Source organism: Hyperolius riggenbachi, chromosome 10 (genome assembly GCF_040937935.1).
Source record: "Hyperolius riggenbachi isolate aHypRig1 chromosome 10, aHypRig1.pri, whole genome shotgun sequence".
NCBI classification, from domain to species: Eukaryota; Metazoa; Chordata; class Amphibia; order Anura; family Hyperoliidae; genus Hyperolius; species Hyperolius riggenbachi.
This window is the reverse complement of record NC_090655.1, coordinates 212,865,796-213,122,113: the sequence shown is the minus strand read 5'-3', so window position 1 is coordinate 213,122,113 and position 256,318 is coordinate 212,865,796. Positions and strand designations below refer to the sequence as shown.

Genomic DNA, 256,318 nt, shown 5'->3' with positions numbered 1-256,318 from the left:
ATTTCCTGTAAGCATACATAGTACGCTTTCACGACTCATTTAAAAAAAATGACTGAGGTCATCTTGTGGCCAAATAGTAAAACTACATCTAAAAACATTTTTTTTTAAAGAGACTCTGTAACAAATTTTTCAGCCTTAGTTCTTCTATCCTATAAGTTCCTTTGCCTGTTCTAATGTGCTCTGGCTTACTGCAGCCTTTCCTAATTGCACTGTCTCTGTAATAAATCTTATCTCCTTTCCTCTGTCGTGTGTGTCGGGCTAAGGTTTGAATGTGTGGAATGTGCAGGGCTGCTTGTGATTGGATAGAAGCGATACACACCCTCTGCAGGCCCCCTACACACTCTGTATGACTCACACACTCTGTTTATGTGAGCCTATCACAAGCTGGTTAGTTTGTTTGTAAACAAGTTCAAAAAATGACTGGGTCTCCACCTGGATAAATGCAGTATCGCTGAACTTTCTTTATTGCACCATAGTAATAAAAAACACGACGTTTCGGCACACAGGCCTTTATCAAGTGTTACAAAATCAAATGGATACTCACAGTTATATATTGCACTACATCATTAAAAATTCACGCCCCTCAAGAGGGCGGGCACAAACTTAAAGAACGAGTGGCCAAAAATATTTAAAGAGACAGCATGGTAAACAAACTCTCTATAAAAAGCATCTTAAATTAAACTCATCATTCAGTCCATTAGGTGTCAAGGTACTCAACCTATTGATCCACCTATGTTCACATCTAAGCAAAGATGTCTGTCCGTCCATTCCTTCTATAACCGCGACTTTTTCAAGAACGCACCATCGCAATTCCCCCACCATATGATCACAGTCATAGAAATGTTTCCCTATAGGGGAATCAAATTTTTTATTAGGATCATCATGGTACTTTCTATATAAACGAATATTACTGCGGTGTTCATTAATTCTTACTCTGACCTCACGGGAGGTTTGACCAACATAACCCATCCCACAAGGGCATTTTAAAAAATAAATTACACTTGATGTAACACATGAAAAATTACCTCTAATATTAATCTTATAGCCCTTTGTGGGATGCCTAATGTGGTCCCCCCTTATAATACTGGAACAGTTTTGGCAATTCAAGCATGCAAAAGTTCCCCTCTTTTGTGGTAGGAAAGTGCTTTGTTGCACCGTACGTTTCTTAATATCTGCCCTTACCAATTTATCACGCAGACTTTTACCCTTCCGGTAAACAAAAGAAGGGGGAGAGGAAAACACCTTGGACAGTAAAGGGTCTGCATCAATAAGTGACCAATTCTCCAAAATGGTTTTTTTTACCAGATTCGCATGACTGTCATATGTGGAAATGAACTGTACTTTCTTAAAATCTTGCCCCTTGGTGCTTTTCTTTCTCAAAACTTTCCTATCCATCTGTGCCACAGTTTGTGCGACACCTACAACTTCTTTCGTATCATAACCACGTTCAGTAAAATCTTTAACTAATTTCTTAGCTTGATTATCATAAGCCCTGTCGTCCGATGTAATCCGCCTTGCACGAATGAATTGACTCTTAGGGAGACCCCGTATCAAGGAACGTGGATGACAGCTTGTTGCCAATAAGGCATTATTACGATCGGTACTTTTTCTAAATAAATCAGTGTGAAATATAAAAACATCAAACTGTACATCCACGTCCAAGAAATGTAAATTGGTGGGGTGAAACTCCAGAGTGAATTTAATCGAGTCATGATAACCATTTAACTCTGCCACAAATGTTCTTAAACTCTCCTCATTCCCTTTCCAACAAAAGAACAAATCGTCAATATAACGACAGTAGCCGATTCCATGTGCGCAAAAAAGTTCATTGGCAAAAATATATTTCAATTCGAAATCTGCCATAAAAATATTTGCTAGGGTAGGTGCATAAGGGGCCCCCATTGGTACCCCTTTAACCTGTAGAAAGAAGTCATTCCGAACTCTAAAATAGTTTGACTGTAGACATAATGATAAAAGTTGTTTTACAAATGTCGTATTTACTGCAGGATCATTATATTGCACTAATGCCCCTGAAATAGCCTCTAAGGCCTCAATATGAGGTATGTTCGTATAAAGACTGACAATGTCTAAACTGACCAAGTATGTAATTCCATTGGTTTCTATTTCCTCCAAACCTTTCAAAAAAGCAGTAGTATCCTGTAAACAATAAAGGTTATTTTTCACGATAGGCTGTAAAACACTGTCAACATAAATTCCCAGTGGTTCCAATAATGAACCTGATGCAGAAACTATAGGACGTCCAGGGGGGTGAATGGGGTCCTTATGAATTTTGGGTAAAGTGTACATTATCGGCACTCTAAAATGTTCTTTGGTCAACACCCCCTTAAGTGTATGTGAAATTAACCCATTTTCAACAGCCTCTGCCAAAAAAGTGTCTATATGATCTTTAATCCTCCGTGATGGATCTCCTGGGAGGGGCCTATAAGTGTCAGTATCATTAACTTGTTTCAATAATTCATACAGGTATGCATCCTTTTCTTGTACCACCAAGGAACCCCCTTTATCTGCTTTTTTAAAAACGACATTCTCCTCTTGCTGTAATCTCTTTAAAGCCTCTCTCTCCTTGTATGTCATATTATTTTTTCTCTTAAGACTATTGTGGCTCCAATTGGTCTCCAAAGTGTGCATAACTGTATTCTCAAAAACATCAAGAGTAGCATTCTGAATTGGGGCATCAGATTTATTCTTCCCCCTTAATTTTAAGGGCAAAACCTCCGTATCAGCTGTAACATTTCTATTCAGACTGTTCACAGGTTCCCTTAAATGATGCCATATTTTCCACTTAAGTTTTCATATGAATTTGTACATATCTACTTTGATGTCAAAAATATCTTGATTAAAGGCAGGAACAAAACTCAGCCCTTTGTTTAGTACTGACAACTCTTTACAATCAAATTCCCTGGATGAAATATTAAACACCAGCCCAGTCTCAGTCACGGGTTTAAACATGGTCGTTTGCAAACTATCTGTTGCATTAGCGATGGTATAGATATATTCTGGCCTAATGTCAGTGAGGAAATCCCCATATGAAACAGAAGAACCTGTGGTACTCACGTAGTCCTGGTATGCTGTTAGCGGTGATATTTGCGGCTCCTGGTGACCCGATAAGGCTGCGGGGAGGAAGAGGGTGGAGGCCGCGCTTGAACAGCTCTCTGCCGCTCTCTTACTTGCGGCTGACTCTTCCGTGTCATGGAACGCTGTCCTGCGGTCTGTGCGTCCCCTACGTCTCCGCCTCCTGCGTCTACGGTGGCTCCCTGGGGAAAAAAACGGCGGTCAGCGCCCACTGGTGGTTCCTGTTCGGATTCCGAATCAGCGGTTTCCTGGCGTCTTCTGTTCCAGTAAGAGCCCTGCCTGACTCTCTGTTGTGTTTTGCGTATCATGCTCCAGGTGTAAACCTGATTGTTGGCGTAATCCTGCGCATCTCTCTGGAACTTTTGGACCTTCACCTTTAATGTGAGTTCCTTTGTATCTTTGATCAAATCATCAAGCTTGACTTTAAACTGTGCATATTCCGCAATGGTATCTTTAGCCAGCAATTCATTTTTAAGGCGATCTATTTCAGACTTAATGCTGTCAATCTTAGGATGTAAATGTTGTATAGTCAAATACATTAAATCCATTGAGCACTTATTAAGAATACCATTCCATTTCTTTATGAACTCGGGATCATCCTTACAAAAAATAGGCGTTAGTGTTACCCGGAGGCCCCTTGGAATTCGCTCCACACGTAAATATTCCGTTAGGGTGGACACATGCAATGACAGATTGACTTCTTTGAGTGCTAGATTTTCAATCTGTTTCTTTAAACTCTCAATGGGGTCAGATTCTCCTGAGGTGAATGTATAACGGACTGATCCTCCTAATGCTAAAATGGCCAAACGTTCATCATCAGAAAAACTATGGTACTCAATATGAGAATTAACTTCAGATGCCACATCATCCTGCGACATGTCTTTGACAAATATTCAAACCAGGAGCTCCAAACGACCTGGGATCCAATCGCAATCCAATAGTAGTAGCAAACGGTCTCCAGAGCTCGACTGGACAATATGAAGGGGACCAGGGAGTCAACCAGTCCACACCCGGATCCTTAAGGGTGTAACGATCAGCAGCAACAAGTTCAAAAAATGACTGGGTCTCCACCTGGATAAATGCAGTATCGCTGAACTTTCTTTATTGCACCATAGTAATAAAAAACACGACGTTTCGGCACACAGGCCTTTATCAAGTGTTACAAAATCAAATGGATACTCACAGTTATATATTGCACTACATCATTAAAAATTCACGCCCCTCAAGAGGGCGGGCACAAACTTAAAGAACGAGTGGCCAAAAATATTTAAAGAGACAGCATGGTAAACAAACTCTCTATAAAAAGCATCTTAAATTAAACTCATCATTCAGTCCATTAGGTGTCAAGGTACTCAACCTATTGATCCACCTATGTTCACATCTAAGCAAAGATGTCTGTCCGTCCATTCCTTCTATAACCGCGACTTTTTCAAGAACGCACCATCGCAATTCCCCCACCATATGATCACAGTCATAGAAATGTTTCCCTATAGGGGAATCAAATTTTTTATTAGGATCATCATGGTACTTTCTATATAAACGAATATTACTGCGGTGTTCATTAATTCTTACTCTGACCTCACGGGAGGTTTGACCAACATAACCCATCCCACAAGGGCATTTTAAAAAATAAATTACACTTGATGTAACACATGAAAAATTACCTCTAATATTAATCTTATAGCCCTTTGTGGGATGCCTAATGTGGTCCCCCCTTATAATACTGGAACAGTTTTGGCAATTCAAGCATGCAAAAGTTCCCCTCTTTTGTGGTAGGAAAGTGCTTTGTTGCACCGTACGTTTCTTAATATCTGCCCTTACCAATTTATCACGCAGACTTTTACCCTTCCGGTAAACAAAAGAAGGGGGAGAGGAAAACACCTTGGACAGTAAAGGGTCTGCATCAATAAGTGACCAATTCTCCAAAAGGAGAATATATCTATACCATCGCTAATGCAACAGATAGTTTGCAAACGACCATGTTTAAACCCGTGACTGAGACTGGGCTGGTGTTTAATATTTCATCCAGGGAATTTGATTGTAAAGAGTTGTCAGTACTAAACAAAGGGCTGAGTTTTGTTCCTGCCTTTAATCAAGATATTTTTGACATCAAAGTAGATATGTACAAATTCATATGAAAACTTAAGTGGAAAATATGGCATCATTTAAGGGAACCTGTGAACAGTCTGAATAGAAATGTTACAGCTGATACGGAGGTTTTGCCCTTAAAATTAAGGGGGAAGAATAAATCTGATGCCCCAATTCAGAATGCTACTCTTGATGTTTTTGAGAATACAGTTATGCACACTTTGGAGACCAATTGGAGCCACAATAGTCTTAAAGAGGAGCTGTTAGGTATAGGGTCTCAGAGAAAATAAACACATATATCAGTAGCTAAAGATTGGCTGTACTTACATTACATATGCATTTCACTGTCCACGTTTGGATTTCACAGAATATTTATATAGTATATGCAGAGAATGATGCTCCTGACAGCTCATGGCAGGTTCCATGTTTGTGAAGCCAAATGTGTCGTCATGTCCTGCCTGCTTCTGATCACAGATACACTCGTTCTTGAACAACACGGTGTGCAGTGAATATTAATGAGCCATGTGGCTAGGAACAATAGCTGACTCCTGCAGTGTAGTCTGCCCGAGATTTATCAGTGCTTCGCGCGCTGGACTGATTAGAAGCTCCTGTACCGTCTCATTAGCAGCCGAGGGGAGGGCCCCAGAATGCTTTGCAGTTTAGCTGCGGCTTGCGGCTTTATGGGTCTATAACAGAGGTTAAGATAAGCACACATCAAAGGTAACTGAAATGTTTATCTTCACTAATGGCTTTTGAGCTTCCTTCTAAACTGTTTAACACAGGAGAATAGAGGTTTAAATTAGCTTCTGCAGCCTGACAGTTACTCTTTAAGAGAAAAAATAATATGACATACAAGGAGAGAGAGGCTTTAAAGAGATTACAGCAAGAGGAGAATGTCGTTTTTAAAAAAGCAGATAAAGGGGGTTCCTTGGTGGTACAAGAAAAGGATGCATACCTGTATGAATTATTGAAACAAGTTAATGATACTGACACTTATAGGCCCCTCCCAGGAGATCCATCACGGAGGATTAAAGATCATATAGACACTTTTTTGGCAGAGGCTGTTGAAAATGGGTTAATTTCACATACACTTAAGGGGGTGTTGACCAAAGAACATTTTAGAGTGCCGATAATGTACACTTTACCCAAAATTCATAAGGACCCCATTCACCCCCCTGGACGTCCTATAGTTTCTGCATCAGGTTCATTATTGGAACCACTGGGAATTTATGTTGACAGTGTTTTACAGCCTATCGTGAAAAATAACCTTTATTGTTTACAGGATACTACTGCTTTTTTGAAAGGTTTGGAGGAAATAGAAACCAATGGAATTACATACTTGGTCAGTTTAGACATTGTCAGTCTTTATACGAACATACCTCATATTGAGGCCTTAGAGGCTATTTCAGGGGCATTAGTGCAATATAATGATCCTGCAGTAAATACGACATTTGTAAAACAACTTTTATCATTATGTCTACAGTCAAACTATTTTAGAGTTCGGAATGACTTCTTTCTACAGGTTAAAGGGGTACCAATGGGGGCCCCTTATGCACCTACCCTAGCAAATATTTTTATGGCAGATTTCGAATTGAAATATATTTTTGCCAATGAACTTTTTTGCGCACATGGAATCGGCTACTGTCGTTATATTGACGATTTGTTCTTTTGTTGGAAAGGGAATGAGGAGAGTTTAAGAACATTTGTGGCAGAGTTAAATGGTTATCATGACTCGATTAAATTCACTCTGGAGTTTCACCCCACCAATTTACATTTCTTGGACGTGGATGTACAGTTTGATGGTTTTATATTTCACACTGATTTATTTAGAAAAAGTACCGATCGTAATAATGCCTTATTGGCAACAAGCTGTCATCCACGTTCCTTGATACGGGGTCTCCCTAAGAGTCAATTCATTCGTGCAAGGCGGATTACATCGGACGACAGGGCTTATGATAATCAAGCTAAGAAATTAGTTAAAGATTTTACTGAACGTGGTTATGATACGAAAGAAGTTGTAGGTGTCGCACAAACTGTGGCACAGATGGATAGGAAAGTTTTGAGAAAGAAAAGCACCAAGGGGCAAGATTTTAAGAAAGTACAGTTCATTTCCACATATGACAGTCATGCGAATCTGGTAAAAAAAACCATTTTGGAGAATTGGTCACTTATTGATGCAGACCCTTTACTGTCCAAGGTGTTTTCCTCTCCCCCTTCTTTTGTTTACCGGAAGGGTAAAAGTCTGCGTGATAAATTGGTAAGGGCAGATATTAAGAAACGTACGGTGCAACAAAGCACTTTCCTACCACAAAAGAGGGGAACTTTTGCATGCTTGAATTGCCAAAACTGTTCCAGTATTATAAGGGGGGACCACATTAGGCATCCCACAAAGGGCTATAAGATTAATATTAGAGGTAATTTTTCATGTGTTACATCAAGTGTAATTTATTTTTTAAAATGCCCTTGTGGGATGGGTTATGTTGGTCAAACCTCCCGTGAGGTCAGAGTAAGAATTAATGAACACCGCAGTAATATTCGTTTATATAGAAAGTACCATGATGATCCTAATAAAAAATTTGATTCCCCTATAGGGAAACATTTCTATGACTGTGATCATATGGTGGGGGAATTGCGATGGTGCGTTCTTGAAAAAGTCGCGGTTATAGAAGGAATGGACGGACAGACATCTTTGCTTAGATGTGAACATAGGTGGATCAATAGGTTGAGTACCTTGACACCTAATGGACTGAATGATGAGTTTAATTTAAGATGCTTTTTATAGAGAGTTTGTTTACCATGCTGTCTCTTTAAATATTTTTGGCCACTCGTTCTTTAAGTTTGTGCCCGCCCTCTTGAGGGGCATGAATTTTTAATGATGTAGTGCAATATATAACTGTGAGTATCCATTTGATTTTGTAACACTTGATAAAGGCCTGTGTGCCGAAACGTCGTGTTTTTTATTACTATGGTGCAATAAAGAAAGTTCAGCGATACTGCATTTATCCAGGTGGAGACCCAGTCATTTTTTGAACTTGTTGCTGCTGATCGTTACACCCTTAAGGATCCGGGTGTGGACTGGTTGACTCCCTGGTCCCCTTCATATTGTCCAGTCGAGCTCTGGAGACCGTTTGCTACTACTATTAGTTTGTTTGTAAACACTGCCTAAAACAATAAAAAGTACAATAAAAAAAAATTACATAAATAGTTACCTTAGGGACTGAACTCTTTTAATTTGTATGTCAAGAGTGTATATTACTGTTACTTTATAAATTATGAGCTTGTAATTAGGGATGGACACAAAACTGAAAAAATACAACTTTATTTCCAAATAAAATATTGGTGCCAGACATTGTGATAGGGACATAATTTACGGGTGTAATGACCAGTACAAATGGGCAAATAAATTACGTAGATTTTAATTGTAGTAGCATGCATTATTTAAAAACTATATTGGCCAAGTACAGATCCTGAATCCCCAGAACCACCCCCAAATCAGTGATGTCACAGTGACATCATTAGCGTCACCTCAGATATCTTCTCCTGAGCCTATAAGGCTCACTCGAACGTGCGCGGTGCGACCTTCGGGTCGCGCGCCAGCCGGAAGACACCGCTGGAGGGATGCCGTCAGAGGATTCCAGCTCGTCAGTCCCGCCACTCGCCCGGACCTCGCCGGAGACGCCATGGGACCTGCCGCTGGAAGGAAAGATTGTTACAGGTTTAACCAACTACTCCATTAACCACTTGCCGACCGCCTACTGCAGATTGGTGGCAGCCCCAGGACCACGTAACGCAGAATGGCATCGGTTCCTGGGGCACTGTTTTGCCGGGGATCGTGCGCTGGGATGTGCGCACATCCGCCGGCAATAGGCTCCGCCCACGAGCGACGTCAACCCGCCGGCCAATCGGAAGCGCCGGCGGGTTGTTAACCCGATGATCGCCGCATCAGAAGCGTATATTACGCTTTGTAATGTTTACAAAGTGTATTATACAGGCTGCCTCCTGCCCTGGTGGTCCCAGTGTCCGAGGGACCACTAGGGCAGGCTGCAGCCACCCTAGTCTGCACCCAAACACACTGATCTGCCCCCTGATCGCCCACAGCACCCCTCAGACCCCCCCCCCTGCCCACCCCCCAGACCACTGTTTGCACCCAATCACCCCCCTAATCACCCATCAATCACTCCCTGTCACTATCTGTCAACGCTATTTTTTTCAGTCCCTAAACTGCCCCCTGGGGACTCTTGCTCACCCCCCCACCCCTCAGATTCTCCCCAGACCCCCCTCCCCCTGTGTACTGTATGCATCTATCCCCCCTGATCACCTGTCACTGCCACCCATCAATCAGCCCCTAACCTGCCCCTTGCAGGGAATCATCACCCACCCACACCATTAGATCGCCTGCAGACCCGACGTCAGATCACCTCCCAAGTGCACTGTTTACCTCTGTTCTCTCTAAACACCCACTAATTACCCATCAATCACCCCCTATCACCACCTGTCACTGGTACCCATCAGATTAGACCCTAATCTGCCCCTTGCGGGCACCCAATCACCCGCCCACACGCTCAGATTTCCCTCAGACCCCCCCTTATCAATTCGCCAGTGCATTATTTACATCTGTTCTTCCCTGTATTAACCCACTGATCACCTGTCGATCACCTATCAATCACCCCCTGTCACTGCCACCCATCAATCTGCCCCTTGCGGGCAATCTGATCACCCACCCACACCATTAGATCGCCTGCAGACCCGACTTCAGATCACCTCCCAAGTGCACTGTTTACATCTGTTCTCTCCTCTAAACACCCACTAATTACCCATCAATCACCCCCTGTCACCACCTGTCACTGCTACCAATCAGATTAGACCCCTATCTGCCCCTAGGGCACCCAATCACCCGCCCACACCCTCAGAACGCCCTCAGACCCTAGCCCTGATCACCTCGCCAGTGCATTGCTTGCATCTATTCCCCCCACTAATCACACCTTGAGACACCCATCAATCACCTCCTGTCTCCACCTGTCACCCTCTAGCACACCTACCAATCAAATCAGGCCCTAATTTGCCCCGTGTGGGCTCCTGATCACTCGGCCAAACCCTCAGATCCCCCTCAGACCCCTTCCGATCACCTCCCCAGTGCATTGATTGCATCTATTTTCCCCTCTAACCACCCCCTGAGACACCCATCAATCACCTCCTGTCACCCCCCTAGCACTCCTATCCATCAGATCAGGCCCAATACAACCTGTCATGTAAGAGGCCACCCTGCTTATGACCGGTTCCACAAAATTTGCCCCCTCATAGACCACCTGCCATCAAAATTTGCAGATGCTTATACCCCTGAACAGTCATTTTGAGACATTTGGTTTCCAGACTACTCAGGGTTTTGGGCCCGTAAAATGCCAGGGCAGTATAGGAACTCCACAAGTGACCCCTTTTTAGAAAAAAGACACCCCAAGGTATTCTGTTAGGTGTATGAAGCATTCATAGAAGATTTTATTTTTTGTCAAAAGTTAGCGGAAATTGCTTTTTTATTGTTTTTTCACAAAGTTTCATTTTTCACTAACTTGTGACAAAAAATAAGATCTTCTATGAACTCACCATACACCTAACGGAATACCTTGGGGTGTCTTCTTTCTAAAATGGGGTCACTTGTGGGGTTCCTATACTGCCCTGGCATTTTAGGGGCCCTAAACCGTGAGGAGTAGTCTAGAATCCAAATGCCTCAAAATGACCTGTGAATAGGACGTTAGGCCCCTTAGCGCACCTAGGTTGCAAAAAAGTGTCACATGTGGTATTGCCGTACTCAGAAGAAGTAGTATAATGTGTTTTGGGGTGTATTTTTACATGTACGCATGCGCGATGGCCATGAGCGGCAGATACGCGTGCGCGGTAGCCATAAACGGCATGACGTTTCCGGCGCACCGGCCCCGTCCTCGTAAGTTGACACATCCCACTCCACTATGGTCGGCCACCTCTGCCTCCCAGTCCCCACCTCTTCGACATTACTATTGGCCGGGCGGCCAGGAAAGCCACCACGCCCACTCCTCAATCTCGGCTCCACACATCAATTAACTTCCGGCTACTTAATAGGTCCTGAGCGGGCAAAAAACCACAGAGGTGCCAAACTGGATCGGGACCTAGAGCTGGTAAGTGATCTCAAACCACCCTTCCCCATACATATCTCTGGCGGCTCTCTCTTCATCTCACCCTCCGTTATGATAATAATTTGTGATATACTATTCTCTTAGGATCTTCCTGCATCTCTCGCTCTCCATTCAACCTCCCCACCTGCTATAACACTGTTTCTTGGACACCATCTATCCCCCCCCTCCTTATTTTTCCCCACAGTTATGTTATTCTAAATATGTTTCAGTTTTTTTCCCTCCTCCTTCCACCTCCTTAGCCCACCCTAGCCTTGGTACAGCAAGCTTATACACACTCTTGCTAGTTAATAACAAAATATAGTTCACTACCATTGAATTGCCAACCACACCTAGCAATATAGCATATATCAATATCATTAATGTCCCATATACATGTGTATATATACAGCTCCCTGATTTGGTCATATCTCTGTCATTTGTATTGTAGTGTGATACTCCTGTTGTTTAATGCCTAAAGAAGCGGGATCTTGCCCGTGAAACGCGTCGCAGTTGTTCTTGGAGTATGTGAATAAATTGCGTTTGATTTAAGCGACAGCATCGAGTCTGTTTTGGGTTGGTCGTTCCACCACTACCACCTGAATATTTTAAACCTTTTATTGGCGCCTCTGTACATCGCTATATCAAGTTTTCCACCCTTGGTGGAAGGGTGTTGCACCCTTTTCTTCCTTCCCAGAGAGCGACATCTGTATCCTGAGTGGGGACAGGTCTAATCTCCCCACCTGCTTATATAGTGGTTGCCTGGACGGCAACCCATGTTTGTGAGTATAATACTTACTTGTCAATATTCTCCACCTAATCCAATACATACTACACTATACCGGGCTCTCGGTTTTTCCGTTTTATCTCTCTGTAAATGGACAATTGTGTGTAAAAAAAAATCAAAAAATTGTCATTTACAGAGATATTTCTCCCACCCAGCATGGGTATGTGTAAAAATACACCACAAAACACATTATACTGCTTCTCCTGAGTACAGCGGTACCACATGTGTGGCACTTTTTTGCACCCTAACTGCGCTAAGGGGCCCAAAGTCCAATGAGTACCTTTAGGATTTCACAGGTCATTTTGCGACATTTGGTTTCAAGACTACTCCTCAGGGTTTAGGGCCCCTAAAATGCCAGGGCAGTATAGGAACCCCACAAATGACCCCATTCTAGAAAGAAGACACCCCAAGGTATTCCGTTAGGAGTATGGCGAGTTCATAGAAGATTTTATTTTTTGTCACAAGTTAGCGGAAAATGACACTTTGTGAAAAAAAAAACAATTAAAATCAATTTCCGCTTACTTGTGACAATAAAATCTTCTATGAACTCACCATACTCCTGACGGAATACCCGTTCATAGAAGATTTTATTTTTTTGTCACAAGTTAGCGGAAAATGACACTTTGTGAAAAAAAACAATTAAAATCAATTTCCGGTTACTTGTGACAATAAAATCTTCTATGAACTCACCATACTCCTGACGGAATACCCGTTCATAGAAGATTTTATTTTTTGTCACAAGTTAGCGGAAAATGACACTTTGTGAAAAAAAACAATTAAAATCAATTTCCGCTTACTTGTGACAATAAAATCTTCTATGAACTCACCATACTCCTAACGGAATACCTTGGGGTGTCTTCTTTCTAAAATGGGGTCATTTGTGGGGTTCCTATACTGCCCTGGCATTTTAGGGGCCCTAAACCATGAGGAGTAGTCTTGAAACCAAATGTCGCAAAATGACCTGTGAAATCCTAAAGGTACTCATTGGACTTTGGACCCCTTAGCGCAGTTAGGGTGCAAAAAAGTGCCACACGTGGTATCGCCGTACTCAGGAGAAGTAGTATAATGTGTTTTGGGGTGTATTTTTACACATACCCATGCTGAGTGGGAGAAAGATCTCTGTAAATGGACAATTGTGTGTAAAAAAAAAAATCAAAAAAATGTCATTTACAGAGATATTTCTCCCACCCAGCATGGGTATGTGTAAAAATACACCCCAAAACACATTATACTACTTCTCCTGAGTACGGCATTACCACATGTGTGGCACTTTTTTGCAGCCTAACTGCGCTAAGCGGCCCATAGTCCAATGAGCACCTTTAGGCTTTACAGGGGTGCTTACAATTTAGCACCCCCCAAAATGCCAGGACAGTAAACACACCCCACAAATTACCCCATTTTGGAAAGTAGACACTTCAAGGTATTCAGAGAGGAGCATAGTGATTCCGTGGCAGATTTCATTTTTTTTTACGCAAGTTAGAAGAAATGGAAACTTTTTTTTTTCCTTTTTTTTTGTCACAAAGTGTCATTTTCCGCTAACTTGTGACAAAAAAATAAAATCTTCTATGAACTCACCATGCCTCTCAGTGAATACTTTGGGATGTCTTCTTTCCAAAATGGGGTCATTTGGGGGGTATTTATACTATCCTGGAATTTTAGCACCTCATGAAACATGACAGGGGGTCAGAAAAGTCGGAGATGCTTCAAAATGGGAAAATTCACTGTTTGCACCATAGTTTGTAAACGCTATAACTTTTACCCAAACCAATAAATATACACTGAATGTTTTTTTTTTTTTAATCAAAGACATGTAGCAGAATAACTTTCGCGCTCAAATGTATAGGAAATTTTACTTTATTTGATAAATGTCAGCACAGAAAGTAAAAAAAGTCATTTTTTTGACAAAATTCATGTCTTTTTTGATGAATATAATAAAAAGTAAAAATCGCAGCAGCAATCAGATAGCACCAAAAGAAAGCTGTATTAGTGACAAGAAAAGGAGGTAAAATTCATTTAGATGGTAGGTTGTATGCCCGAGCAATAAACCGTTAAAGCTGCAGTGGTCTGAATGGGAAAAAAGGCTCTGGTCCTTAAGGGGTTTTATGACTGCAGTCCTTAAGTGGTTAAAGTCGTATTTGTATAGAACTCAATGTTCGCCAACCAGTCTCTAGCATGACGAAGTATAGACACCAGTTTATAAGCTCGCACATTAGGAAAACTGGCCTCAATGTTCTCCTTAGAATTCTTCAAGAGTCTGAAAGGTATTCTAGCCTGCTTTCCCTTCCATAAGAATGAAATGAAAGCTCTTTGCAACAGCTGGCAGTCTCTGCATCTCAACAAAAGTGGTAAGGTCTGTAGAGGGTATAGGAGCCTAAAAAAGTATCTTTATCAAATGACATCTATCCAAAAGCATAATAAGGGAGTTCTTTCCAATTAGACAACTCTATCATTATTTTGTTAAAGCGGAATGAAACCCAGCATTTCTACTTTTAATAGATTATTTATAGCATATTATATACAACCAGCTTTTTTTTTTTTTTTTTTTGCTAGAACTTAATTAGAAGGGTTAACACAGGCTTTAGAGGCTTCTGTACCTGCAGAGCTGGCCACTTCCGAACTTTACATAATGTTATCTTGTGTTTAATTGTATCAAGTGAGAAATGTAAACAAAGCCTTCTCTCACACTGCTGGCTCTGCTGAACAAAGTCAGACAAGCATAAATGCTTTCTGATTAAGTTAGAGGATGAATAAAGCAGTTATAAATAAAATGCAAAGTCATCTCTCAGAGTAAAATAAGTGTACTTTAGGAACGTATAATTTCTAAATGAATAATAATACTTATGCACAAAAGCAAATTTGCTAACCGTAAGGCATATAAAAAGTAGGAAAACATGTTTTTATTGAATATTATGTTGGGTTTTTATACCACTTTAAGTATAGGGGTGATATTTAAATGATAAAGCTAAGATGTATCCCTCATGATCTTAATGCCAAGATTTTTTATAAATTGGTGAGAAACTTGTAGGCCAAACTGATCTATCAATACAATATTTTTTTACCACATGAGATAATTTATCTCCTATGGACTTTTTACTGAACAGGTTTTGGTGAATTAAGGCCAATTTCATATCTTTTTCCGAACGTAACCAACCACTTAAGGACCAGGGGTGGTTTGCCTGATCTGTGCTGCGTGGACTCTCCAGCCCGCAGCACAGATCAGGATAGAGCCAGGGCGATCAGACTTACCCCCTTTTTTCCCCACTAGGGGGATGTCCTACTAGGGGGGGGGGGGGTTGATCGCCGCCGGCTTGCTGCGCTTTGCAGGGGGGGCTCTTCAAAGCCCCCCTCCGCAGCGTTTTCGGCGATTCGTCCCTCTCCCCCCCCCTGTGAGCGGCGCAGGACGGATATCCGTCCTGCGCATTGTAGGATAGGCTTCAGCCTATCATTTGCCGGCGATCCCCGGCCAATCAGAGGCCGGGGATCGCCGATCTGCCTTACGGCGCTGCTGCGCAGCAGCGCCGTATGATGTAAACAGCGGGGATTTCTTCCCCGCGTGTTTACATTTTGCCGGCGAGCCGCGATCGGTGGCTCTCCGGTAGTGTTGGGCGAACAGTGTTCGCCACTGTTCGGGTTCTGCAGAACATCACCCTGTTCGGGTGATGTTCGGGTTCGGCCGAACACCTGATGGTGTTCGGCCAAACTGTTCGGCCATATGGCCGAACTAAGAGTGCATGGCCGAACGTTACCCGAACGTTCGGCTAGCGCTGTGATTGGCCGAACGGGTCACGTGTAGTGTTGGGCGAACATCTAGATGTTCGGGTTCGGGCCGAACATGGCCGAACTCCGAACATAATGGAAGTCAATGGGGACCCGAACTTTCGTGCTTTGTAAAGCCTCCTTATATGCTACATACCCCAAATTTACAGGGTATGTGCACCTTGGGAGTGGGTACAAGAGGTAAAAATTTTTTAGCAAAAAGAGCTTATAGTTTTTGAGAAAATTGATTTTAAAGTTTCAAAGGGAAAACTGTCTTTTAAATGCGGGAAATGTCTGTTTTCTTTGCACAGGTAACATGCTTTTTGTCAGCATGCAGTCATAAATGTAATACATATAAGAGGTTCCAGGAAAAGGGACCGGTAACGCTAACCCAGCAGCAGCACACGTGATGGAACAGGAGGAGGGTGGCGCAGGAGGAGAAGGCCACGCTTTGAGACACAACAACCCAGGCCTTGCATGAGGACAAGAAGCGTGCGGATAGCAATTTGCATTTTGTCGCCATGCAGTCATAATTGTAATACAGATGAGAGGTTCAATAAACAGGGACCGGAAACGCTAACCCATCACAGATGTTCATTGTTCATGTTACTTGGTTAGGGTCCGGGAGTGTTGCGTAGTCGTTTCCAATCCAGGATTGATTCATTTTAATTTGAGTCAGATGGTCTGCATTTTCTGTGGAGAGGCGGATACGCCGCCGATCTGTGACGATGCCTCCGGCAGCACTGAAACAGCGTTCCGACATAACGCTGGCTGCCGGGCAAGCCAGCACCTCTATTGCGTACATTGCCAGTTTGTGCCAGGTGTCTAGCTTCGATAGCCAATAGTTGAAGGGTGCAGATGGATTGTTCAACACAGCTACGCCATCTGACATGTAGTCCTTGACCATCTTCTAGAGGCGATCGGTGTTGGAGGTGGATCTGCACGCTTGCTGTTCTGTGTGCTGCTGCATGGGTGTCAGAAAATTTTCCCACTCCAAGGACACTGCCGATACCATTCCATTTTGGGCACTAGCTGCGGCTTGTGTTGTTTGCTGCCCTCCTGGTCGTCCTGGGTTTGCGGAAGTCAGTCTGTCGGCGTACAACTGGCTAGAGGAGGGGGAGGATGTCAATCTCCTCTCTAAAGTCTCCACAAGGGCCTGCTGGTATTCTTCCATTTTGACCTGTCTGGCTCTTTCTTCAAGCAGTTTTGGAACATTGTGTTTGTACCGTGGATCCAGAAGGGTATAAACCCAGTAATTGGTGTTGTCCAGAATGCGCACAATGCGTGGGTCGCGTTCAATGCAGTCCTAGGCCGAAGAGGTCATAGCCTAGGGTCACAAAACCTGTTTATTTGGGCAATTTCAATGGTGGCGAGTCTGACGTACATAAATCGCAGCAATGGCCGTTAGCAACGTCTGAATCTCACGAAATGTCTCATGCAGGTAGAAGACATATTGTTAGACTTGGGCTCCAAAGATGGGTTCCCTACATCTCTGCAAACCAGAGTTACAGGGCTCCAAATTTGGTAAAATCCCCCATAGGCTTTCATTGGGCCTCCTATTTACAGTTCCAAAATCTCACATCTTTTCAAAGGGCAATTACTCAGCAGTGGCAAATTTTCTAGCATTGTAGGGACCCTTAGGGGGAACATGACTGGTGAGTTTCGGGCCCCTAGGCCAAAGAGGTCATAGCCTAGGGTCACAAAAACCTGTTTATTTGGGCTATTTCAATGGTAGTGATGGTGACGTACATAAATCGCAGCAATGGCCGTTAGCAAAGTCTGAATCTCACGAAATGTCTCATGCAGGTAGAAGACATATTGTTAGACTTGGATTCCAAAGATGGGGTCCCTACATCTCTGCAAACCAGAGTTACAGGGGTCCAAAATTGGTAAAATCCCCCATAGGATTTCATTGCCTCCCTATTTCACTTTCCAAAATTTCACATCTTTTCAAAGGGCAATGGCTCAGCAGTACCAAATTTTCTAGCATTGTAGGGACCCTTAGGGGGAACATGACTGGTGAGTTTCGGGCCCCTAGGCCGAAGAGGTCATAGCCTAGGGTCACAAAAACCTGTTTATTTGGGCTATTTCAATGGTAGTGATGGTGGCGTACATAAATCGCAGCAATGGCCGTTAGCAACGTCTGAATCTCACGAAATGTCTCATGCAGGTAGAAGACATATTGTTAGACTTGGATTCCAAAGATGGGGTCCCTACATCTCTGCAAACCAGAGTTACAGGGGTCCAAAATTGGTAAAATCCCCCATAGGATTTCATTGCCTCCCTATTTCACTTTCCAAAATCTCACATCTTTTCAAAGGGCAATGGCTCAGTAGTACCAAATTTTCTAGCATTGTAGGGACCCTTAGGGGGAACATGACTGGTGAGTTTCGGGCCCCTAGGCCGAAGAGGTCATAGCCTAGGGTCACAAAAACCTGTTTATTTGGGCTATTTCAATGGTAGTGATGGTGACGTACATAAATCGCAGCAATGGCCGTTAGCAACGTCTGAATCTCACGAAATGTCTCATGCAGGTAGAAGACATATTGTTAGACTTGGATTCCAAAGATGGGGTCCCTACATCTCTGCAAACCAGAGTTACAGGGGTCCAAAATTGGTAAAATCCCGCATAGGATTTCATTGCCTCCCTATTTCACTTTCCAAAATCTCACATCTTTTCAAAGGGCAATGGCTCAGCAGTACCAAATTTTCTAGCATTGTAGGGACCCTTAGGGGGAACATGACTGGTGAGTTTCGGGCCCCTAGGCCGAAGAGGTCATAGCCTAGGGTCACAAAAACCTGTTTATTTGGGCTATTTCAATGGTAGTGATGGTGACGTACATAAATCGCAGCAATGGCCGTTAGCAACGTCTGAATCTCACGAAATGTCCCATGCAGGTAGAAGACATATTGTTAGACTTGGATTCCAAAGATGGGGTCCCTACATCTCTGCAAACCAGAGTTACAGGGGTCCAAAATTGGTAAAATCCCGCATAGGATTTCATTGCCTCCCTATTTCACTTTCCAAAATCTCACATCTTTTCAAAGGGCAATGGCTCAGCAGTACCAAATTTTCTAGCATTGTAGGGACCCTTAGGGGGAACATGACTGGTGAGTTTCAGGCCCCTAGGCCGAAGAGGTCATAGCCTAGGGTCACAAAAACCTGTTTATTTGGGCTATTTCAATGGTAGTGATGGTGACGTACATAAATCGCAGCAATGGCCGTTAGCAACGTCTGAATCTCACGAAATGTCTCATGCAGGTAGAAGACATATTGTTAGACTTGGATTCCAAAGATGGGGTCCCTACATCTCTGCAAACCAGAGTTACAGAGGTCCAAAATTGGTAAAATCCCCCATAGGATTTAATTGCCTCCCTATTTCACTTTCCAAAATCTCACATCTTTTCAAAGGGCAATGGCTCAGCAGTACCAAATTTTCTAGCATTGTAGGGACCCTTAGGGGGATCATGACTGGTGAGTTTTGCCACTGCTGAGCCATTGCCCTTTGAAATGGTGTGAGATTTTGGAACTGTAAATAGTAGGCCCAATGAAAGCCTATGGGGGATTTTACCAATTTTGGACCCCTGTAACACTGGTTTGCAGAGATGTAGGGACCCCATCTTTGGAATCCAAGTCTAACAATATGTCTTCTACCTGCATGAGACATTTTGTGAGATTCAGACGTTGCTAACGGCCATGGCTGAGATTTATGTACGCCACCATCACTACCATTGAAATAGCCAAAATAAACAGGTTTTTGTGACCCTAGGCTATGACCTCTTCGGCCTAGGGGCCCGAAACTCACCAGTCATGTTCCCCCTAAGGGTCCCTACAATGCTAGAAAATTTGGTACTGCTGAGCCATTGCCCTTTGAAAAGATGTGAGATTTTGGAAAGTGAAATAGGGAGGCAATGAAATCCTATGGGGGATTTTACCAATTTTGGACCCCTGTAACTCTGGTTTGCAGAGATGTAGGGACCCCATCTTTGGAATCCAAGTCTAACAATATGTCTTCTACCTGCATGAGACATTTCGTGAGATTCAGACTTTGCTAACGGCCATTGCTGTGATTTATGTACGTCACCATCACTACCATTGAAATAGCCCAAATAAACAGGTTTTTGTGACCCTAGGCTATGACCTCTTTGGCCTAGGGGCCCGAAACTCACCAGTCATGTTCCCCCTAAGGGTCCCTACAATGCTAGAAAATTTGCCACTGCTGAGTAATTGCCCTTTGAAAAGATGTGAGATTTTGGAACTGTAAATAGGAGGCCCAATGAAAGCCTATGGGGGATTTTAGCAAATTTGGAGCCCTGTAACTCTGGTTTGCAGAGATGTAGGGACCCCATCTTTGGAATCCAAGTCTAACAATATGTCTTCTACCTGCATGAGACATTTCGTGAGATTCAGACGTTGCTAACGGCCATGGCTGAGATTTATGTACGCCACCATCACTACCATTGAAATAGCCCAAATAAACAGGTTTTTGTGACCCTAGGCTATGACCTCTTCGGCCTAGGGGCCCGAAACTCACCAGTCATGTTCCCCCTAAGGGTCCCTACAATGCTAGAAAATTTGGTACTGCTGAGCCATTGCCCTTTGAAAAGATGTGAGATTTTGGAAAGTGAAATAGGGAGGCAATGAAATCCTATGGGGGATTTTACCAATTTTGGACCCCTGTAACTCTGGTTTGCAGAGATGTAGGGACCCCATCTTTGGAATCCAAGTCTAACAATATGTCTTCTACCTGCATGAGACATTTCGTGAGATTCAGATGTTGCTAACGGCCATGGCTGAGATTTATGTACTCCACCATCACTACCATTGAAATAGCCCAAATAAACAGGTTTTTGTGACCCTAGGCTATGACCTCTTCGGCCTAGGGGCCCGAAACTCACCAGTCATGTTCCCCCTAAGGGTCCCTACAATGCTAGAAAATTTGGTACTGCTGAGCCATTGCCCTTTGAAAAGATGTGAGATTTTGGAAAGTGAAATAGGGAGGCAATGAAATCCTATGGGGGATTTTACCAATTTTGGACCCCTGTAACTCTGGTTTGCAGAGATGTAGGGACCCCATCTTTGGAATCCAAGTCTAACAATATGTCTTCTACCTGCATGAGACATTTCGTGAGATTCAGACTTTGCTAACGGCCATTGCTGTGATTTATGTACGTCACCATCACTACCATTGAAATAGCCCAAATAAACAGGTTTTTGTGACCCTAGGCTATGACCTCTTTGGCCTAGGGGCCCGAAACTCACCAGTCATGTTCCCCCTAAGGGTCCCTACAATGCTAGAAAATTTGCCACTGCTGAGTAATTGCCCTTTGAAAAGATGTGAGATTTTGGAACTGTAAATAGGAGGCCCAATGAAAGCCTATGGGGGATTTTAGCAAATTTGGAGCCCTGTAACTCTGGTTTGCAGAGATGTAGGGAACCCATCTTTGGAGCCCAAGTCTAACAATATGTCTTCTACCTGCATGAGACATTTCGTGAGATTCAGACGTTGCTAACGGCCATTGCTGCGATTTATGTACGTCAGACTCGCCACCATTGAAATTGCCCAAATAAACAGGTTTTGTGACCCTAGGCTATGACCTCTTCGGCCTAGGACTGCATTGAACGCGACCCACGCATTGTGCGCATTCTGGACAACACCAATTACTGGGTTTATACCCTTCTGGATCCACGGTACAAACACAATGTTCCAAAACTGCTTGAAGAAAGAGCCAGACAGGTCAAAATGGAAGAATACCAGCAAGCCCTTGTGGAGACTTTAGAGAGGAGATTGACATCCTCCCCCTCCTCTAGCCAGTTGTACGCCGACAGACTGACTTCCACAAACCCAGGACGACCAGGAGGGCAGCAAACAACACAAGCCGCAGCTAGTGCCCAAAAGGGAATGGTATCGGCAGTGTCCTTGGAGTGGGAAAATTTTCTGACACCCATGCAGCAGCACACAGAACAGCAAGCGTGCAGATCCACCTCCAACACCGATCGCCTGGAGAAGATGGTCAAGGACTACATGTCAGATGGCGTAGCTGTGTTGAACAATCCATCTGCACCCTTCAACTATTGGGTATCGAAGCTAGACACCTGGCACAAACTGGCAATGTACGCAATAGAGGTGCTGGCTTGCCCGGCAGCCAGCGTTATGGCGGAACGCTGTTTCAGTGCTGCCGGAGGCATCGTCACAGATCGGCGGCGTATCCGCCTCTCCACAGAAAATGCAGACCGTCTGACTCAAATTAAAATGAATCAATCCTGGATTGGAAACGACTACGCAACACTCCCGGACCCCAACCAAGTAACATGAACAATAAACATCTGTGATGGGTTAGCGTTTCCGGTCCCTGTTTATTGAACCTCTCATCTGTATTACATTTATGACTGCATGGCGACAAAATGCAAATTGCTATCCGCACGCTTCTTGTCCTCATGCAAGGCCTGGGTTGTTGTGTCTCAAAGCGTGGCCTTCTCCTCCTGCGCCACCCTCCTCCTGTTCCATCATGTGTGCTGCTGCTGGGTTAGCGTTACCGGTCCCTTTTCCTGGAACCTCTTATATGTATTACATTTATGACTGCATGCCGACAAAAAGCCATGTTACCTGTGCAAAGAAAACAGACATTTCCCGCATTTAAAAGACAGTTTTCCCTTTGAAACTTTAAAATCGATTTTCTCAAAAACTATAAGCTCTTTTTGCTAAATTTTTTTCCCTCTTGTACCCACTCCCAAGGTGCACATACCCTGTAAATTTGGGGTATGTAGCATGTAAGGAGGCTTTACAAAGCACAAAAGTTCGGGTCCCTATTGACTTCCATTATGTTCGGAGTTCGGGTTGAACACCCGAACATCGCGGCCATGTTCGGCCTGTTCGGCCCGAACCCGAACATCTAGATGTCCGCCCAACACTACTCTCCGGCTGTTCACGGAGACACCCTCCGTGAACTAACATGGAAAGGCCGCTCGATCGAGCGGCCGTTTCCATGGTAACCCACTTAAGACCTGCTGACGCCTATGGGCGTTAGCTGGTCGTTAACTTTACAACGTTAGTGAATATTAATAATGGAAGAAAGGATAACCAAGCTCTCTAGATACTGTGTATTACTATTCTATAGTGACTATCCACTTCCCAGCAACCAAAGGACAGTAGTAAATGTAAATGCCAGAGATAAGGGAAGCAGACAGTTCCATACTACTGTATCACCAATACTCACCGGAGAGCTTAGAAGAAGACTGTCCTCATCTCCCATCAATACTCTCTATAACCATAAGCTTTACTCCCTTTGAAAGCAGAGACCATGTCCATTTTCTCATTGGTGTTCATTAACAACTGATAAACTATAATGCTGGGGAGCTGAGAAACATTATCCATTTTTTTACATTACTTATTATAAAATTAGGCTAGATTCTGATGGCAAGAGGGTCAATGAGATGATTATTTTATAAATCTGCCAGGGGTGTAACTATAAATCACTGGGCCCCCCTGCAAAACTTTGGATGGGGTCCAATCACTACATGACACCGCCCTTGGGGAGGGGTAGAACAGCGCTCTACACTAGACCCTGCTGAACTCTGACTAGGGAATGTCTACAAATCTTTGCATGATTTCTTATCAGTGGCTGAGCAGATGCAGTCATTTTTTCTGTCCTTGCCCTTAGTTGTCAGTCTCTCAGGATGGGACCCCTGTGGCTTCTGGGCCCTCCTGCAGCTGCATCCCTTGCAGGGTCTATTGTTACACCCCTGGCATCTGCTACATTTGATGATGATGAGGTTGTATTTGTTTTCATCTCAACTATTACCTATTATCAGAGAGCTGAGAAGCAGACCACGCCATATTTGTTTAGTATACCTTAGTGATAGTTGCTATGTGGAAGTGGGAAGAAAGACCAAAGCTCATTTGTTGTCTCTGCACTGTCCTCTCCTTAAAGCGGTATCGTCACCATAAAAATCAAATTTCAACAACCACTGGTCTGAGTGTATTAAGTGATAAAGATGCTAATCCTGCATTCAAAACTTTCAAAACTTTTTCTGCTGTTATGATTTAGAATTATCTCATACTTAAGGAGCACTGGCTCTTTAGTAGTCGGTGCCAAAGAATTGCATGCTGGGTTTTTTTTTTTATCTATACTATATTCCTCCTCTTCCCTTTATTTCCCTGCCTGCTGCTTATCTGGAACCTAATCCCCTACTCACTTGTGTTTACAAGCAAGGCTGAGGCGACTCAGCGATTGGAGGAGACAAGAAAAAAAGTAAAGGGCAGAAATGACATCACGAGTTAGCCTTAACTGTGGGCAAAAGACATGGCCCCCACCACTAACAGAATTCTCGTCATTTACTATATAACATTCACTGAAATCAAAACGTGGACAGTATAATACATGTGTTATGTAAGTAGATCAAGTATTTATCTACTTATATATGTGGGTTTTTTTCCTGGCATAGTATGGCTGATCCTACTGCTTTAAGCTAATGACTACTAATTTGCAGAAGATGGTATAATCCACTATACTAGGGCTCACCAAAAGTGAAAAAATTACATTGGAACAATCCGTGATTCTGGGCAGTCTGCCAAAATAATATAGAGCTGTTGTGTTTTCCCATAAAACTTGTGTCTGTTAATATGATTGGAAATCTCACTGGCCAGTTACAAATCTTATGCTAGGTACACACCATGCAATTTTCTGTCAAATCGACTATTTTCAACATTTCCGATCGATTTAGCAATCAATTTTCCATTCACTTCTATAGAAAATTGATTGCAAAATCAATCGGAAATCAGATCGGACATGTTGAAAATAGTCGAACTGACAGAAAATCTGTCAGAAAATTGCATTGTGTGTACCTAGCATTAGGATCTTAAAGTACTGTACATGCATAAATGATTTTATATATGACATGTTAGGCTTCACTTGTAAAATGGAAGGTTTCTTGTGGTTTTTTTTCTTAAAATAAAATGTGTGGTGGGGGACTTATTTTCAATAAATACACATTTTGTGATGTAATATGATCTAGTATCTATCTGTATCTGTATAGTATCTGAATATGACTAGGTTCATTATGCATGCGTGGTGTGGCATTGCCATCCAATTCCTATTTTCTTTGTCACAGCTTGCCATTCTGCCCTCAGTCACTAGGGCTCTTCTGAAGGCATTCAGCACAGTAGACAATGTAACCTTTTGGATTGATTGGTGGTCCACACACAATACAATTTAGATTGTACATACACTCAATACAGTCTGCAATCTCGTTCAGAGATGGGGTATGCTGCCACCACTTAACAAGAGCGTAAGAAGACGTGATTCTAAATGTAACTGTTCTGTAGGAAAAAAGCTTATTTCAACAACCTAACTAGACATGCCATAATAATAAAACAATTATATTAGCGTTCCCTCTGAAAGGCAGGATTCTTTGCAGAGGATATTCAGCACTGGACTGAAAATATTTTTAATCATTTATTTTATAACAAAATCATACATAGGAGATTATAGAAAAAAATTAAAAACTTATCTAACAGATGAAGGAGATTTGTATAGTAAAATATCGGTAAATAAAATAGAAAAACTGAACAAAGTCTGAACAGTCTATGGATTTACCTTGCCCATTGGAATTGCAAGTTCAAGAAGTTGGAAGAAAGTTTTTTAAGATTCCAAATACTGGGAGCTGGGCTCATGGTCCATTCAGGCCAGCAGATAGATTACTGATTGATGGATCAAGGGTTGAGCAAACATACAAGGACCCTGCGGATCTACAGCACAGAGTTTTCAACATCTTTCTGTTGCGGAGAAGTTAGAAGGAGAGAAGTTGGAAGGAGGGAGGGGTGGACTCTACAGACTTTTAAACCAGATCCACCCCCTCTCTTTAGGGAAGAAAGAGATATGAAATATCTGGAAATGTCATATCACTGTGGCAATTCATCAGATAGTGCGTATGATAACTGTTCTCTGGTGATCATACATATCAAGGATTGGTGGTGTATCATCTTTTATATCAGAGAAATTCTTATCTCAGTTTCAGAATAGGCCACAATGAGGATTAATGTTCTGACACATTTATATTTTGCCCGGTGACAATTCCACTTAAACTGCGTACACACACGTGTGATTATAGTCACAGATAATCCGGCCTGTGTACAGTAGCCCTCAACTGCTGCCCCACAAGCGATACACCAGGGTGATAAACTTGAACGAGCGATGGGCAATTTTTTGCTCTCACCGCCCCCTCGCCATGTGAAGTCACGCAGGCACCTCTCCATCAACAGTTGACTTTGCATTTGTTGAGCGTGACCAACCGATGTCGCCCGAGGAATCAGGTCCCAATCCCCAACGGGCAACATTCATCATAGGGTGTGTATGCACCTTTAGTTCCATAAGCCTGGCATTAACTGAAACATGGAATTATAAACTTATATGAAGTATGACTGAGGTGACTTTAGGTGCAGTTCCCCTCTGCACTCACTTCTGGTATTCTGTAGATGCAGCCAGAGAGAGAGATTTACAGCCCGTTCTGCAACCTCTTATCAGATTCTTTTAGGGAGAGCCAGGCCTGCCAGGAAGAGGTGAGGAGTTAATTGGTCCTCCAGGATTAAAGTAAACCTGAGATGGCAAAGAGAGAAAAAAATTAAACATACCTGGGGCTTCTTCCAGGGTGATAGTTCCCTCGTTGTTCTCCTCCGGCACCTGGATCGTCTGAAATCTGTCCTCAAAAGTCCTCCGTTCCAGGGCATTCTGCGCAAGCAGATTCCCCCACATGCTCCCGTCGGCGGGAGAATTCTGTGCCTGTGCAGTACTACTGCAAAGACACAGAGCGCTCCCTATAGCGGGAGCACGCACGGTCAGAATGCACCTGCACTGATTGGTCCTGACTGGACGACTTTTGGGGCAAGATTCCTGATGATCCAGTCGGCGGAGGATGGTGAGGGCGTGATCAGCCTAGAGGAATCTCCAGTTATGTATAATTTTTAATTCCCTACATGTCTCAAGTAAACTTTAAGCTGTGCCATTAAGGCTTCTACCCCCACTTCCTGTGGAAGGCTTAGCATCTCCCAATAAAAAAAAAAAAAAATCTGGGTTTTCCAAATCAATGTTAAAGAGAAACTCTGGCTCTCTCTCCAGCCCAGGATCGGTGCTGACTGTGGGCGAATGACTTTTGGGCGAATGCCGATTATTCTTCACACATGGTGCATAGTTAACAACATACCGTATTTTTCGCCGTATAAGACGCACTTTTTCTCCCCCAAAAATAGGGAGAAAAAGTCCCTGCGTCTTATACGGCAAAGGCAGGGAATCCCCGACTTACGAACGCCCGCCGATACAGAACCGCTGACCCGCCGCCACGTCGGGGATTCCCTGCCTTTCAGTGCCTGCCTTCCTCCCTCCCTCCCGCTCGAGTTTCCTGATCCCCCCGTCCCCGAGTGTCAATAGCGGCAACTTACCTTTAACATGCTCCCGCGCCGATCCCGGATAATTGCGCTGCCCCCCGTTAGCATGCGCTCCCTCCCCCTTGCGGATCTGGCCCCCCCGGGTGTGTGAATCAGCAGCGGCAGCTTACCTCCACAATGCGCCCGCGATGAATGGAGACATCCCTCTCCCCGGCACTTCGCGCTCCAGTGACTGGCTTGAACTGTGCATCATCACAGCTGCCGCTGCTGATTCACACACCCGGGGGGGCCAGATTCGCAAGGGGGAGAGAGCGCATGCTATCGGGGGGCAGCGCAATTATCCGGGATCGGCGCGGGAGCATGTTAAAGGTAAGTTGCCGCTATTGACACTCGGGGACGGGGGGATCAGGAAACTCGAGCGGGCACAGGAGGACACATGGGGGGCCACAGGAGGACACATGGGGGGCCACAGGAGGACATATGGGGGCACAGAGGCAACATGAGGGGCAAATGAGGACACATTGGGGGCCACAGGAGGACATATGGAGGGCACAGAAGCACACATGAGGGGGCACAGAAGGACACACAGGACACATGGGGGGCACAGGAGGACACATGGGGGGCACAGGAGGACACACAGAAGGACACATGGGGATATGGAAAGCACAGGAGCACACATGAGGACACACAGAAGGACATGTACAAGACGCTCCTGGAATATGGACGCACCAGGTTTAGTATTTTTTTTTCCCCTGGTTTTTGCCCTCCAAACTTGGGTGCGTCTTATATTCCGGAGCGTCTTATACGGCGGAAGTAGTTAACAGTGGTTACATAGTGGACCAACAACCTAAAAAGACACTACACAAAATTGCACAATAAAGAAGACGACCAAATGGCATTTTATTATACTATCTTAAAAATGGCCTATAATGTCTTCTAAAACACACACATAGAAAGTACAAGACCTCCATTGTGTGCACAGAAGGTGAATTACAGAGTCCAGCATGCAGGCAAAAAACTGCAAAAATATGTCCTTTGTCCTTTGGGGTAAGCTAAAAATTATAGAGAATATGGCTTCAATTCATCAAAGGGTGTTCGATAACAAAACCCCAGTCCTTAAAATACCGCATTCGGTATTTTACACTTCACTGTGCTAATTCATCAATATTTTCCCATGTGTGGTAGAGGTTCGTTAAGTTACCGAACTACTAGGCTTCAATTCATCAAAGGCTGTTCGATAACAGCAGAGTGGTGCAGAGCAGCTTGGAATGTCTCTGTGTTGTTACAAGCTGATAACAATAGAAGGCATCCAGACATCCCTTTAGATGTAAAGGTGTTATAGTTACTGTTATTTATACTGCCTCTGCTGCTCTGAATCTGTCGATCAGTCTTTCTTAACATTTTATTTATTTGCCACAACGTAGATGAACTTCCTGGAGACATTACAAATGCCATGCTTGGTGATTTCACCACCAGCATCTTTGCATTATCAAACAGGGCCTGAAAGGGTTACACCACCGAAGGGAATCTGGGGATATATTTTGACCCGTTCTCTCTGCTCACTGCCTGGGGGGTCTGAAAGCTTGTGTGGAGAAGCCTGTGTGACCTATCAGCGGCACTTGCAGGAGAACAGGGGCTGTTTCTATTGGCTGCCTGCTCCTGCTAATCATGAAAACATTCACACAGAAGGCTTTCGAAGCCTGTAAGGACAGGGGAGAGCTTGAGATAAACACCGAATGTGTTAGCGAATGTGGGAACCTTGATGAATTAACATTTGTTGAGCACATGTCGGTAATTTATCTCATTGCTGTGTCATTTCAGCTTCTCATTCGGTAACAGCTTTGATGAATTAACATTTTCTAAAGTGCTTCGTTAAGTCAGCTGTTTTCAGCATTACCGAATGCGGTAATGCTTGATGAATTGAAGCCTATGTCCAGGAATCATGTTGCTGTATTGTAATCCAAAAGATCGTTGATACACTGAACTAACATCTCGCGCCTCAGTTTACAGTATATGGCTACAATGCTTTCATGATTAATTAACAATAAATGTGCACAGCACAATTCCATAATAAGGAGGAGAACCACTGGCTATCCTTGCTGTTATTTGTAATTGCGTAGCTCTAACATGTATAAGGAACACTTCCATGAACCAGTTCTTAGAACCAAGTACTCACATCAGTCATGTATAAGTCTCCACTGCACACATATAAATTGGGGCAATGTCACCCAATGTGTAGAAGAACTGACCAATCGCATCAGTCCAGTTACTTTGTAATATGGTGAGTTGTACTGTTTTTAGCATCACCGGTTGTAGATTTTAGCTTGGAAGACAAGAGAAGACACAGTCACAAACTATAAGAAAAAGTATCCATAGCACCAAATAATAATCCAAACAATATACTTATTGTCCAAACAAATCACAGTTTTATTAGGGATTTATCTGAAAGACAATTAAATACAATTAAAAAGCAAGCGTTAGCCAACAGGACCCTAAAATCAATAATATGCTATGTTATCTCAGTGGTACACTGTATAAGCGCTTAGTGTCAAATACATTCAGAAGTTAATCAATGACTTCATAGCAAGCCCCGAGTATACAAAGTATAGTAATGAGGAGCGACAGGTAATGGAGGCAAGTGCCGTGCTGGAGAGCAGTAAATGATAAAATAAACAGGTCTAGCATTGATGCTATGGACTGGCCCATCCGTTCCCCAGACCTGTATACAATTGAGCAATTCTGGGACATCATGTCTCGCTCCATCCACCACAGACTGTCCAGGAGTTGGTGGATCCAGGTCTGGGAGGAGATCCCTCAGGAGACCATCTGCCACCTCATCAGTGCATGCCCAGGTGTTGTAAGGAGGTCATACAGGTACGTGGAGGCCACACACTCTACTCAGCTTCATTTCTCTTCTTTTAAGGACATTACATCAAAGTTGGATCAGCCTGTAATGTTTTTTTCCACTTTAATTTTAAGTGCAACTCCAAATCCATACCTCCACTCGGATATCTGGGTGTCCGGATCAATTCAGATTTTGAAAAGTGGTATCCGAGCACCCCTGGTTACCACTAAGGAGGCTGAATGAATTATTGGCTGATAAAGTGCTAAATAATAGTTTCATCAAGGCTTAGCCGATGTGTCATCTGTTACCTGGTCGAAACCTCCAAAATTCCAACACAGGTAATTCAACGGATAAGCGGGGAGAATCATTCAGAAACCCCATCCCCCACTCGACCTTCTCTACTACTCCAAAAAGGTGCTCCAAAGTGTGGAAGATCGCCACCGACCCATCACATCCAGGCCTCTACCTCTTCAGTCGGTTTCCATCAAACATTGGACAAACAGTTCAGGCAATCTCCACCGGGACCGCTAGGCATAGGAACTCTTTCTTCCCCTCTGCTTTCAACCTATTGAACTGTAGGTTCGCAGCCATGGGTAGATGCTTCAGATAAACGGAGTATTTTATGACTATATCCTGTCATGGAATTTCATGTTAAAGGGAGTCTGAAATGAAAATAAAATAAAAATCCTATAGAGCCTTCTCCTTCTCCTCCTGGTCTCCACACTCCCCCGCAGGCTCCACCGTTAGCAGTCCATGACTGTTCTGTTGTGGACTGTTCTCTTCTGCGTTGGTTGGGCTTCGGCAGTTTTCGGAAGCACTCAGACTTCCAAAGACAAGCCACTCCATACTGCGCATGCCAAGCGCCCTCTCTTGTGCACTTGCGCGTGCACAGTACAGAGCTGCTGGTCTTCAGAAACCCGAGTGCTTCCAAAGACTTCCAAAGTCTCTTGCAGCAGGAGATTTGGACGGAGGAGCCTGCATGGGGAATGAGGGGACTGTGAGGAGAACGGGAAGGCTCTATAGGACCCAGAGAATTTCCTCTACTTAGGTGAGTATTTGTTTTTTATTTTAATTTTTACTTCAGACTTGCTTTAAAGCTGCTGCTACCATGTTTCTGTGTTTTATTTCTTGTTAAAGCTGAAAGTTTTCAATCGGATGATACCATTTATTGGCTAACTTAAAGAAGAACTGTCTCAAAAATCTTAAAATTTAAAACACATACAAATAAATAATAACACATAAGTAAGTGTGTTTCTTCCTGAGTAAAATGAGCCATAAATTACTTCTCTCCTATGTTGCTGTCATTTACAGTAAGTAGTAGAAATCTGACATTACCGACAGGTTTTGGGCTAGTTCATCTCTTCATGGGGGATTTTCAGCAAGGCATTTAATCTTTATAAAGACACTCCCTGAAAAAGATTTACCGTATACAAAGATGCTGACCAGCCTCCCTGCTCACCGTACACTTTTTTGGCAGTTGGATGGAGCAACTGCCATTCACTAAGTGCATTTTGAAAATAAAAAAAAAATCCCTGTGAACCCCCCATGAGGAGATGGGCTAGTCCAAAACCTGTTGGTTCTGTCAGATTTCTACTAGCTACTGTAAGTGACAGCAACATGGGAGAAAAGTAATTTATGGCTTATTTTACTCTGGAAAAAACATACTTCCTAATTGTATATGTTTACATATATTATAAATGTTAATATTTTCGAGGCAGAGGTCCTTTAAAAGAATAAGAGCAAGTTTTTGGCTGTGCAGCCTTTGTCAGACTCAATCCTTTTTGCTTACAAGTTGTCCGGCAGAAACAGCCGAGCCCGATTGGATCCGCATTACTGCATAGACGCATCACACCTGTGCAGAAGAGTGTACCTGATCAGGCTTGGTTATTTCTTGCAGAGCCTGAAGGGAAAGCCACTACTGTGTCTGTGCAGGAGCGCCAACTACTTTGTTGTTACCAGTGCTGGATCGGGCTTTTTTCATTTATGAGACTTACAGGTGCCCTTTAAGAGCAAGGAAACTGATCATGTGACCAAATCAATAATAAACCAATAAAGGCATATGGCTGCTTTATTAAAACTGAAATCTCTTGCAATAGATTGCGAACCCATTAAGATGCATATACAATAAATGTTCTTGTTATTTGTACGGAGTCAGAGTTGGGGCCCATTAGAGCGCTTACAGCAGTGATTTGCAATTTCTAGGAATAACTGTAGATTACAAAAGCACTTCACTAACATAACTCAATGACCGTGATTCCACTGGAGCAATTTAAGCAATTTCATTCAGGGATTGCAGGTTATAAAAAATGCTCCGGAAAACGCTCCGGAAAGAGGTTGATGTGTAGTGGCAATATTTTTTTTAAAAACTCTAGCGCTATTAAAAGGGAATTGCGATCTCTAGTGACAGGGCTGGGCACCACAATGTCTTTCTCTTTTAAGGGGATCTGAGAAAAGGTCCCCTAGGGCAGAGGTTCCCAACCTATGTACCGTGACACATTCATATGTCGCAGCAACCGCCGGTATGTATCGCTGTGTTCCCTTTGTCCCCGCTCTGGCTCCCTCTTAGCTGTTCAGCTAACTCTGTGGGCTGGTGCACACCAGAGCGGTTCTGAAGCGTTTTTTTTAAAACACTTGCAGGGGGAAAACCGCTTTGCTGATGAAAGTGAATGGGATGGTGCACACCAGAGCGGGTCGTTTTTTTCCATAAACGCAAACTCGAGGGCTGCAGCATTTTTTAGATTCCTGAGGTTTTTCTGCCTCAATGTAAAGTATAGGAAAAGCTCAAACCGCTCTGAAAAACGCTAGATCAGAGCGGTTTTCCAGGCGTTTTTGTTACAGTAGCTGCTCAGTAACAGCTTTACTGTAACAACATATGAAATCTGCTACACCAAAACGCTCCCAAAAACACTAGGCATGTTTAGAAAACCTCTCTAAACATGCCTAGAATGGCTCTGAAAATCTGCTTCAAAAACCTCTAGTGTTTTGCAGATCTGCGAGGGGTTTTTGGTGTGCACTTGGCCTGTAACTCCTCCTCTGCTCCATTTGTAATTAGAGCAGGGCTACAAGGAAACGGCCACCGGTGTCCGCATTCGTGGACATTGGCGGCCATTTTTTGTAGCCCTGCTCTAACTCTAATCAAAGCAGAGGCAAAGTGGCAGGCAGAGCATCAAATGAGCAGCTGTGTGGAAGCCAGAGCGGGTACACGGCTCTAACCAAGCTGCACCAATGGAGGAGGAGCAGAGGGAGAGACACACAAAGGCCAATGGGGATGGAAGAAAGTTAATGCCAGAAGCAGCATAACGGTAGCTATCACTGACAAGCAGCAGCCACCGATTTGCACCCATCACTATGCCAGCAGCAACAGGAGGCACCATTGTGCTAGCTGCTAGCAATGATTGTCGATCTCCACTGTACCAGCAGAAATGGCAACCATTGATTAGCAGCCACTACTAGGCCAGCAGCAGTAATGGCCAGTCACTAACAGCTGCCACTATGCCAGCAGTAGTAGCAGACATGATTAGCAGCTGCCACAATGCCTGCAGCAGTATCAGCCACTTATTATCAGCCGCCACTATGCCAGAAGTAGTAGCAGACACTGATTAGCATCCACCAATATGCCAGCAACAGTAACAGCTGCTTAATAACAGCTGCCACTATGCCAACAAGAGCAGAGACGTGAACGTTAGGATTACTTTGGACAAGCCATTATGTGTCACGGCTTGGAAAAGGTTGAGAACCACCGCTGGCACTTCCCTCGGAAGGCTTCCCTTGTTCTCTTCCGCATGGCCTTTTCCAGCACTGGGACCCCCAAAAAAGAGCTTGTTGACAACTCGCGCAGGCGCACTAGCATTGTCCGCTTGCCTTTCTATGGAAATAGTTGGGCCGGATCGAGTCCGTACCTCTGCGCAGGCACAGAGTCCTCAGGAGCCAGAGTGGGTAATTGCTAGTGTGCATGCGCAGGGAAGCTACTTTTCGGAGATCCCACTGCTGGAATGGGCTAAGGTACAAGAACAGGGGAAGCCTTTTTAGGATCCAGAAGCTTCACCCTCAAAGTAAATATCTAAAATTGTGCCATGCAAACCTCACAGGTTTGCCTTAAAATCTCTCTACATGCATGTAGTTGTAACAAGTTAGTGAACCTTGACGTCTTAAGCTGATAATTTTGGCCAAATGCTGTCTGGCACTTCTGTTCTCCCTCCTTACAATACAATACAATAACAATACAATAACATTTATAAAGCGCTTTTCTCCCATAGGACTCAAAGCGCATAGCTGTGTCTCAGATTAATACAATCTGTCCTTTACTGCTGTTGTGCAGTGCTCGTCATCACTCCATAGTAACAGAACACAGCGCTAACCTACAGGATAGTAACATGTCTGTAAAGCATCAGTCTCCAAAATGTTGCCCAAGAGGTCTATTCCAAATCTTATCAGGGACAGTGATTGCATGCATGTGTGTAGCTAGCTTTAGACCAGTATAAGTGATTGCCCCAATTCAAGGAATTTGTACAAAGATAAAATCAAGCTCTGCCCCAGAGCTTGCTTCTATCTGTGCTCAAATTCCGTGATTAGCTAATAAATAACTAGCAGGTTAGGTGATTCATTTCCATAACTTGCAAAGATTAGCGGTTGGGGAAGGTAGCTCACAGAGACTAATACAACTTGCCTGGAAAGGTACTTCAAACAGAACTGAGACGTCTAGCATAGCTCCCAACTGTGCCTTTTTCGGAGGGACAGTCCCTTTTTCGGAGCCCTGTCCCTCTTTCACCCTCATTTGTCCCTCTTTCAGGACCTTGTCCCTCTTGCTATGTAAATATATATATTTCTATACCAAAAATGTTTTTGATTGACTCTAAACTTTATTCCCAACCTTTAAATTGATATATTACTAATTTTAAAATGTTAATATGAAGGAATATGAACCAGGATAGAAAGGACCAGTGTGGTTTGAATTATAAAACAACATATGTTTCTTATGAAATCTTTATGGTATGTGTGACTAGAGGCGTCGTAAGGGTGTGACCAGGGGTGCGGTAGGGGTGTGGCTTAAGTGTCCCTTTTTCTCATCTCAAAAAGTTGGGAGGTATGGTCTAGACAGGTTATATATAGTCCATAATTGTATTATTTTGATTGATAATAAAGCTATTCCGTGACACTGTACAAAGTAAGAAACAAACATGGGGTACATAATAATACAGACAATGGAATATATCAAATATGAACACTGGTACAAAATACATTTGTCATTGTAATTATTAATTCTGTAACATGATGAATAAAATGTGTAAGAGAGTGGAAGCTACAAATGAATAACAAATTCCAAGACACAAAAGGGTGAGACAGCTCTGCCCCTGCAAGCTTACAATCTAAAGATGATAATCATAATGATGTTTCCTCATATGACCATTATAGGAATAGATTATGAGTGGGGAAATGTAGATCTGATTATGTAGAAAGCGGTAGCCCTGGAAAGATTAGATGCATTTAGTTCTGTAAGATAGTATACTGTAAGCGGCTATAGGTACCGAGGTGCCACAGCTGCAGCTCCACATTTGTCTACCACAAAATGGTCGCAACAATGAGGACATTAATATACTCGAACATGTTTCTACCTAGTGTCTGTCTACTCTCGCGCAGACTCTTGTTACCGGAAATGTAAAAGGAGGAGGAATAATGTCCTCGGTACCGCAGCGCGGCAGCCATACCCTTGTGGTTTATTAACTTCAGGGATAAATGAAATAGAAATGCACTTTTTTCGTTCAGAATTATTTACGTTTGAGGAACAGCAGCCGTCAGAAAACGGGAAATCTATCTAAAATACACTATAAGGTGCCCGGTGTAAGGACAGACTGGTGACAAGCCGAAGCCATATTACTGTAGCAACCAGGAAGCCATCAAGCAAGGAAGTCGTGAAGGCAACTTAGTGCAGGGAGTGTGCAGTCTGGTGAGTGTCGGAGCTCATTCATTAACTTATTACATATCCATTATAATCATATTAATTACAGGTTTACACTAATAATTGTATTATTGAAAGGGTGCAGCATTTCCTGTGGACTGGATGAGGGATCCCCAACATATCAGATCATCATTATCTCTCCTTTGTTACATGGTGATAGTTTTGTTAGAGCGACAGTGTTTGGTTACATTACTTCTGCGTCTATATTCTGGTGCATATACGGCTGGAGGAACGCAGGACGGAGCTATATTGGGGGGGAACCAACCATAGAGAAGTAATAGGTTTGAATGTATGCTGCTTCATCCTGGGATCATGTGACAGTTTACTTTCTGGGCTGCCTGGGATGTCAGTTTACTTTCAGAGCACACAGGGATGTCAGTTACCTGTCAGAGAACCCTGGGATGTTCGTTCATTTTCAGAGCAACTTGTGATGTCAGTTTATATTGTTAGAGCATCCTGGGATGTCAGTTTACTGTCAGTACCCTGGGATGTTGGCTTACTTTCTAGGCTCCAGTTGTTGTGGGGAATAGAAGAAATGGTGACAAGCTTCATGCTGGCCTCCGTTGCTACGGAGCAGCTGTTCAGTGGAGGGGTTGAGTTGGCCACACTTATGATCGCTGCATATAAGTGCACACAGCTGTTTCCAGCGTTTTTTCATCAGCACATTGTCTGGACTCCTATAAATTCATATATATTTGAAGGAATGATTTGCATCTTTGCGTACTGTCCTGAAGTAATTCATTGTCTGGGTAATTTATCGATCATCTGGAGATGGATACCTGCAAATACCTTCTGATTCAGGAAGACCAAATTAGACCTGCTTAAAGAGACTCTGATGCATTTTTTTTCTCTTTTTACACTGCAGTCCCCTTCAGCAATACCCTGCTAAGTGTTTCTCCTCATCCCAGTGGAAAAACAAGAAATCCTGTCCACAGAAATGTTCAATTTACTTTCCATGGCCCATTAGGTTGCAGAATATGCTACCAGGAAGAGGCATAGCTCTGCCTCTTCATTAGTCAATTGCTGCCTATTCCCACCCCTCTCTGCCCCTTTTTTAATTATTATGCCGCCCCTCGTGCGCGCTCCCTAGGTTGTTAGACTCGCAGCATAGATACTCAGACCCATCCCTAGCTCCATGCACATATCGGCATAGGAGCAGGGTGGCACGCTATGCCATGTGCACAAGAGCGGGGCCGCATAGGACGCACAGAAGGAATGGCCGTGACCTGGATGTTATTCAGGGGTCGTGGGCATCTTTATACAGGAAATACCGTTCAAGTACCATGAAAACGTTATAGCGGGCATCGGTAAGTGGCACATTTAGACTACCATCATTAGCAGTTTTGAGAAAAATCTGAAATTTCTTCAGATTCTCTTCAACATTACAATAGTTATTGGCATCCTAAAACACATAGGTTTTTATATCACTGAAAATGATGTGGGTTCTGCTATACATCATAGACAGAAATTTTTTTTTCTTATTTTCTTTCTTTAGGACAGCAGAGCGTTACTAACTCACCTGAATTCCAATCTGATACCTGTATTGGCATGACTAAACGGACAGAAAGATCACTGGAAGAATGTCAAGATGGAGAGCCAGATGCCCCTCACAACACTCGGTAAGAGCATACTTCCATTTCCTTTTAAGGAGAAAGCAGTATTCGGGATTCTTGGATTTTAGAGCAGCTTTGCCCAGAGTGGAATTACAGTCTGGGATAACATTCAATAACCCCCTCGTACACACACTCTTTTTTTACCCCTATGGTTAGCCTACTTTCTTGGGTGCATATTATATCAGCGCCGCTCAGTTCGGCACGTTGAGAGCCGAATGACGGCTCTCACCGCTGCCGCTAAACTCCGAGGCAGCGTTAAATTCTATTCCCCCTCCGAGATGTCGCAACTCGGAGGGAGATGTAATTTGGGGTCTGGCAGCCGCAAGAGCCCCAAATTACCGCTACGCGCCCCGTGCAGCATAGCATGTGTAAAAATTCCCTTCTCCCAGTATAGATTACAGCAGGGCTGGGGACTGCGGTGGAAATAGAAAACTCTTAGAGCTGGTTCGCACTTGCTTTAAAGGGAACCAGAGACGCCGGACATCGAAAAAGAAAAAAAGATTTCATACATACCTGGGGCTTCTTCCAGCCCCATAAGCCTGGATCGCTCCCACGCGGCCATCCTCCGCTTCCTGGATCTGCCGGTACCGGGTCCCGTCACTTCCCGCGGATGCGGCCAATTGTCCACATCACAGGGGCTCCCAGCATACCCTTACGCGTGCGGCTGCGCAGTATTTGTGCAGTATGCAGCCGCACGCGTAATGGTATGCTGGGAGCCCCTGTGCTGCGGACAATTGGCCGCGTGCTGACGCCGACTGGCCGAAACTACGGGACCCGGAACTGGCTGATACAGAAAGCGAAGGACGGCGGCGTGGGAGCGATCCGTGCGTATGGGGCTGGAGGAAGCCCCAGGTATGTATAAAATCTTTTTCCTGGCATCTCTGGTTCCCTTTAAAAACGTATCAGTGTGATAACTTTTTAAAGCTTTGCTTAAGGGAACACTATCAAACCAAGTGTTCTAAAATGAATGTCTCATTTGCAAAGGTATAAATCTCTGCAGTCTGACATGCTAATAACAGTGTAATATGAAAATCCTGTCAGGTGTCACATAAGATACATTTCCTCTGCTCTCTGCAGAGAGCTCAGTCAGAGCTTTCTCTCACACACACAGGATTAACAGATGAAGTGTGAGGTAATTCCCCCTCCTCTTATGGTTCACTCTGCCATCAGATTTGCTGTTAGAAAGTGTGAAAGGAATTAGATAACAGTAAACAAAGAGATAAAAATTCAAATGTAAACACCAGTAATTAGCAGCACTTCCCAAACATGTCCTATCACAATTGAAAAAAACATGTTAATCGATAATGTTCCTTTAAACGCAGGAAGTGAGCCCTATGTTAAAAATAGAATCTGCTTCCACTTGTACAAAACACGGATCGTACACGGATCCGTGGGCCGCAGAACGCAGAGTCCCAACTTGGCACATTTGACCGGACGGGAAAATGTGACCAATTAAAGCCTATGAGAATGGACACTGTTTGTTCTCACAAGGCTATTGTCTGCATTGCATCACCACCGTGACATCATAGTTGTGTGTCCCATAGCCTCCGCTCGATCCCTTCAAAACAGCTCGGTGGCCCCGGGATCTCCATTGGGATGCAAAAGACCAATGGGAATCCTCAGCAATTGAGAATTCTCATTGGTTCATGTTGGACAAATGAAAATTCTCCTTGTTGGCCTGCTGCAGCCTATGGAGAGCCGCATGCTTCTGCTGGCCTTCGGGCTGTTGAAGGGACGAGCGGTGGTGGCAGGACAGATGAGCGGCAATGTATACGGTCGGATGTGATAGCCGCATGCGGATACGTTGAACAGTCAATTGTATTTGTTGCATGCGGATGCAGAATGGACAAAACGATACACCTCTGCCTCACAGATGCACTTAACGTTTCCTTTCTACATCCGTTTAAGTGTGAACTGGCCCTTACACAGAGATCACACTTGAATCTGCGGAAAACAGCCGCGGTTTTCTGCTAACAGTTCTTTGCTGTTTCGGCACACTTGACCGAAAGCAACTGACTGTTGGCAATAGGAATTGCCTGCGGTATGTGAAAAAAGCAACCGTACTGGTATTTTATCCTCCCACAGCAGAATAACGTGCATTGCGAATCTCCATAGGGAAGCACTGCATGCATTTTCGTTTGCATTTTCAAGTGTGATCTCTGCCTTACAGTGTCTCTTCTCTGCATTTCTATAATGTTTGCTCAACCTCATCAGCTTCAGTTAGTGATCAACAGACAACCCTAGAAGCTGTGCGACAGACTGCACGTAAAAGTAGCTATACATCTAGCAATTTTGCTTCAATCGACAAAGTGATTTTATTGGGTGATTGACTTTGGTGTGGTTGATTGAAAGTCAAACGACCAGTAGCCCACACACTACAAGCGAGATCCTATACGATTCTCCTTCACATGCAGTCTGATTAATGTCGCGCCTCTGTGCCCTGAAACCAAAAGTAGTTTCTTTGTCGATCAAAATCATGTGACTACTAGCCGATTCCTGTAGATCAACCACTATCTTCCATCCTGCTCAATCGACAAAGTTGGTCCATTCGTTTGGGCAGTTTTTTGTGGGCAGTTTTTATCAACTGAGCACACTAGGACACCTTAAGGGGGGGGGGCTGTATTGGGGGTAGGGGGGTACTAGCTCACCCTTGTCGCCGCCTATAGCAGCTGTGCTCCAGGTCATGCTCCACATCACACCCGTACTTCCTCCTTCTGGGTTTGAAAGAGGAAGTATTCGAGTGACAGAACGTGTCATGAGGTGCTGTGGCTATAAGCAGTGACAAGGGTGAATTAACCACCCCTGCCCTAGCCCACAAGTTTAAAGGCTTCCTTTCATTTGGAATTCAGAATCTGAAAGGCCTCCGCTCTTGCATAGTTGCCCCAAAGCAGGGGGCTGGTTTGGCAAGATTTTAGGCAAAACGCCCATAATGGTTGGAATGGAAAATACTTCCCGTTTATGCCTGAGCACGCTTCAGGTCTTCTTTAAAGTGCAGTGAGCAGCATGTTTTTACTTTAAAAAAAAACGAACCTCCGCACACGTCACAATGCACGCCGAAAGATAGTTAGCACTGTACTTGCATCTCCTAAGCTACATATCCCAGCATGCATCACCGTGTACACGCACGACCCCTGCCGGGAATGACAAATGCTGGCAAAAGATAGGGTGAGCTTAAGGGCCCGTTTCCACTATCGCGAATCCGCATGCGTTGCCCGCATGTGGATTCGCACAGCTAGTACAAGTGGATGGGACTGTTTCCACTTGTGCGTTTTCCTGCACGTTTTTCTGTGCAGAAAAAATCTGCAGGGTAGGGCCCTCAGAATTCGCCTGCGTGTGGAATGCAGGCGAATCGCACACAATGTATTTAATAGGGAAATCGCATGCGTTTTCCCCATGCGTTTTTTGCCGCGATTTCGCATGCGATTTCGCATAGGTACCCATGTTAATTCACACAGGCAGTGACATGGTTAAAATCGCATTACCCTAACCTATGCGAAATCGCATGCGAAATCGCGGCAAAAAACGCATGCGGAATCGCACCCGCATGCGATTTCGCCTGCGGTGATTCGCCGGCGATTCCGCAACGCAATAGTGGAAACGGCCCTGAGAAAAGAACGGGCCAGAGGAGCAGCACCCCATAGGAAAGTAATGGTGCTCCCTCCGACCCCCAGTGGCACACACTATTACAAACCTCCCTTATGGGGAGTTTTTTTTATGTTTTTAAATAAAGAATCCTTGCTTAATGCACTTTGAAGTGTACCTGAACTGAAAAACCCCCCAAAATAACTAGATATTTCATTAGAGGGATAGTCCCCTCTGTTTTGGCACTAGGACCCTTTGAAAATATCCAACAACAATGTGCAAGTGCTCCAGCTACTGTCCAGGCTCAGGCAATCATTGTGCCTGCACTCATATACAGAAAGGACTGCAGCTGTGAAGAAGGGGTACACGGCGAGCAATGGTTGGGGTGGGGGAAGATCAGAGAAGCCTGTGAAATATCCAGAGGCTTCCCTCTATAATCACAGGTTTGCTTTCAGAAGGTAATGCTGGGAGAGGAAAGAATTTACAGTGGGCAAACATTCACTAAATAATATCTAAATAAGTACTGTAAGATATAAGCAGTTTTAACCATTAAGTTACATTCAGTAAAGTTCCTCTTTAACTTTCTATGTTTATTACAGATGGACCCAACAGCAGAGATGTACAGGACCTCTTTATTCCTGGGATTCCACGCAGGAAGAGCAAACCATTCCTCACCATTATGACGTTGATCGAACCAGCAACAGTAACTCACTAGAGTGGTGTACAGGTCCTCTATATTCCCAGGATTGTAAACAGGAAGATCACACTATCTTACAGAATTGTATACAGGAAGATCACACCATCTTACAGAATTGTACACAGGAAGATCACACCGTCTCCCAGGATTGTACACAGGAAGATCACACCGTCTCACAGGATTGTACACAGGAAGATCACACCGTTTCACAGGATTGTACACAGGAAGCTCACACCGTCTCCCAGGATTGTATACAGGAAGCTCACACCGTCTCACAGGATTGTATACAGGAAGCTCACACCGTCTCCCAGGATTGTACACACGAAGATCACACCGTCTCCCAGGATTGTACACAGGAAGATCACATCGTCTCACAGGATTGTACACAGAAAGATCACACCGTCTCACAGGATTATACACAGGAAGATCACACCGTCTCACAGGATTGTACACAGGAAGATCACATCGTCTCACAGGATTGTACACAGGAAGATCACATCGTCTCACAGGATTGTACACAGAAAGATCACACCGTCTCACAGGATTATACACAGGAAGATCACACCATCTTCCAGGATTGTCAGGTAGGCAAAAGCAATGTTCACAGATACTATGTAACCTGCCACATAGTGGGCATATTAACCACTTGCCGACCGCACGCTTATACCGTGCGTCGGCAAAGTGGCAGCTGCAGGACCAGCGACGCAGTTCTGCGTCGTCGGCTGCAGGCTAATTAATCAGGAAGCAGCCGCTCGCGCGAGCGGCTGCTTCCTGTCAATTCACGGCGGGGGGCTCCGTGAATAGCCTGCGGGCCGCCGATCGCGGCTCGCAGGCTAAATGTAAACACAAGCGGAAATAATCCGCTTTGTTTACATTGTACGGCGCTGCTGCGCAGCAGCGCCGTAAGGCAGATCGGCGATCCCCGGCCAATCAGCAGCCGGGGATCGCTGCCATGTGACAGGGGACAGCCTGTCACTGGCTGCACAGGACGGATAGCGCCCTGTGCAGCGCGGATCACCGGGGGTGGACAGGTAGGAGAGGGAGGGGAGGAATTTCGCCGCGGAGGGGGGCTTTGAGGTGCCCCCCCCCCGCAACACCCAGCAGGCAGGAGCGATCAGACCCCCCCAGCACATCATCCCCCTAATGGGGAAAAAAGGGGGGCGATCTGGTCGCTCTGCCTGCACCCTGATCTGTGCTGGGGGCTGCACAGCCCACCCAGCACAGATCAGCTAAAACAGTGCTGGTCCTTAAGGGGGGGTAAAGGGTGGGTCCTCAAGTAGTTAAGAAAAAATTCCACTTTTGCTATGAAACTGCAATGATTACAAATTTACAGTGATTCTTGAAAGTGAACCCTTTAAAGTTTTTGGTCATTTTATATTGTCCACAACCTTTATAGATGGTCTTGAAACCTTTTTCAAGATTTTATTCAACTTTTTTGTGATGTTCTGAGACAACTCCTTTGTTTGAGCCATGATACACATCCACAAAAGTGTTCTATGTGTGCTCAGACTTTGCTGGTTCCCCGATCTTTAAAGTAAACCTAAAAGAGAAAAAAAGGACCCTAATTTGGGTACTTACCTTGGGAGAAGGAAGCCCCTTCCCCCATCACCCTCCATCTCGACGTTCCAGTGCTGAGAACCCCACTAGCCTGTCAACAAGAGCTTATCGACGAAGCTCACCTGCACTGGCACCGGTAGCTCACACCTACGGACTAGCACAGAACCGCTGCTTGGACTTGGCAGATAGAGCCAAGCCTGAGTGTCAATGAGCTGTCTACAATTTTGCAGTGCAAGCGAGCTCTATGGAATTTCAAGGTTCCCAGAGCTGAAACTGAGGAATGGGGAAAGCCTCTGGAGGGTTCAAAGGATTCCTTATTTCTTGGTAAGTCAGTGGTGTGGGCTGAGGGGGATAACTGGTGCCCAGAATCCCCCTCAGTGAGAAGGCTCCAAATTCAGCTCTGTGCGCCCTTGCCAGGGATCGGGTCAGAATCAGCCCACACACGCATTCGGCAACACTAAAGCTCACAGTAGCATCAGAAGTACAGCTCCCCAAATGTTTTGCAGCAGGAAGTTCTGCCCTCTTTCACTACCCCCCCTCCTCCTCCTCCTCGTGTGTCAAGATAGCAGCAGATGCATTGGCAGTCTCTTTAGCTGAGTTGCCCCAGCTGCTGACGCAGTGAGTTTGCTCTGCTGTGGAATTTGTATGTGTAGGAGTGGGCTGAGGGTTCAGAGTCTTTGTCATGCTCAGAGAAGGAACAGTCTGAGTGTAGGCAGATGGGCAGGGGGAATAGAAAGGAATAGTTCGCGTCATCAGCAGAAGCCATCACTAGCGGGAGCCATGCAGGAGAAGAGAGGTGTCCCTCGCTAGAATTGTGGATTAGGTGAGCCGCGCTGCTGCTAATTGTATTTACACACGGGGTGCGGAGGAGACATGAGGGGGTTGTGCAATGCATGGGGACAAAGGAGGACTCATGGGGGGCAGAGGAAGGCAAAAAGAGGACAAAGGGAGACAGGGGTGCCAAGGAGGACAGAAGGGGACAAAGGAGGACATACAGGGAGACCAAGAAGGAGCCCGATATTCTAATAGAGGTGCTTTTAGTCCAGTGTGTTTCTCAGAAAAGAAACTGTTATACTGTTCTGAAGAAGCAGGTAAGGCCTGTGAAATTTTGTACAGCAGGAGACATTGGCAGCGCTTCCAAACAGAGGCTGCACCCGAATTGACTACCTGCAATAGATGTGCAGAGCTCCACAATTGTGGACTACAATACACAACATGCATTCAAAACAGGTACAGCAACGGAGGACGTTAGCTTCAGGATAATTAATATGTGCACAAATTATTCCCTACTCGACTTCCCCACGGCGGTGACGGGTCCTCTCGGGGAAGACCTACCACTAGTCTAACGATAAAAACACGATTTTTTCCTAGTGCTGCTAGTCATAAAATGGTATACACATTTCTCAAACAGACATCAAACAAATGACAGCGCTCATAGGCTGCAACTGAATTGTAGACCAATAGAGGCATGCAGAGCTCCACAGGGCTAAATACATGATTTGCATCTGATTTGCATTCAAGGCATGTATTTAGCCCTATGGGGCTCTGCATGCCTCTGTTGGTCTACAATTCAGTTGCAGCCTATGAGCGCTGTCATTTGTTTAATGTCTGTTTAAAGGAATACTATCGATACCCAAGTGTTCTAAAATGACAGTGTGCAAATAATATCTAAGTAGCTGTGTAAACATTTTCCTACTTTTCATGTTAAATATCAGAGGCAAAAACTGTAATTTATTGAGGGTAGGATTTAGCTATATTGGGACAAATCAATTGCAGAAGGGGTGTCTGCTTAAATGCACAGCCAGAGTTGCATTTCAGACTACAGAAAGCAAATATCAAACATATCAAACTCTGAAAGCAAAAACAGTATGAAAAGCTGTGACAATTAGTTACATATCCTCTGCTCTCTTCAGACATGTCAGTCAGAAACACAGGACACAGGAGCTGCAGCTGTTGAGAGCTCTCTTCTCTGTCACACACAGAGCTACACATAGAGTTAACTGATCAAGTGTGAGGGGAATTTCCCCTCTCCTCATGGCTCAGTCAGCCGTCAGTTTTGGCATCAGTAAAGTTTGAAAGTATTTTAATAACAGTAAACAAAGAAGTTGCTACTAAAATGTATACACCAGTACTTAGCAGCACTTCCCAAACAATTCCTGTGTCAATTGAAAAAAATATGTGAATCGATAGTATTCCTTTAAAGAGACACTGAAGCGAGACTAAATCTCGCTTCAGCTCTCGTATATAGCAGGGGCATGTGTGCCCCTGCTAAAACGCCGCTATCCCGCGGCTTAACGGGGGTCCCTTCACCCCCAACCCACCCCCCGCAAAAGTTGGTCGCAGACTTGGTCGCTACATTTCTCTTCCTGGAGGCAGGGCTAACGGCGTATCGCCGCCTCTCCCCCGCCCCTCTCAGTGAAGGAAGACTGAGAGGGGCGGGGAAGAGGCGGAGATACGCGTCTGACAGACGCACGTGGGGCAGGGCTGCGGCGGTTAGCCCTGCCCCAATGCGGAAACGCTCCCCCGCATTACGGAGGGGATTTGGGGGGACAGGGACCCCCGTTAAGCCGCGGGATAGCGGCGTTTTAGCAGGGGCACACATGCCCCTGCTATATATGAGGTCTGAAGCAAGATCTATTCTCGCTTCAGACTCTCTTTAAGGCCTGTGAAATGCATCATCATTTGAGTCAAATAAATCTTTAAAATTCTATTCCTCAAGTGAGTTGAGACCACTTATTGTTTCATACAGCTTACCCCCTGGGGCACCACCTCCAACCTATTAAAGCCTTGAATAATTCTGTTTCTTTCTTTCTCTGATACTGTCACAAATCGTTCCAAACGGTTAATTTATAAACTGGTCGTTGTGATCAGATAGGGATAACTGAGGAGAATTGAGGATACTCCACCCTTAGTTTTAGCTGAGTTTTGGTGAGATGATGATATGGCTATTGTGAGCAACAAAAACAGTATTTTGATCTGCATTTTGTTGTTGCTGGCACTACAATATATTCACATCCGATCTGCTACCTGCTTTGGCAGAAAAGCTAGCGTCACCCATGGCAACATTACAGGGAATCTTTAGTGAAGTACTCAGTTCATATTTCATGCATACCTATGTAGAGGGAAAGCTCTGGATACCATAGAGCCTCTGCATCATTCCTCAGCCGGCCCCGGTTAAAACCATTCAATCTGCTAGGTCAAATAGCTCTTCAGCATTCCTCAGGCAGCCCTGGAGAATGACTTGGAGGAGGCAAGTGGTTCTGGAAACTGCCCAAGGAGAACCAAAGACCTAGAAGATCGAGATGGCGCATGACAAGACGGACCGGGAAGGCTCCATGATATAGTGCCTTACCTCTACATGGATATGTATGAAACCTGAAGTGAATTTTAAGGGCACTGACCAGAGTGTTTAATCCACCCTCCCCTCCCCCAGAGATCAGCAGTAGCTTTAAAGAGAATCTGTACTCTAATATTCTTACACTAAAAAGCATACCATTCTATTCCTTATTTTCTCCTGTGCCCCTCTGTGCTGTTTCTGCCACTCCCTGCTGCAATCCTGGCTTGTAATTAACAGTTTTAGGCAGTGTTTACACACAAACTAACCAGCTTGTAATAGGCTCACATAAACAGAGTGTGTGAGTCATACAGAGTGTGCAGGGGGCCTGCAGAGGGTGTGTATCGCTTCTAACCAATCACAAGCAGCCCTGCACATTCCACACACTCAAGCTTTAGCCCGACAGACACGACAGAGGAAAGTAGATAAGATTTAGTACAGAGACAGTGCAATCAGGAAAAGCTGCAGTAAGCCAGAGCACATTAGAACAGGCATAGGAACTTATAGGATAGAAGAAATAAGACTGAAAAATGTGTTACAGAGTCTCTTTAAAGAGTAACTGTCAGGCTGCAGAAGCTAATTTAAACCTATATTCTCCTGTGTTAAACAGTTTAGAAGAAAGCCCAAAAGCCATTAGTGAAGATAAAAATCTCAGTTACCTTTGATGTGTGCTTATCTTAAAGGCTGTTATAGACCCATAAGGACGCAAGCCGCATACTAAACTGCAAAGCATTCTGGGGCCCTCCCCTCGGCTGCTAATGAGACGTTACAGGAGCTTCTAATCAGTCCAGCGCGTAGCACTGATAAATCTCCGCGGCAGAGTACACTGCAGGAGTCAGCTATTGTTCCTAGCCACATGGCTCATTAATATTCACTGCACACTGTGTTGTTCAAGTAGGAGCTTATCTGTGATCAGGAAGCAGGCAGGACATGACGACACATTTGACAGAAAAACATGGAGCCTGCCATGAGCTGTCAGGAGCATCAATCTCTGCATATACTATATAAAAATTCTGTGAAATCCAAACGCGGACAGTGAAATGCATATGTAATGTAAGTACAGCCAATCTTTAGCTACTGATATATGTGTTTATTTTCTCTGAGACCTTATACCTAACAGCTCCTCTTTAAGCAATGCTCTTATGTATCACACCTCTCCTGCAGCGATCGTCTCCCCTCGCATTGTAGCCAGCCTCCTGTACTTTCATATACCTGGTTCCACCTTGAAGTCATCAAGCAGGGACACAGTACACATGATACAAGAGGCCGTCTTCAGTATAACCGAGGAGAGCGTTACAACCACCATGGGAACCGAGGAAGAAACATACTTACCCAACAATGCTTCCTGCTGCCAATCTCAGCAAGGGAGGGGGTTGAGGACACCACTTTACTACCAGGGAATGCCTTGGGGGGGGGGGGGGGTTAGGGCTAGACCACCTGGGACCACTATAAGTGGGGAGGGGTGACCACTAGACTGCCAGGGATCACTATGGGGAACCATTAGACAACCAGAGACCACTATAAGCAGGGAGGAGGACTCTAGACCCTAGGTTCTCAACACATAGTACACCTAAAGGTAATTGGGTTAGATTCAAGAGGTAGTTGAACTTGTTATAGTCTATCTACTACAGTAAGTTTAAGGACTAGAAATAATGATTAATCACATATAAATAGACCTGAATAAGTATTTCTGATCAATTATAACAATAGGGACTGTTTGAAAAATGTTTATTTATGGAGCACTCTTAAATACATATACAGCAAGTGGTATCTGATATGACATCATTCACAATAGGGAATACTAGGCAAACACCAGCCCTGATAATGGGGTACATGCTGTAATAATGTCGGGAAACGCCACTCTAGACTACACTTTTTGCTCAAATGCAAATAAAAGCTGAGAAATGTTTTTTTTTACACAATAATAATTCTTGTGCATCGTCTTATTAGCTTTTGGGAGACTCCTATGTCATTTCCCGTCAAAAAAATACTTGCTGCTTGAATAAAAGTAACTTTGCCAGGGGTATGAATAATTATGGACAGCACAGTATATGAAGGGGAGGGTGGGTGAGGTCTAGCTATAAGGGGGAAGAGGGGGCCACTAGATTACCAGGTTAAGCTGTGATGGAAGGGGGGACCACTAAGCCACCACGTAAAGCTATAAAGGGGAGGTGGATCATTATAATACCTGAAAGAATTATATGAAGGGGTGGGGGCCCGTTAGGTCCCAGGATAAACTACACTGGACCCCAGGGAAAGTGATAAAAAAAAGGGGGGATATTATTATCAAAATAATAATGTTTACATCACTAATGTGTATTATAGTGATAACGTTATTGCTGATTAAATAGGGACATAGCTAAAGCCCCATATGTAAGGGGATCTTTGGGAGATCAATGGACGATCCCCTTGACAACAGAGTAGAGTCAACGCTGCACAGCCTAGTCATCAGACTCCAGTCCAGCAACGGCGGGGGGTATGGGGGGTTGTGTGCAATGGGGCATATTACCATGGCCGGAAAAACAGGGAGAACACAGCCAACTTCAAGACCAGCATGTGTACGTAGCTTAAAACATCACAACTGCAAAAGGGAATCACCGGTGTAGGTGCGAAGTGGTTAAAAACACAGTACGAATCACTTGTTTTGAGATGGATCAGTGTTTACTTCTGACACTTAAATATTTCATAAATCTTCTCTGTTACCCTATAGGAGAACAATCTGATTGAAGTTAAAGTCGAGGATGAGGAAGAGATGTACAACAAGGCACCTGTAGCAGAGAAGATTCTGCCAGAGATCAGCATAGGTAAGGACACATTCTCCCAATTACTGCAGCAACAACCTCCCTCATTTTGGCTATAAGGGGATGTGAGGATGGTGCATACCCAGCAGGGAGAGCCATGAGATATCATTCCCTATTAAAAGTAATAGGAGGCAATTGTGTTTTTCATGGAGGAGTTAGGATCTTTTAGAACCTTTTAGAAAATAATGGGGAATCAGGTTATGCCCAGTAGGAGAGTCTGGAGTGATCAGTCCCTATTAGAAGCAATAGGGAGACAGTATTTGCCCAGTGGGGGTTTCAGGAGACATCAGCCCCTATTAGAAGTAATGGGGAGACAGTATATGCCCAGTGAGGGAGACAGGAGACATCAGCCTCTATTAGAAGTAATGGAGAGACAGTATGTGGCCAGTGGGAGAGTCTGGAGCGATCAGTCCCTATTAGAAGTAATGGGGAGACAGTACGTGCTCAGTGGGGGTTTCAGGAGACATCAGCCTCTATTAGAAGTAATGTGGAGACAGTATGTGACCAGCGGAGGAGTCAGGAGATATCAGCCGCTATTAGAAGTAATGGAGAGACAGTATGTGCCCAGTGGGGGAGTCAGGAGACATCAGCCCCTATTAGAAGTAATGGGGAGACAGTATATGCCCAGTGAGGGAGTCAGCAGACATCAGCCCCTATTAGAAGTAATGGGGAGACAGTATGTGGCCAGTCTGGGAGTCAGGAGATATCAGTCCCTATTAGAAGTAATTGGAAGACAGTATGTGCCCAGTGGGGTAGTCAGGAGACATCAGCCCCTATTAGAAGTAATGGAGAGACAGTATGTGCCCAGTGGGGGAGTCAGGAGGCGGTGGCATCTGCTTCTACATCAGCTCCTCATGGTGCCCCACCTCGACGATACTCGACAGGAAGTGTTCTCCGGACCTGGAACTACTACTAATTAACTGCAGACCGCCTTACTCACCACGGGGGTTTTCCTCTTATGTCTTTGCTGGAGTGTACATCCCCCCCGATGCCGACGTCAAATCAGCCCTACTGACCCTAAGCGAGACCATCTCGCAGTGGGAGACGTCCCTGCCGGACTCCCTGTTCATCGTGGTGGGTGATTTCAACAGAGCCAACCTGCGCCAGGAGATGCCACGCTATCACCAGCATGGAGCTTGCCCCACCAGGGGCCAGAACATCCTAGACCATTGCTACACGGCACTGAAGGATGGATACAAGGCGGCTCCATGGGCAGCCCTGGGTTCCTCTGATCACTGCCTCATCCACCTTATCCCTACCTACAGGAGGCGCCTAGAATCAGCCAAACCGATCATTAAGTCTACTAAGGTGTGGTCAAATGAGGCCAAACTGAAACTTCAGGCCTGCTTCGAATGCACCGACTGGAAGTCCCTGGAAGCGGCAGACCTGGATGAATGGGCAGATAACGTTGCCTCATACATCAGTTTCTGCGAGGACTCGTGTGTACCAACGAAATCCTTCAAGGTGTACCCGAATAACAAGCCGTGGTTCACCAACAAGCTACGGCAACTGCGGAGGCAGAAGGAGGCTGCACACAAGTCCGGCAACCAGGAGGACTATAGGAAGGCAAGAAACGACCTTAAGCGGGAGCTCGGAGCAGCCAAGAAGGAGTATGCCGAGAAAATCAAACTCAACCTGCGCTCAAACGACTCTCGCGCGGTATGGAAGGGGCTGAAGGTCGCCACAAACTACAAGCCCCAAACCTAGCATGCAACACCCAGCCCGATACTAGCAGAAGAACTCAGCAGATTCTACTGCAGGTTTGAGAAACAGGAAGAACCGGAGGAGAACCAGGTACCAGCTATCCCACCTCCATGCCCTGCCAACACCGCCCTGAGACTGCCCTCTCCCACGGTGATGAGCGAAGCCGATGTCCTGCGCCTCCTATCAACCTTAAATGCCAGGAAAGCCCCCGGCCCCGATGGAGTATCTCCAGCTTGCCTGAAAACCTGCTGTAGGCAGCTTGCTCCTATCCTCTTTGCTATCTTCACCAAGTCCTTAGGGGAAGGCAAGGTCCCGGCGTGCTTCAAGAAGTCCACCATCATACCTGTGCCTAAGAAACAGGGGGTCACCGAACTGAACAACTTTAGGCCCGTGGCCCTGACATCCGTCGTCATGAAAACCATGGAGCGCGCAGTCCTGGCCCACCTCAAGCTCTCCACGTCGCCACTCCTAGACCCATTTCAGTTTTGCATACAGAGCAAACAGGTCCACTGATGACGCGATCAATATCTGCCTAGAGCTCATCAACGACCACCTTGATAATCCAGACACTTATGCTAGAATACTACTTCTGGACTTCAGCTCGGCCTTTAACACCATCTGTCCACGTATTCTCCAACGGGTCCTAGCTGCACTTGGAGTCCATCCGAATCTACGACTCTGGATCACGGACTTTCTTACCAACAGGTCCCAAGTCGTCAGACTGGGCGATATCCACTCTCAAGCTGCGACCACGAACACAGGAGCTCCTCAAGGCTGCGTACTGTCACCACTGCTGTTCTCCCTCTACACGAACAACTGCAGGTCCGAGGCAGACTCTGTCAAGGTTATCAAGTTTGCTGATGATACCACCATCATTGGCCTTGTCACCAAGGATGATGTCCAGGAGTACCGTCAGCAGGTGGAGAGAATCTGCAATTGGAGCAAGGAGAACAGGCTCGTGCTTAACACCGCAAAGACCGTGGAGTTAATAATCGACTTCAGGAAGGCTGCTCCCACCCCACCCCCAATTTACATTGACGGCGAGGAGGTAACCAGAGTGCCCTGCGCCCGGCTTCTAGGCACTATCATCTCCAGTGGCCTCAGCTGGAAGCCCAACATCACTGCCACCCAACGTAAAGCTTAGCAGAGACTCTTCTTCCTCCGCCAGCTGAGAAAGTTCGGTATGACTCAAGAAATTCAAACCAACTTTTACTCCGCCACCATTGAGTCGATCCTCTGCTCTTCCATCTTGGTGTGGTATGCGGGCGCCACTGTCAATGATAGGGACAAACTACAGAGGGTCATCAGGTCAGCAGAGAGGATCATTGGGTGCCCCCTCCCCTCACTTGCCCTACTACACAGCAAAAGACTAAAAACCAGGGCACTGAAGATTGCAAATGACTCCTCACACCCTGGCCACCGCTACTTCAGCATTCTGCCCTTGGGACGGAGACTACGAGCCATCTCCACTAAAACCACGAGACATAGGAACTCGTTCTTCCCCTCGGCAGTCAATCTCCTAAACTCTCTTCACGTCCTACCATCAAAGCGAGCGTCAACGAGCGGCGAGGCCGGCAGCGCTACGGCTGCACAGCCAACCAGCCCACAAGACTAACTGACTATTAACATTGTAGGGACACGCTGGGACTGATGTCTTTTTACAATGTTGTGTTAATCTGATTTTGCCTTCTATGCACTCTCTTTCCTTCCTTCTCTTTCTATGCACTCTTCCGGAGCCACTGTACTGTACTGTATTGTATTGTGCCAAAAACAATTCCGGGCATGTCCCCTCCTGCTTGGCGAAATAAATAGATTCTGATTCTGAGGAGACATCAGCCCCTATTAGAAGTAATGGGGAGACAGTATGTGGCCAGTGGGGGAGTCAGGAGACATCATTCCCTATTAGAAGTAATGGAGAGACAGTATGTGCCCAGTGGGGGAGTCAGGAGACATCAGCCCCTATTAAAAGTAATGGGGAGACAGTATGTGGCCAGTGAGGGAGACAGGAGACATCAGCCTCTATTAGAAGTAATGGGGAGACAGTGTGTGACCAGTGGGAGAGTCAGGAGACATCAGCCTCTATTAGAAGTAATGTGGAGACAATATGTGCCCAGTGGGGGAGTCAGACATCAACCCCTATTAGAGGTCATGGGGAGACAGTATGTGGCCAGTGAGGGAGACAGGAGACATCAGCACCTATTAGAAGTGATGGGGAGAGTATGTTCCCCATGGAGGAGTCGGGAGACATCAGCCCCTATTAGAAGTAATGGGGAGACAGTGTGTGGCCAGTGAGGGAGTCAGGAGACAGTAAAACATTCAACCTACTTTGTAAATGTTTAAATATTAAAAAAAAACAAAACCCTGGGGCACTTTAAAAAGTCATTTTTAGGAGTAGGAGGATAAATATAATTGTTTATCTTATCAGTTTATTTTCACCTCGAGTTCACTTTAATAATCACTCCATCTTCGCTACTTCATCTGTTGTCTTTCCATCTCAAGGGGGCATGAGGTACAAAGGGGGCATAATCCACAAGATGCCCCTTCAGCATGGATGCACCAGGTTTCGTATATATATATCTTTTCCCCTGGTTTTTGTCCTCTAAACCTTGGTGCGTCTTATAGTCAGGAGTGTCTTATAGTCCGAGAAATACGGTAAATATAATATGCACTCCCTGAGCTTTTACTCTGCACAAGGTATGGCTGGTGGGAGGTCTGGCTATGGGGGGGAAGGTTTGTAACTGGTCATGACGCGGGGTGAGCCCACCACAATACTTCTAGGGTGCCTGGGCCACTGAAGTTACACCCATGAATGAGGAGCAGCCCCCATAGGTAAGTAATTCCTAACACCCCACCCTCACTCCCAATGGCACACTCTATTATGGACTTCCCATAAGGGAAGGTTCACTTTGTATATTTTCAAATTAAGGTGTACGGGTCCTTTTATCAGTGATATAGTGATCATGAATAATGCCACCTGAAACAATCACAGAACATAGTTTTGTGTATCCATGATCCATAACGTGTACATACTGTAGGTCTCCCTGATACACACATTGGTGTGTCTCATATGTCTCAGCACAGGGGGTGACACCATTATCTTTATTCACAGCCTCCAGGGACACCACCCTGGCTCAGATGTCAAATGTCAAAGCTGAGGAAGAGACAGTTATGAAGATTAAGGAAGAAGAAATCCCTATGGAGATCAGCATGTGTGAGTAGCCCTGTAGTATGTAATTAAAAAAAAAAACCTTCTGGAGAGTTGGTTTACTTACAGCAGAGTCTTCTTTCATAGTTGAGCAGACATAAGTACCACAAGACAACCTCCAACTCTCACCTACAAATGTAAAATGTCATATTATTTATTATTATTCTGATTATTCTTTATTTATAAAGCGCCAACATATTCCATTTACCCCATTCTTAAACCACTTCAGGACCATAGGCTTACAGCCCCCTAGTGACCAGGCTATTTGTTACAAATTAGTGCTCTGCAGCTTTAAAAGCTTTAAAGAACAAGCGACATCCATGCTAACCTAGAAATAAAAAACACATATATAAGTAGATAAATACTACTTCTACTTACATACCAGATGTATTGCGCTATCCACATAATGATTCCTGTGAATTTTATAAAGGAAAAGTAGAAAATCCTATTCTAGGCAGTGGCCATCTTGCCAAGCTAATGATGACATCATATCCTCCCTGACTCTTGTTCCCCCTCCCCCCTCTCCCTTCTTTTGCTCATTGTGTATTAATTAGCTGCCCTCCTCCCAGAGTCTTCAGACACTCCCACTGAGGTGTATACCAACAACTGCACTGCCTTTTTTTTATTTACACATCCAATCACTGAGTCACCTCAGCCTTGCTTGTAAAAAACAAGTAATCGGAAGGTGTTTCTGAGGCAGGGAAATAAATGGAAGAGGAGGAATATATTATGGATAAAAAGAACTCCCAGCATTCAACTCTTTGGCACTAGGGCCAGTGCTCCTAAAGTATGTGATAATTACAAACCATAACAGCAGAAAAAGTTTTGCAAGTTTTGAATGCAGGATTAGCATCTTTATCACTTAATACACTCAGACCAGTTGCTTTTGAAATTTGATTTTTATGGTGACCATACCGCTTTAAAAGCTGGCTGCAGAGCCATACTACTGAGCACACAAATTAATATCCCCCCTCCCTTTTCTGCCCAACTACAGAGCTTTCTGTAGGTGGGCTCTGATTGCTGCTGGTATGTTTGTTTTTTTTTTTTTTATTTATTTGTATTTTTTTTTTATTTTTTTTTTATAAATGTTAGTGTTTTTTTTTTATTTATTTTTACTATGCTCCTCCCTCCCCCCGCCAGCCAATCAGAGCTATCCTCTCTCATACGCATCAGCCATTTTAAGGAGTAGGAGGATAAATATAATTGCTTATCTCATCAGTTTATTTTCACCTAGGGTTCACTTTAAAGAGCAGCTGTTAGGTATAAGGTCTCAGAGAAAATAAACACATATATCAGTAGCTAAAGATTGGCTGTACTTACATTACATATGCATTTCACTGTCCACGTTTGGATTTCACAGAATTTGTATATAGTATATGCAGAGATAGATGCTCCTGACAGCTCATGGCAGGCTCCATGTTTTTCCGTCAAATGTGTCGTCATGTCCTGCCTGCTTCCTGATCACAGAAAAGCTGGTACTGAATAACACAGTGTGCAGTGAATATTAATGAGCCATGTGGCTAGGAACAATAGCTGACTCCTGCAGTGTACTCTGCCCGGAGATTTATCAGTGCTACGCACTGGACTGATTACAAGCTGCTGTAACGTCTCATTAGCAGCCGAGGGGAGGGCCCCAGAATGCTTTGCAGTATAGTATGCGGCTTGCGTCCTCTTGGGTCTAACAGCTTTTCTGATAAGCACACATCAAAGGTAAGAGTGATTTTTATCTTCACTAATGCCTTTTTGGCTTCCTTCTAAACTGTTTAACACAGGAGAATAGAGGTTTAAATTAGTTTCTGCAGCCTGACAGTTACTCTTTAATCACGTCCTTGTCCGCTGCGGCTCCAGCCGCAGGGATGCGAGATTCACACCCATGCAGTCTGCAAGGCTGTGGGAGGAAGCCCACGATCGCGATGGTCCCGGAAACGGGGGAGATTGGTAGTAGGGGACAAAAGTCCCCTGAGCCAATCTGTGCTTGTCTGCCGAGAATGATCAGTGATCGTTCTGAAATGCTGTCGTGGCTCTGCCTCCCACTCGCTTGTTTCCGCCGCTCCCGCCGCCGATCATGAGATGAAAGAATGGGAACAAACCTAGCCCATGCTGCATCAGATGTCCTCCCCCTCTGGGCAGCAGCATGTTGTATGCTCAGATCCGTTGGCTTCTGTTTAATGTCCTCTGGAACCTTAGGGGGGCCAGTATAATGAAAGCAGCTTTTACTCTGCACAAGGTGTGGCAGTGGAGGGGTCCGGCTATGGGGGTAAGCGTTGTGACTGGTCATGAAGCGGTGTGGGCCCGCCACAGTACTTCTGCTGGGGGGCCCGGGCTACCGAAGTTAAACCCATGAATGAGGAGCATTCCCCATAGGTAACTAATGCCAGTTGCCCTGCCCTCACTCCCAATGGCACACTCTAGTACGAACCTCCCATAAAGGGACGTTCACTTTATATATTTCCATATTTAGGTGTACAGGTCCCCTTATTAATGATATAGTGATCATGAATAATGCCACCTGAAACTATTACAGAACATGGTTTTGTGTATCCATGATCTATAACTTGTACATACTGTAGGTCTCCCCCGATACACACATTGGTGTTGCTCATACTTCTCAACACAGGGGGTGACACCATTATCTTTATTCACAGCCTCCAGGGACACCACCCTGGCTCAGATTGATGTCAAAGTTGAGGAAGTGACAGTTATGAAGATTAAAGAAGAAGAAGTTCCTATGGAGATCAGCATGTGTGAGTAGCCCTGAGCTATGTAATAAAAAAAAAAAACATTCTGGAGAGTTGGTTTACTTACAGCAGAGTCTTCTTTCATAGTTGAGCAGACATAAGTACCACAATGCAATGCAACCTCCAACTCTCAGATACAGATGTAAAATGTCATATTAACCCATTTTTTAATAATAACTCCATCTTCATTACTTCATCTGTTGTTCTTTCCATCTCTTAAAGGGAACCTTAACTGAATGGGGGTGAAGAGTTTCACTTACCTGGGGCTATTACCAGCGCCCTGCAGCAGTCCTGTGCCCTCAGAGCCGCTCTGGAATCCTCCGGTCCTGAGCTGTCACTTAGTTTCGTTTTTGACGACTCACCAGTCGGCCGGCCGCCATGCGTATTAGTGGATGCATTCCCTACTGCAATTAGCGCTGTTGCGGACCGCAGCGCGTACAAAAATACACGTTGCCGCATTCCGCACGTGTAGATATGCGTATTTTTGTACGCGTTGCGGTCCGGGGTTGCGGGACCGGAGGATTCCAGAGCAGCTCCGAGGGCACAGGACTGCTGCAGGGGGCTGGTAATAGCCCCAGGTAATTGAAACTTTTTAAACTCCGTTCAGTTAAAGAGACTCTGTAACATTAAAAAGATCCCCTGGGGGGTACTCACCTTGGGTGGGGGAAGCCTCCGGATCCTAATGAGGCTTCCCACGCCGTCCTCTGTCCCACGGGGGTCTCGCCGCAGCCCTCCGAACAGCTGGCGACTGTGCCGACTGTCAGTTCAATATTTACCTTTGCAGGCTCCAGCGGGGGCGCTGTGGCGGCTTTCCGTTCCGAACTACACGGAAATACCCGATCTCATTCGGGTCCGCTCTACTGCGCAGGCGCAGGAAACTTGCGCCTGCGCAGTAGAGCAGATCCGACGGCGATCGGGTATTTCCGTGTAGTTCGGAGCCGACAGCCGTCAGAGCGCCTGCGCAGGAGCCAGGAAGGTAAATATTGACGTCACCGCTGCACGGACTCCACGGAGGGCTGCAGCGAGACCCCTGACGGATGGAGGACGGCGTGGGAAGCCTCATTAGGATCCGGAGGCTTCCCCCACCCGAGGTGAGTACCTCCCAGGGGATCTTTTCATGTTACAGATCCTCTTTAAGGTTCCCTTTAAAGTCTGCTTAGTCTCTATTGCATCTAATTTCCTCCTTCAGTGGAAATTTGTACTGAAACAACATTTGCCTAGTCCGGAAAACTGGAGACATTGGACCCTAATAGAAGTAATGTGGAGACAGTATGTGGCCAGTGGGGGAGTCAGGAGCCATCAGCCTCAATTAGAAGTAATGGGGAGGCAGTATGTGCCCTGTGGGGGAGTCAGGAGACATCAGCCCCTATTAGATGTAATGGGGAGACAGTATGTGGCCATTGGGGGAGTCAGGAGACATCAGTCCCTATTAGAAGTAATGGGGAGACAGCATGTGCCTAGTTGGGAGACATCAGCCACTATTATGATCAATGGAGAGACAGTATGTGCCTGGTGGGGGAGTCAGGATCCCTCAATGCTCAGACCGTATGTGCTTACTGAGAATAAATAGCCAGTCAGCCTCTGTTAGAAGGTACTGGAAGATTGTATGGAGAGGTTTTATCAAAATAGGTGCAAAAAAAACCAAAACTGGAGCACAAGTGGAGCAGTTGCCTACAGCAGCCACTGTGATTGGTTGCTCAGGCCAAGGGCTACTGCTGGAGAAGCAGTATGTGACTAGTAGGAGAGTTGGAAATCATCAGACTTCATTGGAATTAGTATGAGCCCAGTGGGGAAGTTAGAACTTGGAAGCTCCTTGCATGCTGGGTACACACGATGCGTTTCTGCCACTAAATTCTCCACTCAATCGTTTTTGCCGCTTGATTCCTCGCTCGCTGGTTTGTCTCATCTTCCGCTCATTTTTCTTATCTTTTTCCATTCACTTCTGAGAGAAATCGAGCGGCAAAACGATCGAATGTGAGATCGGACATTTCGGAAATTATCTATTGAACCATCTCTCTACTGCAGAAACGCATTGTGTATTCCCAGCAATAGATTCTAAAGGTTTTCCTGAAATCAAGTCATTGTGTCTTGTCACATGGGCAGATCTGCTTGCTTGATGTTTCTTATACGTCTCAGCACAGGTGCCATAACTCTTCTCTGTATTCACAGACATGGGATACACCAAAGAGACTCAGAGAGATGTCAAAGTTGAGGAGGAAGGAGGGCCTGACGGGGTTAAGGAAGAGGAAATCCCTTCAGAGATTGCCACAGGTGAGGAATAAACACTAAATCCAGTTGGAATTTCTCCTTGTTCAGTCATGAGAAGAAATCAAGAGCCATTATCCCCAATTAGAAATACAGTAAAATCCCTCTATAGTAAACTCCAAGGGACCAGGCAAAGTACTTTACTATATCAGAAATTATCATACTAATACACAGCAAACATATAGTACTATATCTTAATTCAGTAAGGTTAGTATATTCAGAATTGGCGCTGGTGGGTGTGTTCTAAAAGCTGCGTGTCAGACAGGGATCCCTTTAACCTTGCAAATTGAATGTAAACATAAAAAAGACTGTTCCAGGTGCTAACTCAATAGTTAAAAAGAAACTACTTTATTTTGCACACTTGTCAATAATCATCAGATACATATAGGACTGAATAAAATCACTCTCATCTCACACATCCATTCACTGCCTAATAAAAGGGCCCTTCTATCTAATCAGTCCCAAAAAATCCAAAAAAGCGTAATTTATACTGGTATCCGGGTTTAATTATATAGGCTCTTAAAATCACAAAGGATTTTTATTGGTAATAGTCCCAAAAAAGGAATAGACTGGGTTCAGATACAATAATATGCCGCTTTCGCCATTATAAAAAAATCCTGTAAATCTAATAAAACTTCAAAACAGTGCCTTCTATAAGCTAGAGTGTCTCTCTCCTCTTTGCGTACAAGGCACTGTGGTGTATACGCCACAGGTTTCGGATCTTTATAACTTACAGTTCGACGTTATTCAGTCTCACCGCTCCTTTGATGATCCTGCAATTCCCCGCCTGTTATATATTGGCTTCACAGCCAGATCTTTGTAATCCTACGCGGTCCGTCCGCCGCCTCCCAGCTCTCGCAGAGGCTGTCAGTTCCAGAGTATAGTTCTCCGTACTTCCGCTTTGCTGGTTCCGGTCAGCTTCTTTTATTTGGGTGACGTCACCACTGGGGTTTGGAACTGTCTCACAAACGGCTGCTGCGCTCTGCAGCCAATTGATTCCAAAAACCCTACACTCCTTTACCGATCGTATAAATCAATCGCGTAGTAGCCCCATATATCAACCTCGACATGTTTCAACCAATTAAACGTTGGTCTTCCTCAGGAGGTTATAAAAGGGAACTATACTCTGGAACTAACAGTCTCTGCGAGAGTTGGGAGGGCCGTGCAGGATCACAAAGATCCGGCTGTGAAGCCAATGTATGACAAACATGCGGGGAATTGGAGGATCATCAAAGGAACGGTGATACTGAATAACGGCGAACTGTAAGTTTTATTTTTTATAATCCACGCAGGTCAAGAGTAGTGTGCAGATAGCTAGCAGGCTACAAGTGGCTGCAAGCCTGCCCACTGACCACGGCTCCTGGGTCTCCGACGAATGTATGATGCATGTTCCTGTCCACTTTCCACTATAGCTGGATACAGAATACCGCAGGGGTCAGAAAACAGGTTTACTATAACAGAAGTTCTATTATATCTGTGTTTACTATACCAGACATTACTTCCATATACTTATAATGGTGCTGGGCCAGGACCTGGACATTTAGTTTGCTATACCCAAAGTTTTACTATATCACAGTATACTATAACGAGATGTACTGTAATAGGCAAACCTATGTGCTCAATTGATGAATGGCTGCAAAAAGATAGGAAGGATGCACTCCTTGTGTTCAAAACTATAAAATAGATCCTTGCCTTTCAATGCAGAAAGCAGCTCACTTTGTTATATGCTTCCAAGGCTACTGTGTGGCCACGCTGCAGGAAGAGGAGCTGCGTGGCCCCGATTTGATTAGCAACAATGCCTTCGTCATTAATCTTCCCAGGGGGGGGGGGGGGAGGGGGCGTGCTCAGTGACAGGGACATCAGAGCACCGAGGAAAGCCTCAATAAGATCCTGAGGCTTCCCTCTCTTTAGGTAAGTATCTCATTTTAAACCAGAGTTTCGGCTTGGGTACACTTTAAAGAGACACTGAGGCGAAAAAAAATATATGATATAATGAATTGGTTGTGTACTATGAATAATTACTAGAAGATTAGCAGCAAAGAAAATATTCTCATATTTTTATTTTCAGGTATATAGTGTTTTTTCTAACATTGCATTATTCTATAATATGTGCAGATTACACAACACTCAGCATTCAAAATGAGTCTTTCAGAGCAGTCTGTGAAGTAATGAACTCTCCTCTAGCAGAGAAAAAGTAAACAGTTCAATTACAGTTGAGATAATAAAAGTCAGATAACAGCCCTCTCCACGACTACGTTAGTCGGAGAGCTTAATAGCTTTTTGCATAGAGATAATAACTGGAGTTTCTCAACTCTTCCTGTACTGGAAACAATTAGACTGATGTATCTGATCTTAATGTTTTTTTTCTTAGCTGTACTACACATACAAATCATAATATCATCATTTTTTTTCGCTTCAGTGTCTCTTTAAAGAAAACCTGGAACGAGAAAAACCTCCCCTGGGGGGTACTCACTTCGGGTGGGGGAAGCCTTCGGATCCTATTGAGGCTTCCCCTGTCCTCCTCGGTCTCACGGCGGCAGAGATAAAGCTCCCCAAACAGCGGGGATGTAAATATTTCCCTTCCCGGCTCCAGCGCAGGCGCAGTATCGGCTCTCTGCCTCTGAGACAGGCGGAAATAGCTGGTCGCTGTTGGGCCACTCTACTACGCAGGCGCAAGTCGCCTGCGCAGTAGAGCGGACCCAACGGAGATTGGCTGTTTTCGCCTATCTCCGTGCAGAGAGCCACAACCGCTGGAGCCAGGAAAGGTAAATAAATCAGCGCTAATCAGCGCTTGTTAGGCTTGTCGGGGGAGGATTCCGGTACACTTCGGGGGAGCCAGTGCTGGACTGCCTGCAGCTACTTCGGAGTGGGAAGCCTCATTGGGACCCTGAGGCTTCCCCCTCCCGAGGTGAGTACCCCCCAGGGGGAACTTTTTTGTTGTTACAGATTCTCTTTAAGGCAGAGATGGTGCACGGCAGCACGGTGGCGTAGTGATTAGCTCTCTCGCCTTGCAGCGCTGGGTCCCTGGTTCGAATCCCAGCCAGGGCACTATCTGCAAAGAGTTTGTATGTTCTCTCCGTGTCTGCGTGGGTTTCCTCCGGGCACTCCGGTTTCCTCCCACATGCCAAAAACATACAGATAAGTTAATTGGCTCCCTCTAAAAATTGGCCCTAGACTTTAGTACTTACACTACATAATATAGACATATGGCAATGGTAGGGATTAGATTGTGAACTCCTTTGAGGGACAGTTAGTGACAAGATATATATATATATATATATATATATATATATATACACTGTACAGCGCTGCGTAATATGTCGGCGCTATATAAATACTAAATAATAATAATAAATACTGGGATTCTTAGTAATGGGAAGCTTAGAAAAGTAGTAGCAGCAGGGTAGCTCAACCTGTTGGAGCGTCACCCAGAGTTTCACGTCAGGACTAGTTTTTGAGTTCAAGTCACAGGGTTTCCATAAATAAAGTAAATTATTATAAAATACAATTAATTAGCCATAAAAGTGGAGTTCTTAACCAGTTAAGCCTATATATCCGTCCAGCCAGAGCCGCTTAGCGGTGTTGCCGCGGGTGTGCGCTCGTTCCCGGTGGCTGTTACAGGTGATCGATTGGTGAAGGGGAACGAGTATTCCCCCGAGCCAAGCCCCTGTGAATGAATCAACATGCCTCGAATCACAAGGCAAATTGATTCATAAAAGTGTAGTAAAACATACGGGTAAATAAATAAATCATACACTTCCTGGTAACTTCCAGGAGAGTGTACAAGGCCAAAATAATTGCATTTAATAATTATAAAAGTGACAATGAAGTGAAAAAAAAAAAACTTTTGATGTAATGATTTGTATGTGTAGTACTGATAATTAATAGAACATTAGTAGCAAAGAAAATAGTCCCATATATTAATTTTTAGATATATACCCTTTTTTGTAACCTTGCATAATTCTCTAATATTTGCAATTATAAGCCACACTCTGTATTTTAAACTACACGGGTTGGAAAAATGATGGAAACACCTTGAAAATCAACAAAATATATTTTAATATGGTGTAGGTCCACCTTTTGCGGCAATTACAGCCTCAATCCTCCGACGTATTGATTCATACAAATTGGGAATTGTTTCCCAATTGTTAGCCCATTCTTCAGTCAAAACACCCTCCAGTTCTTTTAGAGATGATGGCGGCGGAAATCGACTTCTTACTTGAATCTCTAATATCGACCATAAATGCTCAATAATGTTGAGGTCTGGGGATTGTGGTGGCCAGATGAGATGCTCAACTTCATTAGAATGTTCCTTGTGCCATTCTTTAACTATTCTAGCTGTAAGGATTGAGGCATTATCATCTTGAAAGATGACATTCCTCTCCGGAAACAGTTCTTGAACCATAGGATGAACTTGGTCGCCCAAAATTCCTAAGTCTCGGCTGTTAATTCTTCCATGAAGGGAAATCATTGGCCCGGCGGATTTCCCAAAAAATAGCACCCCAGATCGTCACAGAACCCCTCCCATATTTTACGGTTGGGAGAAGGCAGTCTGGATGAAATGGTTCTTTCAGCTGTCTCCAAACATACACTTGGCCGGAGGTTGGAAATAAGGTAAACGGTGATTCGTCAGAGAAAATCAAATTTTTCCACTGCTCAAGGGAACAATTCTGGGTGTTTCTACACCACTCTAAACGCTTTGAAACATTTGTCTTTGAGAACAGAGGTTTTCTAATTGCAGTTATTCCATGAAATCCAGATTTGTGCATCTCCCGACGAACATTTTTTGTGGAAACTGGGTTCTGTAGGTCTTCATTCAGCACTGCAGTAATTTTAGGAGCCGTGGTCTTGCGAGCTTTTCTAACAATTCGATTTAGAGTCAGTCGGTCTCTCTCAGACAAACTTTGACTTTCGGCTACAACTGTGCCTTGCTGAGGACGTTTTTCCTTCTCTTTCAAAGGCAGTCATTACTTTTGAGACACTACCTCTTGAAATGCAGAGAATTCGGGCAGTTACTGTTACAGTATCGCCTGCCATACGAGCACCAACAATTTGGCCTCTTTGAAAGTCTGAGAGATCTGCCATTTTTATAAATTATAACCAACTTTGGTTTAAATATCTGTAAAAACACAATTGTTATATCAAATAACAAAAATAATAAACAAAAAAAAATGAACATGTCAAGTTTTGATTGCTTAAAACATGTTCAATGATTATGATGCAAAAATATTAGGTGTTTCCACTATTTTGCCCAACCCCTGTATAACACAAGCACAGCTAATGACCCTTTCAACTTCCCAGGAGTAAAAATGTTATCTAAATCCGTCTTTGACTGTTTCTTTGATGTGTTAGTGCTCCAGAAAGCATCCACCAAATTGGTCTTGGAGCTCAGATAAGCTCTTTTGCATAGATAACTGAAGTTTAACTCTTCCTGTACTGGAAACAATATAAGACTCTGTGCTACTAATGTTCTATTCCTTAGCTGTACTACACAAACAAATCATTATATCATAAGTGTATATTCACTTCAGATTCCCTTTAAAACCCTGTTGAACCCCTCACATCCCCCATAGCTGCAAAACATAAACACATGAAAAAAATGTCTGATTGGCTGTTTATGGCTCCACCCCTTTAGTGAATTTGGACCCCAGACTGTTTTAGGTTTGAGGCCTCTGCCATTAACCATGTAAGAATGCTAGCAATGTAAATATTCCCCTTGAAAATCAATAGATGAATTATGATTGGCTGTTGTAGGCTCCACCCACATTTCTGAATATGAATCCCAGTGACCAATTGAGTCAAGTTTGAGAACCCTGCCATTTACAGTGTAAGAATAGCTGCAGTATATATTTTCCCATGTAAAAAGTTAGTTGTTTTTGGCTCCACCCACTATTTCTAACCTTGACATACAGTCACTCAATGACCACGTTTATGAGCTTTGGGGCCATTGGCATCAATAAGTTGCAATTTCCCACTGAAATTAAACAAATCTGATTGGCCGTTTGTGGCCCGCTGCCTTTTCAGAATTTAAACCCCAGTCTCCCAGTGACTGACTGTACCAGATTTGAGGCCTCTGCCATTAAGAGTGTACTAAGGGCAGCAATGTAAATAATCCCCTTGAAAATCAATCAATCCCAGTCACCCAGGGACCAACTGTGCCAAGTTTGAGAACACTGCCATTAAAGTGAACCTCCAGACTAAAAATCGACTCAGCAGCACTGAAAAGGCCTGGTGTTTCTTTACAGTTTTGCAGCATCAGAACTTTTTCTCTTATACAAGCCTCATATTTAGCTGCACAGAAGAAAACTGCCCGGGCATTTTTCCCCTGATGCTGTGCAAAGCATGATGGGTTTTCTGATGTTGTTCTCGTTCTGCTGTTTTGGTGCAATTTTTTTTAATTTTTTTTCTTTGACATTTTGAATTTGACATTTGAAGCCTTGCGCGTGCAGCTGGTAGGGGTTATCAGGACACAGGACAGTTGGAACTGTGTCTCATGCTCCCTGTCACCTCCTTTCAACCAAAAAGATGGCAGCCCCCATGAATCACAAACATTTGCCTGTTCTTTTAAAACAGGGTGGGTAAAAGATTATATTACCTATCTATTCTAATTAACATAACTAATGTAACTTAATGACAGTATGTTTGTTTATGCTGAAGTTCCCCTTTAACAGTGTAAGAATGGTTGCAGTTTATATTTTCCCATGTAAAAAATGTAGTTGTTGGCACTGCCCGCTTTTTGTAACCTTGACATACAATCACTGCATTACCAAATTTATGAGCTTTGGGGTCCTTGGCATCAATAATTTGTATATTCCAATTACAATTAAACAAATCTGATTGGCTGTGGCTCCGCCCCATTTTTGAATTTGAGCTCCAGTTACCCAGTGACCAACTGTACTAGGTTTGAGACACTCACTATTAACAGTGTAAGAATGGCAGCAATTTAAATATTCCCCTTGAAAATCAACAGGTGAATTTTGATTGGCTGTTGTTGGCTCCACCCATTTTCCTTAATATTCATTCCAGTCACCCAGTGACCAACTGTGCAGAGTTTGACAACCCTGCCATTAACAGTGTAAGAATGGCTGCAGTTTATATTTTCCTAGTGAAATTTGTTTTTGGCTCCGCCCACTTTTTGTAACCTTGACGCACATTCACTCAATGACCAAGTTTATGAGCTTTCAGGTTCCTGGCATCAAAAATGTGTGATTAGAAGCAGTTTATCCAGCAAGGAAATCTGATTGGCTTTTTGTGGCCCCGCTCCTTTAGTGAATTTGGACCCCAGTCACCCAATGACCGTCTGTAGCAAGTTTGAAGCCTCTGCCATTAACAGTGTATGAATAGCAGCAGTTTCAATATTCCCCTTCAAAATCAATAGGTGAATTTTAATTGGCTGTTGTAGGCCCCACCCACTTTCCTGAATCCTAATCTCATTCAACCAGTGACCAAGTGTGCCAAGTTTGAGAACCCTGTGATTAACAGTGTAAAAATGGCTAAAGTTTACATTTTCCCATTAAAAATGAATGGCTGAAATTTGATTGGCTGTTTTATGCTCCGCCCACTTTTCCTGGATTTGTAACCTTGGTCACCAAGTGACCAACTGTGCCATGTGTGGGGACTCTGTCTTGATTACTGTGAGAATGGCAGCCTTTTCCATTTTTTCCATTGACAGGAATTAGTGAAATCTGATTTGCTGCTTGTAGCTCCGCCCAGGTGTGCAGGGGGGACATGAGACCCCCAGAACATATCATCCCAGGTAGTAAGGGATCTGTATACCAAGTTTCGTAGAAATCGGTGGAGTCGTTTTCGAGTGACACACTCACACTCACTCACACACACTCTTGTGGATTATGCCCCCTTGTACTTCTTGTGTCCTCGTGTGTCTGCCGCTGTCCTCTGTGCCCCTTTGTGTCCTCCGTTTGTCCCCGTGTCGCCTCTGCATGGGCACAGTACAGGGAGTCCCCGACATTGCGGCAGGTTGGAGCTTCGTATTGGAAGGCATTCACAAGTCAGGAACTCCCTGCCTTTGGACTATCAGACGCAGTGACTTTTTTTTCCTCACTTTTGGGGGAGAAAAAGTGAGATTTATAGTCCACAAAATACAGTATATGGCTTGATTTTGATTAATAATTAGTATTTTTTTTTTCTTTACAATACATGTCAAATTAAACATTGATGCAAGCTAGATAACGTGAAGAGCGAGCTGGTGAAGCTTTGCCCATTTGAGGCAACAATCTGTAAGCTGATTTAAAAAAAATAGCTCTTTATAAATTCATCTCACGGATTAGCTCTGCTTATAATTGAGATGAAAAATAAGTAAGGTGAGAAATTCAAGAGGAAAGCTGTGTCAATCAATCTCTCTCTATGCTTGTGACAGGCTATGCAGAAGAATTGATTGAATTGCAATGTTTTCTTTTTGAAACTGCATGGAGATGCAAGGATCACTCTCTATCGGAGACATTTCACTCTGAACACTAATAGTACAACAGAAACATTGTTCATGAAGCAACAGTGCTTCTAGCATGAAATAAAAATAATACTAGAATGTTCTGGTGTGTACAGTGCAGACAGTCATACCATTTAAAACAACTTTGTTATTACTTTTTAAACAATTAAAATTCATCCCTACTAGGGAATCTAAAATAAATGTCAGATTATAAACATATTCAGTATTGAGCATGGAATCCACATACAAGTAAGGCAAGTCATGATGGCCAAACTCTTCAGTTGTAAAGCATGCAGTTCAACAGAATGTGTTCTAAAGCATTTCGTGGTCAATGGCTTACTTCCTCAGAGGACACTGGAAACCTACAAGTCTGCCCACCCAGGAAAGTAGACCTATAAAATTATAGAGTGACTGGCTGTATATTGTACTCCCAGCTAGTCACCATGCTGTGGTGTTCAACCTTAAAGCACACCTGACCCAAGACAAAGCTACCTACCTAAGGTAAGAACAGCACTATGACCATACTGGAGTCGCATAACTCTGTTGTCCTCATCTTTACCTCCTTTTACACACACACCACACTTATAACCCCCTCTGCCCCCAGCCTTTGTAATCACTTCTTGAAAATGTTGACTTTCACCTAAAGGCAGGAAGGGACAAGTTTAGAGGCAATGGGCTCAATTCTGGTAGCGTTTAGTAAATAATTACCGTATATACTCGCAAGCAAGCCGAATTTTTGACCCCCCAAAAGTGGGCCAAAAGTTGGGGGGTCGGCTTGCTTGCGAGACATGTGGTCCCCCCCCCGCTGCTATTAGCTTACCCGGCGGCTTCCTCTATTCCCCTCTCCATCTTCTGCTCGCCCGTGTAAATAATTCACAGCAGCTCGCCCCACGGCGGCTGCTGTGTGATGAGGGAGGAAGCTGTAGGGAGAGCGGTTCCCAAAGTAACGGCGATACACATCGCCATTCGCCGCTAAAGGAAGCCGCTCTCCTGCTTCCTCCCTCATCACACAGCAGCCACCGTGGGGCGAGCTGCTGTGAATTATTTACACGGGGCGAGCAGGAGACTGAGGGGGGAATAGAGGAAGCCGCCCGGTAAGCTAATAGCAGCAGCAGCAGTGGGGGGGGGGGGGGGGGGGGCGATCCACCTACACATACTGGGCACTATACTAGCTATAATGGGGCACTATACTAGCTATACTGGGCACGATACTAGCTATACTGGGCACGATACTAGCTATACTGGGCACGATACTAGCTATACTGAGCACTGTACTAGCTATAATGGGGCGTTATACTAGCTATACTGGGCACTATACTAGCTATACTGAGCACTATACTAGCTATGCTGTGCACTATACTAGCTATACTGGGGCACTTTACTAGCTATACTGGGCAACGATATTAGCTATACTGAGCACTATACTAGCTATACTGGGCACTTTACTAGCTATACTGAGCACTACCTATCTATACTGGGGCACTATACTAGCTATACTGGGGCACTATACTAGCTATACTGGGGCACTATACTGGGCACTTTACTAGCTATACTGGGCACTTTACTAGCTATACTGGGCACTATACTAGCTATACTGGGCACTTTACTAGTGATACTGAGGCACTACCTACCCATACTGGGCACTATACTAGCTATACTAGGACACTGGGGGATCACGCGGCCAGTATTTCCTACCCCAGGCTTATATGAGGGTCAATCATTTTTCCTGTTTTGTCAGGCAAAAGTTGGGGGGGTCGGCTTATATGCGGGTCGGCTTGCTTGCGAGTATATACAGTACCTCATGGAATTGGGTTTACCTCATGAGGGAAATCAACTTTTGAATTCTGGTAGTTTAAGTAAAGTTTTACCTCATGTAATTTCATGAGGTAATTCATGTGGTAATTTTCTACTATAAATGTGTGGTATTTAGTAGTGAAATACCTCATACTTGAATTCTGAAGTGAAATAAGGTGCGTGTTTGCATGTCTTTTACCTCACATAATTAGACCTACCTCTACCACATGATAAATGCAGTGTTGTGACAGAATTGTGATAACTGTCACATAAAATGGAGCCTTTTCAGCTTGTTTTTTGTTCCAACAACCCCCCCCCCCCCCCCCCCGACCCCATCCTCTAAAACAGTGCTGTCCAACGGCTCGGAGGGCCGTTTTTTTTTCCAGACCACATGGTGGAGGGCCGGCCGCCCCCCACCCCCACAAAAATTTTTTTTGCAGCAGTTTCACCACAAAATGCAATTATAGTGATAGCAGATTCTCCAAAAAATGCAATCAGATTGGCAGCAGATATCCCCACAAATGCAATCTTATTGGCAGCAGATTTCCCCACAAATGCAACAAGATTGGCAGCAGATTTCCCCACAAATGTAATGAGATTGGCAGATTTCCCCACAAATGCAACGAGATTGGCAGATTTCCCCACAAATGCGACGAGATTGGCAGCAGATTTCCCCGCAAATGCAACGAGATTGGCAGCAGATTTCCCCACGAATGCAATCTTATTGGTAGCAGATTTCCCCACAAATGCAACGAGATTGGCAGCAGATTTCCCCACAAATGCAATCTTATGATTTCCCCACAAATGCGACAAGATTGGCAGCATATTTCCCCACAAATGCAACGAGATTGGCAGCAGATATCCCCACAAATGCAATCTTATTGGCAGCAGATTTCCCCACAAATGCAACGAGATTGGCAGCAGATTTCCCCACAAATGCAATCTTATTGGCAGCAGATTTCCCCACAAATGCAACGAGATTGGCAGCAGATTTCCCCACAAATGCAATTTTATGTTTTCCCCACAAATGCGACAAGATTGGCAGCAGATTTCCCCACAAATGCAAAGAGATTAGCAGCAGATTTCCCCGCAAATGTAACGAGATTGGCAGATTTCCCCACAAATGCAACGAGATTGGCAGATTTCCCCACAAATGCAATCTTATGATTTCCCCACAAATTCGACAAGATTGGCAGCAGATTTCCCCACAAATGTAACAAGATTGGCAGATTTCCCCACAAATGTAACAAGATTGGCAGATTTCCCCACAAATGCAACGAGATTGGCAGATTTCCCCACAAATGCAACGAGATTGGCAGATTTCCCCACAAATGCGACAAGATTGGCAGCAGATTTCCCCACAAATGCAACGAGATTGGTAGCAGATATCCCCACAAATGCAACGAGATTGGCAACAGATATCCCCACAAATGCAACGAGATTGGCAGCAGATATCCCCACAAATGCAACGAGATTGGCAGCAGATATCGCCACAAATGCAACGAGATTGGCAGCAGATATACCCACAAATACGAGATTGGCAGCAGATATCACCACAAATACGAGATTGGCAGCAGATTTCCCCACATATGCAACGAGATTGGCAGCAGATATCCCCACAAATATGAGATTGGCAGCAGATTTCCCCACAAATGTAACGAGATTGGCAGCAGATATCCCCACATATGCAACGAGATTGGCAGCAGATATCCCCACAAACACGAGATTGGCAGCAGATATCCCCACAAATGTGATGAGATTGGCAGCAGATATCCCCACAAATACGAGATTGGCAGCAGATTTCCCTACAAATGCAGCCCCTAAGTTAGTGCGGGTCCCAGAGCTGAGGAGGGGGGCACAGCGCAGGAAGGGGGGAAATTGTGCACAGAGCAGCGGGGAGGGGGGAAGCCTCCCCCCCTCCCGCACCTAGGGGCCCCCCCTTCCACGCTTCCCCCTCCCTCCAAAAGTGCAGCCAGCGGCAGCACCGAGAAATCACTTACCGGCATGATCAGAGCAATAGCGCTGCGTGCCGCTCGGCTGGGCTTGTCTCCGTCTCCTTCACTGACCTATCACGCTCTCGCAGTACTTCCTGCGAGAACGTGATTGGTCAGTGGAGGAGACGGAGACCAGCCCAGCGGCACGCAGCACTATTGCTCTGATCATGCCGGTAAGTGATTTCTCGCTGCTGCCGCTGGCTGGCTGCACTTTTGAAGGGAGGGGGGAGCGCGGAAGGGGGGGCCCCTAGGTGCGGGAGGGGGGGAGGCTTCCCCCCTCCCCGCTGCTCTGTGCACAACTTCCCACCTTCCTGCGCTGTGCCCCCCTCCTCAGCTCTGGGACCCTCAGGAGGCGGGCTGGCCGGGGCTTCCAGCAGTCGGGAAAATACCTTACTGTTTTCCCCCTGCATATCGCTAATTTAGCGACCATAAGCAGCAGGTGGGAAAATGTACCAGAATTGGGCAAGGCAAAAAAAAATAACGTGTGAGGTATTTTCCCGACTGCTGATTACTTCGCCTCGCACAGCTACCAGAATTGAGCCCAATGTCCCCTCCTATCACTCTGAAGCATAGCAGCAGACTCACCTCTTCCTGTCTGGAGATTTGACTAGATTTGACGAGGCGTGCTTACATAGTCTGAGGGTAACTTTGAGAGGAACAGACAACACACATAGATAAGTGGATCCAGCTTGAATATACCTCTGTGCTTACCTCAAGTAGCTTTGCTTCATGTCAGGTATACTTTAATGCTGAATGTGTTTATAGTCTGACATCTAGAAGGCTGCTTATCCTATTATTGTGATTCAATGTTACAGAGAGTGATCTCATTGAAATACTGTATTTTTTTGAGTGGTAGCTCACTCGTATTTTTTGAGTGTTCCTTTAAATGGCTGTCATCAGAACTTTTTCCATTAATATTATCTTTTCCCCTTTATTTCTTACTCTCCCCAGGTGGACAGTACTGCAGGTTTGACACTGAGAATCATCCCTTTAGCTTTGTAAATACTGAAAGAGATGATGATGATAACACGTCAGATTCTGCAGATGAAAAACCTTGTACTGCCAATCTTCATCCAGCACATCTCTATGGAGATGTATCATCTGTCCCATCTACCCTTGGAGAGACTGGTTCTGAGCAGTCCGCTTTTGTCCTTAACCTTACAGCTTACAGAGGGGTTGAAATGTTTCCATGTTCGGAGTGTGGTAAATGTTTTACTAAGCGGGAAAAACTACTCTTACACCAAAAATTTCACATGGTGGAGTGTCCTTTGTGTGGCAAAGGTTTTGACAACCACCTTGACCTTTTTGAGCATCAGTATTTTCACCCGAGCAAGGGCCATTATTCATGTTCAGAATGTGGAAGACAATTTTCACTCAGATCAAGTTTTTTTAAACACCTTGCAAACCCAAGTAGTGAAATCATCTATTCCTGTCCATTATGTGCAAAATCTTTTTCTCGAAACTCATGCCTTTTGTATCATAAATCAGAACACCGCAACACAACAGCACCGGCTACAGTAAGTGAACTGTTCCTGTGTTCTGAGTGTGAAGAAAAGTTTACTACATTGGAAGAACTTGTCATACATGAGAAAAATCACCATACAGCTTACAGAGGGGATGAAACCTTTTCATGTTCGGAGTGTAGTAAATGTTTTACTAAGAAGGCAGAACTCCTCTTACACCAAAAAAGTCACATGGTGGCGTCTTTTTTGTGTCTTGAGTGTGGCAAAGGTTTTGACAACAAACGTTACTTTATGAAACATCAAAATTTTCACCTGCGCAAGGACCATTATTCATGTTCAGAATGTGGAAGACCACTTTCAAGCAAATCAAGTTTTTTAAACCACCTTGCAAAACCAAGTAGTGAAATGATCTATTCCTGTCCAGAATGTGGAAAATCTTTTTCTCGAAACTCATGCCTTTTGTATCATAAATCAGAACACAGCAACTCAACAGCACCGGCTACAGTAAGTGAACTGTTCCTGTGTTCTGAGTGTGAAGAAAAGTTTACTACATTGGAAGAACTTGTCATACATCGGAAAGGTCACTTTATGGAGAAGACCTATTTATGCCCACAGTGTGGGCAGAGTTTTAACGAGAGGGCCAGATTGATGGCTCACGAAGTATGTCACAAAGTGGAGAAAGATAGGTCTTGCTCTGAATTTGGGAGACGTTTCCCTGTCAAAAATGCTCTCATTAATCATAAAAATATTCATGAAAAAAATAGTTATGTGTGTCAGGACTGTGGTTTCACATTTCTAGAGGAATCTTCTCTTATCAACCACCGGAGGAGGGTCCACACACATAAGCATGTTTCTAAAGATAAACACTTTTCATGTTTAAGCTGTACAAAACACTTTACATCTAAAGCTGGTCTTCTTAGACATAAGAAGATTCACAGGAGGCAGATGTGTCCTGCATGTGGCAAAAGTTTTACTCGCAAACCTGACCTTGTTAGGCATCAAAGAATTCACACTAAGGAGGATCGTCATTGTTGTATGGATTGTGGAAGACAGTTTTCATACAAATGTAATCTTCTTAAACACCTTACTAACTCAAGTAGAGAAATTAATTATTCCTGTCCATGTGGAAAATCTTTTCCTCGAAAATCGTGCCTTTTGCATCATAAGTCAAAACACACAAAAGAGACACCTCAGGCTAGAGAGGGTGAAATGTCCCCATGCTCTGAGCGTGGGATTGGTTTTACCAAGGGTAAAGAACTTCTCAATAGTCATTCATGTATGGATTGTGGAAGACAGTTTACAAAAAAATATAGTCTTCTTAATCACCTTTCTAACCCAAGTAGTGAAATGAATTATTCTTGTCCAGAATGTGGAAAATCTTTTTCTCGAAGCACATGCATTGTGTATCATAAGTCACAACACAATGAGTGCACACCTCCGCTTAGTGTGGGTGAACTGTTCTCATGCTCTGAGTGTGGGGTTGGTTTTACCGAGAGTAAAGAACTTTTTATACACCGTAGAAGTCATTTTATGGATAAGATTTATGTATGTCCTCAGTGCGGACAGAGTTTTAACGAGAAGGCTAAGCTGATGGCTCATGAAGTACGTCATAGACTGGAGAAAGACAGGTCATGCTCTGAATGTGGAAAGTGTTTCCGTGACCAAAAGGCTCTCTTAATTCATAAAGCATTTCATGAAAAACAAACTTTTGAGTGTCAGGACTGTGGTTTGAAATTTATAAAGCAATCTTTGCTTTTCACCCACCAGAGGGTCCACACAAGTAAACAGCATTTTTCATGCTGTAAGTGTGGAGAAAAATTTAAGAATGAGTTTTATTTTTTGATACACCAAGAAGTCCATTCTGGAGAGTGACCCTTGTTGAGTGCAAACACATTACCATGGTATCTGGTCTTTCTCCCCATCAAAATGTTATACAAATAAATCACTCCTTAAAGAGAATCTGAACTCTAAAATTCTTACAATAAAAAGCATACCATTCTATTCATTATGTTCTCCTGGGCCCTTCTGTGCTGTTTCTGCCTCTCCCTGCTGCAATCCTGGCTTGTAATTGCCATTTTTATCCAGTGTTTACAAACAAAAGACATAGCAAGTGATACGCTGAGAGGAGCTCAGTGTGTGAGTCATACAGAGTGTGCAGGGGGGCTGGAGATGGTGTGTATAGCTTCTAGCCAATCACAAGCAGCACAGCACATTCCAGCCTGACTGCCTCAGCCCGACAGAGCCGACAGAGGAGAGAAGATTAGATCATATAACAGAGATAATACAGCCACTGTGCAAATAGGAAAGGCGGCAGTTAGACAAAGCACATTAGAACAGGTATAGGAACTTATAGGACAGAAGAAATAAGGATGAACATTTTGTTACAGAGTCTCTTTAAAGCACAGTGGAGAAAATACCCCAGAGGCAACTCTAAGGCTGTATTCACAGTGGGATGATTTAATGCAACATTAAAGTTGCAACGTGTCTGCGTTAAGAGATAACGCACTGTAAGCAGTGAGTTACCACAACTCAACATTTTTTTTAATACGACTTTAACGTCGCACTCTGAATGGCCAAAAAGTTTGGATGTGGCCAAAATTTTGCTTGCAAGCCCAACCTTGCTGACCCTCGAACAGCTCACCTGGCCAAGGGCCATTATTAGTCTACAGAATGCATACGATGATTTTCAAGACACCTAAAAATCAGTACCGTTAGAGTCTTTTCCAGGGCTGTGGAGTCGGAGTCATGGAGTCGGAGCAATTTTGGGTGCCTGGAGTCGGAGTCGGGAAAAAATGCACCGACTCTGACTCCTAATGAATTTGTAACTGTAATTAAAATAGAAAATATGATAAAATGTTCTATTTCTCAGATAATAGTCATTAAAAATAATGTATATATACAGTATATATATATATATATATATATATATATATATATATATATATATATATATATATATATATATATATAGTAATAGCTGTGCTCAGTCCACAAAAATGAAATAAACCAATCAAAATTAGTTACTTGTGCTGCTTCAATAAAGCAGTCCCCGTATTTTTAAAGTCAGATATACACATCTGATTGTGACTGTATATATGATGTGTACACAGGAATCTCTTATATATACTAAATAACATCTATGCTGTAAGTATAAACCCTGATGTGTAGCCGTAGAGATGGTCAATGAGATGGAAATAATTCTGCATTGATGCTGATTTATGCAAATGTATGCACTCCCTTTGCTCATGAAATCAAATAATTTGATATGTTGTTAAAATTTGGTTTGGTGACTACAAATTAAAGGGTACCTGAGACAGATGAAAAGTAACGTTTTTTTATACATACCTGGGGCTTCCTCCAGCCCCCTTCAGGCCAATCAGTCCCTCGCTGTTTTCCTCCACCACCAGGATCTTCTGCTATGAGTCCTGGTAATTCAGCCAGTCAGCGCAGTCCAGCCACGTGCCGCTCCCACAGCCAGGAACATTCTGCACCTGCGCAATAGTGCTGCGCAGGTGTAGTACGCTTTCGGCGGCGGAGTGTGTGCATGCGCACTATGCCAGACTGGCTCAGGTACCTGGACTCATAGCAGAAGATGTAGGTGGTGGAGGAGGACAACGAGGGACTGGACTGATTAGCCTGAAGGGGGCTGGAGGAAGCCCCAAGTATGTATAAAACTTTAATTTCATCTGTCTCAGGTTTACTTTGTTACACAGTAGTACTATACTCTACATATGCACTCCCCACAGAGCTGAAGGGAATCCACTGAGAATGTTGTGCTCATTGAACAGAGAGGTGTTGTCTGTCACCTATAAACCTGGTTCAGATTGTGCATGAAGAATGTGGCAGTTAAGAGACGAATTTCACATTACATACTTTTAATTAACAAAATTGTAATATGCAAATTAGAGGAGTCGGTCGGTGGAATCCTAAACTGAGGAGTCAGTCGGTGGATTTTTGGACCGACTCCACAGCCCTGCTTTTCCTCCCCAAAAGGTGAAGAAAATGTTTTTCCTACAGCTCTTACCTCTTTCATCATAAAATGCAACACACTCATCTTTGGTGGCATGGGAAAGGTGCCATCAGGAAATCTCCTTTTGGCCATGTCTCTGTAAGAGGGAAAGACAGAGTTTGATGTTTTAACCACTTCAGCCGCAGGTATTTTCACCTTCAGGATGAAAGCAATTTTCCCCTGTCAGCGCTCCTCCCATTTATTCGCCAATAACTTTATCACTACTCATCACACGTAAATAATCTAAATCTGTTTTTTTTTTTCACCCCAAATTAAGCTTTTTTTTGTGAGTGATACTTGTTTTCAGTAATTACTTTATTTTATGGGCAAATACACCCACAAAAAAAGAAAAAATAATACCTTATTTCTCCAATTCCATCCCCTATAGTTTTAAAATAAGCAATGCTACTATAAATAAAACCCACCCATTTTATTTGCCCATTAGCCCCAGCTATCACAGCATTTAAATTATGTTCCGAGTACAATGTATTGCATCATTATATTATGTGGAAATAAAGGTGTATTTTTTATTTTTTTTTGGTGTGCGTGTCCCATCAATTGTAAGCCCTTATGTACTAAAATAACAATAATATACCCTTATGACATACATATAAAAAAAAAAAAAAAAAAAGAAAAGCTACGTCCCTAAGGCAACTATTTATGGATTTCTTTTTTTTACTGGGATTTTTTTGTTTGTTTGCTTAGTAACTGAGGTTGGAGAGGGGGTTTGGAAGTGATTTCATGAATTAATTTTATTAATAAAATATAAAAACTCTTTTTTTAAAAAAAAAACTTTGATTCACGTTCATTCTTATGAATGGACATGGTCCACGATCGGGGTCATGTCCATTCATTACAGGCACTGCAATTGGTTCCGAGGAGCCTTGCTTTCCTTCCCCATTTACCGAAACGGAAAACTGCCAGGGTTTCACAGGGTCGCAAGCCCACGCCTGCGCGCGCACGGCCGCTTAAACACTGCACAAGAGTACGCGTCCAGTTTGACTTTAGCGGTGCCTATCTAGACGAAAATACTCGTCCAGATAGGCTTAAGTGGTTAATTACTTGTCTGCTCTTGTAGGTCAGTAACAACTTCATATAGCTCAAATGATGTCCTAGATGGGTAAAAGTTTCAGTTATGTCTTATTACAGAATTACAAGTACACCTTCAACTACCTAGAAAATAAGCAAGGCAGTTTACAAAGGATCGCCACATGCGGTAAAGGAGAAAACAACTGATTTTACTGAACATTATGTCAATTCACTAACATGGAAAACTACAATTACAGACTTGTAAGGTAAATTACTGATTTGTGAAGAAAATACCTCACAAACTGTCAAAGGATAAGGCATGTGGTAAAACAAGTGGCATGTTTCATATTTTATCTCCAGCCTGGAGCTCATGGTAAGATGACAAAGAGCCACTTATGAGGCTACAGAAGGGAGTTAAAGAGAAACCGTGACCAAGAATTGAACTTCATTCCAATCAGTAGCTGATACCCCTTTTACATGATAAATCTATTCCTTTTCACAAGCGGATCATCAGGGGGCTCTGTATGGCTGATATTGTGGTAAACCCCCCCCCCCCCCAGGAAATTTTGAGGACCATGGTCCTGGCAGTTTCCTGTCTGTGAACCTCGTTGCATTGTGGGAAATAGCTGTTTACAGCTGTTTCCAAGTGCCAAAAAAGCAAACCGCAGACAATCCAGTGACATCACCTGCCAGCAGTAAAAATGTCACTGTGTGATAAATGTCAGAATGTAAATCAGGGAGAGGAAAGCTTTTACAATGGACAAACACTGACTAAATAATTTATACATAATTGTAAAAATTAATCATTTTTTTTTATTACATTATTTTCACTGGAGTTCCTCTAAGTAGGAGATAGAAGGGGAAACAGAGTGTAGAGAAAATAGTAAACTAATTAGAAATGAGAAAAACATTTTTTTTTTATTTCACATTAATTGAAAAACACAAAACCACAATATTATTGTGTAGTAATTAAGATATTAAAGCAAGTCTGGAGTAGAAATTAAAATACTAAAAATGATACTCGCCTAAGGAGAGAAGAGGCTCTGGGTCCTATAGAGCCTTCCCATTCTCCTCACGGTGTCCTCATTTCCCTGAAGGCTTCTCAGTTCAAATCCCCCACTGCAGGAGACTTTGAAAGCACTCGGGCTCCTGAAGGCCGGCGGCACGTACTGCACGGGAGAGAGGGCGAGTGCTTCCGAAGACTGCTGAAGCCCAACCAATGCGGGAGAGAACAGTCCATGACAGCTAATGGGGGAGCCTGCGGGGGAACGTGGAGAACTGGAGTCTCTATAGGACCCAGAGCTTTCCCTCTCCTTAGGTAAGTATCTTTTTTTTTTTTTTTTTTTTTTTTTTTGCTTCGGACTCCATTTGTTATTAAGATATTATTTTGAACTGATACTGATTATATGTTGATTTTAGTTTGGACTAGCTTTTTACTTGTCAGTATACAGTATTAATAAGTGCTATCTACAGTGCTGCCCATAGTTATTCATACCCCTGGCAAATTTTGACTTAGTTACTTTTATTCAACGAGCAAGTAATTTTTTGATGGGAAATTGACATAAATGTCTCCCAAAAGATAATAAGATGATGAACAAGAGGCATTATTGTGGAAAAAAACATTTCTCAACTTTTCTTTACATTTGAAAAAAAAAGTGTCCTGTCTAAAATTATTCATACCGTTCTCAATAATCAATAGAAAAGCCTTTGTTGGCTATTACTGCAATCAAACGCCTCCTATAATTGCAGACCAGCTTTTTGCAGGTCTCCACATGTATTTTTGGCCATTCATCTTTAGCAATGAGCCCTAAATCTTTCAGGTTAGAGGGTCTTCTTGCCATCTCCTTGATCTTTAGCTCCCTCTTCAGATTCTCAACTGGATTCAAGTCAGGACTCTGGCTGGGCCACTCCAAAACGTTAATGTTGTTATCGGCTAACCATTTTTTCACCACTTTTGCTGTGTGTTTTGGGTCATTGTGATGCCGAAATGTCCACTGGTGCCCAAGGCCAGGTTTCTCTGCAGACTACCTGATATTGTCGTTGAGAATTCTCCTGTATTAATCTTTTTTCATGGTGCCATTTACTGTGATTAGGTTCCCTGGTTTATTGGCTGAAAAACTCCCCGCAAAGCATTAGGTTCCCACCACCATGTTTGAAAGGGGGATGGTGTTCTTTGGGTTGAAGGCTTCTCCTTTTTACACCAAACAAAGGAAACATCATTGTGGCCAAACAATTCAATTTGTGCTAGAGAGGAATGGAGGCAAGGCTGGCACAGTGTTTCAGGATTTATTGGTATCAAAAAGTAATGAACACTCACAGTCAGTAGGATCAGGCGATGCTAGTTGCGGCTAAGTAGGCACCAGGTCTAAGACCCTCCACAGACCGTATCGCAGTGAACAAGCACCAGCGACGCAAACCAGTCGTCAGCGGAGGGTCTCAGACCTGGCGCCCACTTAGCCGCAACTGGCATCACCTGATCCTACTGACTGAGTGTTCATTACTTTTCGGTACCAATAAATCCTGAAACACAGTGCCAGCTTTTCCTCCTCTCTAACATACTGTATATTCCTGCGTATAAGACTACTTTTTAACCCTTGAAAATCTTTCGAAAAGTTGGGGGTCGTCTTATACGCCGGGTGTCATTGATGCCAGGTGATACGCCCTATCCTGTTACCGTCTCTCAGATCTCCCTGCTGAGGGAGCGCAATCTATTCTTCCATACTGCTCTGAACAGGTAGACAAGGAGAGCAGACCAGTCTAGTTAAGGAGAGTTGACCAATGCAACAAGTCAATTGACTATATACTGGGTACCACATACAGTACAGCACCACTATATGTTCATACATAGCACTAGTATATGATTTTTTTTTATTTTAATTTGGTGTGCGTTGGAAGAGGGGTAGTCTTAAACGGCGAGTATATCCCAAACTCTATATTTTAACTGGAAAAGTTGGGGGGTCGTCTTATACGCGCAGTCGTCTTATACAACGGAATATACGGTATATACATATCTGGCTGGCTTGAGCACGCCGTTGAAAGAAACCTGTATCCTCACAGTCTATGCTTTTAATACAGACCTGTCCAGTTCCTTGCCGCAGTATTCCTTGAGTGCTGGCATTCTTTTTCTTCTACTCACCAATTCAATTTTTGTTTCATCTGACCATAACACAGAAGACCAGAAGTCTTCTTCTTTGTCCAGATGAGCATTTGCAAAGGCCAAGCAAGCTTTTTTGTGCCTTATCTGGAGAAGTGGCGTCCTTGATCTGCATCCGTGGAACCCAGCAGTGTGCAGAGTCCATTGGATTGTCTGCCTTGAGACATTCAAAATGAATAGCAGCGCCAGTCAGTCCAACTCCTCTTGATGCATATGCACCTTAAAAACAAAGCATAGTGGAGAGGGGGATCCTCATAGCGAGTATTGCCTCTTCAGATCACCCATGTGCATAACCACTCTGACGTGAGGAAAAAGACTATCACTAGAGGACAGGGAGACATTACCGCCTTTTTGCCCCGCTCTTCAGATAAATGCGTATATATAATCCTTAATCCAGCGTCTAAAAAGACAATACCAACTTGACATAGCGTAAAACCATTTAATAAGAAGCCCAATGGCCCCAAGTTAAAAATCTGCGTACATAAAAACAACTTGTATCATAGCGTATCATGAGAGCAATCAGCTTATGGCTCCGGTAAGCTCCGATCACCTCATACGTATCCCTGGCCAGTATCCTCGTTGTAGTGTGCGTCTCCCCAAGCTCCATCCTACGCGTTTTGTCACACCATGTGACTAATCAGGGGCTGAGCTACGCACGCTTCCCATGTGTGCAAGGCCCGCCAGGGTGAAAGCTGTTATCCTAGATGACGTAAGAGGTTCTTGGCTCGCGCACAATTAATTCAGCACACATCAGTCTATCGCATGCATAGTAATGCATGCATGCTGGCAAAAAGTAAACATTGCGCTTGCACATTCCCCCCCAATTCTTCCTCATATGTCATACATATTACTTCTATTGACCCTGATGCCGCAGATAAAACACCCCCCACTGTTTCTCATTGACACCCTTCTAATCCCACATAAAACACATACATTATTTAATAACGAGAGATTACGGGACAGGTGCCTGCTGAGACTATATCATAGCATCTACTCGCAAACTGACTTCCCCCCCATAGCCATACCATACCTCAATCTTAGCACAAACAGTTCAAACCCTAACCAATCACTATACATTTAATCATTAGATATAAAACAATGTCAAGATCAATATTTAGACCCTCCGGGGTCATACTATGTAAGTGATATATCCATTTATTTTCCATTTTTGATAAATCGCGCAACCTATTACACCCCCTCCAATGCGGTTGCAATTTATCGATCGCACAAAATTGCATGTATGTGGGGTCGCATCCATGATATTTATTAAAATTAGCTGGCATGCTGTGATTTTTGTGCCCCTCCTTCATTTTATATACATGCTCCCCCACACGTTCTTTAAGTTCTCGTGTGGTACGCCCCACATATTGGTACCCACAATTACACCATATCAAATATATCACATATTTCGTGGCACATGTTATAAGTGATTTTATCTTAAAGTTCTGTTTAGTTATATATGGTTCAAACTGATTTTTTACTTGCCTATTATTCTGATTAAGCCTACATTCCTGACACTTGCCACATGGGAAGAACCCCGGTTTTTGCCACGTTATCATGTTGTACCTTAGTGGGCTCCACACAACTTGGGACCAGCCTGTCCCTCAAGTTAGGGGCCTTCCTGTAAATGAATGATGGTTTACTTGGTAATGCCCTAGATAACATTTGGTTACACATTAGCACCTGTCTTTTTTTTTTTTTAAGATATTCTCAACCTGCTTAAACTGTTGACTAAAATTACTAATACAGTAAATGCAGTTTCGGGGCTTTTGGTTTCCCTTCTAGTAACATTATTTATTAGCTCCTCCCTCCTCATATCACTGACTTCATTGTTTTACTCAATGTCCCCTCATCATATCCCTTCTGGAGCAATCGGTTCTTCAAAATCGGTGCTTGAACATCATAATCATCCAAATTCGTACAATTTCTCCGTACCCTGATCATCTGCCCCTTGGGGATTGCACGAATCCACTGTGGATGGTGGCAACTATCCGTTGGTATAAAACCATTGCTGTCCGTTTGTTTGTTAGTCTAAGTTGTGACAGTGCTCCTCTTAGTGTGATCTGTAAATTCAAAAGAAAAAGCTCCACATAGTGCATTACTGTTATTACTATATTGCAGTAGCATGCAACCACCCTCGCGTGCACTGTGATCCACTGTGCTCCACTCCGTGTCGTAAATTCACACAACACCCCTTCAATATAGCAGCTCACCAGATTGACACCACCTCAAAATCCAGGTGGGTCTAGCATACAAACTCCACAGCAACAGATTGCACTGCTCCAGTTTTCCAAACGTATAAATCCAGTATCCAGGTCCGTTTGTTTGAAAAAACATTTAGTTTTTAACTCTTTTCCATCCACATATATATCTAAATCCAAGAAGTGTATTTGGGAGGTTCTAAATTCCAGAGTCAACTGTATATTTGGTTTCAAACCATTGATCTCACATATATACTCCCTAAATGAGGCCTCTTGACTCCTCCAAACAATAAAGAGGTCATCTATAAACCTCCACCATGCAATGACATAGGGGACGCCATTCGCAATGGCTCTCTCCTCCTATAAGGCCATATAAAGATTTGCCAGGGAGGGTGCGAACGACACCCCCATCGCACAACCGAACCTCTGTGCAAAGAAATCACCCTTATACCAAAAATAGTTGTTCTCCAGGGCATATTTCAGAAGCTTCATCAAGAACTCAATCTGCACATTAAGTAATTCACTGGCTTCTTGAAGGTAAAATCTAGCAGCTTCTGTCCCTCCTAGATGGGTTATATTATATACAGCGAACTTACGTCCACTGTCCCCAATATCATATTCTCATCTACATTGATGTTTTGCAACACCTGCTAGGTATGCTTATAGTCCTTTAAGACGTGGTAACTTGCCCACCAAGGGCTGAAGAAATGTATCCAAATAGATACCTATTCGATGTGTAATTGATCCAATCCCGTTTATGATTGGTCGCCCAGGTGGTTGCACTGGGTCCTTGTGGATTTTTGGAGTTTGATATAGAATGGGTACCCGAGGTGCAGATGGTATAAGGTATCTAAACTCTGAATCGGACACTAACCCTGCATCTAGACCTTTTTACAATGAAACCAGTTCTTTCTTAAATTTAAGAGTAGGATTACCAGGAAGTCGAACGTATGAATAGTGGCTAGATAGTGTAATGGTTAAGGGCTCTGCCTCTGACACGGAAGACCAGGGTTTGAATCTCGGCTCTGCCTGTTCAGTTAACCAGCACCTATTCAGCAGAAGACCTTAGGCAAGTCTCCCTAACACTGCTACTGCCTATAGAGCACGTCTGTAACGATTGGTGTCAGCAAGTAACAGCATTCTTATTACTAGGTGATCTACAGTATCACCTATAATGCAGATATATACCTGATTATATGGTGATCTGCAGAATCACCTATAATACCGGTATATCAGAAGCTGATGTGGCAACAATAGCAATATGTGATAGCAAGGTTAAGAGCTTGGTGCAACAGTAGTACTGATAGATTAGCTATGCCATACCAGTGGAGCTGGTGGGCACTAACAGTACAAACCCCTCACCAGAGACTAGGGCCCTCTGGTGAGAGTAGAGTGGTCAGACATAAACGGGTTGGCAACAGACTGGCAGATACGGTACAAAGTCAGAAGACAAAGGCAAGAAGGTTTTAACAGGCAGAGTCAGCAACAAGATCAGATGGGCAGAAGTACATAATCACTGAGAGTAAGAATAGTCAGAACGAGCAAGAGTCATACACAGATAATACAATATTCAATTATGATTATTGCTATCAAACAATCCTATCACTGTGTAAAATCCCCAGTTTCCTCCCGGATCAAAGCACACCGGATCTATCTAAGGCCTGAGCGCTAACACGAAGTATTCGCAACAGCAGACAAGTTGCGAGTGATTCAGGGAAGCTTAAGAAGCAGAGGAGACCCCTCCGGCACGCCCCCTCTCGTCAACCAAGGAGGAGCAGCGAGCATCTCTTCTGACGTCAGCCGGTCAGCTGACGCGCCTCCTCCCTGCATAAAAGTCTCGTCTATGCCCGCGTGACATTGCAACCCTAAGTGCTGCTGACAAATCCGTCCTCGGCGTGCTAGACGCCCGAGGACCGGACAGATCGCTAGGCAGAGAGATGGAGGCAGCTGCGGTGGTATCGCTGTTCACCGCAGCTGTCTCTTCGGTGATTGTTACAGTACCCCCCCCCCCCCCCCCCACCTAGATGTTCGGGTTCGCGAACGTTCGCCGAACATCGCCGCGATGTTCGGGTGTTCGCGCCGAACTCCGAACATAATGGAAGTCAATGGGGACCCGAACTTTCGTGCTTTGTAAAGCTTCCTTACATGCTACATTGCCCAAATTAGCAGGGTATGTGCACCTTGGGAGTGGGTACTAGAGGAAAAAAAATATTTGAAAAAGAGCTTATAGTTTTTGAGAAAATTGATTGTAAAGTTTCAAAGGAAAAACTGTCTTTTAAATGTGGAAAATGTCATGTTTCTTTGCACAGGTAACATACTTTTTGTCGCCATGCAGTCATAAATGTAATACAGAGAAGAGGTTCCAGGAAAAGGGACCGGTAACGCTAACCCAGCACCAGCAGCAGCACACGTGATGGAACAGGAGGAGGCGCAGGAGGAGAAGGCCACGCTTTGAGACACAACAACCCAGGCCTTGCATGAGGACAAGAAGCGTGCGGATAGCATGCTTTGTACCGCCATGCAGTCATAAATGTAATAAAGATAGGTGGTTCAATAAACAGGGACCACGCGGCAACGCTAACCCAGCAGCAGCAGACGTGATTAACAGGAGGAGGCGCAGGAGGAGAAGGCAACGCTTTGTGAGACACAACAACCCAGGCCTTGCATGAGGACAAGAAGCGTGCGGATAGCATGCTTTGTACCGCCATGCAGTCATAAATGTAATAAAGATAAGAGGTTCCATAAACAGGGACCGGCAACGCTAACCCAGCAGCAGCAGCAGCACACGTGATGGAACAGGAGGAGAAGGCCACGCTTTGAGACACAACAACCCAGGCCTTGCATGAGGACAAGAAGCGTGCGAATAGCATGCTTTGTACCGCCATGCAGTCATAAATGTAATAAAGATAAGTGGTTCAATAAACAGGGACCACGCGGCAACGCTAACCCAGCAGCAGCAGACGTGATGGAACAGGAGGAGGCGCAGGAGGAGAAGGCCACGCTTTGTGAGACACAACAACCCAGGCCTTGCATGAGGACAAAAAGCGTGCGGATAGCATGCTTTGTACCACCATGCAGTCATAAATGTAATAAAGATAAGTGGTTCAATAAACAGGGACAACGCGGCAACGCTAACCCAGCAGCAGCAGACGTGATGGAACAGGAGCAGGCGCAGGAGGAGAAGGCCATGCTTTTTGAGACACAACAACCCAGGCCTTGCATGAGGACAAAAAGCGTGCGGATATAGCAGCAATGCTTTTTGCCGCCATGCAGTCATAAATGTAATACAGATGAGAGGTTCAATAAACAGGGACCGGAAACGCTAAACCATCCCAGATGTTCATCGGTCATGTTACTTGGTTGGGGTCCTGGAGTGTTGCGTAGTCGTTTCCAATCCAGGATTGATTCATTTTAATTTGAGTCAGACGGTCTGCATTTTCTGTGGAGAGGCGGATACGCCGATCTGTGACGATGCCTCCGGCAGCACTGAAACAGCGTTCCGACATAACGCTGGCTGCCAGGCAAGCCAGCACCTCTATTGCGTACATTGCCAGTTCGTGCCAGGTGTCTAGCTTCGATACCCAATAGTTGAAGGGTGCAGATGGATTGTTCGACACAGCTACGTCATCTGACATGTAGTCCTTTACCATCTTCTCCAGGCGATCGGTGTTGGAAGTGGATCTGCACGCTTGCTGTTCAGTGGGCTGCTGCTGCATGGGTGTCAGAAAATTTTCCCACTCCAAGGACACTGCCGATACCATTCCCTTTTGGGCACTAGCTGCGGCTTGCGTTGTTTGCTGCCCTCCTGGTCCTCCTGGGTTTGCGGAAGTCAGTCTGTCGGCGTACAACTGGCTAGAGGAGGGGGAGGATGTCAATCTCCTCTCTAAAGTCTCCACAAGGGCCTGCTGGTATTCTTCCATTTTGACCTGTCTGACTCTTTCTTCAAGCAGTTTTGGAACATTGTGTTTGTACCGTGGATCCAGAAGGGTATAAACCCAGTAATTGGTGTTGTCCAGAATGCGCACAATGCGTGGGTCGCGTTCAATGCAGTCTAGCATGAATTGAGCCATGTGTGCCAGAGTCCTACCAGAATCCTCATCATCCTCTTGTGAGCGTTGTGATAGTTGTTGTGATGCATCATAGTTGTCACCTTCCTCCTGGTCTGCTTCTGCTGACTATTCGCGCTGAATTGTGGAAATCCAGTGGTGGCATGAAATTCCTGCTCCAACTCCAGCTGTTCCTCCTCCTCTTCTTCGTCATAGCTGCTGGGGCCAGCGTTCCCTGAGGCGGATGGCCTGATGTTGGTACCATCACGCTGATCGTTTTCTCCTTCAGATTCCCCCAGTTGCATCATGACAGCTGTTTCCTTGATTTTCAACATCGACCTCTTCAGTAAACACAGCAGTGGTATGGTAATGCTGACTGAAGAGTTGTCACTGCTCACAAGCAACGTGGATTGCTCAAAATTTTGGAGGACTTGGCAGAGGTCCAACATGTTGGCCCAATCGGATCCACAGAAGCTTGGCAGCTGTCCGGATGCGCCTCGGTACTGCGCCGTCATGTACTGGACCACTGCACTCTTCTGCTCACAAAAGCGGGCTAGCATGTGCAGCGTAGAATTCCAGCGCGTAGGGACATCACACAGCAAGCGATGGTGGGGGAGATTGAAGCGCTCTTGCATCTTGGCGAGTGCCCCCGAAGCAGTACTGGAATTTCTACAATGTTTGGCCACTCGACGCACCTTCAACAGAAGATCGGCCACGCCTGGGTATGTCCTCAGGAACCGCTAAACTACTAGGTTCATCACGTGCGCCAGGCAAGGGATGTGTGTCAGCTTATAAAACATATGGATAGCAGTCCTCAAAGCAATGGATCTAAGTTGAAATGTGTTATAATGAGGGCCAGGCTATATAGTAACCTCAAGCTCCTCAACCAAACCAACTCATGTGGGCCCAAAAAAACCAAAAAGTAAATTTAAGGAAAAACAAAGAGCAATAGGTTAAGAAAGGGGGCCTCACAGGGATCCAAGAATACAAAAATCTTTATTGAAGACAGAATCTCAATTTTCAACACACAGATAAAATCAATTAAAAATAAGGGCCCCAGGGGCTCCTCATCCACTCCTCACACACCATACCGCATCACACATACAACCCAACTAATGTTACTGGTAATGGATGCTGCAGCAGCTATAGCAAAGCAGGTAAATATCAATGATTAAATCATGTGGCTGGCCCTTTAAGAGCTAGTGCACTGCTCGTATATGTAATCTTTTGCGGAGTCCTCTTTTTTCAGGAGGGGTAGGTAGATCGTAAATCCACAATGGTGCTAAATTGCACTCAAAAGGCAGAAGAGTCACTGAGTTCTCCTATGCAACTCGACCTGTCACTGGGTCGCAGTTAGTGGATATCTCTCCAATCCTTCAGTACAAGAGTGTCAGATCACATGAAAAACAAGGATAAAGTTCCCGCAGCTTACTTGTGTACCATGGAGCGTCCACAGACTCTGGACAACTTACGACCGACTGGGCTTGCAGGTCCCCGACACGCTGCAGTCCGCGGTTAGTGAGCGTTGTCTGTATAGAAGTCTCTGCTCCTCCAAGTCGCACTGCTATCCCTCCAGCATATAGTAAGGTCTTGGTGGCAGCGGTGAGCGCGATCGACCCGCCTGTTGCTCCAATGCATCAGCGTCCCGGCGGGGATCGAGCGTCAGCTTAGCCAACCTTAAAGCGCGAATAAGGTTACTCCCATTATCACACACAACCATGCCCGGTTTCAGGTCCAGCGGTGCCAGCCACAAATCCGTCTGTTCCTTTATTCCCTTCCAAATTTCCTCCCCTGTGTGCTGCTTATCCCCAAGGCAGATCAGCTTCAGCAACGCTTGCTGACGCATGCCAACAGCTGTGCTGCACTGCTTCCACGATCCTACTGCTGCTGGTGCTGGGTTAGTGTTTCCGGATGAGGTACAGCTTTGAGATGCATTGGAGGAGAAGGAGTCAGAGAGGTAGGTGCTGCTGTTGTTATCCAGTGGGAGGGACGGCGGTGCAGCTGTTTGCGGCGTGGGCAACACCCGCGCCGTAGCAGGTGAGGAATCGCTGCCAGGCTCCACAAGGTTCACCCAGTGCGCGGTAAGGGAGATGTATCGACCCTGGCCGAACGCACTCGTCCAGGTGTCAGTGGTGAGGTGAACCTTGCAGGCAACGGCATTCTTTAAGCTTCGGGTTATTTTGCTGACCACGTGCTCATGCAACTCAGGCACTGCAGAGCGCGCAAAGTGGTAGCGGCTGGGAACCACGTAACGTGGGATGGCCACTGACATCATGCCCTTGAAGCTGTTTGTCTCCACCACTCGATATGGCAGCATTTCGCAGGCCAGAAGCTTGGCTATGCTGGCTGTTACTGCCACGGCCCGGGGGTCATTTGCTGGCAATTTCCTCTTGCGCTCAAACATCTCCGACACAGACAACTGAACCGTAGCGCTGCACACGGAAGGGCTGTTGGTTGTTGTGTTTGATGAACACTGCGAAACCTCAAGAGCACTACTCCGGAAAGTGACAGTGTCAGCGTCGTCTGATGTTTGTGAATGTTGTGAACCACGCAATGGCTGGGCTACTGCTGCTGCTGAGGCGGGTCTGGTGGTGAGTCTGGTGAACCCAAGGGAGGCAGTGTTGCTGGTACCCTGTCCTGACGCGTTTGCCCACAGAGTGGGATGTTTGGATAGCATGTGGCGGCTCATGCTGGTGGTGGAGAGGTTGTTAATACTTTTCCCCCTGCTCAGGCGGGTCTTGCACACCTTGCAAATCGCCATGGTAACATCCTCAGTGCAGTCTTCAAAGAAAGCCCAGACTTTGGAGCACCTGCCTTGCTGGCGATTTCTGTTTGCTCCTCTTTTGCCTCTCACTTGAACTTCCACGCTTGTGGTGCCTGAAATTGCGCGCCGCCTACCTTGTGGCACAAGGCGAACTCGTGCAGCAGTGGGTTCTTCAACAGACTCATCTGTGCTGCTGCTACGACGGCGATGTTCTCGTTCACAAACAAAATCTGGGTCTATGTCCACATTGTCCATACCCTCCTCTTCAATCTCCTGAAACTCGTCATATGTCATTGTGGGGGGCCGCCGCCGTGGAGTAGAGCTCCCCAGAACAACCTCTGCGCAGCTCACTCCAACGTCGTCTTCCAGATCTTGTCGGCCGACCTCCTGCAATTGCAACCCCTCCTGCCCAACTTGCTCTGGGATTTGGGTTTCCGAGTCCTCCTCGGACTCGCCTTGTATTTCAGTGCGCGGTGCATTTCCCACAGTTAATGGTTGTGAATCCGGGCACAACATTTCTGGCTGTTCCTCCATTGACCTTTGAAAGGTGGAAGTTTGTTGGGCTGGGAATAGCTCCTGCGAATATCCCATTGTGTCCTGAGGTAATTCATCGGACTGGTTATCTGGCAGTTGTGTGCGTGGTGTCGCTGCCGGTTGTGTCAGCTTTGTGCCCACTGGCTCCTTGTAACTGGCTGAGGACTCGGACCTCGTGCGTGATGTGCTGGTGCTGCTTAACCCACTGCTGGACGCTTGAGAGGTCATCCAAGTAATTATCTGGTCCTGTTCTTTTGGATCTGTGAGGGTTGTTGTCCTGGACAACATGGGCGGTATTGAGTGGGTTTTCTTGGGTGCTCCCCTGTGGCCTGTACGTGAACCGTCAGGGGAAACACCTCTTCCCGTGCCCCTCCCTCTTTCACCGGATTTCTTCCTCATTTCACTTATCCTTACAGTACACGCTGACTGGCAGCAGTACAGTGGCAGTACAGAAATGCTATACAGTGGTGGGTGAGCGGTGTACCACTATTGCCAGCAGCGACACAGAGCACAATGATATACAGTGGCGGGTGAGCGGTGTACTACTGTTCCCAGCAGACACAGAGTGGCAGTACACACAATGCTATATAGTCTGGCTGAGCGGTGTACACAGAGTGGCAGTAAACAATGCTATACAGTGTGGCTGAGCCGTGTACACAGAGTGGCAGTAAACAATGCTATATAGTCTGGCTGAGCGGTGTACACAGAGTGGCAGTACACACAATGCTATATAGTGTGGCTGAGCGGTGTACACAGAGTGGCAGTACACACAATGCTATATAGTCTGGCTGAGCCGTGTACACAGAGTGGCAGTAAACAATGCTATATAGTCTGGCTGAGCGAGGTACACAGTGGCAGTACACACAATGCTATATAGTCTGGCTGAGCCGTGTACACAGAGTGGCAGTAAACAATGCTATATAGTCTGGCTGAGCGGTGTACACAGAGTGGCAGTACACACAATGCTATATAGTCTGGCTGAGCGGTGTACACAGAGTGGCAGTAAACAATGGTATATAGTCTGGCTGAGCGAGGTACTCAGTGGCAGTACACACAATGCTATATAGTCTGGCTGAGCGGTGTACACAGAGTGGCAGTAAACAATGCTATATAGTGTGGCTGAGCCGTGTACACAGAGTGGCAGTAAACAATGCTATATAGTCTGGCTGAGCGGTGTACACAGAGTGGCAGTACACACAATGCTATATAGTCTGGCTGAGCCGTGTACACAGAGTGGCAGTACACACAATGCTATATAGTCTGGCTGAGCCGTGTACACAGAGTGGCAGTAAACAATGCTATATAGTCTGGCTGAGCGGTGTACACAGAGTGTCAGTACACACAATGCTATATAGTCTGGCTGAGCGGTGTACACAGAGTGGCAGTAAACAATGGTATATAGTCTGGCTGAGCGGTGTACACAGAGTGGCAGTAAACAATGCTATACAGTGTGGCTGAGCCGTGTACACAGAGTGGCAGTAAACAATGCTATATAGTCTGGCTGAGCGGTGTACACAGAGTGGCAGTACACACAATGCTATATAGTCTGGCTGAGCCGTGTACACAGAGTGGCAGTAAACAATGCTATATAGTCTGGCTGAGCGAGGTACACAGTGGCAGTACAAACAATGCTATATAGTCTGGCTGAGCCGTGTACACAGAGTGGCAGTAAACAATGCTATATAGTCTGGCTGAGCGGTGTACACAGAGTGGCAGTACACACAATGCTATATAGTCTGGCTGAGCGGTGTACACAGAGTGGCAGTAAACAATGGTATATAGTCTGGCTGAGCGAGGTACTCAGTGGCAGTACACACAATGCTATATAGTCTGGCTGAGCGGTGTACACAGAGTGGCAGTAAACAATGCTATATAGTGTGGCTGAGCCGTGTACACAGAGTGGCAGTAAACAATGCTATATAGTCTGGCTGAGCGGTGTACACAGAGTGGCAGTACACACAATGCTATATAGTCTGGCTGAGCTGTGTACACAGAGTGGCAGTACACACAATGCTATATAGTCTGGCTGAGCCGTGTACACAGAGTGGCAGTAAACAATGCTATATAGTCTGGCTGAGCGGTGTACACAGAGTGTCAGTACACACAATGCTATATAGTCTGGCTGAGCGGTGTACACAGAGTGGCAGTAAACAATGGTATATAGTCTGGCTGAGCGGTGTACACAGAGTGGCAGTACACACAATGCTATATAGTCTGGCTGAGCGGTGTACACAGAGTGGCAGTACACACAATGGTATATAGTGTGGCTGAGCCGTGTACACAGAGTGGCAGTAAACAATGCTATATAGTCTGGCTGAGCGGTGTACACAGAGTGGCAGTACACACAATGCAATATAGTCTGGCTGAGCGGTGTACACAGAGTGGCAGTAAACAATGGTATATAGTCTGGCTGAGCGAGGTACACAGTGGCAGTACACACAATGCTATATAGTCTGGCTGAGCGGTGTACACAGAGTGGCAGTAAACAATGCTATATAGTGTGGCTGAGCGAGGTACACAGTGGCAGTAAACAATGCTATATATAGTGTGGCTGAGCGAGCGGTGTACTACTGTTCCCAGCAGCGACACACAATGACTGGGGGGGACCCTGGCTAGCGTGGCTGGAGAGCGAACTACCCTGCCTGCCTACCCAAAGCTAAACCCACAGAGAAATGGCGGAGATATGACGTGGTTCGGGTATTTATTTACCCGAACCACGTGACCGGCCAATCAGAGCGCGTTCGGGTCCGAACCACGTGACCCATTCGGCCAATCACAGCGCTAGCCGAACGTTCGGGGAACGTTCGGCCATGCGCTCTTAGTTCGGCCATGCGGCCGAACGGTTTGGCCTAGCACCATCAGGTGTTCGGCCGAACTCGAACATCACCCGAACAGGGTGATGTTCTGCAGAACCCGAACAGTGGCGAACACTGTTCGCCCAACACTACACGCTGACTGGCAGCAGTTAAGTGGCAGTACAGAAATGCTATACAGTGGTGGGTGAGCGGTGTACCACTATTGCCAGCAGCGACACAGAGCACAATGATATACAGTGGCGGGTGAGCGGTGTACTACTGTTCCCAGCAGACACAGAGTGGCAGTACACACAATGCTATATAGTCTGGCTGAGCGGTGTACACAGAGTGGCAGTAAACAATGCTATATAGTGTGGCTGAGCCATGTACACAGAGTGGCAGTAAACAATGCTATATAGTCTGGCTGAGCGGTGTACACAGAGTGGCAGTACACACAATGCTATATAATCTGGCTGAGCGGTATACACAGAGTGGCAGTACACACAATGCTATATAGTCTGGCTGAGCGGTGTACACAGAGTGGCAGTAAACAATGCTATATATAGTGTGGCTGAGCGAGCGGTGTACTACTGTTCCCAGCAGCGACACACAATGACTGGGGGGGACCCTGGCTAGCGTGGCTGGAGAGCGAACTACCCTGCCTGCCTACCCAAAGCTAAACCCACAGAGAAATGGCAGAGATATGACGTGGTTCGGGTATTTATTAGCCCGAACCACGTGACCGTTCGGCCAATCAGAGCGCGTTCGGGTCCGAACCGCGTGACCCGTTCGGCCAATCACAGCGCTAGCCGAACGTTCGGGGAACGTTCGGCCATGCGCTCTTAGTTCGGCCATGCGGCCGAACGGTTTGGTCGAGCACCATCAGGTGTTCGGCCGAACTCGAACATCACCCGAACAGGGTGATGTTCTGCAGAACCCGAACAGTGGCGAACACTGTTCGCCCAACACTACACGCTGACTGGCAGCAGTTAAGTGGCAGTACAGAAATGCTATACAGTGGTGGGTGAGCGGTGTACCACTATTGCCAGCAGCGACACAGAGCACAATGATATACAGTGGCGGGTGAGCGGTGTACTACTGTTCCCAGCAGACACAGAGTGGCAGTACACACAATGCTATATAGTCTGGCTGAGCGGTGTACACAGAGTGGCAGTAAACAATGCTATATAGTGTGGCTGAGCCATGTACACAGAGTGGCAGTAAACAATGCTATATAGTCTGGCTGAGCCGTGTACACAGAGTGGCAGTACACACAATGCTATATAGTCTGGCTGAGCGGTATACACAGAGTGGCAGTACACACAATGCTATATAGTCTGGCTGAGCGGTGTACACAGAGTGGCAGTACACACAATGCTATATAGTCTGGCTGAGCCGTGTACACAGAGTGGCAGTAAACAATGCTATATAGTCTGGCTGAGCGGTGTACACAGAGTGACAGTACACACAATGCTATATAGTCTGGCTGAGCGGTGTACACAGAGTGGCAGTAAACAATGGTATATAGTCTGGCTGAGCGAGGTACACAGTGGCAGTACACACAATGCTATATAGTCTGGCTGAGCGGTGTACACAGAGTGGCAGTAAACAATGCTATATAGTGTGGCTGAGCGAGGTACACAGTGGCAGTAAACAATGCTATATATAGTGTGGCTGAGCGAGCGGTGTACTACTGTTCCCAGCAGCGACACACAATGACTGGGGGGGACCCTGGCTAGCGTGGCTGGAGAGCGAACTACCCTGCCTGCCTACCCAAAGCTAAACCCACAGAGAAATGGCGGAGATATGACGTGGTTCGGGTATTTATTTACCCGAACCACGTGACCGTTCGGCCAATCAGAGCGCGTTCGGGTCCGAACCACGTGACCCATTCGGCCAATCACAGCGCTAGCCGAACGTTCGGGGAACGTTCGGCCATGCCCTCTTAGTTCGGCCATGCGGCCGAACGGTTTGGCCGAGCACCATCAGGTGTTCGGCCAAACTCGAACATCACCCGAACAGGGTGATGTTCTGCAGAACCCGAACAGTGGCGAACACTGTTCGCCCAACACTACACGCTGACTGGCAGCAGTTAAGTGGCAGTACAGAAATGCTATACAGTGGTGGGTGAGCGGTGTACCACTATTGCCAGCAGCGACACAGAGCACAATGATATACAGTGGCGGGTGAGCGGTGTACTACTGTTCCCAGCAGACACAGAGTGGCAGTACACACAATGCTATATAGTCTGGCTGAGCGGTGTACACAGAGTGGCAGTAAACAATGCTATATAGTGTGGCTGAGCCATGTACACAGAGTGGCAGTAAACAATGCTATATAGTCTGGCTGAGCGGTGTACACAGAGTGGCAGTACACACAATGCTATATAATCTGGCTGAGCGGTATACACAGAGTGGCAGTACACACAATGCTATATAGTCTGGCTGAGCGGTGTACACAGAGTGGCAGTAAACAATGCTATATATAGTGTGGCTGAGCGAGCGGTGTACTACTGTTCCCAGCAGCGACACACAATGACTGGGGGGGACCCTGGCTAGCGTGGCTGGAGAGCGAACTACCCTGCCTGCCTACCCAAAGCTAAACCCACAGAGAAATGGCAGAGATATGACGTGGTTCGGGTATTTATTAGCCCGAACCACGTGACCGTTCGGCCAATCAGAGCGCGTTCGGGTCCGAACCGCGTGACCCGTTCGGCCAATCACAGCGCTAGCCGAACGTTCGGGGAACGTTCGGCCATGCGCTCTTAGTTCGGCCATGCGGCCGAACGGTTTGGTCGAGCACCATCAGGTGTTCGGCCGAACTCGAACATCACCCGAACAGGGTGATGTTCTGCAGAACCCGAACAGTGGCGAACACTGTTCGCCCAACACTACACGCTGACTGGCAGCAGTTAAGTGGCAGTACAGAAATGCTATACAGTGGTGGGTGAGCGGTGTACCACTATTGCCAGCAGCGACACAGAGCACAATGATATACAGTGGCGGGTGAGCGGTGTACTACTGTTCCCAGCAGACACAGAGTGGCAGTACACACAATGCTATATAGTCTGGCTGAGCGGTGTACACAGAGTGGCAGTAAACAATGCTATATAGTGTGGCTGAGCCATGTACACAGAGTGGCAGTAAACAATGCTATATAGTCTGGCTGAGCCGTGTACACAGAGTGGCAGTACACACAATGCTATATAGTCTGGCTGAGCGGTATACACAGAGTGGCAGTACACACAATGCTATATAGTCTGGCTGAGCGGTGTACACAGAGTGGCAGTACACACAATGCTATATAGTCTGGCTGAGCCGTGTACACAGAGTGGCAGTAAACAATGCTATATAGTCTGGCTGAGCGGTGTACACAGAGTGACAGTACACACAATGCTATATAGTCTGGCTGAGCGGTGTACACAGAGTGGCAGTAAACAATGGTATATAGTCTGGCTGAGCGAGGTACACAGTGGCAGTACACACAATGCTATATAGTCTGGCTGAGCGGTGTACACAGAGTGGCAGTAAACAATGCTATATAGTGTGGCTGAGCGAGGTACACAGTGGCAGTAAACAATGCTATATATAGTGTGGCTGAGCGAGCGGTGTACTACTGTTCCCAGCAGCGACACACAATGACTGGGGGGGACCCTGGCTAGCGTGGCTGGAGAGCGAACTACCCTGCCTGCCTACCCAAAGCTAAACCCACAGAGAAATGGCGGAGATATGACGTGGTTCGGGTATTTATTTACCCGAACCACGTGACCGTTCGGCCAATCAGAGCGCGTTCGGGTCCGAACCACGTGACCCATTCGGCCAATCACAGCGCTAGCCGAACGTTCGGGGAACGTTCGGCCATGCCCTCTTAGTTCGGCCATGCGGCCGAACGGTTTGGCCGAGCACCATCAGGTGTTCGGCCAAACTCGAACATCACCCGAACAGGGTGATGTTCTGCAGAACCCGAACAGTGGCGAACACTGTTCGCCCAACACTACACGCTGACTGGCAGCAGTTAAGTGGCAGTACAGAAATGCTATACAGTGGTGGGTGAGCGGTGTACCACTATTGCCAGCAGCGACACAGAGCACAATGATATACAGTGGCGGGTGAGCGGTGTACTACTGTTCCCAGCAGACACAGAGTGGCAGTACACACAATGCTATATAGTCTGGCTGAGCGGTGTACACAGAGTGGCAGTAAACAATGCTATACAGTGTGGCTGAGCCGTGTACACAGAGTGGCAGTAAACAATGCTATATAGTCTGGCTGAACGGTGTACACAGAGTGGCAGTACACACAATGCTATATAGTCTGGCTGAGCCGTGTACACAGAGTGGCAGTACACACAATGCTATATAGTCTGGCTGAGCGGTGTACACAGAGTGGCAGTACACACAATGCTATATAGTCTGGCTGAGCGGTGTACACAGAGTGGCAGTAAACAATGGTATATAGTCTGGCTGAGCGAGGTACTCAGTGGCAGTACACACAATGCTATATAGTCTGGCTGAGTGGTGTACACAGAGTGGCAGTAAACAATGCTATATAGTGTGGCTGAGCCGTGTACACAGAGTGGCAGTAAACAATGCTATATAGTCTGGCTGAGCGGTGTACACAGAGTGGCAGTACACACAATGCTATATAGTCTGGCTGAGCGGTATACACAGAGTGGCAGTACACACAATGCTATATAGTCTGGCTGAGCGGTGTACACAGAGTGGCAGTACACACAATGCTATATAGTCTGGCTGAGCCGTGTACACAGAGTGGCAGTAAACAATGCTATATAGTCTGGCTGAGCGGTGTACACAGAGTGACAGTACACACAATGCTATATAGTCTGGCTGAGCGGTGTACACAGAGTGGCAGTAAACAATGGTATATAGTCTGGCTGAGCGAGGTACACAGTGGCAGTACACACAATGCTATATAGTCTGGCTGAGCGGTGTACACAGAGTGGCAGTAAACAATGCTATATAGTGTGGCTGAGCGAGGTACACAGTGGCAGTAAACAATGCTATATATAGTGTGGCTGAGCGAGCGGTGTACTACTGTTCCCAGCAGCGACACACAATGACTGGGGGGGACCCTGGCTAGCGTGGCTGGAGAGCGAACTACCCTGCCTGCCTACCCAAAGCTAAACCCACAGAGAAATGGCGGAGATATGACGTGGTTCGGGTATTTATTTACCCGAACCACGTGACCGTTCGGCCAATCAGAGCGCGTTCGGGTCCGAACCACGTGACCCATTCGGCCAATCACAGCGCTAGCCGAACGTTCGGGGAACGTTCGGCCATGCCCTCTTAGTTCGGCCATGCGGCCGAACGGTTTGGCCGAGCACCATCAGGTGTTCGGCCAAACTCGAACATCACCCGAACAGGGTGATGTTCTGCAGAACCCGAACAGTGGCGAACACTGTTCGCCCAACACTACACGCTGACTGGCAGCAGTTAAGTGGCAGTACAGAAATGCTATACAGTGGTGGGTGAGCGGTGTACCACTATTGCCAGCAGCGACACAGAGCACAATGATATACAGTGGCGGGTGAGCGGTGTACTACTGTTCCCAGCAGACACAGAGTGGCAGTACACACAATGCTATATAGTCTGGCTGAGCGGTGTACACAGAGTGGCAGTAAACAATGCTATACAGTGTGGCTGAGCCGTGTACACAGAGTGGCAGTAAACAATGCTATATAGTCTGGCTGAACGGTGTACACAGAGTGGCAGTACACACAATGCTATATAGTCTGGCTGAGCCGTGTACACAGAGTGGCAGTACACACAATGCTATATAGTCTGGCTGAGCGGTGTACACAGAGTGGCAGTACACACAATGCTATATAGTCTGGCTGAGCGGTGTACACAGAGTGGCAGTAAACAATGGTATATAGTCTGGCTGAGCGAGGTACTCAGTGGCAGTACACACAATGCTATATAGTCTGGCTGAGTGGTGTACACAGAGTGGCAGTAAACAATGCTATATAGTGTGGCTGAGCCGTGTACACAGAGTGGCAGTAAACAATGCTATATAGTCTGGCTGAGCCGTGTACACAGAGTGGCAGTACACACAATGCTATATAGTCTGGCTGAGCGGTGTACACAGAATGGCAGTACACACAATGCTATATAGTCTGGCTGAGCTGTGTACACAGAGTGGCAGTACACACAATGCTATATAGTCTGGCTGAGCCGTGTACACAGAGTGGCAGTAAACAATGCTATATAGTCTGGCTGAGCGGTGTGCACAGAGTGGCAGTACACACAATGCTATATAGTCTGGCTGAGCGGTGTACACAGAGTGGCAGTAAACAATGGTATATAGTCTGGCTGAGCGAGGTACTCAGTGGCAGTACACACAATGCTATATAGTCTGGCTGAGCGGTGTACACAGAGTGGCAGTAAACAATGCTATATAGTGTGGCTGAGCCGTGTACACAGAGTGGCAGTAAACAATGCTATATAGTCTGGCTGAGTGGTGTACACAGAGTGGCAGTACACACATGGCTATATAGTCTGGCTGAGCGGTGTACACAGAGTGGCAGTACACACAATGCTATATAGTCTTGCTGAGCGGTGTACACAGAGTGGCAGTACACACAATGCTATATAGTCTGGCTGAGCCGTGTACACAGAGTGGCAGTAAACAATGCTATATAGTCTGGCTGAGCGGTGTACACAGAGTGGCAGTACACACAATGCTATATAGTCTGGCTGAGCGGTGTACACAGAGTGGCAGTAAACAATGCTATATAGTCTGGCTGAGCGAGGTACACAGAGTGGCAGTACACACAATGCTATATAGTCTGGCTGAGCGGTGTACACAGAGTGGCAGTAAACAATGCTATATAGTGTGGCTGAGCGAGGTACACAGTGGCAGTAAACAATGCTATATATAGTGTGGCTGAGCGAGCGGTGTACTACTGTTCCCAGCAGCGACACACAATGACTGGGGGGGACCCTGGCTAGCGTGGCTGGAGAGCGAACTACCCTGCCTGCCTACCCAAAGCTAAACCCACAGAGAAATGGCGGAGATATGACGTGGTTCGGGTATTTATTAGCCCGAACCACGTGACCGTTCGGCCAATCAGAGCGCGTTCGGGTCCGAACCGCGTGACCCGTTCGGCCAATCACAGCGCTAGCCGAACGTTCGGGGAACGTTCGGCCATGCGCTCTTAGTTCGGCCATGCGGCCGAACGGTTTGGCCGAGCACCATCAGGTGTTCGGCCGAACTCGAACATCACCCGAACAGGGTGATGTTCTGCAGAACCCGAACAGTGGCGAACACTGTTCGCCCAACACTACCCTCGAGGCGTGGACTCCGGACACGTCCTGCATGGCTTCTCAGGATGCAACTCATGAAACTTTTTCCTAAATTCCTCAGCATGCATGCGACAATTTGGCACCCAAGACCTCTCCTCAGGCCCATACACCTTCCAATGAACAAGGTACTGTATCAAGTTACGCACCCGACGAGAATCCAAAATCTGTTCAATCTCATACTCAGGTTTACCATCAATCACCACAAGGGGGGGGGGGGGGGAGGAATCCACATGCACAGCCGGCTTCAACAGAGATACATGGAGTGTTTTTACACCTCTTATACTGGGTGGCAGAGAAATAACATTAGAGACATTATTAATCTTTTTAGAAACAGGGTATGGGCCTATAAACCTGGGGCCCAGCTTTGCTGAAGGCTGTTTCAGGGCCAGATGTCGGGTTGAAACCCACACCATGTCTCCTGGCACAAATTCCCATTCCACTGACCGCTTTTTATCTGCCTGCTTTTTCTGGGTCTGAAAGGCCTTTGCCAAATTCCTTTTAACCATACTCTAAATCTCCTGTAATGCTCCCTGCCAATCTTCCAGAGCAGGAAAAGGAGAAGAAACCACTGACAACGGGGAAAACTTTGGGGATCTCCCCCTTACCACCTGAAAGGGAGAAAAGCCAGAAGAAGAACTTTTCAAGTTGTTATGCGCAAATTCTGCGAATGGTAAGAATTTCGCCCATTCCAATTGCGCATCAGCCACATAGCAGCTAAGTAACTGTTCTAAGGACTGGTTAACCCTTTCAGTTTGTCCATTGGTCTGTGGGTGGTAGCCGGAAGAAAATGACAGGTCCATCCCCAGATAATGACAAAAGGCTCTCCAGAATCTGGACACGAACTGAATTCCCCTATCTGACACCACATTCTCCGGGATGCCATGCAACCGGAAAATGTTCTGAATGAAGAGATCCACCAATTCTTGGGCAGAGGGGAACCCGTCCAGAGGAATGAAATGAGCCATCTTGCTGAACCTGTCGACTACCACCCAGATGACCGTTTTTCCCTCGGACCTGGGGAGTTTCCCCACAAAGTCCATGGACAAATGGGTCCATGGCTCCTTAGGCACCGGCAACGATTGCAGAGTGCCCACAGGAGCCTGATGGGACGGCTTGTTCCTGGCACAAGTGGAACAATCCTTCACAAACTCTTTACAATCAAGAGCTGGCCACCAGACACATCTGGAAAGCAAATCCTGTGGCCGAGCAGCCCCAGGGTTCCCTGCATTCTTATGTATATGAAACAACTGCAAGATCTGCAGGCGAAAGGGAAGAGTGATACCCACATGCCGCAAGATAGGAGCAGAACAAAACAGCTGCTTTAATGATGAAAAAGCAGAGTGTGCTTCTGCTGACCAGTTATAAGTATCCGCCCCTTTCTTGGTGAGAGGTGCCACTACAGAGGAGAATCCTTTAATACATCTTCTATAATAGTTAGCAAAGCCTATGATTCTCTGGAGTGCTTTCAACGCCACGGGTTGTGGCCACTCCAGAACAGCAGAGACCTTTCCTGGATCCATGGAAAGACCAGAGGTAGAAATGATATACCCCAAAAACGGAACTTCAGACACCTCAAAAAGACATTTTTCTAACTTAGCATACAGGGAATGCTGCCTAAGTTTTCTCAAAACAAACTTTACATGTTCCCTATGTTTTGTCAGGTTAGGTGAGAAGATCAGTATATCATCCAAATATACCAGAACGAACTTCCCCAGTACTTCTCTGAACTCCTCATTAATCAACTCCTGGAAAACGGCAGGAGCGTTACACAACCCGAAGGGCATGACAAGGTACTCGTAGTGCCCGTCGGGCGTGTTAAACTCCATCTTCCATTTGTCACCCTCCCTTATGCGTACCAGGTTGTATGCCCCTCTCAGATCGAGTTTAGAGAAGATACTAGCATTAGTCTCCTGGGAGAATAAATCATCAATCAGAGGGAGGGGGTAATGATTTTTTACGGTAATCTTGTTCAATCCCCGATAATTAATACACGGCCGAAGGCCACCATCCTTTTAGCTTAACAAAAAAGAACCCTCCTCCAGCCGGAGACCTAGAAGGACAGATAAACCCTTTGGCCAGGTTTTCCTTAATGTAATCCTGCATAGCAAGTTTTTCAGGACCAGAAAGGTTATACAAGTGACCTCTAGGGGGCATACAACCTGACCGTAGCTCAATGGGACAGTCAACATTTCGGTGTGGGGAAAGTTTGTCTGCAGACTTGGGGCAGAACACATCTGCAAATTCTGCATATTTCCTAGGCACCCCCTCCACCTGAACTGTGGTGGCGCAAACAGCAACTTTCTCCATACAATGATGATGACAAAAGGAGGACCAGCTTAACAACTGGCCGGAACTCCAGTCAATCTGAGGAGAATGCTTTTGCAACCACGGCATCCCAAGGATCACAGTGGAGGTTGCCATTTGAAGCACAAAAAACTGTCATTTTTCTTTATGTAATACCCCTACACGACACAGCAGTACAGGGGTCTGAGAAAGAAGCTGTTTACACTGCAGAGGAGAATCAACCACAGCTGTCACCAAGATCTGCCTGTCTAATGGAATTAGGGGAATTCCCAGTTTCTTAACGAAGTCATAGTCTATAAAATTGTCTGCAGAGCCCAAATCCACGAATGCCTGAGTGGACCGAACTTGACCCTCCCAAGTGATAGCACAGGGGAGGAGTAAGCGGTTATCTGTTAGAGGTAATGCTGGCTCGCCTAGAGTAGTACCTCTAACTACACCTAGGTGGCAGCGTTTCCCGACTTCTTAGGGCAATTCTGTACTACATGACCCCTTTCTGCACAGTATAAACAGAGTCTCTCTGACCGTCTGCGGTTTTTCTCTACCTCTGACAATTTGGAAAGTCCGATTTGCATCGGTTCCTCCGGAGGAGGAGAAAGTGACGGATAGGGCCTGATTCACAAAGCGGTGCAAACTTTTTTGCTGACTTTTTCGCGCGCAAAGTGCCGCGATTCGCGCGATCGCGGACTTTTGCGCGCGCAATTTGTCGCGAATCGCGGCACTTTGCGCACGCAAAAGTCCGCGAAAAAGTTTGCACCGCTTTGTGAATCAGGCCCATAGACTTTAGCACTAGATCTCACTGGGTATCTCCCATGAGTCTGCCTCTGATAACGATTGTGGCGATCAATCTTTACCGCCAATGCAATCGCTTCATCAACAGTTTTAGGCTCAGGATGAGCTAACATCACATTAGAGACCAGGTCAGACAATCCCGTTAAAAAACAATCTAATAAAGCGAACTGTCCCCATCTAGCTGACACAGCCCACCTTCTAAATTCTGCGGCATAAGTTTCCACCGTATTACGTCCCTGTCTGAGGGATTTTAGCTTCCTTTCAGCAGTAACTGCAATATCTGGATCATCTTATATTATAGCCATAGTCTTAAAAAACTCCTGGCCTGAAGATAGCGCCTCATGATCACTGGGAAGACTGTATGCCCATGTCTGTGAATCCCCTGATAATAAGGTTTTAATGAGGGTCACCCTCTGGCTTTCTGTTCCTGATGAAGTAGGTCTCATCTCAAAGTAAGAGAGACAACGATTTCTAAAATTCTGAAAGTCAGATTTGTGCCCTAAAAACTTTACAGGGAGAGGCATCTTTAGATCAACAACAGGAGGGGACTGCACTGGTGCGGTTTCTGGCTGGAGAGTTTGCACTGCTCCAGACAGCTGGGTGATCTGTGTCTGTTGGGTATTGACCAGCATGGTTAAATTGTTCACCGCTGTGGTCAAGGCCCCAACTTGGCTGCACAGTGCGTCCAGTGACATTTTGGTTTGCTGTTCTGTAACGATTGGTGTCAGCAAGTAACATAATTCTGATTATTAGGTGATCTGTAGTATCACCTATAAGGCAGATATATACCTGATTATATGGTGATCGGCAGAATCACCTATAATAACGGTATATCAGAAGCTGATGTGACAACAATACCAATATGTGATAGCAAGGTTAAGTGCTTGGTGCAACAGTAGTACTGATAGATTAGCTATGCCACACCAGTGGAGCTGGTGGGCACTAACAGTACAAACCCCTCACCAGAGACTAGGGCCCTTTGGTGAGAGTAGAGTGGTCAGACTTAAACGGGTTGGCAACAGACTGGCAGTTACGGTACAAAGTCAGACGACAAAGGCAAGAAGGTTTTAACAGGCAGAGTCAGCAACAAGATCAGATGTGCAGAAGTACAGAATCACTGAGAGTAAGAATAGTCAGAACGCGCAAGAGTCATACACAGATAATACAATATTCAATTATGATTATGGCTATCAAACAATCCTATCACTGTGTGAAATCCCCGGTTTCCTCCCGCATCAAAGCACACCGGATCTATCTAAGGTCTGAGCGCTAACACGAAGTATTTGCAACAGCAGACAAGTTGCGAGTGATTCAGGGAAGCTTAAGAAGCAGAGGAGACCCCTCAGGCACGCCCCCTCTCGTCAACCAATGAGGAGCGGCGAGCGTCTCCTCTGACGTCAGCCGACCAGCCGGTCAGCTGACGCGCCTCCTTCCCGCATAAAGGTCTCGTCTATGCGCGCGCGCACGCGACATTACAACCCTATGTGCTGCTGACAAATCCGTCCTCGGCGTGCTAGACGCCCGAGGACCGGACAGATCGCTAGGCAGAGAGATGGAGGCAGCTGCGGTGGTATCGCTGTTCACCGCAGCTGTCTCTTCCGTGATTGTTACGTCCTAGTGGCTGCAGCTCTGGCGCTCTGAGTCTGCCAGGAGAAAAGCTTCTTGAAGGTAAAGCTTCTTGAAGGTAAGTGTTTTCTTTTGTATGTGTTGGAATCATACACAATTTTATCTAACTCACTAAAATACTGATCCTTGCTCAACACTGCTGAGCAAAGATCTGCTGGCCGGATAACCAGATTTTTTCCTTGCAGCAGATCTGTTGCTTGTTGTTGATATCCGGGTACCCTTTTGTGGGGTATTGACTCAATCAGAGGCGGACTTTGGGGTTGGCAAATGAGGCCCCGCACATGAAGAGGGCCCTGCATGTCATGCCCGCCATACCATGCTCATTTTGGTGGTGGTGAAGGAAAGGTCTACAGAAGCCTAGCTGTTTGTGTTCTAAGCACTGTGTCATTTACAAATACTCAGATTTTCCTATTTTGTTTTACACACCTTATATTTTGCAGCGCCCCCTCCCTTTTATAGCTTAGGTTTTCGTCTTCAGCATGCTTTACTGTACTATGCCGCTTGCATTTTTGTAATGAATTTCTGCACTGACATGAAGCTTTCCAAATGTCAGATTACGGTAATGTGCAAGAGCCTCAGCCTGAGGGCCCCAGGGGCATTTAGGTCAGTCAAGCATGGACTGGAGCTAGAGGGGGCTCAGCCTGGCTGGGGATTGGTGCTAGGCTTTATGGGGAGCTAGGGATAGGTAGAGGCTGGCTGGGGAGCTAGGTATAGGTACAGTTTGATTACATTACGTATTGTAATTGTTCCTGTATTGGTTGGCTTAGGGGCCTTTAACAAGTTTTTAAACAATAATAAGGCATACTGCTTTAGAGGTGGACAAGCCTGTGACTGTGGTGGTACGGTACAAGGCCTTCACTTATGCCTCTAGGCCCCACATATGACACTCGCCCCTGGCCCTGCGTACTCTAAGGCCGGCTCTGGACTCAATGTCTTTGAGAACCAATTTTTAAAAAAAACTTCTATGGCATTCTGACTCCCATTTAAGTGGGGATTAAATGTGGATTGGTTCTTTTAATTGGTGAATTTATACTGTGGACAACTAACTGCTCTTTGACTTGGACCTTCTTTATTCAAAAAATATTTGGCGTAGATTTACTTTCCTCACAAATTTATGGACATCTATATCATAGGCAAACGCAGGGGGGTATTACAGCTGCCCAGAATCCCCCCTCAGACCAGGGCTGGTGCAGTGTCTGGGGACAGGCACAAGTTAAGACACCAGAATATCTGCAGGTATCCTGCAGCTCACAGCACTGCCCCCTTTCTTTCCCTGCTACAGTTCCCTGCAGCAGTGTGTGTACAGAGCATGGAGCAGCAGTGTGTGTACAGAGCATGGAGCAGCAGCGTGTGTACAGAGCATGGAGCAGCTCTGGGAAATTTAAAGTCAGGTATGAGCACAGCCCTATGCCCTGCTGTGTGAATGATTCACTTTCCCCGTCATTACCAATGTTGGCTGTCCTCATTATTATCTGTATCCAAACTGCTCCTGATCGATCCCGTTGCCAATTGGGAGCAGATCGGACATTTAGGAAATAATTGTCAGATCCTATGAGTTTGATGGGAAATTGCATTATGTGTACCCAAGATGATGTCCTAGCATATTATTATACTGTATTGTGCGGGTTGAGGGAGACCTTTCAGGAATCCCCGCGTTGAAAATCCTGGGTTTGCCCCTGCATATAGGTGCTGAATCTATTGATGTTTTTGGGTGGGGCATATTTTAATCCCTTATCAAGAGTTCCCCTTGTAAATTCAGCCCCACTGAGATTAAAGATCCCTTCTCCTACTATCTCCTTCCTCTTTTGTTTTCAGTGTCCTCTCCTAAATCCCATTCTGCCCTTCTTTTTCTTGCCATGCCTGGTGTGTATGGCTGTTAGTCGATGTCCTGTCCCCCCTCCCCAAAAATGGGTACGTTCCTTGGAGTAGTTTTCATGTTCTAATCCATGATATCGATTGTAAATGGGCACCCTATATTCTGTTCCACGTTGGTTCTGAAAAGGGGTACCACGTTGATTCTGAAAAGGGGTTCTGGGGCATCTTACCCCACCCGTGCCCCCCCCCCCCCCCCCCGGTGGCGTATAACCCCCATATGCACCCTGATAATCTGGTTCAATACGTCTGGGCCCCCTAGGTTGGTAAGGGGGATTAGGGTTCCAGGGCTGCTGTCCATAGTGACCTCCCCTTGGAGGGCCGTATTGTCCTCGATTAGGGGGATGTGCCTGTGGCTGCGGGGCTGGTTGTGATGATGGTGCCATCAACTGGCGCCCCCCCATGCTCCCCCTTCTGTATTTTCCTGTCCATTACTAGGCTCAAGTTTATTTTTTATTTGCCATTTATATATTTATATGCACTATGATTTATGTAAGGCTCTAGGTCTCGAGTGTACTGTTTGTGCTTATCTGCAACAATTTCCCTCTCTGTCTTAGAGTGAATCTTGGATCTGTTTAGACCTTTAATTGCACTCTTCAGACTCTTTATAAGGTTCTAATCTGACCCTTATTTCCTCCACCTCCCTTGCTAAACGCTGCAACCTATTATTTTTCCTCTTAATTAACAGCTTTATAAGCCCCTGGTCACATTTTTGCACGTACTCATACAGATCCTTATCATTCAGAGCTCCCTCTTCCCCATCATTGGGGGTCACCTCCCACCTATATCTATGCAGAATTATCCCCTTTCTACTATATTATTCTAAAGTGGCCTTATCCCACCAGGTTTGCAGTTCCTTATATGATTTTGGATGATTATGATGTTCAAGCATCATTTTTGAAGAACCGATTCCTCCAGAAGGGATATGATGAGGGGAAATCAATGAATCAAGTCCATGATATGAGGAGAAAGGAGCTAATAAATAATGTTACTAGAAGGGAAACCAAAAACCTTGAAACTGCATTTATTAGTAATTTTAGTCTACAGTTTAAGCAGGTTGAGAATATCTTTAAAAAACACTGGCAGGTGCTAATGTGTAACCAAATGTTATCTAGGGCATTACCAAGTAAACCATCATTCATTTACAGGAGGGCCCCTAACCTGAGGGACAGGCTGGTTCCAAGTTGTGTGGAGCCCCCTAAGGTACAGCGTGATAACAAGGCAAAAAGCTGAGCTCAGGCTATGCCGCACAGGAGGATTTCTCAGGCCCTGCTGGGCCGATTTGCATAATTTTTTTGGGCTGCGTGTACTGCCCGATCGCTGCCGCTCCACGCCGATCTGCCGCTACCCGCCGCGGCACCCCGCCCCCCCCCCCCCCCAGACCCCAATCAGTGCCAGGCAGCGCTGAGAAGTGGATCGGGACTCCCTTTGAGGTCACAACGGTGACGTCATCCCGCCCGTCGCCATGGCGACGGGGGTAGCCCTAATGGAAATCCCGTTCAGAATGGCATTTCCGGACGGGCTTGATCGCCGGAGGCGATCGAAGAGGGTGGGGGGATGCCGCTGCACAGCGGCTGTCATGTAGCCAGCGCTAGGCTAGCTACATGATTTAAAAAAAAAAAAAATTTTAAATAGTTCTGCGCTGCCCCCTGGCGGTTTTAATTGACCAGGAGGATTAAGATAAAATAGTTTATAACGTGCCACAAAATATGTGATATATTTGATATGGTGTAATTGTGGGTACCAATATGTGGGGCGTATCACACGAGAACTTAAAGAACGTGTGGGGGAGCATGTATATAGGATTAAGAAGGGGCACAAAAATCGTAGCATGCCAGCTCACTTTAAAAAATATAATGGGTGCGACCCCACATACATGCAAATTTGTGCGATCGATAAATTGCAACCGCATTGGAGGGGGTGTAATGGGTTGCGTGATTTATCAAAAATGGAAACTAAATGGATATGCAGTATAACTTACATAGTATGACCCCGGAGGGTCTAAATATTGATCTTGACATTAATTGTTTTATATCTTATGATTAAATGTATAGTGATTGGTTAGAGTTTGAACTGCTTGTGCTAAGATTGAGGTATGGTAGGGCTATGGGGGGGAAGTCAGTTTGCGAGTAGATGCTATGATATAGTCCCAGCAGGCGCCTGTCCCGTAATCTCTCTTGTTATTAAATAATGTATGTGTTTTATGCGGGATTAGAAGGGTGTCAATAAGAAGCAGTGGGGGGTGTTTTATCTGTGGCATCAGGGTCAGTAGAAGTAATATGTATGACATATGAGGAAGAATTGGGGGGATGTGCGAGCGCAATGTTTACTTTTTGCCAGTATGCATGCATTACTATGTGCGATGGGAAGCGTGCGTAGCCCAGCCCCTGATGGGTCACATGGAGCGCCGAAACGCTAGGGCAGAGCTTGGGGAGGTGCAAACTACACGCTGCAATGAGGATACTGGCCGGGGATACGTAGGAGGTGATCTGAGCTGACCGGAGTTGTAAACTGATTGCTCTCATGATACGCTATGATACAAGTTGTTTTTATGTACGCAGATTTTTAACTTGAGGCCATTGGGCTTCTTATTAAATGGTTTTATGCTATGCCAAGTTGGTATTGTCTTTATAGATGCTGGATTAAGGATTATTGAAATGCATTGAATCAAGCATTTATCTGGTGAGCGGGGCAAAAAGGGGGGAATGTCTCCCTGTCCTCTGGTGATGGTCTTTTTCCACACATCAGAGTGGTTATGCACAAGGGCGATCTGTAGAGGCAATACTCGCTATGAGGATCCCCCTCTCCACTATGCTTTGTTTTTAAGGTGCATATGGATCAAGAGGAGTTGGACTGACTGGCGCTGCTATTCATTTTGGTTTTCTTGTTGGAGTCTCCTCTCAGCCTATAGTCTGCAGCCTATAGCCAACTTAGGATACAGAGACACTGAGCGCAGTATCATGGAACAGTGCCTTGAGACATTGCCACCAGCAGAGCCCAGATTCACCAGGATGGCCTTGCTGGTGATCCTTGGATTCTTTTTCACCTCTCTCACTATCCTCCTGGCCAGCACACCTGGCCAGCCACCTCTGTGAGAGGTGCTAAATTCACTGCACATTGATTGCTGTGTTTGTTGTCCCCGTTTTATTGCCTGAAGAAGTGGGTCTGTTCCCACGAAACGTGTTGCAGATTTTGGGGTACTATTGAATAAATGTATTTGTTTGATTTGATGACAGACCTTGGTGTCTAATTATTGAGGGGAAGTCCACCACTTTCCCTCTCGGCAATTTTTAACAATTTTATATTAATTTTATTCTGCTGGCGCCTCTGATCACCTACCAGTATACTTGAGTCCACCCCAGGTGGAGGGGTGATCCTACCCCATTTCTGATCTACAGAGAGCGACTTCTTAATCCTGAGTGAGGACAGGTCTAATCTCCTCACCTGCCTATACAGTGGTTGCCTGAGCGGTAACCCATGTTTGTGAGTATAACCATCTCACTTAATCATTTCCCTTCGTATCTACATACTACACCATATTGGGCTCTCGATTTCTCTCTTTTCTACAGTACATGCACTCAGATGTGAACTCTCTCATAAGGAATCATTGCACAAGCATTTTTAGGGCGATTTTGAAAATCGCTTGCGCTTGAAAAAGCTTACACACCAGAAACAAGCATGCAGCTAATCTTGTCAGATCTGACAATAATGTCCGAAATGCCTGATCTGCTGCATGCTTGTTCAGGGTCTAGGACTAAGTATTAAAGGCAAAGGATCAGCAGGATAGCCAGGTAACTAGTATTGCATAAAAATAAATGAATATGGCAGCCTCCACATACCTCTTGCTACAGTTATCCTTTAACGCATCTCAAACAGTACTTCTGAGGGCTACTTCATCCTTCTGCTGTTTTTTGCTTTGTTTTGTGTGTGTGTGTGTGTGTGTGTGTCTGTGCGACGCTCCACAGTCCACAGGCACCCACCATTGTGCCCAGTGCCCACTACTATAAGTGTCGACTGTGACATTAGACACAAGCAGAATAGTACTCCAGGGCGTCTGTTATTATTGTTGTATTGTGCTTGAACTGTTGCATATCTCAGTGTCTGTTTGATACTCCACAAACAGAGCCCACTGACACTGACCCACGCCTGTGCCTACTTCTAGCCTATCAGTTTGTTTTCATCATATAGCTCCATTATTAACTTCCCATCCTGGCCGCTGCTATACGCCACGCTGGTCTGTTCAGTTAAGCGCACATGCAGCACCACACACACCTAAGGGCTTTACAGACCTGTTAGCGCTCAATCTCGGTAAACGCGGTGTTTGGTCTGTCAGTGTCAAGCTGGCATAACCCTTACATTACCACTCTGGACATTTAAAAACAGCCCAATGTAGGAATGTACTGTGATTCTTGCCCTTTAGGGATTAAAACCCCACTCTGCGTCAACTCCTTAATTTTTGGTGGGACGTTTGGCATGGATTCCCCTCCGGCATGCCCCTGTCCAGGTGTTAGACCCTTTTAAAGAAGTTTTCCATCACCTTTGTTGCCAGAAACTTTCTTTGTAGTTTTTAAAATTTGCCTGCCCATTGAAGTCTATGGCGTTTCACCCGGTTCATATGAACTCAAACTTTCCCGGAAGTTTGACGTTCGCAGACGGAAAATGTAATGTTCGCGACATCTCTATTACTGAACAGGTCTTGGTGCATTGAGCGCAATGTCATATACTTTTCCGAACTTACCATTACAACGTTGGTGAATATTTATAATGGAAGAAAATTTAAAAGGTTAAAGTGGACCCAAATTAAAAACACAAGATTTCAGAAATAAAATCTATTTTCTAAATTATAATAATAAATAGCAGCCTTCTTTCAGCTGCATGATGACAAATATAAAATATTTTACATTTATTGGAGGAACCCCTCCCTTACTTTCAAATTGCCGGGACAAAATCCGGCAAACTGATGGAGTAAGTGGTCTCTGTCAATGGAGGAATTGCTAATGGGTGCCCCCAGTAAAACCCTAGTTATGAAAAGAGAAGGGTGAAAAGCATGCACTGAAATGCTCATAGGTTTGAAAAGTGGCGTCGAAAAGTGGGGAGGACTGAGGAGCGCGCATCAACGAAGACTGGGGTGGGGGGACCGTGGCGAACAATGGGCGTGGCCACGGCATTGTATGGGCGGAGCTAACGTAATGATGTAACAGCGAGGCATAAGACAAACGAGACTTTGCATCATGGGTGTGCAGAAACTGTGTGATGCTAATAGTACACCGTAACCACAAAGCAGCAAACATAGCCATCTATGACCATTAAATAATAAATGCACCATTAAATAATAAATGCAGTTACCCCGGACACCAGAAAATAAACGCAATGGGCAACATGTCAGCACAAAATGCAATGCGGGCAACATGTCAGTATAAAATAAATGCAATGCGGGCAACATGTCAGTACAAAATAAACGCAATGCGGGCAAACATGTCAGTACAAAATAAACGCAATGCGGGCAAACATGTCAGTACAAAATAAACGCAATGTGGGCAACATGTCAGTACAAAATAAACGCAATGCGGGCAAACATTTCACCAGAAAATTAACGCAATGCGGGCAAACATTTCACCAGAAAATTAACGTAATGCGGGCAAACATTTCACCAGAAAATAAACGCAATGTGGGCAAACATTTCACCAGAAAAGAAACGCAATGCGGGCAAACATGTCAGTACAAAATAAACGCAATGCGGGCAAACATGTCAGTACAAAATAAACGCAATGCGGGCAAACATGTCAGTACAAGATAAATGCAATGCGGCCAACATGTCAGTACAAAATAAACCCAATGCGGGCAAACATTTCACCAGAAAATTAACGCAATGCGGGCAAACATTTCCCCAGAAAAGAAACGCAATGCGGGCAAACATGTCAGTACAAAATAAATGCAATGCGGGCAAACATGTCAGTACAAAATAAACGCAATGCGGGCAAACATGTCAGTACAAGATAAACGCAATGCAGCCAACATGTCAGTACAAAATAAACCCAATGCGGGCAAACATTTCACCAGAAAATTAACGCAATGCGGGCAAACATTTCCCCAGAAAAGAAACGCAATGCGGGCAAACATTTCCCCAGAAAATTAACGCAATGCACGCAAGCATTTCACCAGAAAAGAAACGCAATGCGGGCAAACATTTCACTAGAAAAGAAACGCAATGCGGGCAAACATTTCACCAGAAAAGAAACGCAATGCGGGCAAACATTTCACCAGAAAAGAAACGCAATGCGGGCAAACATTTCACCAGAAAAGAAACGCAATGCGGGCAAACATTTCACCTGGAAAAAAAAACTCAATGCGGGCAAACATTTCACCTGGAAAAAAAAACGCAATGCGAGCAAACATTTCACCTGGGAAAAAAGACGCAATGCGGGCAAACATTTCACCTGGAAAAGAAAACATTTACTCACCTGGCAGAAGTCTCCGGCCTCTGGCGCGCTGCTCCCGGGACCATCTTGCTGCTGATCATTTCTCCCGCGCTGACAGGGCTACAGCAAGATGTCGCCCGAAGCCCTGTACTGGAGACACAAAGTCTCCAGTACAGGGCTTCGGCAGCCATCTTGCCGTAGCCCTGCTCGCCTGCCGTTGTCGGAACAGACACCGGAAGAAGGAGGCTGGAGCGGGGCTGCGGGCAATGAACTGGCACAGCATCTATAGACGCCGCTGCCAGTTCATGAGTATAGAGTGGCCAGAGTCCCGAGGCCGGGATGTCCCGCTGCTGAAAGCGGGACGTTTCCCGGGACCTCATGCTGCCTGGGACAGCGGACCACGAATCCGGGATGCGTCCCGGGCAATCCGGGACGTCTGGTCACTCTATAATAGACAAGATGAACAGTTCAGAGGGGAGTCAGAGAGGAGTAGGAGGAGACGATTTGCTGAAAGAAGCAGGGGGAGCTCGTCATCATCAGAAACAGCTGGTGGCAGTGTCCGGCGGCATGTATCGCCACCTATGGACAGCTAGCCAACATGCTCTTCAAGGTCAGCTCTTGACGCCACCACCAAAGTGCTATCATTCCAGGGCTCAGCGGTGTGGAGTTTTTTTTTGTGTGTCTGCCTCAGATGAGAGCAATGCCTTTTGTACTATCTGCGATCAAAGATTGAGTCGTGGAAAGACCAAGCACCGCGTAGGGACAACTGCCTTACGAAGGCACATGGTGAAAAAGCACAAACGGCAATAGGAAGACCACCTGAGGAAAAGCAGCAAACAAAAGGAAAACCACCCTCCACCTCCTCTTCCTCCTTCAGGTGCAGCATCTTCTTCAGCCGCTTTATCCCTTGCACCTTCTCAGCCACCCTCCTCCACTCCGCCTCTCACCTTGAGCGCTTCCTGCTCCTCTGCCCACAGCAGTAGCCAGGTGTCTGTGAAGGAAATCTTTGAGCGGAAGAAGCCAATGTCTGCCAGTCACCCCCTTGCCCGGTGTCTGACAGCTGGCTTGGCAGAACTGTTATCTCGCCAGCTGTTACCATACCGCCTGGTGGACACTGAGGCCTTCTGAAAATTAGTGGCGATTGGGACACCGCAGTGGAAGATAGTAGGCCGCAATTACTTTTTTCAAAAGGAGATACCTAAACTGTACCGTGATGTAGAAAGGTAAGTGGTGTCATCTCTGGCACACAGCGTTGGTCAAGGGTCCATCTGACCACGGATGCCTGGTCTGCAAGCACGGTCAGGGCAGGTACATTACTTATACGGCAAATTAGGTCAACCTGGTGACCAATGGCAAGCAGGGAGTACGTGGCTGTGTAGCGAACCTAGTTGTGATACCTCCATGGCTTACAGGCAGGCCTGCTGCCACCTCCTCTCCTTCTCCTCCTCCTGCTACATCCTCTCCAACTACACATCCCCAGCTCCCCAGGGCCTATGCTGCATGCCAGGTACGACGGTGTCACGCCATCTTGGAAATGTCTTGCCTCAAAAGCCCAGAGTCACAATGGAGCATCTCTCCTGGCTGCTCTTAACAAACAGGTAGAGCAATGGCTGACCCCGCACCAACTGGAGATCAGCAAAGCGGTGTGTGACAACAGGAGCAATATCATTTCGGCTTTGAGTTTGGGAAAGTTGACACATGTACCCTGCATAGCACATGTGCTCAATCTTATAATACAAAGATTTGTGTCTAAGTACCTAGGCTTACAGGAGGCCCTGAAGCAGTCCAGGAAGGTGTGTGGGCATTTCAGGGGGTCCTACATGGCCATGGCGCGCTTGGCCGATATTTATCAGAGAAACAACTTGCCGATGAGGCGCTTGATTTGTGATAGCCCGACTTGCTGGAATTCAACGCTCTTGATGTTTGACCGCCTGCTACAACAGGAGAAAGCCATCAAACAGTATCTGTACAACTACAGTGAAAGGACATGCTCTGGGGAGCAGGGAAAGTTATGGCCGAAGTACTGGACACTCATGCGTAATGCCTGCAGGCTCATGTGTCCATTTGAGGAGGTGACAAACCTGGTGAGTCGCAGTGAAGGCACCATCAGCGACTTGATCCCATATGCTTTCTTTCTGGAGCGTGCCGTGCGTAGAGTGGTGGATCAAGCTGTAGAGGAGCGTGACCAGGAACAGGAGGAGGAGGAAGAGTTTTTGGAAACATCACCTACGGCGGCATCAACACCTGCGGCATCACAGAGGAGGAGGAGGAGGAGTCATCCGGGGAAGAGGAGTCAGATGAGGAAGGTGTTTTTTTTTTTTTTGAGGAGGCGGAAGAACAACCGCAGCAGGCATCGCAGGGGGCTTGTGCTACTCACCTTTCCCGTGGTATTGTTCGTGGAATGGGCGGAGGAAGATACCTTACCTGACATCACTTAGGAAGAGCAAGAGGAGATGGCTAGTACAGCGGCATCTGACTTTGTGCAGATGACGTCTTTCATGCTGTCCAACCTGTTGAGGGACCCCCGTATAAAAAAACTTATGGGGAATGACCATTACTGGGTGGCAACACTACTAGACCCTCGGTATAAGCACAAAGTAGCAGAGATGTTTCCAAATCACCAGAAGGCAGAAAGGATGCAGCACTTGCAGAACAAGCTGGCAACTATGCTTTACAGTGTGTTTAAGGGTGATGTCACAGCACAACAGAATAAAGGTGCCACTGCCAATAATCCTCCTCCTCCCATGTCCACACAGGCAAGGACAGGACGCTCCAGCGATCTCATGGTGATGTCGGACATGCGGACATTCTTTACTCCAACGCCTCGCCTTAGCCATTCCGGATCCACCCTCCACCAACGCCTTGACCGGCAGGTAGCCGACTACTTGGCCTTAAGTGTGGATGTAGACACTCTGAGCAGCGATGAACCCCTGGACTACTGGGTACGCAGGCTTGACCTGTGGCAAGAGCTTTCATAATTTGCCATACAACTTCTGTCTTGCCCTGCCTCAAGCTTCATGTCAGAAAGGACCTTAAGCGCTGCGCTGGAGGCATTGTCAGTGAGAAGAGAAGTCGCCTAGGTCACAAAAGTGTTCAGTACCTCACCTTTATCAAAATGAATGTGGTATGGATCCTGGAGGGCTACTGCCTGCTCGAAGACTAAGTCAGTCCCCACACACAGCATCTCTGCCTGCACGCCGTGTGACTGCTTTCTCCGCCACCACCAACAGGGTCCAGGACTCCAGGTGGATTTCTGAATTTCTAAGACTGCTGCTAGCAGAGGCCGCTATAATAATTTTTCTGGTTCGTGTACATGCCTGCCTAATATTTCTGGCTGCACTGCCGCTGCAACAATAAACAAAAGGCATGTGCATGTGTCAATTCCCCTTTGTGATCGTTACCTTGCCGCGGTGAAGGGGCTTGCGTATCACAATGAAGCAATAACCGGCTAAATGAGTGTGTTGGGGTTGGGGGGCACACCTGACTCAAGAAGATAATAAGGTCATTGCTTCATTGTGGACAGACCAAATTCGTTCAGCTGGACACTCAGTCACTGATGTTCTGTCATTCAGCTACCTCAGCCTGACCATATGAGCTTGAAAATAGAGATGGCCCGAACGCTTCGCACGCGAACATATTTGCGCAATCTTCGTTGGTTCGCGTTCGTGGTGAACTGCGAACTATATGCGAGTTCGACCCGCCCCCTATACTACATCATTAGGGTCAACTTTGACCCTCTACATCACAGTCAGCAGACACAGGGTAGCCAATCAGGCTACACTCCCTCCTTGAGCCCCCCCCCCCTTATAAAACGCAGGCAGCGTCAGTCATTTCACTCACTCGTGTGGCTGCAGTAATTAGAGAAGGGAGAGAACCTGCTGACATAGGGAAAACTTAGTTAGGCTCTTTTGTTAGGCTTGTTAGGATTCTCCTTCTTGCTGATATTTATTGCTAAAAAGCACCCTTTATCCTCAACAGCTCTTTTGAGAGCTAATGTTGTTCTTGTGATCTATTTTTTTTGTGTGTGTCCCACAGACACTTGTGTTACATATACAGCCCTGTCAGGCAGTCGCAGCTGCTGGACGTTGGCCCCTTGGTAATTCCTACTGTACCACTGCCAGGCCCAGCACATTCAGTGACTACCTGTGTGTGTGACAGCTGTACATTTGTAATACCAATCACTGCATACCTACCTGTGTGCAGTGCACCTACCTACATGAGTGCACGCAGTATTATTATATACCACCAGTCACTGCACCTGTTCACGCTACCTGTGTGTGTGTGACAGCTGCACATTTGTAATACCAATCACTGCATACCCACCTGTTCAGTGCACCTACCTACCTACGTGAGCGCACGCAGTTTTATATACCACCAGTCGCTGCACCTGTTCGCGGTACCTGTGTGTGTGACAGCTGCACATTTGTAATACAAATCACTGCATACCCACCCGTTCAGTGCACCTACTTACCTACGTAACCGCATGCAGTGTTATATTCCACCAGTCGCTGCACCTGTTGACGGTACCTGTGTGTGTGACAGCAGCACATTTGTACGACCAATCACTGCATACCCACCTGTTCCGTGCACCTACCTACCTACGTGAGTGCACGCAGTGTTATATACCACCAGTCGCTGCACCTGTTTACGGTACCTGTGTGTGTGACAGCTGTACATTTGTAATACCAATCACTGCATACCCACCTATTCAATGCGCCTACCTACCTATGTGAGGGCAGTTTTATATACCACCAGTCGCTGCACCTGTTCACGGTGTCATGAATGATACAGAAGTTGAGATGTTTAGCGATTCTGTATCGTTCCACAAAGCAGAGCAAAATGACATTTATTCTTTTCAGGAAGTATGTTTTTTTTTACCAGTGAAGGCAGGGTTGTTTTAATTAACTGTTCAAAGAGAATTCCTTGCTGGCCAGTGACTTGTTAATTAGCCGAAGGGTTTGTGAAACCCTAGCCTGGTGTAATATGTCAAAGGTTGTTCTAGCTGGTCACACTCAGCTGCTAATTGAGCACCAAAAGGTTCTTTCATCCAGGGGAAGCCGAAGGAAGCTAGCTCCACAGGGGTCCACTGCCAACCTCAGACACATTGGCACCGCTGGGGAACAGATTTAAATGCATATTTATGATTTCGGTCTGTTAAATGAAAACCGTGTATAGCACAGCTATGAAATTAATATAGTCTTACTCGTTAAAATCTGCCCAATGTGCTGATATAAAATTCATAACCATAACCCGTCCGGTTATTTGTGTACGACCCTTCTCGGGGACAGGACAGCCTAACGCACTCATGCAAGATGTCATATTAATCGGTATTTTCTGACAAGTATGAATCTGCTATCCACCTACATATGACATGTATAGTTTATGAGTTACAGTGTTTTACAATTTAAGCTCAAAATCCTCCTAGGAGGAGGTGGACTGTCATTGGTGGGTAATTCAGAGGGGGCAGGCGTTGCCACACCCCCAAACCAGCTTAATCAAAAGCACATTGCCAGCAGGCGGACTTCAGTCCTCCAAATCCCATCTTCATGAGAGCCTGCTGCTGCTAACCAGAGTACCATGTGGTTAGCAGCCATCTTGGAAGTGTACCATCTGCTTGGATTACAAAATATATTTAACGGCCTACGATTCTGAAACCAAGGACTTTGCATTTTTTTCCCCAGGAGGAAATATCCCCACACAGACTGCATTTTGGGTAAGTAAACCTTTCACAATTATTCCCTTTTATTTTAGCTTTGTGTGTATATGTTAATTAGTGTATGTAAATGTGCGTAATGCATTTTTGTTATTAAAATGTTTAAAAACGGTTTTACGTTTATGACCTGTTCCTGAACATACACACTCGCACTTACTCCTCCGAAAATGTTACCTTGTGTTCTAGAGTATCTTGTACAGGGCCTTCTCAAAAAATTTGCATATTGTGATAAAGTTCATTATTTTCTGTAATGTACTGATAAACATTAGACTTTCATATATTTTAGATTCATTACACACAACTGAAGTAGTTCAAGCCTTTTATTGTTTTAATATTGATGATTTTGGCATACAGCTCATGAAAACCCAAAATTCCTATCTCAAAAAATTAGCATATCATGAAAAGGTTCTGTAAACAAGCTATTAACCTAATCATCTGAATCAACTAATTAACTCTAAACACCTGCAAAAGATTCCTGAGGCTTTTAAAAACTCCCAGCCTGGTTCATTACTCAAAACCGCAATCATGGGTAAGACTGCCGACCTGACTGCTGTCCAGAAGGCCATTATTGACACCCTCAAGCAAGAGGGTAAGATGCAGAAAGAAACTTCTGAATGAATAGGCTGTTCCCAGAGTGCTGTATCAAGGTACCTCAGTGGGAAGTCTGTGGGAAGGAAAAAGTGTGGCAGTAAACGCTGCACAACGAGAAGAGGTGACCGGACCCTGAGGAAGATTGTGGAGAAGGACCGATTCCAGACCTTGGGGGACCTGCGGAAGCAGTGGACTGAGTCTGGAGTAGAAACATCCAGAGCCACCATGTACAGGTGTGTGCAGGAAATGGGCTACAGGTGCCGCATTCCCCAGGTCAAGCCACTTTTGAACCAGAAACAGCGGCAGAACGCCTGACCTGGGCTACAGAGAAGCAGCACTGGACTGTTGCTCAGTGGTCCAAAGTACTTTTTTCGGATGAAAGCAACTTTTGCATGTCACTCGGAAATCAAGGTACCAGATTCTGGAGGAAGACTGGGGAGAGGGAAATGCCAAAATGCCTTAAGTCCAGTGTTAAGTACCCACAGTCAGTGATGGTCTGGGGTGCCATGTCAGCTGCTGGTGTCGGTCCACTGTGTTTTATCGAGGGCAGGGTCAATGCAGCTAGCTATCTGGAGATTTTGGAGCACTTCATGCTTCCATCTGCTGAAAAGCTTTATGGAGATGAAGATTTCATTTTTCAGCACGACCTGGCACCTGCTCACAGTGCCAAAACCACTGGTAAATGGTTTACTGACCGTGGTATTACTGTGCTCAATTGGCCTGCCAACTCTCCTGACCTGAACCCCATATAGAATCTGTGGGATATTGTGAAGAGAAAGTTGAGAGACGCAAGACCCAACACTCTGGATGAGCTTAAAGAAAACCTGAACTGAACATTAAAAGTCAAAATAAACATACACAAGTCATACTTACCTCCTGTGTAGTCTACGCCTCAATCTATTTTTCCTCTCCTGCATCCTGTTTGTCCACTGTGATCAATGGAATTCTCCGTCCTCCATTTTGAAAATGGCTATTACCCCATAACAGCTTTCTGGTCAGCACACTGTTTAACTGTAACATCGCCCACTTGAGCCATAGGGAAACATGGACACATCAGTTCTCCTCTCAGCTGTAACTGACAGCTGCTGATATATAACTGACAGCAACTGATATATTTCAGTTCTGACAAAATGTTGTCAGAACTGGAAGGCATCATTATAAGAAGAAAATGGCGAGCTTCTGAGAGGAACTGATGGTAAGGTAACTATGTAATGTTCATTTGAAGTTACCTCATGTGTTTATTTTAAATAATTTTACTCAGTACAGGTTCTCTTTAAGGCCGCTATCGAAGCATCCTGGGCCTCCATAACACCTGAGCAGTGCCACAGGCTGATTGCCTCCATGCCACGCCGCATTGAAGCAGTCATTTCTGCAAAAGCATTCCCGACCAAGTATTGAGTGCATAACTGAACATAATTATTTGAAGGTTGACTTTTTTTGTTTTAAAAACACTTTTCTTTTATTGGTCGGATGAAATATGCTAATTTTTTGAGATAGGAATTTTGAGTTTTCATGAGCTGTATGCCAAAATCATCAATATTAAAACAATAAAAGGCTTGAACTACTTCAGCTGTAGTGTAATGAATCTAAAATATATGAAAGTCTAATGTTTATCAGTACATTACAGAAAATAATGAACTTTATCACAATATGCTAATTTTTTGAGAAGATCCTGTATTTATAACCCGTATGCTTGAATCGGGCACAGATAGACAGATCTGGCACCAATCCCTGCATACAGCTAAGGGTTAACTTACAGAGTTCGCAGTGTGCTAATATATTTACAGTCATGTGCTGACTCACATGTGGTAGCAAGCTTTTGAATTGTATGTGTGTGATGAATCCTTTGGACAGCAAAACTCTGGACAGTGACACCGAGTTTCTGACTCTGAGCGATTGACCCGATCAAGGACCGGCCTGTGCGGTCTATGACACACGGTACCTGTGTGTCTAACAGCTGCACATTTGTAATTCCAATCACTGCATACCCACCTGTTTAGTGCACCTACCTACCTACTTGAGCGCATGCAGTGTTATATACTACCAGTCACTGCACCTGTTCACGGTACCTGTGTTTGTGACAGCTGCAAATTTGTAATACTAGTCATTGCATAATTGTTCACAGTACCTGTGTGACCACATGCTGTTTAATATACCAGTCCGTGCATACCTGTTAACTGCACGTGTGTGACAGCTGCACATTGTATTGTAATACCAGGCACTGCATACCTTTCGCTGCACTTGTGTGACTGCAAATTGTATTAGTCAAGTCAGTGCATACCTTTCACTTCACATGTTACATCCATAGTGTCGCCTAACTCAGACATATGAGTTGGTGTAACTTGCTTAGTGCCTTCATCTTGTTGTAACAATAATGTCAGTGAATCAGTTAATTCCCCACCAATAACTCCTGCGAACTGTCAAATGCAGCGGATGTGGTGCTTGTAGTACCTCTGGTCAGTGCTGCTCATCCGGATTCCGGATATCCGGGTAACCCGGATATCCAAACTATTTTCAGCTATCCAACCGGATTCGGATTCCGGATACCTGGGCCCAAATCTGGATAGCTATCTGTGGATAGTTGGCTGGAAATTCGCGGATATCAGCAGGAAAACGACTATTGAGATACTGTAACTAAGGAGATTACATCATTGAGCCAATCAGAGGGCTCCCAGCAGAAGCCCTAGCAACCAATCACAGAAGGGAACACTGGCCAGCCCCACCTGACCTCATTGAGCCAATCAGAGGGCTCCCAGCCTAAGCCCTGGCACCCAATCACAGAAAGGAACCCTGGCCAGCCCCCCTGTATAATAAGGAGGGCTGCCATGATGAGAAATATCGTCCTTGCTTGAGAATGCTCACTGAGAGAAATGCTCCAGTGCTGCTGGCCTAGCAAGTGCTGTATACAGTGATAAACCTAAAGCTGTTCAGTGATTAACCCCCTCACTATCACTACATTATTGTTATATTGTTAATTAGACTAGCAAGCTTGATTTCATTCAGTGAGTGACAGTCAGAGTGTGTGCTCCAGTGCTGCTGGCCTAGCAAGTGCTGTACACAGTGATAAACCTAAAGCTGTTCAGTGATTAACCCTTCACTATCACTACACTAATGTTGTATTGTTAATTAGCTTGATTTCATTGTGTGACAGTCAGAGTTGTGCTGCAGGACTGCTGCAGCTGCTATGTGTCTGTGTGTGTGCTGTGCGCAGACCAGGCCAGATGCTGCCTGCTGGCCAGCTATAGCCTTAGCTAGCTACAGTATAGGTTAGGGATTAGGGAATAGGATTACTGTGTTATTGTGTAGTTAGTACTGTAGAACTGCAGTCAGTGCTAGTAGTTGTTAGAGTAGTAGAACTACTGTGTTAGCTTACTACTGAACTGCTGTGCTGCTGAGCAGTGCCAGTGTGACAGTTAGTGTCTTCTCCTCTGCTGTCTGACTGTCACTCAGCACTTGGCCTTTGGCATGTGGCACGTGGCACTTGGCACTTTTCACGTGGCACTTGGCACGTTGCCCTTGGCACGTGGCACTTTGCACATGGCACTTTGCACGTGGCACTTTGCAGGTGGCACGTGTAACGTGCAAAGTGCCACGTGCAAAGTGCCACGTGCAAAGTGCCATGTGGCACATGCCAAGTGCCACGTGGTACGTGCAAAGTGCCATGTGCCACATGCCAAGTGCAAAGTGCCGCGTGCCACTACCACGTGCCATGTCCGGCATGCTCCTGGCAGACGTTACACCTGCTGCTGCTGCATTGCCCTGCTCCTGCTGCCTTTGCTGCTCCTGCCACCGCCAGGGTGCCACAGGCCACTGCTGCTGTGCTGATACCACCTATATTTAACCCAAAACACAATTGCTGCGTAATTTTTTGGAGATGTCTGGGCTGAAAACTGCCATGTCCCAGTTGTGCGGTTGGACTTTGGACACAATGGGCTCGATTCACAAAGCGATGATAACTCAGTTATCACGCCTAAAAGACTTTAGGCGTGATAACCTTTGCACCAGCAAAGTTATCACCGCTTTGTGCTCTAACTCGCGCGAAGTTTCCGCGCGTACGCGCGCAAAGTCCCATAGAGCTTAATGGGAGCTTCGCGCGAAGCGGGGGCCGCTGCAAAAACTTTGCGCGCGGAAAATTCGCGCGAGTTTCTTCTTATCATGCCTAAACTGAGTTTAGGCGTGATAAAGGGGTTTTCACAGGCGTGCAAAGTGTTTGCACCGCTTTGTGAATCAAGCCCAATGTGTGCTGCACGACCGCTGTCTGGAACCTAGTCCTGATGTTAATTGACAGCCATTTTTTGGGGGGAGGAGGGGGGGTGTTTAAGTCCCCACATCATCAATTAGTGTTTCCCTTTAAAAAATAATGATGCTACATGCCTCATTTTCCCTAAAAAAAACATTTTTAATGCAATTTAAAGGCCACTTCCGGTTTTTCTTTCCAGATATCTGAATCCGCCCGGACACTGAGGTCGAATATCTGATTTGGATTAGGATTGGAAAATTTTGAACTCTGATATCCGACCCGGATCGGATATCTGGGTATCCGGATCCAATCCAGATTTTGAAAAGCGGTATCCGAGCAGCACTAGCGCTGGTGACTGCGGAAGATGAAGTGTTCTGTATTAAATAGTCAACCACGTCCTGACAATCTTGGGAGTTGATGGGACGTGCCTTCTTCTGACCACTGTACTTTGGTCCAGGGCCGAACGAAATCACGTCAGCGCTATCTCGAACAGACCTTCCGGGTGGCCTGCCTCTGGGTCTGCCCCTGGCTCTGCCTCTGCCTGTTGTTTTGTCCATATCGGGGGGATGAAGTGAAAGGTATGCACTGACTTGACTAATACAATGTGCAGTCACACAGGTGCATTGAAAGGTATGCAGTGACTGGTATTACAATACAATGTGCAGCTGTCACACAGGTGCAGTTAACAGGTATGCACGGACTGGTATATTACACAGCGTGCAGTCACACAGGTACTGTGAACAATTATGCAATGACTGGTATTACAAATGTGCAGCTGTCACACACACAGGTTCCGTGAACAGGTACAGTGACTGGTGGTATATAACACTGCGTGCGGTCACGTAGGTAGGTAGGTGCACTGAACAGGTGGGTATGCAGTGATTGGTATTACAGCTGTCACACACACAAGTACCGTGAACAGGTGCAGTGACTGGTGGTATTAACAATGCGTGCGCTCACGTAGGTAGGTAGGTAGGTAGGTGCATTGAACAACAGGTGGGTATGCAGTGATTGGTATTACAAATGTGCAGCTGCCTGTCACACACACAGGTAGTCAAAGAATGTGCTGGACCTGGCAGTGGCACAGTAGGAATTACCAAGGCTGTATATGCAACACAAGTGTCTGTGAGACACACACACACACACAAAATATTACAAGAACAACATTCGCTCTCAAAAGAGCTGTTGAGGATGAGGAGAAGAAGAAGGAGCAACCTAACAAGCTTTCCCTATGTCAGCGCAGGTTCTCTCCCTTCACTTATTACTGCAGCCACACGAGTGAGTGAAATGGCTGATGCTGCCTGCATATTATAAGGGGAGGGCTCCAGGAGGGAGTGTAGCCTGATTGGCTACCCTGTGCCTGCTGACTGTGATGTAGAGGGTCAAAATTGACCCTAATGATGTAGTATAGGAGGCGGGTCAAACTCGCATAAAGTTGGCGGTTCACCGCGAACGCGAACCACCGAAGTTTGTGCGAATAAGTTTGTGGGCAAACCGTTCGGGCCATCTCTATACTTTACCTGTCTGTGTCCACCGCTGGCTCTGAACTCTGCCGCAATCCGCATACATGCTCCCCACGTGCTTGTCGGTGTAAAGGTGGCATGCGTGTATGCAGATTGCAGCGGAGCCTGGAGCCAGCAGCGGACACGGACAGGTAAAGTATAGTGCACCGGGCACATCTGACATTAGGGTTCTCTGACAGGTTTCATAAATCGCAGCTGCCGCATCGCACCCGTCGACCATGATGGCCATGATGGCCCGACGTCTTGCAGCATGTCTGATCAACATGCTCAGCCCGAAATCAGTTGCATTGTTGATCAGGCATGCGCTTGGTGGGCACTGATTTTCATCCAATTAGATAATAATTATTAAATCGGATGGTCAATTGGCCGCCTTTAGTCATTAACCACCCTGGCGTTCTATTAAGATCGCCAGGGCAGCTGCATGAGGGTTTTTTTTAGATAAAAAAAAAAATATTTCATGCAGCCAACTGAAAGTTGGCTGCATGAAAGCCCACTAGATGGCGCTCCGGAGGCGTTCTTCTGATCGCCTCCGGCGCCCAGAATAAACAAGGAAGGCCGCAATGAGCGGCCTTCCTTGTTTTGCTTAGATCGTCGCCATAGCGACGAGCGGAGTGACGTCATGGACGTCAGCCGACGTCCTGACGTCTGCCGCCTCCGATCCAGCCCTTAGCGCTGGCCGGAACTATTTGTTCCGGCTGCGCAGGGCTCAGGCGGCTGGGGGGACCCTCTTTCGCCGCTGCTCGCGGCGGATCGCCGCAGAGCGGCGGCGATCGGGCAGCACACGCGGCTGGCAAAGTGCCGGCTGCGTGTGCTGCTCTTTATTTCATGTAAATCGGCCCAGCAGGGCCTGAGCGGCACCCTCTGGCGGTAATGGACGAGCTGAGCTCGTCCATACCGCTAAGGTGGTTAAACACCAGGGATTCAGGGAAAACCTGTACTGACACCAGATTTTGCTTGACATGATCACACATCTTTTCAAGAGCGTTTTAGGGGGCTATGCATGAAACTGATACTGCTGAGACCTTTACAGTACACATAAAAGATTGCAGCCTATAAGGGCCAGATTGGTGAATGTATATGATCCTCATTTGGTCACACATCCTCAAAGAGAGACTTAAAGAGGAACTGCAGTGAAAATAACATAATTAATAAAATTGCTTATTGTTTACAATATTCATGTACAGATTATTTGTGTTAATCAGTGTTTTCCAATTGTAAAATGATTTCTCTCCCTGATTTACATTCTGAAATGTATCACTAGTGGTCACATATACTGGTAGTTTTGCCAGGTGATCTGTATGGAATGTTCACTACTGAGAGTTCTATGCACCCAGGGAGATTCTGCTTGCTTGGCATTTGGAAAGAGCCATTATTTTCCACAATGCAACAAGGTTTACAGACAACAAACTGTCAGGACCATGGTCATGACATCACACTGTGGGAGGAGTTTCACTACAATATCAGCCCCCTGTTGATTTATTGATCAAAAGGAAAAGATTTCTCATAGAAAAGGGGTATTGGCTACTGATTGGGATGAAGTTCAATCCTTGGTTATAGTTCTTCCTTAAATACCCCTGACCTTGCTTTAAAATAATGTACTTTTAATGTTATTTTATTTGCTGCGCTGTGACAGAAATCACAGCAACTTCCTCTCCCTTTAGCGCCCTCCATTCTGCTCAGTTGAAATATTCGGCTTGAGCAGGATGTCGATGGTGGCCGGGGAGAAAGTGTCAGTACTTCCTCCTCTCTGGCCATTTTTAGGAACGCCCAGCAAACTCACCGCTAATAATAGTGTACTAATACAGCTATAAGTACACTATCGTTCTGAGCTAAATTACCTCAAGGCCGCACATGTCGCAGCTCCCCAATGCACTGCAAAGATAGGAACTAATAGCGGCGAGTGGGGTGGGCGTTCCTGAAGATGGGCATAGAGGAGGAAGTACTGACACTTCTTCCCCACCCATCAACAAGCTCTGCATTATGGCTGAGCAGAGCGGGGGACAGAGGGGATGCTAAAGGGAGAGGATGGTGCTGCGACTCATATGTCACAGCACAGCAAATTAAAAAAAAAGCATTAAAAACATTTTATTTTAAAACGAGGTCAGGGGTACTGTAAGTCTACAAATAATGAGTTGAACTTAGCTGTAGCTTCTAGCAGACCCCTGGAGTCCTCCTGTGCCCACGACACATCGGTACAAGTCCCTCTGGCCAGCAGCGGCTACCATCACAAAGCTGGCTGGCTGCCGCCAGTCTGCAGTTACTGCGGTAGAGATGGCCCGAATGGTTCGCCGGCGAACGGATTTGTGCGAACTTCGCTGGTTCGCGTTCATGGTGAACCGCAAATTATATGCAAGTTCGACCCGACCCCTATACTACATCATTAGGGTAAACTTTGACCCTCTACATCACAGTCATTGGGCACAGAGTTGCCGATGAGGCTACACTCCCTCCTGGAGCCCCCCCTTATAAAACACAGGCAGCATCAGCCAATTCACTCACTTGTGTGGCTGCAGACTGCATTAATTAGAGAAGGGAGAGAACCTTGCTGTTGACATAGGGAAAGCTTAGTTACGCTCTTGTGTTAGGCTTGCTAGGTTGCTCCTTCTTGCTGATCTTATTGCTAAAGCACTTCTCATCCTCAACAGCTCTTTTGAGAGCTAATGTTGTTCTTGTGATCTTTTTTTTTTTCCCACTGTGCAACTGCCAGGCCCAGCACATTCAGTGACTACCTGTGTGTGTGACAGCTGCACATTTGTAATACCAATCACTGCATATACCCACCTGTTGTTCAGTGCATCTACCTACCTACCTATGTGAGTACACGCATTGTTAATACCACCAGTCACTACACCTGTGTGTGTGACAGTTGTAATACCAATTACTGCATACCCACCTGTTGTTCAGTGTACCTACCTACCTAAGTGAGTGCACGCATTGTTAATACCACCAGTCACTGCACCTGTTCACGGTACCTGTGTGTGTGACAGCTGTAATCCCAATCACTGCATACTCACCTGTTGATCAGTGCACCTACCTATTTACGTGAGCGCACGCATTGTTAATACCACCAGTCACTGCACCTATTCACGGTACCTATGTGTGTGACAGCTGTAATCCCAATTACAGCATACCCACCTGTTTTTCAGTGCACCTACTTACCTACATGAGCGCACGCATTGTTAATACCACCAGTCACTGCACTTGTTCACGGTACCTGTGTGTGTGACAGCTGTAATACCAATCACTGCATACCCACCTGTTGTTCAGTGCACCTACCTACCTACCTAAGTGAGTGCACACATTGTTAATACCACCAGTCACTGCACCTGTTCACGGTACCTGTGTGTGTGACAGCTGCAAATTTGTAACACCAGTCATTGCATATTTGTTCACAGTACTTGTGTGACCGCACGCTGTGTAATATACCAGTCTGTGCATACCTGTTAACTGCACCTGTGTGGCAGCTGCACATTGTATTGTAATACCAGTCACTGCATACCTTTCACTGCACCTGTGTGACTGTACATTGTATTAGTCAAGTCAGTGCATACCCTTCACTTCATCCCCCCGATAAGTACAAAACAGGCAGAGGCAGAGGCATAGGTAGACCCAGAGGCAGGCCACCCGGCAGGTCTGTTCGAGGTCGTGCTGACGTGATTTCGTGTGGCCCTGGACCCAAGTACAGTGCTCAGAAGAAGGCACATCCCATTAACTCCCAAAATTGTCAGGACGTGGTTGACTATTTAACACAGAACACCTCATCTTCTGCAGCCACCAGCGCTACTACAAGCACCACATTCGCTGCATTTGACACTTCGCAGGAGTTATTTGGTGGGGAATTAACCGATTCACAGCCATTATTGTTACAACAAGATGAAGGCGCTAAGCAAGTTACACCACCTCATATGTCTGAGTTAGGCGACACTATGGACGTAGCTTGTGAAGGAGGATGATGAAGTACCTGCTGTTGGTGCAGTTTATCAGGTGTCTGAGGCAAGCGAAGCTGGGGAGGATGATTATGATGATTATGATAATACGGATGCCCCGTGGGATCCTAAGAGACAAGATGACCAAGGCAAGGAGACAGTTCAGAGGGGGGCCAGAGAGGAGTAGGAGGAGACGAGTTGCTAAAAGAAGCAGGGGGAGCTCGTCTTCAGAAACAGCTGGTGGCAGTGTCCGGCACCATGTATCACCACCTATGGACATCCAGCCAACATGCCCTTCAACGTCAGCTGCTGATGCCACCATAGTGCCATCACCCCAGGGGGGCTCAGCGGTTTGGAAATTTTTTAGTGTGTATGCCTCAGATCAGAGCAATGCCATCTGTTCTCTCTGCCGCCAAAAATTAAGCCGTGGAAAGGCCAACAGCCGTATAGGGACAACTGCCTTACGAAAGCACATGGAGAAAAGGCACAAACTGCAATGGCAAGACCACCTGAGGAAAAGCAGCACACAAAAGCAAAGCCACCCTCCTTCTCCTCTTCCTTTTTTCAGGAGCATCATCTTCAGCCGCTTTCTCCCTTGCACCTTCAGAATCACAGCCAACCTCTTCCACTCCTCCTCTCACCTTGAGCGGTTCCGGCACCTCTGCCCACAGCAGCAGCCAGGTGTCCGTGAGGGCAATCTTTGAGCGAAAGAAGCCAATGTCTGCCAGTCACCCCCTTGCCCGGCGTCTGACAGCTGGCTTGGCGGAACTGTTATCTCACCAGCTGTTACCATACCAGCTGGTGGACTCTGAGGCCTTCCAAAAATTTGTGGTCATTGGGAGACCGAAGTGGAAGATACCAGGCCACAATTATTTCTCCAAAAAGGCAATACCCAAACTGTACCTTGAAGTTGAAAGGCAAGTGGTGTCATCTCTGGCACACAGCGTTGGGTCAAGGGTCCATCTGACCACAAATGCCTGGTCTGCCAAGCAAGGTCAGGGCAGGTACATTACTTACACAGCCCATTGGGTCAACCTGGTGACCGCTGGCAAGCGGAACTTGTGACACCTCCGCGGCTTACAGATAGGCCTCCCGCCACCTCCGCTCCTTCTCCTCCTACTCCTCCTGCTACATCCTCTTCGCTGTCGTCCTCCTCCCCCTTGGCTGAGTGGCAGTTCAACTCTACTGGTGCTGCAATCTCCTCTCCAGCTACACAGCCCCAGCTCCCCAGGGCCTATACTGCATGCCAGGTATGACGGTGTCACGCCATCTTAGACATGTCTTGCCTCAAAGCCGAGAGTCACACTGGGACAGCTCTCCTGGCTGCTCTTAACAAACAGGTGGATCAGTGGCTGACCCCGCACCAACTGGAGATCGGCAACGTGGTGTGTGACAACGGCAGCAATCTCATTTCGGCTTTGAATTTGGGAAAGTTGACACATGTACCCTGCATGGCACATGTGCTGAATCTCATAATTCAGATATTTGTGTCTAAGTACCCAGGCTTACAGGACGTCCTAAAGCAGTCCAGGAAGGTGTGTGGGCATTTCAGGCGGTCTTACACGGCCATGGCATGCTTTGCCGATATTCAGCAGAGAAACAACTTGCTGGTGAGACGCTTGATTTGCGATAGCCCGACTCACTGGAATTCGACCCTCCTGATGTTCGACCGCCTGCTACAACAGGAGAAAGCCGTCAAACAGTATCTCTACAACTACAGTCAAAGGACACACTCTGGGGAGATGGGGATGTTCTGACCGAAGTACTGGACACTAATGCAAAATGCCTGCAGGCTCATGCTGCCGTTTGAGGAGGCGACAAACCTGGGGAGTCGCAGTGAAGGCGCCATTACCGACTTGATGCCATATGCTTTCTTCCTGGAGCGTGCCGTGCATAGAGTGGTGGATCAAGCTGTGGAGGAGCGTGAACAGGAACAGGAGGAAGAGTAGTGGGATCAATTCTCATCAGAACCAGATATTTCCTCAACACCTGCGGCAGCACAGAGGGGGGAGGAGGAGGAAGAGTCGTGTGGGGAGGAGTCAGATAATGAGGTAGGTGTAGTTTTGGAGGAGGAGGAGGCGAAAGAACTACTGCAGCAGGCGTCGCAGGGGGCTTGTGCTGCTCAACTTTCCCGTGGTTTTGTTTGTGGCTGGGGGAGGAGGCGAACTTAGCTGACATCACTGAGGAAGAGCAAGAGGTGATGGATAGTACGTCTGCATCCAACTTTGTGCAGATGGCATCTTTCATGCTGTCCAGCCTGTTGAGGGACCCCTGTATAAAAAAACTCAAGGGGAATGAGCTGTACTGGGTGGCCACGCTATTAGACCCTCGGTATAAGCACAAAGTGGCGGAGATGTTTCCAAATCACCAGAAGGCAGAAAGGATGCAGCACTTGCAGAAGAAGCTGGCAACTATGCTTTACAGTTTGTTTAAGGGTGATGTCACAGCACAACGGAATAAAGGTACCACTTCCAGTAATCCTTCTCCCATGTCCAAACAGACAAGTACAGGACGCTCTAGTGATCTCATGGTGATGTTGGACATGCGGACATTCTTTAGTCCAATGCCTCACCTTAGCCCTTCGGGATCCACCCTCCACCAACGCCTCGACCGGCAGGTAGCCTACTACCTGGCCTTAAGTGTGGATGTAGACACTGAGCAGCGATGAACCCTTGGACTACTGGGTGCGTAGGCTTGACCTGTGGCCAGAGCTGTCCCACTTTGCCATCCAACTTCTTTCTTGCCCTGCCTCAAGCGTCCTGTCAGAAAGGACCTTCAGCGCAGCTGGAAGCATTGTCACTGAGAAGAGAAGTTGCCTAAGTCAAAAAAGTGTTCAATACCTCATCTTTATCAAAATTAATGAGGCATGGATCCCGGAGGGCTACTGCCCGCCTGAAGACTATGTCAGTCCCCACACACAGCATCTCTGCCTGCACGCCGTGTGACTGGCTGCCTGCCCCAAGACTAAGTCGCTCCCCATACAGCATCTCTGCCTGCAGGCCGCTTGACTGCTTTCTCTGCCACCACCAGGGTCCAGGACTCCAGGCGGATTCCTGAATTTTTTAGGCCGCTGCTAGCAGCAGCTGCTATAATAATTTTTCTGGTGCGTGTACATGCCTGCCTAATTTTTCTGGCTGCACTGCAGCTGCAACAACAAAACAAAAAGCATGTACATGTGTCAATTGCCCTTCGTGATCATTACCTTGCCACGGTGAAGGGGCTTGCGTATCACAATGAAGCAATGACCGCTGGCTATATAAGTGTCTCGGGGTGGGGGGGGGGGGGCACACCCAAGATAATAAGGTTGTTGCTCCCTTGTGGACAGACCAAATTTGATCAGCTGGACAGTCACTGTTGTTCTGTCATTGAGCTACCTCAGCCCGGTGACAATATGGGCTTGAAAACCACCATGGCCTGCACTCTCACCATGGTGTGCACTAGTCCAGCACGGCCATCACTACACAAACAGCTGTTTGCAGTGCGTTACACAGTGAGTCTGGTCTTTCAGTGTGAAGCAGTACTCTAATTACACTCCCTGATTGATGTATACACATGCAAGATGTTTTTTAAGCACTTTAGGCCTCCAATTTAGCATGCAATGTGATTTCTGCCCTTCTCAAATTTCCTTTAAGGCAGGCAGCATAATTCTGGCCAAATGTGTTAATAGGTGTAGAATGAATGATATACTATATCCACAAACCCATTCTGCACCTATATACACAGGAGACAGACACTATGCTGCTTGCAGACATAGAGGTGCCAAAGTATATCCAAATATACAGTAGTTTCAACTCATAGACTCAACATTTAGCCCTGAGCAAGAAATTGGCAAGAGATCTGACCCAGATAAGGCTAGCAGACAGGAGGAATCTCCACTACAGTATTTGATATAGTAAAGATTCTATACATATTCCAGTGCTTAGATGCCCACATGTAGCACCAAACAAGATGTAAATGAGGGAAAGAAGATGAGTTTGAAATCTGGTTTTTATGAAGCAGATAAAACATCAGAAGAGATGTACAGAGGGCTGTACACATGGCCCTTTCACATGGACATCCTATGCTTTTTCAAGGTTTGTAGGGCAAGAAGTGTTGGATGTGACATCTGTGGGAAACAGCCATTGTTTGTGCCTTCTGCATATCTGTGTGATGTTTGATTCGCTCAGATCTTAACAACCAACCGACCAACCAGGCAGACATTCAGTTACTACTACTGACTGACTACTACTCACTCACTGACTGACTACTACTCACTCACTGACTGACTGTAAGGGCCTGATTCACTTTTTGGTGCTAACCCAGTTAGCACGCCCAAAGGATTTGGGCGTGCTAACTAGGGTGCTAAGTAGTTAGCACCAAGAAAAGTGAATCAGCTGGCGCGCAAAGTCCCGCGCACGAAACTTTGCGCGTGCACAGATGCGGTGCACATGAAACGTTGCATCGTGGTGCGATGAAAACGGCGCACCTGATGTGACTATAAGGGCGCATTGGGTGCGACCTTAACATCGCATAGTGCGACAATAAGGTCGCACTCCATGCACTCAATGCGCGGTACGTTAGCGCGCACAAAGTCACTTTAGGCATGAAGAGGGGCTTTTCACAAGCGTGCTAACAGTTAGCAACGCTTTGTGAATCAAGCTCTAAATGTGACATTGACGCGCTGACTGACTGTTACACTAACTTACTTGATTACTTATGGCCGCAGGTGCCAGGCAGACAGACCATTCCCAATCCCAATGATGCAGCCAGCCCAGCCAGACGCCTGTGAGGGACATTATTGACGTGATGAAGAAGGAGGGCGGGCTCAGCAAGCAGATATCAGCCACAGCATCAAGAGAAGGGGCACGCCGTGGGTGGGACTCACGCGAGAGCCATGAACCGTCAGCCACGTGAGCAGCACGATTGATGCATAATATAACAACATGCCCGGTGGCGGCTTGAGAGAGCGGGGGATGGTGCCGTGCCGGCGTTGTCGTAACCATGGCAACTGTACACCTCAGAGAGAGAGTGTACAGTACATGGAGACAAATTCCTCGTTGCCGCTTAAATGAATTAGTAGCGTTGCGGCTGGTAAATTGCAGGGCGGGCGCTCGCGGGCAGACACAGTGAAGCAAGGATCGGACTCTGCCTGCGCCCATGATTTACTATAGTGACAGGCGCCCAGAGGCCGTAGCCTCGTGAGCCTATGTGTCGGCCTGGCTCTGTAATCGGGCAACTCTGAACCTCTTACCAGCAGGTTTAGACTAGTCTATTCCCTCATGGTGGATTCTCAAGATTTCTTTTATTTTAAAAGGCACTCCTTGAATGTGTTAAGGTCCAGCTGCTAGAATAGTAGCACATAAGTAAGCAGGCTGACCAGCACCTTTGGATAGGTCCATTCTGGTAACTGCTTTTTATTAAAGACTGCCACAAACATTATTTTCCTTATTTCAATGTTTTAAATTGTTATTACTATTACTATGTGCTTTATGGTATTAAATTACATTTTTATGTTATGTATAATATTGTGTTTATGTCTGATTATACTGTGTGAATGTTCCCATGGCAGTGATAATTAGCACTCTCTGTACCCAGTGCACTTGGTGGAGGAGATGTTGCACAAGCTTTCTGGAATACAAGCACAGGAAGAGTGACAGAAGCAGAAGATTTGGGCACCCACGGTGAATGAACAATTTGGGCGCTGCCATTCACTTTAATTTTAAATATCACTTAATATCTGCCAAAGCAGAAATTTGGGTGCCCACAAAAAATGAATGAGAAAGACCTAATGCTAGGACTGATCAGTGGCAAAAGGCGACAAGGCCGCCAGAGAACGCGTTGGCTTGATACCATCAAAGCTGACCCAGGATTGAACTGGCAGAATGGCACAAGATCAGACAGCATGGAGAGAGCTAACCCATAGAATGGCCAAGAGTCAGATACGACTGAACATCATCAAAAAATGAATGCGCCCATTTACATTTATTGTTTTTAAAACACTTTAAAATACTAGCATTAAATGTATCCTTTTCAACCAATGTATTATTATATTATCAAGAAGGCCCGGTTCACATTAGCGGCTGCTATCCGGAATCGCCGTGCCGGAGCCGTGCCGGAGCCGGACCGCATGCGGACCGGACGAAACGGACGCACGGCATAGCAATGAAAGTCTATGCGACCGTTCACATGCGTCCGTTTCGTCCGGACCGGAGCCGGACCGGATCCGGACTCCGGCGTCCGTTCCAACATGCGCTATTTTTTGGTCCGGCTGGTCCGGCTGACGTATCCGGACCGGAGCCGGAATGTTGCATCCGGCCAATGGAAACCAATGAGAACCGGAGAGCGCACAACACACTGGCTATAAAAACCGGATGTTGTACCACACTTCCTATGCTGACTCTATGGTATGGTGGCCATTTTGGATGGGGACCACATGGCACCAGCGTTCACAGAGTGGAGCAGCAGTGACTTCATGCTGGAGCTCTTTGGCAGCAATATGGAGCAGGATCTGTCTGATAGTGAGGGGGTGAGGCCCTACACATCAGAAGACCTCATCCTACAGGTGCAGCAGGTACCAGCCCTGTGGGACAAGGGGGATGCGGACCACAGCAACATCAAAAAATGCAGAGGCCTGTGGAAAAAAATTGCCAAGCTGTATGTGGAGGACTTCGAGCACTTGAGCAAGAGACAGCAAGGCACAGAGGGTATGTTGACTAGAAGTTTTTGGGGGGGGCTTGTGGTTTAAGCTTGTGATGTATTCCACTTTTGCTATGGATTTGTGTCACCCACGTGTTGCCCACCCACCCGTGGCCCACCCACCTGTTCCCCACCCACCTGTACCCCACCTGTGATGTACCCCACCTGTGCTGTATCCCACCCACCTGTGATGTATCCCACCCACCTGTACCCCACCTGTGATGTATCCCACCCACCTGTACCCCACCTGTGATGTACCCCACCTGTGCTGTATCCCACCCACCTGTGATGTATCCCACCCACCTGTACCCCACCTGTGATGTATCCCACCCACCTGTACCCCACCTGTGATGTATCCCACCTGTGATGTATCCCACCCACCTGTACCCCACCTGTGATGTATCCCACCCACCTGTACCCCACCTGTGATGTATCCCACCCACCTGTACCCCACCTGTGATGTATCCCACCCACCTGTACCCCACCTGTGATGTATCCCACCCACCTGTACCCCACCTGTGATGTATCCCACCTGTGATGTATCCCACCCACCTGTACCCCACCTGTGATGTATCCCACCCACCTGTACCCCACCTGTGATGTATCCCACCCACCTGTACCCCACCTGTGATGTATCCCACCCACCTGTACCCCACCTGTGATGTATCCCACCCACCTGTACCCCACCTGTGATGTATCCCACCCACCTGTACCCCACCTGTGATGTATCCCACCCACCTGTACCCCACCTGTCATGTATCCCACCCACCTGTACCCCACCTGTGATGTACCCCACCTGTGCTGTATCCCACCCACCTGTGATGTATCCCACCCACCTGCGATGTACCCCACCTGTGCACATAAAACATACACAATGACCAATTATTAAACATCAATTTATTGTAAAAAATTAAGACATTTAAAATCACTTAAAAACTTGAAACTCCAAAATAAACACATTTCAACAAAACATATTAAAAACCAAACATTCACCCTCGTCCTGGTGGTGTGGTAAAATAAAGTCTCAGTTGGTCCCTGTTCCGCAGTGACACTACCCTTGGCCTGGTTGCATACCTCCGCAGGGGCATTAGTGGAAGCACATTCGGGGGTTCCGGAGTCTCTCTTTCCTCCTGCCGCACAAAGTTGTGGAGGATGCATGCTGCCTTCACCACGACAACTGCGTTGCCCGGTTTCAGCAGCATGGGCGTGTGGAACACCCTCCACTTTGACACCAGGATCCCAAATGTGCACTCCACCATTCTCCTTGCACGGCTCAACCGAGCATTGAAGTGTAGCTGGCTGGCATCAAGTCCCCTGTCTGGGTACGGACGCATTACATGGTCGGACAGGGCGAAGGCCTCGTCCCCCACAAACACATAGGGGTAGGCCGGTGCCCTTGTCCCAGGCCAGGGTCTGTCACGGGGGAGACGCAGTCTGCCTTCCTCCATCAGCCGGCAAAGGATCGTACGCTGGAAAATTCCAGAGTCATTGGAACTACCGTACGACCCCACATCCACGTACACAAACTTGTAGTCCGCATCTGCCACTGCCATTAGAACAATGCTGAAGTATTTTTTATAGTTGAAATAATGGCTGCCACTCCCCACGGGTTTCTGAATCCGGATGTGTTTCCCATCCAGTGCGCCAACACAATTAGGAAACTTGCACTCGGTCCAGAAGCCCTGGGCGATCTCCTCCCATTTCGTGGTGTCCGGCACAGGCATGTATCTGGCCCTCAGTCGCGTCCAAAGGATCCTCGAAGTCCTCACGACGATGCCTGCCACCGTGCTCTTCCCAATACGAAATGTGACATGTAGCGATGTATATGTTTGTCCAGTTGCGATGTACCTACAAGAGAAATAATCGAAATCAATTTTTCATGTCGTTACAGGAGAAAGGTTCAAGACAAGGTGGCGCAATATACGGGATGCATACGTGAAATGGCTACGGAAGAAAAAACTTGCCGAACGAAGTGGCAGTGGCGGGGGAAGGCGACAAAAAGACTACCAATTTGCCAAGCAATTGTCTTTCATCAATGCAAGCCTGGAACCTAGACTGTAAGTACCACTACTGTGGGCAGGAACTGAGAGCTCATTTACCATGACTTCGGCCATGTATTGCTATGGCCTCAATTCCCATGGCTAGCGAACTTTTCTCACAAGCTTTATCAAATGTTGGGTAGAAACGGTTGATAAAGTGTTTGCTAGTGTTTGCTAGCTCTGTGAATTGACGCCACATGCTGTTTGGCAAACCAATAAATATTGTTTTTATCTACAGGACTGAAGACAATTTGGAGCAAGAGGAACCGACCCAGGAGGCACGGTTCAGCAGTGAGGAGAGCTTGGTGGATGATGACGTCGCCGATGTAACCTATTGCCCCGAGGAGAGGAGTAGGAGGAGGGAGTCCTTAATCCCAACTCTCTCCTTTGATGATGACTTGGCAGAAGAGAGCTTGGATGTTGAGGTTGCAGGACCGAGTGTGGAAGAAGCTGCACCTCCACAATCGACCGCTATGGAAGCTCCAGGGGAACAAGAACAAAGTGAGGAGCACCGAGAGACTGCAGCACAACCAGCGCGCAGGGCAACCCCGACACAGGCCAGAGGACGGGAAGATGCTGCCACACCACCAGTGAGGACCACCACACCAGTGAGGCGTCGAGGTACCCTCCCCCCAACAAGGAGAGAGACAGAGTCCGAGATGTCCGGGGCTGTCTCCGGACTTCTCGGGATTCTTCAGAGCCACCAAACTCTCATAACCCGGCAGTTGCAAGATGAGGACAGGGGCCATATCATGGAGCAGTACAAGTCCCACATCACTTCACTGCAATGTGAGCTCGACGCTGTACATGGGCACTACAGGGACGAGCTTAAAATGATTCATGTGCACAGAGGAGAAATCGACCAACTGCGTGCGCAGCATCATCAGTCGGTGGGCCAGCTGCAGAACATGATGCAGCAAATGCATCAACAAAGCAAGGAACTACTGAAATTGCAGGCACACCCGTGTTTTCACACTGTGATGTCTCTAATACCATATTTGGAAAAGGTGCCTTCCCAAAACCTGATGGCGTGCCATTCCAATTTGCTGGAGGTGATTAAACAGCACATGGACACGCCATTATTGCAACCACCAATTTTTAGACCCCCACAACCAACAGCGGTGCCCACCTGGCAATCATCACAGATGTACACCGGCTACAGAGGCAGTCAATATGGGCCACCGCTGTCAGGGTCCAGCTCATCCACGACCAGCACCCAAGAGAGTCCAGATTTCCAGGCAGCAACTCCCACCTTTTCTAGTAGTGGTGCCGATACAATTTGAAAAAAAAAGTCAAATTGTTCCTGGACATGCTCCTCTGAATACCTCCGATCCTCGGAGGAAGGATACCATCACAGGGCTTTTTAGCCCAACCTTTTCCCTGCCCCATCTCCTTCAACCAAGGTTCAGAGGTGTTCAGATGACCATGTCAGGGAACTTTTGGTTTTGCTGGACTTGAACTTTAGGGCCTGGTGTCCCCGAAAGACACTACCTGGGTCACAACCTTGTGCCTGTTGCACTGCACCTGTAGTCCTGCACCTGTGCCTTTGATTCCTCTTGTTCCTTACTTTGTTGTTCCTAATCACTTGCACAAGACCCTTGGAGCCATGGGTGAAGGACACCTTCACTGGTCGGTGAGAGGCCTAGCCTTTTCACTGACCTGTGTCCTTCATCCATGGCTCAGAGGGTCCTGTGCCAGTGGTTAGGTTTTTGAAGCACTAATAATTTAGGGCCTTTTGTCCCCAAAAGACACTACCTGGGTCACAACCTTGTGCCTGTTGCACTGCACCTGTAGTCCTGCACCTGTGCCTTTGATTCCTCTTGTTCCTTACTTTGTTGTTCCTAACCACTTGCACAAGACCCTTTGAACCATGGATGAAGGACACCTTGACTGGTCGGTGAGAGGCCTAGCCTTTTCACTGACCTGTGTCCTTCATCCATGGCTCAGAGGGTCCTGTGCCAGTGGTTAGGTTTTAGAAGCACTAATAATTTAGGGCCTGGTGTCCCCGAAAGACACTACCTGGGTCACAACCTTGTGCCTGTTGCACTGCACCTGTAGTCCTGCACCTGTGCCTTTGATTCCTCTTGTTCCTTACTTTGTTGTTCCTAACCACTTGCACAAGACCCTTTGAACCATGGATGAAGGACACCTTGACTGGTCGGTGAGAGGCCTAGCCTTTTCACTGACCTGTGTCCTTCACCCATGGCTCAGAGGGTCCTGTGCCAGTGGTTAGGTTTTTGAAGCACTTCAATTTATTAGGGCCTGGTGTCCCCGAAAGACACTACCTGGGTCACAACCTTGTGCCTGTTGCACTGCACCTGTAGTCATGCACCTCTGCCATCGGTTCCTCTTGCTCCTCACTTTGTTCTTGTTCCTAACCACTTGCACAAGACCCTTTGAACCATGGATGAAGGACACCTTGACTGGTCGGTGAGAGGCCTAGCCTTTTCACTGACCTGTGTCCTTCACCCATGGCTCAGAGGGTCCTGTGCCAGTGGTTAGGTTTTTGAAGCACTTCAATTTATTAGGGCCTGGTGTCCCCGAAAGACACTACCTGGGTCACAACCTTGTGCCTGTTGCACTGCACCTGTAGTCCTGCACCTGTGCCTTTGATTCCTCTTGTTCCTTACTTTGTTGTTCCTAACCACTTGCACAAGACCCTTTGAACCATGGATGAAGGACACCTTGACTGGTCGGTGAGAGGCCTAGCCTTTTCACTGACCTGTGTCCTTCACCCATGGCTCAGAGGGTCCTGTGCCAGTGGTTAGGTTTTTAAAGCACTTCAATTTTAGGGCCTGGTGTCCCCGAAAGACACTACCTGGGTCACAACCTTGTGCCTGTTGCACTGCACCTGTAGTCCTGCTCCTCTGCCATCGGTTCCTCTTGCTCCTCACTTTGTTCTTGTTCCTAATCACTTGCACAAGACCCTTGAAACCATGGATGAAGGACACCTACACTGGTCGGTGAGAGGCCTAGCCTTTTCACTGACCTGTGTCCTTCACCCATGGCTCAGAGGGTCCTGTGCCAGTGGTTAGGTTTTTGAAGCACTTCAATTTATTAGGGCCTGGTGTCCCCGAAAGACACTACCTGGGTCACAACCTTGTGCCTGTTGCACTGCACCTGTAGTCATGCACCTCTGCCATCGGTTCCTCTTGCTCCTCACTTTGTTCTTGTTCCTAACCACTTGCACAAGACCCTTTGAACCATGGATGAAGGACACCTTGACTGGTCGGTGAGAGGCCTAGCCTTTTCACTGACCTGTGTCCTTCACCCATGGCTCAGAGGGTCCTGTGCCAGTGGTTAGGTTTTTGAAGCACTTCAATTTATTAGGGCCTGGTGTCCCCGAAAGACACTACCTGGGTCACAACCTTGTGCCTGTTGCACTGTACCTGTAGTCATGCACCTCTGCCATCGGTTCCTCTTGCTCCTCACTTTGTTCTTGTTCCTAACCACTTGCACAAGACCCTTTGAACCATGGATGAAGGACACCTTGACTGGTCGGTGAGAGGCCTAGCCTTTTCACTGACCTGTGTCCTTCACCCATGGCTCAGAGGGTCCTGTGCCAGTGGTTAGGTTTTTAAAGCACTTCAATTTTAGGGCCTGGTGTCCCCGAAAGACACTACCTGGGTCACAACCTTGTGCCTGTTGCACTGCACCTGTAGTCCTGCTCCTCTGCCCTCGGTTCCTCTTGCTCCTCACTTTGTTCTTGTTCCTAATCACTTGCACAAGACCCTTGAAACCATGGATGAAGGACACCTACACTGGTCGGTGAGAGGCCTAGCCTTTTCACTGACCTGTGTCCTTCATCCATGGCTCAGAGGGTCCTGTGCCAGTGGTTAGGTTTTTGAAGCACTAATAATTTAGGGCCTGGTGTCCCCGAAAGACACTACCTGTAGTCCTGCTCCTCTGCCATCGGTTCCTCTTGCTCCTCACTTTGTTCTTGTTCCTAATCACTTGCACAAGACCCTTGAAACTATGGATGAAGGACACCTACACTGGTCGGTGAGAGGCCTAGCCTTTTCACTGACCTGTGTCCTTCATCCATGGCTCAGAGGGTCCTGTGCCAGTGGTTAGGTTTTTGAAGCACTAATAATTTAGGGCCTTTTGTCCCCAAAAGACACTACCTGTAGTCATGCACCTCTGCCATCGGTTCCTCTTGCTCCTCACTTTGTTCTTGTTCCTAATCACTTGCACAAGACCCTTGGAGCCATGGATGAAGGACACCTTGACTGGTCGGTGAGAGGCCTAGCCTTTTCACTGACCTGTGTCCTTCATCCATGGCTCAGAGGGTCCTGTGCCAGTGGTTAGGTTTTTGAAGCACTTCAATTTATTAGGGCCTGGTGTCCCCGAAAGACACTTGGGCAGCCTGCAACTCTTCCAGCACAAAGTTGGTGGTTGGTGTTCCTTAAAACTGAGCGGGCTATACCATAGATATGTTATTTTTTTGTCTTCCATGTTGGAAGAATGTTTCCATGTTGGAAAGTGGTTGTTTTTGCAATAAAAAAAATTTGTTTTTACATACCTCAGTGTGATGAGTAGTTGTTCTTGTGGTGTGACTGCTCTCCTGAACGTGGTATCCTTCTTCCTAAGGTCATCCTTCACCATCTCCAAAAGGGTATCAAACCTGTCAGGAGATGTAAAGGAAGAAGCTGTAAAGTATGTTGTGGGACAAGGTGTTGGGTGGAGGATGGGGGAGGTGTGTTTACAGAGGTTTGGGAGTGTTGTGGAGGGTGGGGGTGTAGTGTATAGCTAGGTATACAGGGGTGTGGGGGTCAGGGTGGTGTGTTTAGCTAGGTATACAGGGATGAGGTGTTGTGGGGGTGAGGGTGGGGTGTTTAGGAATGGTGGGGGTTGGTGTATTTAGGCCTATATACTTACAGGGGAATAGACATCCGAGTGTAGCTGTAGAACTTCTGTGGGCGTCGTCTGAGGTCCCGGTAGAGGGCCTGGAACTCTCCCTTCCTCTGCCTCCTGGCTAGTAGAGGGTGCACCCACCATCCCCTGCGAGGAGCACGCCTTCTCCCCACATAGTAGTAGGTAAACAACAGGAAGGAGAGAATTCCCAGGTAATAAGCGTAAAAAATGACTGGATCCATGGTCCCAACTGCTGTCTCTGTATCCAAGGATGGTCTCCACACGTCCAGCTGTCTCCAACAATGACCCCAGAGCTTCTGCTGACCTCCCAGAACCCCAGGTATTTATACAGGTTGTTATCTCTTTAAGAATCCGGATCCGGACCGCAACCGTGTTCATACCGCACGGAAACCGTATGCAACCGGACCGGATCCGGACCGGATCCGGACAGGAACCGTACGGTTCAGGTCCGATCCGGCTCCGGTGCGGTCCGGACATCCGGTGCGGTTTTTGCAAAACCGCAAGTGTGAACGGGGCCTATATTTACATATCAGCTTTACCTATAAAGCCAATAGCATCTATTATTTTAAAACTCTGCTTCCTATAAAGCAGATAATACCTTATTTTTCAGACTATAAGACGTTCCAGACCATTTCACTGCACCTCTATTTCACGCACACTTCCCTTGGCCTGCTGCAATAAACTATCAGGAAACAACATGAGGGACTATTTATGAGTCCCTATTTCCATTACATAAAATGTCACCATAGTTCTTCCTAGTAAACTGCTTATAAACATCCTCATTGGTGGAGATAATATTTCTGCAGAATCAGAATAAGAGACATACAAGGAAAGTCAAACACCTGTTTTCCTCATTTTAACAAAACAAAACCTTTACTGGAAAAACACACATAGTCACCATCCATTGCATATTTCCTCCATTCCAATATTATCAAGATCATTGGCAGTTTTATTGCAGGATCAGCAGAGACGTACAGCTGGGAAATAAGTATTTAACGTATCTAAGGGTCATTATGGTGATTAACTGTCACATTTATATGCATATATAAGATGTACATTTGTCCCTGAGTTAATGAAGTATAATTTTTTTACTTATTATTTAGCTTCCACTTACAGTAGGTATTACAGTAAAACCTTGGATTGTAAGTAACTTGGTTTAAGAACGCTTTGCAATACAAACAATAATTTTTGCGAAATTCTGACTTGATATACAAGCAAAAGAAAAGTATACATGCGTCACGTCATCACAACTGAGCCAATAGTTCTTCTCCCTTTGGCGCTGCAGGATTGTACTTAAAGGGACACTTAAGTCAAACAAAAAAAATGAGTTTTACTCACCTAGGGCTTCCAATAGCCCACTGCAGCTGTCCGGTGCCCTTGCCACCTCCCTCCGATCCTCCTGGCCCCGCCGGCAGCCACTTCCTGTTTCGGTGACAGGAGCTGACAGGCTGGGGACGCAAGTGATTCTTCGCGTTCCCAGACACATTAGCACCCTCTATGCTGCTATATGGTATATGATATATGCTATAGCAGCATAGATAGCGCTATTGTGGCCAGGAACGCGAAGAATCACTCGTGTCCCCAGCCTGTCAGCTCCTGTCACCAAAACAGGAAGTGGCTGCCGGCGGGGCCAGGAGGATCGGAGGGAGACGGCGAGGGCACCGGACAGCTGCAGGGGGCTATTGGAAGCCCCAGGTGAGTAAAACTCATTTTTTTTGTTTGACTTAAGTGTCCCTTTAATTGTACTTAAAGGGGCACTATTGCTAATTTCATCTATTTTCATCCCCTTAACATACATATGCCTTATTGGATTTATGCTATTGATCAGTATATAGTCCTATCAAAATGTAATTTTACACTAGTAATAAACATTTACAGCCAGGCAGTCACGTCAATAGTAAAACCTTTCAGACGCCAGTTCAGCATAAACCGTACAGGTACATCCTGCGCTGTATGGAGAAGGCTGCGTGCTGCACTTTACGGCGGCTGCTGTGGGCACAATAACTGCACATTAGTGCAGTTACAACATGGTAAAGAATAAATGAGCTGGCCAGAGGGGTTGAAAATAACGGCAGCTCAAGGATCAGTCGCAGATGCCTCCCTCCTACAGAATGGTTTATGCTGAACTGACGTCGGAAAGGTTTTACTACTGACGTGACTGCCTGGCTGTAAATGTTTATTACAAGTGTAAAATTACATTTTGATAGGACTATATACTGATCAATAGCATAACTCCAATAAGGCATATGTATGTTAAGGGGATGAAAATAGATGAAATTAGCAATGGTGCCCCTTTAATCTGAGTAGAGACTGTGCAAAGTCACATTTCTATGAAATCCCCAAAAGTAACTGTCATTGGATACGTTCCTTGTTAAAGTCACACACATAAAATGGTTGGGGTGGGGCAACAAACAGCATTTTTCTTTTATACTATTTTACTATTTTGGGATTGTGGAATGAATCACCAGAGTTTCCATTAATTCTTATGGGGAAATTCACTTTGATATAAGAGTGCTTTGGATTACAAGCATATTTCCGGGACAAATTGTGTTCTCAAATCAAGGTCCCACTGTATAATCTATTAACGCTGATACTCTTACCATCAGGTTTGGACTAGTCCATCTCCTCATGGTGGATTCTCAGGAATTCATTTATTTTTAAAGGCACTTCTTGAATGCATGTGGTAAAGTCGAGCCGTTATAATAGTGGCACACAAGTAAGCAAGCTGACCAGCACCTTTGGATAAGCCCTTTCCGTCAACTGCTTTTTATTAAAGACATTTTAAGAATCCTTCATGAGGAGATGGACTAATCCAAAACCTGTTGGTCAAAGGTTTGGAGCCATTAGATAAGAGTACCAACTATAAGTGACAGCTACACAGGATATAGAAAAATTATGGTGCCTGTATGTCCTCAAGGGTATTTAAATATTAGTTTTTTGACATAATACCATTTAATTGCTTGTCTCAGTAAGTGTATTTCTAATAGGGATCCTGGGATGATATTTATACTAGATCCTGGTAACAACTCAAGTAATCCACACATACGGAGAAATCAAAACTAAGGATTGGTGATGAGCACAGATTTTGCATAATCATAATTTCCCATTGTCATTTGCAATTACGATGTAAAATAGTAATACAAAATATCGGGAAAAACGATACTGTTTGTAACAGTAATTTGTAACCGTTATTTCGCAATTCTGCATAATTTTCATATAAGCTTGTGCCAATGTTAGCAAAGGCCCCATGCATGCTATCATCACAAAAATTGCTACGTATGTAAAAAGTTTTCAAAAAGTCCTTGTAGTTTTTGAGAAAATTGCAATGGAAAAAGGTTTTTTAAACTCTGAAAAATTACAGTTTAAAATCCATTTTTCTTTTGCATTTTTAAAATCAATTTTCTCAAAAACTACAAGGTCTTTTTGAAAAATGATTTTTGACTTGTTCTCACTATTCCCCTTAACATTCATAGTGATACTGGTGAATGATGATAGCATATATGGTAGCTTTGCTATTAACCACTAAATTCGGCACAAAATTATGGAAAAAGTAAGTAAAATTACACAAATTTACTACACAAAATCAACTGATATTTTGAATCGTAATTATGAATGGCCATAGTTTATGTGAATTTTCACATAATCATGATTAGTTGAGTATGACCAATAACTATTAGGGATGATAAGGATAAAATTTCAAGTTCGGTCTCATAGCAAATCAACACTTTCGCTTAGCAAATTTTTTTACAGAATTGAAGGATTGTTTTCACTTAAAATTTCCATCTCACATTTCTGCAAAGTTTCTGACCAGTTTCAAATGAATTTTTGAGAATTGCATTAATGTCAATAGAGGCTAATAGAAAATCCCCCATACGTGCTGTAATCACCAAATTGTTAGGAGTGTTAGGGAGAATAGTGAGAACAAGTACGTTTTTTATGTAAAATAAGTTTTTATGAAAACTTTTCAAAAAGTACAATGTACATTAAGTACAAAAGAACAACAATCAAGAAAAGTATACAGGAGGTACATGAAGCTCTCATAACTCACATGTACAATTGGTTGGGTGGGTAGTACTTGCAGTGGAAGATATGAAGTAACGCCAGAGGACAAGTTTAAATACATTCATGTATGAGCTATATTCTGTTGTGTCATGGGTGGTATGTTAACCACTTAATGCACACTGGATGTATATATTTGTCCAGTGTAGTTGTGGAGAGTGCACCCCCAGTTTGTGACTAAATGAGGCACATGTGGTATCATTTTAACCGTGACAAGTTGTAAAATACAATGTTGGTGTGTTTTAAAGCGTAGAACCACGTCACATAAAACATAGGTAGGGACAAACTCAATCCAATTTTTTAAAACCATGATCAAACTTGGGAAAGTTTTAGCAAAACAACAAGAGACTAGAGATGGCCGAACGGTTCGCATGCAAACTTATTTGCGCGAACATCGGGGGTTTGCGTTCGAAGCAAACCGCAAACTTTATGTCAGTTCAACCTGCCCCTTATACTACATCATTGGGCTAAACTTTGATCCTCTACATCACAGTCAGCAGACACATGGCAGCCAATCAGGCTGCACTCCCTCCTGGAGCCCCCCCCCCCCTATATAAGGCGGCAGCTTCGGTCATGTTCTCACTCTGTGTGCTGCGGTATTAGTGAGAGAAGGGAGAGAGGTTGCTGCAGACATAGGGAAAGCTTAGTTAGGCTCTTGTTAGCTTGCTCCTTGCTGATATTTGTTGCTGAAAAGCACCACCAAAACAGCTTTTTTAAGAGCTAATGTTCTTGTGATGTGCTTTTTTTTTGTGTGGCCCACTGACACTGCATATAATACAATAATACAATACAATACAATACAATACAATAACATTTCTATAGCGCTTTTCTCCCATAGGACTCAAAGCGCATATACAGCCCTGTCTGTCGCAGCTGGCCCTTGCTAATTGCTATACTTTGCCAGGCCCAGCACATTCAGTGCCTACTGTGACTGCTGCAAATTGTATTATAATACCAGTCACTGCATACATTTCACTGCATCTGTGTGACCGCGTGCTGTTTTATATTACAGTCACTGCATACATTTCGCTGCATCTGTGTGACCGCACGCTGTTTTATATACCAGCAGTCAGTGCGTCCATTTTCACTGCACCTGTGTGACCGCACGCTGTTATACCAGCAGTCACTGCAACCTTTTCACTGCACCTGTGTGACTGCACATTGTTATACCAGCAGTCACTGCAACCTTTTCACTGCACCTGACTGCACATTGTTATACCAGCAGTCACTGCAACCTTTTCACTGCACCTGTGTGACCGCACATTGTTATACCAGCAGTCACTGCAACCTTTTCACTGCACCTGTGTGACCGCACATTGTTATACCAGCAGTCACTGCAACCTTTTCACTGCACCTGTCTGACCGTACATTATGACTCCAGCAGTCACTGCAACCTTTTCACTGCACCTGTGTGACCGCACATTGTTATACCACCAGTCACTGCAACCTTTTCACTGCACCTGTGTGACCTCACATTGTTATACCAGCAGTCACTGCAACCTTTTCACTGCACCTGTGTGATTGCACATTGTTATACCAGCAGTCACTGCAACCTTTTCACTGCACCTGTGTGACCGCACATTGTTATACCAGCAGTAGAGATAGCCCAAACGGTTAGCCGGCGATTGGGAACCAGCAAACTTCCGAGGTTTGTGATCTCAGAGAACCGCAAACTTTTCCAGAAGTTCGATTCGCCCCCATAGTACATCATTAGGGTCAACTTTGACCCTCTACATCACAGTCAGCAGGCACATTGTAGCCAATAAGGCTACACTCCCTCCTGGAGCCCCATCCCCTTATAAAAGGCAGGCTGCATCAGGCTTTTCACTCACTCGTGTGCCTGCAGTAATTAGAAAAGTGAGAGCTGCTGCAGAAAGAGATATAGGGAAAGCTTAGTTTTGTTTTTGTAGGCTTATTAGCTTGCTCCTTGCTGATTCTTATTGCTAAAAAAGCACCCCTCAACAGCTCTTTTGAGAGCTAATCTTGTTCTTGTGATCTATTTTTTTTTGTTTTGTGTGGCCCACTTGCATTATATACAGCCCTGTCAGTCAGTCGCAGCTGGCCTTTGGCCCCTTGGTGGTAATTCCTACTGTGCCACTGCCAGGCCCAGCACATTGAGTGACTACCTGTGTGTGTGACAGGCAGCTTCACATTTGTAATCCCAATCACTGCACCTGTTCACTGTTCAGTGCACCTACCTACCTATCTACGTGAGTGCACGCATTGTTAATACCACCAGTCATTGCACCTGTTAATGGTACCTGTGTGTGTGTGACAGCTGCACATTTGTAATTCCAATCACAGCAGTGCATATCTGTAACCTGTTTAGTACACCTACGTGAGCACAAGCAGTGTAATATACCACCAGTTATTGCACCTGTTCATGGTACCTGTGTGTGACAGCTGCACATTTGTAATACCAATCACTGCATACCTGTTCACTGCACCTGTGTGACAGCACGCTGTTTAGTATACCAGTCCGTGCATACCTGTTAACTGCACCTGTGTGACAGCTGCCCATTGTATTGTAATACCAGTCACTGCTACCTTTCACTGCACCTGTGTGACCGCATGCTGTTTAGTGTACCAGTCCGTGCATACCTGTTAACTGCACCTGTGTGACAGCTGCCCATTGTATTGTAATACCAGTCACTGCTACCTTTCACTGCACCTGTGTGACTGCACATTGTATTAGTCAAGTCAGTGCATACCTTTCACATCATCTCCCCGATATGGACAAAACAATAGGCAGAGGCAGACCCAGAGGCAGGCCACCTGGCAGGTCTGTTCGAGGTCGCGCTGTCTTGACTTCGTGTGGCCCTCGACCAAAGTACAGTGTTCAGAAGAAGGCACGTGCCATCAACCCCCAATATTGTCAGGACATAGTTGATTATTTAACACAGAAAACCTCATCTTTCTCAGCTTCCGCATGGAAGCGTGAAATATCTTCCTCCTTCTGCTCTGATTCTGGCACCCCTCTTAACACTCCGTCGGCAGCCATCACCAAAGTGCCATCATCACAGGGCTCAGTGGTGTGGACATTTTTTTGTGTGTCTGCCTCAGATGAGAGCAATGCCATCTGTACTCTCTGCCACCAAAAATTGAGCTGTGGAAAAACCAAGACACGGTTTGGGACAACTACCTTACAAAGGCACATAATTACAAAGCACAAACTGCAATGGGATGACCACCTGAGGTAAAGCAGCACACAAAAGCAAAGCCACACACCGCAGTGGAAGATACCAGGCCACAACTATTTCTCAACAAAGGGGATACCTAAACTGTACCTTGATGTTGAAATCAAATGGTGACATCTCTGGCACACAGCGTTGGGTCAAGGGTCCATCTGACCACAGATGCCTGGTCTGCAAAGCACAGTCAGGCCTGCCCGAAGACTAAGTCAGTCCCCACACACAGCATCCCTGCCTGCACGCCGTGTGACTGCCTGTCCAAGACTAAGTCGCTCCCCACACAGTATCTCTGCCTGCAGGTCGCTTGAATGCCTTCTCCGCCACCACCAACAGGGTCCAGGACTCCAGGTGGATTCCTGAATTGTTAAGGCCGCTGCTAGCAGCAGCCGCTATAATGTTTTTTCTGGTGCGTGTACATGCCTGCCTAATTTTTCTGGCTGCACTGCAGCTGCAACAACAAAACAAAAGGCATGTACATGTCTCAATTCCCCTTCGTGATCATTACCTTGCCGCGGTGAAGGGGCTTGCGTATCACAAGGAAGCAATGACCGCCGGCTATATGAGTGTGTTGGGGCTGGGGGGCACACCTGACCCAAGAAGATAGATAATAAGGTTGTTGCTTCATTGTGGACAGACCAAATTCGATCAGTTGGACACTCAGTCACTGTTGTTCTGTCATTCAGCTACCTCAGCCTGACCATGTGGGCTTGAAAACCTCCATCGCCTGCACTCTGGCCATGGTGCGCACCAGTCCAGCATGGCCGTCACAGCACAAACAGCTATTTGCGGTGCGTTACACGGTGAGTTTGGTGTGTCAGTGTGAAGCAGTACTCTACTTACACTCTCTGATTGATGTATACACATGCAAGATGTTTAAAGCACTTTAGGCCTCCAATTTAGCATGCTATGTGATTGCTGCCCTTAAAACGCTGCTTTGCGACAAATCCAGATTTTTTCCCCGGGACTTTTGGCGTGTATCCCACTCATCCATGCAAAAACTCAGATATTAGACCCCTTGAAACATATTTTCCATCACTTTTGTGGCCAGCATAAATGTTTCTAGTTTTCAAAGTTTGCCTCCCCATTGAAGTCTATTGCGGTTTGCGGAAGTTCACATGTTCGCAAACGTTTGCGGAGGTTCACAAACGCGGTTCACGAACTGAAAATTAGAGGTTCAGGCCATCTCTACGCAGCAGTCACTGCAACCTTTTTACTGCACCTGACTACACATTAAATTTGCATGCCATTAGGGTATATTACTATTATTTTTGAAAATAAGTTGTTGTAATCATGGATAGAGTCCCATGAGGGGGGAAAAAAAACAGAAAAAGGTTCCTGTATTTCCAAATACAATATTTTCACCATACCTTGTACTAGGAACATAATCTAAATGTTGTAATAATCAGGATGGATAAGTAGATAAAATGTGTGGGTTTGACTTATAGTTAGCACTGTCTATTGTAACACTACAATGGATGTAAATGAAAAAATAGTGGAGTTTTATTTGCTATTGGGTCTCGTAATTCCTCCTCTGTTTGGACCAATGGGAGTTCCCCCTGAGGGGGAAAAAAAACAAATTCAAAAATCAAAACTCGGAACTGCTCTGCAATCTCATCCATAGTGTAACGAATGGGGAATTATTTCCGTGGTCAGGGCACAAGATGTGCGCTGACACTGCGGAAATCCTCCACAAGTGTTTAAAATAACAGGACCCAGCTTTGGTGCAATGCACCTGTAGAGAGAAATTACCAAAAGCAGATGGAGCTGTGGAGTGCAGAGGAATAAACCCTCTGCACTGCCACAGATACCAGATGGGAATTGTACGAGGTGAAGCAATACAGGGCAAGATAGCCCTGAGAGAGAGAGAGTGAGCACAGAGACAGAGTGTATGTGTGTCCACCAATCTAGTCGCAACCCGGCAACGGTGAAGACACAACAGCGAAGACCAAGTGGGAACGCAATCGCAAGAATGGCGATTGCTGATAGCGACACAAGACCGAGTAAGACAGAGCAAAGCAGAACAAAGACAGAACCGATAACAAACTGCAAAGCAACACAAAGTAGCAGACAGGACTAACTACACGTGGTCACCACACGATAAGCGCAATAGCGACAAAGCGCGTGCACAGCACGGTTGCCACAGGATAAGCGCAATAGCGACAAAGCGTACCAACCCTGACTAACTAAAGAAACACGAAAACAAATAGAAAACACGAACGCTTGCTAAATGGTTACCTCACTGAAACGACAGCAAGCGTTCGTTCCAGACAGGACAGACAGGAGGAGTAACCAGTAGCAACCGCAGCTTTGGCTACACTCCTAGACAAAATACAGAGAGATCCACTGCCTCTACCGCTAGGGTGAATGCGATCTAAACAGACAGAGCGATTTTCTGTCGGCCGCCGCTGGCGACAGAACAATCACAACAGATAGACAGAACAGGCAATACAGATAATATTAGCAACAATACGCAGAGGGCTGAGACTCAAGGTAAGTCTAGCAGGATCAAACCTTTATGACCAGCAGGGAATTCTGGGAGGAAATGGTATTTATACTGCAAGCCATCAAAGGAAGCAGCTAAGCAATTTGCATGACAAGTGGATGCAAATTCCTCACCAGAACAGCAACTCTGCAAGTTGCAGAGTGAAGACAGGTCTCTTTTCCAGGGACCTGCAGCACTCAGACCTAAAACATGGTCAAAAAGCTGTCTGCCTGTGCAGACAGCAGAGCAGACCATTACAGTACCCCCCCCCCCCCCCCCCAGGGATGGCTTCCAGACGTTCCTCAAAACTGATATTTTCAACAAAACAGTCTGACTGAACACTCATTAAGGTCGGGTCAGCCCGACAAGGCCCAATTCCAGTGTCAATCCTCCCGAAACTGAACTCATTGGAAGCAGAAGCCACCGAAACATGCCCATCAGTACTACAAGCCTCAGCGTAACTCCCATCAGAACTGTGAGTGCCAGAGAAGAACCCATCAAAACTCTCCAAGCAATACCCACCAACTTCCAGGGACCGTCCAAAAATACTAAACCTCCCACAATACCTATTTGAGGTGTCCCTATCAACACAAAAGCCACTGTTGATCCCATCCAGGGTACCAAGACAGATTCATCCCAGAATCTCCCAGAACATTTTGAAGTTCCGCAGAGATTCCAAGAGGCCAGAATGATCATTAGGCTCACATGGAGAACTATCAAGAACCCCTATGGAACCCATGAAAATTCAGGATTACCAGGACAACCATCAAGATCAGGGCTTTCAGGGACCACTTCTTCTGGGCAGGCAGGCAGGCAATATCAGAACATGTCTCCACCGAGCAAGCATCTGAGCATGCTGGTAACCGAGACACACTTGGGCATTCTGGCTCACAGAGCGCATCGGGGTACACTAGTACAAGAGAAACCTCAGGATATGCCGAGGAACTGCAAACCTCAGAGTCCGTCACAACAAGACCAAAACCAGGACCGGGTAGAAAATCATCACGAGTAGTGGTCACACGTACTGGGCTTTCAAAAGAAGACTTGGACTCAGACTTAGAAGTCTCTGTGACTGTAATTGCATCTAACAGAAACTCATCATTGACTACGCATGACTGAAGCTCCACAAGAGCTGCAAAGGTAGTCAGCATAACAGCAATGCCTACTGAAGTGGGCAATACCTCAGAAGGACCTGGGGGGCAGGAGGCATCTCCTAAAAGTTCTGCACCCTTTGGGAGGAACTTGGAGACCTCCAGAACATCAAACAAAACCTCAGGAGTATCGTTTCCCAAGTTTTCTGACAAAGTCATCGAGGATTCTGAACTATCCATGTTACAGGGCAAAACATCGAATACATCTTCAAGAACAGGATGCACAGGAATATCTACTGGAACAAACACTGACTCCCTGACTCTAATCTCACTGCATGCAGAATCCTGCATAGCAGTCAAACTAGACTGTAATTCCAAACTGGCAGAAAGACAGGTAAGAGTAGTTGCAATACCTAAATGAGCCTCTAGGTTTACTGCAGGAGATTTTATGCAAGGCAACATTGACTCATCCAGAGTACAGGGTGGAGAGTCAGCACTTTCTTCAGAGCAAGAACGGGACTCACAAATGTCAGTGCGAGTAGACATCATTGTTTCATTCATGATACAGGGTGGACTCACAGAAATATTAGAACAATTTTCATCTGACAACGTGCTTCCACAGGTGTGAACAGAGTGAGACATAGATTTATTTGCAGACGAATTTGCGACAACAACATGAGGAACTTTATTGGTCATGTTAACATTACTCTTGAGGTTGCATAGTTTAGGAATTTTCCCCATAGCAGGATCATAGATGGAAGATCTTAAAGAATTACTGGGAGAAAAAAATCTGTTTTTAAATGACAAGGGATCCCACAGATCTTTGACAAAACTGACAATCATCTTATAACGGTGTCTCTTTATTGGAGTCAATTGGTTGGTTGGTCCAGGGACCTGCAGCACTCAGACCTAAAAAAAAAAGCTGTCTGCCTGAAAACTGTTCTAATCACCTTTTTCCGGCACCAGCAACTTCTCATAGTTGCGTCTCACGGACTGTGAGATAACTTGACTCTCAACACAGCAAGCAGGAGATAGACTTTCTCAGGCTTCTTCAATATTCACGTTATTTATTCAGGAAACAGAAATACAGATAGATACAGTTCATCATATCCTAGCCACGCCAATCTTCATGTTGCGTTACAAGCTTCTTGATTAAACTTCCTGCTGAAGTCAATCAGGTACCTTCTTTCTAACCTACGTTACACTAGACTACCTATGTACAGCATACATTATATCAGATTACATATAGAATGAAAAATACTTAGAGGTTCCAGTCAGCATTGAGAGCTAGTGTAAAAGTAAGAAGCAGAGTGAGCTCCCATCTCTCACTCGGGGTTTAATACCGACTAGGAAAGAGTTAAATATGACATCATCTTAGCCATCCCCTAGATCAGACTATTGGTGGACCCCCTCGTGGTGTCATCATACACACCTACTCGATTAATATTCAATGAGGCCTTTGACATACATACAAGAATTTGGTGTTTAGTAAATATGGCTGATGTTTATTGTTCTAGTGGTGTACATGCACAGGTCAGGGAGACCTGTGTCCTTGTCCATAGAACAGCTTCTTGGTATGTTCTAGTTCTAAGTGATAAGGGCAGGTCTGCTCCCCAAGCCTTTTTGACTAACTCAGTCCAAATAACTGAGGCCTACTTAAATTATAACAATCCCCCCTAAAAAGGCTTGACCCGCAGATCCCAGCTTCTGAACCCACCAGTACCTGGTTTTTTTTCTTTATGTTTCACATTTCGATGTTCGTGCTCACACAACTTCTCTGCTCTAGGCGGTTATCCCTGGAAGAGAGAGAGCAAGACCTCTTGGTCTTCCTGTAACCAGGCTCTCTGGGGAGGCCCTACTTCTAAGTCCCTCTATACCACATGCTCAGCATTTGCGTCACTTGCGTATCACTCACAAACTTGCATGACCACAGAAAAGTGAAACTCGTTTGGTTGTTACAAAACGGAGCAGTGCTAGGTGCCTTCTAAAAGCGCGCCTTTATACAATCAGCTCCATCACCGGTACTACTAAACCTATACCCGTAACCCTGTATATCCCTTAATTTGAAAATATTGGTTCATGAGATTGTTTATGAGGCACCAATCTCTTGACTAGTGTTGGGCGAACAGTGTTCGCCACTGTTCGGGTTCTGCAGAACATCACCCTGTTCGGGTGATGTTCGCGTTCGGCCGAACACCTGGTGGTGTTCGGCCAAACTGTTCGGGTTCGCCCGAACGGCTCATTGCCTGGCCGAACAGGGCCCCTGTTCGGCACGAACAGGGCCCTGTTCGCCCGAATACTGGCCCCCTATGGGGTCGCAGGCATAAGGGGGGAGCATGCCCCGATCGCGGGGGGGGTCGGAAATTCCCCCCACCCCCTCCGCTAGCGCTCCCCCCTCTGCCCGCTTCCCCATTCAAAAGTTAGGAAGTGAAACTGTACCTGTGCGGCCGGTAGTGGGTGACTGGCAGTGGGCGGCACTATGGAGAGACTGAGGAGGAGGAGGAGTCCGGAGAGTGACGCGTTGAGGGAGGCCGGGCAGTGGGCGGATCAGCAGTAGTACGGTACTACTGCTGATCCGCCCACTGCCCGGCCTCCCTCAATGCGTCACTCTCCGGACTCCTCCTCCTCCTCAGTCTCTCCATAGTGCCGCCCACTGCCAGTCACCCACTACCGGCCGCACAGGTACAGTTTCACTTCCTAACTTTTGAATGGGGAAGCGGGCAGAGGGGGGAGCGCTAGCGGAGGGGGTGGGGGGAATTTCCGACCCCCCCCGCGATCGGGGCATGCTCCCCCCTTATGCCTGCGACCCCATAGGGCCCCCAAAAGCGGGATGTTCGGGGAGTTCGGGGTTCGGCCCGAACATGCCGAACATTGCGGCCATGTTCGGCGAACTTTCCCGAACCCGAACATCCAGGTGTTCGCCCAACACTACTCTTGACCAGGTTAATTTGTTTTACGTAATTTTAACACGCAACCTCACCTGGATAATGATGCCTAAAGTTGTCATCCCCATCCAGACGACCAGTGAGTGTTGGAAGAACTTTTGAACTGCAGAGGCCCAGTCCGAGTGTCCCTGGAACATTACCGGAAATCTTTTCCACCAGGTCAGACTGGAACTCACCTGCTTATTTTTGTATTCTACCTTGTTAAGATCACCTGGATCATGGTGAAATCTTACCTCTAACTTAGTGTACTGTTTGTTTAACCGTTGTAACAAAGTGTGGTCGTCTTGGATCAAACCCTGTTCCCCTTTGTCCCATGTCGTGTTCTCTTTCAGGAGGGGAACTTCCCGTGAAACTTTGAACTTTAGAGTTCTCTTAACAATTGGAGAAATAACGTCATCAAACCTGGATGACTGGATCCATATGGGATCTCCGCTTACCCAATATGTTCCCCTTGACCGATCCCCCTTATCGGAACAATTATGAAAATGTACCTTGAATGTGTCCTTAGACATGATGCTAAAAAAATAAACCTTTACTTCAGCCACTGAAACTATCGGTTTGGCTTCAGGGTGGATCTTTTGAATGGTAGCCTCGCATTCTGTGTTATTGAGCCCGCAGGCTTCTTCACTAAATTTGACTTGCCCCGGCAAACACAGGTACCTCTGGGAGAATTGCCCGCATGAGGACAACTCTACTTGTTTCACCTCCCCGTCTAGCACCAAAAAAGGTTGACCTCTCAGGTCATGGTGTAAGACATGTGTTGAGGTGGGAACTAAGGAAGTGGCGGTGCGGTGCCTAAAGGAATGTTGCACCGTTTCCATTTGTTCACCCAAACATCTCGAAGCTTCCATGCAAAAGATCCTTCTCCAGAAAAATTACTATACCTCCCCTTGTCCAATCTCAGTTGGACAGGATCTTTAAGCATCTCCCTGACAAAATATGTCCCCAACTGTCCTGATTGGACCTCTTCCCCCCTTATGTCCTGAGGCACAATATGTACCAGAGGTTGGGAAGACTGTACTCTCTGCAATCTTTCAATTAAGAGTACCTCTTCACTTACCCAACTAGCATGAGGATAAGCAGCTGCATATGGACTGTGTAATATCGTCCCCTGTTGTGACCCATGTAGTGTGAATGGGGTTCCCTGTGTTGGCTTTCCCTCCCCCGGGACCGCTCTCCCCACCCTCTTTGTCACCTGGAAATGTGGCTTGATCTCGATTTTTACTTCTATTTTCGAGAACCACCAACCCTCAGCTTTCCAGCCTTTACGTGTGTATAGTTGTTTCAGAGACACTCTCTGTTGGTAGTTCCAGAGTGTGATGTTGTCCCCTGTGTCTCTCTGGTAGGAGAATTGACGCCTCCTGCTCATTCCTCTCCAATCTGGAACCATCTCACTCTGCATAACCAAGACAAGGTACCCCTGAATCACACACTCCACCTTCTGCATGTACCCATTGTACTGCAATGTACCTTTTAACAAAACTTTGGATCGGTGCATCGATTCTGGGAGTGTGGCATTCAATAGCAGATTTACACTGCCATTCAATTCCCACTGCCCGCACACCTGACCCTTCAGACCTTTCACCCACATTGTGCCATGAAATTTGTTTTCTTCTGGCACAAGTGCTCTTTCCCTCCATCCCTGCTTGGTCCATCTGTGCCAAGCGGAGGGAGGTGTGAAAGGATCAGTACCTTTGTCACCCAACATCAACACGTTTGGGCCTTGTATTCTTATTAACCCCTTATTATTCATGAGAATGTCCTCTCTTCGTTCTCCTAGGACGAAATGGCAACCTAGGATCACCATCAGCACGGTACTCTTCATTAGGAAAGCACCTCCTTGGGAAAGAAAAACATTAGCACTTTGCATTATGCTTTGCTCAGACAGTTTTGTTAGTCCCTTTCCGATCTCCGAAATCTCATTTTTTAGTCTCTTTCCAATTTCAGGAATCTCGCTTTTTAGTCTCTTTCCCATCTCAGGAATCTCGCTGTTCTCCAAACTCAGATTGGCATCTGGAACCTTTCGCTTATCCGACCGACATCTCCATCTTTGCTGCCAGCACTGCAGCTGTCTCGATTCCATATTGCCAAACTCCTGAAATCGAAATAAAAACAAATCAATTCTTATTAATGATTTGGGATTCGCCCTGCAGCTTGTACTCTGTACACTTTAAATTGATCAATATATACCGTAATTGATCTTTTTGCTTTATGGTTCTCATCTCATGAACTCTGTTTACTCTTTTTGGTAGATTGGAGTTAAACCTTTCTCCCCTACCTAAGTACTATCCGAAGTACTTACCTGTGTAAAATATGCTCCCGCGGACTTCATCTTTGGAAGCTCTCACCTCATTGCAAGCTCCCTCCACATCCCCCCCCATCTGTCCATGTGCGGCCGTTGCATGCACAGATTACGGATGCCACACCTGTTGTTGCTTTGCAGGTGAGCCTGCAATGCTCTTACTCATGATCGCATTTACTTACCTAGAACTTCATCGCGATACCAGCTCTGCTAGAAGTTCTGTGTGTTGTACCCTCTGACCAATGTTTGCCGTGCTACTACCCCCATACTACAAAAAAAAACGGCTGCCTCCCTGTAGAAAGGAGCACTTTGCACTTAAACTACACAGGGAGCAGGGCTAAGCATACCAGCGTCACATGCCTGTATGCAGATCCCTGAATGCCCACGTGGTAGGTAGTCGTATGGCAAACACCGTACTGATACACTGTCACTCTGTAAATGGCAATTCTATCATCTGTATAATTGCCCCATGAACTGCGGTCAGTTCTTGTTCTTTGTGCTACAATTGATAGGAGCTGGAAAAAAACATATTTGACCAATCAGTGGATGGAAAAAACGCACAAAAAACAGCCCCAGCCCAGCATAGACCTCTTAGTCAAACTCTGGACCTGTCCACGACAAAAACCGGAAAAAAAACGTTACCACTCTGCAGCAGCGGCGACGGATACCTGGATTGGTCAACTCCCTTTTTTTTCCCAACTCCGGCACCCCCCTGATGCACTGTCCCCCCTTTTCTCTATTGGGAACTCATGCTGCACCACCCGGTAAGGTGCCTCACTTAAAGGAATAATCCCATAAGCAACTCAGTACAGACCCTTTCCTGATCTGCGCTGCTCCGTGTCTCCCTGCACCTAGCTGGGAAACAATTCCTATCCGTGACCATGCTAGTCTTACAGTAATAGCTTGGTGCACGTATTCTGGCATTCCTATCCCTGGACCCAGGCTATGGGGAAATACTTCGGGATCCGAGATACTCAGTAGAATGTCTCTGTATTTCTACCCCCTTCCTTTCAGCTGCTCTGCCCGGAGCCGCGAGCACAGCCTGACGTGACGTGGATCCCCCCCAGCCCCTCCTCCCCCCCTGCCATGACGTGTGGGTGCCATGACTCTTGGGGGCGGGCCCTCTCCACTGCCGCCATTTTGAGTCCTGGACTGCCAGCTAAGATGGCTGCTCCCATAGCAACCTCTCAATCCTATAAACATTAGGAGAAAAAACAAACTCAAACAGAACAAACATTTTATGCATAGTTACACACAGCATCGATACATATTGCAGAGAGTCAGCATTCCGCTACCTACACTCTCTGAGATGCCCGCCAAAACTTGAGACAAACCCTGTCACAGCTGTAATTCTAAATGCTATATACCTTAGTATCACCCAGTGACGTGGAATCTCTCTCTCTACACAAACATCTGCTTATCACAGACATAGCTCAGAATTACTAGAGCGTGAAACTATTAAACTTAAGCAGACATTACACCATTTTAGCAGCACTGACTGGAATGAGAGAAACTTGCTTTTCTTTCTACGCCTTCCGCTACGGACAGAGAAAAAAACCACACTGATCGGAAAAAAAACGCCAGAGTCCAGTGGCACCTCACCCATTATCTCAGCTGTAGCTACAAACTTACTTTCACAGCGACCCAGAGACATGGGCTGTGCCTCCCTGTCTCCCCAGCTCCCCGAAAAAAAGAGAAAAAAAAAAAAACAGCTTACCACTGTCTCTCACTCGCTTTCCTCTCTTCTCACCCTTCCCTCTCCCCCTCATCCTCTACTAACAGACTGAAACACTGCTGGCTTCACTCTGCCGCGGGGGACCCCCCCCCCCCCCCCCCCCCCCATATCTGGCATCCTTCCCAGTCTCTGGACAGGGAGAGAGAAAAACTAAAAAAAAGAACAGAGGAGGAGGGGAGAAAGAAAGAAAAAAAAATGAAGCACGCAGCCTCCAAGCTGCAATTAACACAGAATGTACACATTAACAACTCCTTGCACAACACCAAATACAACACAGACAAGATGAGCGTAATGACGTAATTACGATTTCGCGAAATTTCGCGTAATTAGTGTAATTACGATTATGGCCGTAAGTACATAATCGTAATGAAGAAGGATTTTGCGAAATTTCGCGTAAGCGTAATTTCCGCGTAATTTTCGCATTACAGTGTGTATTACGAAATTAATGCGTATGGCCATGTTCCCAAGCGGAAAAGTTGACGCATGGATCAATGTTAGGTAGCTGCCGACTTTAAGGGTTAATAGCAAAGCCCCCTTAAATGCTAAGAGCCTCAAATTTGGAGAATATATTAAGGAGATCAGGAGGAATAAGAGGAAAACATTTTTTTTCAAAAAGACCTTATAGTTTTTGAGAAAATTGATGTTAAAGTTTCAAAGTAAAAATGTATACATTTAAAAACCCGCCGACTTTAACGGTTAATAGCAAAGCCTGCTTAAAGTTTAGGAACACCAAATTCCTAGGGTATATTAAGGGGATCAGTGGGAAGAGGAAAAAAACATTTTTCAAAAAGACCTTATAGTTTTTGAGAAAATCGATTTTTAAGTTTCAAGGGCAAAAATGTCTTTTAAATGCGGAAATGTCAGTTTTTTTTGCACAGGTAACAATAGTGTATTATTTTCAAAGATTCCCCCAAGTGGGAAGAGTTTTACTTACTTCGTTCTGAGTGTGGGAAATATAAAAAAAAAACGACGTGGGGTCCCCCCTCCCAGACCTCTTTAACCCCTTGTCCCCCATGCAGGCTGGGATAGCCAGAATGCGGAGCACCGGCCGCGTGGGGCTCCGGTCCGCACCCTGACTATACCAGCCCGCATGGTCCATGGATTGGGGGTCTCGGAAGGGGAGGGGCAGCCAAGCTTTCCCCTCCCCCTCCGAGCCCTTGTCCAATCCAAGGACAAGGGGCTCTTCTCCACCTCCGATGGGCGGTGGAGGTGGAGGCCGCGATTTCCTGGGGGGGGGTTCATGGTGGAATCTGGGAGTCCCCTTTAAAAAGGGGTCCCCCAGATGCCCACCCCCCCTCCCAGGAGAAATGAGTATAGAGGTACTTGTACCCCTTACCCATTTCCTTTAAGAGTTAAAAGTAAATAAACACACAAACACTTAGAAAAAGTATTTTAATTGAACAAAAAACATAACCACGAAAAAAGTCCTTTAATATTCTTAATTAACCATTAATACTTACCTGTCCCTTTAAATAAATGATCCCTCGCAATAGCCTCGGAAATGTTCTATCAGTTACAATGTAACAAAGTTATTACAATGTAACAACTTTGTTACATTGTAACTACGCCGCACCCGACGTAGTTAAGGGGGGAGGGGAAAGCTTGGCTGCCCCTCCCCTTCCGAGACCCCCAAATCCATGGACCATGTGGGCTGGTATAGTCAGGGTGCGGAGCCCCACGCGGCCGGTGCTCCGCATTCTGGCTATCCCAGCCTGCATGGGGGACAAGGGGTTAAAGAGGTCTGGGAGGGGGGACCCCACGTCGTTTTTTTTTTATATTTCCCACACTCAGAACGAAGTAAGTAAAACTCTTCCCACTTGGGGGAATCTATGAAAATAATACACTATTGTTACCTGTGCAAAAAAATCTGACATTTTCCGCATTTAAAAGACATTTTTGCCCTTGAAACTCAAAAATCGATTTTCTCAAAAACTATAAGGTCTTTTTGAAAAAAAAATTTCCTCTTATTCCCACTGATCCCCTTAATATACCCTAGGAATTTGGTGTTCCTAAACTTTAAGCAGGCTTTGCTATTAACCGTTAAAGTCGGCGGGTTTTTAAATGTATACATTTTTACTTTGAAACTTTAACATCGATTTTCTCAAAAACTATAAGGTCTTTTTGAAAAAAAAAAAATTCCTCTTATTTCTCCTGATCTCCTTAATATATTCTCCAAATTTGAGGCTCTTAGCATTTAAGGGGGCTTTGCTATTAACCCTTAAAGTCGGCGGCTTTTTTAAATTATACGGAGCGTTACGGTTTAACGCGAAATTACGGTAGCGTTTAATGTGAAATTACGGCATGAACGAAACGCGAAATTACGCATTGAAAATTACGCTTACGGTATTTTCAAGTACGATTTTAATGGCAATTACGCTACCGTAATTTCGCATCGTAATCGCAAATTTCGCATGCGTAATTATAGTAATGCGAAATTACGAAAATTTCGGCTCAACTCTACAGACAATGCAATACAACAACGTAAATCATACATGCCTGATTAGCGGACTCGTGGCAATTCATCAGCTTTCCGCAACTTCTCCTCCGCGAAACTCAGATTGGACTCCGGAACTTCTGGGGGGGGGGAGGCTCCCACCTTCCCCCACAGCAGATCGATCTCCAGCAGCAGTTGCGAGCAGCCGTAGCCTCGGAGGGTTCCTTCCAACCCAGGTTTAGGCTTGTAACTGTTGTGCACATGCAGTTACAGTGTAACGTCCAAGAGTTTCGCCGCTGATATCCTCGAATTGCAGCCCGTGTGCTTGGCTCACGCACACTCCCCACACCAGCTTATCAGCTTGATAAGCTTTACAGTCCGCGTCTATTCTGCTTGTTTTGCTGTGGAATATCTTGAAAACTACTTGAAAACTTCTTCGGCCCCCGGCCCCCTGTCTGCTTGTATCGCTAGGCAGCGAAGGGTTTAATCGGCACCATTGTTATAAACTGTTCTAAAATATAGAGAAACCGAGAGCCCAATATAGTGTAGTATGTTAAAACATAAACGAAGTAAGGCAAATCAGTGAGAAGAATATACTCGCAAACGTGGGTTACCACACAGGCAACCACTGTATAAGCAGGTGAGGAGATTAGACCTGTCCTCACTCAGGATTAATAAGTCGCTCTCTGTAGATGAGAAAAAGGGGTAGATCACCCCTCCACCAGGGGTGGACATGATTTTGCAGTAGGAGAACAGAGGCGCCAGCAGAATAAAAGTGGATAAAACCTTTAAAATTTGCTTGGAGGAAGTGGTGGACTTACCTCCATAAAGCAGACACGAAAGACTGTCTGAAAAGTAGCAATCACATTTATTATATGGTACCCCAAAAGTGCAATGCGTTTCGCAGGCCGAGCCCGCTTCATCAGGCAATAAAGTGGGGACAAAACAGAATTCCAGCAGTAGCAGGTGTAGCGCCTCAGTACTGTACTCAGTACTCAGTACTTTATTGCCTGATGAAGCGGGCTCGGCCTGCGAAACGCGTTGCACTTTTGGGGTACCATATAATAAATGTGATTGCTACTTTTCAGACAGTCTTTCGTGTCTGCTTTATGGAGGTAAGTCCACCACTTCCTCCAAGCAAATTTTAAAGGTTTTATCCACTTTTATTCTGCTGGCGCCTCTGTTCTCCTATTATAAACTGTTCTAATCACCTTTTTCCGGCACCAGCAACTTCTTATAGTTGCGTCTCACGGACTGTGAGATAACTTGACTCTCAACACAGCAAGCAGGAGATAGACTTTCTCAGGCTTCTTCAATATTCACATTATTTATTCAGGAAACAGAAATACAGATAGATACAGTTCATCATATCCTAGCCACGCCAATCTTCATGTTGCGTTACAAGCTTCTTGATTAAACTTCCTGCTGAAGTCAATCAGGTACCTTCTTTCTAACCTACGTTACACTAGACTACCTATGTACAGCATACATTATATCAAATTACATATAGAATGAAAAATACTTAGAGGTTCCAGTCAGCATTGAGAGCTAGTGTGAAAGTAAGAAGCAGAGGGAGCTCCCATCGCTCACTCGGGGTTTAATACCGACTAGGAAAGAGTTAAATATGACATCATCTTCGCCATCCCCTAGATCAGACTATTGGTGGACCCCCTTGTGGTGTCATCATACACACCTACTCGATTAATATTCAATGAGGCCTTTGACATACATACAAGAATTTGGTGTTTAGTAAATATGGCTGATGTTTATTGTTCTAGTGGTGTACATGCACAGGTCAGGGAGACCTGTGTCCTTGTCCATAGAACAGCTTCTTGGTATGTTCTAGTTCTGACAGAACTGAAGATTTTCTCTCTAAGAGAAAATCCCCTTAAAGGGCAGGTCTGCTCCCCAAGCCTTTTTCACTAACTCAGTCCAAATAACTGAGGCCTACTTAAATTATAACAAGGAATGCCATGAAAAATGAAGGCAGTTCTAAAGGCAAAAAAAGTTCTTACTCAGTATTAGCAAGATGTACTTAATAAAGTGGCCAGCAAACTGTATGGCCTCCCTCACAGATCCCACCCACCTAGTATAGATGCTGCATGGCCCACCTTCTGCAAAGTTCTCATTAGCATGAACTCATATGTCCATGATACAGCGCTGAGTCTCATTGCTCTCCTCTGCCACCTCTGTCACCCCATGGCTCCAGCCCAGCACCTCTCATGATGACATCATCATGAGAGGCGCCGACCAGGACCATGATGACTGGACACTAAGGGCTTGATTCACAAAGCGGTGCTAACCTACTTAGCACGTCTAAAGTCTTTAGACGTGCTACCCAGGGTGCTAAGTAGGTTAGCACCGAATTATCTGATTCAGAAATTCGGTGCTAAACTACTTAGCACCCTGGTTAGCAAGTGGCAGAGGAGAACAGTGAGATTTGGCGCTGGATCATAGACATGTCAATCCACACTACTCACAACACTGCATGCAGAGCAGAAGGGGGGCCGTGCAGCATCCCTGCAGGCACAGCACAGGGCAGCCAGACATGGGAGGCCCCTGCAGAGGGTGAGGCCCAAAGCCGCCATGTGGGTCGATTGTACCTAGTGGGAGCCCTGTTGTACTGGATCATGGATCATATAATGTTCTGTGGAGACTCTAGAAGCAGATTTTTTTAAAGGCCACAGAGATCCAGGCCTTGGACAGGTGCCCTCCTAGGGGTCGTCTGAATATGGAAGAGGGGGTACTGCATATGAAAGAGGAAGCTGCAAATAAAGAGCAACACATGAAAAGGGGGAAGGGGGGCTACTGCCCAAAAGAGCTGTCCATGAAAGAAAAAAGGGGGCCACAAGAAAGGTGGGCCTTGACCATGTGGAGGAGTTTGCTCTGGGGTGAGATTAGATTTTATCACTGGACACTCTGAAGACAAACTTCAAGCAGCACCTAGTCCCTTTACTTCAGTTAGCAAGGACCCTGGATGTCTCTTTTCTTTTTCTGATAAAAGACATGTTCTCAATTGAAGCAGGATTAACTGTGCACCTCTACTTTGTCTCTTTAAAGTTCCATTCCTCAGATATTTCCCGTAGATCACAAAATCATGTACATTGTGTGCATAATCCTAATACTGAGAGAGAGACAGCACTATATTTATGTCATAGTCAGAGCTTACCTATATGGTTGCACATTGCATTCTATGGGTGCTGCAGTGCCATGAGCGCCATGCCTGCCCCTTCCTCCCTCCTCTCCCTTGCCTGCCTGCCTGCCACTGCCTTGCCATCACTCAGACCTCAAATTGGCGGGGACCCAAAGAGAGCAGAGGGAGCACAGTAACCATGAAGAACTTCAGATACAGAAGTGACGTCATTGGTCGCTTCCTGCATTTGAAGTGTGCCGCCCAGTTACTGTTTGTCCTCTACTCTTTTTGGGTCACCACTGATCTGAGGTCTGTAAGTGACAGTGAGGTGGCAGCAGAATATATCCCCACTGGCACCAATGGCTTATACGGGGAATGGGGGCAACTTTGGCTACTTATAGTGGGGGAAGCTAACTACACAGGAGGGGCAGACCTGTGAGGGTAAGAAAAGATGCTTTTATGCTGATGGGGAAAGGGAATTTTACCCCGTATCAGTTGAAAAGGACACCAGAGCTGTCTGTGTAAAAAGGGTGCTGCCATAGACTTCAATGTGATTTGTCGTGATTTGCAGCTATAAGCAGTAGAATAGCGTGCCTATAATTTTTTACAGCTATAGAAATGAGGCTACAACGAGGACGTCTAAAGATCAACTATATCAGCAGGTCACAAATTTGGTTATCTTTTCAGAATAACATATGTTTGACTTGAAATGTGGCTATAACAGATTTGGTTATATCTGTTCAAAATAACGTATATATGTTTGACTTGAAACGCGGCTAAGGTTAGGCACCAACATGGGGGGTTAAGTTTAGGCACCACTGGGGGTTAAGTTTAGGCACCACCAGGGGATTAAGGTTAGCCACCACCATAGGGGGTTAAAGGGAACCAGAGAGGAATGGTTTGTTAAAATAGAAAAAGGCTTTTATACATACCTGGGGCTTCTTCCAGCCCCATAAGCCTGGATTGCTCCCACGCCGCCATCCTCCGCTTCCTGGAACCGCCGGTACCGGGCCTGTCACTTCCGGCGGATGCGGCCAATTGTCCGCATCACAGGGGCTCCCTCCATACCCGTACGCATGCGGCTGCGCAGTAGGCAGCCTCATGCGTACGTTCATGGAGGGAGCTCCGTGTGATGCGCAGAATCGTCCGCTGGCTGACTGGCCGACTCTCGGCAATGACGGGACCCGGTACCGGCGGATCCAGGCAGCAGAGGACGGCGGCGTGGGAGCGATCCGTGCGTATAGGGCTGATGGAAGCCCTAGGTATGTATAAAACCTTTTCTTGATCCTCTCTGGTTCCCTTTAAGGTTAGGCATCACTAGGGACCTTATGATTAGACATCATCACCAGGGAGGGGGTTAAAGATAAGCGCCACAAGGGGGCATTTAAGGTTAGGCAACATCATGATGGGCTTAAGGTTAGGCACCACCGGGGGGGGGGGGTAAAGGTTAGGAACTATAAGGAGGGTTTAAAGTTAGGATTAGAGTTATATTCTAAAAGCAGCTACATTTGTAAATGGAATCACACTCATTGGCTACAAATGGGCACCCTTTTATAAATGAAATCATGTTTATCAGCTATATCTGGCTCCCTTTCATAACCAAAATCACTTTTCTCAGGCTATATCCGGCACCCTTTTATAACAAAAATCTTTTTTTTTTCAGCTATATCCGGCACCTTTCAGTTTTCTCAGCTATATCCAGCACCCTTTTATAACTGAAATAATTTCTCAGCTATATCCGGCTGTCTTTTTCCCTATAAAATGAATGCATCTTACCCAAATACACCACTGATCATAGTTTCAGTAGATTTTCATTTCAATCCAATGTGTATGTCGAATCTAATGTCTAAGTTATTGAAAAAACATCTAATACTGTATGGCCACCTTAGCTGTGATAGTAATGGCCTCAGTAGATGTACCATGCGTGACTCCAATGTCTAACAGGCACAAACATATATCTCCAAATCAGTACAGACTGGAAAGTTCAATCCTTTTAACACTGATATAATCTATTGAAATTCAGGAAATGTTCACATGCTATTTATAAGGAAATAGATGGCGATTGAATTCCTATCTTTTATCTGCTTCCACATGAAATGTCACTTAGAATTCCCATATAGCCATGGCATGTACCTACCACTATATATAGCTGCACACTGCAGACAGAGTTACATTGAGGTTCTGTACATTGTAGCTGAGCTGGTAAGTAGACTCAGGTTTTTGAAAATGATTTTAATGAGAGCATTAATGTATTTCTCAATGAGTCTTTATCTATACAGCTGTTATGCAGATTAGGATTTACCAGCGCATTTTGGAAGGTTATAACCATTTAAATAATATTTTTAAAGTAACACTAAACTGAAAAAAAACGTATAATGAATTGTATGTGTAGTACAGATAAGTAATAGAACAATAGTAGCAAAGAAAAGAGTCTCCTATTTTTTTGAATAGCATTACATCATTCTCTAATATGTGCAGTTTACAAATTACACTCTGTATTGTAAGCTATGAAACAAAGCAGAGCTAATGGCCCTTTGACCTTCCCTGCAGTAAAACCTTATCTGAAGTTGTCTTTCTCTGTTTCTCTCCAGTATAAGTGCTTCAGAAAACAGCTCTTTTGCATAGATAACAACTGAAGTCTCTTAACTCTTGCTGAACTGGAAACAGTATGAGACTCATCTTTGCTACTAATGTTCTATTTTATTAGTTGTACTAAACATACAATTCATTATTTATTTCCACTTTAGATCCCCTTTAAAAGATAATTGTTAAAGGGAATCTAGAGTGAAAATAAACTTATGAGAAAATAAATTGTATGTGTAGTGCAGCAAAGAAATAGAACATTCGTAGAAAAATATGAGTCTCACATTGTTTCCAGCACAGAAAGAGTTAAGAAACTTCAGTTGTTATCTATGCAAAAGAGCTTCTCTGAGCTCTCCAACCTGCTTTATTTTCTGAAGCACTTATATAGCAAAGACACAGTGAAAGACAACTCCAGGTAAGGTTTTACTGCAGGGAAGTTCAAAGGCTCATTAACTAAGCTCTATTTTATAGTTTAAAATACAGAGTGTAGTTTGTAAACTGTGAATGTAAGAGGCAATGTTAAAAAAGCTATAGAACTGAAAAAATGACACTCCTTTTTTTGTCTATTAATGCTCTGTTAATTATCCATACTTCACATACAATTTATTTACGTTTTTTTTTCCGCTTCAGTGTCACTTTAAGCATTTATATTGGTGACGACCTGACTGTCCACTTTCAGATTGATGTAATGGGATCGTTTTGCAGTCTGGGGTGGTGTTTAAAGAGACACTGAAGCGAAAAAAAAATATGATATAGTGAATTGGTTGTGTTCTATGAATAATTACTAGAAGATTAGCAGCAAAGAAAATATTCTCATACTTTTATTTTCAGGTATATAGTGTTTTTTCTAACATTGCATCACTCTATAATATGTGCAGATTACACTACACTCAGCATTCAAAATGAGTCTTTCAGAGCAGTCTGTGAAGTAATGACCTCTCCTCTAGCAGAGGAAAAGTAAATAGTCCAGGAACAGTTGAGATAATAAAAGTCAGATAACAGCCCTCTCCACGAAGTCGGAGAGCTTAATGGCTTGTTTGCATAGAGATAACAACTGGAGTTTCTCAACTCTTCCTGTACTGGAAACAATTACACTGATGTATTTGATCTTAATGTTTTATTTCTTAGCTGTGCTACACATACAAATCATAATATCATCATTTTTTTCGCTTCAGTGTCTCTATAAGCACACAATTGCTTTGGTGCTGAGCTAAATACAAGAAAAAACACTTTGCTGCTGGACTGCCTGGCACCAGATCATGTGAACATTGGGTACACTTCTGACAATTCACTATAACAATACCTGTTTTGGGGAGTTCTCTGACAACCTGAACTCTCCCAAACTCCAAACAAAAGTAATGTGTGTAATTGACTTTTGTAGAATGTACATATCTTTCAGAATACAAAATCTAGACACAATAAAGGCCAGTATGAATAATTGATACTGTTTTGGACATGATTAAAGGATAACTGTAGCGAGAGGGATTTGGAGGCTGCTATATATATTTCCTTTTAAGCAATACCAATTGGTCTAGCTGTCCTGCTGATCCTCTGCCTCTAATACATTTAGCCATAGATGCTGAACAGGCATACAGCAGATCAAGTGTTTCTGACATTAATTTTAGATCTGACAAGATTAGCTGCATGCTTGTTTCTGGTGTTATTCAGACACTACTGCAGCCAAATAGATCAGCAGGGCTGCCAGACAACGGGTATGGCTTAAAGGGAAATAAATATGGCAGCCTCCATAGTCCTCTTGCTACAGTTGTCCTTTAACCCTCCTGGCGGTTTGCAAAAAAATCGCCAGGGGGCAGCAAATCTTTTTTTTTAAATTTTTTTTTTTTTTTTCATGTAGCGAGACAAAGTCTCGCTACATGATAGCCGCTGCTCAGCGGCATCCCCCCAGCCCCTCCGATCGCCGCCGGCGATCGGAGATCCGGAGATCCCGTTCAAAGAACGGGATCTCCTGGAGGGCTTCCCCCGTCGCCATGGCGACGGGCGGGATGACGTCACCGACGTCATCGACGTCGTGACGTCAGAGGGGACTCCGATCTGCCCCATAGCGCTGCCTGGCACTGATTGGCCAGGCAGCGCACGGGGTCTGGGGGGGGGGGCAGCCGCGGCGAGAGGAATTGCGGCGGATCGGCGGGTAGCGGCGGCGATCGGGCACTGCACGCAGCTAGCAAAGTGCTAGCTGCGTGCAGCAAAAAAAAAATTATGCAAATCGGCCCAGCGGGGCCTGAGCGGTGCCTTCCGGCGGCATAGCCCGAACTCAGTTCGGGCTTACCGCCAGGAAGGTTAAGTGTAAAAGGTATACCTATAGACCATAAAGCAACTGCATATGCATAAAGGATATCTGTAACCAACCCCCGGGAAAAAAGTTGGAAGAAGTAAGAACTCTTAGAGCTTCTCCAGTTGTCTCTGCAGCCCTCGTTCCACCGTCTGGCCCCCCATCGTAGTGTTTTGTTTTACTGTTTAGTCTCCTCAGAAAGCTACAGAAGTACTCCGACCTCTAAGTTCTTCCAAAGACAAGTGGCCCTGTACTGCACACATAAGAGTGTAGACTCACACATGGTGCAGAGCTGTTCATCTTCAAAAGTACTTGGAGACTTGAAGATGCAGGCATGGGGAATATGAATGGGGCCTGGCGGTGGAATGATGGGTGCAGAGAGGACCAGGGAGGCTCTAAGGGATCCAGAGCCCTCCCTCCTCTCAGGAGAGTATCCATCTTTATTTCCCTGGAGGGGGGGGGGGGTTACAGTTGTCCTTTAACTGTAAAAAGGCTATCAGACCTGCAAAACTGTAAGCTAGTAAACATATTGCTTGTGATATAAAGTCATGTCCAAAAAAGTGTTGCAAATATGTAAATTTAAAAAGAATGAAGGCTGAGATTAAAGGACAGCTAAAAGATCAGGTGGAGGAGGGGACACAGTTTTGGATAATAGACCCAGAGTTGAGATTTTAAATGCATGCTTTGCTTCTGCCTCTACTGAGGTGATTCATTTGTCACTTATTCCTCTACACAGAAAACTGCACAATCAGCTTACCTGTAACAGTGATGGTATTTAGTGGTCATTACAGATAATATTATTATTTTCTCTGCAGGTTGGCTTTATTGGCAATATGCAGCTTGTGCTGGTTTTCGCTGTACTTTTGATGGACGTGGCTTTGGCGTCACCTGCTGCTTATGGGTGCCAGGAAAAGGATGTCTCTAATGGTATGAAGGGCTCCTGGGAGGGATGGTCTACTAGGCATATGTGAAACACATGTAGCCCATTTAGAAAGAGAAAATATTTAATAAAAAAAAACTTGAATGAATAATAATTATGCTGACAGGATCCTTAAAAATAGATACAAAATGTAGATCACATGATCCTTGGCTAATGTTGATTAGAATGAGTCAGCACTGTGGTTGGGAACTCTCATGCAGTAGAGCTAATTCAGTCCATTGATTGGGCAGAGTAGAAACCCAGCTAAGCTTATGAAAGAAGAGTAAGTAGCCACTCGCGTTCTGTATTGAATCACATAAGCAAAAATGACTTAACTCAGCTCTAGAAAAACGATTTATGAGGGATTAAAATCTAATTTACTGAATGAAGTATATACTTCAAGGAGTACTGTAAGGGATTAAAAAAAAATAAACTTACCTGGGGCTTCTACCAGCCTCGTCCGGCCCCCCTTCCCCCGACAGATGTCCTGTGCCCACAGTGGGACAAAATGATCCCCCAGTCCCCCACTGTGGCATGCTTCTGGTATTTATAACTTCTTTGCTCCCACTGACGTCACCAGGAGCTTTCTGCACAGGCTTAGTGGCTTGCAACATTATAGTTGCAAATACCGAAAGCGAGCTGCAGCAGGAGACCAGAGGGGTTCATTTTGTCCCGGGGCGGGCACAGAACGTCTGCGGAGCGGCGGGGGGGGGGGGGGGGGGAGAGAGTAGAAGCCCCAGGTAAGTTTGACTCTTCTATTTAACCCTTACAGTACTCCTTTAATCCCAGGCCATAAGACGAAGGGCTGGTGCACACCAAAACCCGCTAGCAGATCCGCAAAACGCTAGCAGATTTTTAAACGCTTTTTTTTATTTTTATGAGGCGTTTTGCTAGCGTTTTGCTGATTGCTGCTGCGGTTTTCAGTATAGTAGATTTCATATATTGTTACAGTAAAGCTGTTACTGAACAGCTTCTGTAACAAAAACGCCTGCAAAACCGCTCTGAAGTGCCGTTTTTCAGAGCGGTTTGCGTTTTTCCTATACTTAACATTGAGGCAGAAACGCATCCGAAATCCAAAAAATGCCTCACCCAGGCATTTTTCGTTTCCGCAAAACGCCTCCCGCTCTGGTGTGCACCACCCCATTGAGATACATTGACCAAGCAGATCCGCAGCCGCAAGCGGATCTGAAAACGCCCAAAAAGCCGCTCGGTGTGCACCAGCCCTTAATCAGTATTTTTGTTTGTTAAAAGCATAAGTGAATGTTTGTAAAGCAGGGGAGGCATGATGAAGGGGAACACAATAGGGGGATAGGTAAGAGCACAATAGGCTTGCAGAGCACTGTGCGCCGGTCAGGAGACGCTTTCATTGGCTCCTGACCCTGTCTCTCAATGTAAGCCAATGGGATTGGCTTACAGTAATGACAGGCAGGAGCCAATAAAAACGGCTCCTGCCCGGCTCACAGTGCTCTGCCGTCATAGAGGCGGCAGGGCAGCACATTGTGGCGGGGACAGAGCGTCGGGAACGGGCGGGGATGCGCAGTGAATGGGACATAGAGCTTAAGTCCGGTCAGAACCGCAGCGCCACCCGCCCGCCGTAGATTTAAACTGCGTCGGTCCGCAATAGGTTAAACAAATGTCTACTCCTCATGTTTTCTCCTTGATTATTTACTGTACCACAATACTCTTCTACTCTTCTTTAAATGGGTGAAAAGCTCCACCTCCAAACCCCCTGCAAAGTACTGCCCACCACATGCACATTCCTGTGTTTGACACTGAGAGTGGGAGGAATAGTAGGCTGTGGCAGTGGGGAGGGAGAATAAACTTTGAGCTGAAAGAAAAGGGCAAACGTTTTGGCATCACAGAGAAACAACAAAGATGGAAAATACCAGAAATATTTTTTTTTTCATATCTTATTTCTCTTAAATCTGACAGTGAACACTAAAACAGGATAGGTAAGCTTATAGGACAACTGAAGTGACAGGGATATGGAAGCTGCCATAGTTATTTCCTTTTAAGCAATACCAGTTGCCTGGCTATCCTGCTGATCCGCTGCCTCTAATACTTTTAGCCATAGCCCCTAAACAAGCAAATGCAGATTAATTCTGACATTATTGTCAGACCTAACAAGATCAGCTGCATGCTTGTTTATGCAAATAGATCAACATAGCTGCCAGACAACTGGTATTCTCGCTTTAGTTGCCCTTTAACAACTAATTTATTATTGAATTTTTTTTGGGTTAATCAAGTTTCCCATTTGTTTATACTGCAACCAATAGAATCTTTCAAGGCGGCGGGGGTAAATCTATGCCTCTCAGAGCCGGAGCCCACTGACGCAGTTATGTCCGCTTCTGCCCATGTTTCAGCATCTGTAAGATTGATGTGTAACTGAAAAGCAGACACAGCTGCGTCAGTGGGCTCAGGCCCTCAGTGGGGGAAGAGCAGGGAGTGCAGTGGGAAGGGTGAGGGCTTGCTATACTTAAGTATAGCAAGCCTCAGCAATGCATCTTTAAAAATACCGCTGGGGCTTCCCATTGGTCCCTTGACAGACCAATGGGAATAGGATGCAGGAACTTTGGGCGCTGGCTGCTAGTGAACAATTTGCACGCCACATAAGAGTAGGTGTGAGAGTAGGGTTAGGTTAAGCTGGCGTGCATGAAAAAAGGTGTGAGGATAAAAAGGACGCAGCTAGATAACAAATTGGCGTGGCTTGATAACAGAATCTTATTAATTAAAAAGTTTGTTTGCAAGTGGGCTCGTAGTGAAACCAAAAAATTGTTAACGAAAAGTACCATTTTAAAACAGATGGGAAGTCAAAATGAAAAGATATTTACTTTAGTTAGTTACTATAGTTACTAAATTCAAGAATACAGCTTAATCTAACCCTACTCTCACACAGAACCCTCCCCTAGTGGTGCCTAACCCTAACCACCACCCCTGGTAGTGCCTAACCCTAACCACTCCCCTTGGTCATCCTTAAACTTAACACCCCCCCCCCCCGGTAGCGCCTAACGCTAACTACCTCCCCTGGTGGTGCCTAACCACCCCCCTGGTGGTGCCTAACCCTAACCACCGCCCCTGGTGGTGCCTAACCCTAACCACTCCCCCTGGTCATCCTTAAACTTAACAACCCCCCCCCCCCGGTAGAGCCTAACCCTAACCACCTCCCCTGGTGGTGCCTAACCCTAACCACCCCCCTGGTGGTGCCTAACCCTGGTGGTGCCTAATCCTAACCACCCCTCCCCCTGCACAAACAACCTCACGCACATAGAAATGATAACATACAATATTCGTAACATAAAATCTGTACAAAAAGTATAACATTGCAAGTTTCTAAAACAATAACATATTTCAAAAACTTTAATGTTCTAAAAAAAATAATATTGTAATGTTCTACTGAAAAATGATATTTATCCTGCATCCTATTCTCTGCTTTTGGCGCTGTATCAGAGATAAATGCATTAGAGTCTATGGCGGTGCCCAAATTGCCCATTAGCCACAGGCGTTCTTTTTTCCTGCTACCGATTAGCGGTTAAGCTGTGTTTTTGAATTGAAATGACATGGTTTTTAAAGTAAATATCTTTTTGTTTTCATTTCCCGGCTGTTTTTAAACTGTACTTAACATTTACATGTTTTCGGTTTCAACCTGCACCCAGTTAGTCATGATATTTATTGTATATTATGATTTCTGACCCACGCCCATTTTTCCTTGCCTGCTGGGAATCCTCCTCAGGGAAGATTATGTAGTGTCTGTTTTTTGTTTGTTTTCTTACTGGTTAAACTTGATGGCTAAATGCCTTTTTTCAATCAATCTATGCAACTATGATGTCAAAGCGATTGACACTGATGTCATTATCCCCAGCCCCTACTAAATTGATCTAGAGTCATTTAAAAGTAGCCAAAATGGCGTCCAATTTCTTTGCAATCGACTGGACATTTTTGCTGCTGAATCAATAGAGGTTTGATTTTTAGACAGACACTGATCAAACATTCAATTCTGTATTTAATTCACCCTCAATTCAACTCCAGAATCTAATTGAAAGGCTGATCAAACACAAAAACTGATTAGTATATAGCTTGCTTTAAGGTGCCCATACATTACTTGATTTTCCATTGAGCTATCAGCAACAGTGCGGACGATTGAAAGTCGATCAACTAGTGGTCGACAAACTGTAAGCAAGATCCTATGTGATTTTCCCTCACTAATCCATCTGAACGATGTTGTGCCTTCATGCTCTGAAGCCAAAAATCAATTGTTTGTTTGTTAAGTTAGCCAATAAATGGTATAATCATGACTTAAAACTTCCTGATTAAAATTACATGAACACTAGCCAATTTGTTTACAATCAACCAATATTTTCCATTCTGCCTAATTGAGTAAATTGGTCATCTCCATTGATCAAGCAGAATGGAACATAATCGATTCTCCCCCGATTCAATCAATTGACTAAATCAAATGGTTAACGAACAGAAAAATCAAATAATGTACGGACACCTTTTACTCCTTTACCCTCCCTGGCGTTCAATTTCCCCAGGATTTCTGTACAAAAAGTGATAAAATGTATTTTTAAAACTTTTTTTTCCCTGTAACTTGCCAAAATATGTCAAGCAAGGGTCTAGTATACAGTGCAGGAGAGTATTGATGTGTATGCATGCACTTTTATACTGTGCACAGCATGTGTTTATGGACGGATATATCTGTCCATACCGCTAGGGAGGTCTCATCTTAACACACAACTACTCCCCATAGTCTGGATAATCACTATAGACAAAACATTTGCTTTAAAGGGAGCTGAGCACCTCTTATGTCATTGACAGCAGGAAGATGGATGCCCTCATATAGACAGGGGCTGCTCCCCACAAAGCACACATCATTACGAACCTCCCTTAGGTGAGGATCGTTTTAAATTATTTGACATAAAAAGGTTCTCAGTTCCCTTTAAAATGGACCTGAACTCTTGCACAGGACAGAAGGAAAACATAGAGAATGTACCCTGTATGTATTTAGAGAGTTTAGCCTTTCTAATTCACCCTCATATGTGTCTAATCGCAAGTTGTGATTTGATCTCTCCCCTGTGTCACCTGACTGCTATGGCAGATAAGCTCATTTGAAAGCACATAATTTTAACAATATGTCTGCTTCCATGAGAGCAGTAAGTAGAAACAATGCAGATTTATTGCAGTATTTGTATCAGCTGTAACAAAGAAATGGTTTTATTTAAAGATTATTATGCTGTCGCTTATCTTTTAGAGCAGAGAGGACATTCTGAGTTCAGGTCCGCTTCAAGGCTAACCTGTAGTGAAAGTCATTCTTATTTAAAGAGAACCTTAACTGACGTTAAAAGCAAGATTTTCACTTACCTGGGGGTCCGAGCAGTCCCCAAAGGATGTTATAGTGAACGGGAATGCGAGCGAAGCTACGCATGGCGAGGGCCGCACAGGTGCAGTTGGTGTAAAACGAAACTTAGCCACGGCAGGAGAACATAGGATTGTAGAGAACCGGCGTGGGCACATGAAGGCTGCGGGGGGCTGGTCGATGCCCCATATAAGTGAAACTCTTGCTTTTAACTTCAGTTAAGATTCTCTTTAACACAGATGAAAGCAGTGGATCTACGGACATGTTTCCAGATCTTATGTTAAAGGGACTCCAAGCACCTCTCATGGGCATGCCTTTAAGACAGACGACTTCCAACAAAGTCATGCTTTGACCCCTCTGGAGGTGCCTCTTGCAATGGCCATGCGTGTCACTTCCTCTTCCTGTTTCATTCAGTGATGCACTTCTCAAACAGAGAAGACAGAGGTGACCCGGAAGTTATAACATAGCCAAGATGGCAGCCACAATTTTTAAATTGAAATTAATCAAATGAAAGAGGAGAGCACAAGCTACAGAAAGGTATCCATCTTTAAGTACTTTGAAGTACTGGTCGGAGTCTTAAAGGGAACCTAAACTGAGAGAGATATGGATGTTTCCTTTTAAACAATACCAGTTGCCTGGCAGTCCTGCTGATCTCTTTGGCTGCAGTAGTGGCTGAATCACACACCTGAAACAAGCATGCTGCTAATCCAGTCTGACTTCAGTCAGAGCACCTGATCTGCATGCTTGTTGAGGGGCTGTGGCTAATAGTAATAGAGACACAGGATCAGCAGGAGAGTCAGACAACCAGTATTTTTTTTAAAGGAAAAATCCATATCCTTCTCAGTTTAGGTTCCCTTTAAAGGCATGCCCATGAGAGGTGCTCTGAGTCCCTTTAAAGGACTTCTGAGGTGACAAACATAATGTATTTTTACTCACCAGGGGCTTCCTCCAGCCCCCGCTGGCTGCCCGTAATGATCACTGAGATGGCTGCTGGGGGCTGTAAGAAGCCCCTGTCGAGTAAACAGATTTTCATCCTCCCTCACATTGGAAGTCCTTTAAGTATTCAGTTGTACATGCTCTTCATGAACTGATTTGCTGTCTCTGATGCAGTAAGCAGAACACTTCATTGTGTGGTACACAATAATTCTGGGCACTGGACACACCATGCATAACACGCTATGTGTGACATATTCAATGCAACAGACACAACGGAAACTTTGAGAACAAATGTTCCATGCTGTGGGCGGTGATTCAGATTCTGCAGAATTGAAATTTCAGAATTTTGGATGGGAAATAGTCTTACCACATCTGAAATGGGATTGTGGTGAAAATGCCGCATTACCACAACTCGGTAATTTAAGCCCAATTACAGAACTCTGAAGCATTGGACCAATCAGTGTACCAATGAATACAGAATTTTTTAGCAAAAATCGGATTGCTACAGTAATTATAGACCAATGGCAAGACTCAGCTACTACTGAGTATTTTTGAGTCTCCTGATTAACCTAAAATTTCTGTGATTTTCTTGGTAAATCACCACATTCTCAGATTAGTCCAATACTACCGAGTATTAACAAATTCCGAGCCTTGTGATTGTGAGTTTGTAAGTTTTAGGCCAATCACAAGTTAATCATAATTAGGAAAATGGAATTCGGATTACCATTGCGGTGTCAGTAATCAGCATTTACGTAAATCAGATTTTTGACCATCCCTAACAGTGACAGCGCTTCTGCTATCACTATGCGCAGCAGGAATCACATGCTATGCAAACCAAGCCTACAGGAGGAGACAAGTATTTCTTTATAAACACCTATTCCAGCCCTGTTTTATATAATAGCAAAGGACAGTTAGCCCTTTGCACACTCACATGCAAATCTTCAAACAAATGCATTCACAGTAATCAATCATCCAGGCACCACTGCTATCCCTACAGCTAAGATGAAAGCCGGGGTCCTAGTTACAAAATAATTAATTCCCTTGCTTAGTCACCTACACTGCATAGAAGTACCCAGGTATTCGTAGGTGTCATAATTCTGGCCCTGTAACATGCATATCACAGACATACAGACATTCATTGCATCACACCTATCTAAAAGATCAGGAGCACATATCCTGACATCCAATCCTAGGGCAGATAGTGCATCAGACTAAACTCAAAAGGGAGCTAATGAAATATATTCATGTCCACCATGCACACACCAACATAAGCTGTGTGTCCCGATAATGGTCACACACAGGGGAAGGAGGGAGTGCACTGGATTTAACCTTGGCCTAAAGGGTCAGTGACAAGAAAAAAAACAACACATATCCAGAAAATTAACCTCAAGTTAGGACATGTAAATTAGATATTAGGGAGGTGCTAAAGGGGGTGTAGCCAGAAAAAGTAGCAAAAGACGGTTAATCCTTTGCACACTCACATGAAAATGCTCAAACAAATGCATTCACAGAAATCAATCATCCAGGCACCACTGGTATCCCTACAGCTAAGTTAACAGCCAGAGTTTTAGTTGCAAAACAATGAATTCCCTTGCGTAGTCACCTACACTGCACAGAAGTACCCAGGTATTTGTAGGTGTCCTAGCTCTGGCCCTGTAACATTAAAAGTGCAGACATGCAAACATTCAGTTTTATATCATTTCTAAATATGCACTCAACTTACAAATTGTTTTCTTTACTTTTTTTTTTATACTTTTCACATATATTACTCATAGTGTCCATAATAATCTCTACATATTTTTTTACTCTAGACTAACTCAACACTTATCCCTAATGCTTTCTTTTCTATCACCACCTCTACTTCCATATATACAGTACAATTATTGCCATATTTTTTGGACCATAAGATGCTCCTGACCATAAGACACACCTAGGTTTAGAGGACAAAAACAAGGGAAAAATATTATATAATAAACCTGGTGAAACCATGGTACAGGTGTGTCTTGTAGATCTTCTCCCCTCAAACCCCCCAATTATTTTGTCCCCCTCTGTACCGCTTGCATCCTCCCTGTACCTCTTGTGTTCTCCTTGTTCCTCTTGTGTCCTCCTTGTACCTCTTGTGTCCCCGTTGTACCTCTTGTGTCCCCCTTGTACCTCTTGTGTCCCCCTTGTACCTCTTGTGTCCTCCTAGTTCCTCTTGTGTCCCCATTGTACCTCTTGTGTCCCCATTGTATGTCTTGTGCCCTCCTTGTACCTCTTGTGTTCCCCTTGTACCTCTTGTGCCCCCTTGTATCTCTTGCATCCCCCTTGTGCCTTATGTCCCTGTTGAGTCCCCCTTGTACCTCCCGTGTCCCCCTTTTTTCCTCTTGTGTCTTACTTTTATCTCTTGCATCCCCCATGTGCGTTATGTCCCTTTTGAGTCCCCCTTGTATCTCTAGTGCCCCCTTTGTCCCCTTATAACTATTGTGTCCCCCTTGTCCTGCTGCCTGCTTGTGTCCCCCTTCCTTGTACCTTTTTTGTCCCCTCCCCTACTGTGCTCCCCCAGCCCCAGGCACAGTGCAGAGTACAATGCACAGGGAAGCAGCATGTGTCTCACCTGCTCTGGCGCCTCCATGTAATGAGCAACATCTTCTCTCCCTCTCGGCTTCCACTAGTGTCTGCTTCTCCTGATTGTGCCAGTACATGCAACAGACAGTAGGGGAGGAACTCAAAGTAGCTAAGCAGTGCTGGCACCACAATGATCAGCAAACCGCTGCGCCTAAATCGGCTACCTCGCTAGGGAAAGCTGTGAGGGAGAAAATACTTTGTACATTGCTGGGAGCCGGAGGTGCTCCGAGTAGTTGAGATATGCTCCACTGCTTCCCTGCGCATTACTCTGCACTCTACACGCAGAGAGTCCCTGCCAAGTAATAGCGCCAGGTCAGTGGCTGTTCATGTTGCCAGGCGTTCATAAGTCGGGGACTCTCTGTATTTGGTTCATAAGGCGCACTAACTTTTTCTCCACCGTTTTGCAGAAGAAAAAAATACATCTTATGGTCTGAAAAATATGGTAATATTTACTTAAATCACATTTGTACAAAAAACAATGAGAACTCCAATAAGTTTTGGTTCACCGTGAGCTTGCTGGTTAGTCTGTACCTCTGGGTGTTTCAAGTCCTACTCCATAGAGCCAAATTAATCAATGCCATGCACCGATGAGAATCAATTAGTCCGAAACAGTCTGTATGCATGTTGGATTATTTTGGTTGTGTACAATTAACAAGCTGAGACATCTTTGCATTCCAGCGGATCTGGAGGTGTGTTTAGCTTCGAAGGGCAACAATGGTTGATTTGCGTATTTCAGCGGTGATGCTCTGGGAGACATCTCGACCTCACTCCAACCTGAATTATCGCAAATACTTTCTGTTTTAGGAAAGCAAACTGTTATTTTCTATAGCATTTTAGTAAGGGGGCTTTTTGGACCATTGTAGCCCCTTACACACTCCAGTGAGTTCTGGTTCACCATGAGCTTGCTGGTTAGTTTTTACAAAAATGCACTGTATTTTCACATAATGATTAGTTTCCTTCAAAAGAGACACTTTCATTAAAAGATGCTTTCTTGTGTGCTATTGAAAAAAAAAAGTATTTTTTTTTTTTTGCAGAAATGCACTGTGTTTTGTGGAAATTATCATTTTTGCAAATGAAAAGAATTTAGGGAGATTTTAGTGACGCTAATATGGTTATATTTGCATATTACTGTAAAGTAATCTAACACACAGCTACTACTTAAAGAAGCAGTATGAATTAGGGTTGCAATTTTGTGACTTTATAGATACTCTATCAATTAATGTATTCCAGGGCCACCAGGACCACCAGGGATGACTGGACTTCCTGGGCCAAAAGGAGAACAAGGACCACCAGGACCACCAGGACCAAAAGGAGACAATGGATCTTTAGGTAAAAAAAAGAGAGAGGCCCTTTTTTTAGTTTATTTCCAAAATGATTTTTTCTTGTCATACAAATAATCTGTAACATTTTGTGTCAATAATGTTTATTAACCATTTCAGCCCGCTGGCTATTTTCACCTTATGGACGAGAGGAATTTTCACATTTCAGCCCATAAAAACTTTATCACTACTTATCACAACAAAATGATCTATACCTTGTTTTTTTCGCCCCCAGTTAGGCTTTCTTTGGGTGGTACTTTTTGCTAATAATTAGTTTATTCTAAATGCATTCTAATGGTAATAATAAGAAACAAATGTAAAAAATAATTATTTCTCAGTTTTTAACCACTAAAGTTTTAAAATAAAATGTGCTACTGTGTGGATAAAAATGTTATTTGCCCATTTGTCCCGGTTATTGCAATGTTTAAATTTTATCCCTAGTTCAATGTATGGCAAAAATATTTTATTTGGAAATAAAGGTGCATTTTTTTTGTTTGACATCCCTCACTAACTACAAGTCCATAATTTAATTGTTTTGGGTCTTTTTATTAAAATTAATGTATGCAGGTGTATTTACTATTTGGCCACAAGATGTTTTGGAGCATTATTTTCTATTACTGTACTATGCTACACGAGAAGTAATGCGTGGACGTGTTACTCCAAAAGAAACAATGACACAGGCATCTGATTGATGCCGGTAATAATTGACAAGGGGACTTAGATTTATGAATGGGAACTGCATTCCCATTCATTCATCTCCCCTCTAACGATCAGTGGCGGGAGCGAGCTGGAGTGCGTGGTGGCAAGATCAAAGCACATTGCCGCTCTTACACCTACTGAGAATGATTACTGTTTTTGAACAAAAAGATGCCTGCGTCAACCAGTTTTCTTCTATGGCAACATAGCGTGCACTGGGGAGCAATACCACTTGCTGCTGTCTTTAAGCTGCACTGCTGTAGCAGCGCAGCTTAGAGAATCAACCCCCAAGTATTTTACTGTGTGTGTTATCAGATAAGAATGTACCTGTAAAGGTAGCCATACATCTTTCGACTTGGCAGTTGATCGACCATCCGATTCAATAATTATTATTGGATGAAAATCGGTGCCGCCAAGAGCATGTCCAATCAACGATGCAACTAATTTCAAGCCAAAATTGGTCACATGTATCGATCGGACATGCTGCAAGATGTCGGGCCATCATGGTTGATCAGGTGCAATGTGGTAATGGCAAGCGATATCGGGAGGAGCAGTGAACATGAAGAAACCCCTTATGCTTCCCCACCAAGTGTATAAATGTACCCCTTGTGTGTGTGCGGTTATACATTGCCCGTCCTTTGTCCCATCGATCTTTGGAATCCCCCACTCTTCCATTAGCGGTATACACACCGGCACTGGTGTGGCACGTGTGGTAAATCAGAAGTCAATCGAGAATCAGCCTGCAGTGTATGGGCAGCTGACAGAGCTCTCTCTTATCAGATTCAATCAGACAGAGAATTTGTCTCTTGGTTGAATGTGCCCATCATCACTAGGTGTATGGGTACCTTAATACAGCTAATTGTGGTGGTATCTAGCCCGTAAGAGAAGTCAGATAAAAACGTTACGCCAGAAAGTTGGAATCATAGAACAAAACCAAAGGATGTGGCAGAGAGGGCCTTTCTTGCCACACTCTCTCCAGCATAAGTTAGAGACATTACCCTTGTACCTTGCGATCTTAGCTGGAGTAACTTACCATTGCCAAGGTATTTTTAAGTGGTTTTCTGTATGGTAAACACATTGGGGTAGCCTAAATATTTCATACATAGCCTGTTTCCCATCCTCAGATGATATACTAACATTAAAAGCATCGCACCATGACCTTCTGTGCCAACAAGTAGCAGCAGGCGGCATATTGACAAATGAATACAATGATGACATACTCAATTTGGTCACTGTAGAAATAGACAATAATGCCCTAACTGGCAATGGTAGGACAGGGGGTTTAAAAGGAGGAAAGGCAAAGAAATGACCAATCTGCAGATACTTATGAAAATATTTAGTCGTTATACCATAAATACTCTGCGAATGCGTGAAAGATTCAAGTGTCTAGTTGCAGAAAAGGTCCTGTACAGAGATAACCATAGTTTCCACTGTATAAAACGCACCAGAATATAAGACACACCTAGGTTTAGAGGGAAAAAAACAGGGAAAAAATTATGTGTCTCCTGTGGCGTAGCTAAGGAGCTTTGGGCCCGGTGCAAGTTTTACATGAGGCCCCCCCAAGCACTCTATACATAACAAATGATACGGCGCACCAAAACCTGCCAAAGCTTTCCACTGTGTCAGAGGTGCAAGAAGGGGATGAGAAACAGTTTGTAAATGATTACTACTGTTTAAAGCATCTATAGAAGTGATTATTACCAGCACAGGGCCAATAGAGAGCTAATATTGTACTTGAGGGAGGGCTCCTCGGGGCCCCTCTGACCCAAGGGCCCCCGATGCGGTCGCTACCTCTGCAACCCCTATTGCTACACCACTATGTGTCCCCCGTTTCTTTCCCATATGTCCTCATGTCTCCTCCTGTATCCCCTTGTTTCCTCCTGTATCTCCATGTGTCCTTCTGTATGCCCCATGTGTCCTCCTATCTATCTCCCTATGTCTCCTCCTGTCTCCCCATTTGCCCTCTGGTCTCTCCATGTGTCCTCTGCTCTTCCTCTTGTGTCCACTGGTCTCCTCCATGTCCTCCTTTCTCCCCCCGTGTCCTCTGGTCTCCCCCCGTGTCCTCCTGTCTCCCCCCTGTATCCTCATGTCTCCCACTGTGTCCTCATGTCTCCCTCCATGTCTCCCCATGTCCTCATGTCTCCCCCCATGTCCCTACTGTGCCTGGATCCCTCCCCCTCCGGGCCCCCTACCCCCCCATGAGAGTAGCGGCAGCGACTTACCTCATCCATCATGCCCGCGGCAATTGCAGACACCAGTCTTCTCCATGCGGCTACCTCGTCATTGATGACACGTTATTAGAAGCCCAGCACTAGAAAAAGCCACACAGGGAAGACTGGTGCCTGCAATCACCATGGGCATGATGGTTAAGGTAAGCTGCTGACGATGCTCGCACGGGGGGGGGGGGGGGGGGTGGATACACAAGGGGGAGAGAGGAGAGGCATGCAGGGGGGAGCCAGGCACAGTGGGAACACAGGCAGGGAATCCCCGATGTTGGTGGTTAGGCGGTTCATATCGGCGGGCGTTCGTAAGTCGGATGTTCCCTTCTTTTGCTATATAAGATGCAGGGACTTTTTCTCCCCATTTTGGGGGAAGAAAAAGTGTGTCTTATATGGCAGAAAGTACGGTACTCCTAAATCCTTCCAGGAGGCTATTTAAAAATTGTCTATTAAGTCAGAGAGGGTCATGATAGGCACTTGTAAATCACTTGTATCTGGTTCTAGAGCTAACTTTGAGCAGAGATTCCTCCAGTTCCGTAATGTGATGAAGAAACAGTACGTTCTATGCAAAGGGCAAGTCAGCAGACATGCAAGGGGCTGCTATGAATACCTTATAATCTATACCAGGTGAAATATCGCTTTCAAGAATCATCCATGGTTTATCTACTGGATTGTACCAGACTTGGAAAGCCTGAAATGATGCTCTATCTATGCAGCAATATTGGGGAGACCAAAACCTCTGTCTCTGGCTTTCAGACAGAGTATATGCTTTGCTATTCTGGATTTTTTTTTCCCATCCACACAAAATTATTTACATTCCCCTGAATTTTATCTAAAAAGGACCCAGTTAGAGGTATAGGTAGATTCCTAAATTAGTAAAGCAGCTAAGGGAGAACAAACATTTTAAAAGCAGAGACTCTACCTAAGACAAAAGACAAGACAAATAACATATATATCGCGCTTTTCTCCTGGCGGACTCAAAGCGCCAGAGCTGCAGCCACTAGGGCGCGCTTTATAGGCAGTAGCAGTGTTAGGGAGACTTGCCTAAGGTCTCCTACTGAATAGGTGCTGGCTTACTGAACAGGCAGAGCCGAGATTTGAACCCTGGTCTCCTGTGTCAGAGGCAGAGCCCTTAACCATTACACCATCCAGCCACGAGCAGCCTAACCATGAGAACTCTTGTAGTGAAAGGGGTAGGAGCAGATGAGGGAATCTAGGCAACCATTTCTCATAGTTCGTACTAAAAATGTCTTTATGCTGGGTACACATGATGCTTTTTTTGTTCAATTTCCCATCTGATCTATTTTTGATTCGTTTTTCCGCTCGATTCTCAAGCGGTAAAACGATTGAAAGTAATAGCTGACATGACAAAAATGATCAATCGAAAGCATCTATCGACCACAAAAATGCAAAGTGTGTACCTAGCATTAGGGTTCTGGTGATGTTGATCCCTAAGTACTTAATAAATTAATTCATCCAAAGATAGCGGACCTACTTTTTAAGGATGAGATTTGAGCAGCATAACTGTCAACTTGCTTTCATTTATCTTATAATAAGAAACTACAGAGAAAGAGCCAATCTCCTCCCTAATAGCTGGAAAGGAACAGTTGGATTGGATAAACTTAGAACAATGTCATCAGCAAAAAGCCCGATCTTGATGGCCCTCATACATTTGTGATCTTATTTTTCTATGATGGTGCAGCGGATAGCACACTTGCCTTGTAGGGTTGAGTCTGCAGTTCTAATCTGAGCCAGCAGACTGTTGCATGGAGCTTGTATATTCTCCCCATGTTTGTGTCTGATTCCTCCATGCACTCTGGTTCCTCCCACATCTCAAAAATCCAGATAAGTATTGAGTATTGATGATGAGCACAGATTTTACATAGACATAATTTCACATTGAAATTCACAATTACGATGCAAAAACATAATGTGAAATTTCAGGGAAAAATCATATGTAATTGTGCCTGTAATTGTAATAATTTGTAATTTTGTGTAAATGTTTGTGTCATTTTTGAGTAATTTTGTGCCGGCTTTAGCGGTGAATAGCAAAGCTTCCATACATGGTATGGCCATCAAAAGTGCTAGATATGTTAAGGAGAATAGTAGGGACAAAAATAATTTTTTAAAAACACCTTATAGTTTTTAAGAAAATAAATTTTAAAATTGCAAAGGAAAAATAGTTTTTAAAACTATTTTTTCTGAATTTAAAAACCATTTTTCTTTGCAGTTTTTAATGGTGCATGTAACCAGGCCAGTCACCATTTGAATTCGGAATTTACGATGTCTCCCCATCACCAGAGTCTGCTTTATGTCATGTTGAGGATTCTATCGATCTTATCAGTTTAGATAGGATGCCTGGGAAAGCCTCCTCAGTAACAGTTAAGGCATCTAATTACATTTATGTTTGCTAAAGAATGTTTCTCCTCTGTATGTCAGTGTATATAAGCTGTGTTTTTCAGTTTTGGTCAGGAACCAGTCCGACGAAGGCTTTTTATAAGTCGAAAGCTCACTGTTTATCCATCTCTAAGTTAGCCAATAAATGGTATCATCCTGATTCAAAACTTCTTGTCTTTGCAGTTTTAAAATCAATTTTCTCGAAAACTACAAGGTCTTTTTGAAAAAAAAATGTTTTTACTTGTATTCACTATTCTCCACAACATATGTAGCAAGTTTGGTAGCAATAGCACGTATGGGGCTTTGCTATTCACCACTAAAGCCGGTACAAAAATAAGTAAAAATTACGATAAAACGCATACTAAATTATGAATGGTAATACAAAATCAGTTTAATTTACAAATCATAATTACGCATAGGCATAATCGTGAAAATGTACGCAAAATTTTGAGTAATCGTATTTAGCTGATTACAACCATCACTACAGATAAGATAACTGACTGCCCAAAATTGCCCTTAGAGCATTGCTATTCACCACTAAAGCCGGTACAAAAATAAGTAAAAATTACGATAAAACGCATACTAAATTATGAATGGTAATACAAAATCAGTTTAATTTACAAATCATAATTACGCATAGGCATAATCGTGAAAATGTATGCAAAATTTTGAGTAATCGTATTTAGCTGATTACAACCATCACTACAGATAAGATAACTGACTGCCCAAAATTGCCCTTAGAGCATGGTTAACATGTACACAATGAGAATTAGATTGTGAGCTCCTCTGAGGTACAGTTAATACAGAACAGGATTAGAGCAGGCACGCCATCACTATCTTGTGGTTGCTGGAAGGTATCACATAGGCAATGTGGTTAACCACACACCTCAAGAATGTGAGGTTCCCAAAACAATTGTTGGACTAAACGTGGTTAATGGCACAATAAAGAGTGTGCTGTTCCTGTCCAAAATTTGTGTGCTGATGGACTTTGTTTCTATCTGAGAGACATTAAGGCTCATACACACATCCAACTTAATGCACCACCAACCACACAACATGACCAACCATACAAGTTGTTTGCATGACAAGTATGTACACACACGACAACCAACTAAACAACCAACTCACTTAAATACTATGCTTGCAAGCTAAATGACAAACTGCACAACATGTCTCCATTCAAAAACAACAAAGTTGTTCAAAAGACTTGTACACACATTCCAACCTGCTTGATAGTTGTTCAGATTGATCCTCTTGGTTGGATCTGGCAAACAACCTGTTATCAGTTGGTCATCTGGTTGTTTGCCAGCCGTGCACCCACCCACCCAACTTATCTTCCAACAGACCAAGTTTGAAAGATAGTTGGACAGATTGTTGGTAGGTGTGTATGAGCCTTTAGGGACATGACTATATACTGTGAAATGTGTTGCAGAAGATGTCAGAATTACATTAATAAATTAAATTAATTAAACATTGTTTTTGCTTTGAAGCTTTTAATACCAATGTCTCTCTCTCTCCAGCCCTCGAATCAATAAAGCAGCAAATCAGTATTTTGGATTCACGACTGACTAGCCTAGATATCAAAGTGGAAGGTCTGAAAAAAGGTCAGTAGAATGCTTTTTTATTTTTTTTTTATTTTATGTAGAATGTAGGGATGCTCACCGCGTTCCGCGGAGTTCATTTTTCCGCGATTCCGGCCAGAATTTGGTGATTCCATTCCGTCGCATCGGAACGGAATTGCCTTACCGCTATAGCTTAGCGCTATAGCTGAAATTCCGCGGAACGATGCGTAATTCCGGCGGAATGCAGAATTTTGTAAGCCAATAACAAGGAAGCCCCTAAAAGAAGTTTAAAGTGAAAACAACAGGATTTCTTCATGAAAATAGGAATTTCTGCACCAATATGAGGCTTACAAAAACCACCCAAACAGATTTCTGCATGAAAATCGGAATTATTTCAGCACCAATTACAGTGTTAACAAAAACCAATCAATCCTATGTTAGCAACCAGCTCCCGAGCTATCTCACCTATCCCAACCATTTTGAATAGGTCCCAAAGCTTACGCAACACCTCCTGCGGCGCCAAAACCACCGCCATGGGACCACCGCCAGGTCCCAAAGCTTACGCGACACCTCCTGCGGCGCCAAAACGACCACCATGGGACCACCGCCAGGTCCCATAGCTTATGTGACACCTCCTGCAGTGCCAAAATGACTGCCATGGAACCACCGCCAGGTCCCATAGCTTGCGCGACACCTCCTGTGGTGCTAAAACGACCGCCATGGGACCACCGCTAGGTCCCATAGCTTACGCGACACCTCCTACGGGTCCAAAATGACCGCCATGGGACCAACGCTAGGTCCCATGACTTAAGCGACACCTCCTGCGGGGCCAAAACGACTGCCATGGGACCACCGCTAGGTCCCATGACTTAAGCGACACCTCCTGCTGCAAAAAAATAAAAAAAATAAATGACCGGGGGAACAGCCACTAGGTCCCATGGGCTACCATTTAGCATAGGTTTCATTTGCGATTACTTTGCAAAATTCCGCGGGAATGTAATGGCGACGGAATTTAGCACTGGCGGAATTCCGCAATTCCGGTGGAACGGAATTTGCTCATTCCGATCATCCCTAGTAGTAACCGTTACATTCCGTCAGAATTCCACGTAATTCCACGTTCCGACGGAAAAATTTCAGTAATCTCAATTGAAACCTCATTTTTGATAAATCGTAGGCCATGGGACCTAGTGGCTGTTCCACCGTCTTTTTTTTTTCTTTTTTTTTTTGCAGCAGCAGGAGTTGTCGCGTAAGCCATGGGACCTAGAGGTGGTTCCACGGTGGTCATTATAAGTTTGGTTTGGAGCAGCAGGAGTTGTCGCGCAAGCCATGGGACCTAGAGGTGGTTCCGTGGCGGTCATTATAAGTTTGGTTTGGAGCAGCAAGAGCTGTCGCGTAGGCTATGGGACCTAAAGGTGGTTCCGTGGCGTTCATTATAAGTTTGGTTTGAAGCAGCAGGAGTTGTCGCGTAAGCCATGGTACCTAGAGGTGGTTCCACGGTGGTCATTATAAGTTTGGTTTGGAGCAGCAGGAGTTGTCGCATAGGCCATGGGACCTAGAGGTGGTTCCACGGCGGTCATTACAATTTTGGTTTGGAGCAGCAGGAGTTGTTGCGTAGGCTATGGGACCTAGAGGTGGTTCCACGGCGGTCATTACAATTTTGGTTTGGAGCAGCAGGAATTGTCGCGTAGGCTATGGGACCTAGAGGTGATTTCACGGCAGTCATTACAGTTACAATTGGTGCTGAAATAATTCCGATTTTCATGCAGAAATCCTGTTGGTTGTTTTTTGTTAAGCCTCTAATTGGTGCTGAAAATCCAATTTCATGAAGAAATCTTGTTGTTTTTACTTTAAGCTTCTTCTAGGGTCTTCCTTGTGATTGGCTTAAAAAAAATCCGCATTCCGACGGAATTACGCATAGCAATTCCGGAATTCCGTAGGAAGGGTATAGCAATTCTGTTCCGATGCGACAGAACGGAATCGCCAATTTCTGACCAGAATCGCGGAAAACAGAATTCTATGGAATGTGGTGAGCATCCCTAGTAGAATGCCTTTGGAATTTCACACATTAACACTAGAATTACCGAGTTTTCTACTTTCTGTTGCAAGGCTAGAGGTGTTATTCACTCCTGCTGAGATGTTCACAGGTCTTTAGGGTTGATTATCTTCAATCTATTGTTGTGCAAACCACCCATTACCTAAGGCCTTGCACATTTGTTTACACAAAGTAGCTGTGTGAGACTTGGATGGAAACCTTCAGACATGCCTGCCGTATCATATTACGTAGCACTGTACAGAGTATATTGTCTCATCACTAACTGTCCCTCAGAGTGGCTCAAAATCTAGTCCCTGTCATAATCATACAGTATGTCTATGTATGTATCATGTAGTGTATGTATCGTCATCTAGGGCCAATTTTATGGGGAAGCCAATTAACTTATCTGTATGTTTTTGGGATGTGGGAGGAAACCGGAGTGCCCGGAGGAAACCCACGCAGACACAGAACTCTGTTGCCGATTCATGCAGCAAAATGCAATCAGAGGGCAATTGGCACTTTTGGCAGTGTTCCATTGACATGACAAATGATGACAGACTGAGGCATTCCATTGCCATGGCATTGATGGCAGTATGGCAGATACTGTAATGCAATTAGGCTGGCTTTTCACAACATATGAATGCTGTAGAGGTGGCCAAAAGGTGTGATGCTGTCCTGTCGGAGGGAGAGAGGCTGGCAGAGAACGTGGTCATGAATCTGATGGAGCCATTTTTGGATGATGGGAGAAATGTCACGACGGACAATTTCTCTACTTCACTGTCACTGTTGCACAGACTGCTGCGGCGCAAAACAATGCTATTGGGCACGGTGAATAAAGTCTGGCGTGAACTTCCTCAGCTTGCAAAAGACACTGCACAGCGAGAGGTATTCTCCACTTCAGTGCTTAGACGTGGCAGTGTCTCCTTGACAATTTATGCACCTAAAAAAAACAAGACTGTGTGTGTTCTAAGTTCCATGCACCAAGACGTGACGATCGGTGACGGCAGAAAGAGGAAACCCAACACGATAACAGACTATAACCACATGAAGGTATGTGAATGTGTGTATAATTTTACCATGGCCGTTTCTAGGGCCGTGCAGGCGCCCTGAGCGCTGTTGGGAGGGGGGGGGGGGGGCGCTGTGATGGAGGGGGGAGCTGCAGCCGCGGGGAGGGCAGCCCGACCTCTCCCTCCCTTCCTCTCCCAGGACGCCCTCCGTGCTCCCCCCTCGGACTGCAAAGCAATGGGCAGGGAAGCGCTATACAAAACTACTCACCTCCCTGGTTCCAATCGCTGCTCTCTCGCCGCCAGTCTCCTCTCTGCACAGAGTAGACGCTGATACACACACAGGAAGCAGCGTGTGTATCAGCGTCTACTCTGTGCAGAGAGGAGACTGGCGGCGAGAGAGCAGCGATTGGAACCAGGAAGGTGAGTAGTTTTGTATAGCGCTTCCCTGCCCATTGCTTTGCAGTCTGAGCGGGGAGCACGGAGGGCGGCTGGGGAGAGGAAGGGAGGGAGAGGTTGGGCTGCCCTCCCCGCGGCTGCGGCTCCCCCCTCCATCATGGGGGGCACCTACCTAACCTATACTGGGGGGCGCCTACATATCTAACCTATCCTTGGGGGCACCTACCTATCTAACCTGGGGGGCAGCTACCTAATCTAACCTATACTGAGGGGGCAGCTACCTAATCTAACCTATACTGGGGGGCACCTACCTATCTAACCTATACTGGGGGGCACCTACCTATCTAACCTATACTGGAGGGCACCTACCTATCTAACCTATACTGGGGGGCAGCTACCTATCTAACCTATAGTGGGAACATTAACTTATCTAACCAGTGTTGGGGGCACCTACCTACCTACCTAGCTAGCCTATACAGGTGACAACTATACTGGCTACCTATATTGGAGGCACCTACCTAACTAACCTATACTGGGGGCATCTACCTATCTAACCTATGCTGGGGGCAACTATTCTGGCTACCTATATTAGAGGCACCCACCTAGCTAACCTGTACTGGGGGCAACTATACTGGCTCACCTATGCCTGGCTACCTATACTGGGGGGACCTATAGCTGGCTACCTATACTGGGGTACCTATTTTGGGCTACCTATACTGGGGGAATCTATACTGAGTGCAACTAGACCTGGCTAACCTATACTGCGGGCACCCATACCTTGCTTTGGGGGGGGCGCAATTTTTACACCCTCGCCCTGGGTGCATTTTAGCCTAGAAACTGCACTGAATTTTACACCAGTGCTCAGTGGCGTCGCTAGCGCTATTTTGGGGGGCCCTAGCGGACACCGCTGATATGCGGAAGTGACATCACTTCTGCATATTTGCGCCCGGCGCCCACTCTAACTGGTCAGGTCGCTGCTGGCTGCGAGGTGAGGGGCGCCTGTCACTCACTACCTAACGGGGGTCCCTGTCACTCACTATCTAACCTGGGGTCCCTGTCACTCACTATCTAATGGGGGTCCCTGCTGTCACTCACTACCTAACAGGGGTCCCTGCTGTCACTCACTACCTAACTGGGGTGCCAGTAATCAAAGAGACAATGCCCCGAAATAGATTAATTTCAATTATGCAACACCTTTGATTTGATGACAAGGACACGCGGGAAGAACGGCCCCGCTGTCACACACACCACCTCCCCCCCCCCCCCCCCCCCCGGCCGCCGCAGCTGTTCCCGCTGCCAGACAGCCAGCAGCGTCAGACCTCGATCAGCCGGCGACCAGTTAGAGTGGGCACAAGGACCTACCTAGCGGACACCGCTGATATGCGGAAGTGACATCACTTCCGCATATTTGCGCCTGGCGCCCGCTCTAACTGGTCGGGTCGCCCGCTGATCGAGGTCTGACGCTGCTGGCTGCGAGGTGAGGGGGCGCCTGTCACTCACTACCTAACGGGGGTCCTTGTCACTCACTATCTAACCTGGGTTCCCTGCTGTCACTCACTATCTAACGGGGGTCCCTGCTGTCACTCACTACCTAACTGGGGGTCCCTGCTGTCACTCGCCAGCAGCATCAGACCTCGATCAGCGGGCGACCCGACCAGTTAGAGCGGGTGCCAGGCGCAAATATGCGGAAGTGATGTCACTTCCGCATATCAGCGGTGTCCGCTAGGTAGGTCCTAGCGCCCACTCTAACTGGTCGCCGGCTGATCGAGGTCTGACACTGCTGGCTGGGCGGGGCGCACAGGTGCCCCGATCTCCAAGGACCCAAGGAACGCCCCTGCCAGTGCTACAATGTTTTCTGATGTGTACTATACAGGCCTATAGAAAAAAAAGCACATATACTCATGTCTCTCTCTCTCTCTGCTTTTACAGTGTGGTGTAGACGTGTTGGACCAAATGGCACGGATGTATTCCGTAAGAGCAGCAACACGCAGGTGACCAGTAGCAGTTTTTTACAATATGCTGGACCTGGCGGCGGTGAATGCCTACATTTTGTACAAGGCATGTACAGGGTGGACAGGCAAAAGAAGATTGTTTCTGAGTCTTCTAGCTAAGGAACTCCGTTGCCGATTCATGCAGCACAAGGAAATATTGGCACAAAGGCGGGCTGCTGAAGCTGTTGCAGCTGCTGTGCCAGGGACTGTACAGACAACACAGTGCCAGGTGCAAGAGAGCTGCAGCAGGAATCGCAGCAGGTTTACCTGTGCAACATGTCAAAAATTCACCTGTGCCAAATGCAGGGACGATGGACACTGGGTCTGCAAACGCTGTAAACTCTGTAAAGTTTGAAACACTGAAAAAGAAAACAGAATTTTTGGTTTTGCGCGATCGTGAATTTTCACGTGAAACGATAACGTTTTCGCGCGCAAACGAGATTTTTTGCGCGAAACTAATATCTATAAACGTTATCGATACACACCAAGCCGCTCACTCCGCTCCTCCAATGAACTTCGCCTGACCATCCCCCGCATAACCCAGTCCCATGCACGCCTCCAGGACTTCTCAAGAGCCGCTCCAACACTATGGAACTCCCTACCTCCACCCATTAGGGCAGCCCCATCCTTCAACACCTTCAAGAAGGCCCTCAAAACTCACCTTTTCACTCTGGCCTACCACCCCTCACAATTGCTCTAAACCCACAGCTGAACTCTGGTCCCCTACCTCTCGTGTCCCTACCTCTCCCTCTAGATTGTAAGCCTTTGGGCAGGGTCCTCCTCCTTTTGTGTCCTACCTGATCATGCACCTCCATTACTGTGAACCTATGCTATGCATTTGAGTGAACCTAACTTGCCTAATCTCCATGCTCCCATCCAGTGACTGACTAAGCATTACCTTGTACTCATACTGTGCTGTGTGATCTCCATGCTCCCCTCCAGTGACTAAGCATTACCTTGTACTCATACTGTGCTGTGTGATCTGGTTTTCTTGTATTCCTGTATTGTCATATTGCTGTATGTCACCCCTAAATATTGTCTGTAACCTAAATTATTATTCAGTGCTGCATAATATGTTGGCGCTTTATAAATACAATAAATAATAATAATACCTCTCGCTGTGCAGTGTCTTTTGCAAGCTGAGGAAGTTCACACCGGACTTTATTCACCGTGCCCAATAGCATTGTTTTGCACTGCAGCAGTCTGTGCGACAGTGACAGTGAAGTAAAGAAATTGTCCGTCGTGGGTTTATATAAATATCATATGTATTATGGCAATGACAAACCTTAGCAGACTTTGTGGGTCCAGCTTGCGCAGTGAAGCACGAGTGACTTGCTACTGCACTGGGCACTCCCATGACCTCTACCCACACAGTGCACATTGAAACACCAATAAAAGCCCCTTGATTACAGTATCAGTCTGGCACACAAAGAACAGAACTCTCTGGTTGTGGGGGATGTGAGGTAGAGTAAACAAATGCTCAGGCCTCACAGGTAATGGTTGTGTTTTCAGAACAAAAGAAAGAGAACAATGGAGCTGATGGCATGTTAAAAAACTCAGCAGGGATGCTACTAGGTGTGAGCTGTGGGGAATTAACGCAAATTTGCGCAGCCCTGGTAAATCTAGTGTTAAAGGATACCTGAAGTGACATGTGACAAGTGACATGATGAGATAGACATGTGTACTGTATGTACAGTGCCTAGCACACAAATAACTACCGTATGCTCTATTCCTTTTTTTCTTTCTCTGCCTGATATCAGGTATGTAAGTGGCTGACTCAGTCCTGACTCATTTCTGACTCAGACAGGAAGTGACTACAGTGTGACCCTCACTGATAAGAAATTCCAACTATTAAACACTTTCCTAGCAGAAAATGGCTTCTGAGAGCAAGAAAGAGGTAAAAAAGGGGAATTTCTTATCAGTGAGGGTCGCGCTGTAGTCACTTCCTGTCTGAGTCAGGACTGAGTCAGCCACTTACATACCTCATATTTAACTCTTTCAGGTAGAGAAAGAAAAAAAGGAACACAGCATAGTTATTTGTGTGCTAGGCACTGTACATACCCATGTCTATCTCATCATGTCACATGTCACTTCGGGTATCTTTTAAAGATTCATAAACAAAATGATCTATTCCTAAAAAAAGGTTTTTCAGTTGTGATATTTTGGTATTCTAGTCTAGAGGATCTTTCTGATTACACCTATAGAGGTCCACAATAATACAACTTTACCTGGGCTGCCTGGAAGCTGCACATCTCCTTTCTGCTTCTGGCTGTTATTGCTATTATATAATGATATATACAATACAAACATATAGCAAATAATTACCGAAGAAAAAAAGTGTGGCCTTAGCTCTATCCTGGGGATGCTCATTCCCATTCTGCAGAAATCACATTTCCACATTTCCAATTGCAAATCAGAAAACAGAAATCGAAAATCGGATTTCTGTGGAAATACCCCATTAACACAACTTTGTAATTTTAGCCAAATCACAGAACTCAGAAAGCATTGGACCAATCAGAGAATGCCGAGTTAACTCGGAAGTATTTGGCCAATCAAAGAATGCAAAAAATAACTAAAAAAAACTCATCGGAATAAGAAATGAAAATCGTAAACCCACGGAATTGGTAATTGCCATTTCCGGAAATTGGAATTTGCGTGCAATTGGAAATCAGCATTTCCGGCCATCCCTAATTTATAGTGACTCTAAAGTGAGTGGAATGCGGAGGCTGCCCTCTCCATTCTCTGATAAACAACACCAGTGTATACCAGTGCGTACATTTATAAGCACTGCAAGGAAAATTAGGTGCAAGTAGAACATCGGTAATTTTACCAAATACAGTGGCGGGGACATCTCATACTTTATTGGGTGCCTCCGGCACCTAAACTACCTGCAGTAGCTACTAATTGCTGCTAATCCCCGTTGTATATCTTGCATCCCCCTTGTGCCTTGTTATATCCCTGTTGAGTCCCCCTTGTGCCTCTTGTGTCCTCCTTTTTCCTCTTGTGTCTTCTTTGCATCTCTTGCATCCCCATGTGTGTTATGTCCCTTTTGAGTCCCCCTTGTATCTCTTGTGTCCCCATTGTTTACCTCTTGTACCTCTTGTGCCCCCCTTTTGTCCCCTTATAACTCTTGTACCCCCTTGTTTTGCTTCCTGCTTGTGTCCCCCTGAGACCCCCTTCCGTGTACTTTTTTTGTCCCCTCCCCTACTATGCTCCCTTAGTCCCATGCACAGTGCAGAGTATAATGCACACTGAAGCAGCATGTGTCTAACCTGTTCGGGCGCCTCCATGTAATGAGCAATGTCTTCTCTCCCTCTCGGCTTCCACTAGTGTCTGCTTCCCCTGGTTGCGCCATTACATGCAACAGGCAGTAGGGGAGGCACCCAAAGTAGCTAAGCAGTGCTGGCATCACAATAATCGGCAAACCGATCATTGCGCTAAACCAGCTACTTCGCTATGGAAAACTGTGAGGGAGAAAATACATTGTCCATAACTTGGAGGTTCCCGGGGTAGATGTGATACGCTCCACTGCTTCCCTGTGCATTACTCTCACTCTAAACACAGAGAGTCCCTGCCAGGTAATTGCTTCAGGTCAGCGGCTGTTCATATCTCCAGGCGTTCATAAGTCGGGGACTCTATGTATTTGGTTCATAAGGCGCACTAACTTTTTCTCCACCATTTTGCAGAAGACAGAATGCATCTTATGGTCTGAAAAATATGGTAATATTTACTTAAATCAGATTTAAAAAAAAACAAACGGGGCGGAGCGCAACATGGCCGCGTGAGGTTGTGTATTTCCTGAGCTCCCGGCCACTTGATGGAAAAGCACGATATTGATGCCTCTATTTCACCCCTTTTAATATTTTAATGTGGTATGGCAAGCAAGAGTAGACGCAGAGCATCTAAAAAGAACCTACCCAAGACAGATAAAGCGTCCAGAGATCTTCTACAACAGTTCTTCACTCCGAGGGCAACAAGGAGTACCTCATCTAAGATGGCCGACACGCCCGCTCTGGGCCCTTCTCCCACTAGCTCTCCGGGCTCTTCAGTGGGTAACCGAGCCCTGGAGGAACTCTGGACTTATTTAAAAGGCATGCCGACGAAAGAGGACATGCAGCAGCAGACGGAGAGCATTGTTTGCTCCACTAAAGCAGAAATTGCATCGCTGCGCTCAGATATTTCTTCCGCGGTACAACGGATATCGGGCCTAGAGACCGAGGTGACTAAGCTAAAAACGGAAGTAACCCAACTCCGCGAAGCTAACGACCGTCAAGCGCTGCTCCAGAGTGACATGAGGGCCCAAATAGAAGACCTTCAGAACCGGAGCCGCCGTAATAACATACGGATACGGGGCCTTCCGGAAGCCACAAGATTGGAAGACTTACAGCCTTCCCTGCAGGCCATCTTTAACGAACTCCTCAATAGACCCGTCGACACCTCTATTAAGATGGACCGGGCTCATCGTGCGCTGCGTCCGCAGCCAAAGAACACAGAACCCCCGAGGGACGTGATCTGCAAAATCCACGACTACGCAATTAAAGATCGCATCATGGCAGCAGCACGCTCCACGGGCGCGGTGGACTTTGACGGTGCCTCCATTACACTGTTCCAGGACCTCGCTCCCTTCACTCTGGCTCAAAGGCGTGCCCTGAAGCCGGTCTTATCCGCTCTGCAACGGGCCGGGGCGACCTACAATTGGGGTTTCCCCTTCCAGCTCCACGCGCGTTTGGGATCTAAATCCTTTGCTCTCCGGCACCCCAGGGACCTCCCGGATTTCTTTAATACCCTAGGAATTGATTCGGTTCCGGTACCGGAGTGGAACCCCGATAGCAGAGATTTTGCCCTTCCTCAGCGAGTACGCAGGCCAAGGAACTTACAATCGACCCAGGACGCTCCTGAGTAAGTACTGCTATGTTATACTCTCCCCTTGGAGCTAAAGATGACCCAGACACCCTTTACTCTCCACAGTCGTTTTGGCGACTCTGACTGACAATGGAGCGGAGGTTTCTCCCCCCTGTCCCCCTAAGACAATGTCGCCATACCGCTACCTGCCCTCTCCCCCTGCCCTCCTATAGACTTTTATTTTGACCCCTCAGCTGAAGGCCATCTTTGTTGGAAACACGTCAAGATTGACCCTTCTCGATATGTGAAAACGCCTTCAAACAATTGGACTTCCAGCACCCTTCATCACTGATATAAGGCATTTTGCACGAAACGTCCTTCTCTCCGAACACAAGATTTATCCTTTTTTACTTCCATAGAGCTCTATGTTTCTAACTTAAGAAAGCTTCTGCTACGGTCTGCTTTATTTCTATCATATTAAGCAAAAGGTGGACGTACTATCTTTACTGTGTATATGTATTCTCCCCATGTTGGGGAAGGGTCAAAAGTCTTAGATTTCATGAGAGGTCTTATAGCATGTGATAATGTGTAGGAGGGTTTCCAAGAGGGAATGGTTAGCTTTATTTCAATAGTTGGGGGCGAAAGGGGGTATGGTACCTGGACTCACGTGGCGGGATGGAGGGAGGGGACGAGAATTCCTATGTACGCAATATCGCCTTGAGTATTACAATGCTTAGGCTGGTGCTGGGAGGTATGGGTCATCCTGTTACTCTTATATGCAATTGTTATATTTGTTTTAAAAGTTCATACCATACTCTATTTCTAGTCGTGAATTGCCCTATCTAGTGGGGTCCTTTGATTTTGATTTGACTTACTTATGTGCCCTACTTGATTGATACTCGCTGGGGTCCCGGTGTGGGGACCCCCCTGGCGCGTGACCGCTGGGACAGCCTGGGGAGGCTCTGCCTGCTGTCACCATGCTAGTGTGTTACGTGGACACACTGGCGGCTCGATCCCCCCCCTGGCTTTAGCCTTATTATCATTGCGGGGTCCGCGCCTGGGGGCTACCTCACGGGGGCACCTGTGGTTCATAGCCTTAATTCCTCATTTGAGTAGATGGGGGTTATGGGATTAGGCTTAATTCTCTACTGTTTAATACAATGTTTTGTTTAGAACCTGTGGCCGGGAGGGATGGAACTCGTTCTCCGTGAGAAGGTTCGTTCCCTTCCCCCTCCCCCTTCGGACCAGGGGAAAAATTATCTTCCTCTTTCTTTTTAAGACAGAGGAGACTGGTCTAATGTGGGTGATGCTACCTGTGGGGGCCCCCCTCTACAGGTGGCATACAATGGAGCTATTGCTCCAAACTTTACTTCTCTTATTCTTCTTTCCCATCTCTACTTTCTCTTTATACCTTCTATGCACACTTGCTCTACTTTTTCTCATATGGCCTGTTCGTGTGTTGAGTTCCGCAGAGATTTCTTGGCGTGGTCCCCCTGCAGGACGCCATGACTTCGCTTAAAGTACAGACGCTTAACGTCAGGGGCCTTAATATCCCCGAGAAGCGATCCGCCTTATTAGCAGAATTACATCGTAATAGAATCCAAGTTGCATTCATTCAAGAGACCCATTTCCGAGGTGCAGATCATCCTCGTTTGGGCAACCGACGCTTTCCTCAGGTATTTCACAGCACCTCGAAAAACTCAAAAACTAAAGGAGTGTCAATATTACTTTCTAGTACAATATGTTTGTCCCAAGTACAGCAAACTTCAGATGCAGAGGGCAGATTTCTCATGGTGAAGGGCCTGCTGAACAATCGCATGATCACTCTGGGCTCGTTCTACGCCCCTAACACTGGCCAACAGACATTTCTAGAACAATTCCTCCTGGAGCTGGACTCCTTTGCGGAGGGGGACCTGATTTTGGGAGGAGATCTCAATGTAGCACTGAATCCTTCACTGGACACATCCTCCGGTAGAGCAGCGTTGCCCTATAGAATCACTAACAAATGCAAACTCGCCCTTAAAGATAGGCAGTTGGTTGATCTCTGGAGGATCTGTAATCCATTGGAACGGGATTATACCTACTTCTCTAGCCCCCATGGAGTTTATTCCCGCATTGACTACATACTAGTATCTCATAACTTATTATCAGTGGTCTCTAAAGCCCACATAACCTCTTGTGCTATCTCGGACCACTCCCCGGTTGAGGCCACATTCAATATTCTAGAGGGTAGACAATATCCAACTTCATGGCGACTGAACACCTCTCTCTTGAAGGACCAAGTTGTGGCCTCTAAGGTGGAAAGAGCCTTGAGGTCCTACTTTACAACCAATACTACTGAAGGGGTCTCTCCAATGTCTATTTGGGCGGCGCATAAATGCGTAATTAGAGGTGTACTTATGAAGGAGGGGGGTAGGATCAAACGGGAGAGGAATGAGGCAATTGATAAATCACTACACGAAATACACAGGTTGGAGCTCATACATAGAGGATCTCTTTCCAGACCTGATCTTGAGGCTCTTACAGCCGAACGTGAGAAATTAAAATCCCTGCTATTTTATAAAGCCCGCTTTGCCGCTACGCGATGCAAGCGCCACTACTACGAATATGGCAATAAATGTAGTCGCCTGCTAGCCCGAGCCCTCAAAACCCAACAGACTTCAAATTACATACCCCATATACAGGACACCACCAAGGAGCTTCACCACAGATCCCTATCCATAGCACGAATCTTTCGAGATTATTATAAATCGCTTTATAACCTGCCAGGGGAGGGGTCCGAGAGGGCCCGGTCCGCTCTTTCCCGCAAAATTACAGAATACATAAGGGCTTCGGGTATGCCCACTTTATCAGAATCTGAAATAAAAGAACTTGAAGAACCACTAACCTTAGATGAGCTCAGAGTGGCTATCGCTCAATCTCCATCTGGTAAGGCCCCAGGTCCTGATGGCTTTTGCCTGGAATACTATAAAAAATTTCTAGAAGTCCTCCACCCTTCCTTACTAAAGGCCCTTAATTCTCTCACGGATCCAGATTCTCCTACCTCCTTCCCAAAAGATATGCTTATGTCTCATATTACAGTGATACATAAACAGGGGAAAGATCCTAACCTATGCCCTAATTACCGCCCTATATCCCTACTCAATATAGATTTGAAACTATTTGCAAAAATTCTGGCCAATAGGTTATCTCCCTTGATGTCCCAGCTGGTCCATTTCGACCAGGTGGGCTTTATTCCTACAAGAGAAGCCCGGGACAACACGATTAGAACTCTGGCGGTGGTTCATTGGGCACGATCGAAGGCCTTACCAATGATGCTACTGTCTACTGATGCGGAGAAGGCCTTCGATCGTGTTCATTGGGAATTTATCAAAAACACGCTAAGTCACATTGGCTTGTCACATAACATGCTTACTCACATCATGGCACTCTATTCCACCCCTACAGCAAGGGTTAAGGTCAATGGTGAACTCTCGGAATCCTTTGATATCTCAAATGGAACGCGTCAGGGGTGTCCCTTGTCACCCTTCATCTTTGCACTATCCCTAGAGCCATTACTCCGTAGAATCAGGACAAACCCGGATATCAGGGGGATTACGTTTCCTTCATCAGAGCATAAAATAGCCGCCTATGCGGATGATCTCCTCTTCTATATCACCGCTCCCCATACCACAGTTCCAAATCTCCTTAAGGAGTTCTCTACTTATGGCCACTTAGCCAATTTGAAAATTAATTATGACAAATGTGAAGCTCTTAATGTGGGCCTTGACCCAGCAACACAATTAAACCTTCAGGCCAATTTTGCATTTAAGTGGGCACCCAAAGCTATTTCCTATTTGGGCACTAAGATTCCGAGCACCCTGACCGAGATATTTAGACTTAATTATGTACCGCTCCTTGCCACAATCCGCTCTGATTTACAAAAATGGGACATGGCTAGGTTTTCTTGGTTTGGCCGAGTTAACATACTCAAAATGAATGTACTCCCACGTTTCCTGTACATCTTTCAAGCCCTACCAGTCAGGGTCCCAGTGTCTTTCTTTCGCGAAATACGTAAATGCCTCCAGAGATTTATTTGGAGGGACAAACCCCCTAGAATAAAATATGCCTTAACCACACTACCTAAAGATCAGGGAGGAATGGCGGTGCCAAATCTGCAACTATATTTCACAGCTGCCACATTGGTCCGCATAGTAGATTGGCATCGCCATGGTCAAATGAAACAGTGGGTTGGGATGGAGCGGGACCTAGCTCACCCCTTTCTTAGTAGCTTACCCTGGACAAACAAAACTCCCCCTGCATCTGATTTGACATACCCCTTGATATCGGACACGATAAAATTATTTCGTAAAATTAATAAGTCCAATCAGCTCTCCCTTTATCCATCCCCAATGATCCCTCCCTTAAATAACCTGGGTTTCCCACCCGGCATAATTCGCTCAGCGTACCAACACTGGAGAGGCACTCACATATTACGGGCTCATCACCTAATTAGGGGGGGATCTTGGCTGCCCCTTACTGACATAGAGGCTAAACTACAACTTTCCTCCCTGGACCCATGGTCCTTACTGCAATTTCAACATTACTTACTCAGCCTGGGGGACAAACGTAGCTTGAGTCGGGATCTCTCGCCATTTGAGCTGCTATGCGATGGGGAGGGATATGTCACCAAGGGAATTTCACAAATATATACTATGCTTATTACAAATACGGTGATTACTAACTCTCTGAAATCAAAGTGGGAAACATCCTTGAACCAGAGCTTCACGGATGCTCAGTGGCGAAGGATCCTCATTATGGCTCATAAATGCTCCACTTCCGCCCGTATACAGGAGTCAGGCTACAAGATCCTAACGCAATGGTACTACACCCCAGACAGACTCCATCGAATCTTCCCGAGCTCTAGTCCCCTCTGTTGGAGATGCTCGTCTCATACCGGTACCTTGGTACATATATTTTGGAGCTGTCCGGCCATTGGACCATTCTGGGATTCTGTAAAGGCCATCACTACACAGGTAACGGGAGTAGAGACCTCTGAGGACCCTTCCTACTATTTATTACATAATTCACCAAGGCGACTTGGGAAATACAAAAAGTCACTCTCTAAACATTTGTTGAACGCAGCACGCATACTTATAGCTAGACACTGGAAGTCCCCGCAGACCCCGTCAATCGCAGAATGGTTACAGGAGATTAAATTTATTCAACAAATGGAGGACTTAACGCAATCTATTCAGTTGAGAAATGAACAGTTCCCTTCGGACATGGAGGCCCTGGTTTGAGTTTACTGAATCAGATGATTACAAACGATTCTTAGGGTAAACAACATACTGAAGCAAATTATCCCGTACCCTGGCGTTATATGGGCGTCTTATCTCTCTTTGTCATGTTGGGGGACTGAGATCTTAAGAACAAATGGACATGCCTGCGGAACTCTTTACACTCTGAGCCGGCCATACTCCTCTCTTCTTCTTTCTCTCTATTCTTCTCTTACTACTTTTCCTTTTCTTCTTCTTTCTTTCTTTGTTGTAGTATTCATTGCCTCTCCTCTATTTCCCTCTTTCTAATATTTCACTTGCTCTACCAGGGATGTAAATAGCTATCCGGACCCAGGGTCCGAGGGATGTAGCCATTTAAGGGAGTGCCTGGGTGTATGTTCCCTCTGGGCCCCAGGTACTCCTAAGGCATTAATAAAGAACGACTTTCACTCGGATCTCCTGACTATACACATGTGTGGCAGACTTGTGTTCTATAATCACCTATTTTATGCTTAACGCTTATATGAGTATAATAATCCCTGTCATGTCCAGCTCACCTTACTCTCAATGTGTTATATATGTAGCCGCTTGGTGGCACTGGTTTGTCACCCTACCTATGTACCCTTAAATATATGTACCTGATGCATTGAGATGTTTGCTTTGATATTTCTTGATGTTGTAAAATTATTTTCAAAATAAAAATCTTTAAAAAAATAAAAAAAAACAAACAATGAGAACTCCAATGAGTTTTGGTTCACCGTGAGCTTGCAGGTTAGTCTGTGCCTCTGGGAGTTTCAAGTCCTACTCCATAGAGCCAAATTAATACATGCCATGCACTGATGAGAATCAATCAGTCCGAAACAGTCTGTATGCATGTTGGATTATTTTGGCTCGGTACACTTAACAAGCTGATACATCATTGCATTCCAGCAGGTCTGGACTCTGGAGGTGTGATTAGCTTTGAAGGGCAACAATGGTTGATTTGCGTATATTCAGCAGTGATGCTCTGGGAGACATCTCTCAAGCTCACTCCAACCTGAATTATCGCAAATACTTTCTGTTTTAGGAAAGCAAACAGTTTTTTTCTATAGCATTTTAGTAAGGGGGCTTTTTGGACCATTGTAGCCCCTTACACACTCCAATTAGTTCTTGTTCACCATGAGCTTGCTGGTTAGTTTTTACAAAAATGCACTGTATTTTCACATAATGATTAGTTTTCTTCAAAAGAGACACTTTCATGAAAAGATGCTTTCTTGTGTGCAAATATGAAAAGAAAATTAAGGGAGAGTGTTTTGTGACGCTAATATGGTTATATTTACATAAAGCAATCTAACACAGAGATACTACTTAAAGAAGCAGTATGCAATTAGGGATGCAATTGTGTGACTTTATAGATACTCTATCAATTAATGTATTCCAGGGCCACTAGGATCACAAGTGACTGGACTTCCTGGGCCAAAAGGAGAACAAGGACCACCAGGACCAAAAGGAGAGAAAGGAGACAGTGGAGTTTTAGGTAAAAAAAAGAGAGCGAGAGAGGACTTTGTTTTATTTATTTCCAAAGTGATTTTTTCTTGTCATACAAATAATCTGTGACATTTTATGTCAATAATGTTTATTAACCATTTCAGCTCGCCAGTTGTTTTCACTTTATGGATGAGAGGAATTTTCACATTTCAGCGCTCCTCCCTTTTATGCTCCAAAAACTTTATCACTGCTTACCACAACAAAATGATCTATACCTTGTTTTTTTTGCCACCAGTTAGGCTTTCTTTGGGTGGTACTTTTTGCTAATAATTATTTTATTCTAAATGCATTTTAATGGTAATAATAAGAATCAAATGTAAAAAAATAATTAGTTCTCAGTTTTTAACCACTATAGTTTTAAAATAAAATGTGCTATGGTGTGGATAAAAATATTATTTTCACATTTGTCCTGATTTTTGCAATGTTTAAATTATATCCCGCCCTAGTTCAATGTATGTGTAATGATCCGCGCTGCTGTCTGCATAGGCAGACAGCTGTTTGACCATTGTTTAGGTCTGAGTGCTGCAGGTCTCTGGAAAAGAGACCTGTCTTCACTCTGTAAGTTTCAGAGTTGCTTTGCTGGTGAGGAATTTGCATACACTTGTCATGCAAATTGCTTAGCTGCTTCCTCTGATGGCTTGCAGTATAAATACCTTTTGCTCCCAGAATTCCCTGCTGGTCATGATGTTTTTTTCTTGCTAACTCACCTGGAGTCTCAGCCCTCTGCTCATTGTTGGTTATTATTGCTAGCTTAGAGTAGATACCCTTTGGGAGTTCTCCTTGCATTCCTGTTTAGTGCAGTCAGGATTGTGTATATTTGTACTGCCTATTCTGTCGTGTCTTGTTCTTGGATTGCGCTGTCGCCAGCGGTTGGCGGTAGCGAATCGTTCTGACTTTCCTTTGGGATTGTCTTGTCGCCAGCGGTCGACAGGAAATCGTTTTGTCGCAATCGCCCTAGCGCTAGTGGCTGTGGTTCCTTCTGTACTCTTTCTAGGAGTGTAGGCCAGAGCTGCGGTTGCTACTGGTTACTCCTTCTGTCTGTCTTGTCTGGAACGAAGGCTCGGTGAGGTAACCGTTTAGCAAGCGTTCGCCTTCTCTATTCATTTTTGTGTTTCATTGGTTAGTTAGGGTTGTCGCGTTTTTTCTCTGTTGCGCTTTTCGTGCTGAGACCGCGCCATTAGCGTGTTTTGTCGTTGTTGCACTTTTCGTGCGGCGACCGCGCTTAGCGAGTGCGTTTGTTATTTTCCTTGCCGTTCTGATCATTGTTATTTTCTGTGTCTTTCTCGCAACACTTGTGCTCTGTCTCTACTCGGTCTTGTGTCACTGTTGGCAATCGCCACTCTTGCGATTGCGTTCCCACTTGGTTTCCGCTGTTGTGTGTTCACCGTCGCCGGGTGGCGACTAGATTGGTGGACACACATACATTCTGTCTCTGTGCTCACTTTCTCTCTACAGGTGCATTGCACCAAAGCTGGGTTCTGTCGTTTTATACACTTGTGGAGGACTTCTGCAGTGTCAGCGCACATCTTATGCGCTGACCACGGAGATAATTCCACAATTGTTACAGTATGGCAAAAATGTTATATTTGGAAATAAAGGTGCATTTTTTTAGTTTGACATCCCTCACTAACTACAAGCTCATAATTTAATTGTTTGGGTCTTTTTATTAAAATTAATGTATGCAGATGTATTTTTTACTATTTGGCCACAAGATTTCTTGGCGCATTATTTCCTATCACCGCACTATGCTACGCTAAACAGGCAGTAATGCATGGACGTGTTACTCCAAAAGAAACAATGACGCAGGCATCTCATTGATACCGGCAATAATTGACAAGGAAACTCAGATTGATGAATGGGAACTGCGTTCCCATTCATTCATCTCCCCTCTAACGATCAGTGGTCGGAGCAAGCTGGAGTGTTTGGCGGCACGATCAAAACACATTGTCGCTCCTACATCTACTGAGAATGATCACTGTTTTTGAACAAAAGGAACAACCCCTAGTATTTTACTGTGTGTGTTACCAGATAAGAATGTACCTGTAAAGGTAGCCATACATCTCTCGACTTAGCAGTCGATCGACCATCCAATTCAATAAATCTTATTGGATGAAAATCGGTAATGAATAGCAAAGCTTCCATACGTGGTATGGCCATCAAAATTGCTAGATATGTTAAGTAGAATAGAAGGTACAAAAATAATTTTTCAAAAACACCTTGTGGTTTTTAAGAAATTAGATTTTAGAATCGCAACGGAAAAATCGTTTTTAAACTAATTTTTCGGAGTTTAAAAACCATTTTTCTTTGCATTTTTAAAATCATTTTTTTCAAAAACGACAAGGTCTTTTTGAAAAATTATTTTTTACTTGTATTCCCTATTCTCCACAACATGTCCAGCAAGTTTGGTAGCAATAGCAGGTATGGGGCTTTGCTATTCACCACTAAAGCCGGCACAAAATGAAGTTAAAATTATGATAAAACACATACGAAATTATGAATGGTAATACAAAATCAGTTTGATGTCCAAATCATAATTACACATAGGCGTAATCGCCAAAATTTACACAAAATTTTGAGCAATCGTATTTAGCTGATTACAACCATCGCTACAGATAAGATAACTGACTCCCCAAAATTGCCCTTAAAGCATGATTAACATGTACACAATGAGAATTAGATTGTGAGCTCCTCTGAGGGAGAGGTAATACAAAACAGGATTAGAGCAGGCACGCCATCACTATCTTCTGGGTGCTTGAAGGGGTGACATAGGCAATGTGGTTAGCCGCACACCTCAAGAAAGGGAGACCCTGTGAAGTTCCCAAAACAATTGTTGGACTAAACATGGTTAATGGCACAATAAAGAGTGTGCTGTTCCAGTACAAAACTGGCGTGCTAATGAAATGTGTTTCTGTCTGAGAGCCAGTTAAGGCTCATACACACGTCCAACTTAATGCACAACCAACCACACAACATGACCAACCATACAACAAGTTGTTTGCATGACAAGTATGTACACACACGCAAACCAACTAAACACCCAATTTACTTAAATACTATGCGTGCAAGCTAAATGACAAACTGCAGAACATGTCTGCATTCAAAAACAACAAAGTTGTTCAAAAGACTTGTACACACATTCCAACCTGCATAATAGTTGTTCAGATTGATCCTCTTGGTTGGATCTGGAAAACATCCTGTTATCAGTTGGTCATCTGGTTGTTTGCCAGCCGTGCACCCACTTACCCAACTTATCTTCCAACAGACCATGTTTAAAAGGTAGTTGGACAGATTTTTGGTAGGTGTATATGAGCCTTTAGGGACATGACTATATACTCTGTAATGTTTTGCAGAAGGTGTCAGAATTACATTAATAAAATAAACATTGTTTTTGCTTTGAAGCTTTTAATACCAATGTCTCTCTCTCTCCAGCACTCGAGTCAATGAAGCAGCAAATCAGTATTTTGGATTCACGATTGTCAACCCTGCAGACAAGCCTAGATACCAAGGTGGAAGGTCTGAAAAAAGGTCAGTAGAATACTTTTTGATTTTTTTTTTTTGATTTTGTATTTCATGTAGAATGCCTTTGGAATTTCATACATTAAGATTAATAAACAAAATTATCTACCGTATTCCTGAAAATGTTTTTCAGTTGTAATATAATTTGGTATTCTAGAGGATCTTTCTGATTACACCTACAGAGGTCCCCAATAATAACTTTACCTGGGCTGGAAGCTGCACATCTCCTTTCAGCTTCTGCTGTTATTGCTATTATATAATGATATATACAATACAAACATACAGCAAATAATTACTGAAGAAAGAAAGTGTGGCCTTAGCTCTATCCTAGGGATGCTCATTCCCATTCTGCAGAAATCACATTTCCACATTTACGATTGGAAATCTGCATTTCTGATTGAAAATCAGAAAACAGAAATCAAAAATCGGATTTCTGTGGAAATACCCCATTAACACAACTTTGTAATTTTAGCCAAATCACAGGACTCAGAAAGAATTGGACCAATCAGAGAACACAGAGTCAATGCGGAAGTATATGGCCAATCAGAGAATGCAAAAAATGACCCCCCCCCCCCAAAAAAAAAACGAATTAAAATCGGAAGTAAATATCAAAAATCTACGGAATTGGTAATCGCCATTGCCGGAAATTGGAATTTGCATGGAATTGGAAATTGCCATTTCCGGCCATCCCTAATTTATAGTGAATCTAAAGTGAGTGGAATGCGGAGGCTGCCCTCTCCATTCTCTAATAAACAACACCAGTGTATACCAGTGCGTACATGTATAAGCACCGCAAGGAAAATTAGGTTCAAGTAGAATATCGGTAATTTTACAAAATACAGTGCCAGGGCCATCTCATACTTTATTGGGTGCCTCCGGCACCTAAATTACCTGCAGTAGCTACTAATTGGTGCTAATAACAAAGGCACCTATGAGAGCATCCATAGTATGGGTGGGTAGGGTTAAGCATTGATGAGGGGGTTCTTTCTTAGGATAACCATAGCCAATATTTTATTATAGCCTAACCTAACCTTATCCTCACTCAGAGCCCTCCCTCTACCGATACCTAAAACCTAGCCACCCCCACTCTGATGCCTAAACCTAACCACCCCCTCTTATGCCTAAACCTAACCACCCCCCTCTGATGCCTAAATCTAACCACCCCCTCTTATGCCTATACCTAACCACCCCCCTCTAATGCCTAAACCTAACAACCCCCCTCTGATGCCTAAACCTAACCACCACCCTCTGATGCCTAAACCTAACCACCCCACTCTGATTCCTATACCTAACCACCCCCCTCTGATGCCCTGCTACAATACATTACCGTACACCTCTTGCTGTGTTAACAAGGATAAACAAGCTCTCCCAATAGAGTGTACTGGTGCACTGTAGCTGCCAGACACATTTACAAAGCACAGACTGGTTACACATGCCTGATGTAATGCTGATGATAGAAAAGTATATCCTAGCCATCTGCATCACTTCCTGACTAGCAGGTGAAGCTGGCTTTGCCAATGTTGTTCTAAAGAGAAACCGTAACCAAGGATTGAACTTCATCCCAATCAGTAGCTGATATCCCCTTTCCCATGAGAAATCTATTCCTTTTCTCAAACGGATCATCAGGAAACTCTGTATGGCTGATATTCTGGTGAAACCCCTCCCACTGTGTGATATCAGCACCAGGGTGCTGACATCACACTATGGAAGCCTTGTTGTATTGTGGGAAATAACAGCTGTTTCCAACTGCCAAAAATGCATCATCTCTTTCCACAGACATCACCTGCCAGCAGTAAAGATGTTGCCATGTGATATATGTCAGAATGTAAATCAGGGAGAGGAAAGATTTTACAATGGGCAAACATTGACTAAATCATTTCTAAATAATTATTGTAAAAATTGTTCATAACGTTATTTTCACTGCAGTTCCTCTTTAGTTTTTTTTTTCTTAAAGTGTACCCAAGACGACATGTGACATGATGAGATAAACATGTGTGTGTACTGTGCAAAACATATTAATAGTTATATTGGTAGGTGAACAGAGGCGCCAGAAGGATAAAAGTAGATACAATTTTTAAAAAATTGCTGGGAGGAAGTGGTGGACTCGCCTCCGTTAAAGCAGACACCAAGGACTGTAAATATATAGATATACACATTTATTGAAAATACCCCAAAGATGCAACGCGTTTCGCGGGCACAGCCCACTTCTCTGTCACCTTGCTTTATTTTGCTGCCTGAAAGAGTTAATTTTTAGACATGGAAGTGACAGCTGTTGGAAATATAGTAAAAATCACTAATAAGCAAATTGCAGCCATAAAGTTTTCCTGGCTGAATACAATTTCTGAGAGCAGAGGGAGATAAAATACATGAACTATTGACCTTTTTCTAACGCTGGGACACTTATTAGGCTGCCATTAAGCAGAGGCAACAAAACATTTAATCTAGTTTCTAAATGTATAAATAAAAAATAAAACTATGGGATATTGAAAAAAAACAAAACATTTTTAGTACTAGGAGCGTAAATGTTATGTTTATCTCATCAATTTATTTTCACCTCAGGTTCACGTTAAAATAATAAAGGGAGCTCCCAGATCCCACCACATAGCGCCACATGTGTGTGTGTAGTTAGGTCCTGCTAAAACAGAGGGAAAACTCTTAATAACAGTAGTACTTATCTTAGTGTTTAGCTCTGAAACAAAATATATTAAATCTTGTGATCAGATTTCACTGAACTTCAGCACTGACCATGTACTGTATCCTCACCTTCTCTGTTTATATTGCACAAGTTCTTTCAATCGCATAAAGATTATTTTAATTTATAATTTTCCCTTGTCTATTTCAGCTTCTCCTTTGTTGAAAGATGGTGTCAGAATTGTTAAAAAGTACTTTGTGTCAACTGGTGGTCAGGCAAATTACCATGATGCCATAAACATCTGTGCTAAATTGGGCGGTCAGCTCGCTACACCACGAAACGCTGAAGAAAATGCAGCTGTGTTGAAAGTCCGCGGGAAGTCACGAACCCATGCATGGCTGGGTATAAATAAAATTAGAACAAAACCCACATTTAAATATATAAGTTATGAGCCATTGACATATACCAACTGGGGTCCAGGAGAACCCAATAATTATTTGGGACGTGGTGAAGACTGTGTAGAAATGTGGGAAACAGGAAAATGGAACGATAACGTTTGCAATAATCGAGATCTTGTCATTTGTGAATTTTAAATCAATGTATCTGCATTGTAGCTTTAAGCAACTTTCAAAAAAAATCCTAATTGAATATACTGTACTAATATACAAGGGGAAAACTCTTAAATTGTATCCTAATTAAAAAGCATTCTTAAAATGTGGTGTATGCGTGTAATTATTTTTTAGTCTTCTAAAGTTTACAATGATCAGGCAAAAGAAACTGCATAATTCACACACTACACGAAACTAAGTATAACCTGTTATGATTCAACAAATATAGTGTGCTCAATGGGATCACAAATGGAATTTTAAACAAAAAATAAATAAAACCAAAATACATAAAAAAATTAATAAAATTGTTGAAATCTGGTAGCAGCTGCCAGATAAAGCAATGGTGCTTAGTCAGTCAGCTCAAACAATATGCAAAGAAAGTGGTGCTTCTCAGATCTTCTAACACTTCAGCAATATACTATTAATCATTGATGGCCAGCACCTCACCCCACACAGGTGCAGACTCACCAGACAGAATGACAGAGCTGTAGAGTGCTCTATCTGGTGAGTCTGCACTTGTGTGCTGTGTATTGATGGCCATCGAAGATTGATAGTATATTGTTGAAGTTTTAGAAGATTTGAAAAGTGCCAATTTGGTTGCATTTCATAACCTGTTTTGAGTATATACTGAGTCCCCCATTTATATATATCAGAACAAGTAACAATGGTAAACCAAATTATAAACCTTAGGGGGCCATTGTAACGATCGGTGTCAGCACACAGAGAGAATCTGATTATTGGTGATCTGCAGAATCACCAAGAATACAGATCTATACCCGATTATGGATGATCTGCAGAATCACCAATAATACAGATATAGTACTAACCTCTGGACACCTCTGAATATATATATATTGAGTGTTTGGTGTAACAGTATGACTTTGAGTAATCCACCTGATGAGCAGGTGGCCTATGGAAGTACAGGAGGCAGAGCTGGGACAAGGTCCTCCAGCACCCAAGGCTGAGACACCAAAGTGCGCCCCTCCATCCCTGCCACCCCAGCCATCACACACTGATTGCTATTAGACTAAGAAGCGCCACAGGGCCCACAACCTCCCCAACACCTTAATATCTAGTTATCTGGCTTGCAGTCACTGCCATGTATCCCCTTTTCTTATTTCTTTTTGCTTCAAACACAATTAGGAATGACAGCTGAATGAATTGTGTGCCCCCTCCTACACTGCGCCCTGAGGCTGGAGCCTCTCTAGCCTGACAACAGGCATCGTTACCTTTTTTGAGACCAGCAAAATTGGCAGTACCTCACAGGGAATCAGGTGGGCGGCCCACAAAGCAACTAAAAGAGGTGAACTAATTAAACTGTCTTCTACAAGACGTAAACAACCTATGGCTAGAATAAATGAACTAAAGATGGAAATGAGACGTTTAGAATTCAAGCATGCTAGAGGTGACCCCTCAGCTTCCACGACTCAACTCTCTACTTTACGTCAGGAAATTCAGGCCCTACTATTTTGGAAGGCCGACAGAGCCCTCTGTATGACTTTACAGAAGTTCTATGAGAAAGGAGACAAACCAGAGCACCCCTGCCCCCTGATCACCCACAGCACCCCTCAGACCCCCCCTGATCACCCCCTCAGACCCCTGTTTGCACCCAATCACCCCCCTAATCACCCATCAATCACTCCCTGTCACTATCTGTCAACGCCATTTTTTAGATTAGGTCCTAAACTGCCCCCTGGGGGCTCCTGATCACCCCCCACACCCTCAGATCCTCCTGAGACCCCCCAGACCCCCCCCCCCCTGTGTACTGTATACATCTATTCTCCCCTGTAATCACCTACTGATTACCTGTCAATCACCTGTCAATCACCCATCAATCACACCCTGTCACCACCTGTCACTGCCACCCATCAGATCACACCCTAACCTGATCACCCGCCCACACCCTCAGATAGCCCGCAGATCTGCCCTCAGATCGCCTCCGAAGTGCAATTTTTGTATCTGTTCTCCCCTCTAATCACCCACTGATCACCCACCAATCACCCATCAATCACCCCCTGTCACCACCTGTCACTGCTACCCATCAGATCAGACCCTCATCTGCCCCTTGCGGGCACCTAATCACCCGCCCACATCCTCAAATCGCCCTCAGACCCCCCCTGATTAGAGATGTCGCGAACCTCCGATTTCCGCAAAAGGTTCGGTTCGCGAAAAAGTTTGCGAACCGCAATACACTTCAATGGGGAGGCGAACTTTAAAAATTTAAAAAAATTCTACCGGCTGCAATAATGATAGAAAACATGTTTCAAGGACTCTAATACCTGGAGGCCCGCCCCTCCCTCCTCCAAGCAAGGTCCTTATTCCATTTCACTCACTAGTCTGCCTACACTAATTAGTTAAGGGACAGCTGCTTCCCTCCTCCCTCCTCCCAGAGGGAAGAGGGTCTCATCTGCCAAGGAATTATACTATTTCAAAAACCAGTTTACATACCATAGCTGGGAATCGAACCTGGGTCTTACTGTGTGGTGGGCAAGCACCCTAACTGCTGTACCACAACAGTAGTAACTGAAGTTGGCCTAGCATTTACTATTTATGCTCAATGCAAAAGAAACATTAGGTTGGGAACCTTAACTGAGAGTGATACGGATGTTTCCTGTAAACAATACCAGTTTCCTGGCAGTCCAGCTGATCTCTGTGACTGCAATAGTGGCTGAATCACACCCTGAAACAAGCATGCAGCTAATACAGTCTGACTTCAGTCAGAGCACCTGATCTGCATGCTTGTTCAGGGGCTGTAGCTAAAAGTATTAGAGACACAGGATCAGCAGGCGATTCAGGCAGCTGGTATTATTTTAAATGGAAAAATCCATATCCTTCACCGTTTAGGTTCCCTTTAAGGATTTGTAGCATAAAAGCCAACTCACATTGACTGGGATTTGGACCTGGGACTCACTGTGTGGTGGGCAAGTCACCCTAACCGCTGTACCACAACAGTAGTAACTGAAGTTGGTCTAGCATTTACTATTTATGCTCAATGCAATAGAAACATTAAGTTGCTTAAAGGGAACCTTAACTGAGAGTGATATGGATGTTTCCTGTTAAACCATACTAGTTGCCTGGCAGTCCAGCTGATCTCTGTGACTGCAATAGTGGCTGAATCACACCCTGAAACAAGCATGCAGCTAATCCAGTCTGACTTCAGTCAGAGCACCTGATCTGCATGCTTGTTCAGGGTCTGTGGCTAAAAGTATTAGAGACACAGGATCAGCAGGCGATTCAGGCAACTGGTATTATTTTAAAAGGAAAAATCCATATCCTTCACCGTTTAGGTTCCCTTTAAGGATGTGTAGCATAAAAGCCAACTCACATTGGCTGGGATTTGAACTCAGGTCTCACTGTGTGGTGGGCAAGCACCCGAACCACTGGACCACACCAGTATTAACTGAAGCTAGCCTAGCATTTACTATTTATGCTCAATAAAAGAGAAAAAGTAGACAAGACAAATAACATTTATATCACGCTTTTCTCCTGGCGGACTCAAAGCACCAGAGCTGCAGCCACTAGGGCATGCTCTATAGGCAGTAGTAGTGTTAGGAAGACTTGCCTAAGGTCTCCTACTGAATAGGTGCTGGCTTACTGAACAGACAGAGCCGAGATTCAAACCCTGCTCTCCTGTGTCAAAGGCAGAGCACTTAAGCATTACACCATCCAGACATTACTTACTAGTGGCTGCAGCCCCGGACGCTTTGAGTCCGCCAGGAGAAAAGCGTGATATAAATGTTTGTTGTCTTGTCTACTTTTTCTCTTGTATTGAGCATAAATGCTAAATGCTAGGCTAGCTTCAGTTACTACTGTTGTGGTACAGCGGTTAGGGTGCTTGCCCACCACACAGTGAGACCCGGGTTCAAATCCCAGCCAATGTGAGTTGGCTTTTATGCTACAAATCCTTAAAGGGAACCTAAACGGCGAAGGATATGGATTTTTCCTTTTAAAATAATACCAGTTGCCTGAATCGCCTGCTGATCCTGTGTCTCTAATACTTTTAGCCACAGCCCCTGAACAAGCATGCAGATCAGGTGCTCTGACTGAAGTCAGACTGGATTAGCTGCATGCTTGTTTCAGGGTGTGATTCAGCCACTAATGCAGTCACAGAGATCAGCTGGACTGCCAGGCAACTAGTATTGTTTAACAGGAAACATCCATATCACTCTCAGTTAAGGTTCCCTTTAAGCAACCTAATGTTTCTATTGCATTGAGCATAAATAGTAAATGCTAGGCCAACTTCAGTTACTACTGTTGTGGTACAGCAGTTAGGGGTGCTTGCCCACCACACAGTGAGACCCAGGTTCAATTCCCAGCTATGGTATGTAAACTGGTTTTTGAAATAGTATAATTCCCTGGCAGATGAGACCCTCCTCCCTCAGCTGTCCCTTAATTAATTAGTGTAGGCAGACAAGTGAGTGAAATGGAATAAGGAGCTTGCTTGGGGGGACAGGGCCTCGAGCAGTGTGTTTGACAATAATCTGACTGTGATGTAGAGGTTCAAAGTTTTGCTCAATAGAGCATTATGGGGCGAATCGAACTTCCGCAAAAGTTCGCCTGCTGCAGGCGAACGCGAACCCCCAAAGTTCGCCTGGAACCGTTCGCCGGCGAACAGTTCGCTACATCTCTACCCCTGATCACCTCCCCAGTGCATTATTTACATCTGTTCTCCCCTCTAATCACCCACTGATCACCCATCAATCACCGATCAATCACCCCCTATCACCACCTGTCACTGATACCCATCAGATCAGACCCTAATCTGCCCTTTGTTGGTACCCAATTACCCACCCACACCCTCAGATCACCCTCAGACACACATCCCCAATCGCCTCCCCAGTGCATTGCTTGCATCTATTCCCCCCTCTAAACACACCTTGAGACACCCATCAATCACTTACCACCTGTCACCCCCTAGCACACCTACCCATCACATCAGGCCCTAATTTGCCCCGTGTGGGCTCCTGATCACTCGGTTAAACCCTCAGATCCCCCTCAGACCCCTTTCCGATCACCTCCCCAGTACATTGATTGCATCTATTCTCCCCTCTAATCACCCCCTGAGACACCCATCAATCACCTCGAGACACCCATCAATCACCTCCTGTCACTACCTTTCACCCCCTAGCACTCCTATCCATCAGATCAGTCAATAATCTGCCCCCTGCGAGCTTCTGATCACCTGACCAAACCCTCACCCGCCCCACCGCAGTGACAGAATTTTTTTTTTCTGATTGCTGGTCTCTACGACTTAAAGGGACACTTAAGTCAAAGAAAAAAAATGAGTTTTACTCACCTGGGGCTTTCAATAGCCCCCTGCAGCTGTCCGGTGCCCTCGCCGTCTCCCTCCGATCCTCCTGGCCCCGCCGGCAGCCACTTCCTGTTTTGGTGACAGGAGCTGACAGGCTGGGGACGTGAGTGATTCTTCGCGTTCCTGGCCACAATAGCGCCATCTATGCTGCTATAGCATATATCATATACCATATAGCAGCATAGAGGATGCTAATGTGTCTGGGAACGCAGAGAATCACTCGCGTCCCCAGCCTGTCAGCTCCTGTCACCAAAACAGGAAGTGGCTGCCGGCGGGGCTAGGAGGATCGGAGCGAGACGGCGAGGGCACCGGACAGCTGCAGGGGGCTATTGAAGGCCCTAGGTGAGTAAAACTCATTTTTTTTGCTTGACTCAAGTGTCTCTTTAATTGTGGCTGAGACCAACCGTTATGCCGCACAATACGCAAATGCCAATCCAAGAGCTACCATGTCCAGCCTTTTCAGTGGAAACCACTCCGAGTTTCTGAACATAACATTTTTTGGGCCTTCTCCTTAACATGGGTCTAGTAAAAAATAATGTATTGCGGTCTTATTGGTCTACGCACCCAATACATCACATGCCCATGTTCTCTGCTGCCATGTCCAGATCACGATTTGAGAACATCCTGCGCTTCCTGCACTTCAGTGCCAATACAACTTGTCATCTAAGAGGCCACCCTGCTTATGACCGGTTCAAAAAAATTCGGCCCCTCATAGACCACTCGTCATCAAAATTTGCAGATGCTTATACCCCTGAACAGTCATTTTGAGGCATTTGGTTTCTTGACTACTCCTCACAGTTTTGGCCCCTAAAATGCCAGGGCAGTATAGGAACCGCACAAGTGACCCTATTTTAGAAAGAAGACACCCCAAGGTATTCCATTAGGTGTATGATGAGTTCATAGAAGATTTTATTTTTTGTCACAAGTTAGTGGAAAATGACACTTTGTGAAAAAAAACTATAAAAATCAATTTCCGCTAACTTGTGACAAAAAATAAAATCTTCTATGAACTCACTATACACCTAACAGAATACCTTGGGGTGTCTTCTTTTTAAAATGGGGTCACTTGTGGGGTTCCTATACTGCCCTGGCATTTTAGGGGCCCTAAACCGTGAGGAGTAGTCTAGAAACCAAATGCCTCAAAATGACCTGTTAAATCCTAAAGGTACTTATAGGCATTTGGTCCCCTTAGCGCACCTAGGCTGCAAAAAAGTGTCACACATGTGGTATCGCCGTACTCAGGAGAAGTAGTATAATGTGTTTTGGGGTGTATTTTTACACATACCCATGCTGGGTGGGAGAAATATCTCTGTAAATGGACAATTGTGTGTAAAAAATCAAAAAATTGTCATTTACAGAGATATTTCTCCCACCCAGCATGGGTATGTGTAAAAATACACCCCAAAACACATTATACTACTTCTCCTGAGTACGACAATACCACACGTGTGACACTTTTTTGCAGCCTAGGTGCGATAAGGGGCCCAAAGTCCTATGAGCACCTTCAGGCTTTACAGGGGTGCTTACCATTTAGCACCCTCCAAAATGCCAGGACACACCCCACAAATGACCCCATTTTGGAAAGTAGACACCCCAAAGTATTCATAGAGGGGCATGGTGAGTCTGTGGCAGATTTCATTTTTTTTTTGTCACAAGTTAGCAGAAATGGAAACTTTTTTTAAATTCTTTTTTTGTCACAAAGTGTCATTTTCCGCTAACTTGTGACAAAAAATAAAATCTATGAACTCACCATGCCTCTTAGTGAATATTTTGGGATGTCTTCTTTCCAAAATGGGGTCATTTGGGGGGTATTTATACTATCCTGGAATTTTAGCACCTCATGAAACATGACAGGTGGTCAGAAAAGTCAGAGATGCTTCAAAATGGGAAAATTCACTTTTTGCACCATAGTTTGTAAATGCTATAACTTTTACCCAAACCAATAAATATACACTTATTGGATCTTTTTTTAATCAAAGACATGTAGCACAATAAATTTGGACAAAAATGTATATAGAAATTTTACTTTATTTGAAAACTGTCAGCTCGGAAAGTTAAAAAAATCATTTTTTTTTTTACAAAATTCATGTCATCTGAGAGAAGCTGAAAGTAAAAGCATTCTAGGCAGAGATTTTAATTTAATGTTAGACCCATTGATGGACTCCTCCAAATTGTCCAGTGCCATTCCTATGCAAGATTTGTCTAGGCTGAATGCTTTAATAGACTCATTCGCCCTCACTGATATCTGGAGGAATAAGCATAAAAAAGAGAGGGATTATACCTATTTTTCTAAAGTCCACAAATCTTACACACGAATAGATTATATACTAATTCCAAAACAATCTATTCCAGATGTCAAGGAGGTAACGGAGGGAAATTTTACGTTTTCAGATCACGCACCAGTCACTTTAACAATAAAGTATAGCCATAACTCTAAAGAAAGAAAATGGAGACTTGACCCAAAGCTAATAGAGGATGAAAATGTAAGAAATGAGATAGCAAACAAAATAAAAGTTTTTCTGGAGCTCAATGAAACAGGAGATACTACTCTCCCAGTGATCTGGGATACACTAAAATGCGTTATCAGAGAGCTCTCGGTTAGAAAGAAGAAGGAGAAAGACATGGAGGTTGACAGACTGCTAGATAAATTACAAACTGCAGAATTAATACATAAAAGAACTATGTCAAATAAATCACTGGCAAGTCTCACCTTAATAAGAACAGAACTAAATTGTCTGTTGGATGAAGGGTACAGTGTAGAATTTAAAAAAGCTAAAATACAATTAAGAAAAGGCAGGAATAAGGCAGGTAAAATTCTAGCAAAGATATTAAAAAAGGACCATACAAGTAATCATATTGGTAAAATATTAGATGAGAAGGGGAATCAAATTTCAGATTCTAAAGGGATTGGCCGTGTATTTTCAAGATATTATGATCAGTTGTATAATCTAGAAGACTTATTAGATAACCCCTCAGTATTTTTAAGTGGTTGTAAGGGCAAAAAAAATAATCTAGAAGAAAAGGAGGAGCTAGAAAGTATGATTGAAGCAGAGGAATTTTTTTGAGCAGTCCAGGAATGTAAACCGGGAAAGTGTCCCGGACCAGATGGATATGGAATAGAATTTTACAAAACCCTCTCAAAAGAACTTGCTCCTATATTCTGTAGATTGGTGAATGGAGAAGGAGAGATCACTTTTTCTAACGAAAATAACAATGCGATAATCACTATGATTCCGAAGGCTGGTAAAGAAGCTACAGAGTGCTCACATTATAGGTCAATCTCACTTTACAATGATGTAAAAATCTACGGTAGGATATTAGCGAACAGAGTAGAAAAAGTATCGGATAAATTAATAAGTGAAGCACAGAGTGGCTTCAGGAAAAACAGACAAGTTAATGATAATATATACTCTGCTATAAATGTTATACACAAATGCAATAAAGATAAGAAAGAGGTAATACTAGTTACGATCAATGTAGAAAAAGCATTTGACAGAATAACTAGACCCTTCCTATTTGATACACTGAAACATTTTAACATGGGAGATCATTTATTAGAGAGAATCAAGAGATTATATAAAAATCAAACAGCTCAGGTGATGGTTAATGGTGCTAGGTCTGAAAAAATGTATGTATCCAACGGGGTTCGGCAGGGCTGCCCTCTATCACCAATTTTATTTAATTTATGTATGGAGACTCTGATCAATGCTATACAATGTGCGGATGGGGTCAGAGGCATCCAGTCTGGAGAAACTAATCTTAAAATTATAGCATATGCAGATGATGTGCTGCTAACCTTAACGGATCCTAAGGATTCCCTAAATAGTTGTAGAGCAATAATGAAGAAATTTAGCCAGAGCTCCAATTTTAAAGTCAATGAGGCCAAAACCAATATTTTGGATCTGGGCTGCTCGTTGAGTATAAAAAATGAAATTAAATCTTTATGTGGATATCATTGGAAGAGTTCAATTAAATATCTGGGGATTAATCTCTGTAGGGATCCAGGAAAGTTTTTTTTATGTTTAATTTCAAATCAGTGTTTATAGAATGTAAGAAAAGGTTGAATAACTGGGATCGTCCAATTGTTAATCAAATGGGCAGGATAGCCATAATTAAAATGGCTATTCTCCCCAAGATACTCTTCATGATGCAATGCCTACCAATTGACATACCAAATACATGGTTTACTAATTTTCATAAAATACTTCAAAACTTTATATGGTCAAGATCCAAAAGGAGAATTAAATATAAAATCCTCTGTAGAGGGAAAAGAAATGGTGGGCTAGCAGCTCCTAACTTATGTATATATTATAAAAGCATACACCTTACCAGGGTACTGGAATGGCGCATGCTAGAGGCCCAAAACTACTCAGGGCGAACATGGGCGATCTTAGAAAGCGAGGAAGTTAACTTGGACACAGTCTTTTCCTGGATCCCCAAGAATATTTGGAAACTATATAAGGATTCCTGCCACCCCCTGATTAAATATACACTGAAAGCACTGGCTCAAACTCTAGACTATTTAAATAAAAAAACAGGCATTTCACCTCTAACCACGCTTGGAAACAACAACGAATTCCCTCCTGCTGTTAACCGAAGTTGGTTTACCAGAAATAAATTAAGGTCTGATCTCAGAATAATTAATTTAATTGGTTGTAAAAATCCAACAATCCCAAATATGTTAGAAGATAAAAGCTATAGGGGCTGTTGGTGGACTATCCAAATCCAAAACTATCTGAATAGGAAAGGAAAAGAAAATAAAGGTATTAGGACTGAGCTCAATATTTTTGAAAATAATATTTTGTTATTTAATAAACCTAAGAGTCTTCTGTCACTCTACTACGATAGCTTTAATCAAATGATGTGTGCAGAAGAATTACCCTTTTGTATTAGATGGGAAAGAGAGCTAGGCCCAGGATTCAAAGAGAAATGGAAGGCGATTTGGGGGGAACTAAGTATGATACAAGATACAAGACTATACCTGACACAATATAAAGTAATAGCACTTTGGTATCTGACTCCTGCGAGATATAAAAACTTAGGTAAAGATAACAGTGACAGGTGCTGGTGCTGTGGGATGGCCTATGGGGACGACCTGCATGTCTGGTGGGATTGCTCCTATTTAAGAAATCTTTGGGAAGGAATAAACAATTTTGGGATTAGTGGGGGGAAACTTTGAACTAACCTCAGAGACAGCAATTTTTGGCATTTCTGATCCAAAAAATACAAATGAGAAGAGATTGATTAAAGGAATAGGGACAATTATTGCCAAGATAGTGATTCTAGAGAGCTGGAAGGGAGGGGAGATGCCGGGATATGCTGCCTGGATAGAGAAGATGAACTTTTTTTCTGGGAGGTGACAATGATGACGTTAATGAGGAAGAGGGAGAAAGAGAGAAAAAATGGAGTCATATTTGGAAAAACTTTTTGTCAGAGCTTAAAAACTCAGGGGAGGGTTAGGTGACTGATTGTTTTTTTTTTTTTTTTTTTTTTTGAGACCATACTGCTCTTGGTAAGGATTGGAAGTATGGATGATCTACAATGTCTGGTGGTGTGACTGGTGGTGAAATGGTGGTACACCTTTATAAAACCAAACTTATTAATTACATTTTTAAAAAAATTATTAAAGAAGTATACAATAACAAAGTATCAAACGATGATGCAAAACACAAGAGTGCTGCTATGAAGCCAGTCTGTCTAAGTTGGGTTAAAGTACCGGGTGTACGCTGAGTTTGAAAGAAAAAAAAATTGATGTCTTTTTTGATGAATATAATAAAAACTAAAAATCACAGCAGCAATCAAATAGCACCAAAAGAAAGCTGTATTAGTGACAAGAAAAGGATATACAATTCATTTAGTTGGTAGGTTGTATGACCGAGCAATAAGCCGTGAAAGCTGCAGTGGTCTGAATGGAAAAAAAGTGTCTGGTCCTTAACCACTTAAGGACCGCAGTCTTTTCACCCCTTAAGGACCAGAGCCTTTTTTCCATTCAGACCACTGCAGCTTAAATGGTTTATTGCTCAGTCATACAAGCTACCATCTAAATGAATTTTACCTCCTTTTCTTGTCACTAATACAGCTTTCTTTTGGTGCTATTTGATTGCTGCTGCGATTTTTACTTTTTATTCTATTCATCAAAAAAGACATGAATTTTGGCAAAAAAATGATTTTTCTAACTTTCTGTGCTGACATTTTGTCAAATAAAGTAAAATTTCTGTGTACATGCAGCGCGAAAAATGTGGACAAACATGTTTTTGATTACAAAAAACCCATTCAGTGTATATTTATTGGTTTGGGTAAAAGTTATAGCGTTTACAAACTATGGTGCAAAAATTGAATTTTCCCATTTTGAAGCATCTCTCTCATTTCTGAGCACCTGTCAGGTTTTATGAGGTGCTAGAATTCCAGGATAGTATAAATACCCCCCAAATGACCCCATTTTGGAAAGAAGACACCCCAAAGTATTCACTAAGAGGCATGGTGAGTTCATAGAAGATTTTATCTTTTGTCATAAGTTAGCGGAAAATGACACTTTGTGACAAAAAAAATAAATTAAAAAAAGTTTCCATTTCTGCTAACTGGTGACAAAAAAAAAATGAAATCTGCCACGGACTCACCATGCCCCTCTCTGAATACCTTGAAGTGTCTAGTTTCCAAAATGGGGTCATTTGTGGGGTGTGTTTACTGTCCTGGCATTTTGGGGGGTGCTAAATTGTAAGCACCCCTGTAAAGCCTAAAGGTGCTCATAGGACTTTGGGCCCCTTAGCGCACCTAGGCTGCAAAAGAAATGTCACACATGTGGTATCGCCTTACTCAGGAGAAATAGTATAATGTGTTTTGGGGTGTATTTTTACACATACCCATGATGGGTGGGAGAAATATCTCTGTAAATGAGATTTCTTTTGATTTTTTTACACACAATTGTCCATTTACAGAGATATTTCTCCCACCCAGCATGGGTATGTGTAAAAATACACCCCAAAACACATTATACTACTTCTCCTGAGTACGGCGATACCACATGTGTGACACTTTTTTGCACCCTAACTGCGCTAAGGGGCCCAAAGTCCTATGAGTACCTTTAGGATTTCACAGGTCATTTTGAGGCATTTATTTTCTAGACTACTCCTCACGGTTTAGGGCCCCTAAAATGCCAGGACAGTATAGGAACCCTACAAGTGACCCCATTTTAGAAAGAAGACACCCCAAGGTATTCCGTTAGTAGTATGGGGAGTTCATAGAAGATTTCATTTTTTTTTCACAAGTTAGCGGAAATTGATTTTTATTGTTTTTTTCACAAAGTGTCATTTTCCACTAACTTGTGACAAAAAATAAAATCTTCTATGAATTCCCCATACACCTAATTGAATACCTTGGGGTGTCTTCTTTCTAAAATGTGGTCACTTGTGGGGTTCCTATAATGCCCTGGCATTTTAGGGGCCCTAAACCGTGAGGAGTAGTCTAGAAACCAAATGCCTCAAAATGACCTGTGAAATTCTAAAGGTACTCATAGGACGTTGGGCCTCTTAGCGCACCTAGGTTGCAAAAAAGTGTCACACATGTGGTATCGCCGTACTCAGGAGAAGTAGTATAATGTGTTTTGGGGTGTATTTTTACACATACCCATGCTGGGTGGGAGAAATATCTCTGTAAATTAAAATGTTTTGATTTTTTTTACACACAATTGTCCCTTTACAGAGAGATTTCTGCCACCCAGCATGGGTATGTGTAAAAATACACCACAAAACACATTATACTACTTCTCCTGAGTACGGCGATATCACATGTGTGACACTTTTTTGCAGCCTAGGTGCGCTATGGGGCCCAACGTCCTATTCACAGGTCATTTTGAGGCATTTGGTTTCTAGACTACTCCTCACGGTTTAGGGCCCCTAAAATGCCAGGGCAGTATAGAAACCCCACAAGTGACCCCATTTTAGAAAGAAGACACCCCAAGGTATTCCGTTAGGTGTATGGTGAGTTCATAGAAGATTTTATTTTTTGTCACAAGTTAGTGGAAAATGACACTTTGTGAAAAAAAACAATACAAATCAATTTCCGCTAACTTTTGACAAAAAATAAAATCTTCTATGAACTCGTCATACACCTAACGGAATACCTTGGGGTGTCTTCTTTCTAAAATGGGGTCACTTGTGGGGTTCCTATACTGCCCTGGCATTTTAGGGGCCCAAAACCACGAGGAGTAGTCTGGAAACCAAATGCCTCAAAATGACTGTTCAGGGGTATAAGCATCTGCAAATTTTGATGACAGGTGGTCTATGAGGGGCCGAATTTTGTGGAACCGGTCATAAGCAGGGTGGCTTCTTAGATGACAGGTTGTATTGGCACTGAAGTGCAGGAATGTTCTCAAATCGTGACCTGGACATGGCAATTAAGTCGTACCAGCAGTGATCAGAAAAAAAATTTCTGTCACTGCGGTGGGGCGGGTGAGGGTTTGGCCGGGTGATCAGAAGCCCGCAGGGGGCATATTAGGGCCTGATCTGATGGGTAGCAGTGACAGGTGGTGACAGGGGGTGACGGGGTGGTTGATAGGTGATCAGTAGGTGATTACAGAGGAGAATATATGCAAGCAATGCACTGGCGAGTTGATCAGAGGGGGTCTGGGGGGCTAATTTAGGGTGTGGGCGGGTGATTGGGTGCCCGCAAGGGGCAGATTAGTGTCTGATCTGATGGGTAGCAGTGACAGGTGGTGACGGGGTGATTGATGGGTGATCAGTGGATGATTAGAGGGGAGAACAGATGTAAACAATGCACTTTCAGAGGTGATCTGAGGGTAGGTCTGCACGCAATCTGAGGGTGTGGGTGGGTGATCAGGTGCCCACAAAAGGCAGGTTAGGGTCTGATCTGATGGGTGGCAGTGACAGGTGGTGACAGGGGGTGATTGATGGGTGATTGACAGGTGATCAGTGGGTAATTATAGGGAAGAATAGATGTATACAGTACACAGGGGGGAGGGTCTAGGGAGGATCTGAGGGTGTGGGGGGGGGTGTTCAGGAGCCCCCAGGGGGCAGTTTAGGACCTAATCTAAAAAATAGCGTTGAGATAGTGACAGGGAGTGATTAATGGGTGATTAGGGGGGTGATTGGGTGCAAACAGGTGTCTGAGGGGTGGGCAGGGGGGGTCTGATGGGTGCAGTGGGCGATCAGGGGGCAGGATCAGTGTGCTTGGGTACTTACTAGGAGGGCTGCAACCTGCCCTGGTGGTCCCTCAATCACTGGGACCACCAGGGCAGGATGCAGCCTGTATAATACGCTTTGTATACATTACAAAGCGTATTATCCGCTTTACATGCGGCAGATCGGGGGTTAACAACCCGCCGCCGCTGCTAATTGGCTGGCGGGTTGACGTCGCGGGTGGGCACATCCAGCGTGCGATCCCCGGCCAGCTAGTCCGCAACGAGCCGCCGCCGATCGGCGTATTGCGGTCGTTGCGGGCTCCACTTTGCCGCCGCCCCTAGGTAGGGGCGGTCGGCAAGTGGTTAAAATCACAATCCAGTAAAAAGTATATATATATAGATATATAGATATATAGATCTATATATATATATAGATCTATATATATATATAGATCTATATATATATAGATCTATATATATATATATATATATAGATCTATATATATATATATATAGATCTATATATATATAGATCTATATATATATAGATCTATATATATATAGATCTATATATATATAGATCTATATATATATATAGATCTATATATATATATAGATCTATATATATATATAGATCTATATATATATATATAGATCTATATATATATATAGATCTATATATATATATAGATCTATATATATATATAGATCTATATATATATATAGATCTATATATATATATAGATCTATATATATATAGATCTATATATATATAGATCTATATATATATATAGATCTATATATATATAGATCTATATATATATATAGATCTATATATATATATAGATCTATATATATATATAGATCTATATATATATAGATCTATATATATATAGATCTATATATATATAGATCTATATATATATAGATCTATATATATATATAGATCTATATATATATATAGATCTATATATATATAGATCTATATATATAGATCTATATAGATCTATATATAGGTGGTTGGGAGGGGATCAAGGGATACATGGGGGGGGGGGGGAGAGCTGGAAAAAAGTTTATTTTTATACTAAAATCGCACAGCCTGTCACGGCTGCAGGCTGTGCGTCTCTCCCTGTCACACAAGATCCACAGTGACAGGGAGAGGGAGGCGGAGAGGGAGGCGGAGAGGGAGGCGGAAGGGCAACTATGTTGCCTTTCGGAGGGTGATCGCTGTGATTGGTTCACAGCGATCACACGGCAGGGAGCCAATCAGTGACGGCTCCTGCCGATACCCGGAAGCCTTAGCTGTCATAAGACAGCTAAGTGCAGCCGGTTCGGTGCGCGCGATCGCGGCGGGGAGCGGCGGCGCCGGTGATAGAGATCTACGCCCTGCCAGCCAGGAGCCCATCAAAACAGGGCGTAGATCTCTATCACTGCGGTCCGAAAATGGTTAAAGGGTTTTATGACTGCAGTCCTTAAAAGGACTGCTGGAGGAATGGCAACCCTACCGTATCTCCTTCAGTGCTGGGAGTAATGGAAAAAACTACGCTTACGGATCATTACGCGTAATTTTACGCTATTACTCATTACGGAATTACGCTTACGGCGTAGACATTCATTTACGGTACATGTCTGTAATTACGCATAGCCCTTACGCAATTACGCGTAAGAATACCGTAATTCAGGTTGTTACGTTATTGGCTTACGCGTAAATTCCTACTAGCAATTAATGCGGTCATGCTGCCAAGCGGAAAAGTTGACGCATGGATCAATGTTAGGTAGCCGCCGACTTTAATGGTTAATAGCAAAGCCCCCTTAATTGCTAAGAGCCTCACATTTGGAGAATATATTAAGGAGGTCAGAAGGAATAAGAGGAAAATTTTTTTTTTAAAAAGACCTTATAGTTTTTGAGAAAATCGATGTTAAAGTTTCAAAGGAAAAATATATACATTTAAAAACCCGCCGACTTTAACGGTTAATAGCAAAGCCTGCTTAAAATTTAGGAACACCAAATTCACAGGGTATATTAAGGGGATCAGTGGGAATAAGAGGAAAATTTTTTTTCAAAAAGACCTTATAGTTTTTGAGAAAATCGATTTTTAAGTTTCAAGGGCAAAAATGTCTTTTAAATGCGGAAAATGTCAGTTTTGTTTTGCACAGGTAACAATAGTGTTTTATTTTCATAGATTCCCCCAATTGGGAAGAGTTTTACTTACTTCGTTCTGAGTGTGGGAAATATTAAAAAAAAAAGACGTGGGGTCCCCCCTCCCAGACCTCTTTAACCCCTTGTCCCCCATGCAGACTGGGATAGCCAGAATGTGGAGCACCGGCCGCGTGGGGCTCCGCACCCTGACTATACCAGCCCGCATGGTCCATGGATTGGGGGGTCTCGGAAGGGGAGGCGCAGCCAAGCTTTCCCCTCCCCCTCCGAGCCCTTGTCCAATCCAAGGACAAGGGGCTCTTCTCCACCTCCGATGGGCTGTGGAGGTGGAGGCCGCGATTTCCTGGGGGGGGGTTCATGGTGGCATCTGGGAGTCCCCTTTAAAAAGGGGTCCCCCAGATGCCCACCCCCCCTCCCAGGAGAAATGAGTATAGAGGTACTTGTACCCCTTACCCATTTCCTTTAAGAGTTAAAAGTAAATAAACACACAAACACATAGAAAAAGTATTTTAATTGAACAAAAAACATAACCACGAAAAAAGTCCTTTAATATTCTTAATTAACCATTAATACTTACCTGTCCCTTTAAAAGCCAGTTCCCACGCAATATCCTCGGAAATATATTAATCAGTTACAATGTAACAAAGTTGTTACAATGTAACAACTTTGTTACTTTGTAACTCCACCGCACCCGACGTCACTCGACGCTCACCCGCCGGCCGCCGCATACACGCTAAGTCCCCGCCGCCTCCCGCCGTACATTCCGCCCACACCTGGAGTTGTACTTTGTACTGGTTGAACTCGATGGACGTATGTCTTTTTTCAACCAAAATAACTATGTAACTATGTAACTATATACATGCTGCCACCCATGGGTGCCAGCATGTATATAGGTGACATGTGGGAGAGACGGGGAGGGCAGCGGAGCCGGCGGGACTTAGCGTCCTTCACCCGACAGAGCTCTGAGCTATATAGCTCAGAGCTCTCTAAAGCATCTTTGTATTTGGGCTCCAAGGAGCCCCATTGGTCCTTAGCAGACCAATGGGGTTCCTTTAAATCAGAAGGAACCCCATTGGTCTGGGGACTTAGCGTGTATGCGGTGGCCGGCGGGTGAGCGGCGAGTGACGTCGGGTGCAGTGGAGTTACAAAGTAACAAGTTGTTACATTGTAACAACTTTGTTACATTGTAACTGATTAGTATATTTCCGAGGATATTGCGTGGGAACTGGCTTTTAAAGGGACAGGTAAGTATTAATGCTTAATTAATATTAAAGGACTTTTTTCGTGGTTATGTTTTTTGTTCAATTAAAATACTTTTTCTATGTGTTTGTGTGTTTATTTACTTTTAACTCTTAAAGGAAATGGGTAAGGGGTACAAGTACCTCTATACTCATTTCTCCTGGGAGGGGGTGTGGGCATCTGGGGGACCCCTTTTTAAAGGGGACTCCCAGATGCCAAGATGAACCCCCCCCCCAGGAAATCGTGGCCTCCACCTCCACCGCCCATCGGAGGTGGAGAAGAGCCTCTTGTCCTTGGATTGGACAAGGGCTCGGAGGGGGAGGGGAAAGCTTGGCTGCCCCTCCCCTTCCGAGACCCCCCAATCCATGGACCATGCGGGCTGGTATAGTCAGGGTGCGGAGCCCCACGCGGCCGGTGCTCTGCATTCTGGCTATCCCAGTCTGCATGGGGGACAAGGGGTTAAAGAGGTCTGGGAGGGGGGACCCCACGTCGTTTTTTTTTAATATTTCCCACACTCAGAACGAAGTAAGTAAAACTCTTCCCAGTTGGGGGAATCTATGAAAATAAAACACTATTGTTACCTGTGCAAAACAAAACTGACATTTTCCGCATTTAAAAGACATTTTTGCCCTTGAAACTTAAAAATCGATTTTCTCAAAAACTATAAGGTCTTTTTGAAAAAAAAATTTCCTCTTATTCCCACTGATCCCCTTAATATACCCTGTGAATTTGGTGTTCCTAAATTGTAAGCAGGCTTTGCTATTAACCGTTAAAGTCGGCGGGTTTTTAAATGTATATATTTTTCCTTTGAAACTTTAACATCGATTTTCTCAAAAACTATAAGGTCTTTTGGAAAAAAAAAATTTCCTCTTATTCCTTCTGATCTCCTTAATATATTCTCCAAATTTGAGGCTCTTAGCAATTAAGGGGGCTTTGCTATTAACCCTTAAAGTCGGCGGCTTTTTTATATTATACAAGAGCGTAATATTACGCAATTACGACAGACTGTGTAATTTCAATGGGAGTTTACTGTCTTACACGTAATTTGTTACGCGTAATAACGTAACCTACGGTCTATGCGTAATTAATTACGTGTAATACCGTAACCTTACACGTAACGCTTACGGTGCATTTGAAGTGAATTACGATGCGTAATTACGCTAATGCGTAATTTCGGCCCAGCACTGATCTCCTTACTGGGGCGCATTTATTCGGTAAAAATGACTTTATTGCTTAAGATTTTGTATTTGTTCAGAGCCTTACCTATTAGAATTGTCAGAAGGGATGTGGAAGTTCTACAATCTAGAATCACTAATATTATTTGAGGGGGTAGGAGACCCAGAATCAAATACCTACATTTAACACACCATACATTTCAGGGGGAACTAGGTGCTCCAAGTATTACTCACTACTATTACGCTGCTAGACTATTACAACTACTACAATGGTCCTCCCCTAGAGGTTCAGTTAGATGGGTTGATTTGGAACAAGAAATTATTTCTCCTTTCCCAATTCGATGCCTTCTCTGGACTTCTAGGCCCTGCTTAGGTTCCAATGCTTTCCCGCTTCCCATACATGAGTCCCTCATTTTAAAAAAGTCTCTTGTTAAAATGTTAGATCAGCTAGGCCCATACTCTAGTTTAGAGTCATTGTTTTACAACACCGATTTTCCTCCTGGAATCTGAGGCTTAGCTTGGGGCATTTGGAAATCAAGGGGTATAAACTCTATAGGAGACTTAATGAAGGATGGCCTCCCCTTGTCTTGGTCACAGCTTCTAGAGAAATTTAATATACCAGACTCAGAAGCGTTCAGGTTCCTACAGATTGGCCACATTTTTGCAATATTGGCATTTGCACGGTTTGCGCACAGTTAGCTCCAGCTTAGAAAAGATGGTTTTGTCTCACCCACTCACAAACAGGCTTATCTTTTCTTTGTATCATGAACTTTGGTACTCCAAACATGACACTTTTTCTAATGCCATGTTGAAATAGACTGAATGCTTCTTGGGACGCAGAGCAATGGGAGGCTATCTTTCTGGGTATGGCTACTTCAGCCAGGAATACACTAACTAAGGAACGCAATTACAAGATTTTTTTTTTGATTGGTATAGGACACCTGGACAATTGTTTAAATGGGGACTGCTCCCATCTGATTCATGTTTTCGTGGATGTGTATCCACTGCTGACCAAGCTCATTGTTGGTGGTGGTCATGCCCCCTGGTAGCTGATTTTTGGGAAGTGCGTTATTCGTTACTTTCTGAAGTGTTAGATAGACAAGTTTACCTGGACCCATGGTCAGCACTGTTCCACTAGCCTCACCCCCGACTCTCTAAAAAAAATTCTGGGACAAATTTGTAATGCTGCAAAAGCTCTACTTGCAAAATCCTGGAAGTTTTCTCTAAAAAAATTCTGGGACAAATTTGTAATGCTGCAAAAGCTTTACTTGCAAAATCCTGGAAGTCTTCCCCACCCTCTAGGAGTGAACTAATAAATAGAGTACAATATACATATATGTTAGAGAAAATCACTTCAATAATTCGGGAGACTACCTCTCAATTAGATATGGTCTGGGATCCTTGGGCCACATGGGCGGCCTCATATATCCCTTGTCGCTGGTAACATAGCCTCCAGCGGGACCCGCAGAAGAGCCAAGAGGATGCCGGGGGACCTTGCGGCCTATGGTGGGTTGGAGGAAGCCCAAGGTAAGTGAAATTTTTGATTTAAAGTATTGTTCAGGGTCTCTATAAGGTTAGGCATCGATGAAGGGATTTTTAAGGTTAGGCGTCGCTGGCAGTGTCATTGGGGGGCTTTGAAGGTTAGATGTAGAGATGGCCCGAAACTTCCGATTTTTGGTTCGCGTTGAACTTCCACAAAAGTTCGGTTCGCGCGAACTTTCGCGAACCGCAATAGACTTCAATGGGGAGGCGAACTTTGAAAACTAGAAACACTTATGCTGGCCATAAAAGTGATGGAGAAGATTTTTCAAGGGGTCTAACACCTGGAGGGGGGCATGGCGGAGTGGGATACACGCCAAAAGTCCTGGGAAAAAATCTGGATTGGACGCGAAGCAGTGTTTTAAGGGCAGAAATCACATTAAATGCTAAATTGCAGGTCTAAAGTGCTTTAAAACATCTTACATGTGTATACATCAATCAGGGAGTGTAATTAGAGTACTGCTTCACATTGATACACCAAACTCACTGCGTAACGCACCGCAAACAGCTGTTTGTGTTGTGACGGCTGTGCTGGCCAGAGTGCAGGCCGTGGTGGTTTTCAAGCCCATATGGTCGCCGGGCTGTGGTAGCTCAATGATAGAACAACAGTGACTGTCCAGCTGATCAAATTTGGACTGTCCACAATGAAGCAACGACCTTATTATCGTGGGTGTGCCCCCCACCAGAGACACTCATATAGCCGGCGGTCATTGCTTCATTGTGATATGCAAGTTCCTTCACCGCGGCAAGGTAATGATCACGAAAGGGAATTGGCACATGTACATGCCTTTTGTTTTGTTGTTGCAGCTGCAGTGCAGCCAGAAAAATTAGGCAGGCATGTACACGCACCAGAAAAATTATTATAGCGGCTGCTGCTCGCAGGAATTCAGGAATCCGCCTAGTGTTCTGGACCCTGTTGGTGGTGGCGGAGAAGGCAGTCAAGTGGCCTGCTGGCAGAGATGCTGTTTGGGGAGCGAGTTAGTCTTGGGGCAGGAAGTCACACGGCGTGCAGGCAGAGATGCTGTGTGTGGGGACTCCCTCCGGGATCCACGCCTCATTCATTTTGATAAAGGTCAGGTACTGAACACTTTTGTGGAGGAGGGTGGCTGTGAAGGTGCAAGGGAGAAAGAGGCTGAAGATGATGCACCTGAAGGAGGAAGAGGAGAAGGAGGGTGGCTTTTCTTTTGTGTGCTCTTCCCATTGCAGTTTGTGCCTTTTCTCCATGTGCCTTCGTAAGGCACTTCTCCTTACGTGGGTGTTGGCTCAATTTTTGGAGGCAGAGATTATAGATGGCATTGCTCTGATCTGAGGCAGACACATTAAAAAGGGTCCAAACCGCTGAGCCCCCCTGGGGTGATGGCACTATGGTGGCATCAGCAGCTGACGTTGAAGAGCATGTTGGCTGGCTGTACATAGGTGGCGATACATGGCGCCGGACACTGCTACCAGCTGTTTCTGACAACGAGCTCCCCCTGCTTCTTTCAGTAACTCGTCTCCTCCTACTCCTCTCTGACTCCCCCTCTGAACTGTCCCCTTAGTCAGCTTGTCTCTTAGGAACCCACGTAACATCCGTATCATCGTCATCATCATAATCACCCTCCACAGCTTCGCTTGCTTCAGACACCTCCAAAACTGCACCAACAGCAGGTACTTCATCATCCTCCTCCTCACACATTACGTCCATAGTGTCGCCTAACTCACACATATGAGGTGGTGTAACTTGCTTAGCGCATTCATCTTGTTGTAGCAGTAGTGGCTGTAAATCAGTGATTTCACCACCAAATAACTCCTGTGAAATGTCAAATGCAGCAGATGTGGTGCTTGTAGTAGCGCTGGTGGCTGCGGAAGATTAAGTGTTCTGTGTTAAATAGTCAACCACGTCTTGACAATCTTGGGAGTTGATGGCACGTGCCTTCTTCAGAGCACTGCACTTTGGGCCAGAGCCACACAAAATCACATCAACACGACCATGATCAGACCTGCCCGGGTGGCCTTCCTCTGGGTCTGCCTCTACCTCTTCCTCTACCTGGTTTGTCCGTTTTGTCCATATCGGGGGGGATGAAGTGAAAGGTATGCACTGACTTGACTAATACAATGTGCAGTCACACAGGTGCAGTTAACAGGTATGCATGGAGTGGTATATCACACTGTGTGCACTCACATAGGTAGGTGGGTGCTCTCGACACAACAGGTAGGTATATGCAGTGATGAGGTGGGTGCACTCAACACAACAGGTAGGTATATGCAGTGATGAGGTAGGTGCACTCAACACAACAGGTAGGTATATGCAGTGATGAGGTAGGTGCACTGAACACAACAGGTAGGTATATGCAGTGATGAGGTGGGTGCACTTAACACAACAGGTAGGTATATGCAGTGATGAGGTGGGAGCACTTAACACAACAGGTAGGTATATGCTGTGATGAGGTGGGTGCACTGAACACAACAGGTATGTATATGCAGTGATAAGGTAGGTGCACTGAACACAACAGGTAGGTATATGCAGTGATGAGTATTACAATGTGCACCTGTCACACACAGACAGATACCGGACAGGCAGAGTGACTCTGCGTGCAGACACGTAGGTAGGTGGGTGCACTGTGAACAACAGGTAGGTAGGTATATGCAGTGATGAGTATTACAATGTGCACCTGTCACACACACAGGTAGTCACTGAATGTGCTGGGCCTGGCAGTGGCACACCCACAGTATGAATTATCAAGGCTGTCTATGCAACACAAGTGTCAGTGGGACACACAGAAAAAAAAATAGATCACAAGAACAAGATTAGCTCTCAAAAGAGCTGTTGTGGGGTGCTTTTCTAGCAATAAGTATCAGCAAGGAGCAAGGTAAGAAGCCTACAAGAGCCTAACTAATCTTTCCCTGAGGGAGTCTGCAGCAGCTTTCCCTTCTCTCACTATTGCAGGCACACGAGTGAGTATAATGGCCGGCGCTGCCTGCCTTTTATAAGGGGGGGAGTGGCTCCAGGAGGGAGTGTAGCCTGATTGGCTACAATGTGCCGGCTGACTGGGATGTAGAGGGTCAAAGTTGACCCTAATAGTGCACTATGGGGGTGAACCGAACTTCCGGAAAAGTTTGCAGTTCTCCGCGATCGTGAACATGGAAGTTCGCCGGGAACCGTTCGCCGGCGAACCGTTCGGGTCATCTCTAGTTAGGTGCCAGTGTTTTTTTTTTTTTCAAGGATAGGCATTGGTGAGGGGGAAGTCAGTAAGGGTTAGGCATTGGAGGTGGGCGGCAGTTAGGGTTAGGGATCAGCTGGGGTGGTTAACGTTTGGTATTGGCAGAGGGAGGGTTCTGGGTAAGAACAGGGTTAGGTTTAATTTACCAATATTTTACTATCGATATCTGCACTGCAAACTAGTAGGATTTACTAATGTTCTACTAGCGGCTATTTTCCAGGCGCCCATTTGCAAGTATGCCCAATGGCCTGCCACAAACAATAATTTCCTTATTTCAATATTTTAAATTGTTATTGCTATTACTATGTGCTTTATACTATTAGATTACATTTTTTTGTTATGTATAATGTTGTGTTTATGTCTGATTATTATAGTGTGTGAATGTCCCCATGGCAGTGATAATTAGCACTCTCTGTACCCAGTGCAGGGATGAGCAGAAACTACGCCAGTGCGAATTTTATGCATCGTAGTTCGCATCTATGCATCGTAGTTCTTAGGTGCCATTTCAAAACTACGCATAGGGAAGTACCACTACGCGTAGCTTACGCCCACTATGCGCAGTTAACATGTGTATTGCGTAGTGAACCAAAAATGCGTTACTCGCGTCTAAATTTCCTCGTGCGATTGTATGCTTACAAATTTACGCATTTGAAAGGGGAATGTACGCATAGAAGAGTTCCCAGTATAAGCATTTAAAGAGGAATTAATGCATAAAATGTTCTGCCTACGGGCATAAGCATCTGCATAAACTACGCTTCGCACTACACGTAATTGCGTATTTTAACGCGTAGTCTACGAAATGCATACGAATCGAATATTTGATTTTGAAGCCGTAGTTTGGCAAAGCGTAATTGCGTAAAATTACACGTAGTTCCAGCGTACCGAAGTTGGCTGACTACGACCATCCCTGACCCAGTGCACCTGGTGGAGGAGATGTTGCACAAGCTTTCTGCAATACAAGCACAGGAAGAGTGACAGAAGCAGAAGATTTGGGCACCCACAGTGAATGAACAATTTGCTTTAATTTAAAATATCATCTAATATCTGCCAAAGCAGAAATTTCGGTGCCCATAAATAATGAATGAGAAAGACCTAATGCTAGGACTGATCAGTGGCAAAAGGCAAAAAGGCCGCCAAAGAACGGGTTGACTTGACACCATAAAAGCTGACACAGGATTGAGCTTAACCCTCCTGGCGGTTAATTTTTTCTGCAAAATATGCAGAAATCCTTTTTTTTTTCTTTCTTTTTTTTAAGTAAAGCTACCAGAGTGGTAGGTACATGAAACACCACTAGAGGGCGCATGTGTCCCTCTAGTGCGATCGTCGCCGGCATCAATAGCAAACAGGGGAACGCGTATATAACGCGTTCACCTGTTTGGCTTCTCCTGTTGCCATGGCGATGATCGGAATGATGTCATGGACATCAGCCAACGACCTGACATCAGACGGCTCAGATCCAGCCCATATCGCTGCCTGGAACTCATTTGTCCGGGCAGCGCAGGGCTCTAGTGGGGGGGGCCCTATTCCGCAGCTGCGTGCGGGCGATTGCCACAGAGCGGCGGCGATCAAGCTGTATGTGCGGCTAGCAAAGTGCTAGCTGCGCGTACAGCAGTTTAAATTGCGCAAATCGCCCCACCAGGGGCTGAGATATCTTCCTGCGCAGCATAGCCCGAGCTCAGCTCGGGCTTACCATCAGGAAGGTTAAAGAGGCTCTCCAGCCGAAACAAATGTACTGTCATTAAGTTACATTAGTTAGGTTAATTAAAATAGATAGGTAATATAATCTCTTACCCACCTTGTTTTAAATGAACAGACACATTTTTGATTTCATGATGGCAGCCATCTTTTTGGTTGAAAGGAGTGACAGGGAGCATGAGACACAGTTCCAACTGTCCTGTGTGCTGCTCACTCCTCCCAGTTGCTAGGCAACGTAAATAACAACATAGGAAATCCCATCATGCTTTGCACAGCATCAGGGAAAAACCACCAGGCCAGATTTCTTTAATGGGGGGGAGCTTAGCTAAAAATGCAGCTAAAAATTATGCTTTGGTAAGAAAAACCAAGTTCTGATGCTGTGAAACTGTTAAAGAAACACCAAGTCTTTTCAGTTCCGCTGAGTAGATTTTTAGTCCGTAGGTTCACTTTAAGGCAACTGGCAGAAATGGCACAAGATCGGACAGCATGGAGAGAGCTAACCCATAGAATTGCCAAGAGTCAGATACAATTGAATGGATAACATCATCAAAAAATGAAAGCGCCATTTATATTTCTTGTTTTTAAAATACTAGCATTAAATTTATCCTTTCCAACCAATGTATTATTAATACAAAAGAATATATGTTATTTAATTTTGATTTTGAATATTGGCTACACTCACATGACAGATTTTTACTCCTCCTATTTAAAACTATTAAGCAGAAAATGCTTCTCCATTATGAAATACTTTTATATCAACTTATTAAGCCAATAACATCTATTATTTTAAAACTCTGCTACCTATAAAGCAGATAATACAGTATTTTTCAGACTATAAGACGTTCCAGACCATTTCCCTGCACCTCTATTTCACGCACACATCTCTTGGCATGCTGAAATAAACCATCAGGAAACTACATAAGGGACATAAAATGTCACCATAGTTCTTCCTAGTAAACTGATTATAAACATCCTCATTGGTGGAGATAATATTTCTGCAGGATCAGAATAAGAGACATACAAGGAAAGTCAAACACCTGTCTTCCTCATTAAAAAAAAAAACAAAAACAAAAAAACCTTTACTGGAAAAACACACATAGTCACCATCCATTGCAGATTTCCTCCATTCCAATATTATCAAGATCATTGGCAGTTTTATTGCTGGATCAGCAGAATCTTACAGCTGGGAAAATAAGTATTTAACATATTTAAGGGTTATTATGGTGAATAACTGTCAAATTGATATGCATATATAAGATGTACATTTGCCCCTGAGTTAATAAAGTATATGTTTTACGTATTATTTAGCTTTCACTTACAGTAGGTGTTACAGTAAAACTTTGGATTGAGAGTAACTTGGTTTAAAAGCGCTTTGCAATTAGAGATGGCCCGAACGGTTCGCCCGCAAATGGTTCCAGGCAAACTTTAGGTAGTCCGCGTTCGCCGGCGAAGGCGAACTTTTGCAGAAGTTCGATTCGCCCCCATAATGCTCCATTAAGAACAACTTTGACCCTCTACATTACAGTCAGCAGGCACATTGTCGCCAATCAGACTACACTCACTCCTGGAGCCCCCCCCCCCTCCCTTATTAATGGCAAGGTTCTCTTGCCGTTTTACTCACTCGTCTGCCTACAGTAATTAGTTAAGGGAGAGCTGCTGACAGACTCTGCTAGGGAAAGCTTAGTTAGGCGCTTGTAGACTTGTTAGCTTGCTCCTGGCTGATTGTTATTCCTTACATTGCACAGCTCCCTCCTCCCTCTCTGGAGGAGAGTCTTGTCTTTGAGGGAATTGTGGGATTTCAAAAGCCAGCTTACATACATTGGCCGGGAATTGAACCAAGGTCTAGTGCTTGGTAGGCAGCTCTCCTCACCACTATACCACCACCACATGCTGAAGCCAGCCTAGCATGTAACATTATGATATATCCAAGAGAAAAATGAGCTTGCTTAGGGATTTGTAGGATTTCAAAAGCCAACTCACATACATTGGCCAGGAATCGAACCCAGGCCTACCGCGTGGTAGGCTGCTATCCTAACCATTATACCACCAACACAACACACTACAATGCTACATGCTGAAGCCAGCCTAGCATGTACCATTATGATATATCCAAGAAAAAAATGAGCTTGCTTAGGGATTTGAAGGACTTCAAAAGCCAACTCACATACATTGGCCAGGAATCGAACCCAGGCCTACCGCATGGTAGGCTGCTATCCTAACCATTATACCACCAACACAACACACAATTTTTTTTCTTGTAACAATAACAATAACAATAATATTTATATAGCGCTTTTCTCCCTGGGGACTCAAAGCGCTGTGACCCTGCATTATGCAGTCTCAAAGGCTAGGGAAAAGAGGTGAGTTTTTAGCCTTTTTTTAAAGCTGTCCAGAGAGGGAGCCTCTCGTACTGATTGTGGAAGTGAGTTCCATAGAGTAGGGGCTGCGTAGGAAAAGGCCCGAGCACCAAATGTTAGGTGTATCCTCGGAATAATCAGCTTTATCTTGTTGGCAGAGCGGAGGGTGCGTGGAGGGGCATAAAGTTCCAATAGATCCGCTATGTATTTGGGTCCCATGTGGTGTAGAGCCTTGAATGTCAGCATTTGATTCTCCATTTTACTGGTAACCAGTGAAGAGTTTGCAGTACTGGGGCGATGTGTGAGCTGCAGGGGGCATTGGCTAGGAGTCTGGCTGCAGCATTCTGTACTAGCTGTAAGGGGCGCAGAACCTTTTCTGTAGATCCAATGAACAGGGCGTTGCAGTAGTCTAGGCGGGAGGATACAAATGCATGAACCAGGGCAGGTAGGTCTTCAGCTGGGATAAGGTGTTTGATTTTCGCTATATTTCTTAGATGGAAGAAGGAAGACTTGACGACAGCTGATATCTGCTGTTTGAGTTTTAGATTTCCATCCAGGATCACCCCAAGGTTTCGCACAGAGTCTTTATACTGTACAGTATCTCCCCCAATTGCTAGTTTGAGGTGGTGAGCGTTTTGAACTTTATCCATCATGTGTGGACCACCTACCACCAACACCTCTGTTTAGTCAGAGTTCAGCCTCAGCCAGCTGGTGTTCATCCAATTTTGTAAATCCACTAGACACGCATTTATGGATGATGATGGGTCTTGGGTGCCAGGCTTGAAGGACAGATACAGTTGTGTGTCATCTGCATAACAATGGTATCTTAGGCCATAGTTCTGGATTATTTTGCCCAGTGGGAGCATGTAGACTGCAAAGAGTAATGGTGATAGTACAGAATGCTAGCTACATAATTCCCCCCTTCCTGCTCTCTCCCTCCCACCCTTCTGATCGCTGTCGGCGTCAATACCCATCAGGAAATCCCATTGTGAACGAGTTTTCCTGTAGGGCTTCCCCCGTCGCCATGGCGACAGTCGGACTGACGTCATCGACGTCATTGACATCATGACATCAGGGGGAGTCCCGATCCACCCCATAGCGCAGCCTGATGGTGATTGGCCAGGCTGCGCAAGGGGTCTGTGGGGGGGGGGCCTCTTTCACGGCAGGTAGCGGCGGATCGGCGGCGATCGGCGGCAATCGGGAAAACACGCATGCTAGCACAGTGCTAGCTGCGTGTTTTAAAAAAAATTATGCAAATCGGGCCTGAGCAATCCACCGCGGCATTACTGGACAAGGTGAGCTCATCCGTAACGCCCAGGTGGTTAAGTCACAAACTGTATCAAAAGCAATGACATTTTTGCATATTCTGTGCCAAGATAAAAGAGTTGTAAAATGAAAATAAAGTGACAGAATATAAAAGAAAATACATATATTGTTACCTTTGGAACTTGGCTTTTTAAATATGTATGCCATTAAGGTATATTACTATTATTTTTGAAAATAAGGTCTTGTAATCATCGATAGAGTCCAATGAGGGATAAAACAAACAAACTGAAAAAGACACCTATATTTCCAAATACAATATTTTCACCATACATTGTCCTAGGAACATAATCTAAATGTTGTAATAACCATGATGGATAAGCAGATAACATTTGTGGGTTTGACTTATAGTTAGCACTGTATATTATAAAGCTACAATGGATGTAAATGAAAAAAATAGTGGGTTTTTTTGCCATTCGGTCTCCTAATTCATGCTCTGGTTGGACCAATGGGAGTCCCCCTGAGGTAATGTGAAACACAAAAAAATATGTAACGATTGTGGAATTATCTCCGTGATCAGCGCACAAGGCGTGCGCTAACACGGCAGACATCCTCCACAAGCGTATGAAAGGAGAGAATCCAGCTTTGGTGCAAAGCACCAGTAGAGGGAAATTTACACCGGCAGGTAGAGCTGTGGAGTGCAGAGGAGCAAGCTTCTGTACTGCCACAGATGCCAGATGGGAATTGTCCGAATTGCAACTGAGCAGGGCAAGATAGCCCTTAAAGAGAGAGCACAGCGACAGGGTGAATGTGTGTTCACCAATCTAGTCGCCAACCCGCGATGATGAACACACAACCGTGAAGATCAGGTGGGAAAGCAATCGCAAGAGATAGAGATTGCTAATAGCGACACAAGACTGAATAAGCACAGAAAAGGGATGTCCACCAATCTTGTCGCCAACCTGCGACGGTGAACACACAACAGAGGAAATCAAGTGAGAACGCAATCGCAAGAGATGCGATTGCGAATGAGAATGAGCACAGGGACAGAATGTATGTGTGTGCACCAATCTAGTCACCAACCCGTGACGGTGCACACACAACAGCAGAAACAGAGTAGGAACGCAATCGCAAGAGAGGCGATTGCCAGAGGTGACACAAGACTAAGCAGAGGTAAACCCAGGAGCAGAGCAAAGGCACAGTAAATCATACAATGAGAATGATAAGGAAAATAACAAACACTAACTAAACGCGAACACCGCACTCATTCGCAAAAGCTCTTTCCGTCAGAGCGAGTGCGATCCAAGTAAAGAAACAGAGCTTAGCAGGATCCACTGCTCTTTCCGCCAGAGCGAGTGTGGTCCAAGTAAAGAAACAGAGCTTAGCAGGATCCACTGCTCTTTCCGCCAGAGCGAGTGTGGTCCAAGTATAGAAACAGAGTTAGCAGGATCCACTGCTCTTTCTGCCAGAGCGAGTGTGATCCAGGTATAGCAAGATGAGGTAGCCAGTAGCAACCGCTGCTCCAGCTTAACTTCCAAGAATACAGATCAGAAGTAGTGTTGGGCGAACATCTAGATGTTCGGGTTCGGGCCGAACAGGCCGAACATGGCCGCGATGTTCGGGTGTTCGACCCGAACTCCGAACATAATGGAAGTCAATGGGGACCCGAACTTTTGTGGTTTGTAAAGCCTCCTTACATGCTACATACCCCAAATTTGCAGGGTATGTGCACCTTGGGAGTGGGTACAAGAGGAAAAAAAAATTAGCAAAAAGAGCTTATAGTTTTTGAGAAAATCGATTTTAAAGTTTCAAAGGGAAAACTGTCTTTTAAATGCGGGAAATGTCTGTTTTCTTTGCACAGGTAACATGTTTTTTGTCGGCATGCAGTCATAAATGTAATACATATAAGAGGTTCCAGGAAAAGGGACCGGTAACGCTAACCCAGCAGCAGCACACGTGATGGAACAGGAGGAGGGTGGCGCAGGAGGAGAAGAAGGCCACGCTTTGTGAGACACAACAACCCCGGCCTTGCATGAGGGCAAGAAGCGTGCGGATAGCAGGCTTTGTACCGCCATGCAGTCATAAATGTAATAAAGATAAGTGGTTCAATAAACAGGGACCACGCGGCAACGCTAACCCAGCAGCAGCAGACGTGATGGAACAGGAGCAGGCGCAGGAGGAGAAGGCCACGCTTTGTGAGACACAACAACCCAGGCCTTGCATGAGGGCAAGAAGCGTGCGGATAGCAGGCTTTGTACCGCCATGCAGTCATAAATGTAATAAAGATAAGTGGTTCAATAAACAGGGACCACGCGGCAACGCTAACCCAGCAGCAGCAGACGTGATGGAACAGGAGCAGGCGCAGGAGGAGAAGGCCACGCTTTGTGAGACACAACAACCCAGGCCTTGCATGAGGGCAAGAAGCGTGCGGATAGCAGGCTTTGTACGGCCATGCAGTCATAAATGTAATAAAGATAAGTGGTTCAATAAACAGGGACCACGCGGCAACGCTAACCCAGCAGCAGCAGACGTGATGGAACAGGAGGAGGCGCAGGAGGAGAAGGCCACGCTTTGTGAGACACAACAACCCAGGCCTTGCATGAGGGCAAGAAGCGTGCGGATAGCATGCTTTGTACCGCCATGCAGTCATAAATGTAATAAAGATAAGTGGTTCAATAAACAGGGACCACGCGGCAACGCTAACCCAGCAGCAGCAGACGTGATGGAACAGGAGCAGGCGCAGGAGGAGAAGGCCACGCTTTGTGAGACACAACAACCCAGGCCTTGCATGTGGACAAAAAGCGTGCGGATATAGCAGCAATGCTTTTTGCCGCCATGCAGTCATAAATGTAATACAGATGAGAGGTTCAATAAACAGGGCCCGGAAACGCAACACCATCCCAGATGTTCATTGGTCATGTTACTTGGTTGGGGTCCTGGAGTGTTGCGTAGTCATTTCCAATCCAGGATTGATTCATTTTAATTTGAGTCAGACGGTCTGCATTGTCTGTAGAGAGGCGGATACGCCGATCTGTGACGATGCCTCCGGCAGCACTGAAACAGCGTTCCGACATAACGCTGGCTGCCGGGCAAGCCAGCACCTCTATTGCGTACATTGCCAGTTCGTGCCAGGTGTCTAGCTTCGATACCCAATAGTTGAAGGGTGCAGATGGATGGTTCGACACAGCTACGCCATCTGACATGTAGTCCTTGACCATCTTCTCCAGGCGATCGGTGTTGGAGGTGGATCTGCACGCTTGCTGTTCAGTGGGCTGCGGCTGCATGGGTGTCAGAAAATTTTCCCACTCCAAGGACACTGCCGATACCATTCCCTTTTGGGTACTAGCTGCGGCTTGCGTTGTTTGCTGCCCTCCTGGTCGTCCTGGGTTTGCGGAAGTCAGTCTGTCTGCGTACAACTGGCTAGAGGAGGGGGAGGATGTCAATCTCCTCTCTAAAGTCTCCACAAGGGCCTGCTGGTATTCTTCCATTTTGACCTGTCTGACTCTTTCTTCAAGCAGTTTTGGAACATTGTGTTTGTACCGTGGATCCAGAAGGGTATAAACCCAGTAATTGGTGTTGTCCAGAATGCGCACAATGCGTGGGTCACGTTCAATGCAGTCTAGCATGAATTGAGCCATGTGTGCCAGAGTCCTACCAGAATCCTCATCATCCTCTTGTGAGCGTTGTGATAGTTGTTGTGATGCATCATAGTCGTCACCTTCCTCCTGGTCTGCTTCTGCTGACCATTCGCGTTGAATTGTTGAAGTCCAACGTGCACCGCTCTGGCCCTCGTCAGTGGTGGCATGAAATTCCTGCTCCAACTCCAGCTGTTCCTCCTCCTCTTCTTCGTCATAGCTGCTGGGGCCAGCGTTCCCTGAGGCGGATGGCCTGATGTTGGTACCATCACGCTGATCGTTTTCTCCTTCAGATTCCCCCAGTTGCATCATGACAGCTGTTTCCTTGATTTTTAACATCGACCTCTTCAGTAAACACAGCAGTGGTATGGTAATGCTGACTGAAGAGTTGTCACTGCTCACAAGCAACGTGGATTGCTCAAAATTTTGGAGGACTTGGCAGAGGTCCAACATGTTGGCCCAATCGGATCCACAGAAGCTTGGCAGCTGGCCGGATGCGCCTCGGTACTGCGCCGTCATGTACTGGACCACTGCACTCTTCTGCTCGCAAAAGCGGGCTAGCATGTGCAGCGTAGAATTCCAGCGCGTAGGGACATCACACAGCAAGCGATGGTGGGGGAGATTGAAGCGCTCCTGCATCTTGGCGAGTGCCCCCGAAGCAGTACTGGAATTTCTACAATGTTTGGACACTCGACGCACCTTCAACAGCAGATCGGGCACGCCTGGGTATGTCCTCAGGAACCGCTGAACTACTAGGTTCATCACGTGCGCCAGGCAAGGGATGTGTGTCAGCTTAGCCAACCTTAAAGCGCGAATGAGATTACTCCCATTATCACACACAACCATGCCCGGTTTCAGGTCCAGCGGTGCCAGCCACAAATCCGTCTGTTCCTTTATTCCCCTCCAAATTTCCTCCCCTGTGTGCTGCTTATCCCCAAGGCAGATTAGCTTCAGCAACGCTTGCTGACGCATGCCAACAGCTGTGCTGCACTGCTTCCACGATCCTACTGCTGCTGGGTTAGCGTTTCCGGATGAGGTACAGCTTTGAGATGCGTTGGAGGAGAAGGAGTCAGAGAGGTAGGTGCTGCTGTTATCCAGTGGGAGGGACGGCGGTGCAGCTGTTTGTGGCGTGGGCAACACCCGTGCCGTAGCAGGTGAGGAATCGCTGCCAGGCTCCACAAGGTTCACCCAGTGCGCGGTAAGGGAGATGTATCGACCCTGGCCGAACGCACTCGTCCAGGTGTCAGTGGTGAGGTGAACCTTGCAGGCAACGGCATTCTTCAAGCTTCGGGTTATTTTGCTGACCACGTGCTCATGCAACTCAGGCACTGCAGAGCGTGCAAAGTGGTAGCGGCTGGGAACCACGTAACGTGGGATGGCCACTGACATCATGCCCTTGAAGCTGTTTGTCTCCACCAATCGATATGGCAGCATTTCGCAGGCCAGAAGCTTGGCTATGCTGGCTGTTACTGCCACGGCCCGGGGGTCATTTGCTGGCAATTTCCTCTTGCGCTCAAACATCTCCGACACAGACAACTGAACCGTAGCGCTGCACACGGAAGGGCTGTTGGTTGTTGTGTTTGATGAACACTGGGAGACCTCAAGAGCACTACTCCGGAAAGTGACAGTGTCAGCGTCGTCTGATGTTTGTGAATGTTGTGAACCACGCAATGGCTGGGCTACTGCTGCTGCTGAGGCGGGTCTGGTGAACCCAAGGGAGGCAGTGTTGTTTCTGGTACCCTGTCCTGACGCGTTTGCCCAAAGAGTGGGATGTTTGGATAGCATGTGACGGCTCATGCTGGTGGTGGAGAGGTTGTTAATATTTTTCCCCCTGCTCAGGCGGGTCTTGCACACCTTGCAAATCGCCATGGTAACATCCTCAGTGCAGTCTTCAAAGAAAGCCCAGACTTTGGAGCACCTGCCTCCTTGCTGGCGATTTCTGTTTGCTCCTCTTTTGCCTCTCACTTGAACTTCCACGCTTGTGGTGCCTGAAATTGCGCGCCGCCTACCTTGTGGCACAAGGCGAACTCGTGCAGCAGTGTGTTCTTCAACAGACTCATCTGTGCTGCTGCTACGACGGCGATGTTCTCGTTCACAAACAAAATCTGGGTCTCTGTCCACATTGTCCATACCCTCCTCTTCCATCTCCTCAAACTCGTCATATGTCATTGTGGGCCACCGCCGTGGAGTAGAGCTCCCCACAACAACCTCTGCGCAGCACACTCCAACGTCGTCTTCCAGATCTTGTCGGCCGACCTCCTGCAATTGCAACCCCTCCTGCCCAAATTGCTCTGGGATTTGGGTTTCCGAGTCCTCTTCGGACTCGCCTCGTATTTCAGTGCGCGGTACATTTCCCACAGTTAACGGTTGTGAATCCAGGCACAACATTTCTGGCTGTTCCTCCATTGACCTTTGAAAGGTGGAAGTTTGTTGGGCTGGGAATAGCTCCTGCGAATACCCCATTGTGTCCTGAGGTAATTCATCGGACTGGTTATCTGGCAGTTGTGTGCGTGGTGTCGCTGCCGGTTGTGTCAGCTTTGTGCCCACTGGCTCCTTGTAACTGGCTGAGGACTCGGACCTCGTGCGTGATGTGCTGGTGCTGCTTAACCCACTGCTGGACGCTTGAGAGGTCATCCAAGTAATTATCTGGTCCTGTTCTTTTGGATTTGTGAGGGTTGTTGTCCTGGACAACATGGGTGGTATTGAGTGGGTTTTCTTGGGTGCTCCCCTGTGGCCTGTACGTGAACCGTCAGGGGAAACACCTCTTCCCTTGCCCCTCCCTCTTTCACCGGATTTCTTCCTCATTTCACTTATCCTTACAGTACACGCTGACTGGCAGCAGTACAGTGGCAGTACAGAAATGCTATACAGTACCACTATTCCCAGCAGCGACACAGAGCACAATGCTATACAGTGACGGGTGAGCGGTGTACCACTATTCCCAGCAGACACAGAACAGTGAACAGAATGCTATATAGTGTGGCTGAGCGAGCGGTGTACCACTATTCCCAGCAGACACAGAACAGTGAACAGAATGCTATATAGTGTGGCTGAACGAGCGGTGTACTACTGTTCCCAGCAGACACAGAACAGTACACAGAATGCTATATAGTGTGGCTGAACGAGCGGTGTACTACTGTTCCCAGCAGACACAGAACAGTACACAGAATGCTATATAGTGTGGCTGAACGAGCGGTGTACTACTGTTCCCAGCAGACACAGAACAGTGAACAGAATGCTATATAGTGTGGCTGAGCGAGCGGTGTACCACTATTCCCAGCAGACACAGAACAGTGAACAGAATGCTATATAGTGTGGCTGAGCGAGCGGTGTACCACTATTCCCAGCAGACACAGAACAGTAAACAGAATGCTATATAGTGTGGCTGAGCGAGCGGTGTACCACTATTCCCAGCAGACACAGAACAGTGAACAGAATGCTATATAGTGTGGCTGAGCGAGCGGTGTACCACTATTCCCAGCAGACACAGAACAGTGAACAGAATGCTATATAGTGTGGCTGAGCGAGCGGTGTACCACTATTCCCAGCAGACACAGAACAGTGAACAGAATGCTATATAGTGTGGCTGAGCGAGCGGTGTACCACTATTCCCAGCAGACACAGAACAGTGAACAGAATGCTATATAGTGTGGCTGAGCGAGCGGTGTACTACTGTTCCCAGCAGACACAGAACAGTACACAGAATGCTATATAGTGTGGCTGAACGAGCGGTGTACTACTGTTCCCAGCAGACACAGAACAGTACACAGAATGCTATATAGTGTGGCTGAACGAGCGGTGTACCACTATTCCAAGCAGACACAGAACAGTGAACAGAATGCTATATAGTGTGGCTGAGCGAGCGGTGTACCACTATTCCCAGCAGACACAGAGTGGCAGTAAACAGAATGCTATATAGTGTGGCTGAGCGAGGTACACAGAGTGGCAGTAAACAGAATGCTATATAGTGTGGCTGTGCAAGCGGTGTACTACTATTCCCAGCAGACACAGAGTGGCAGTAAACAGAATGCTATATAGTGTGGCTGAGCGAGGTACACAGAGTGGCAGTAAACAGAATGCTGAGCGAGCGGTGTACTACTATTCCCAGCAGCGACACACAATGACTGGGGGGGACCCTGGCTAGCGTGGCTGGAGCGCGAACTACCCTGCCTGCCTACCCAAAGCTAAACCCACAGACAAATGGCGGAGATATGACGTGGTTCGGGTATTTATTTACCCGAACCACGTGACAGTTCGGCCAATCAGAGCGCGTTCGGGTCCGAACCACGTGACCCGTTCGGCCAATCACAGCGCTAGCCGAACGTTCGGGGAACGTTCGGCCATGCGCTCTTAGTTCGGCCATATGGCCGAACGGTTTGGCCGAGCACCGTCAGGTGTTCGGCCGAACTCGAACATCACCCGAACAGGGTGATGTTCTGCAGAACCCGAACAGTGGCGAACACTGTTCGCCCAACACTAATCAGAAGGATCCACAGCTGCTACCGCTAGAGGCTTGTGCGGTCCAAACAGAAGACCAGAAGGAGCTACCAGTAGCAACCGCTGCTCTGGTTAGCACCCCCAGACAGACAGAACAGGCATTACAAATAATACAACCTGACTGAACTAGAGGGGTGTCTAATACAGCCCCCAGAATACTCTAAGATAACTTTAACAATCCAACAGGGAAGGCTGACACTCCAGGAGTGTGTTAACAAACCATTATGACCAGCAAAGGATTGTGGGAGAAGAAGGCTTTTATACTGCCAGCCCTCAAAGGAGACAGCTGGGCAATTTGCATGTATGCAAATCCCTCAGCAAAGCAACTCTGAAAGTTGTAAGATGAAGCCAGGTCTCTTTTTCAGAGACCTGCATCCCTCAGACATAAGGAATGGTCAAACAGCTGTCTGCCTGTGCAGCCAGCTGAGTGGATCATTAAAAAATCCAATTCAAAAAACAAAACTCGGCACTGTTCTCCAATATCATCCATAGTCAGTTTTTTTTTTTTTTTCGTTTTTTAGTACAAGGGTCTCACTGTAGGCAGTGCAATAAAGTGACTTCTATTTACACCACCAAACTATTTATTAGAACCAGTTACAGTATGCTAACGTGCTCTCCATCTGCTCTTCCTGCTCATCTGGAGTAGAAAAACCCCCTCAACATTCAATTTCTTCCTCTTATTCCCTCTTTCACTGTTTTTCTGGGATGTGGATTTCTCACTGGGAGCCCTTCCGATGCCTCATCTACACATCTGCTTACAGTCATCTGCAGTCAAGCATGAAGACAAAAGGAAGGACATTATCTTACCACACTGGGTCCTAGCTGTGACCATTTTACAAAGGCACTATGGGCACTTGGGGCGTAAGTTAACTGGATTTCTCCTAAATTGGCCCTAGACTACAATACATACATAGACATATGTAAAATATCTGAGGAATCCCATGAAAAATGAAAGCAGTTCTAAAGGCAAAAAAGGTCCTACTCAGTATTAGCAAGATGTACTTAATAAAGTGGCCGGCAAACTGTATGGCCTCCCTCACAGATACCACCCACCTAGTATAGATGCTCCATGGCCCACCTTCTGCAAAATTGCCATTAGCACAAACTCATATGTCTATGATCCAGCGCCGGATCTCACTGCTCTCCTCTGCCACTTAGTGTCCAGTCACCCCATGGCTCCAGCCCAGTACCTCTCATGATGACGTCTTCATGAGAGGCGCCGACCAGGACCATGATGACTGGACACTAAGTTGCAGAGAAGAACCGTGAGATTTGGTGCTGGATCATAGACATGTGAGTCCACACTACTCACAACACTGCATGACAGAAGGGGGCTGTGCAGCATCCCTGCAGGCAGAGCACAGGGCAGCCCAACATGGGAGTCCCCTGCAGAGGGTGAGGCCCCAAGCCACCACATGGGTCAACTGTATCTAGTGTATGCCCTGTTGTACTGGATTACAGATCATATAAGTTGATCTACATGTTTTGTGGAGGCTCTAGAACAGCCTTTCTCAACCTTTCTACCCTGGAGGAACCCTGCAAATAGCTTTTGGATCTCAAGGAACCCCTGCAAACAATTTTTTGATCTCAAGGAACCCCTGCATTTATTTTGCAGGAGGCTAGGTCTTTAAAAGTAGGTGTGACTGTTTATTTCACTATCCCCATTATACTGCCACTCATTATACTGTCTCCTGAGCCCTCAGTTTAGTGCATCTTGTTACAGTACCACCTATTATAGAGTGCTCTATCATACTTCCCCCATGATGGGGGAAAATGCCAAGGAACCCCCGCAGAGTACTCAAGGAACCCTGGGGTTCCAGGGAACCCTGGTTGAGAAAGCCTGCTCTAGAACCAGATTTTTTTAAAGGCCACAGAGTTTCAGGCCTTGGACAGGTGCCCTCCTAGGGGTCGTCTGAACATGGAAGAGGGGGGTACTGCATATGGAAGAGGTAGAGCAACACATGGAAAAGGGGAGCTACTGCCTAAAAGAGCTGTACATGAAAAAGAAAAGGGAGCCACAAGAAAGCTGGGCAGTGACCTCTGGGGTGAGATTAGATTTTATCACTGGACACTCTGAAGACAGCACCTAGTCCCTTTACTTCGGTTAGCAAGAACTCCGGATGTCTATTTTGTTTTTCTGATAAAAGATGTGTTCTCATTTGAAGCAGGATTAACTGTATACCTCTACTTTGTCTCTTTGAAGTTCCATTCCTCAGATATTTCCTATAGATCACAAAATCATGTACATTGTGTGCATAATGCTAATACTGAGTGAGAGAAAGCACTATATTTACATCATAGTCAGAGCTTACCTAGAGGGTTGCACATTGCATGGTATGGGTGCTGCAGTGCCATGAGCGCCATGCCTGCCCCTTCCTCACTCCTCTCCCATGCTTGCCTGCCGCTGCCACTGCCTTGCCATCACTCAGACCTCTAATTGGCGGTGACCCACATAGAGGAGAGGGAGCAAAGTAACCGTGGAGAACTTCAGATACGGAAGTGACGTCATGCATTTGAAGTGTGCTGCCCAGTTACTGTTTGCCCTCTACTCTTTTTAGGTCACCTTTGATCTGAGGTCTGTAAGTGACAGTGAGGTGGCAGCAGAACAGATCCCCACTGGCACCAATTGCCTATATGGGGAAAGGGGGCAACTTTAGCTACTTATAGTGGGGGAAGCTAACTACACAGGAGGGGAAGACCTGTAAGGGTAAGAAGAAAAGATGCTTTTATGCCGGGGAAGGGAGCTCTGATGGGGAAAGGGCATTTTACCCTGTATCGGTTGAAAAGGACACCAGAGCTGTCTGTGTAAAGAGGGCGCTGCCATAGACTTCAATGTGATTTAGCAATATTTGAGGCTACAACGAGGACGTCTAAAGATCAACTATATCAGCAGGTCACAAATTCAGTTATATTTTCAGAATAACATATGTTTGACTTGAAATGTGGCTATAACAATAATACATTTGGTTATATGTGTTCAAAATAACGTATATATGTTTGACTTGAAACATGGTTAAGGTTAGGCACCACCATGGGGGGTTAAGGTTAGACACCATGGGTTAAGGTTAGGCACCACCATGTTATAATTAGACATCACCAGAGAGGGGGTTAAAGATAGGCGCCACCAGGGGGCATTAAAGGTCAGGAAACACCATGATGGGATTAGGTTTAGGTACCGCCAGGGAGGGTTAAGGTTAGGCACCATGGAGGGGGTAAAGGTTAGGCACCACCTGGGGGGGGGGGGGGGGTAAGGTTAGGACCTATCAGGAGGGGTTAAGGTTAGGATTAGGGTTATATTTGACAGCAGCTACATCTGTAAATGGAATCACACTCATTGGCTACAAATGGGCCCCCTTTTATAAATTAAATCATGTTTATCAGCTATATCCGGCTCCCTTTCATAACCAAATCACTTTTATAAGCTATATCCGGCACCCTTTTTTAACAGAAATAACTTCTCAGCTATATCTGGCTCCCTTTTTTTCCCTATCCAATGAATGCAAAGATACACCACTGATTATAGTTTCAGTAGATTTTCATTTCAATCCAATGTTTATGTCAAATCTAATGTCTAAGTTATTGAAAAAAAATCTAATAGTGCATGGCCACCTTAGCTGTGATAGTAATGGCCTCAGTAGATGTACCATGCGTGACTCCAATGTCTAACAGGCACAAAACATATATCTCCAAATCATTACAGACTGGAAAGTTCAATCCTTTTAACACTGATATAATCTATTGAGATTCAGGAAATTTTCACATGCTATTTATAAGGAAATAGATGGCGATTCTTATCTTTTATCTGCTTCCACATGAAATGTCACTTAGAATTCCCATATAGCCATGGCATGTACCTACCACTATATATAGGTGCACACTGCAGACAGAGTCACATTGCGGTTCTGTACATTGTAGCTGAGCTGGTAAGTAGTCTCAAACTTTTGAAAATGATTTTAATGAGAGCATTAATGTATTTCTCAATGAGTCTGTATCTATACAGCTGTTATGCAGATTAGGATTTACCAGCACATTTTGGAAGGTTGTAACCATTTAAATAATATTTTTAAATTAACACTGGAGTGCAAAAAAATGTATAATGAATTCTATGTGTAGTACAGATAATTAATAGAACATTAGTAGCAAAGAAAAGAGTCTCCTAGTTTTTTAATAGCATTACATCATTCTCTAATATTTGCAGTTTACAAATTACGCTCTGTATTTTAAACTATGAAACAAAGCAGAGCTAATGACCCTTTGACCTTCCCAGCAGTAAAACCTTATCTGACGTTGTCTTTCTCTGTTTATTTCCTGTATAAGTGTTTCAGAAAACAGCTCTTTTGCATAGATAACAACTAAAGTTTCTTAACTCTTGCTGAACTGGAAACAATATGAGAATCATATCTTTGCTACTAATATTCTATTTCTTAGTTGTACTACACATATAATTCATTATCTCATAACTTTATTTCCACTTTAGATCCCCTTTAAAAGATAAAGGGAATCTGGAGTGAAAATAAAATTATGAGATATTGATGTATGTGTAAAACAGCTAAGAAATAGAACATTAGTAGCAAAAATATGAGTCTCACATTGTTTCCAGCACAGAAAGAGTTAAAGGGACTCCGAGCAGTGCAAAAACTATTGAAAGATGCATATCATTTTAAAGCTCTCTTTCTCCTCTTTCCAATGATATATAAACCGCCACCCTACGCCTTTTAATTTTCGCGATTGAAATTGCCACGGCCGCAAATTCGATCGCGAAAATGTAGAAAACTAAAAGGCGTAGGGCGACGATTTAGGGGTCGTCAGAAAGAGGAGAAGGAGAGCTTTACAATGATATCCATCTTTCCATAGTTACTTGTATTACACAGGGCAACTTTTTCTAAAAGTCAGCAGCTCCATTCAGCAGAAAAAGTCGCCCTGTGTAATACAATGTAACTATGGAAAGATGGATATCATTTTAAAGCTCTCTTTCTCCTCTTTCTGACGACCCCTAAATCGTCGCCCTACGCCTTTTAGTTTTCTCCATTTTCGCGATCGAAATCGCAGCCGCGGCAATTTCAATCGCGAAAATAGCGAAAACTAAAAGGCGTAGGGCAGCAATTTACATATCATTGGAAAGAGGAGAAAGAGAGCTTTAACCACTTCGCCATATCTGGACGCATATATCCATCCAGATAGGCAGTGGTGCTGCAGCCGTGTGGTGCGCGCGATCGGGCACGCGCCCGCGCGCGCCCCCGCTGCCTCCCGCTGCCCCCCCGATCAGTGAATGGGAATATAATTCCCATTCACCGATCTAAGTCCCCGGCAGAAATACCGACGCTTTCTCATCAGAGAGCGTGGTATTTCTGCCCCCAGGAAACT

General features: G+C 45.2%; 1 protein-coding gene across 2 annotated transcripts; it reads left to right on the top strand.

The window, feature by feature from the left end:
* Positions 1-35,762: 35,762 nt before the first annotated feature.
* Positions 35,763-213,855, top strand: LOC137534379 (zinc finger protein 585A-like). 2 transcript variants are annotated; one of them, XM_068255861.1, is made up of 14 exons: positions 35,763-36,034; positions 37,542-37,665; positions 41,841-42,522; positions 49,540-49,633; positions 54,444-54,545; positions 57,185-57,283; positions 59,447-59,548; positions 119,787-119,818; positions 172,748-172,859; positions 182,978-183,076; positions 189,899-189,982; positions 206,887-206,982; positions 210,423-210,518; positions 213,352-213,855. In XM_068255861.1, the coding sequence occupies exons 2-14, from the start codon at positions 37,595-37,597 to the stop codon at positions 213,732-213,734; spliced, it is 2,052 nt and encodes a 683-aa protein (XP_068111962.1). In that variant the 5' UTR covers positions 35,763-36,034; positions 37,542-37,594; the 3' UTR covers positions 213,735-213,855. The 2 variants fall into 2 exon arrangements, with proteins under 2 accessions (XP_068111962.1, XP_068111961.1); XM_068255860.1 differs by lacking the exons at positions 119,787-119,818; positions 172,748-172,859; positions 182,978-183,076; ... (2 more) ...; positions 210,423-210,518; positions 213,352-213,855 and adding an exon at positions 72,728-75,244 and having other exon boundaries at positions 35,766-36,034.
* Positions 213,856-256,318: the final 42,463 nt, after the last annotated feature.

What these genes read in the sequence shown, in the direction of transcription:
- LOC137534379 (XM_068255860.1), top strand. Translation starts at nt 37,595, where the DNA reads ATGACTAAACGGACAGAAAGATCACTGGAAGAATGTCAAGATGGAGAG. An exon ending in TCTGCCAGAGATCAGCATAG is followed by an intron (nt 49,634 to 54,443) that starts GTAAGGACACAT and finishes CTTTATTCACAG; the next exon opens with CCTCCAGGGACACCACCCTG. An exon ending in TCCTATGGAGATCAGCATGT is followed by an intron (nt 57,284 to 59,446) that starts GTGAGTAGCCCT and finishes CTGTATTCACAG; the next exon opens with ACATGGGATACACCAAAGAG.